Source organism: Cibotium barometz, chromosome 62 (assembly GCF_041138505.1).
Source record: "Cibotium barometz isolate CiBa-2024 chromosome 62, ASM4113850v1, whole genome shotgun sequence".
NCBI lineage: Eukaryota > Viridiplantae > Streptophyta > Polypodiopsida > Cyatheales > Cibotiaceae > Cibotium > Cibotium barometz.
The window spans coordinates 15405915-15694272 of NC_141107.1; the positions used below are offsets into that span (position 1 = coordinate 15405915).

Below are 288358 nucleotides of genomic sequence, written 5' to 3' on the forward strand. Positions count from 1 at the left end.
TAGGGCAATGCCTCAATTTATAGAGTTTACATCCAAGCATCTAATCCCACTGATTTCTCCTTGATTCACTCCACCTCTTTTGCTTGATTTTCTCCACCTCTCCTAGAATATCTCCACCTCTCCACCTCTCCTAGAATATCTCCACATCTCCTAAATCTCCTCATGCTACCCTTTATTCTCTCCCAATAGATTCTTCTCACCTTTTCACAAGTTCTCTCACATTTACAGATTCTCTTTTACAGCCTCTAGCCAAGGGCTTGTTCCCGCACACACCCTATTCACTTGTATATTTCAACACCTCCCCTCAAGTGAATACTCTTAGCACACCTGGACCCTATACCAAGTTTCCCTCTTACTTGATAGTCCGCGACCAGTGCCTCAAGTCCCTAAACTCATAGTCCTTGACACACTCTCTCTCTCTCTATGTGTCCAAGGCTACTACAAGTGCCCATGACCTTGACTAAAGTGCTCACACATACATCTACCACATGGCCTACATCATCGGTGGCTCAGAGGTGGTTTTACTCTGTTGAGGCAGGTTACATTGGGTTGTGGGGTTTCTCTCTCTCTCTCTCTCTCTCTCTCTCTCTCTCTCTCTCTCTCTCTCTCTCAAAAAAAAAAAAAATATGATCCGACTCCACTTCCTTAGGAGCCTCCATGAAGTTTGCCGATGTCGTTCCTTCTCCACTGGGTTTGCTGTAGTAGCAGTCTCTTGCCATGTGTCCTGGCTTTCCACAGTTGTGGCAGGTGAAGGTCCTTCCTCCTACTCTACCTCTTCCTCGTCCTCATCCTCGAGAGAATCCTCCTCGGGTGAAGAATGCTTTTTCTTCTCCTGCTGTTGAGTCGAGCCATTTCTTCTCTTTGCCTCTGCTCTCTTGCTCTAGTAAAGCTCTTTCTATCTCGTGTAGCTTCAATTCCGATACATTCTTTAGTGTTGCTACAATGTTTTTATATTCACCTTTGTCCACACTCTTCAGAAGCACAGCTAGTGCCTCATCATCTTCTACCTTTTTGCCAATAGTAGCTGCCAGTTGTTGCTTAATGCTTTTATATTTGTTCAAGTGTGTGATTAAAGGTTCACTTTCCTTCATATTCAATTTTTAGAATTGCATTAATAGATTTATCTTTGAATTTTTAGCTTGTGTGCCAAATAATTTATTGAGTTCATCCTATGCATCTTTTGCCCATTGTATCCCTATGATGTGATGAATGATTTCATCATTTAAACTGAGTGCAATAAGTCCCAATGCTTTTTCATTCCTGCTCTTCCACTCATTTTCCCCTCTCACCTCTGGGCATTCATCTCTTCCCTCAACTAGCCCCCACAGATTTTTCCTCATCAGCAGATCCATGGTTTTTGTCTACCATGTGTAAAACTGCTCCCCATTAAATTTGGCTATCTCTTGTGCTGTACTCATGATGATGTGAAGGGGGTCTTACCTCTTGATCCAATTTCAAGATTCAAGGGCAGTGTCTACCCTTTTACAACTCAATCTGGTGTTTAAGAGATGATTACAGATTTATCAGCATAAAATCACCAAAAATTATATTAAATCAAGGGTAACCAATTTCTACGGAATGGTTGGAGTATCAAACTATCTCCGAATTGCAATCTGAAGTTATAGGGATCTGTATTAGATACCTAATGGTTAATTTGAACCCCCAATTGCACCAAAATATAGTGATTAGCACTGATTAACAAATTAATCCTATGTTTTGTGTGCAGAAAATAGAGTATGCGAGGAGCCCAGATCTGAGGCCTTAGAGTTCAAATGAGCTCAAATGCTTTCAAGGCCATCAATAGCAATTAGTCTAGTAGAGGATTAAGCCAAGAAACACAAGATTTGACCAAACATTGAATGCTTAATCTCTGTTTTACCAAAGTCACCTGCAGATTTGATGAAGAGCTTGGATCTCACTGTAGACTTGATCAAATCAAATTCTGACTTCACCAGCTTGTAGAGCATGCTTGAAAACCCCTGGGGCTAAGAGGAATTAGACCCATTGCAAACTGGAGAAGAAGAGATGTCAATTTTTCTTTTGAAAAAAAGGCACCTGCAAATCAGCGAAAAACGGCAACTATGCTTGGCGGTTTGGAGAAATTTCTTGATGAGCTGAATCATGGGGAGTATAGCTATGTTGGGCTAGAAGCATTTCCCCTAATGTTTCTCCTGGAGGGAGATCAAGCCCCTCCACTGGCTGGGGGTGCAGAGGTTAGTTGAAAAATAGGTGAAAATATTAATTTTCTACTAATCCTAATTAGCCAGGTGATTAGCAAGATAATGGGCTCACAAATTGATGGATTCTAGGCTAGGCTCACCATGTTAAAATTACAGCAATGTGATGAGCTATGGTGGATCAAATGCTAAAATCAACATCATTAACAAAGAGATTAGATGATAATTAAGATGTGATTAGTAAACAATTAACTGATAGCTTAATGTATGCATGGATAATCAGTTCTCAATAGGCCAATGCCTCAATTTATAGAGTTTACATCCAGGCATCTAATCCCACTGATTTCTCCTTGATTCACTCCACCTCTTTTACTTGATTCTCTCCACCTCTCCCAGAATATCTCCACACCTCCTAAATCTCCTTATGCTACCCTTTATTCTCTTCCATTAGATTCTTCTCACCTTTTCACAGGTTCTCTCACATTTACAGATTCTCTTTTACAGCCTCTAGCCAAGGGCTTGTTCCCGCACACACCCTATTCACTTGTATATTTCAACACTCCCTTGTGGTCAAAATTTGATTAGCTTGCCATTGCCCATTCTCCCAACCATTTATCTTCAAGCTTTGTGAGCATCCTTAGTAATCATAGGCTAATCCTTGGCTAGGAGGATTCAATGTAATTCAGTCTACGTTAAGCAAATTCAACAGTTTCTTCTCAACTAGTAAATCATGTCATTCTCCACGTCTATGTTTAATCAATCAAATCCCTCTTAGGATCTCATTAGCAATGCAACAAGGAGCCTACACTCTAAATCTCATGTCAAATGATTCACTAAGCCGGCTGCAGCAATCAATTTGCACAATCTTTCTCTAATTGGCTAATTTTTTAGTAAATTGAGCTGGAGTTTTTACTTATTATATTGATCCTCATCAAGTGCAAGGGTGTTATGTAAAAAGCCCAATCAAAATTGTTTTCCTCTTGCTCAATTGAATTCTCCAAGGATTAGGCTTGATAAGCACTATAATTAAGGCCTAATTAGTACAACTAGCAGTCAATTAACCATTCAGAGTAAAAATTGATACTGTAACTCATAAGTGGGATTGATATATGACACTTGTAAACACTTACATGAATTCAAATCACATCATCACATGTGTTTGCACTTAGAAAGTTCACTGCACCGCCAAATTCTATGCAATTAGACATTGTCAAACTGAAGCATAGTGAGCTCAGTTAGTAAGACCTTTGAAAAAATGGCAACAAACATCACAAATGTTGAGAAGTTCTCTGGGGAAGAATTTCATCAACTAGGCCACACAAATGAAGTATCTTCTCATGTACAAGAAGGTATGGAAATTAGTTAAGGAAAATATCCAACTGAGGATTGGACTAAAAAAGATAAATAGGCAGTGTCATTAATTTGATTGCACTGTCATTAATTTGATTGCACTGTCAGTAATTGGATTGAACTTGGGCACCAACCTTATTCATCACATTGATTTCGAAACCATGACAAAACAAGCATTGGATGAGTTAAATTTAATATTTGGTTCCAAGGTTAAAAATCAGGAAATTCATTTGAAAATATAATTTTATGGCTAAAAGCTAGAATTTCATGAGTCACTAGCGTAATTTATAAGCAAAATGAAAAGTATCATGACCCAATTGGATGGCATTGATGCAAAGATATGTGAAAAGGATGCACTTGTCATACTTATAAAAAGCATGCTAGAAGAATATGGTGCACTAGTGACCACTCTAAAGAATTTACTTAAACCAACATTTGAGGGTTGTATTTCATCACTAGTTGAAGAAGAGAAATGGCTAAAGAATGGAATACAAAGTACAATAAGGGAACAAGCATTCTACACCAACAAGGACATAAAGGAATACTACCACTACAAAAGGAAAGGGCACTTTAAAAGCGAATGTAGGCTTAAACACAAGCCCAAATGTGGACATTGCAACAAGCTCGGGCACAAGCAAGAATAATCTAGACTCAAGAACCAAGAGGCTAACTACGTGGAGGCTTCATCAAGCAAAGAAAAGATCTCTGACAAGCATCTTTTCTAAACCAAAGCTACATTGACAAGTTTTACCACCTTATCCCATGATTGTAAAAGGTCACTGATAAGTAGACCTAGTCCTTTGTATGTGTTTTCTTATCACACCTGACCACCCAAGAGCAGCAATTTATGCACCCAGGGGAGGTGATGACATCTTGTAATACCACACATGACCACCTTGAGTAGCATGTTGCATTAAGGGAAAGTGATGTATCTTTTGTAATTGACATCTAACCACCTTGTAATAGCCTATACATCATGGCACCAAGGGGGGGTGTTGAAATTTGTGGCACCATTGAGGGCAAGGTATGAGTAGAGGACCAGGATTGGGAGAATGAAACCACATTACACTCGGACATTATCCCACATGAGTACATTTGTAAGAGGTGTACCCTCTCCATATAAAAAGGGGCATTTTCAAGAAACGAAAACAAGCGGCTCTCAAGCCTCTCTATGTGTACAAGTTTCCATTTTGTAACCTAATTGTGCTTGAGTCAAGCTTGCTTAAGTCATTAGGATTATTATTATGTTGTTAATTAGGCTACACCCACCATAGGATTAGTGTTCTTTAATCATAATAATTAGGATTAAGCATACCATAGGCATGCATGCTTGAGGGTCCATTTTCAATCTTTTGACATTGAATGCTTGAGCTCATTCTTTATCCCTGCACTTGGGCTCATTCATCTCTGCACTATTGAATGCTCTGGCCTTTGCTAGCTAGCCCCCAATCTCTTTGATCGGCATGTTTTATAGCCACCACCACTGCTTGAAAAGGATACTTGAGGTAAAGATACATGAGAAATACCGTAAGCATGTTTCAATAGTTGGCCCAAGAGTGGCTCCTTGTCACCTTCTTCAAGACCCTTGCCAAGTATCCTCGGCCTCCTTGGTTGGCTTCTTCACTTGGTCCTCCACGGCTTGAGCTACCTGACTTTCCATGCTTATCAAGCTAATTCCACTAAGCTTATAAGTAAAGTCCATCTTGTCGAATGTGGGGTATGCCACTTGTAATGCAGTGAAAAACAACACATTAGCTGCCTTTTGTTCTTGTACTTGTGCCACAATGCAAATATAGAGGATTATCATGCTAATTGGGTCATATGTGATGGCTAATGGGCTAGCACACAAAGCCTTGTACATGGCCCTCATGTTGGCTAGGCCCTCCTCAAGGATCCTAGTCTATGCATGTTCCATTATGGCATCGACCAGAATTGCACACCACATGCATGATAGTTGGAGACGATTGGGCGAATTCTCTGATTGTATATACGTACAGGTTTTTCTCCAGACATTTGTGCCCTTTAAATATCATTATATTGACTAGATGCATATAATTAGCTAGCACCTTTTTGTAAAGCTCTGTGAACATAAGTAAATTCAATGGCTGATCCAAGGCATACCCTTGATATATAAACATAAGTGAGACTACCTGGAGAGCCAGGTGGAGGTACTAGATTACGCAAATGTACAGCCACATCCAGGATCAACTGATCCTTCTTTACATCTGTCCCTGCCAACTCTACAGAGTTTGGGCTTGCAAGCACTTGGGCACTTTCCTTTGCCAATTCTTGCAACAATTTTCTTATGATAGCTTCTTTTTTGTTCATCTCAGTTGGTTAACTCTGATGTAGACTTTAACTGTGCCTCTGAATGCATCCTCTCCATCTCCTTGATGGTGGGACATCAATGCACTACTGTAGACTTTAACTGTGCCTCTGAATGCTGCATCTTTGGACTTTAGGGTTTCTTGAATTTGAGCTTCTCATAGTCTTATTATTCTTACAAAATTGGGATTTTTTGGTCCATATCTGAAACCCAAAGAATATTTGAAAGACTTTTTATGCAACCTTCTTTAGACATAAGTGAAATAGTACTTGAATATTTTATTGGACACTTTTCATTGTTACCTACTGCCACCATGATGTTGTCTCCCACCACAGGCTTTAGGGATGAATACCAATCCTTACAAATAGTCACATGCCTAAAAGACCCACTATCGAGATGATCCAAGAATCACTATCATGTGTTGCAACATATAACCTTTTTAGACATAAGTGAAATAGTAATTGAATCTTTTATTGGACACTTTTCATCGTTGCCCCCACTGCCACCATGATGTTATCTCCCATGGCTTTACGGATGAATACCAATCCTTACGACGACTGGTCATATGCCTAAAAGCCCCAATATTGATGATCCAAAGATTATTATCATGTGCTGTAAAACTCCCACTATTGATGATCCCAGTTGACCTTGCCCGCAGTACCTCCAAAGAGCTTCAATACATGTAACCTCTACTTTGACTCCACCATAACCTCGCCTCGAAGAAGCCCAATCTCTAGGAAACATGCTATGAGCTCAAGGTAAAATATCGTGTTGCGCTAAGAAGATTCGGATCGACATTTTAACGCATGAAAATGATTCCATGGTAGTCCTAGCCAATCCCATGGTGTAGACTTTTACCAAAACAACTACCTAAATTTGAAGGGTCCGAGCCATTTCCAGAATATAGAAGAAGTCCTAGCATGAAGAAACTCTACATCGCCTATCACTTTCCATGCTGCCTCAACTCGATACCTACCACTAGGGCTACCCAAAGCTTTTCACCAATATGTCATTCTACTCCATCTAGGTGAAGAGAGATCACCCCATAAGCAAGGAGAATTCTAGTGTGTTGACGGAGTGAGGATACGACGAACGAGCTAGTGCGCCATGTTAACAACTCTGTTTGTTAACATGATTTCAATAGCCCAACCTACTGTAAGGTGCTTTGCCATCTTACCCATGCGAATGAGCACTTTACTTTTGTAAGACTACATGTTAGAACATATAAAGCGCCCTTACCATGCACTTAATGTGAAATAGGGAAATTCTATGGGCTTACATAGTTGCTTAAGACTAGTAATAGAGACCAGACCATTTTTAAGTTTGGTCGGCCCAATATAAAAACTAATCACTTGTATATAAGTCATTTTTGACAAATACAGTAGCCTTACCATATGCTTAATATAAAATAGAGAAAGTCTATGGACTTAGTGTATATAGTTGTTTAAGACTAGTAATAGAGGCTGGACCATTTTTAAAGTTGGTCGGCTTAGTGTAAAAACTAGTGAGTTGTATAAAAGTCATTTTTGATAATAATCAAGACATAATTATTCCCTTGCAATAGTCTTCTTCTGGTGAGCTCTCCTTCTTCCCTCTTCTTGCTTGCTTTCACGCTATCAACAAAGTGAAGATGCGATGGACGAGCTAGTGCACTCACAATGGAAAGTTGCATTTATGGCTCAAAGGTAAGACCTAATGACACTTGTTTCAGCAAGGCTAAGGTAAGCTCTTGACTTGAACATATTTGGCATGGCTAACCTAGGGTTGCGGCTCTGTTTTTTCATCCACTATTGTCCCGTATTTATTAGGATATCACAATTTGAAAAACATACGATTTCGGAGTCATTGGATGCGTTTGTTTGTGTGTTTGATTTTGATTTGAAGTTTATTTTGCATTAGGATGTTCTATTTTCATTTAATGGTATGATAATTTATTACACAAAATTTGAGCCTTAAAGGCTTAGATTTCACTACTTTGATCCAAGGATTAGCTTAGCAATTGTGATTAGTATGATTGGAATACACTTTGAAACATGAGCATTGAGCTCGATTAGGAATAATTATAATGGGATAGTCAATTTTTGTTCATGTATTTTCTAATTTGTTCATGTATTGCTGAATTGGTAGATTGGAAGCAAACTAAACTATCAAAAAACACTTACTTATTAGTTGCATCACAACCATTAATTAGGATTAGATTATTACTCATATCCCATCAATTCTAAAAAAATCTCAAAAACCATGCCAAACCAACTCTCAACGATGGGATGTAAGCATGAAGTCTCGCACAAAAAGACGTATCTAGCCTACATTAGCTTAAACATGTAAGCCTGGACACATGATCCGTATATCTGGACACATGAGCTTGCATACATTAGCCAACAACGCCTTAAGATTTATAAAGAAGACATTCAAGCGCCCATTCTTTGGGTGTGGATCTAGTGGAGGAGTAGGAGCGGAATCGAGACTAGGAACCTCAAGATTCACTCCCACAAGAAGCGATCAAACCATGTCCACCGTGCAAGTAGGAGTCCTAGGGTGGATCATAATAAGAGATACAAACCATGATTAAGAAGCTAAACTAATTAAGCAAGGATTAACAAAATGCCTAAGCAATGTCACATTTAATCAAGACATAATCTCATTAATCAAGCTCTACAATGTCACATTTAATCAAGACATAATCTCATTAATCAAGCTCTACAATGAGCCAAGGATTACATAATTTCATAGGTCAAGGAGCCCTCATCCATATCATACATGCATCCTTATGCCATCCATGGGTCAATAAATGCTCACACTCCATGTGCCACCTTGTGCTTTCCATGTGCTACCTTTTTGACCATTGTCTTTAGATTTTTATGTAACCATACAATTCAACCTTTGAGCTAGGGCCCCTAGTCTTTCTTCTTTCTATTTAATAAGCATGCTCTCTCCCTTGCTCTACTCGTGTTGTGTACCCTCACACATTGCTATTTCAACACTCCCTCTCAATGTGATGAGGATCTATCATTTAACATGCTATCAATGTGATGAGGTTCTATCACCTAACATGCTATACTGGACCTACACTCCTCAACTTGCCTTATGGGCTATAATGTTGGCTTTGACTTGATACTTTACACAAGGGAGGATAGGGTTAGACCAAGGATCAGAAGCCATGCTTCTCATGCTCTTTATTGCCTTAAGAGGCCTTTGATTTACAGAATTATTAGCTGAATCTTCTTTGCTTCTTCAGACTCGAGAGACCTTGAGCTTGGTCTTCTTGGGCTATGTTTTCAGATTTTCCTGAGAGCTCTTGCATACACACACTCATTCCATGCATGCTCATTTGGCTGTGAAATTTTAACAATTTTGACTTATGGTTGGTCAATTCTTTGCTTGCTTATATTGATGACATTTGCTTATGGTTGCTTATGGTCAATTCTTTGCTTGCTTATATTGACAACATTTGCAAAGGTTACAAAATTTTGGTAAATTTTTTTTATGATGCCATTGTTGATGTAGATTCTTTGGATGAAGTGCATGTCAATGTTGCCTGTGCTAAAAAAGTCCATGAAAGTTTGTACATTAAACTTATACACACCAAAATGTTCAGAACGAGACAGACAGAGAGAGATAGCATATTCAAAACGTTTTGTGTAGCATATTTATTAATGCCACTCACGTGGCATTAATAATTATATGCTAATACTAAGGCTATACTGTCTCCCCCTCGCTTTTAGTGCTCGTTGCCATGACCTCTGCGTCGTCTTCGTCTCGCGAGCCCTCTATCCGTCTTGCCTTTTGCCATTGCAACCCTCAAGCCCTCTTCCTCCTTTCGCTACTACTGCACCCCTCTAGCACTTCTTCTCCTGCTCGAACCCCTTCCTACGCGATTGCTATAGGAGAACGAGACAGACAGAGAGAGCATCTTTTGCCATGCAGCCCTCAAGCCTTCCTCCTCCTTCCGCTACTGCACCCCTCTAGCACTTCTTCTCTTGGGCGACACTCCTTCCATGGCTGTAGCTTCTTCCTTCTTCTGTTGAATGCCTCTATTGTAGGGCTGCTTGTTTGTTGATAGCTCTCTACACTTCTTGATGTTGATAATATTTTTCATGAGATTTATCATGGTTTATTAAGTTGTGATTCCAAGAAGGCTTATTTATGACATAGATAGCGATTGATTTACAAGATCAAGTTACTTTGCATAGTGGCCTACTAAACTCTAGCGTATAAATGACTAGATTAACACATAAAATCGTTTATCCAAGATAAGATCTATCGGAGATATGAATGAAAGAGAGTGCAATACTGAGAGAAATAGCATGTGGTCAATTTGCAAGAGAGAAGCACACACACCTCCTCCACTCTCGGCTTATAAATCCTTAGGGTTTAAACGCTCTAAAAGCCCTAAAATAAGGGTGTATTCACTTGAGTTTGATTATGGGCCTTCACACACTAACTGTGTCACACACACTAAAGAAATTGTTCTTATGAGGGAAAACATTTTGGTGTGTATAAGCTTAATGTGCAAACTTTCATGGACTTCTTTAGCACAGGCAATATTGACATGCACTTCATCAAAAGGATCTACATCAACAATGGCATCATCGATAAATAAAATTTACCAAAAATTTGTAACCTTTGCAAATGTCGCCAATATAAGCAAGCAAAGAATTGACCATGAGTCAAAAACTATTAAAATTTTGTGGCCAAATGAGCGTGCATGGAATGAGTGTGTGTATGCAAGAGCTCTCGGGAAAATATGAAAACATAGCCCAACTCAATCGTTCATAAACAAGACAACTCAATCGTTCAATCGTTCATAAACAAGACAACCAAGCTCAAGGTCTCTGAGTCTAAAGCAAAGAAGAAGCCAATAATTTTGCAAACCAATGGCCTCTTAAGGCAATAAAGAGCATGAGAAGCCATGCTTCTCATCCTTGGTTGTAACTCCATCTTCCCATGTGTAAAGTATCAAGTCAAAGCTAACATTATAGCCCACAAGGCAAGTTGAACCACTCTAGCATATGACTAGGAGTGTAGGTGATAGATCCTCATCACATTGAGAGGGAGTGTTAAAATAGCAACTTGTAAGGGTACACAACACGAGTATAGCAAGGGGGAGAGCATGCACATTAAATAGGAAGAAGAAAGACTAGGTGCCCTAGCTCAAAGGTTGAATTGTATGGTTACATGTAAAAGATGAAGACAATGGTCAAAAAGGTAGCACATGGAAAGCACAAGGTGGCACATGGAGTGTGAGCATTTATTGACCCATGGACGGCATAAGGGTGCATGTATCCTATGGATGAGGCCTCCTTGAGACCTATAAGATCATGTAATCCTTGGCTCATTATAGAGCTTGATTAATGAGATTGTGTCTTGACCAAGTGTGACATTGCTTAGGTATTTGCTTAATTAGTTAATCATTATTTTTATCTCTTATTATGATCCACCCTAGGTAGCACATATTTCAACTCTTACAAGCTCTTGGGCTTGTTTCATTCTCTCTTTCTCCAACACGGGATTAGGGTACTCCTTGGAAGGTTTACATAGTCAATGGGTTTCTTCTCTTTGGGAAGAGCTGGTTTGAATAGGAGATCAATCATTGTCATCATGAAGGAGGCAGCTTCAAAGCTATCATCCAAACCACTTTCAATGATCACAATGCCCTTGATCATGCCTGATCGTGCGTTGCATTTCCACGTGCTCTTCGAGGTTTTCTTCTTTTGGATCTCTAGTTCTAGTCCTTTAGCCTTTTCAAGGACTACTATAGCCTTTGGGCCTTATGCCTATGGCTCTTTGGCTGGTGGATTCGAGGTAGAAACTTGAGCTTTCTCTTCTTTGTTGCCTTGGATGTTTCCTTGGCAAAACAACTACCCTCAACTTGGCTTGGAGCCTTGTGATGGCATTAAGGGGGATTGCGTGAATAAGTCCGTGTATGCTTAACAAGTTAAGGCTCTCCAAAATGGTTGATGCTCATGTCACTAGGGTGATTATCACTCTGTTAGAATAATCCTTGAAGGCATTTTTGAACAGACAACTTGACGACTTGCTTATCTATTAGAATAATCCTTGAAGGCATTTTTGAACAGACAACTTGACGACTTGCTTATCTCTTGGATAAAATCAACATACTTGGTATTCACTGCATCTATTACAATCTCAATATGCTGCTCATTGTCTGTGGTTGTTTTCTGGTTGTTGCACAGTGGGTAGAGCTACTGACCACGACGATGACTGGCTTGCCTTTTGGTGTGGCTGCGCCCTCCACGAGACAAGTGTGCCTGCACTTATGCTTTCCTACTTCTTTAGAGGAGATCTCAAACCCTAAGGCTACTGCCTTCCATGGGCGGCTCCTTCCATGGCTGTAGCTTCTTCCTTCTTCTGTTGAATGCCTCTACTATAGGGCTGCTTGTTTGTTGATAGCTCTCTACACTTCTTGATGTTTATATGGAATTGTCTGTGTACAGAGATATACGAGCTCAGAAACACTGTTTGAATATGCTAATGGATACACCCAAGCTATTGCTCAGCTCAACAACTGCTCGATGAGTCTCTCTCTTTAACCTCAAGAATGCTCTAATGAGAAAGGAAAAGTATCACTAAACTAATCACACCTTAATGCCATAATCACAAATCGAAAACCACAAACCCTAATCTCAATCTCTTACTAAGAACCACCTGATACCAAGTTGAAATATGTGCTACTTAGGGTGGATCATAATACAAGGCAAAAGCCATGATTATGAAGCTAAGCTTATTAACACTAGTTTGGTAGCTCAGCACAAGACATAAATATGTCTTTTTAGAAGTTTGATTAAAAATTCGTATCTTGTGAATGGGAGTGGTATTTTAGTATAGCTCTTCTAAAAGGAATGTCTTTATGAATGTAGCAACCTTAGAAAATTATTAAAATAATAAAAGTAACTTAAAATATAATTGATAAATCATTGTAAGTAGAGGTATATCTAGCATTATAATCCAAAAAGGTTATGTATTTATAAAGTAGATTCTTACATGCAAGAAAAAAATCATGTGGACTCATTATAAATTTCTCCTAAACTTTACATAGTATTTAAGAGATGAGAGATAGATTTTTCATGATGAAAAAATTATTGCATTAATACTTAATTCAATTAAATTTCTTTCTTAAAATCTCTTTTTAGTTGTTGAGTCTTTGCCACCCAAAATATGCAATGGTGTGAGCTTATGTGTTGATTTATTTTAGTTATACTAATAAATATGCAATGGTGTGAGCTTATGTGTTGATTTATTTTAGCTATACTAATAAATCGATGTCTTCACTAAAGTAATCAGTCAAGAGTTTATATCTAAATATTTTAATTTAGTTAGAAAGTAAGGTGATGTCTCAACTTTCAAAACTGCATTGATAACAAAACAGTGTATATGAATTCTTGCTTATATTTGGATCATTTGGTACGAAACTTATGAAAATAGCATTTATTATTATATGAAAAGACTAGATACAATTTGCACCTTGCATAGATGTGTCCCATTTGCACCTTGCATAGATGTGTCCCATTTGCATGATCATTCACACGCATGCATCGGGACGCGTGTACATTCATGCTATCCCTTGGCACCTTGTGCACCACCAACACCTTTGCTCATCACACCCACACTGTGCACTCTTTCACTCATTCGCACATGTGTGTAACTTTTGCATGTACCCCCAGTGTAGGCACAAAGCCCCATCCCCCTCTTTTAATCCCCCCTCCCCCTCCCTCTGCTTTCTAATTTTTTTCCTTTTTAAAAAACCCTATTTGCTTTATATTTCAAAAAATTTACTTTTATTTATATATCAAAAAATATAATTAATTAATTAATTATTTTATTTGCTTTATATTTCAAAAAAATAATTAAAAAAAACTTCCCATGCACCTTTGCACACCCCCTTTTTCCCAAAAAAAATTTTATCGAGTTGTGCTAGAAAAACATATTTTTTAACCAATCAAAATAAGGACAAATCTTAAATCTATCCCTTTTTTTTCAAATTTCTCTACAATATGTTGGTTTTATAGCTAAAATATATGAAAATAATTAAGGGCCGGCGCTGCGACCCCCCACCACAAGCGCACCTGCATCGTCATCCTGCAGCTCCAAGAGCTCTCCACCACACTGGCCTGCGCCAGAGTCTCACAGCCGCTGCCGCCTTCTGGAAAGCTCTGGCTGTAGGCTAGGGTTCTCAAGTGTTTGACACGCAACCCCGCCAATGCTGCCTCCGCCATGGCTCTGTTCCAGCCGTGTTTCAGCCAATCGCCCCTTTGCGGCTCTCTGAACCATTGCTGGAGCTCGTTTGCTCTGCTGCCGGCGATCATAGCAGAACTAGTGGGTTCTCCTGTGGCTCCTTAATCATCATGGTTCTCTTAAATGACATTGATATATGGCACCCCCAACATTGATATATGGCACCCGGCAATGTGACAAGCCTCCTAGTAAGTAGAATGAGTTGTTGCCACACCAACACCACCGTCGGCAAACAAGAAGCCACTGTTGCTGCAGAGAAGACCGCAACCATATGTAGCCATATGGTTGCTTGTGCCGATCATACTAGGTGTCCTAAATTCCTCCATTCTCATGGACAACCTAACCTCATTCACACATGCCTTATCAACCATCCTTGTTATACAGATCAACACTCAATTCCCTATCTCTAAACCATGTGTAAGAGTTGAAGAATGTAGACAAATAAGTGTTAAAGAAAGCAGAGTGTTGGGAGTTTTCATCGGAAGAAGCTTCTATATGGGTCTGCCTTTTCCCAAGGGCATGCACGTCACCTGCAATATATACGTGGGCTCTACATATGTAATAGACACATAAGCACTATTCTTTTGCGAGCATAGGTACTATTCTTTTACGAACATGAATTAAGCCTCATCACCGACAGTCGTCCAGGTACATCTTTGGATGGGGAAACCATGGCAGGTGTAAGCCTGGTCCATGGTATGATCCATCACTTGAATCTTCCTCCAATTAGCAAGAATCTTTCGTGGCCTTGTCTTCAACCACACACCACCTAGTGATCCCCCTAGACTCTATCCCAAGTGCTCGATAACGCCAAACCCCTCAAACCACAGGTCGCCTAGTTCCATCACAATTGTGGGCACACAAAGTCCACTACCATGCCTCAAATAATGTAAAAGTCTTAACTCTTTTATCAAAGGGATGTCTTGTAAATGTCAAAGAAAGCAACAAAGAGAGTCAAAGAAAGCAATTAGAGAAATCTTTGAGTTGTGAAGAAGTGCATACACATGGGCACATCTTCTGCCCATTGCCCATGCATGTCACTTGCATATTTCACCCATGAAGATCACTTTTGTTTATAAATCTCTCGCATCTCACGACACGCATAAACACGTGCACCTGTAAGTAACCTTCTCAATGCCAACCCCCCAAGTACATCTCGGAATGGTATGACCTCGGTATGACTCATTGCCTGAAAAAACCCTCAACCTTACCTTTAACAAACTCCAATGCATGCAACCTCCTATGCTTCAACTCCAATTCAACACCAACAAAACCTTGCCCTGGCCCAACATCTCTGCCATACAAAGAAGCCCAATCTCTTTGTGAGATCCAAGCATAATACCTTGTTGTGCCAAGACGTCTTGGATTGCCATCTACCCATGCTAATCATTCCATGGGGCCGTAGCGCTTATTATTCTTTCAATCACAGGGTGTAGACTGCTTCTACCAACTACCTCATGATGAAGGGTGGCACTTCCACAACCACTAGAGGCCGGGCATGAAAAAACTCAACTTCACCTATCACTTTCCATACCGCCTCGATAAGCTACTTTCTATCAGGGTTACCCGAGCCGCTGTTGCGCCGAACCTTCCCATCACAATGCCTTACATCTGGTTATGGATCAGTCCCAAACTATACCACTTAGCCTCAACTACTACAAACTTTATGGCATATCTTGTATGATCCACCCCTTTTCACCTTGATAGCAACTCCACTGACTTAGGTAAGGTGACGATGAGGTCACCATTAGAAAGGGGGTAAGTTCCACTTCGTTGGATGGTTTTGATCGTGCAACTTGGCGCTTTGCCATCTTACGCGCACGAACGGACACCTAAATTTTGTAAGATAGTACTGGAATATATTTAAAGCAGCCTTACCATCATGTGCTGAATATCAAATAGGAAAAGTCTATGGACTTAGTATACATAGTTGCTTAAAACTAATAAAAGAGATCGGACCTTTTTTATATTTGGCCAACCTAGTGTGAAAACACTTGTATATAAGTCATTTGTATACTAGTAATAGAGACCAAACCTTTTCTAAGTTTGGCCAGCCTAATTAGTAAGACATAATTATCATTCCCTTGTAATAGTTTTCTTGTGAGCTCTCCTTCTTCCCTCTCCTTGCTTGCTTGCATGCTATTGGATTCTTACATGCTTGGTGGATGCTTATTTGCATAGGTGTGATTGTAGCTTTGCCTCTTCCATTAGCTTCTTCTTTTCCCACCTTTTGTGAGAGAAAGCCATCATGAAGTATCGTCTCTTCTTGCCTCCATCTCATTGAGATCTTTCCCTTCACCCCTTTGCTAACCAAGGAGCATTTTAGAGTGAAAATAGAGTGAGGATGCAATGGATAAGCTACTGTACTCATAATGGAAAGTTGCATTTATAGCTTGAAGGAGCATTTTAGTGTGACACCAGAGTGAGGATGCGAGATGGATGAGCTAGCGCACCCACAATGGGAAGTTGCATTTATGGCTCGAAGGCAAGACCCAACAACATATGCATTGGCAAGGCTAAAGTAATCTCTTGACTTGAACATATGCCCTCACCATATTTTCCATAGTCTAGTGGGACCTCTACGTCTGACCATTCGCATGATGATCCAAAGATGATGACATACTCAAGCATGTTTTGAACTTAGAAAACACCATGATTGCTAGAATTATGCAGTGGCTTTGGGATACTAGTTATTGACCACTCCGTTGGTTAGCATGGTTCCACTCACTTGACCTATCGTCACATAAGGTGCTTTGCCTTCTTACCTACACAAATAGACACTTATCCTTTATAAGATGATTCTAGAATATATAAAGCAACTAAGTCTATAGACTCCATGTACATAGTTGCTTAATATTAGTAATAGAGGCCATACCATTTTTGAGTTTGGCTAATCTTGTGTAAAAACTAGTCACTTATATATGAGACATTTTTGGGAACCAGCAATGGACAATCATTTCCTTGAAATAGTTTGTAGTTTACTAGCCCCCTTTTTTCCTCTTCTTGCTTGCTCTTCTGGTATTGGATTTTGCATGTTATATGGATGCTTGCTTGAATAGGTTTGCTTATAAGATTCTCTCTTCTTACCCCACCTTTTGTGAGAGAGGAACCATCGTGAAGGACCATCTCCTCTCGTCTCCATTTACACATGGAGAGCTCTACCTTCATTCCATTAACAAAGGAACATTCCGGTGTGACAAGGAAGTAAGGACGTGATGGGGAATAAGCTAGTGCACCTAGGACGTGATGGGGAATAAGCTAATGCACCTATATAAGGGAGTTGTAGTTTTACAGCTCTCAGGTAATACCTAACGACATATGCTTCAGCAACGCTAAGGTAAGCTCTTGACTTGAACATATTTGGCATCGTTGTGTTGGGGATAAATCTCTATTTATCTATTGTCCATTCCAAGATATTGGGTTACCCAATACTTCCCTGTGTTTATTAGGAGGTCACACTCTAAAAAACATACGGTTTTGGAGCCTTGGATATGTTAATTTTATTGCTTTTGATTCTTCTTTGAAGTATACTTACAGTAGAGCATTCTACTTTCATCTATTGATAAGATACACCTACTCATATCCTTGGAATATTTTCTTGCTATATAATATGTACCAACTACAGATTTCAAGAAAATTATTATCCTTTAAAACTAGGAAATTAAAGTAAAATTGTTACTACCCAATAATAATTGCACACCAACCATGTCATAGCCTAGTTTTTAGATTTTCGTACCCCAGTTAGGCTTATTTAATACAAGGGAAATATGTGAGCCAAGGTCATTTCAAAAAAAACGTATAAAAAAAACTTGAGCCTGGAGATATGAACTAGAGACGTGAATTTGCATATGTGACCTAGAGACGTGAACATGGAAACATAAAGCCATAGACATGAACCTATATATGTAAGTCTGCATACATGAGCCTGTAGATGTGAACCTCTACATGTGATCATATAGATGTGAACCTACATATGTGAGTTTACATGTGTGAGTATGCAAACATAGACCTAAATATGTGAGCCTTCAGACGTGAACCCATAGACCTGAGCCTATAGACATGAGCCTTGACATGTGGAGCCTACAAACGTGAACTTGCAAATGTGAGCAAAAATAAAAATAATAAAAAATAAAAAATAAAATAAATTTTAGACTTGCACTAGTGTTGTAAGAGGATGATGATTCTCTTACATAAAAATAATTAAAATAATCTCCATGTCTCTCTCTCTTTCTAATTGCTTGTTTAAAACCATAGCATAAAAATATATCCAACTTTTTAAGAATACATAAAGAAGAAGAAGAACATGCATAACACCAAAATGGGTTAAATCTCCCCCACTTGCTTGATATTCACACTTTCAAGCAAGTGTATTTAGATATCTTTTTGCATTACTTATGAGTCAAAAATAGTTTTTACATTCTACTTTGGGCCTTGGTCTTAAAAATAGAAAAGTCTAAGCTTTTATACATGAACCTTGCTATAACTTTAAATAAATTGGTCCATGAACCTACTAAGGGTAAATAAACCATATGAACAAATATTCTTGGCTGCCATTTGGCTACAAAATAATGACAATCGTAAATCCAAAATAATAATGGCCATAAATTTGCTACAAAAATATAATGTCACATAAATATAATATTGCCAAAAAATGTGCACACATGTGCAACTCTCATCATCGAGTTGCGCGCACTAGCCTTGCTACTACTAATCTGCTATCAAAAACATATGCCAGATATTATATCCAGTGACTATCTACCCAACACCATGCAACCAGTACCTTGTAAATATGTCACTAACCATGTAGAAAAAAATAATTAAAAAATGCATGATAAATGAAACACTTTGATGGGTTTTTTCATGTCCAATATATGTGCCCAATTGATGTGTCCCCGCCCAAACCACCCAGGAATAAGAATAAGCGTCGAGTAGGTATAGAACTGGGAGAATAAGGGTTGTTGCATGACCCCTACCAGAGAACTAGTTGTTATCAACTACTGCATGTATAGGGTGGGAAGAGAGTCAAGATTTTGCATGGTTGAAGAGAACCGAGTTTGGTGTGTGTTGCAGAGAGGAGAGTGTGTGTGAGAGAGAATCGTGGAGAGAGACGCGCTTATGTGGTGAAGCAGCTTTGGAGATAGCTTGCTATTTTGGAATATGTTTTGTCTATGTGAAGGAGGTGATGCAAGTTTTATTTTTTAGGAGATTAGGTTTACCTAGAGCAGGGGTTGCACTATTGGTAAAGGGTCTTGTAGGAAGTGGGTTCCCTAAGACCTCTAAATAGCACCACTATTGGAACTTGGACTAGCTCAAGCTTTTCTCAACAATCCTTTGCAATCTCTATTGATGGTAGTCTACAAAGTATAGCTGCAATTTTTGTTGTTGTTGTTGTTGATCTTTGTGAAGTTGAGAATACAAGATCCTTCTCAGCAGGTTCTTATAGGGGTAGTTGGGGACATCTATAAGTCAAAATAGCTTTTTATTAGTTAAATCCTTATGAAGGCAAGGCTGACAATTGGGGGTCAGTCAGAAGTGAGTTTGATAGGTTGGGTACTGTTAATGGTCTAGGTGTCAGATAAGGACTCTGTCACGTCAGAAGGGTGTCAGCCTGTTAATTGTTTTGATTGTGCTTATCAACATAAATTTACATAGATTGTTAAGTTATCCAATTCTCTTGTAGATTCAAGAGGATGGTATGTGGTTCTAGAATCAACAATACAGTACAACGTGTAGAGTCCAGTATCATAAATTTAAAGAGACAATATGCTTTTGAGTTCTTCCATGGTAGTATTTTCTTGGACAAGCTTTGGACAAGTCGGAGTGGTGTTATGTGTTTAAAATGTCAACCACCACAGGGCCCGTATGGGTTTAGACCTAGTGAACCGTGTTGAAATTACAGCAATGTGATGAGCTATGGTGGATCAAATACTAGAATCAACATCATTAACAAAGTGATTAGTAAATAATTAAGACGTGATTAGTGAGTAATTAACAAATAGCTTAATGTAGGCATGGATAAACAAAAACCAGCAAATTCTCATTAGGCCAATGCCTCAATTTATAGTGTTTACATCCAAGCATCTAATCCCACTGATTTCTCCTTGATTCACTCCACCTCTTTTGCTTGATTCTCTCCACCTCTCCCAGAATATCTCCACACCTCCTAAATCTTCTCATGCTACCCTTTATTCTCTCCCAGTAGATTCTTCTCACCTTTTCACAAGTTCTCTCACATTTACAGATTCTCTTTTACAGCCTCTTGCTAACGGCTTGTTCTCGCACACATCCTATTCACTTGTATATTTCAACACCTCCCCTCAAGTGAATACTCCTAGCACACCTGAACCCTATACCAAGTTTCTCTCTTACTTGATAGTCCATGACCAGTGCCTAGCACACCTCCCCTCAAGTGAACTTAGCACACCTGGACCCTGTACCAAGTTTCTCTCTTACTTGATAGTCCGTGCCTCAAGTAGTAGATTCTTCTCGCCTTTTCATAGGTTCTCTCACATTTACAGATTCTCTTTTATAGCCTCTTGCCAAGGGCTTATTCCCGCACACACCCTATTCACTTGTATATTTCAACAAACCGTATGCGTCAAGAGATAGTGATTTGAGAAGGGTTTAAGTTTTTTAAATCATGTAAGGCATATACATGGATGGACAACAATAGTTACACATGTATATGATCTAAGGTATAGTTTGGTCTTGTAAAATTCCTAAAAATTTTGACCTTCTTTACAGCTATTTTACAACTATTATATGATGGCATGTAGCTTGCAAGAGCTTATGACAATTGCTTCTGGGAAATGAAAGAATAAGACACAGTGGCACAAGTTCTATTCTGGGAGATGATTAACAATGTTGTGCACAAAGGCTTTCCCAAACCAAATTTTTTTGGTTTCATGGTCGATGAGGCTAGAGCTAGTTAAAGTGCAGTAAGGGCAGTCTATAACAATGGACCAGAGAATATATTGGAAGGTTGTGTGAGCAATCGTGTATTTTTCATTGGGAACAAAGCTTAAGCATCCATACAGTTCAATATGTAGTCAGGAATTTTCAAGACAAGCATAAGCGACTATGCCATCAGTGGCATTGTGCATTGAGTGAAGAAGAGGCACTTTTGAAATACAAACACATAAGCTCATGGTGGATGAATGGTAAAGTCACTCATGCAAACTCACTAGCCATGGATTGCTGGCTTAGTTGGTGGCATACTAGATATCCCCATTGGAGGGAAGCACCTTGCAGGGGTAAGTATTACATAGCTTGCACTTCGGATTCTCAATTGTTAAGTTAATCTTTTGTTATGGGTTATGGTTGGAGCTTACAACTTGGATTCTCATGAGTTAACTTAATCTCTTGTTATAGAATGTGGACTGCGCCACTTTGTCACACATGTCAACCACCAATCTAGCAAAAACTAAACATGCAAGTTGGTTAGCAAGAGAGGGTTTCAAGGGAGCCATTAGTTTATATGATGTTATTGTTTATATGAGGCATCATTTCATATGATGTTGCTGTTAGATTGTTAGCTCCAAGCCCATCAACTCTACTAGCAGATTGGTGGGGGAAGCAGTGAGCGGCACACCAATACATGTGCAAGCAAACTATAATGGTGATAACATTATAGTTAACCGACATAAAAAACCCACAATTATAAACCTTGAGGATGACAACTCATCACATCATCCAGAGTATGTCACAGAAAACCAGTCATGTAAGAAACATGGTAGGAGATTAAAATTTCCACCCACAATTCCTACAGCTACGCAAATTGGTCATCGGCACAATGTAGATGGATTTGCAAAACTGAAGATAAGGTGCAGAAAATCGTGGAGAATGACATACATAACTCAATGTGGGCTATACGTCGAACACCTCTACACAGCAAGGTCACTTGTGCCAAGGATGGTTAGGTGGCCAAGATGGCAAGTGTAAGAAGAGCATCAAGAATTGCGAGCAAGGTGTTCCAACTCTATCTTTCTATGGTATGAGAGAGTGTTTAGGGGGCCAGAGGTGTCAATTCATGTGGTTTTATAATAATAGTGTGGATCATACATGGAGGGTATGTAATATTATCTGTCAATCACCTGCTAAACCCCCAGTTGTATGGCCAATTGGATGAGGTACAAATATTACTATGGAAGAGATCCTAGCATTTGAGGCGGCTAGTGGATTTGTGTTGCAAAAGGGACTACACCAACAAGCAAATGATGCAGCCCATCGGTCTCAACAAAGTATAGAAGTGGCATATCGAATATGGCGGCCAAGAGAATAGATTCAGTAATTTCAAACATAGCTATGGTCTTCGAGCATTTGGTCATTAAGGCTAGGCAAATGAAAATGTTTATAATTGAGACCGAGGAATAAGTAGTACATAGTGAAAAATATAGAGTGACTATGGGAAAGAATCCATCATGCACATGTCCCAATTTTCAAATCAAGGTAGGGGATGGTAGACTATATTGTGCATGCAAGCACCTGTATTTTGTTTATTTAAGTATTTTTGGGTTAGATGTGAACCATAATATGTTTATACATCAACCCACTCTAAAAAAGGAGGACTTAATAAGAATGTTCAACAACAATAGGAGAATGATTCTTCTTCCACCATAGTCTCCCACTCTTGGAGATGAGTTAGACATTCTCTCCATGGATGAGTTTTTAAACTACACCTTACATTTCTTACACATTTCTCTCTCATCAAATTTTTTTAACATTCTTTTTCCCTTGGATTTTACCATCAACAGTAGACATATATCCTCCTTGCTACTTGGAGATCTTACTTTTCTCAAAATTGCCAAATTATAATTTCAAATCCCATGCATAAGCCCACATATTTGGCATTTGTCCATTAGTCCATGATGGGAATTTTTCTTACCTTCATACCACTTGATGGTCTTGTTGTTGATGTAATTCATTAAACTAATGTGTTAGTTCATTCATCTTCTCATCTTCCCATACAAAATCATGAGTAATGCACACTTGCTTAGTGTATGTATTCCCATCCTCCACAAAAGCTACAATTATGACTTTTCCCATACCACATCATTGGCTACAACATGGGAGAGGGCTTATCAAGCCTAGAAATAGTGTGTAGTGTGAACATGGGCTAGGGAAAGAAAGAAAATAAAAGAGCTCATGTGAATGGAACCAATTAAAAGTACTAGTGTAAAAGCACCCTCCTAAAACCTAAAGCTTCGGACTGCTATGCCCTAGATAAAATTATTAGGTTGAGGTTGCCTTTGACTAGAGCTAACGTTTCCTTTGAGTGAGATGCTTTCTTGCTTGACCTTCAACACCTTTTTAACCCAAGGTTTTAATGCCCAAGTTACCCAAAACTGTGCTAATTGATCGTCGACAACTAAGCTTTCTTAGTCACATTGCTTAAGTCGCATGAGTGCCAAATTCTTGTGTCACTTAAGTGATATCCTCTTGAGCACCGAGAATTTTGACCTTTTAAATGCATGACCCTCCAAGACTAAGAATTAATTATGACCATCGTTTCTGTCTTTTTGAGTTTTTCTTGCTAAGTTACCCTAAAGCCAAGATTCCAAAATTGAGCTCTCTTTTGGTTAAGTTGTTAAGTACTTTTGAGGAATTCCTTACTTATATGTAAAATTTTGTGTCAATTCATTCTCATTTTACCTCTTGTTGCTTATCTAACTATGTTTCTCAACATAATAGCATCACCACAAACTGTGTTTTTTTTCAACATATTTGAACAATAAAATTGATTCCACAGATGATTTCTAGCATGCTGATTTCAATCGCATTTAGCATACCAATAGATTTGACAATCATTTTTACAAGGCCTTGTAATTTGAAGATCATTCTGCATCAAATAGCTCGTTTCTTGATTCTTGACTTCTTGAATAGCTTGCTTGATTTTCTTGAACTTTTTCTTGCTTTAAAAAATATATATACCTTGAAATTCAAAACCTACAATCTAAACTGTGCAATTTCTTATTTGATGTAACAACCACCAAATTTATAGCTCCATAACAACACCTCTAAAATTTGTTAAACAAATCTACAACCTCCCAATTAGAATTTTAAAACTATATTGTGAACTTTGAAAACTCTACAAGTTGTAATATATGCACATCTAAACTCTAGAACCTTCACCACATCTAAAACTATATTGTGAACTCTGAAAACTATATTGTGAACTTTGAAAACTCTACAAGTTGTAATATTGCACATCTAAACTCTAGAACCTTCACCACATCAAATAACTCTGCTAATTTATGCACTCCAAACATCAACCATTTAGAAATGTTACCAATATCATAAAGATATGCTCATGATTACCAAAATCAATTGTAAAATGCTACAAGTTGCACATTGTTGTGATTCTAATTTGTAATTATTGCAAAACTTGTACCATAGCTCCATTCATCAAAATATCTTCAATAAAACCTAAAATAGGGCATGGATAGAGCAAAATCTATCTATTTTTCCTACCAGTAAGATTGCCAAATATCAATGTTAGTTTTTACACCTCCAAGGATATTATTACAGTTAGAGAATAAGAGAGGCTAGAAAGTGTAATCAAGGTTTACAAATTAGGGCTTATAGAGTGACAACATTAGGGTTGTATGCAAATATTAGGGTTAGTAGAGAATGAGAGAGGCTAGAAAGTGACTAGGGTTTATAAATTAGGGCTTACAGAATGATGACCTTAGGGTTCTATGCAAATATGAGAATAAGAGAGGCTAGGAAGTGCAGCTAGGGTTTATAAATTAGGGCCTATAGAGTGACAACATCAGAGTTCCAGAGTGGCGACATTAGGGTTCTATGCAAATATTATGGTTAGTCGAGTTCAGACTTTACATTATTAGAACACTAGAAATGAGAGATTTAACAAGATTATAACATGGATTAATGCCAAAACATAATGTAACCTTTCATTACGTGTTGATTTATACATTGATAAAGCCAAGAAGTAGTGAGAGAATGTATTCCAAGAAGTAGAGAGAGAAATGCTAATGCTACTATAAAGTGACTCAACCTACCAAAAGGAGTGAAGAGGTATAATGGTGACTAAGGTACAAATGAGGTATGCACAAAGGGGTATTTATAGACCTTGAGGTAGCTTAAGTCTCAAGCTAGCTTCTAGGTCCTTCCCTTTTACACTTGTCCCCCAAATGCCCAAGGCTCAAAATGTCCATGATCCCCCTTTTCCTCTTCCCAATAAGTGAGCCTTTTAAATGTTCCAAGGCCTCACTTTTACAACCAAAGGCCATGTAGACACTAAAAAATCCTAGGAACTATAAATATACTTATATTATTTTAAGGCACAAAAAGTTTTAGACTAAAGAAAAAGTGTAAGCAAAAACCATCCTATAGTGTATTTTTCATAGTTCAATCTGAAAAAAACCAGTTGAGATTTTTTATAGTGGCTTTGAAACTAATGGTGGATATTTTTAGAATTTTAGTTTAAAAAATCAATTCATGTATGGATCTTTAAAGGAATGTTTATCTAAGGTAAAAACATATCCTTGTTTTGATTGGTTAAGATTATTATTTTTTGCTACTATGCTAGTGAAAGACACCATTATAGAAGGCAACTCACCTCTAGTGGAGGACGTTAGGCCTTGGAAGCAAGGAGGGGTCAAAATCAAGAAGGTGAATTTTTTGAAACTGATAGGCATAGAGAGAGGGATTTTCAAATTTGATAGGCATAAACAGAGGGATTTTTCTAAGTAATAAGCATACAAAAAGGGATTTTTAAAAGTATGGGAATACTTAGAGATGAAAATATGTCGAGATTTCCCAAGGTGGGAGGGACTTGTGAGGTGTGTAATTTTCAAAAACATTACGAGAGATGTGAATATTAAAAAAAACACAATTATGGGTTTTCTCCCTCTAGGATGCCACATCACTAATTCTAAATTCACAGTGGGCTTCACATACACAAAAAGGATAGAAAATATTGAAAGAGACCTATAAGCAATATGCTATTTGATGTACTGGGTTGATAAATTTATCAAGACCTCACACATTTTTTGGGGCCTTATTTTGAAGAAGAACATGGAAAAAGAAGCAATGCAATATGATAAATTATGTTAGAGTTATTAAGCATGCATCAATTGAATGTTTTCGTCAATCTTACTGTGAAGAAGAGCATGGAAAAATAAGCATGTATCAATTGAATGTTTTAGCTCGTCTTATTTTGAAGAAGAGCATGGAAAAATAATATAATTCAATATGTATCAATTGAATGTTCTAGTCGGTATTATTTTGAAGAAGAGATTGAAAAAATAAGCAATATAATATGATAAATAATGTTAAGTATATTAATTAAATATATCGACTTGATGATAAATCAAGCTAAACATCATCCAAGATCAATGTTCAATACCACCATGCAATAACTCTATGAGTCTAGAGCAATGTTGACCAATTAGTTTTAATTTTTAACAAAACTAAAGAAAGTTATGGAGCATCCCCCTAAATGTGTCATAGCAAATTTTAATCAATTGGTTCTAATTTTTAACAAAACTACGGAAAGTTATGAAGCATGCCCCCAAACGTGTTCAAGCAAATGGGGGACAACATCACATCCCCTAGATTAGAGAAAATTTTGTTAATTGCTTCTCTCCTTTGCTTTATGATAATCTCATTAAGCACACTCACTAGTGTTTTTGAATAAATTGTAATATGTTGCTCAATTTAAGGTACATGTTTCATTATAATTTTTTCATCATTGATCCTACACATGCTTGGCTCTAAGGTTGTGAGCCTACTGAGGATGACCCATTAGGTGATTAGCCTTGTGAAACACGTGGGTTGGAAGTGGTGGTACTTGGGATGGGCCCTTTAACTTTCCCTACATTCCCTATTCCTCATTTGGACAAAGAGAAACTCAAATTAAGTTCCCAAAGTGGGTTCCCTTCAGAGGTGGCACTCCTTAACTTGCACTTTGTGTGTGCTTGTGAACCATTTTGGGGATTTCCATGTGGGTTGCTTGCCCCTAATGGTGTTGCAAAAAGAGATGTGTCGTCTCATGAGTGACTAATAGAGGTAATGGGGCTACGTAGTTGAAGGGGCAAAGCAATTGGAGGCATTTCCAACTTGGGGTCGGTGCCAAGGGTTTGAAAAAGTGTTGCATGTATAAGTATTTTGGTTGGGGTGAACCTTGATTGTATTAGATCTTTACCTAAAGATAAGACAATCAAACTCCCTTTTCTTGGTCCTATTCATCACTGAGCCTAAAGATAAGACAATCAAAGTCCCTTTTGATGGTGCAATTCACACTTATTCAACTCATTTCTTCCTAAGAATCCTTGCTCCTTGCTTGGTAGAATTGTTAGAAGCTTGCCTTTATTCAAGGAAGCGCAGGTTATTCGATGGAATTGAAGGCTGGGTGGGTTTGAAGAAGTATGGTTTAATGCTTGGATTTTCACTCTGTGGTGGTAAGATTCTTGTTATGATGGTGAAGGTAGTTGAATAAGAGGTAAATGGTCCAATGAAGACCACAACAAGGAGCTATTTTGGTTAAGGCTCTTTGGAGGTTCTTACATAGATGGATGGTTGTGATAAGGCTTGGTGTAGGTGGTAGCTATTGTAAGTGCCTATGTATACAAGATATTCTTGTAAAGTGCAAAGACCTTGTGAATAATTAGGTGTTGTGGATGATGGTGGGCTAAAGGTGTGCCTGTGTGTCCTCCTCCAAATGATTCCACTTCCCAATAGTTAGCCCAATTAACTCAAACTGAGTTAACATTTTCTCTCAATGAATCAGTCTCTCTAGTTCTCATTAAGTGATTGGCAGAGCTAGCAAGATTAGTCTCTCTAGTGCTCATTGAGTATTGTTGGTGTAGAGCTAGCAAGATCAATATCTCTAGTACTCATTGAGTGGTTGATAGAGCTAACAAGATTAGTATCTCTATTGCTCACTGAAGTGGTTGGTAGAGTTGGCTAGATCAACAACTTCAGGCACATCTATAATGATGTTATTAAGAAATAATACATTAAGGAAATGTTATAGTTTTTCCAGTCAAGTAGGTTTGAATTCGGCATTAACACCTGCACAAGTTATAAATTTCTTTTTTTAAAGAGTCACACGGATTTGGATAAACTTGGCTCGTGATATGCAGGTTTGGTGAGCTCATCTCATGTCTCGATAGGCTCACGTTATGTATAGTTATGGGTGCACATTACATCTAGTTAGGCTAACGTCACGTCTAGTTATGGGTGCACATCACATCTAGTTAGGCTAACCTCACATCTAGTTAGGCTCACATCTAGTTAGGCTAACGTCACATCTAGTTAGGCTCACATCACATCTAGTTAGGCTCACATCACGTCAACTCAAATTATGGTTCATGCACATCTAGTGAGCTAGGCTCGTGCAATTTTAACTTGTGGGGTTTACACAAATTTGGTGGTGTAGGCTCACATGACTTTGGTAAGCTTGGCTCTCACACCATGTCAAATTGTAACTTACTTGGCTCACATCACATGACATACTTAGCGCATGTGAAACTTGCCAGGTTTATGAAAATCTAGTAGTGTAGGCTCACACGGTTTTGGTAAGTTTGGCTCACAACACATCAAATTGTAATTTACTTGGCTCACATCACGTGAATTACTTGGATCATGTGATTTGGATGAAATAAGGTTTGTTGTGATTTTGGATTAAATAGGATTATGTGACTTTGGATGAAATAAGCTTGTTGGGTTTATGCAAGTTTGGTGCTATAGGCTCACATGGACTTGGCTCACACCACGTTAAATTGTAACTTACTTGGCTCACATCAAGTGACTTACTTGGATCATGTGATTTGGATGAAATAAGCTTTATAATTTTGGATGACATAGGCTTATGTGACTTTGGAGGAAATAGACTTAGTGGAGATTTGGTGAGCTAGGCTCATGCGAATTTGGTGAGCTCGCATCCTGTCTATGATCCCACTTCAGCTCTGATAGGCATAGGATCCCACTTCTGTTGATAGGCATCTGATTGGCTCATGTGGGCTTTGAGGTGGCAAGTGGGATCCTATGCCTATAACAAGGTTGATGTGTAATTATTGAGAAATAATTGGGAAGGATAATAATTTTCCTTGGGAATTAGTGTTGATACATATTTTCTTATAGAAAAATCTTTCCAAGAAATGGGTAGGTGAGTCTTACAAGTTTTCAAGGCTATGTGAGCAATCTGATATAATATTAGGTACATCTACAATTAGGCTCACATCACATTTAAGACAAGCTCATTTCACATCCATCCAAGCTCACATCATATCCCTCTGTATGCTCATGTCACATCCCTACGGGCTCATGTCACATCCTTGTAGGCTATATAGACTCACATCATGTTTGTAGGACTGTAGGCTCCATGGCCAGAGAATTATTTGCACACTTTTTGGCTTGGTTTTTCTTGGCCTCTTATTTTGGGGGCATTTATTGTTCCTAATCCTAATGAATAGGTTCATGCAAGTAATGGATTATTTTATGAGTGTTTTTATGTGCTCGCTCACTTGCATGCAATGCATGAACAAGAAAGCACTACTTCCCACACCGTAAAATCCACAAGGTTGGAGCTTTTTCTATTGGTTTTATGTGCTTTCTCGCTTGCATACAATGTATGAACAAGAAAACACAACTTTCCACACCTTAATCCACAAGGTTAGAGCTTTTAGCTAATGATTTTCATAGAGCAATCCCTTGTCTCAACATAATGAAATCCAAGCCTTTTGGGCCTATAAATTATGCAAATAGCCACACCCGCATATGGTGGATCCTCACTCCGTTGTCACATCAGAGAGATCCATAGACATGGGTGTGGAGGAAGAGCTTTACCCACCTAGATGGAGGCAAGAAGAAGGTTCCTACATTATGGATCAATCTTATAGCTTTACCCACCTAGATGGAGGCAAGAAGAAGGTTCCTACATTATGGATCAATCTTATAAGGGGGTGAATGAAAGGGGGAGCTCATAAGAGGGAGATTCTACAGCCATTCCTATCCAAGCATGCATCCATCTAGCTATGAAAGGATTTAAAAACACAAGCAAAAAAGTAGGGAGAAGAGGGAAGAGAGCTCACAAGTATTTTGCTAGGGGAATGATTGTGTATTTCTTAATGTCAAAATTACCTATATACAAGTGGCTAATATTCACGCCTAGATGGCCTTGCCTTAAAAATAGTCCATGGCCACTATGCTAGCCTTAAGTAGTAAGTATATACACCAATGGCTAATGTTCACACTTGGCCGACCATGTCTTAAAAATAGTCCATGGCCACTATGTCTAGCCTTAAGTATATATACCAATGGCTAATGTTCACACTTAGCTAACCATGCCTTAAAAATAGTCCATGGCCAATTTAAGTAAAGCATATTCACTAGAAAATAAACTTGATACCTAAGAGGTTATGTATATACTTCTTTACCAAATATACCACGGCTAACCCCTCTCTCAGTGGTTGTGTAATTGTGTTTATATCGTCATTGAGTTGACGACTAGCAAAGGTCAAATGGAAGTCCATGTTGTGCTCCCTTTGCTCGAGCCTTTACTATGTGCTAACACACATCCAACAGCAAATGATGAAGCATAATGCACATGGAAAATAAGGTCGTAATTGGGGCATCTTAAGATGGTTATGCTTACTAATGCCTTCTTTGCCCATTGACATTTGTCTGTTATGCTCCCCCGACTGTGTGCTAACATGCATCCAATAGCAATTGAGGAAGCATCGATATATACATGCATCCATGTGGCTAGACGGATTCTCAAGTACATAAAGTCCACAATTGATTATGGACTTTTCTATGAGGCTAGCATAGGGGTAGATAGATGCTGATTGGACTACTAGCATTTGTCTGTTATGCTCCCCCAACTGTGTGCTAACATGCATCCAATCGCAACTGAGGAAACGCCAATATATACATGCATCCATGTGGCTAGACGGATTCTTGAGTACATAAAGTCCACAGTTGATTATGGACTTTTCTATGAGGCTGGCACAGGGGTAGATAGATGCTGATTGGACTACTAGTAGTGTCGCAGATACAAGATCTACCAATTACTTTATGTTTTCTTTTGGGAGTGCTGTTGTGCGAGTTTCATGGCAAGAGGAGGAGTACATGGGTGCTGATGGTAGCTTGTGAGGTAGCTTAGCTTTAGAAGCTACTTGATGATATGGGTGAGCTCGTGGATAGGGCCGTTGTCATTTATTGTGACAACATGAGTAGCATATAACTAGTAACCTAGTATACCATGCTAGGAAGTAGCTCATGATTGAGTAGCATACAGATGGCCCCAGTACACCAGCTAGGACAAAGCACATTGAGGTGCATTATCGCTTTGTGAGAGAGAAGGTTCTAGTACATGATGTAGATCTGGTACATGTCAGCACAAAGGATTAGCAGGTTGACATCTTCATGAATGCATTTAAGTGGCCTTGCCTACTCCTTTACCGGCGGTCTGGCTAGACGAGATCCTACTACCTTTGTAGTCGTCCGAGATGAAGTAGCACAAGATGACTGTTAAGCTAGTAAGGCCTGAGTAGTACAAGTACGAAAATGGGTATGGGAACAGAGAAGCTCCAAAGTTTAGGAGCTTACTTGGAGTATAGTGTGTGTGGAGTTGAGCTCAAGGGGGAGTGTTGGGATATCAAACTCAGCCAGTAGCTTCCACACTTATGCCATTGGCACGGTTGATATGCCACTAGTAGACGATAGGTTGTGTGACAACCATGTTTGTATTACTAGAGTATGGCATAGTTATAGTGCCAGCTCATATAGTATGGTTCACACTATGGAGGACCAAACATTGTATGTTATAGTAGGAGAGTACTTTCCCTTATAGTATATAGTCTAATCTCTTTATTTTATGGTTGTAAAGAAGAGAAGAAGATAGAAGAAAATTAAGCCGTCCATCTCACTTTTGTGTCTTGCTCTCGCTTGTGTGTGTATGTTTACTTTTGTAAGGAACTTAAGCTCTTCATCTCCCCCGCATTCTCATTAATGGCTCCATTTCCCATGTTTACTGAGTTATTTATTTTTATCAAATGAATCGATGAGTAGGGGGTTCACTATGGTTGTATAAGCACTTTACCAACAAGTGATGTAAACAATAGTCCATAACCTTTGCTATCATGAAATGTGCACTAGGACTCGATAAGTTTACTCTAAATCTATTTAAAGGTCATCTTTTTTGAGAGTTTTAACTACATATTTAGATGTAAGGATCACCTTACTAGGCCAAGGTGTTATAGCTTGAGCTAGAGATCACCCCAATAGTTAAAAATAATCTTTTGTTCTGGTACACCATATGAACTAGTATACTAGAATCACCTTTATTTTTTCACTTCTCAATGTCTTCCTCCCATCTTTCTTTCTCTTCCCCCTCCCCCCCCCGGTCCCTCCCCCCAAGTGTACCTTTCCAAATTATTGTACACTTACATTTGTGTGGACTTTTTTGTATAGCGGTTATTGTCCAAATAATGTCCTTCTACATTAAGGCTACAAATAAGAAGAAAGAAACACCACACATTTTATGACATGTAAAAGTTTTCAAGTTTCCAAAATGATTAAACTCCAAAGAGCACCTTGATAAAAATATAATCTATACATAATCATACCATTACCTATTGAGTTTATATTGAGTCATAATAAGCACTTTACTTTTGTGGCTAAAACGTTTTCTTTATTGCTATGAAAGCTTTATTGCTATGTGTGTGGCTTGAATGCTTTGTGTAAAAGTCAAGAATGCTTTTTGTAAAAGTCAAGAACAGATTTATGCTCTTATGTGAACTATCTTTTATAATGTAGACCATTCTCCATTGCATGTGACGGGGTAAAAAACAATAAAACCTTGGTACCACATAAGACATTTTCATTTTTTATTTGATCAACTAAAAAAATCAAGGGTAACAAGCTACTTTGATTGTGATTCTTATTTTAATAATTGTCTTTTTCTTCAAAAATACTAATATGGCCATACTTTGATCATCACTTGGAGCACTTCGATGTAAAGGAACCATGCTTTATTGACAAAGACAAGTGTCTTCTCTTACATTATTATTTTGAGCATAGATAGAAACAAATTAATGATAGTGTCAACAACTTCTACCATAAACCACATAAATGATTGTGCGTGCACACACACACACACATTTTTTTTGTGAACACACACACACACACACGTGCGCATGCACGCACACATGCACGCGTGCACACACACATGCACAGAAATTTGAATGGATGCATGCACACACACATGCACATGCACACACACACACTCTCTCTCTCTCATTTGGAATTGAACCATCGATATTATTCTCTTTTAATTGGTCATGTATGCATGCTCACAATTGATATAGTTGCTTGTAGGTGTCAGACTTGTGATTGGCATTTAGAAGGAAAAGGGATGTGATTTGCATATTATAAATAATATTATGAAAATGTATATTATAATTAACATTATGACTAGAAAATCTAATACTTGTTCATTAAAGGATGGTTGAAATGCCTAATACTAGGTGTTGAGAGTGCTTGAAAAAAAACGATATAAAATATAGACAATGCTCAAAGGTTGCTGATCTTTACTATTGCGAGGGTTTCTCAATTCAAATGGGAAAATACACACTAAGTGTCAGGTTGTGCTAGTAGTGGTTTTTTAAAATTGTGCAGATTAGGTGACGAAATTAGATGTGTCACATCGGGAGTGGGCAGATTCGAACCCAATGCCTCCTCTTTAGGAGTTATGGGCGCTACCAGTGGGCTATAGCCAATGTTAAGGCCATTTGAATCTAACACCTTGATACTATCATACAGATTTTCATGGTATTATGCAATTGTAGAAACCATATGCTTACATTATTTATCATCAATAAACTAATGGGAAATGCAAGGAGCATATATATAAAACTATACTATCTTTCAAATGCTCATCATTACAACGTGAGCCTTGAGGTCACATCTCAACGAACCCCTTCAATGGAAGGGGCAAGATGGGACCCATGAACCAAAGGCTTAAATTAGAAGGCCTACCCTCAGGCTTCAATTTGAAGGCCATAAACTAGTTTGACCATAAAAAAATTAACTAAATATGTATATTTAAGTTTAAAATTATTTAAAAATAGTGACCTTCTTTTGCAACCCTATTTCTAGAAAAATTATTTTTAAAATAGTGATTTTCTTTTGCAACCCTATTTTTCTAAGAGTTACGATGAACTAAAAAAAATAAAAACAAAATATGTTGGCGGATCACGAGAAACCCCAAGTCGCACGTGCCAATGCTCTCTGGTTTTTGTTGTTTGACTGCGCAGACACCTCATACGTGTAGGTCGCCCCCCCTTCTCTCTCTCTCTCTCTCTCTGCGCCCGCGCGCGCTCGCATTTTCATATCTACACTGCTGAGAAAGCTTCTGTTTAACCCTAAAGAGCATAGAAAAAAGCTTCTGTTTAACCCTAAAGAGCATAGAAAAATTCTATACCATTGTGGAGCTATGGCGGGCTTGACAAACAGTGGGGACCAGCGCTTGACTTCACCTCAACAAGGTAACCTCCCCCTACCCCTGTTCCTACATGATTTTGCATCAGAGATTAATGGCTTCTCAGAACTGTAATCTGGTAGATTATTAGTGTTAATCTTCTGAAATCCAAAACCTTCCGTGTCAGTTTGCTCAGAAATCAATTGGTAAACTAGTAGATTGGTTGCGTGAATTATTTAAAACCTGAAACCTTCTGTATCATTTTGCACCAAAAATTTATGGCTTCTCAAAACAGTAATCTAATCTTCTACTTCTAAAGGTTTGTTGCATAAAAAATTCAACAGTTCACTTGGTCAATTTGTCTAGGTAGATTGTCTGCTGCAACATAACTTGATGACAATTTGATCACAATACACTATGTGAGGTCCAAACAAGATTATGCACACACATATCCACGGAATTCCTAGGCATCCCTGACCCCATGGACATTGTCAGGCATTAAATCCAAGCAATATCCACGCTGGAAAACAGTTTCATGCGTTCAAAGCTTATGGCAAGCAACATGCTAATGCATAATGCAATTGTAGCTTGGATAATTTCCAGCCTTTCAAGCATTGTACACATGTTATCCAGCTCCTTGGGTGTGAAAGCCCTCCTTGAGTCTGACCAAATGAGTATCAGTCATAAATCATGCATAATCAACTAGCTTGATGAATACTCGCACGAATAGTTAGCAATTTGCTGACACCCCCTCTGGCTTTTCAACAATTGATCTTACGTGAAAAGCCTTCAACTATGCTTCAAGAAGTGCTATTACTCCTTGAAATATTCCTCATCCAACCATTTTGCATTAATGGTCTGATAACTTTGTAAAAATAAGAAGGGAGCGCCTCTAGGCTTTGCCATGAACAAGTCTCCGCTCTCTATGAAATACAATGTGCTTAGGTTGTAGTACTTCCTCAATCGGATCTGCTTTTGGTGGATCTTCAAAAACAGGTTCAATTCCCACATACCTTTTCTAGAGGCTAACATGAAAAGCATTATAAATTTTCTAGTGAATCAACAATGCAAGCATGAAATTGACTTCATTGATCTTCTTTAAGATCCCAAGGGCCCATAATACTGATTGGAAAGCTTTAAATACATTCCTTCCTTTTTTGACCGCTTGCAAAGCGTAGCTTTCACAAATTTCAGCAATACGTGATATTCATATGTCTAGTATCTACGATGCTTATTTGCAGCTTTCTTGTGCTTTCTTGAGACCTCTTTACGGGTGTCCACACTTGTGGAAATTCAGTATCAAGATCCCTTATGTATTCATATGCTGCAAAAATCTCATCCTTAGTCCAAAGGATGGGTGGTAATACCACACAACCATAGATAATCTCAAAAGATGCCTTGACCCTTGCTATTGTAAACAAACTCCACAACCAGCAAGTACTTCTTCCAAGCTGATTTTTGCTCAACCACATAAAAGTTCAGCATATCAAGTATGGCAGAATTTTCTATTTTATAGACTATATTATCAAACAAAGCTCTCTAAAAGAGACTCATTGTCCTCTCTCCAAGGCAGGTAGATGACCCAAAAGTAAAAAATCCTAGCGAGCTAGCGCTCCCCTCATGTGCCCACTTGCCCTCCCTCACCATCGCCCTCCTTCCCTTTGCTTCCATCCTCTCTCGCGCTACTCTACGCCTCCCTCTTCTTGCGTGCACCCACTGTCCCTTGCCATTGTCAACCTCCCCGTTGTCTCCTTCCTCCTACATGCTACTCTCCGCCTCCCTTACTGCACCCCCCTCTCCCCCTACGGCCTTAATACTCCCGCTCCTCCTTCATCCTCCTTCACGCGCCCCTCCTCATTGGTACCTCGCTGTCGCTCCTTCACGCACCTCTCTGCCTCCCTCCTCGCGCACCCTTCCGCCTCTTCCATCTCTTGGTTGTGAGCCCATCCTTGCCCCTTGCCACATGCAGACTCTTTCGAGGCCATGCTTCTACCCATTGGCTAGCTTAGAGGTCGAGTGCATGGCCGGATTCATGTGTTTGTAAGGGCTGTTGTACGAAATCATTGTAATATTATCGAGGCGTCCCCAATGAGCAGGCAAGTGTGGACAAAGTTAGTGTGAACAGACTTAGTTGCTTCCCCATGTGGAGCCAAGTTTGTACTTAGCCATTATGGTTGTTTTGCTTGGTAACTAATAGAAGGATCTCTTTCTCGGGTTAAAAAAAAAAGAATGAATGAAACCTTCGCCAAGTCCTTGACCAAAAAGGGTGTGTTTGTTTTTCATTCTCGCAACTACATGTGCTTGTCTAGATCTATCTGTACGTATAGGTGTTTTTCTAGCCTAGGGCAAGTTTAGGTATTGCCAAGAAGGTCAAGATCAATTCATGGAGTCTTATTGGGCCAAGGTCCCAATGGGAAGTTGAGGAGTGCAAAGAGTTTCATATAAAAGCAATTGAAGACATAGATAGATGAATGAAATACTCCGAGAAGGACACCGAGTCATATGTTTGAAAGCGATAGAGGAATTACTAGCCATGATGGCTGCATTCATGACATCAACTACAAAAGTAGAAGTAGCTATGGTGAAGTCAAAGCCTCAAAGGAATTGGACAAGAGTGCCGCAATTGAAGACCAAGGGCAGCTTTTCAAGGTTGAACAAGGAGCATACAAGTCCAGTTGTGCAGAGCCACCGTTAGTTCCGGAATTGGTCTCCGCGGTATCATCTGTGAGGTCATCACATTCATCATCGAGGTGGCAACACTTGAGGTTCAAGCACTTCTCTTTGAATCCATGGAGGAGGAGGTTGCGATGAGTATTTCAGTAGTTCCCAAGGTTTCCGTGGAGCTACCATGCCAATAAAGCATCCAAAGGCAAAGGGACCAGTTTCAGTGCTCCTAGTGATCGAGGAGGTAGTGGCGGAGACATCATTTGGAGGTTGAGCCCATAGTCAGGTCGGTAGCGTAGAGCAAAGGTGCATCATGTGCACTCGTGCTCCAAGTTAAGTAGGAGGGATTCCACATGCACTCTTCCGAGGTGTGACGTGGACATGCTTCTACCCATTGGCTAGCTTAGAGGTCAAGGGAGGATTCGTGTATTTGTAAGGGCTATTATGTTAGTTCATTGTAATATCGTCCAGGTGCCCAATGAGCAGCCAAGTGAACACACTTAGTTGGACATTATTATCAGGGTTGGTGGCCAACTTACCAATATTAGATACTATAAATAGGAGTCTAGGCCCTTAGTCATATTCATTCATTGATCAATAATTAAAAGCCCAAGACTTGTGCTACCATTGAGTATCTCTAGTTCATCATTGTACATGCTTCATGATAATGTAGGATTATACATATATGGTAGTGACCATGTGAACGGGGGCTTCCTTTTTCCCTTGGACATTTGGTGTGTCCAGACACCTATAATTTTACATTTGGGGTTTGTATTTAGGGTACTTATGGTTGTACACATCTTATCGCTTCATTCTAGTATATCCACACTTCCAAGCTCTCTATTGCTCCCTACTCTATGTTCTTGCTGTTTTTTTGTGTCTTTCTGTTGAACATTAGGTTTGTTATAACCCCACAGTGGTATCAGAGCCTCAGGTTGATTCTGCCTCGAGTGTTATCCTTTTTTTTTTGGGGGGCTGTCCATACAGTTGCACCACCTCGTATGCAACCATACATCCTCACGCTACCTCGCACCTATCCTTACGCGTGTACTCGATTGTACATCCTTGCATAACCTATTCATATATCCTCGCACAATGCTTGTATAGTCGTCGTACTTGCAGTCCGTAATGTTCGTACCGTCAGTACCTACTTGCATTTGTACCTGCAACACCTGCAAATCTCGAAATTTGGGCCTTTTTGCAATTACAGCACAAATTGGGCATTCAACCTTCAAGGTAACAAAATTTCTCGTCAATTTTGCTTTTAGTTGTAAATTTTTGTCCCTGCACGACATTTCTACGGGTGATTGTTACAAGGTAGTTTGTAGTGTGTTGCATTTCCCAAGGGAAAGTTGACAAAAAGCATTTGAAAAATTCTATGCTTTGTTGCCCGCGCATTTGTAGTTAGAAATGGCATAAAATGCTGGAGATGTATTTGGTCTATTGGCATAGGAAGACAAGGTTGATGGGAGTAATTACTCTTTGTGGGGCTTTATGGAAGAGGCGGAGTTGTGGCATGCCATGTTTGGGCATGTGAATTATGGCAGTCTGATGCTCTTGCAAAAGCAACAAATGGTTCATGACATGCTACATGTTGAACTATCTCCCAGACATGTATGTGAGGGATGCATTTTTGGCAAAATGCATTGTATTGCTCTCCCAAAGGATGGTTCGGTGAGAGCCGATCGGAAATTACAGTTCATACATAGTGATGTATGTGGTCCTATGAGGACACTGTCACTTGGGAAGCATATGTATTTTGTAATATTTATAGATGATTACTCTAGATTTGCTTGGGTATACCCTTTGAAAGAAAAATCGGAGGTTTTTATATGCTTTTAGCATTATGTTGCAAGGGTTGAAAATGAAATAGGTTGCAAAGTGCAAACCCTTGTACAGCTCGAGTGGGGAGTATATGTCTAATGCTTTCAAAGCATACTTGGCTGAAAAAGGCATTAAGCACTCGTGTACCATGCCACACATCACAACTTAATGGTGTTGCAGAAAGGAGGAATAGGTCCTTGATGAAGATGGCTAGATGTATGGTCAAGGGCAAGGGTTTGCCTCTTAAATTTTGGATGGAGGCAATCATGTGTGCTACATATGTTTTGAACAGATTGAAAGAGTGCACAAAGCGGAAGCAAGATGAGCACTAGAGTGTGCTGATCTGAGATGTGCAAGAGAGAGAGAGAGATATGAAGCTAATAAGTTGAATATAATGCAATGAAAGCAATCCCGAGCAAGAGACATAAAAGGTCTCATAAGTGAGGGATACAAAAGATGACCAAACTACTGAAAAGTGAACAGGCTAGCCCACCTATATATAGGTTATGAAGGCTAGCCGACTGGAACAAAAGAATTGGCCGACTGGACAAATAGGAGCTGGCCAACTGAAGAAACATCACCGACCTGGGAAAAATACCAAGAAAATAGGGTGAAAATAGGGGTGGCCAGCCCACAACCAAGGGCCATAAAAGGGATCAAATGTGGACACAATACATGGGCAGAATATGGGATGAATATGCTAACATCCCCTCTCAGCACCAGATGCTGAACAAACCCGAGAAGTCGAAGATGGGGAGCCAAGGAAGCCTGAGAAACCGACGTGGTGAACAAATCTGCTACATTCTCTGCTGAAGGACAATACTCCAAACACAAATCTCCAGCAAGAACCCGTTCACGAACATAGTGATACTAAATCTCAATGTGTTTCGTAAGAGCATGAAACACAGGGTTCTTGGTGATGGCGATGCAACTCTGATTGTCACACCAAAGAGGAGTAGATCTGGTAGGAGGAAAGCCAAGTTCTCCCAATAATCTCTGCAACCAAATCGCCTCACATGCAGCATGCTGCATAACAAACTGCTTGATACTCTGCCTCTGTAGAGGAAAGTGCCACAGTGGGCTGCTTTTTACTACTCCATGAAATGGCTCCTGACCCAAGTGAAAAAACACAACCAGTGGTCGAATGCTGAGGATCTGGATCTCCAGCCCAATCTGAATGAGACCATCCAAGAAGAGTGCACCCTTGGCCATAGAAGATGCCAAAGTCCAAAGCACCACGCAAGTACCGAAGAACCTTGAGAGCACACTGCCAATGTTGCTGATGGGGTTTGGATGTGAAAGAACTCAATAAGCTGACTGCAAAACAAATGTCCAATCGGGAGTAGGTTAACCATACCAAACAACCGACGAGAACCCGATACTGTCCCTGATCAATCCCTGGAGAAGCATCAAGATAGGAGAAGATACTGGTCTACATCCAGTCATCTGAAACTTGTCAAGAATCTCCCGTGTGTATTTCTGTTGAGAGAAGAAATTACCTTGAGGGGTCTGCCAAATCTCAAAGCCAAGAAAATAATGCAGAAGACCAAGATATGTCATCTCAAAATGCAGAAGACCAAGATATGTCATCTCAAACTCTGTCTCCAAAGCAACCATGACTGAACAGATCCTCACAGAATAAGAACCTGTAAAGATGAGATCATCAACATAGAACACAATGATAACAACTAACTCCCTCTCGAGGAGGATATAAAGGTTCGAATCTGCATGAGAACGGTGCAGGCGAAGCTTCTGAAAGTACTCATCAATCTGCTGGTACCAAGCTCGCGGAGCCTGCTTCAGACCATACAAAGCTTTCTTCAGCCGGTACACCTGGTCCTGTTTGCCTTGAACCTCAAATCCCGAGGGCTGATCAACATACACTTCCTGTGTAAGCTCTCCATTCAGGAAAGCCGACTTGACGTCCATCTAGAATACAGGCCATCTATGATGTTCTGCAAGAGCAAGAATGGTTCGAATGGTAGTCATCCGGGCTGTCGGAGCGAAGGTCTCATCGAAGTTGACTCTAGGGCACTGAGCATAGCCCTTGGCAACCAACCTCGTCTTGTGCTTGTCCAAGCTACCATCAACTTGGTACTTCGTTTTGAAGATCCACCACACACCAAGCACCTTACGCTGCTGTGGCCTAGGCACCAAAATCCAAGTGCCATACCGTTCAATAGCATCCAGCTTTGCCTGCATAGCACGACGCCGAGGCTCATGTGTAAGAGCCTCGTCCATAGAAGTGGGATCAGAAAGACCGTGAATAATAGAGGAATTTGTTTCCTTGAAACTTTGGAAGATCGCCTGAGAGAACCAGGCGGAGGTGCAGAAGGAAGCTCTTTAACCTTGAATCATGAACTGGCTGAAAATACCATCCAGGCACCGATCTACTCGAACTTGCTAGAGGAGGAGCAGAGTCATCATCATCATCTGAGATGAGAATCAGTCGGAGGTGGAACAGAAGCAGGGGGAGGAGAAGGAGGAGGCGGAGGAAGAAGAAGCTCACCACCCCCCTCAGAAGATGCAAGAGTCTCGTCGAACACCACATCACGGCTCACAACTTCTTTGTCGGCCTGTTGATCATACAAATGATATGCCTTGGACACAGAATTGTATGTGAGAAAAGTCATGCGCCGAGACTTCGAGTCCAACTTGGAGTGATGCTTCTTAGGCACATGTACATACGTCGAACAACCAAATACCCGCAAATGAGCAACAGAGGGCTTCTCACCATGGAAAGCCTCATATGGAGTTTTATCTGGAAGAGCAGTAGTAGGAGACTTGTTTTGAATATAGACAGCACCAGAAGCCGCCTCAGCCTAGAAACGTTGAGGTAAAGAAGAATGCTCAAGCATAGCACGGGCCATCTCCATGATAGTTCTATTCTTCTTCTCTGCAACTCCATTCTGTGATGGAGTATATAATGTAGTAAGCTGTCTCCGAATGCCATGATCCTTGCAATATTGCTGAAACTCCTGGGATGTAAACTCACCCCCTCTGTCAGTCCTGAGAACCTTGACCGAAGAACCGGTCTGTTTTTCCATCTCAACTCTCCAATCACAAAAGTGCTGAAAAGCCTCATCCTTGGACTTCTAAAAGAAAACCCAAGTAAATTTGGAGAAGTCATCCACCATCACGAGCATGTACAACGCCTCACTCAAAGACGCAGTACTCATAGGACCACATAAGTCTGCATGAACAAGAGCAAGTGATGTCGAAGATCTGTGTCGCCTCCTTCGGAAAGGCAGCTCGGTGTCGCTTCCTGTAACTCGCGGCGGGTGCTGTGATATGCAGCGGAAGTCTTTGTATTGGAAGATCCTGTCACACAAATGCTCACACCGTCTTCTGTATCCTGAGTTTCGTGAGTTTAGCAATCCACTTTAATACTTCAAACTCTAAAGAGATGAGAGAGAGATATATGAGAACTGTACACCAGATTGGGTCCCGAATTACCCACTGAAGGGCCCCCTATCCCGATAACGAGATAGTATTTGCTTTATTTCTTTAGAGAGAATGACTGTGGATTGTAGATAAGCCAAACACAAGATCTCGGAGGATCGGAAGCCTGGCTGAACTTTACATGGCTGTAGAAACACCTCGATGAACTAATCTCGAGCCTATGCACTCTTCCCAAGGGCATGAGGAAGGGCTGCACACCTGAGGCTGAGAAAAGAAGGCGGCGGATTGTTCTAAACTATGTGAGAATGCTGTAAATGCTTATGAATGATTGAATACCTTTACCAGATGACTGGTGTATGCCTGGATGATGCACTGAATGCTGGATACTGATGTATACTGATGAATCTAGGCTGAAACTGTTGGAAAATTGCAAACGCAGGGCTGTAGACCTGATTACTGGTGTAGGACTGATGCTGGACTGAAACGCAGACTGTAGGGGCTGCTGCTGGACAGAAACGCAGACTGTAGGGGCTGTAGATCTGTAATCCTCATTGGTGAAGAGCCTTGATACTTCCTAGGCGGGATGCAACAAGGCCACAAGACCATGGATAGGTCTATGCATCCACCACCACCTCCTCTTTACATGCGCCACAACCGAATCAAGTCGTGGAGCGGTGGGATCCCTAGAATGCAAAAAGGCCACTTTAAGGTTAATAAGTATTAAGTATTAAGTAAAAAGAAAGAGATTTGAAAACGGGAAAAAAGAAAGAGCAAGAAGGAGAATCGAGATGGCCCATGGGACCTAGGTTTACCTAATCCTCTCCATAGGAATGTCAGGGTCCTCCTCATCAAGCACGGTGGTTGCACGAATCTTGGCTAGGGCCTTTCGCATGAAGTGGGTGAGAAGCCCCAATGTGGAGCCCTCCATGTCAGTCATGCGCAAAACCCTATACAATGGAGTCACCGCAATGATAAAACTCTAGCTTTCCCACATCCTCCATGAGTAGGTCTAGACAATGGGAGGCACAAGGAGTCCGTACAATGGATGGGAACTCTGCCTCTACCAAGCGTCCCATTTTGCGGCAATTGGATGCATTATCCGTGATGACTTGAATGATGTTTTCGTGCCCGACCTACATATAACACAATGACAAATGGAATGAGTCATGGCATTCTTTAGAAGCTTGAACATAGATACTAGAGACTCAAGAGTTAATACTTAAATCACAATGCACATAGACTCGTCATTCAAATTTCACCTCTATGATGGCTTGCCGGATATGACGATAGATAAAGTCGCTTAATGTTCTTTCCGGTATCCACGGCGCATAAGAAGTACGTGCCGAGAGCGCGTGAAACAAGGATATTTATGATACTCCTCTTCTTTCGATCACTCCATCCATCGGAGAGAATAGAGCAACCATACTTTTCCCATTGTTCACGTACGAGTGTGAGTTCGTTGTTGATCCTTTGCATCTCGTCATCAAGTGCAGTGGTGCGCATCTCATGGTAGGTGATACCATGCCAATCGCCATGAGATGGCCCCACCTCCGCAATGGCCTTCACCATCTTGTGCCATTGTGGGACCTTGAGCACATGTGTGCACAATCTCGTCATTCGCGGCTTTCATCTTCGCCTTCACATATGTGAGGTTGTTTATGTTTGCACCGATGGCGGTTTGCCTTGTTGCCAGAGAGCTCTCCCCCCTTGGCCTTTTTGATTGGAAGTTGGAACCTGCCGAGGTGGAGCCGGAGCTGGATGGGGCGGGGGAAGGACTCATGGACGTGGACTATGGAGGTACTGGACATGGAAGCTTCTGTCAGAATGCGCAGCGGAGATGATGACTAGATCTGGGAACACGAGCAAAACGCAATGCAGAAAATAACAGCACAAGAGAGAGAGAGAGAGATAGAGGCATGTAACTTTGCTCTATATACACAAGGAAGATCCCGGAATGATACAATATGTGGCAATGGACTGGGGGCCATTTTATATGGCCCCCCTGTAGGGCAGCCGATAGAGCCTGAACCTCCACGACCAGCCATGAGGACCAGTCGGCCAGCTCATCTGGGGGGTCGTGGACCTGAAGCAACACAAACAGCCAGCAACAGCATGTACAGATGCAGTCGGCCAGTTTCAGAGGTCCTCCTTCCACCAAGGGGTTGCCACCCAAGCCACAGAAAAAATAGGGAAAAATGGGAAAAAAATACGGGGAGTGAGGGAAAATGAGAAAACACCTACAAGGGCGGGCACACCCACAACAAAGGCCCTGGTGTCTACAGAAAGACAGGAGATGACTTCTAACACCCCCTCTCAGCTCTGGCTGTGAAACCAACCACAGGGAGCTGGGGTGCCGCGTGAGCAAATCCTGAGATAGCGACTTCGTGAAGAGGTCCACCGTACTGTCCTCCGTCGGAACAGAACTCTAGCAAGATGTCATCAGCAACGATCTGTGTACGAACAAAGTGCCTCTGGATGACCATGAGTTCCTCCAGTGGAAGCCCAATCCTGCAATGCAACCTCTGCAACCTCACCACCTCACAAGCAGTATCACAAGCAGCCCGGTACTCTGCCTCTGTCGCCAACAAGGCAAAAGATGACTGCCTCTTACTACTCCGTAAAACTGCTCCTGGGCCTGAAGTAGATGTCCTCGTGTCCGGATCTCCTCCCCAAACTGAGTCACTCCAACCGTGGAGTCGGACTCCATCAATCAATCCCCCTCCTGTGTAAAAGAGTCCATGATCCTTCACATGCTGCAGAAACCACAAGATACGCAATCCTGCCTGTCACCATTGAGCTATCTAATGGTCCTCTTATCTTCTTGTGTGAGCTTTGGGCTCTGGATGAGCATACTCCGTAGTGGTGCTCCATCGCTAGGACTGGCACGGCGTGATTCGTAGTGCCAGGGATGGGTGGATTGCACACGGTGTATGTTTCTGGATTACCACCGCTAGGACTGGCACGGCGTGATTTGTAGTGCCAGGGACGGGTGGATTGTACACTGTGTGTGTACCTGGAATTGACTTTCCGGTGGGCCTATTTGTGCCCGGAAATGTCAAGTATTGTGCAAGTACATGAACGGAGATTATCCTTTAACAATGTTGCATTGTGCACTCATGTTTGCCTGCCTTTGAAATGTTTTTCGCGTGAACTGGTTTCGTTTGCATGCTTGACATGCGTGTCTAGCTCAGGGGTCGGGGACGCCCTCCCGTGAGCCGTGGAATGCCTTGTCTTCTGACAGGTTTTGTGGCGTGTGAACAGGTGGGAAATCCTTATTTTAATAAGAGTTTTAAGTTATAAGTCTTATAACTTACAGGTTTCATACTTCATTAAAAGTAGGTGGACACTTTATAAGTGTGGGCACCTTCTTTTGGCCTGGGCACCCTTTTATAGCATGTGGGGTGGGGGTTGGCCACCTACCCCACCTACCACACCCAATCCTTTGCATGGGAGGAAGGCGCCTCACTTCCAGCCCTCTCCCTTGCATTTTGGAGAAAGAAAACACAACTGCTTGCTGGGATTTAGAGAAAACAGGCTGGAGCACTCATTATTTGCTGATTCTGGTCGTATAGCAGGTACAACAGGTACAGTACCATCATTATTTGCTGATTCTGGTCGTACAGCAGGTACAGCAGGTACAGTACCATCATTATTTGCTGATTCTGGTCGTACAGCAGGTACAGCAGGTACAGTACCATCATTATTTGCTGATTCTGGTTGTACAGCAGGTACAGTACCATCATTATTTGCTGATTCTGGTCGTACAGCAGGTACAGCAGGTACAGCACCATCATTATTTGCTGATTCTGGTCGTACAGCAGGTACAGCAGGTCAAACCAGTGGGGTTATCCGCGTGGATTTAGGACATACGCATTTCCTACAAGTGGCCCAGGTTGTTTCACTCTTCCTACTGGCTGTACGGTGGCTCCAGAAGATTTTCATCGCGAAGAATGAGGAATTCTCCTGCTCTCCTATGTCTGGACTCCTCTTCCATTCACCGAGTCAACTCCGTGAGGGTGCCCCATCGCTGGGACTGGCACGGCGTGATCCGTAGTGCCAGGGACGGGTGGATTGCACGCAGAGTGTGACTCTGGAAGGTGCTATGGACGGGGCAGCCCTTGGTGACTGCAGACTCGGCATCAACAAACATGTTTGGGTTTGATACTTTGTTTTTTTTCATCGTGCATTGCTTATTGGAAATCTGGCCTTGGGCCCGTGTACTTGTAACAAATTCTCCCAAGTAATAATATCAATCCTTGGGGGGGGGCCGGCCGTTCCGGCCTCAGTGTGGTGTCATCTATCTATGCTCAGAGTTGTTAATTACTTTTTATTGCTACTTTGTCTTGTGCTATTGTCTTTTAAGAGTGTATATTAAAGTGCTAATTGGAGAAGTGAGTCCAGGAAGGGGTGACCCCTGCTTGGGTCTCGTTTCAGTGGTATCAGAGCACGGATCTTCCTTTTTCTACATTGGGAGACGATCCAAAGGCTTCCTGACCACTCTCCATTAGTGACTTTACTCTTATTATGGCTAGCCAAGCAAGTAGCAAGGAAGTGCCAATTTCAAAGGGGCACTCCAGTGGAACTCAAGCAAGTGGACGGATGCCTTATGCCCGTGATCATGTATGGTTGGGACAGCCGTCCCGTGGCAAGGAGAAAATGCAGGAGCAAGAGCAAGAGCCAAGTGCCATCAATGCTGAAATTCAGCGTATGCGAGAACTTCTCCATGCCAGGGAGATGGAATTGGCCAGCCTACGTGAGGACCCACACATTCAACAAGTGCTAGATGCAAAGAAAAAGGAGGCAACCGTCTTTCAAGACTTAGAAGCTTTGGCTCGTGGATCAGGGCTGAAACCTCGTGAGCTAGCTCTTTCATTCTTAGTGGAAAAGGGTGATGTATTGCAGGGCCAGGATGGGGAGCTTGTTATAAAGAGATCTCCATTGGTGGACATGCCTGGGATAGCCTCTCCAAAGCTGAAATCTGCTGTCCACAAAGAGGAGCCTTCCATTACATCCCGACGTGATTCTACCTTATATGGGAGGCATAGCCATGCCTATGAAGGTAACATTACTTCTAGAGATGATCGTTACAAGCCTCATTCTTCATCATTGCAGGTTTCTCATGGGCTTAGAGAGCACCGACATCCCCGTACTACTACTTTACCTGTTGAACTCTCCCATGAAGAGCCATTTCTTCATGCTCCCATCTCCACATCCTCTCCGGATCATGCTTATGCTGCAAGAGAAAGTGGTGGGGCTACACACATGCATGCAGGTACAGCACATGGTTCACGTCCACGTATGCCACCTAAGTATGCAGGAGCATCTATGGATGCCAGGGCTGATCCACATGAACGTGGAATCAAGAGGACGCATGGGGATTATGAGCATCATGTTCATAAGCAAAAGGAATTCAAAGCCGGGGACAAATCCGTCAAGTTCGAGACATATCATGGTGAGTTTGATGCTTCCAAGGTTATGTCATTTGTTTCCCAATTTGACATTGCTTTTAGTGATGAGGATTTTTCAGAAAAGTCCAAGGTGAGGCATGCCAGCATGTTCTTGAAGGGCACGGCCGCTCATTGGTGGCTTGCCGAAAAGCTCTCAGGCACTCCCGTGGACACTTGGGCTGAATTCAAAACTAGATTTTATGTCCAATTCTTACCCCCTAATGCCAAGAAGAACATCCGCAAGAAGTGGGATTGGGTTAAGCAGAATGAAGGTGAGTCAGTTCATGCTTATGTATCCAAGTTTTGGAAAACACTCTTGGAAGTTTCCCCTATTATGCAGGTAAATGATGAGGAACGCAAGAGAAAGTTTGAATCGGGACTCCAACCGGTTTATCAATCGGGCTTGGAGTTGTACCCAAACCACACTCTACAACAGCTCATTTCAGCTGCTTTGGCCACCGAACAATTGGAGCAAAAGCTGAAGCAAAATTATAGAGATGGACATGCTCAAAAGGGGAAGGACAAGGCTGTCCCAAATCTGCATAAGGGTGGACAGCCACCTAAAAGGGACTCCAATGAAGTTAAGGGAGCTCCAAAAGCTGAAAGTACCTCAGAGAAGAAGCGTCCCAACAAAAGGCCTAACTATGGACTTACTCCGGAACAAAGGGTGCAATATATACGTGACGGTAAGTGCTTTTCTTGTGGCAGTAAAGATCACATGGTCCGGCAATGCCCAAAGAAAGCAGGCAAAGAGGATGCAAAGGAAACCAAGGTTAATGTGCATATGGTGCCCGATGTACAAGGGGGGACAGCCCATGATGCTTTGGATAGGATGGTATGCAAGGCATGGGGACAGCTCAAAGATCAACCCGCATTATTTATGTTTGATGATTGTGCCACGGACAACTTCATATCATTGGAAATGGCTACAGCATTGGGCATTAGTGTGGATGACATGGGACCGGAGATTGAGGCCGGAAGTGCATTTGTTGGCAAGAAAGTCAAGGTCACACCCCTTATTGGCAAGCTTCGCATGCATATTCAGGGATATTTGGACCATGAGAACTTCCTCATTGCACCATTAAATGGGTGTGATGTATTGCTTGGAAAGCCTTGGCACTCCCGTCTTGATCCTCGCAAGGCTTACAAGACCAACCGGATCACATTTATGCATAGGGGCAAAGAGCATGTTATTGATGCCAGTGTGGAAGGGAATTCTATCCCTATTGTATCCCACATTCAAATAAATAAAGCCATGAGAAAGGGTCTTTGCTCGTACATGATTTTTGTTCGTGATAGAGTAGACCATGTTGATCATTCTCTTGATTCTCTCACATGTGATAGGCTGGAATTTTTGAAACAATATGCAGATTGCTTTACAGATTCACTTCCAGGGGAGCTACCACCACCACGGCCGGAGGATCATCGTATAGACCTTGTGCCTGGCAGTTCTCCACCAAATAGGCCGGCATACCGTGTGAGTGCATCACAGCAGGAGGAGATCATGAAGCAAGTCAATGAGCTCATGCAAAAAGGTTTGATCCGCCCTAGCTCTTCACCGTATTGCTCTCCCGTACTTCTAGTGCAGAAGAAGGATCTCTCTTATCGTATGTGTGTGGATTATCGGGCTCTAAATAAGCTAACCATCAAGAATAGGTTTCCTATTCCTCTCATTGATGATATTTTGGATAGATTGGATGGCTCGGCATATTTCAGCCGAATTGATTTGAAGAGTGGATATCATCAAGTACGGGTAGTACCAGAGGATGTGCATAAGACCGCTTTCAGGACAGCATTTGGTTTGTACGAGTATCTTGTTATGCCTTTCGGTCTTACAAATGCTCCTGCCACTTTTAACCGTATGATAGACAGGATTTTTAGAGATCATCGATCGTTCACTGGAGTTTTCTTCGATGACATCTTGGTTTATTCCAAGAGTGAAGAAGAGCACAGAAAGCATTTGGCCATAGTCTTTGAAGAACTCCGAAAGCATAGACTTCACATCAATGCTAAGAAGAGTGAGTTCTTCCTCTCCGAAATTCATTATCTTGGGCATATTGTTTCTCAAGATGGCATACGAATGGATCCCGCCAAGATTGAGGCTATCAAGAATTGGCCTGAACTCAAGTCAGTGCATGAGGTTCGTAGTTTTCTTGGGTTATGCTCATACTATAGACGGTTCATATGGCATTTTGCTTTGATTGCTGCCCCTCTTCATCAGTTGACAAAGAAGAAAGTCCCCTTTCAGTGGACTTCATTGGAAAGCAAAGCTTTCTATTCACTAAAGGATGCAATCATATCTGGGCCCGTGTTGATCATTCCTGACTTGCACAAGCCATTCTTTGTGGAATGTGATGCATGTGGAGATTGTTTAGGTGCTGTCCTAAACCAGGAAGGACACCCCGTGGCATTTGAGAGCCGCTGTTTGCGTGATACGGAGCTTTCTTTGGGGATCTATGAGAAGGAGCTATTGGCAGTGATTCATGCATTGACCATTTGGAAGCACTATCTTCTGGGTGCAGAGTTTATGGTGAAGACCGACAACCAAAGCTTACGGTATTTTCTCACACAAACTAAGCTCTCAGAGAAGCATATGCGGATGGCAAATTTCCTCTCTATGTTTCATTTTCAGATTGTGCATACACCGGGAAAGAAGAATGTGGTGGCCGATGCATTGTCTCGAAGGCCGTATGTAGCTTCTATCTCAATTGCCTCTCATGGAGACTTGTCGTCTATGCAAAATAAGTACCATATAGATGCTGATTTTTCAGATTTATGGGCTGATTTGGTGGCTGGTCATACTCATGCATCATATGTGATCAAAGATGGGTATCTCCTTAAAGATAATTGCCTTTGTGTGCTCACAGATTTGAGGCAAAAAGTGTTGGAAGAATGCCATGCTCCACTGTATGCAGGACATAGAGGTATTCTACCTACTACTCATATGGAAGAACGCTACTTCTTTTGGCCAGGGATGAGGAAGGACATTGAGGCTTATGTACGTGCTTGCCTCATTTGCCAAAAGGTCAAGTTTGATCGTCAGAAGTCTCCTGGATTGCTTCTACCATTGCCTATTCCCTTGCAGCCATGGGAGAGTATAGCTATGGATTTCATCATGGATTTGCCTCGCACTCAGCAAGGTAATGATGCTATATGGACTATCGTTGACCGGTTTAGCAAGCAAGCTCATTTCTTGCCGGTCAAGAAAACGATCAAGGCAGATCATATGGCAAAAGTTTTCTTATCACAGGTATTCAAGCATCATGGTATGCCTAAATCTATTGTGGGTGACCGTGATCCTCGAACTACCAGTCTCTTCTGGAGAGCACTTTTTGACAATATGGGCACAAAGCTGAATTTTTCATCCGCTTTTCATCCTCAAACCGATGGTCAAAGTGAAGCAGCAAATTCAGCCGTATTGGACCTTCTCAAATGCTATGTGGCTGATCAAAAGACTTTGTGGGAAAAGTATTTGCCACTTGTGGAGTTTGCATACAATAACACGTTGCATGCTTCTACTGGGAAGGCTCCCTTTGAGATAGTTTATGGCAAAGTGGTATTGCCTCCCATCCTACGTACTAAGGATGAGATTTTTGCTGCTGATGACTTTGTCAGGGACTTGGATGTTGCCTTTGCACAGGTACGGACAGCCATAGCCCGTTCTCAAGAGAAGCATAAGAAGGCTGCAGACAAGCATAGAAAGCATTTGGATGTCAAGGTAAATGATTGGGTATTGCTGAAATTCGAAAAAGCTAGACTCCGTAAGAGATCTGGTAAGGAGGGGATGTTTCCCAAGCTCTCATCCAGGTATTATGGGCCTTTCAAGGTCATTGAGCAGATCAATGAAGTTGCTTTTCGTTTAGCATTGCCATCCCATTGGAAGATACATAATGCTTTCCATGTTAGCCTCTTACGAAAGTATGTGGGTCCAAAACCAAGTCTTCCTATCATTGAGGATCCACCAGAAGTGGATGAGTTGGAAGAGATTTTGCAACCAGAGCAGATTGTGTTTCATAAAGAGCGTAAGCTATCTGCAGGCAAGCTTGTAAGACGCTATTTGGTGAAGTTCAAGAACTATCTCCCCATTGATGCTAAGTGGGTTGATGAGGACTACTTCAAAGATTATCCGCAGCTTCTCCATGACTATTTGGAAGCTTTTCAGTTGCGGACAACTGTTTAGAAGACGGGGAGATGTCACCATTGAGCTATCTAATGGTCCTCTTATCTTCTTGTGTGAGCTTTGGGCTCTGGATGAGCATACTCCGTAGTGGTGCTCCATCGCTAGGACTGGCACGGCGTGATTCGTAGTGCCAGGGACGGGTGGATTGCACACGGTATATGTTTCTGGATTACCACCGCTAGGACTGGCACGGCGTGATTCGTAGTGCCAGGGACGGGTGGATTGTACACTGTGTGTGTACCTGGAATTGACTTTCCGGTGGGCCTGTTTGTGCCCGGAAATGTCAAGTATTGTGCAAGTACATGAACGGAGATTATCCTTTAACAATGTTGCATTGTGCACTCATGTTTGCCTGCCTTTGAAATGTTTTTCGCGTGAACTGGTTTCGTTTGCATGCTTGACATGTGTGTCTAGCTCAGGGGTCGGGGACGCCCTCCCGTGAGCCGTGGAATGCCTTGTCTTCTGACAGGTTTTGTGGCGTGTGAACAGGTGGGAAATCCTTATTTTAATAAGAGTTTTAAGTTATAAGTCTTATAACTTACAGGTTTCATACTTCATTAAAAGTAGGTGGACACTTTATAAGTGTGGGCACCTTCTTTTGGCCTGGGCACCCTTTTATAGCATGTGGGGTGGGGGTTGGCCACCTACCCCACCTACCACACCCAATCCTTTGCATGGGAGGAAGGCGCCTCACTTCCAGCCCTCTCCCTTGCATTTTGGAGAAAGAAAACACAACTGCTTGCTGGGATTTAGAGAAAACAGGCTGGAGCACTCATTATTTGCTGATTCTGGTCGTATAGCAGGTACAACAGGTACAGTACCATCATTATTTGCTGATTCTGGTCGTACAGCAGGTACAGCAGGTACAGTACCATCATTATTTGCTGATTCTGGTCGTACAGCAGGTACAGCAGGTACAGTACCATCATTATTTGCTGATTCTGGTCGTGCAGCAGGTACAGCAGGTACAACAGGTACAGTACCATCATTATTTGCTGATTCTGGTCGTACAGCAGGTACAGCAGGTACAGTACCATCATTATTTGCTGATTCTGGTCGTACAGCAGGTACAGCAGGTACAGTACCATCATTATTTGCTGATTCTGGTCGTACAGCAGGTACAGCAGGTCAAACCAGTGGGGTTATCCGCGTGGATTTAGGACATACGCATTTCCTACAAGTGGCCCAGGTTGTTTCACTCTTCCTACTGGCTGTACGGTGGCTCCAGAAGATTTTCATCGCGAAGAATGAGGAATTCTCCTGCTCTCCTATGTCTGGACTCCTCTTCCATTCACCGAGTCAACTCCGTGAGGGTGCCCCATCGCTGGGACTGGCACGGCGTGATCCGTAGTGCCAGGGACGGGTGGATTGCACGCAGAGTGTGACTCTGGAAGGTGCTATGGACGGGGCAGCCCTTGGTGACTGCAGACTCGGCATCAACAAACATGTTTGGGTTTGATACTTTGTTTTTTTTCATCGTGCATTGCTTATTGGAAATCTGGCCTTGGGCCCGTGTACTTGTAACAAATTCTCCCAAGTAATAATATCAATCCTTGGGGGGGGGGGCCGGCCGTTCCGGCCTAAGTGTGGTGTCATCTATCTATGCTCAGAGTTGTTAATTACTTTTTATTGCTACTTTGTCTTGTGCTATTGTCTTTTAAGAGTGTATATTAAAGTGCTAATTGGAGAAGTGAGTCCAGGAAGGGGTGACCCCTGCTTGGGTCTCGTTTCACTGCCTCCCAAAGAGTCATCTGCAACCATGAGCTCAACTGCCTGGATGTGTATGTGGAAGAATGGATGTGGATGTGTATGTGGAAGAATGGATGTGGATGTGTATGTGAAGAATGGATGTGAATGTATGGATGTGGATGTGTATGTGAAAGAATGGATGTGGATGTGCATGTGCATGTGAGAGGATGTGATGTCGATATGAATAAATGGATGAGATGTAATGTGATGTGAATCGGGATGTAAATGGATGAGATGTGATGTCATGTGAATTGGAATGTGAATGAATGATATGTGATGTGAATGAATGTGATGTAAATCGGGATAGATGTGTATGAATGGATAAGATGTGAATGAATGTGATGTGATGAGATGTGAATATGGGTAGTTGCGAGTGGATGAGATCTGATGAGGATAAATGAGGAAAGATGCGAAGAGATGGAAAATGATGTGATTGTATCACTCCTTCAGCATATAGAGATGCATTAGTAGCTCTAGTACTCCATCCACACCCTCTCGTTTGTACACCACCATTGAGTCCCCTATGGTCGTGTTGTCATACTTGTACATTTTATTCTCACTCCACATTTTCCTCTTGATGACTGGAGGAACATCATTGTACTACTTGTTTGTCTCATAGGCCAATTTTGGCCTTTTGCAGACGTTAATATATCTTTCTTTCTTTCTTTCTTTCTCTCTCCATTGTTGTATTTTTTCTGCACTTGCTCGTGTTCTCAGATTTTGTCTTCATCTCCGTTGCATATTCTGACAGTCACTGGCCTAACAAGGCAGTCAGAGAAGCTTGAAGACATTTATTGGCAGTTTGACAATTTTTTGTCTATTTTTGCATTTTATGTATCCAAGGACCTGGCCCTTAACTGTTGCAATAGGAGCCTGTGAATAGGCAAGATCACTTCCTTTTGTAATCATCTGATCCCAGGTTTGTGGGACAAGTCATAGAATTAAGTGTTTCCTTTTGGAGGCCATGTTGGTGGCTAGAATCTATGTACATACATATATACGGAAGACACTGTTACAACAACATCTCTCTCTCTTCTCTATGTTCATCTTTGTGTTTTTGCATAGTTCTTTGACAAGAAAACGCAGCCAAGTGATTCTTCAACATGATGTATTCTGGTGGTGCCAGAATGAGGAGAACCATGGGGTTAGAGCCCCTAGGTGGGTATCGTGGGTTCTCCCAGATGCTGAGCTTGGGAGCTAGGGTACAAGGGTGAGGGGAGGAACAAGGGGCTGCAAGTTTCCAAGAAGGGATCTAATTCTCAGCCCAAGAAAGATACAAGGATTTAGCCCAAGGAGGGGACAAGAAGAACATGTGCACATTTCTCAATGCAGAACAAGGCATTAGAGATTGGAGCAATCCAAGGTTGCAATAGAAGGTTTTCAAGACAAGATCGAGGTGGTCAAGAATGCCTCAAGTTTTGGAAGCAGGATGCCAAGGATGGAATCCACTTGCAGTAAAGGGATGATGTTAGTCATCCAACATGAGCTGGATTCCTGTCATTAAGCTTAGCAGGAGGGGATGCCACATGTAGAACATGTGGACATGCTAATCCCTAGTTTTAGGTGGTAAATAGCCAGGGTGAATGTTAGGGATTTACCCAAGGCAGTCGGAAGAAGCTTGAGGACATTTATTGGGAGTTTGGCATGTTTTTTTTTTTCCAGAAAAGATCCTTTCATTAGTTATATAAAAAAAAACCGCCCGTAGGGCTACAAAAGACCCTCTCCTGCTCATAAGAAAACAGAGCAGAGATCCAAGCAAGGCAGCTAGGGAGACTCTCCCTAGGTGCAGAAAAATACAAATATCAGTACAAAAAACTGAGGGGCTATATCATACAATAGGAGGGGGGAAAAGCCAAACAGGTGGCCTGTAGTGCCAGCGGGGGGAACCCGCGTGTAGGGTATAGAAGGGGCCGCTGCGCCAAGTGGTGTGGAATATAGAGCCGCCACTCCTCGAATCCAAACTGGCTCAAAGCCCAGGCGAAGCATAGTGCCCTCTAAGAAACCCCAATCGACTCTATCGTATGCCTTCTCAAAATCGACTCTATCGTATGCCTTCTCAAATTCGAGAAGCATCACGACCAGGTCCTCACCGAGAAATCTAGCTCGGGCCGTCGCCTCCCAGAAGGTGAAAATGTTGTCAAGGATACTGCGCTCCTTGACGAATCCTGTCTTGGTAGCATGAATCAACTCCCTCAGGAAGGGCTAGATCCTCAAACTCAAGGCCTTTGCTAAGACCTTGTAGACAGTATTGAGGATCGTAATAGGTCTCCAATGCCGAATATCATCTGATACTCCCTCCCCCTTGGGGATAAGAAAGATCAAGCCCTCTGAAAAGCTCTGTGGCATCACCCCAGTGTCCAAAACATACTATAAGCCCCTGCGGAGTTCTGGCCCCAAAAGGTCCCAATAGCGCATAAAAAAGGCAGGCGTCAATCCGTCCTCCCCAGGGCAACTATGGCGCGGAAGGACCCTCAAGGCCTCAGCAAGCTCAACCTCTGAAAGAGGCTCACCCAGAATTGTGCGCATACGATCTGTGACCCTTCTCTGCACATGGGCCCACACAGTTTGTCTGCAAGCATCCCGAGCCTCAATGGCTGGCATGGTTGTCACGGTACGAAAATACGATACCGTACGGGAATTTTTGGTACGATATGAAATTTTCGGATACCGTACGATAAAATACGGTTTTTATTTTTTACACTTACAACCTATGGAGCTTCAAGCTTGAATGTGAGGGAAGGTTGGGAGGGGAGGAGTCTACAGTGCTTGAGGAACCAGAACATGGATATGTGTCTCTCCCGGTTGGATCTCCCGATTGTCTCCAAAAAAGAACCTGGATGGGTAATGCAATACCAAAGGTCTCCCAGTGTAGCGTTTATGACTAAGGGACCGTCCTTGCACAAATACGAGGAGTGCATCTAGGGTGATAAGTTTAGGGACTCCTCTCTAGATCAAAATGGCCATGTCCAAATCTTCTCCCTCGTGCATAACTTGAGAATCTAATTGTCTAGCCTACCTATACCAGGGATCCCCAAGTGATGTAGCAAGATTCTCTCATCCTATCAATCAAGTGTACACTACCAGTCTACCTCGCCAAATTTTTTAGGTCTCTCAACAACCCCATATGGAATACTGAGTGGACACGAAAGTTGCGAAGTATTGCGAGCATTTGGGATCTTCGTAAAGCAGGGTTTCTATATTTTTTTTAGCATTTGGATTTTTTTTTCCAAGGAAAAATTTTTTTTGGGAAAAAAAAACCTCACACCGTACGATATCGTACGAATTCGTACAGTATCGTACCGTACGAACCGTACCGTACGAACCTGTTCGTACGCGTACGAGAAACAACTATGGTGGCTGGCTCCGCTGAAAGCAGGTCTCTATAGAACTCAGTGGCAATGGCTCTGATCTCCCCGGGCTCAGTGGCTACCGATCCGTCCTGCCTCCTGAGCTGGCGGACTCCTGCCGAGCATGGCGGGGTCCAGTAATCTCAAAAAACTCCCCAGTCACTCTATCACCCAGATGCGTCCACTGGGAGGCCTGGCGACGATAGTAGAACTCATGTCTCTGCTCCTCTGCCTCTCTAACCTCCTGGCGTGCCTGGCTCAGTTGGGACGCCACCCACTCACATGTAGGCTGTTGCTCCTGAAGGCGCTGAAGCGAAGCAAGGCTACGTCTCAACCGATGCTCCCGCTCGCGAGTCTCTCCCAGCCATGTCAAGGCTGCAGCGTGCAAAAAAGAGCTGAGCTCGATGAGTCCCTGGGCACACTGGCCTGCTGCATCCTGGTCTGAGCTCTGGCTGTCATGCCAAATCCTCTCAATGTCCTCAGTGAGACTAGGATCTATAAGTACCCTCTCTGGGATCCTCAACTGCAAGCTGGTCTCCCGTGTTCTCTCCTCAAGTGTCAAAATAATTGGCGCATGGTCTGAAAAAGAGGTGCCAGCGAGAATGCCGACGGAGCCCCCTCGCTCCCCTAACTTGTCGCCCACATAGAAGCGGTCAGTCCGTGATAGATTAGTCCCTCCCTGCCGGCGATCCGACCGAGAGAAACTAAGACTGTCCTGAGAGCGGGAGAAAGCCTCATGCTGCCATGCATCAGTGACCCTCAGTGTCATGCAAAATCGCTCCCACGCTGCAAGCTCCGTGCCGTGCACTGTAACATGACTACCTCCCACCCTATCGGCCGGGTCCTCAAGCATGTTGAAGTCTCCCCTGACACACCAATGTGCGGCCTCTGGCAATGCATCCGTAACTGGGTCCAGAACTCTGCTCTGGCACTAGCATGGTTGGGCGCATAGACATTGAGCACGCCAAAGAGCTCATCATGCATCCTCAGAATGACATACTGTGCTCTACCAGGCACAATGATCCCACGATCCACAATGGCCTGCCGCCATACATCCGCAATGACCATACATACTCCTCCTTGCCCACCCAAGGGGCCAAAACCTGCAGACCAAAAGGTGTCCCATCTGCCAGGCATCACGGAACCGTATCTCCGGATCCTGCTCTCACCCAAATGGTGCTTCTGCATCATCAGAATATCAATACTGCCCCCAACCAGGCATCTCTGAAGCTCCTGCCTCAAGCAACCACGATAACGTATATAGTGTGCGTCGCCAAGGCCCTGTACATTCCATGAGATGATCCTCATGGATGACATGTTGAGGTGGAGGCTGTCTCAGCCATACGGTGGGGCTTCGCAAGCGGCTTGGATGGAGAATAGTCCCCATCCGAGCGGCTACGAATCTGCCCACCCGGTGTGCTGCAAGAATCTCGGATCAGGCGCCAGTGGGCTGTGTCCCATGGCGACTGCCTCCCGCTCAGACAGAGCAACCTCGTGTATGCATACATATCCAGGGTCGCGTGCTAAGTCTGCCACTATGCGAACCACCAAATGTCGAATCCCGGAGGCATCCACACTCCCGGTATCGAAGAAAAAATGAGCCAACTCTCATAGTCGGCCTATCACGTCTGTCACCTCCAGATCGCTCACATGATGAGAAAACTCAACAGCCTGAGTCTTCAAAATGCTAAGAGCGAGATCCAGAGTCCACTCCCGGTCGCTAGGGCCACAGAGAGGGAATGAGAAGGCCACCGCTGAATCAAGTGCCTCCTCCCCTCGGGCCGGAGGTATCACTACATGAACTCTGATGGGTGCTGGCTCATGGGGGCCCTCCGCTCCAAAAAGCCGCGTGAAGGAGTAATCAAAAGCCTCCGAGCGCTGTCGAGTGTCGAGACGACTCAGCCGACTGCGGATAGAGGATATCCGTGAAGCCCGAATCGGCATGGTAGGTCTCCTCTGCGGTGCTCGAGCAAGGTCGGTGCTCACTGTCCGCCGGACTGCAGGTGAGCGCCAGGGAACTCCCGGGGAGATGAGGCGAGCGGGGGGGGGGGAGGAGGGGGGGGAGAAGGGGGTGAAGAAGGAGCCGCTGCCAAAACCGGAGCGGGAACGGGAGGAGGCGAAGGTGGAAGCGAGGCGGGAGGGGGGGACGGGGGGGAAGGAGGGGGTGCTGGCATCTCCTGGTCCTCAGTCGCGGCGCTAGGGTCTCCTCCTGGAGGGGAGCAAAGTTGTTCCTCACGGGAACCTAGTGGTGCTGAGACTGTGGCTGCTGCTGCATCGGTCTCTGGGCGTGCTGCTGTGGCTGTCTCCCTCGACGGCGCCCCTATCCAGGCTGCCATTCCGAGGTCTCTGTGGGCTGAGCAAGTGTCTCGGAGGCTGCCTGCCGAGCCGCATCTGTGGGCGGGCCATCGGGGGCCTGCTACTGCGGTGAAGGTCGGGGTCTCCTGCGAGGGCAGGCCTGTGGCCGACCTGCTTGCAGATAAAGCACTGGTTCGGGAGCCCCGAAAACTCCACTCTCTGATCAATCCATCCCCCCCTATCCTAGGTAGCTGAATGACCTTCGGAAGGGAGGAGATGTCAGGAACCAAAACTCTGACCGAAGGTAGCCCAGCTGCTCTAGCCACCACTAAAGCTGCTGTGGGGACAGTCTCAAGCACCGAGCCCACCAATGCTCTTAGCCTAGAAAGGAGCGGAAGGTACTCACGGCGGAGTCCAGGGAAGCAAATTGTAACATGGAAAAGGCGCTCTCCCTGCTCGGCCGCTGCTGGGTCAAAGCCATGCTGCCAAGGTCTGAAGAACGCCCGAGCGCCCCTGATGTCAAGGGGACTCATGGCTAGGACCTGGGCCACACTCTGGGCTGTCTTGAACTCAATTTGGTAGTGTCCACGGCCCAATAGCTGAACGTCCAAGATCTTGCCCACATTTGCAAGAAGGCGGGCCTGGAGAAGATCTCGGATCTCCCCTCTGCTGGGGCTGAGATGAGATTGCCATCATCATCATACTTGGGGCTCCGAGCATCTACATCCTCAAGAGCTCCATCCTGACCAAGTGATGCATCCTCATCTGCAGCATAAGTAGAAGAGCTAGTAGAGCCCCGTCGCCGATATGTTTGGATGGGTGGTTGAGCTCCTCCCTGTATAATCTGGTAGCCTCGACTCGCTACACTAATGCCTCCTCTGCTCGTGGTGGTGAAATGAGAACCACTAGCAGCAAGGCGCTCACGACCTCGAGTACGGGTGACGCGCATATCTATCTCCTGTAGCTCTTTATGGAGCTTAGCATAGATGGCATCTTCCGGTGTCTCTTGCCTTGGTCGAATGCTCCTAAGGTTCTCTGCAGTGAGTTGGATGTCATCGGGATTTACCTACATTCAAGTTGATAGAATAATAACATGTAAGTTGTAACTTCTAGGTTACAAGATAGTCGAGACTAAATAGAAAGCATTAAAATTATAAATTTTGATTATTAGAGAATCGAGATGCCTACTTGCTTTGGGATGTGAAGCTCTTGAAGATTTTGCACCATCCGCAAGTTAGCGCGGCAATATACGAGGCACTCTAACTGGGATGTGCTAAGCTTGTTCCTAATCTTCGTGTGCACGAGGGAGTATGCACTCCAATTCCTCTTGCATGCACCCACAGAGCAATCCTAAGAGCAAAAAACAAAAAAATTAAATTTTAATAATATGAGTAAATAGAATTAGAAGAGGCAATGGCAAATGACCGTCACCTGGGTAAGGATCCTCATGGCAAAAGCTTGTAGAGATGGGGTGGAATAGCCATACGTCTCCCACCATGAGAGTGGCTTCACCATCACCTCTCTTCTTCTAGAAGTAGGACGAGTGTACGATTGCCCGGTCAAGTTGTTGTAGGCAATGAGCTCCTCGTCCATCTTGATTTGTGCTTCATCATCAAGCACACTACGCATATAGACGTCTGCATTAGACCAGATCTCTTGATCCGAGAAGAGTTCCCTTGTTTTGTAGAGAGGATGGAGGAATGCGGCCATACCATGAATAGGCCTACACATCCATTGCCACCTCCTCTCCACAATGGTCTTGATCTCATTAAGCCTATTAAAGCATATGCCACATTATACATAGAAAAATTTAAAATCAAACTTACAAGTACTATGTACACAAGAGTACATGAGGGAGGAATAACTTACTAACCTTCTTGCATCAAGTATCGTGCAAGCTTGAAGCTCCTCAATTGCATTTCTCATGAAATGTGTGAGAAGGCCCAAAGTGGATCCCTCCATGTCCGACATGCGAGGTACTCAGTACAATGGAGTCATCGCAACTACGACGGCCCGTGCATCATCCCAAAAAGAAGGATCCAAGCACTTGCGTTGCATCGCATAAGCCTCGGGGCTTAGATGATCATTCCATTCTTCCCACTCTTGGGACACCACCGTGCGTTGAAGCTCACTACGAACGGCATGTAGTCTCTCCAAAACAATCCACATGTAGGCAAACCTTGTTTTGGAGGGCTTCATGAGCTCCAATCACGAATGAACACGGAAGATGGCCAAGGGTTTCACCTTCTTAGTGAAGAAGGTCACAATGGTGGTTGCTTGGGCCAAAATGTCGACCCAAGCCAACTTGCCAATATCTTCCATGAGCAAGTCAATGCAATGGGATGCGCATGGAGTCCAAACAATTGTTGGGAACTCCTCCTCCACCATGCGACCCATTGCACGGCAATTGGATGCATTGTCGGTGATGACTTGCACCACATTTGCATGGCCAACTTACAACCCAAAGTGCTCATGTAATTAGTACTATCATCTATGTGACATGTACTATGTTACATAAACATGTAGACTTATAGTATGTACAATGAATAATTTACCTCGATGATTGCTTGGCGGATGTGTTGGAACATGAAACTCCCACTTGTCTTTCTACCGGCTTTCTCGGCATCCACCGCTCGTAGGAAATACGTGCCAAGAGGGCAAGACACGAGGATGTTGATGATGCTTCTCCTCTTCCGATCACTCCATCCATCGGAGAGGATGCTACATCCATACTTGGCCCATCCCAAACGAATAGGCTCAAGTGATCTACCAATCCTGTCCTTCTCCTGGGTGAGCTTCTTCGTCCTCATGTCGGTGTAGCTCACTCCCGTCCATCCATCGCATGGACCGACGGCAGCAATGGCCTTGACCATCCTCTTCCATTGCGGGGTTTGAAGGACATGAAAAGAGAGATTGCACTCAATGATGGTGCGTGCAATCTCTGTTAGAAGTCATCTCCTGTCTATTTGTATACACCAGGGCCTCTGTTGTGGGTGTGCCCGCCCGTATATCATTTTTCCACACTCCCGGTATTTTTTCCCTATTTTTTCCCATTTTTCCTAGTGGTGGGAGGGCTGCCAGATGATGCCAGGAGCACCCCATTGCTGGCCGACTAGATCTACATCAGTCGTGGGCTTCAGGGGTGCTGGCCGACTTGTTTTGATCAGTCGTGTGGGCATCAGAATGCTGGCCGACTGCATTTATTCAGTCGTGGGATTTTTCTCCAGTCGTGGGCACTCTCTGCTGCTGGCCGACTGCCCTCTAGGAGATGTATATATAGCCCCTCAGCCCCCACCACTTTCTCATTCAGTTTTTCCGGGATCTTGTGTATAGAGAAGAGTTTACACACCTATCTCTCTGTGTTTCTTGTGCTGATTATTTTCTGCAGTCTACTTGCTCTTGTCTACCCAAGTTTGGTTATTATTTCCGCTGCATATTCTGACATGGTATCAGAGCCCTAGGCTCTAGGAGATCTTGGGCGTTTTTTCTGAGCAAGAGGGGGAGCAACAGGTTGCTGATTGGTGGACTGTTTCGGGCTGATCGGGAAGAGAAGGTGCAAGAGGAAGGCGAGCAAAGGTGCTGGACAGCCACTTGCAGATTTTCAGATTTTTTCCCACCCACCCACCCACTCTTTCAGGTTACTCTCCGCGATGGCAGATTTACTAGAGATGGCTGAGAAGCACGTGAAGATTCCGACTCTCCCCACGTTCCCAGTGGATCGTCAGTTGGACGGTCCAATTACGGCATCTGGAAGGTCATGATGGAGTCAGTTTTGGAGTCATATGACCTTGCTGATTTTATTATCATCGGGGTGCCACGGCCGGAAGCTGAGGAAGGGGAGTTATTATCGACGAGGAAGGACCGCGAGGTACAGGCACACATGTGGGATCGTGTCAACGCCAGGGTCCGGTCATTTATTTTCCTCAATTGCACACCACAGGTGATCAACCATGTGAAGCACATGACGCTGGCGAGAGGCATATGGGAGCACTTGGCTTCTTTGTATAACAGGGTGTCACCCATGAAGCGGATATCCTTGGAAGTGCAGATGCGGGTTATGAACCCTGCAAAGTCCTCGACGATGCGGGAACACATTAACAAGCTGCAGACCCTTCAGCAGGAAGTCCTTCAAGCTGGGAAAGAGATATCATCCGAAGATATGGCCATCACGTTACTTTCCCACTTGCCTGGTCAGTATTCTGCTTTCTATTCCTCGTTGATCACGAGTGGCAGGCTCAGCACCATTACTTGGGATGAGCTTGTGCCAATGGTCTTGGACCAGGAGGAACGTTTCACGAACCCTCCTCACGGCGGAGGTTCGGAGGCCTTAACTGGCCAACGGTCGAAAGGCCGTAATACCAACAAGGGCAAAGGGAAGGCTTCACCGGAGAAGTCTTCTGAGAAGAAGCCTGATCCAGAACGAGAGAAGCTGAAGGCCGAAAGATCGTGTAATGATTGTGGCGAGAAAGGCCACTACTGGAGGAAGTGCCCTAAGCGGACAAGGAAGAGTGCTGATTCCTCAGCCTCAGCTGCGAAGACTCCGGCATTTGTGCACTTAGAGATGGTGGACTCCGATGCTTCATCATCTTCGAGCGAGGAGGCAGTTGGCTTCACCGGGAAGGATACCCGGGAATGGATTCTCGACAGTGGTGCTTCCTGGCACATGACTCCATCCCGTGACTTCTTTCTGGATCTAAAACGGCAGTCAGGTCGTATCTTTATTGGCGATAATTCCACTATTCCGATACATAGTGAGGGCCGGATGGAGATTATTCCCGACGGCAAGGGGTCAAGCATGCTTCCCGTGTTCTTTATGTCCCTGCTCTGGGTTTTCATCTTCTGTCAGTGCATGAGGTATGCAAGACTGGCTTTCGGGTGGAATTTGAGGAGCATTCAGTTGCTCTAAGGGACCGTGAGACAGGCAAAGTTGTTTGGGAAGGCGGTGTGGAGAATGGCATCTACAAGCTCTCTGCACTCTCCTCATTGACAGGCTCTCAGGTCGGAGATTTGTGGCACTTTCGTTTTGGCCACTTAAATGTGGATGCTTTGCGGCGCGCCTTCCGGGACCAGATGGTGGTTGGCTTGCCAGATGTTGGTAGTAGGCAAGGACGCTGCAGTTCTTGCATACGTGGTAAGCAGCACAGGGAATCCTTTCCGAAGCAGGCTTCCAGGCGAGCTTCGAAACCTTTGGAGTTGATTCACACTGACTTGTGTGGACCACAGCAGATACCATCCTTGGGAGGATCTCTCTACTTCATGCTGCTTGTTGATGATTGTACCAGATTCACGTGGGTCTACTTTCTTTCCCAGAAGGACCAGGCTTTTGCTCGGTTCAAGGATTGGCACGTGATGGTGGAGAAAGAGTCTGGATTTCAGGTCAAGACTCTCAGGGCTGACAAAGGAGGTGAATTCTCCTCGACTGTATTTTTCCGGTTTTGTGCAGATCATGGCATCAAGAGGGAATTGGCCAATACCGGATCGCCTTCGGAGAATGGAGTTGTTGAACGTAAGAACAGGATTGTGGTGGAGATGGCGAGGACCATGCTGGAGCATCGTGATCTTCCTCGTCCACTTTGGGGTGAGGCTGTGGCAACGGCTGTCCATACCAGTAACCGCTCTCCGACGACTTCTGTACCCCATATGACTCCATTTGAGGCATATTTTGGCAGGAAACCCGATGTCTCGCACTTCCGTGTCTTTGGGAGTGACGCGTATGTACATATTCCGAAGAAGCAGAGGGGGAAGCTTGACTCCAAGTCCCGCAAGCTGGTATTTGTGGGGTATAAATCTCTTTCCAAGGGATACAGGTTGTATGATCCAGAGAGGAACGAGATTGTTGTCAGCCGGGATGTGGTCTTTGACGAGCATGTTCCAGCATCCACTGTCGAGGAGCCGCCACTTCTTGGAGATCCAGAGGAGTCTGATGATGATTCCCAGTCTACTACTCCAGTTGATCCACCTCAGTCATCACAGGAGGTTGAGCCCGCAGCTGGAGTTGAGCCCCCGCGATCACAGGAGGCTCCACGATCTGTTCGAGTACCTAGGTGGTTGTTAGACACCCTTCGGGAGTCAGGTGTCACGGAGCTACCCTCCGAGTGGACCACAGAGGACGGCCCTCGAAGATCACATCGAGTCCGAGATAAAAGCAACACGGCGGAGCTTCTACAGGTGAACTATGCTTTGATGTCTCGTATCATGCGGGACAAAGAGCCCACTTCCGTAAAGGAAGCCCTTTCACAGGATACTTGGAGGAAAGCCATGCAGGTGGAACTTGATGCCATCGAGACGAACAACACTTGGGAGTTGGTACCGAGGCCGTCGAAGCGGTCAGTCAAATGGGTCTTTAAGACCAAGTACGCGTCTGATGGGTCGGTGGACAAACACAAAGCCAGGCTTGTGGCTAAAGGTTATGCTCAGCGGCCAGGCATCGACTACGAGGATACCTTTGCACCGACAGCGCGGATGACCACGATTCGGACCGTTCTTGCCCCTGCTTCTTCTTAGAGGTGGCCCGTGTACCAGATGGATGTAAAATCTGCGTTCCTTAATGGTGACCTGCAGGAGGAGGTGTACGTTGAGCAGCCTCCAGGCTTTATTGTTCCAGGATCGGAAGGGATGGTTTACAGGTTACGTAAGGCCTTGTATGGTCTTAAGCAAGCTCCCAGGGCTTGGAATCAGAAGATTGATTCCTTCTTTATTCGGACTGGATTTCAGAGATCGGTTGCAGATCCGAACCTGTATCTCTTTCGGGAACGCGGCATGGTCACACTTATCATCCTTTATGTGGATAATCTCATTCTCACCGGCGGTCATGTGGAGCACATTGGAGTGACGAAGGCTGCCTTGTCAAAGGAGTTTGAGATGACCGACTTAGGCTTACTCCACTTCTTCTTGGGATTGGAAATCAAGCAGACCCAGAGGGGGTTTTTCGTCTCTCAGCAGCGGTATGTTCATGAGTTGCTTGAGGCCTTTGGGATGGAGAACTGCAAGCCTATTACTTCGCCGATGGACCCGAACACAAAGTTAACCGTTACAGATCCTTGTGAGCCAGTTGATGCCTCGCAGTACCGAAAGTTGGTTGGTTCATTGATCTGGTTGCTAAACACCAGATTGGACTTGAGCTTCTCCGTGGGGCTGTTGAGCTCTTTTATGCAGACGCCATTGAAGACTCATTGGGACGCAGGATTGCGGATCTTGCGGTATCTGCAGAGTACGAAGGATCTGGGACTCTTTTACACAGGAGGGAATGGAGTCAAGCTCCAAGGTTGGAGTGACTCAGATTGGGGAGGAGATCCAGACACGCGGAGATCTACTTCAGGATACACTTTTACCCTCGGCTCAGGAGCAGTTTGTTGGAGCAGCAAGAAGCAGCCAACTATTGCCCTTTCTTCGACAGAGGCAGAGTATCGGGCTGCTTGTGGTGCTGCTTGTGAGGTTGTATGGCTGCGGAGGCTGCTAGGCGAGATTGGGTTTCCACAGAGGGAGCCCACAGTCATCCAGTGCGATAACCAGAGTTGTATAGCTATTGCTCGGAACCCGGTTTTCCATGCCCAGACCAAGCATATAGAGATACAGTATCACTTTGTACGATGGCGAGGCAAAAATACCTCGGAGCATGATCTTTGGGTGTGAGTGTAAGTGAGCTAGCCGCTCCTGGATATGGTGCTGATGTCGAGCCCGTATCTCTGTGATCTCCCTCTGATGTAGTTTGCGAGTCTGGTAGCCTGGTGCTCTTGGTCTCCGTCTGGCTTGGAGGTCCGCAGCCTGCTGAAGTGTAACCCCCTCCTGTGTCAGGATAGGCACTGGGATAGATCTCTGGAAGAAATCAGTGAGCTGGAGCTGTCACCCACCTCTCCCTGTGGTATGAGTCTGTAGCACTGTCTCTCTGTGGCGCTGTGTCTCTAGCAAGAACTGGCCAAATCTGCGCTGGTCTGCGGACTCCATGATCTGGCGGAGTGAGGGATGTCCACTGAAGATGGTGGTGTATCTCTCTGTAATGACACTATATGCTCTGCATCTGCAGACATAATGTTCCTCACTCTCAACCTCCTCCTAGCATAGTCTGCATATCCTCTCTGCTCTGGGGATCCGTGCTGCCCTACCTGCCTCAATCTCAAGCTGGTGTGATGACATTTTGAGCTGGGCAATCACCACTCGGGCACTGTGAGGCATGTACACATCCATGTATCCAGGTCTCTGTATGAATCCATCCGTTGAGATACACATAAACTGATCTCTGTAGTATAGCATCTTCGGCGGTAGAGGCTGACTGGGTGTAATCCAAGTCTCTTGAGTGTATCACTACCATAAATCCTGCCGAAGGACTCTGTTCCTCTCACTGTGAGAGAGCTGGATGTGTGGTGCATGTATATCATATTGGAAAGGTGGCAGGTGATCTATGCCAAGACCATGCTGATTGAGCCACTGTATCATCTGTGAATACCATGATCTCCTATCTGCACTCTCTGCGAGCTGCCTGGACGCCTCAAAAGCTGTATGTGAGAGTCGATCCGATGGCATATCTTTGAAGTTACTAAACTTTATGTTATAAAAATGGCATTAAATGCTAATAAAATATTGGAAAAATACCAGATAAATCCTAGTTAATTTCCTAAGGCTTCTGTGATGTTCCAAGCGATGCACAGGCATATGAATGCATGTTATGCAAAATGCAGAGTGCTTTCTGATGCAAACACTAAGGCTTCTATTGACTCTACATGCATGAATGATTCTCTCCAAGTGGGTTAAGGGACTTGATTGACTGACCGACCCGCTAAGGCTGAGGAATGACCTACGTAGCTTGTGCCTGATTTATCCTGCACTGAGGATATACAATGGGGTCATGACATACGACAAATATCATCCTACTGGGTTCTAATAATGTACAGATGTTGCACTGCTAACGATGAGCCATCTTGTCACCATGCACTGAGTGCAGAGTGCATGTGAGAGTGGGCAGGTTGGGAAGGCGCAACGGGAGGGAAGCGGAGGACTAGTAGGTGGGGGGTTAGTGGGCAGGAGGGAGGATGATGAACGCGCAAACAGAGGGTGGCGAGGAGAAAAGAGGCGGGTGAAGGGCACATAGCTCAGCAGTACGGGGAGCATGACAAATAGGATTGATGTGTGGAAAGGTTTCTATGCCCTATTTTTGGCTCTTTTTAGAGCACTTATATACTATACTGAATTTACCATTATTGTTACTTGTCACTTGGCTCTTCACTTGGTTTATGAAGTTTGAAGTTTGAACCATAGGCGAATCATGATCTGGAACCTAAGTCTTGCACCTTTTTAAACTTGGGTGTTCTTTATTGATGTTTGAGGTTGTAACATGTTCTAGAGTACATGCTACAAAATGATGCATTTTTTGTATGTTCTATATTTCAACATGGCTTGCTAATTGTATTAGGGCCAAAATTTTTGGGTTTTTTGGGACCTGTACTCCCCCTTGCATAAAATGGCTATGTAAAGGTATGAATGTTTTTGAAACGCGTTTCATGAAATGCCTGGTAACTATGCTGTGATCATCAAGATTCAGGTGTTGGCTATTTTAGTCTACTTGTACATGAGTTAAAGCATGCTTTGACTCAAGTTCAGACCTCCAGACCTCCATGTTTCTTAGTTTGGAAAGTAATTTTTGTGGCTTTTTCTATGCTTCATTTATCTCATTCTATGTTTTTTAGCATACGCATGAATGCAAAGTATGTTACTTAGTGTTGCATATTGCAGACAACGAGGCTGTGGTAGTAAGAGAATCAGTGCAAAAACTTACCGACTTTGATTGCTCAGAATCCAAGCTTAAGCAACTACTTCATGATGCGCAAATGAGATGGTTCAAGCCTGCTGAAGTATGTGAAATTTTGAACAGTCACCAGAAGCTTAAACTCTCCGAAGCTTCACCAATCAAACCTACAAGTAAGTGTGGCCTTGTTTCTTAACAGAGTTAAAGATCAAGTAAAATCCAGGTTGCTGCAAAGCACATATTGTGTTTTATGTTAGGTCTTAGAAATAGAGGTTCAAAAAATTGGCCCCAAGCTTAGTTAGCTTCCTACTTGCATTAAGGGAGTGGTTGTAAAAAAAGGAGGATTCAAAAACTGTAATGCAGTTTCATCTTTATGAGATTCAATGTTATCAACTGTAATTTGCAAGGCGGTTCGCTGTTTCTGTTCGATCGCAACAAGCTTCGCTACTTCCGAAAAGATGGCCATAATTGGAGAAAGAAGAAGGATGGAAAAACCGTTCGAGAAGCTCATGAGAAATTGAAAGTAAGTTATATGTATTCATTGCTTGAGATTTTTGGTAGTTTCAATATTTCACCAAAGAAAAAGAGGCAGTCGAGTCCAGTATTCAAATATCAAGTTCTTTCTAGTGTATATGAGGAGGCTGTTATGTCCTTTGGTTCACCTTTTCAGTTATTCCCTCAGCCTGAGTCCATACTGTCGTGGTTTTTTGTACTTTCAATATTTCACCAAAGAAAAAGAGGTGGTTGGTTCAGTATTCAAATATCAAGTTCTTTCTAGTGTATATCAAGAGGCTGTTATGTCCTTTGTTTCACCTTTTCAGTTATTTCCTCAGCCTGAGTATAGTAGTTTGCCCATCGTTACATTTGGACTGTTGATTGGTAATTGTGTTAGGCTGTATGTTTAAGTGTGAACTAGTTTCCCACTAGAGGAACTGGGCTGCCCTTTATATGCAAACCTTGACCTGCTATGATGTACTTTCATGAAGTTCCATCATGGCTATGTTCTGTGGATGTTAAAGGCATATACACATCCTTTCTTATTTTAGACAGTGAGCTAGGAATTGTTCTCGCTTTTGCAAGCTTGTGACATTGGTCTTCCATGGATGGTTAGGTGTACAACTTCATCACGAAAACCTGTTCACAATTGCCACTTGTGTCACGAGCACAAGTGGAGTTTTTGAGGATGTTAAATGCATGTATGGTCAACAATGACTATCCTTTTCCATAAGACCTGCTCATCTTGAGTTACATGCACGTGGCTGCAGGTAGACTTTAACACATATTTAACAGCATGTTCCAACCTTCCTTGCCGTAGTGCTAAATCCTTCCATCACATGAATCTTTCCTTGATGTGTGCTAGGAATCATTGTGCTTCATTTTGGATATTCAGAGTTGTGTGTGTGTGAACACTCACTTATCAAGCACGCTACTGTGACCATCCTGGTAAAGGCAAGACACCCCTTTGATCCAATCCTGCGAGAATCCCATGCGTGCAAGTATACATTCAAGGAAGTCCCCATCCACTCTGTCATAAGCCTTCTCAAAATCTAAAGCAATACGGCTAGGGGCTGATTGCTTGTTGCCTTAGCCCATTCAACCGCCTTTTAGGAAGAGAAGATGTCATAAAAAATACTTCTTTTTTGAAGGAAACCATTCTGTGTATCATGAGTCACAATCAGCAAAACAAAATCTCTGACTCCCCCAAATTTTACATTTCAAACTTTCCCATCAATTGTTGCTTTACATGTGCAACCTCATCACCATCGTCTCTGGTCACAATCAAGTTATCCACATTGATCACAATGACTGAGTCCAAAATCTGTCTTTCTCACATATAAAGAATGGTCCACACTAACAATGCAAAACCCAATATAGACAAGATACTTGTCTGTCCATGCACGTGGTGCTTGCTTTACATGTGCAACCTCATCACCATTGTCTCCGGTCGCAATCAAGTCATCCACATAAATCAGGATGACTATGAGTCCAAAACCTGTCTTTCTCACATATAAAGAATTATCTGCATTGGTAATGCTAAACCCAATAGAGACAAGATACTGACTAATCTTGTTTGTCCATGCACGTGGTGCGTGCTTTAACCCATATAAAGCCTTTTTCATCCTATTTCGGATGATCATAACCTAGTGGCTACACCATATACACATCTTCTTGCAATCCACCATTCAAGAACACATTCTTGACATCCATTTGGGTGTAATGTCCATCCTCTAGAAAACCGCGAAAACAATCAAACATCTCACTTTTGCTATCTTTGCCATAGGACTAAATGTTTCCTCATAGTCAATCCCATAAGTTTATGCAAGTCAGCTAGACTTTCTTTGGCTGGTAGGGCCTAGGTAGCTAATCAAGCTCTGGCCACGGCTTGGTATGTTGTTTCTTGTTGGTGCCTTTCACACTCCCCCATCTCTTAGCTCCAACGGTTGAACCAGAATTATTTGTGGGCTGGCTTAGATGGCACTTTGGATACAAGAGCTAGAGTGGCTTGGGATACAGTTATTCTACCGACACATGATGGGGGTTTGGGCATCATAGACCCTGAGACACAGAGCAAAGCTTTATTGGTGAAATTCATGGTTCCAGGGCTCACTCCAGGAGATCACACCTGGAAGATCTTACTTCGCGATGGTGTGTGTCATTGTCACCCTCGCCTTGGTGGAGATTAGAGGCCTGATATCAGATGGATTTTCACTACTGTCAGCTATCAGCCGCCTTGTTCGGCCTTTCTTTGTAGTTTACTGCGTGTTTGGCACTCTCAGATGATGCCTCATTCACCCAGACCCCACTCTTACAGAGGAGATTGAGCAACAGCCTATCCTACGGAGTCCCCACATGAGAGATGCTTCTAGGCACATGATTGGTGAGCGATCTTACATCTCTTGGGCTCACTGGGATGTAGATCGTGCTCACTCTGTGCGGACTTGGAGGTATGCACTCAGTGACATATCTGACCCTGATCTTGCCCAGCGCGTTGGAGAAGGTCTCACTTCCGTGCATGCTCGACGGACCGAGATTGATGAATCTATTCGTTTACAGTGGCTGTTCAGATTGGATCATCACTTTGAGGGGGGTTCCGAGCCCTTTTGGCAGGCCCAGTTCTCACCAACAGGAGCTCCTCTCATGGTTACCAGAGGAGTTGCTGGTTATGGAACATCTTCCTTCCGGGTGGGTGACAAAGGATTGATCCTCCTTCAGTCCCAAAGATTGATACTCTTAGATGGTAGTGGATTAGGGTGGTGGTGTCTCGCGGCAAGGGGAGGTTTATTGACCTTGTGTTGATTGAGTCCAGTTTATGTGAGTACAGACTGTGGTTGTGGGAGAAACAACCTTTGGCAGACTTAGATTGGGATCCAGGTGAGTAATTTTGGCCTCCATTACGACAAGGTCAAGAGCTGGTTCCCTTCTTTCAATACACTACCAAGATTGGGCGTTGTGCATTGCTCAAACAATCCACACCCCCCCCTTCTAGAGCCCCTCAGAGGGGATTTCTCCGGCTTTCTTAGAGAGACTTTGGAGGCAACTTGGGGATTCGTGGAGACCACACAGGACGACTTACTTTATATGGATACTGGCACATGTTGGTCTACCGGTGGGCAATTGGCTAGTGCAGATGGGATCTTGGAACTCCTCATCATTGTCTTTGGTCCTTCAAGTCCTCTCAGATGGTGTGGACAAGTGTTTCTCGGCTTCTTAAGATGGATTTCTCCAAACCTCGATTACATTACTTGCGGTGCATTTTGCTGGTTGTAGCCAAATTTGGTAGGCCGGCATGTTAAAACCCTAAAGATCTCTCTAGCTAATAACCATGCATAAACATGCATGAACGAGGCATATACTCATCCACCCAACCACCCCCGAGCCCAAGGGTGCACACATAAATACAATGAAGTATCACATATCTTACCTTAGTGTCCCATACCACTAAAAGATATGACTTCACTCCAACAGCACTTAGCTCTAGCTTCAAATGGCAAGAGAGTAGACACAATTCTCTACACAAGAGAACATCCCTTGAGTGTGCCCCATGCCCCTATTATATAGGAGGGCCCTCAAGTGACTCTTGACTCTCCATTTCCATGTGTGACCCTTGGTTACCTGACCCTAACCTTAATCCAAGGTTAGACCTAACCCTTGCCCCACTAGAGCATGTTCCCATGCTCCCATGTTCACATGCCTAGGGTGGGTTAGCCTCCTAGTATATGCACATAACATGACATTTTGGATACGGGACTGCTCCAGATGATTTAGTTTTCCACATCAAGCATGGGATCCCTGTTCGCATGCATTTTTTAGATATCCCTTGTCATGTTCTACATTCTCAGGAATCATCGAATAGCTCAGAGACTTTTAGTATCATAGGCGCTATTATTGGCTAGTGCATTTGGAGGGCCAGATGTCGCTACACTCTTGGAGGAGAATCTTCTTCCACTCATTAGTTTTTGGCAGATATTTGGTCCGACACCATTCACACGCTTTCGTAGTGAATGGGACTATTTGATGACTCTCTCCTCTCGGTCTAGTGAGTTGCACAAAGAACATTTCTTGGGGACTTGGAGTCATCACCAGATTTTCTTCCTCTTGCAGGGTGGTACCCCACGGTGGAAGTATATCCCTCCACAGTGGTTTATGTCCCGCATCTCTTATCTCCCTTCCTAATATTTTGTATACGTTTTGTTTTTTGGCATAAATTTTGCCTTTGAGTGCGATTGGTCGCACTTGTATCTTTTGGTGCTTTAGCGCGTGTTTGTATGAGATTTTATGGTGATATAATTAGCCCTGTTTTGTAAGCCGAGCGGGGCGTGCCATGATAGATTCAATCGCGTGTCCAAGAGTTAAAGATAGAGAGAGAGAGAGAGTGGAGAGAAAGAAGGGTATATGGATCTTGCACAGTACACCACACTGAGCGGGGAACATGCCCGGCCCCTTTTCAGGAATTTATTCAGGAACAAATTACAATCCATGGGCACGCTGGCAAGGATCAATACAATCAATGAATACAAAACAAAAAGATATGCCGATGTAGGATATCCAAGTTGATATCGATGTCAAGGCACAAGATCTCTAATCCTGAGCACACCACGGGGATGACCCACAAGTATCTCTCACCGGGCTAGTGCCATCGGGCTAGTACCATATCCAAAATCCAAATCCAAGTCCAAATCCCAAGTCCAAATCCTAAGTTCCAAGTCTAGGTTCCAAGTCCAAATCCCAAGTCCAAGCTCCAAGTCCAATTTCCAAGTCCAAACTCCAAGTCCAAATCCCAAGTCCAAACTCCAAGTCCAAATCCAAATCTCGAGTCTCAAGATGGGCGGCGGTGGGCTGAGCTGGGCGAAGGCGGAGCTGGGCGGTGGTCGCTCTGGGGCGGTTGAGCTGGGCAGCGGCCGGACGCAAGGAGGTGTAGCCGGAGGTAAGGTAGATGATGACGATGATCTCCACAAATTTATGCACTTAATCCAAGAGAGACTCAAATTGTCTTTTTATACTTGGGGAGGCCCGCTTTTTGCCAAAAAGCTCTAACCAAGCTTTGCTTTTGTCTTTTTGTTTTTTTATTTTAATAATAATAAAATATTACTCATCTTTTGCCAAAGTTCTTGATTTATATGCTTTTCTATCTTCAAGGCCTTGCTGGAAAAGCGGCCTTTAGCTTTTTGGTTTGGCTCAGTCTCCTCTTTCCAATGGAGCCCTTGGCTTGTGGTCAACTCAGTTTGACTTTTTTGCTCTCCCTGCTTTTGACCAAAACTGGTGCTTTTTCCTATGCCAACTTCATGAACCCTTTTTCCATGCTTTCATCAATTTGTCCATGTGTCCGGACATAAGTTTCATTATGTGAAAAAGAGCTAGGAGAGCCAAATAGTTACAAGTGTTTGCTAAACTCTACAAGTGGCTGTGCTGAATTTTCAGCAAATACAACATCTCTACTTTCAAAAATCCTTTGGTTGCATGGATTGTAGAGACGGTAACCCTTGCTACCACTGATGTAGCCCACAAATATGCATTTGACTGCCTTGTCAGCTAACTTGCCTCTAATCTGTGAAGGCACATGAGCATATGCAAGGCAACCATTCGGAATTTGTGAGGCAGATTCTTGCCCTTAACCATACATCTTGCCATCTCCATCAATGACTTGTTCTTCCTTTTTGCTACACCATTTTGCTATGGTGTGCAAGGCAAAGTACATTGATGATTTATGCCTCTTTCTGTCACGTGCATCCCGCACTTGGATGCCACGTAGACATTTCTGTACAGTAGGTGCAGGACCTGGGATGGTGAACTGGTCCCATGTGAGCCCAGTCCGGGACGAGTCAGCCAGGGATCCATCTCAGTCGTCCGAGGTCAGGTGTGCATTGTCCTGCACATGAGTCCAAGGTCAGGTGTGCAATGTCCTGCACAAGAAGCAGTGCCAGTCCGCGCTGTGAGTCTCCCTCTGGAATGATGTCAGATGTGCTGAGTATCTGGTTTGCAACTGGATGCCAGGCATCTGTAGGCATGTAGTTTGCATGTAGAGATGGGGCCAGCCCATAGGGCTACCCCAGTGTAGGTGTTTGCATTGGCATAATTAGCATGGGCATGGGGGAGGTATAGAACCACCCCCAAGGGGCCAGGAGGGCCCAAGACTTTGCCCACCAGCCAAGGCAAGGGCTGGAGGGGCAGTCGGCCAGCTCCAGAGCCTCTGGACAGGCAGCCGACAGAGGGTAAAAGCCCTAGACAGTAGGCAGCCAGGTGTAGGGGCAGTCCCCACACCTATGCGCAGCCTGCCCAGCAGCCAGGAGGCTGTCCCAGAGTCATGCGCAGGCTGGACAGGCTCTAAACAGGTGTGAAAACACTTTATTAAAGTGTGAACACATTTAATTACAAGACTCAGTCGTGGGACTTCATAAAGACAGCCGACTGCATGATATGAGGGGTATAAAAGCCCAAGTCATAATTCATTTCATCCATCTCACAATTCACCAAGAGCCTCAAGCATTCAAGGGCCAGGACAGCCAAGGGTTTGCTAAAGCTAAGGGGTGAAGGACTGAAGGTCAAGGGCAGGTTTTCCAGCAAGAAAAGGTCAAGTACTTTGTATTTGTTTCCAGATTTACATCATTCTAATAAAGCAAATACACCATCCGTGGTGGGGGCCCTACAGAGGGTAATTGGGACCCAATACTGTGTCCTCTCCATCTCCCCCTTCTCTCTCTATTTTCTGCACATCGTCTTCCAGTTTGTGCGTTAATTCCGTCGCGAAAAGAGTGCTGTTTTCTGAGTTTTGAAGTACCGATCCTTCTCCGAAGCTTCCGCATATTACAGTGGTATCAGAGCCTACTTCAAGGACGAAGTTTCAGCAAAGAAAACCAGAAAATTTTTTCGCTCGTGTGGTTGGTTTTTAGACGCCGGTGGACTACCCCTTTCGGAGTGACTCCTGTCCCTCGAAGGACGGTTGGTTTTTAGCCTCCGGAAGCCTCCGGAAGTCTCCCACACAGATAGTGGATGGTCAGATTGCGTTCCGGAAAGGAACTGCATTTTCTCGCTATGGCGAACTTCGGCGACGAGAGGGAACCAGAACCATGGGACCAGAGTGCACCAGGCAGCCCAGCTAGGGCACCCGGCTTGAGTGTACAAGACATGTTCCAGCAGATGATGCGAGCAATCGCAGACCAGACAACCAAGTTGGACGAGCAGAAGGCGCGGATTTTGGCTCTGGAGGAGCGTTCTCGCTCTCCAGCGTCGCGTTTTCCATCTCCTCCTCCCTCTCCTTCCGTACCCCAGATACCAGATCCTCGTCACAGGGACCCTCTCGAGGGGTCACAGCCGCAGTCAAGCTCCTTGCTTGAGTTGCAGATACGGGCATTGGAGATTCGACAACGAGAAGACGAAGCCATGCGACGAGTGGAACACGAGCGTTACCTCCGAGCTTTGGACGCCAGATTGACACCGGCGGCGCCCTCGAATCATTTTCCCGAGAAAATGAACTTCAGTAAGTATAATGGTAAACTCGATCCCACTACTCTGTATTCATGGTTACATCAATTTGAAGCTTACTTTGCCGCAGTTAGGAAATCAGATATTGACAAAGTGATCTTAGCCAGTTGGTATTTGGAAGGTGAGGCCATTCCTTGGTGGACTCAGTGGGCTCATGCCCACACCAGATCAGGTATGGCAGCTTATGGGTGGGACGAGTTCGTCCGTGACCTTAAGCAGCGGTTTTTACCGCCCCACTACCTTGAGCGACTCGAAGACGAGTTCAGGGGAGCGCGTCAGAACGCGCAACCAGTCCTTCAGTTTGCCAATAGAATTTCGACCTTGTGTCTACAATTAGGCTTATCTGATGCGGACAAGAAAGGGCAGTTTATGTATGGCCTGGACACGCACATCCAATGGGAGGTGCGTATGTTTAGACCAGCCACCTTTGAGGACGCACTCTCGCTTGCGCAGAGTGCAGAAATGAAACACAATGGTGGCAAGCCCAAGACTTCCCAGCCGGCTTCTCCCAAGGCTAACACCTCGGGGGGCAAAAGCCAGAACCAGACGGGGTCTTCCCCAGGACAGAGCCCGGGAGCCTCTGGCTCCAAGAACTCGAACAATGCGTCTAAGCTTACTCCAGACCAGAAAGCGGAGGCAGGCAAGACAGGTGGCAAGTTGAGTGCTGAGGAGCTTGCTCAGTACAGGAAGGAGGGTAGATGTTACTTTTGTCACACAAAAGGACATACTTCTCGGGATTGTCCGAAGAAGCCTCCAAAGCCCGCCGCCGCCTCCACAGCTTCCGTGGTGAGCACAGCTCCCACACAGACCCCAGTGGCTACCCCTAGTTCTTCAACCCCCGGTGCTTCAGTTGGAGCAATTATTAGCCGGGAGCTCGAAGATAAGTAGAAGGGCGCCCATGACCAGGAGTATGAGCGCAACGAATTGCTCAAGTCCTTTGGCTACATAGGTGGCCAGAGAGTCGTTGTCTTGTTTGACAGCGGCAGCACGGAGGATGTGATCACGGAAGAGGCCGCTAGGCGTGCCCGTTTCGAGCTCACTCCGGTGGACAAACAAGTTGAGGGTTTTAGCACAGGTATGACTACGAGCGTCAAGTATGAAGCTCTAGGTGCTAAATTAGTCATTTAGGGCATAGAGTTTGTGCGTGATTTTATGGTTGCCCCTCTTGTAGGAGCAGACATAATTTTGGGTATCCAGTGGTTTCACAAGTTTCTTCCTGATGTCAAGTGGGACAAGCATACGTTCTAGATCGATCGGAATGTGTCAAACACCCCTGTGACCATTAAGTGTGAGCCAGGTATTCCAAACTTTCCGCTCATAAGCCACTTGCAGGCTAAGCGAGCAGTCAGGAAAGGCGCACAGTGTGCGATGATTTACATCCAGACAGCCCGGACGGTGGCCAGTGCTTCCGAGAAGTACTCGGTTCTCCATGAAAAGTTCCAGAAGATTTTTCTTCGGGACAGTCTCCCTCCCCAGCTTCCCCCGTCCAGACCGGAGGATCACAAGATTGACCTCCTCCCAGGCTCGGAACCCCCGAGCAAGTTTCCGTATCGCCTTTCTAAGGCAATGGAATCGGAGTTGGACCGCCAACTCCAAGAATTGTTGCAAGCTGGCTTCATCCGCCCCAGCGTGTCGCCGTTTGCAGCACCGATCTTATTTGTCAAGAAGAAAGATGGGTCTTCTCGGTTGTGTGTCGATTATCGTGCACTCAACAAGCTGACTATCAAGAGCCGATTCCCGATGCCTCGAATTGACTACATTCTCGAGAGGCTGAATGGAGCTAAGGTGTTCTCTAAATTGGATTTAAAGAGTGGGTACCACCAGGTTCGGATTGTTGAGGGGGACATCCCCAAGACAGCTTTCCGTACAGAACGGGCCCACTATGAATTTGTGGTCATGCCATTTGGTTTGACGAACGCCCCAGCTACATTTAACCGCATGATGATGCGTATTTTCCGGGAGTTGATTGGAGTGTGTGTGTTCATATTTCTGGACGACATACTCATCTTTTCAGCTACAGTTGAGCAGCATGACATTGATGTGGAGAAAGTCCTTAAGTTGCTGGAAAGCAACGAGCTCTATATCAGTGAAAAGAAGTCAGAATTTTATCTGTTCCAGGTACATTACTTGGGATATATAATCAGTGCCGAAGGCATTCGACTTGATCCGGCTAAAGTGGCCGAGATTGTTAACTGGGAAGTACCTCAGACTGCTTATGACATTAGATCATCTGTGGGTATATGCCAGGCATATTCCACCCACATTGACAAGTTTTCTGATCTCTCGGCAGACCTCACCGATCTGCTAAAGGGAGTGAAAACAAGGAGGCAAAAGATTCGAATGACTCCACGAGCGTTGGAGGCATTCCAGAACCTCAAGGTGGCTTTGTCAGAAGCGCCTTGTCTAGCCCTTGCCTCGTGGGACGAACCATTTCAGGTGATCACCGATGCGAGTAACATCGCAATTGGAGGTGTGTTGCAACAGAATGGTCATCCAGTAGCTTACATGTCTCGTAAGTTACTGCCCGCCGAAAAGAATTACTCAGTCTACGATCGTGAACTCCTAGCAGTCATTCAGGCCTTGAAACATTGGAAACATTTCCTGTATGGCCGTGACTTCGAGGTCCGCACTGACCATCAGGCATTGCGCTGGATTCAGACAATGCCAAGTGCACAGTGGAGTGATCGACAGCACCGCTGGAGTCAGATATTCCAGCAGTTTGGTGGCATGATTGAGTACCTTCCAGGAAAGGCCAATCCAGTGGCCGATGCTTTGAGCAGGAAGGGACAAGTAGCTGCGATTCAGACCACTAGACTGGACCTCGTTGGTACTGGACTAGAAAACATGAAGCACACGTACGCGGATTCCGAGGAATTCGGTACGCAGTGGGAACAGGCATTGGATGCCACAGGACCATGCCATTTTTTGATACGCGATGGTTGGCTTTACTACAAAGGCCGACTGTGTGTCATGAAATCATTCCGGGCAGCTCTTCTCCATGATGCCCATGACGCCATTACAGGTGGTCATAGGGGCATGAATTCGACTCTGGAGAAGTTAGAACGGCAATACTATTGGCCAAAGATGAGGCGTGATGTGTTTACTTATGTACAACGCTGTGACATTTGTCAAAAGGTGAAAGCTCCTCGTGGAAAGAAGATAGGGTTGTTACAGCCTTTGCCAATTCCTGAGGGTCCTTTCCAAGACATTTCAATGGACTTTGTCACAAATCTGCCTCCCAGTCCGAGTAAGCGTAATACACAGTGTTTGACTATTGTTGACAGGTTCAGCAAATTTGTGATGCTTATTCCTTGCAGGGCCAATGTGACCGCCGAGGATGTTGCCCAGCTATTCATTCGGCATTGGTACCCGATTGGTGGGATTCCTAGGACCATAGTGTCAGACCGAGATGCCAAGTTTACCAGTCATTTTTGGAGGGCATTGTTTGATAATTTTGGTACTAAGTTGAATTTTTCCAGTGCATTCCACCCACAGACAGATGGCCAGACAGAGATATACAACCAGTTGGCCTTTGATGTGCTGAAGTGTTATGTCCACGATCAGCAAGGTAAGTGGGAATCGTTTTTGCCTTTAGTTCAAGCTGTTCTGAATGACTCTTTTTCTTCAGCTATTGGCAGGACTCCATATGAGGCAGCGTTTGGAAGGCCTTTCCAGTCGTTGTTAACCAGGACTTCGTCTTCAGTACCGGAGGCGAACAGAGTGACGGAGTCTTACCAGGAGATCCTAGAGTCCGTTAAAGACAGGTTGGCTAAGGCGCAAGAGGCCTACACTCGACAGGCCAATAAAGACCGAAGGGACATGAAGTTTTCGGAAGGAGATTGGGTATATCTTCGGATTATGAAGCAAAGATTAAAGCAGGTGGGCAAGCGATGCCCAAAGTTGTCTTTCAGGAGCTTCGGACCATTCCCCATCCGGAAAAAGACTAATGAGGTGTCTATGCAATTAAAGTTACCTCCGAGTTGGACTATGCACGATGTATTTCATGTCAGTTGGTTAAAGCCATATGCAGGTCCACCCCCTTCAGAGGTCAAAGACGAAGCGGAACCAGACATCATTGATGAAGCAGAAGTTATGGTTCCAGAACAGATCCTTCTGCACCGTTTCAAGCATGGCTCAAGCCGAAGACTACGACAGTTCCTCACGAAGTTTCAGGACCGAGGAACTCATGAAGCGGTATGGCTCGACAAGGAATTTTTCGAAGACTATCCGGCATTATTGACGGATTATTTGGAGGCTATGCAGCTTCCGTCAAGTTAAGCAGAAGGGGATGTCACGTGCATCCCGCACTTGGATGCCACGTAGACATTTCTGTACAGTAGGTGCAGGACCTGGGATGGTGAACTGGTCCCATGTGAGCCCAGTCCGGGACGAGTCAGCCAGGGATCCATCTCAGTCGTCCGAGGTCAGGTGTGCATTGTCCTGCACATGAGTCCAAGGTCAGGTGTGCAATGTCCTGCACAAGAAGCAGTGCCAGTCCGCGCTGTGAGTCTCCCTCTGGAATGATGTCAGATGTGCTGAGTATCTGGTTTGCAACTGGATGCCAGGCATCTGTAGGCATGTAGTTTGCATGTAGAGATGGGGCCAGCCCATAGGGCTACCCCAGTGTAGGTGTTTGCATTGGCATAATTAGCATGGGCATGGGGGAGGTATAGAACCACCCCCAAGGGGCCAGGAGGGCCCAAGACTTTGCCCACCAGCCAAGGCAAGGGCTGGAGGGGCAGTCGGCCAGCTCCAGAGCCTCTGGACAGGCAGCCGACAGAGGGTAAAAGCCCTAGACAGTAGGCAGCCAGGTGTAGGGGCAGTCCCCACACCTATGCGCAGCCTGCCCAGCAGCCAGGAGGCTGTCCCAGAGTCATGCGCAGGCTGAACAGGCTCTAAACAGGTGTGAAAACACTTTATTAAAGTGTGAACACATTTAATTACAAGACTCAGTCGTGGGACTTCATAAAGACAGCCGACTGCATGATATGAGGGGTATAAAAGCCCAAGTCATAATTCATTTCATCCATCTCACAATTCACCAAGAGCCTCAAGCATTCAAGGGCCAGGACAGCCAAGGGTTTGCTAAAGCTAAGGGGTGAAGGACTGAAGGTCAAGGGCAGGTTTTCCAGCCAAGAAAAGGTCAAGTACTTTGTATTAGTTTCCAGATTTACATCATTCTAATAAAGCAAATACACCATCCGTGGTGGGGGCCCTACAGAGGGTAATTGGGACCCAATACTGTGTCCTCTCCATCTCCCCCTTCTCTCTCTATTTTCTGCACATCGTCTTCCAGTTTGTGCGTTAATTCCGTCGCGAAAAGAGTGCTGTTTTCTGAGTTTTGAAGTACCGATCCTTCTCCGAAGCTTCCGCATATTACACTTTCTACTAAATATGCCTTACATGCATTTGACATGTATTCCCCCCCCCCCCCCCCCACCCCCCCCCCCCCCCCCCCCCCCCCCCGATCTGATTTGAGTGGAGGGTTTGTACTTTGCAACCTATCTCATTTTCAGCTTTAGCAACAAAATGCTGAAAACACATGAAGACTTCAGACTTTCCCCTCCAAAGGGTAAACCCAAGCAAATCTGGAATAGTCATCAATGAATGTTACAAAGTGTAGATGCTTCCCAAATGGTAGTGTCCCCATGGGACCACACACATCACTGTGTATGAGCTATAATTTTTGGACAACCATTACAGATCCATCCTAGGGGAAGGCATTTTTGTGCATTTTGCCCAAAATGCACCCTTCACAAACATGTTTAGGTGGCAGCTCAACATGTGGCATACTTTGCACCATTTTATGCCTCTGGAGCAACATCAAACTCCCAAAATTTACATGCCCAAACCTGGCATGTCATAACTTTGCCTCTTGCATGGCAGAAGTATAAGTGGTGGCCAAGCATGCATCCTGTCCATTCTTCTCATATGTGTCCAAATGATACAAGCCTTGGTACAATGTGCCCGAAGTGACTATAGCATAGTCTTCCTCTCTATTCCTCATTGTGCATTTGTCATCGCCAAAGTTCATAGCATAGCCTCTTTGAGCAAAAGAGGAGATTGATAGCAAATTCTTCTTGATTCCAGGCACATACAACACATGTGAAATGCATAGTTCTGAACCATCTGCAACTTTGAGCATAATCTCACCAATGCTTTGTACTGGATATGAAGAATTGTTTGCACATGTGACCTTCTTCCCTTCTAGGGAAGCCCTCAATGACATGAACAAATCCTTCTTTGATGTAATGTGTCTAGAAGCTCCACTGTCAAAGTACCAAATGACTTGTTTCTCATTCACATTGAGAGGCAAGTGCTCCTGTGATGCATCATAACTACATACCAAGAATGCCCAATCATCTTGCACAAAGTGAGCTGAATCCTCAGCCTTTGTTGCAGGCATACTGGAAGAGTCCACTAATAAATCTGATTCCTTTTTCTTCTCTTTAGCCTCTCGCTTACTGCACTCACTAATGTAGTACCTTGGTTTCTTGTAGTAGTGACACTTTCCCTTCTTCTTGGGCTGATTTGCATCGCTTTTGCCTTTGTTTGATGGTTGTCCAGAATCAGCCTTGGGCTGATAGCCACGCTTTGCTTTTCCTTTGTCCTGACTCCTTATCACGGGCAACTAAAGCTTGATCACCGGCGTCAAACCGAGTCATGCAGCTGAGTCCCCTTGCACTGCATATGGCGCAAGTCTTTTTTGCTCGGTGGTAGCACGGCTTCAATCTTGCGTTTGGCCCATTAGCTAGCGTTTAGGCTTCCCAATGACAGTTTGCTTCCCAGGCCTTAGGAAAGAGTACCTTCCTCTTCTCCCAGTGATTGGTGGTGTCATCGGGAGAGTGATAGAGTCCTCCCCCCACTGCCATGTGCCATGGAAGACTTATTCTTCCGCGTTTGTTCCTCCTGTAATAGCAAACCAACCAACTCTTCAAACAATAGGGGTTGAGGGTTGCCCCTCAATGACAAGGTGAGAGAAGTGTGGAAGTTGAGGTACGACTCTGGCAATGAATTCAATGTCCATGATACAAGTTCTTTTTCCGGTACGACTTCATCTATATTGAGCAATTGCTCTCTAAGATCCTAGATCTTAGTTACATGATCAACCATACTATGATGTTTTTGCATGTCCAAGTTTTCAAGCTCTTTCTTAAAAAAGGCAACTTTGGCCTCATTCTTGGCTTGATACGTGGTCTCCAAGACTTCCCATGCACACTGTGATGTTTTACATGACCGAATGTGTGGGTAATTGATCTCTTCATTGATAAAGAGATCACTACCATGGCATGGGCATCACGTGCATCCCACCTTTTTCTGCTCTGGAGTGGCAACTACAAATGAATTGAGCTCTGCCTCCAGCACTGATCCATAGAGTTTGGCCACGGTGTGCCAGCCATGATTGTCCTGTATTTAGTAGGATGAAGTGTATCTCAACTTTGACGATGGGGGTGATGGTGTTAAAGGACCAAGAGGGTGGAAATCCTTTACAAAGGGCTCTATTGAACATGTAGGTGCTTGGCGCTTCATGATTTGCCCAATCCGTACCTCATGCTTAAGACGGGAGCATGTGGCTGGGTTTTATCATCATACCAACACCTCCATCATACCTCTGGAGGGCTGTAGTAATATCTCTCGTTTGAGATGGAAGCTCTCCATGCTGTCGAAGAATGTTTCAGATTTGCAGCTGACAGGTAGAAATGAGGATGGTCCTTAGATTCCAACAGCCCTCTAGGTGGTATCATCTAGAAGAAGCTCGTGATGGATGGCTGTAAGGTGTCTCGGACCAGACTCACCTCAGGTCTCTATGTTGTTCAATCTAACCAAGTATAGCACTAGGCAATGCTGATCTTGGAAATTGATAATCTTGTACACTCGGCCAAATTCCTATCTGAAGAGGCGATGAAATCTCCCTTGGATCTCATAGTGCACTGGACATCTGCAATTAAAATGTTATAATTCGTCCTCCATGGCAGACTCCGTTCTCCCTGGCAATGCCCTCTGCTCTGCTTATTTCCACTTTGAGGTGGTGAGACTCGACTCAAATACAATCATAATCTACATGGTGTATGCTTATTTCCACTTTGAGGTTGTAAGACTCGACTCAAATACAATCATAATCTGCATGGCGTATGACACGTGTCTATGCAGGAATCTAGTATTATGGATAAATCCATCGGCTAGGATATGCAGGAATTGATCTTGGTAAAACAGCATCTTCAGGAGTAGAGTTAGTATGAGTATGCAGGCCAAGGAGATGAAAATGAATAATCTGGTTAACATTCTGATCAGTGAGAAGGGAGGGTTCATCTATGCTCTACTAGAAGGGTGGCAAATGGTCCATGTGAAGCCCCTCACGAGTTTACGTCTATCCAGGGTGCAGGGGCAGTATAGGTATGTCACCGTCCGGAAAAGTACATCCACTATCAATGTGCTGCTCATAACTATGCAACGAACGATGGAACGAGGCACTGTTGGTTTGCTCCAAATCATGTGGGAAAACATCATAACCTGGAGCTTCTGAATCCTCCTTCCCAGAATCTGGTTGCTAAAAGAAGGCCCCATACATCATTGCCGGAGTCTCTAAATGTCAAATAGCCATCCCGGGTTTCTGAAAGCGTGTTTGGAAGCAGTGTCTCTCAAGAAGGGCCTAGGTTGCATTTCCACTCACCTCGCCAGGGCTGCTGATGGGCTGGTGAAGGTAACCCCCAGATAAACATAAGGTTGCATTTCCACTGCATGTGAGGTATTGAAATTCATCACCTTAATCTTTTGCCAAAGTTAACTGTAAGGTGTAAGGTCTTGCTGCTCACAAAACACATGAAGTGCATTGAAATGTCTCTGTAGCCCCTTTGCTCAATCTGAGATGAGCACTATGTCATGGGCATATAGTAGGATCAGGACTGGGGTGTGTGCCCGAGGAGAACCTGCCCCTCTATATTCCTTCCATGGTGATCTAGCTCCCTAATCTCGAAGTCTCTAGCCCAGCTGATGTGATACATGTCAAAGTTATGCTGCCATATTATATTAGTGGAAATATTTGTTATATAGAAATTGTCAAAGGACGCATTTATTTGCTCTTAGACGACGATGCCATCCTCATATTTGAGCTTAAAAATATCATGCTCTAGATTACCAAAAGGGTTATACCTACCTAGCCTATCTGTTGCCTATCCTAAAAGGTGGAGTTTTCTGCAGGATATAGCATCCTGCTATAAGAAGATGCAGTCCATCTTAAATGTCATTACGGATCCACACGTATGCTTATGTATGTCTTATTCAAAAATCATGATCCACTCTCTTAGTGTCTTTGAATTCATTAATGCAATCCTATCAATTTCTCTATGTTGGTCATCTATCTATTTATATGAAAGGGTTCATATAAATTTTTTTGCATGAGCTTGAGTACATTTTTTGAATTTTACTGATTTTGAGTGGACTTGTACTGGCTCGCAAACTCATCTTGGCTTACCCTACCTGTGTTTTTCAGGCTGGAAACAAGGATGTTATACATTGTTATTATGCACATGGTGAGGATAACCCGAAATTTCAACGTCGAAGCTATTGGCTACTTGAAGGGTATATTTCAGCTTTTTCAGTTGCTGTTGAAACTGTGCTACTTATTTCTCCATGTTGTTTGTATATATCTTTAACAGAAACATCCATATCAAAGTCACTCTCCCTACCATCCTCTCGAAACTATACTCTTAGATGTTCATCAGTTCACCACAATTCCACCTGTAACATAATTTGCCCTCAAGATCTTAATAATTCACTTAATCAATGACAAGAGTATTCGGTGTGTGTGCATGCATGCTTCGTGTGCAAATGTTGCAATGTATACTGAAGTATGGGCCAGTTGATGGTGAGTGGGATCACCTCAGTAGAGATTGGGGTCAGTCAGAGATAATACTTTGTACCGGATGTTTAGGTTGAGATGGAACTGCACTCCGAATAAAAGGAGCATGACGTGAAAGCGGTTTAGCAGAAACTTGTGGTATAGGTTGTCCTTTACGCAAATAGATGGGTGCCATGTTGATTGGTCCAATGCCCATGGCCTTTGGAAAAGCTCCACAAACAGTGCACTGTACCATACAATGCTATCATTAATTTCAATCAATCAACCACCAAGATCTAGTTTCAGGATTCCTTCCTCTTAACGAATGGAGAAATGCCATGATAACGGTGTACATAGGGTGTTCTGGTATGATCTTGATAATCCACTTAATCGACAACAAGACCATGCAAATATGATATGCAATAGAGTACTTTTTGCATGCTTAGCGTAGACATTGTAATGGGGACCCAAGTATGGGTTAGTCTTCCCTTGCAAGTATTCTTCTCTTCCAGAATTTCAGTGTTAAGTTTGGTGTCTTACCTTGCGTGATTCAATGTCGTGGGGACTTCGCTGAAGAGCCACAAATGCAATTTCCCATTGTGGGTGCGCTAGCCTCTCTCCCCGGATCGCCTCTCCGTTGTAACACCAACAAGCTCCACCACTATTGGGGTGTGGAGGAGCTAATGTCGCCTGGATGGAAGGAAGAAGAGATCCCTATACTAGCTCACTCCAGGCAAGCAGTGGGAGAAGAAATCTCATGCAAGTAGGAAGCCCAAATCATACGCAATCACGTAAGCATCTGGAACTTGGTTGAACACAATGCTAATCAATACACTTAAATACACTAAGATTTGATGGACACTTGCTCAAATACAAGAAGTAATTTGCTGAATTGACAAGAGACACACAATGAGCCAGAATGGCCGACCCTTCTCTCAAATAAAGTATATTGATATTGGGAGGATCCAGTATATAGTGTCATGGGCATTTCTGACTAGATTTCCATACCAATGCATATGAATACAGTATTGTAAACAAGTGGTTGTCGATGTAGACTTGCAATCCACACTACCCTCTCAAGTGCCCATGCTCCCTACCATTTGCTCTCTATTGCTCCACCAACACATGGTAGCAACAATCTGCAAGAGAGCACGTAGGACAGGAGAACACTACACAGGGTATGCGATCTTGTAATCCGGTTTCTCCCTCCTGCTACTTGCTTCCATATTTAAGCATAAAAGCTTACCAATTGCAAGTAGAGTCGATGACAACGGAAGTCTTCGCGATGGAAGTCCTTGGAATGATGAGATCTTCAATTTGTCGCATTTCTTTGCGACAAAATTCTTCAAGAGGATGAAGATAACCTTGGGAAAGCTTCCCCTATGGTTCAACTTGAGAAAGGAGGGCTGAAATTAGGGTTTTCAGCAAAAAGACTAGAAATTACAGCAATAAAGAGAGCTGTTTTGCTGAATTTTAGTCATTGGGAGTGTGTAGGAGAGTTATTAGTATCCGGAAACACTCTTGGAAGCTTGAGAAACACCTTAGCAAGCTTGGAAATGGAGTTGGGAAGGAGAAAGTGCAGAAAATGCAGCCCAACAGCCCTCATGAAGGAGACGCCAATCTCTAGAGAGAGGAGTGAGGTGGTGAGTTGTCCAGTGTAGGTGGCAGGCAGCTGCTTTGTGGAGCAAGCTAGAGTGGACACATGGCTGGTTACTCCCTTTGTACAAAGGGGATAAGGTCTGGGCGGTGGACATTAGGTTGTCCACCTCGGGACATCAGTGTATGTGAACATTGGACTGGTCATAATTTATAAGTGAGTTTTGGTCGTCCAAAACTTAATGAGGTGTGTACACACTCACTTATAAATTAGTGCTAACTCCTAAGGCTAGGTTTATGACCAATACTTACCACCTATCACATGCCACATAACCATGTCAGTAGACAGTTTCACACACACGGTTCGCGGGCGAGCGTCCCCTTATCCGGAACTACACATTGGTCAAGCAAGCATGAAAACAACATGCAATTTCAATTGCAAGCAAGCACATAAAGATGCTATGCAATGCAGCATTGGTATGGACCATCCCCGTTCATGGGACTATACCAAAATAGACGTGCTCTAGGCAAGTACACGAGGTACCAGACCCAATGGAACACCAATCCACCAAGCATTTCCGGGCATGTACACAGAAGGCACAAGTCCCAACGGAAAGCCAAGTCCACAGTATCACATGAGTGGCATCAATCCCCGGCATAAACAATTGCCATGGACACCAGTCGAATGTACATACATGATAAGAAAGCACGGGTGGACCAATTGGGTGGCCAAATGGTGACAACATCTATTAGGCTATGCAAGATTCAAAACACAAAGCATGCAAGAGTGTCAGAGAGGAGGAGGAGAGCTCACACACCATGTATTGTCAAGGGGAATGACTACTTGTGTTGCTCAATGTCAAAATTGGTTATATACATGAAGCTAGTTTTCACACTTGAACGGTCAAGACTTACTAGTCTACCTTTCAACAAGTATATACATGAAGGCTTTGGACTTCTCCAATCTATCCATTAAGCTCACCTAAGGTTGCTTTATATATTCTGGGCTCATATACAGGGACCTTTCAGATTTGCACATGCAAAGCGCACTGTTTTCATGAGGGAGTGGGATCAAGGGATCTTTTTCTCAATGACCCCCAAGGACTCTCTTGGCACCTTTGTGCCCGATATTGGCTGAGATCACCCTACATTTTGGGATGAGGTTTTGTTTTGTTCCGGCTTCCAGCTGCGATTTTGTAAGGTTTATTCATACTTAATAGAAGTCTCCTTTTTGCAAAAGAAAAAAAGAAAAAGGAGCAGCTTCTACACTTGCTTGGGACGTTTACGTGCAGCCTGATCTGTTGCTCCTCCTGTACAACCAACAACCAATAATTGGTTTGGACAGCTGTCCTCAATCGTGTTTATTTTGGTCCCATTGCTTAATAGTTAAGTGCTCTGAGATCCATGCTCCTGGTTATAAAGTAAGCTCTACACTCCTACTGCACATGAATCTTTTTGAATAATAATGGCTATGTCAATTTGAGAGATCTTGCAAGTTGCTACTCTTAAGTTTAGAGATTAGAGCAAGTTGTTCAGCGGTTAAAAAGCATAATGTGCGCAAAACCTTGTCGCTTGACTTTAAACTTGACATGACATGTTATCATTGGTGTTTGGTTTAGGGTTAGATTTAGATTTAGCAATGAAGCATAATGAGATAAGGTACAAAGTACAATATGTGACCTTTAAAGGTCACTTACACACCGTAAGGGTGTGTTCACACTCCAGGGAAAAAACCCTTCAATATACAAAGGTAAAAAGTGGCCCGTGTGGAGAATTATTACTCAGTTCACACGTCACTACTATAAACTTACAAATGCCCCATGTAGTGATGATGTGAACATGTACAGAGTGAGTAACTGCAGATCAATCTACTGTTCGACATCCGTCCGTCATTGCTCGTCCTAAATCTTGGGACTCGGCACTCTTCTGGCTGAGGGCTTGGCACTGTTCAGACTCGGCGCCTTCATGCTCCCTGCTGCTAGCAGTTGCTCGTCACGTCACAATGCGCATCGTTGCACATGTGCTGTCCTTATTTGGCCAGACACCCATCAAACCCAACACTGCCTCATTGGCTGCCACCTTGGCACATCCAGCGCACCCCTTGTGCACAGCCAGGCTCTTCATCACCCTACATTTTTTTGGTGCCCATCACATCACCTACGTTTTTTGCGCCCCTCACTTAACTGAATTTTGGCGCACCGTCACACCCTACTCCACCTTTATTATGGCTCACCATCACATCCTCACACACCTATGCTTTTTTGGCGCCTTTCACCTTACTAAAATTTGGCGCACCGTCTTACCCGCTTCAACCGGCGGCGAATTCTTTTGCGCCCCCTTGCTGCTTTTTGCACACCTGCCTCAACTAGTGTTTTTTTTGCGCTCCTTGCTGCTTTTTGGTGCACTGTGACACCCCGGCTTCCTTTAGGCGCCTCACTCATCTCCACCTTGCTTTTTTAGCGCACACCAACTCTCAACATCCTCCTCAGCTCACCCTCCTTGTTCTCTTTGCGACTTCAACCATCACCCCTTCACTCCTTTCGGCCCGCCATCTCCCAACAAATATCTTTCCCCTAGAACCTTTTGGCTCACCATCTCACCATCCCTTTCCTTCACTTTTCAGCCATCCCACTACTTCCAATAGTTGGCGCCATGCTTCCCAGCACCTTCTTCCTCTTGTGGCACACCATCTTCAAACCATCTCACCCACACCATCTCCATGGCCTCCCCTCCAACAACCTCCACATCAGCCACCACTACCCCACACACCTCCGCCACTCTCCCACGGTCCACCCTTGCCACTCTCCCAGGGCCTCCCCGTCTCCATCCTCACCGCCACTCCTCCACTGGTGTCCATTTCCCCTAAGTCCAACCCAACAGCTTCTCATGCCTGAGTGCGTGCGCCTAACCCAGGCTTTGGCCCACCTTCTCTTGCATGCCACTTTGGTTCGCCTCCTCCCGCCGGTCCACAGTTTGGCGCACCTCCATTTGCGGGCCCGAGCTTCAATCCACATACAGGATTTTTTGCAAGCCCGAGCTACATCTTCGGTACCCCTACCGGTCCGTGATTGTTTGCTGGCCTAACCTCTTTCTATCGGGCACCTGCAGGTCCAAGTTTCTCTTCGAACCAAAGCTTCATATTTGGGGGACCAAGCCCATTTCCTGCTAGTGCAGAACAGCAATTGTCATTCTTCGGAACTACCCCTCCAGGTACAAGCTCACACTTTGGAACACCTCTTGCCGGCGCGGGCTCACCTGCCGGTCCAACTTTTGCCACTACCACACAACCTCTTCGTTTGCCCTCTACACCAGTTTCTAATGTAGACACCTTGCAGCTCCAGCCCAAAATCTGCACTTCAGTTTCCTCACCACCCTCGTCTCCACTTCATACCAGGCCAACCTAGGGCCGTCCCACTGCAGCCTCACCCAGAGCTGGAACATGTCTACCTCTGCTGCTCCACGCGGCTGCCAACACAGAACTTCCTTGCCATTGCCACAGATGATGACGTTCCGATGGATAACATTGATTTATCCTCTGCTTCCACCACCACCCCTGAAGGCTCTCCCTACTCCACCCCGTCACCTGGGTTTGACACCAACGACCCAACCTACATGCCATCTGATGAGCAATCTGAACCACCAACCCAGTTGCCACAGGCTGCCCCAACTCCTTCAAATCTTCTTATCACTCCTTTCCAAATCGCCCCATACCGCAACTCTCACCAGCACACTTTTATGAGTCTAACCCATTCCGAAGCCCCCATTCCCTCTTCACTCCTTCTGAGCTCACCACACTCGACCTGACAGGTTTGGCTACCATTCCAACTTCCTCCTGCAGATCCCACATTGTGTGCCTCCCTCATCCGCAACTTCCCTCACTTTGGTCTTGCCAATAACCTCACCTTTCGTCTCTCTGCCATAGCTCTTTCAGATATGGTTGGCCCCCCTAACCCTTTCATTCATAGGCGCTGGTCCAACATCCTTATCACCAGCATCCCCACCACTGAAATGAGCACCTCTACTCTTTCTCTTATTACAGGAGATAGAGCTTCTCCTCGCCACTTACCTCTCTTCACCCTTTTTCATTACTTCTTTCTATTCCGTGACTTACCCACCAACCCCCGCCCACTTACTTCTTCTTTTGCCACATGGGCCTTCTATTGCTTATACACGGGCATACAATTCGCAATAAATGCCATAGATTCCGTGCCCAGCACCAGCTCCCATCCATCTCCAACTTTGCTTGGCCCAGTGTTCAGTTCCTTACTTACATTCTGCACTGGGTATTGAGCAGTCATCCTGTGCCACTTTTTTCCCCACTTGCTCGGCTACAGCAAGTACGTGTATGTGTCCGCACCGACCCGCCCGAGCGTCCTCGACAATGTCACCAATATGCACCTTCATCCACAGTTATCCCTTTAACCTTTGCCCCCTTCACTTCATCCACAATCTATGCTTCTTGGGTGACCAAACCGATGGTTTCCCTCACTTAGGAGAGGAATGTGGCCCCTCAAATTGCCAATCTCACTACACTGCTTTCTGCCAGTCTCACTACCTCACCACTCTCCCTACCTGCTAGTCCTGCACCCATAACTTCATCACATGATTCTCTTCCTCTTCTATTCCCTCTGGACTTGTAGCACACCCCGCCGTTGAGCCCACAGGTCACTGATGCTTCCCCTGCGCCCATCGGGGTGAATACCTCTCTCAGCCTTACTGCATACCAACCTTTTTCATCTCCATCCTCGCCATCTGCATCTTCTTCCGATTCTGGAGCCTCGTCCTCCACATCTTGGGATCTCTGAGAATCTCCTTTCACAGATGCCACTCTTGATCCGTTATGGGATGCGCTTCCCTTCACCAAGCTTCTGCACATCTTGGATCTTCCGCGTGCTGCCTGTGCCCAACGTCTTGTGCGCAACTTTGACAGTGTGTCCCTCGAGGCACACATCTACTCTGAGTACCTAACAGATTATTTCATCGTACTATCAGAGGAATGGTCTAGGTTACATGGAGAGCTATGCCGAGCCAACAACATCCAGAAACTATGCTCTCAGGAAGTAACCCGTCTTCAGGAAGAGTTGACACAAGCTACTACTGCTATTACGTAACTTTGTACGGAAGTTACTACTCTCAGATCTTTTCTTACAGCATCCGAGCATCATGCCACCACGCTGGAGGTGGAGCTTTAAGCTAGGTCACACCTTGCTACGGTTGATATGGATCTTGCACAACTTCCCTCTGAGGGAGTAGCTTCAGGCTGTGCGGTAGACTCTGCAGTTTCCTTTTGGAGGCCTCATGGCCACACCTGTTTCCGGTCCGATCTAGAGTTAGAGTGCAGCTACTGGCCACACCTGTTGTCGGTTCGACCCAGAGTCGGAGTGCAGCTACTAGTGGATCCCCATCTACAGGGCAGAATGGCTCTACTGATCCTCCTCACACTGAAAGCCTCTAGTTCAGTTTTGGTTGCTGTTACATTAGAAGTTTAGTATGCAGGCTTTTATTTCACTTCATTGTATGTATAATTGAACATGTTGATCACATTAAGGTCTTGGCAGCCTCTCCATCCTCTACATTGGCTTTTCTCTGCCATTCACCGAGAACGGTGAATCAATTAGTGGTGGACGATCTGTAGCCACCCTAGCTGCCCACTCCTGTCGCCACCTTGGTCCTTCACTTTTGGACTGGACAAAAGTGCCAGCTACCTTGAACGGGTCCAGCCCATTGCATTGACACCTGGGCAAGGCGCACCAGTTGCACTAACACTACAAGGATGCACCACTTGTCTCTTGTGCTCACTTAATGAACACCACGCTCGGCAGTGACGGCAAGGCCAATTGATGGTCACCCTTGGACCAATCCAAAGGCCAAGCGGCATTGTACAAAGGGATATGGGATTGTGTGATGGGGATCATTCTGGCAATACTAGTCTCTCATCTATTTCGTGTTCCCATGTTCTCGCCATTCTTACTGTTCTTGCTCATCTGCGTGCCCTTGCTCATCTCTGTTCTTGCTCATTTGTGTGTGTTCTATGTGCTAGTGAGCTATGCGTGCGCCCCTTAGCTCACGTTCCTCCTAGCTTGTTACAACTCCTGAGGGCATACTTCCCTAGAGGGGACCTTGTGTTCACTGTGGTGTACACTGCCCTAGTCCAGTGCCGGGCAAAGAGGTGTGCTATAGCAACAAAACAGTGTCATCATCACGCTGAAATAATGCAACAGACCCAGACCTATCATCTCAAATGATGCACGTAATTCAGCTTTGAAAGCTGAAATCTGATCATCATTAGGGCGTGTGAGCTGCATGTCATCCACATATAGGATGAGGATCATTAAATCCTCTCCAATCATGAGCATAGTCTTATTTCTTTCTAGAGATCTGGAGCATCCCCCGTCTGCACACCTGCTCCCCCCCGCCATCACTCCTCTCCCCTCTTCCGCATTCTCCTTCGTGCAGCCCCGGCCTCCCTCCTGAGCGCACTTGCCGGCCATCGCCTTCACCCACCTTTCCCCTCCTCCTGCGCACTGCTCCTCCTGGAGCTGCCTTCTGCCATTCTGACCACGTGTGCCCTGGCCCTCTGCCCTTCTACCCGCCTCCTATGTGATGTCTGCCCATCTACCCCCCATCTGCCTCCTGTGCGCCCTCACCTCCAACGCGCCCCCTGCCTCCTTTGCTTCCCTCCTGCTGCCCTTCCTCTCCACCCCTCCTTTCCTCTAGTGTGCACCCCTCCTTCGCCTTTCTTTCCTCCTTGTGCCCCCACCTCGTTGTTCTACTTTCGTGCTTCCATCCACTGCCTCCTCTCCGGTTGGGAGTCCTTCCCCCTTTATTGCTCTCCACCTCCCTTCTTCCTTCTCTTGTTGCACTCCATTCTTGCCATCTTCTCATTGACTTCCCTCTCGTCAAGTTTTTTGCACTCAGGCTGTTTTTCTTTTGGATCGGCTTCCTTTGTTCTTCACCCCTTCAGGAGGACTCCATGGCAGCCACTCCGTCAACCCCGACCGAGGCCGCCATCACCCCCTGCCTTTTCATTGAAGCTCTTATCTTAGCATCAACAATAGCCTCTCTCAAAGCCTCAACTTTTGTATGCAAGATTGTGGGTAGCCATCTAGCATGTAACCTGCCTCGTGACTTACTCCAGGCCATACCCTTGGGCGCCACTACTACCAAGTGGAGTTCGACACCCCATTAGCTTCGGGCGGCATGCTGCTGAGCCCCGTTGCGTTGTGCACGACCCATGCGTCTTTCGCACGTTGGCATCACGGTTTTGATATGCCTCGACCCTCTTGCTGGACTATTTGGATTCCCGATCACATTCTGCTTTCTAGGACTCATGGAGTACTCTCCGCTTCTCCCTATCATCGGGAGAACGATAGGGCAAATGCCGGGATCCCGGCGACAACCGCCTCGATGTTGACACGTGTGGCTGGGATCCCTTTCACTTCGCATTAGTATTTCCTCAATGGAGAGAGTAGCGCACATCAATCGATGCCTCCCTTGGGACCCCATCCTTCAGCGGTTGGAGTACTCGGGCCTTCCTCGTCGGTGTTTCATTTGTCGTCAGATGGGTCACCTTGCCAAAGCTTGCCCTCATCACCAATCTAGGCAAGCTCTGCACATGGCAAATCTGGAGGGCTAGATGCACGGAAGCTATTGAGGGTGTCCAGATTTTTGGGTCTCAGTGCATTAGTACTATATGGGGTGACATCATCCATACTCTCATGGCTACTTGGGCTCGTATTCAGGGGTCCTCTCCTTCTATGCAGGCATATTTATGAGGGAGTGGGACCATGGCATTTTCTTTTCCTCTAGTCCCATAGGTCTCTCATGGCATCATGATGCTCCTCAGTGGTTGAAATCACCTTACATATTGGGGTGATTTTATTCCTTTCCACCTTACAGCTGTGATTTTTGTATGTCTTTTTTCATACTTAACAGAAGTCTCTTTCTTGAAAAATAAATTAAAAAATCGGTCTGTTAGCTCCCTAATAGAAGTCTCTTTCTTGAAAAATAAATTAAAAAATCAGTCTATCAAGGGAACTGATAGACCGTACTCTAAAAAGTTGCTCTGCCAACCGTGGTGTTTAGTGCATAGAGGTTTAGGGAGCCCATTCTATCCTCTCCAATCCTAATGATCACCCACTGAGCTCTCCTAGTGACAATGGTGCCTGAATCGATCACTACGCGGTAAGGACTACTTGCTGATGGAAATGCATGCCCCGCCCTAGATCCCAAAGGAGCCAAAAGCATGGGACCAAAAAGTGTGACTCTTAGTCCAGTCCCTTCCCAATGCCACCTCTCCCTCCGGCGAGACAAGCCCTAGCACCCTACCCCCGAGAACAAGGATGGGGGTAGGTGGTAGAGACTGGGTGGAGGCAGCACCGAGCCAGAGCAACACGCCGCCACCAGGCGAGTCAAGCATATCGGACCAAGGCGGAAACGATAATGTCAAAGAACCGTTTTGAGCATTTATCTTAGAATCACCCGTTTTGAGCATTTATCTTAGAATCACCCGCCTATAGTACAGGTCCCACATCCCCCCTAGAGGGTCCCAGCATTAGGCCCAACATGGAGACCAATCCCACGGAGTGGTTCGGTATTAGTCATCTCAAATGGAACATAACCCCCCCTCCCGGCGGCATACTGCCGCGGGGCTTTTCTAAAGCACTCCTACCGGCGGCCAATAGCCCTTGACCCTGGGAGGAGCTGCCAGTCGGGTTCCGTCCGCAAAATGATACATCACTTCTCGGAGCCTATAGCGATGACTGTTGTTGCTTCTCCTCTGAGAGCCTTGCCCCTAGAGTCTCCAAGTGATCCCCCCCGAGTCATGGGTCAACTTATGGACTATAGCTTCTTCAGATGCCTACCAATGGATGCGGGTGCCTTTGCAAAGACTTCGGCCCCTCTCCAAGTTTGTGTCATATTTCATCGATCAAAACTTGCCACTCCTAAGAGTGGTGCAGTGATCTTCTTCTTCCCCTTGAATGTAGTAGCAAAGCGAGAGTGGAGTCTAGAGTCTGTCTCCTCCACTAGTCATGGATTGGTGATAGAGCTCTCTCATCAGTTGGGGGACTTGCGCCTCACCGACATTGTCACTCACTTTTGGGGGATGGCGACCTCAAGAGCTCTAGTTTGGAGGTGATCATTTACGTCTACCTTCATGTATCGTTGGAGGTCCCACTGCCCCCTCCTACAGATACCTCTACTGTGATAGTTGGAGCCCAATTTATGCATATAGCCGGGTGAGAGTGGAGTGGGCCCACATGGAGCACAAGATCAGGCAACACCCTAGACATTTGAGCACTAGGACAGATTGTGACTACTGGCCATCCAAACCCTCACCCAACTCTCACAAGGTGGAGGGCAACTCAGAAGCCTCTCAACCCACTAGACCCCTTAGTTGCGAATGGTCTCTTGGAACATTCAAGGATTGGGTGGCCCAGAGTGCCGCTCTATGTGGGGAGTCATTCGCGAGGAGCTATAGAGAGCCTGAGTGGGAGGCTCTATTAACATTTTATTTCTTTGAGGAGCATCACTTGTCAGTTGGTTGTACCCACAAATGTGAGAAGATTTTGCAAGTCAAGAGCCACACCTTTTGGTCACCTGTCACTTGTCAGTTGGTCGTACCCGCAAATGTGGGAAGATTTTGCAAGGCAAGAGCCATACCTTTTGGTCACCTATCTTCAACCCATCTTGGATCCAAGGAGCATGTAACTAGTAGCTTCTTCCAATGGCAGTGGAGGACTCCGGCACCATAGTCCCCGGGAGGGCATAGAGGGTGATTCTCAGGCTTGGGAGGGACCAGGTGGTCCTCAACATTTACACCCCTAACTCCATGGCAGGTCGAGTGGACTTCTAGAGCATGATTCGGCAGAGCCTCCCCTTAACTAATTTTTCGTGTATTGGGGGCGACTTTAATGTGTTAGTGACCATGGAGGATAGACTAGGTGGTAGCCAGGATACCATTTCAGGTGCAAAGCTTACAGCATGGGACGAGCTTGTCTTCACCACCAAGGGACAGGACTCCTAGCATCTCTTGGAGTTTAAGCATAACCTAAGGAGTTTGAGATTCTTCAAATTTGACGAGAGGAGCGCATGCCTGAACCTCTTTCGTTTGGATCATTTCTATGTTGATGAGTCGGCCTATGGACAAATTGATTTGGTGGGTATTTTAACTGGCATTACCTTTTTAGATCATTCACACGTTATCCTCTCTCTATAGGACCCCTGGTGACATGATAGTCAACAGAGCCTCCACATATGCGAGAGCTTGATCTAGGACCTGGAGATCTGCATGAGGATTGAGGAGTTATGGGAGAGCTTGTATTTTAGCAAGGCACAATTATTGGCATATATATGCTAATAAACCATGCCACATATGCTATGAGTAGTGCCACATGTAAACATGGACTAACCTAGGGCACTTTTCTCCCTTTGGGTTTTTCCCCTTGGATATTAGGTGTGAAAGGACACCACACTTATTGTATTATGATATTGTGGAGTCAACTCCCTTGCTCCACACATCTTTGTATTCTGTCTACTTTGAGTAGCAATCACTATCTCTCTCACTCTCTTGAGAGCTTGCAGCTGTGTACCATGTGTGTGTGTGTGTGTGTGTGTGTGTGTGTGTGTGTGTGTTCTTTGTTTCTCTGAAACCCTAACTCCCAACAGCGGTATCCTGCAGATCCCTCTGGCAGTGCTCTGTATGTCGAGTCCGGCGCTGCTCCGTCTGGCATTAGCCAGTTTTCTTTGATGCCGTTCGCAGTCCGTCCGGAAGTCGCCAGTTATTACTGTCGACGTTCGTCCAAGCTCCCGCCGCCTGTCTTGCACCTGGACGGGCACTCCTTCTTCCGGCCCTTTTAGCCTCCAAAAGGGGCGGAGCTAGTGGGGAGGGCTCCACGACCGCCCCGCCCGTCGTCGGCGGAGCTCGCAGCTTGAGAGGCGGCTGAGGGCACAGCTCAGCCTCATTTTGGGCTTACGTGGCACATGCCAAAAATTGGCAAAATTTGGGTCCTAGGCCCTGTCTCGCTGCCGGAGCTTTGACCGCCTTTACACGCGTCCTCGTCGTCCAAAAGTCTTCGCACCCGCGCTGGCCTGCCCCGTCGCCGTGATAGGACCATCAATCGGCCACCGCCTTTGGTGGCCCCGTCGCCAGCACCTGCGCCTGTACCTTCACTGTCTCCAGCAACAGCAAGCTTGTAAGGAGACTCCTAGAAGCACCTGGTCGCCTTCAACTTGAGCAGCCCGTCATTGTTACAGCACCCGGTTGTGACTGTCGCTCCGTGCACAGCAAGGAAGTGCCCTACGACACTCTTGGTTGCTCCCGCCATCATTGTCATCTTCAGCAACATCACGACAGTGCCTACCCAACTCATCATAGCAACCTTTCAAAATCAGGTAACTGATTTTTGGTTCAAATCAAGGGGCTTTTGTGAATTCACTGCTTCGTTGCAAGATTCAAGTGCGGGCACCAATGCAGGGCAACATTTGGCTGCAAAATTCAGGGAATTTTCAGAATTTGGGGTTTTTTCAAAATTTGCACTATTGCATTTGTAGGACAAAGAATTTTGGGGCTTTTCTAAAATTTGTGCTTAATCGCACAATTAAAGCTCATTGGTATGTTGGGTGGAGTGGACAACGGAAGCAATGGAGGCAGAAGCCAGGGAGGAAGCGAGCTGCTGTAGATGTATTGCTAAAATTATAAAAAGTACAAAAGATACACCTAATATGATGAACCCCTAACTGGGTGTCATACATGTACTAGGTGTCCCAATTGGAACTAGTACTAACTGTACCATAGGTCCTAACTGATAATATCTAGGCCTACAAGGCACATACCAAGGAATGAGTGACACCTATGGATAGCCCATAGAGTGGCCTACAAACCCCCCTCGACGGTATGGGCTGAAGTATCCTGGAAACGTCTCAAGATACCTGAAGACTAAAGGTTATGGTTGCACAAATTTGTCCAATATGGATATAGCAACCTATGACTGTACAGAGTAGCAGATCACGTAACAAATGGTACCAAGTGTAAAGCTTGTCGAAAAGCCTCAAACTTTGGTTGCGGGAGAGCCTTCGTGAAGAGATCTGCCAAGTTGTCTTCAGTGGGAATGTAAGACAACTGAATGTCACCATCTGACCATCGTTCTCTGACATAGTGGTAATGAACCTCAATGTGTTTCGTGCGAGCACGAAACACAGGATTTCGTGCAATAGCCAAAGCACTCTGACTGTCAGTATGAATGACTGTAGGAGTAGTCTGACCAACTAGAAGATCTGCAAGTAGTTTCCGTAGCCAAACACACTCTACTGTAGCTGTGAAAGCTGCCCTGTACTCAGCCTCACAACTAGATGTGGCAACTGTCGCTTGCTTCTTGCTGAACCAAGAGATGCATGAAGAGCCAAGCATGAAACAATTGCCACTATGGGATCGGCGTGTATCATAGCAGCCAGCCCAATCACTATCAGTGAACCCATGCATGATAAGTGAAGAATCAACCTTGTAAAAAAGGCCCAAGTGTTGTGTGCCTTTGATATATCTGAAGACACGTTTCACTGCATGCCAATGGTGATGAGTGGGACTGTGCATAAACCTGCTCAACTGGGAGACCACGTACTGCAAGTCTGGCCGAGTATGACACAAGTAAAGTAAACAACCAACTGCCTGCTGATAAGAGGTAGCATCACAAGGTCCAGTGGTATCTTCAGCAGAGAAACAAAAACCAGTCTCTAATGGGGTGGAGACGGGTTTGCAGTCCTCAAACTGAAATCTCTGTAAGAGCTGCCCAATGTACTTGGATTGTGACATAATAATCCCCCCCAGTCCGAGCAAATTGTATGCCCAAATAATACTGCAACTGGCCAAGATCAGTAAGAGCAAATGATTGCTGTAATTCCCGTTTAAAATCTGCAATTTTCTTGGGATGTGGCCCAGTGAGAATCATGTCATCCACATAGATGAAGGTGACAAAGTAGTAGAAGCCACCAATAGATGCGGTCTTCATGGGACCACACACACATCACTGTGAACAAGAAATAACTTGCGAGATGCCCCGACTCTGCCATCTTTGGGGAGAGCAAAGCGGTGCATCTTGCCAAGTAGGCAAGCTTCACAGATATGTTTCTTAGTAGGCATGCGCATCTGTGGCATATCTTCAACCATTTGTGGCAACCGTACCAAGGCATTAAGATTGAGGTGACCAAACCTCTCATGCCATAAATATGTGTCAGGGAGTACATCTGCATGCACAGCATGGGCATCATGGGCTGAACTGTCACTGCATCTATCATATGCATCCAGGCTATACAAGACCCCCTGAAGAGTACCAGTCAAAACAATAGCATCGGCATGACTCAAGTCATAGACTGCACACCTATGCCCATCAAAAACAATCTTATGTCCACAAGTAGCAAAAGCTGAAATGGAAATAAGATTTTTGCGTATGCCTGGCACATACAAAACATCCTCCAGAGTGACAACATTGCCTGCAACTGAAGTGATTGCAACCTGCCCAACACCCTTAACCATATAGGATGCATTGTTGGCACACGTCATAGAACCCCCCTTTGGGGCATCAGCAAGGGAAGTGAACAATGTCCTGCAGGAAGTGATGTGCTTAGAAGCACCACTATCAAAGAACCACATGGAAGCTGAAATTGACATGCAAGCATCACCTGCATCATGTACAGAAGGATCATAATGGCATTGGACTATGAAACTCCAAGACTGTTCCGTGGCAAAATGGGCATGCTCATTAGGAGTGGCATCATTGCCAGAGGCAGTGGAAACCGCAAGTCCCTTTTCTTTCTTCTTCTTCTTAGAAGCAATCCTTTTCCTGCATTCAGCTATATCATGGCCTGCAACCCTGCAGTAATTACACCTCTTCTTCTTCTTCTGATCACCATGGGATGATGAAGAAGAAGACTGATTTGTTGTATTTTTAGGGGCAGATTTCTGAAATTTTCCCTTATTCCTATCATTGGCTGCAAATGCTTGATCAGAATGCATATTGGCATTTCTGTTAGAGCGACTCTGCTCCTCCTGCAATAAAAGTGCAACCAACTGAGCAAAGGAATAGTAGTTGGCATTGCCCATGGCAACCAACCTCAAGGTAGTAGCAAAACCTTGGTAAGAGTCAGGCAATCCATCCAATGTGCCGGATACAAGCTGAGAATCAGGAATATCCTCATCAATGTTGGCCAATTGCTCTTTCAAATCTTTGATAGCTGTCAAATAGGCATCCATGCTATCACCCTCATTCATATGTTGATCCTTTAACTGCTTGCGGAGATAGGCAACACGGGCCTCGTTGCGTACCTGATACAAAGAGGCAAGCTTATCCCAAGACTCCCTAGCAGTAACGCACGATCTGATATGAGGTACAATACTCTTCTTAACAGAAAGAGCAATCAATGCCTGTGCCTTAGCATCATGGCCATCCCACTGAATCATCTCCTGAGTAGGAGGTACAAAGGCAGCACGGGAAGAACCACTGGATGTGACATCACTAGTGGAAGATGTAGCTTGCTTGACAGGCCTAGGCTCATTGCCATTCACAATATTCCACAAATTCTTGGCCACCAAGACATGCTTCATCATAAATGACCACATAGGATAATTCACCCCATCAAGCTTGTCGTCAGCACCGAAAGCCCCAAAAAGATCATCCTTGCCATTGGCCATTATGCATACAAATGCACAAATCCAAATGTGACAAAGGCAAGATTAGGAGCCTCAAGCTCTCAACTGCAAATAAAGTGACCAAATGAGCCTCAAGGCTTTCAACTGCAAATATGATGCTTGTTGTCCACAAAATGACTGCAAATATGCAACTGTCACAAAGTATAGACTTGCAATAAAAAATCCCAACGCAGCACGGGACCTTCCCAAGGCAGCACGGGGCCTTATCCAATGCCAAAGAATCTGCAAATGAAAGGAAAAAAATTGCAGAAATGAAATACCTTAAAAAAAGAGCTTCCCGAACTGTTGAAAATGCTCGAGGGAGCTTCTAACAGCTAGAGGAAGTGAAGGACAGCAAATGCCCTCAAAAGCCCTTTGATTTGCCAACTTCCAAATGCTCCAAAGCAGCAGTACAACTGTAAATTCAGCAAAACCCCAAATTTCTAGGGTTGGACAGTCAAAAAACTGTCAAAAATGCTTTTAGATGCTTCGAAATAGGGATTTGAGCTATTCCTTTCCGGAAATGTGTCCTCAAACTGGTCGCCTAGCTAAGAAATCAAGAAGCGACTGATTTTGAGGTATCCTTGCAGCCGTTTGAGGTGCCACGTGGCTGGATCTGACTGGAGGCTAGCTGAAAATGCCACAAAATGACACAAATCTGCTTCGAAATGGCTGGAAACGGTCGTCTAGTGAGTCGCCCAGCTGGAAACAGCAAGAAGATGGAGTTCCCCGCGATGGAATGCCTCTGAACAGCTGTAGGAGCTCACACGTGTGGATTCGAGCAGTAGAAACCAGTGGACCAGCAAGAAATCAGCTCCAATGAGCAAGGGGGAGGCTCGGGAAGGCTGAAACTCGCGAGAACTGAAGGGCAAAGCCTGTTCTGATACCATTGTTGGGTGGAGTGGACAACGGAAGCAATGGACGCAGAAGCCAGGGAGGAAGCGAGCTGCTATTGCTAAAATTATAAAAAGTACAAAAGATACACCTAATATGATGAACCCCTAACTGGGTGTCATACATGTACTAGGTGTCCCAATTGGAACTAGTACTAATTGTACCATAGGTCCTAACTGATAATATCTAGGCCTACAAGGCACATACCAAGGAATGAGTGACACCTATGGATAGCCCATAGAGTGGCCTACATGGTACACATATTTTTGGGGCTTTTGTTAATTATGTGCAATTGACACATAAATTAGCCCATTGGTGCTTAGAAATTTGGGGATTTTCAACATTGCTTAACTGCAGCCTGAAATTTGGGGCAAAACACTTGCACAGTACATTGTGGTTGCTTGGCATTGCACTTTGGTGCATTTTGGACGTGCTTGCACGTGTTTGCATATCTCTTGGTGAAGAGATTTGAGCAAATGGCTGGAAATATGATCGATATATTCAGGGTTTTGTCCCAAGAGGACAACTTGGATGGCAGTAAATACTCCCTATGGAGCTTCATGGTCCGAACTCGACTTGTGGCCAAAGGATTATGGGGTTATGTGTCAGGTGAAGATGTACGCCTTGTTGACATAGCACCTAATACGCCTTGCTGTGGTACTCAACAAGCACCAGTACCCACTCCTCCCTCACAGGAGCAGAAAAGATGGGGTACTTGAGATGCCCAAGTGATGGCTTTGATTGCTTTATCAGTAAAATGATCAATCATACCGCATGTTTGTTGGTACAGGAGGAGCAGAATCGGAAGAACAAATCTTCCAGCATGCGTGGTGATGGGGCTTTTGCTACTCAAGACAAGGGCAAGGGAAAAGCCAAACACAATTTTCAGCCAAAGGCTGATTCGGGACAGCCTTCACAAAAGGCTAAAAATGATGCAGGTGCCAAGCAAGTCCAAAAAGAAGGACAAATGTCACTACTGCAAGAAGCTAGGTCATTACTTGAAAGAGTGTAGAAAGAGCCTTGCAAAGGAGAAGAAAAAGGAAAGCGGCATGGTTGTAGATTCCTCTTCATCACCTGCAGGGAAAGATGATGCATTAGTAAATCTTGTGCAGGATGAGTGGACTTTCATCACTTGTAGTTATGATGCATCTTTGGAGCATATGTCTCTCAGTGTCAATGAAACACATGACACACGGTATTTTGACAGTGGTGCTTCGAAACACATCACCTCACGGAGGGATTTGTTTAAGTAGCTTATGTCTGCCCCAGAAGGCAAGTGGGTAACATGTGCAAACAATTCTTCTAATCCAGTTCAGGGTGTTGGTGAGGTGATCCTCACAACAGCAGTTAGAGCTGCCACCAAAACATATATGTGAAGGGTGCATATTGGGTAAGATGCACAGAAATGCATTCCCAAAAGATGGAACAACAAGGGCTGTCCGGAAATTCCAGCTTGTGCACAATGATGTGTGTGGTCCTATGCAAACACCATCTTTTGGACTCTACCCCCCAAAGACACACGCTCGCTGAAGCTCTCCCCCCCCCCCCCCCCCCGCTCTAGCCTGCTGCCCACCCTCGCCATCGCCATCGCCATCGCCATCGCCTTCGCCTTCGCCTTCGCCTTCGCCTTCGCCTTCGCCTTCGCCTTCGCCATCGCCATCGCCATCGCCATCGCCATCGCCATCGCCATCGCCTTCGTCCCTCGCCTTCGCCCCCCGCCGCCCTCGCCCTCGCCCTCGCCCTCGCCTTCGTCCCCGCCTGCTCGCGCCCTCCGCGTCCCGCCCTTGCCCGCCTGCCCCCTCTTCCTTTCACGCTCCCGCCCCCTATCGCGCCCTTCCCGCTGCCTGCTCCCGCTCCCTCCCCGCTTCCCCTCGCCTTCCCCCCCCCTTTTTCTCTCCTCTTTCTCTCCTCTGTCATCCGCCCCTCCCCCCCTCGCTTTCGGTCTTTCCCTCCCCGCTCCGCGCTTCCCCCCGTTTTCGTGTAGCTTGGTTCTTGCAGGACCCTCCGTCTCCGCTTCGCCCTCAAATCAGCTTCAGACTCTGATGGAGGCCCCTCGCCTCCCCTCAGAGGGACTCTTCCGCAGCCCCCTCGCCCGCCCCTGAGGATACCCCCATCAGGCTTTCTCTTTCGCCAGAAGAGGAAGCGAGCCTCACCGCAGAGGTGGAACGCCTCCAGGTACATTCCACCATATGCCGTATAGTTGGCACCCGCCCCAGCAGAGGGGAGATCCGGGATCTTCTCCAGGCCCGCCTTCTTGCAGATGTGGGCAAGATCTTGGACGTTCAGTTACTGGGCCGCGGACACTACCAAATTGAGTCCGAGACAGTCCAGAGCGTGGCCCAGGTCATAGCCATGAGTCCCCTTGACATCAGGGGCGCTCGGGCCTTCTTCAGACATTGGCAGCATGGTTTCGACCCAGCAGCGGCCGAGCAGGGAGAGCACCTATTCCATGTCACAGTTTGCTTTCCTGGACTTGGCCGCCGCGAGTACCTTCCGCTCCTTTCCAGGATAGGATCATTGGTGGGCTCGGTGCTTGAGACTGGCCCCACAGCAGCTTCAGTGGTGGCTAGAGCAGCTGGCCTTCCTTCGGTCAGAGTTTTGGTTCGTGACATCTCCTCCCTTCCGAAGGTCATTCAGTTACCTAGGATAGGGGGGGGATGAATCGATCAGAGAGTGGAGTTTTTGGGGCTCCCGAACCAGTGTTTTATATGCAGGTAGGTCGGCCATCTGGCCAAGGCCTGCCCTCGCAGGAGACACCGACCTTCACCGCAGCAGCAGACCTCCGATGGCCCGTCCACAAATGCGGCTCGGTAGGCAGCCTCCGGGACACCTGCTCAGCCCACAGAGACCTCTGATTGGCAGCCTGGACAGGGGCGCCGTAGAGGGAGACAGCCACAACAGCATGCCCAAAGACCGACGCAGCAGCAGACAGCCTCAGCATCATTGGGTTCCAGTGAGGAACAGCTTTGCTCCCCTCCAGGAGGAGACCCCAGCGCAGACTGAGGATCAAGAGATGCCAGCGCCCCCCCCTCCACCTCCACCTCCACCTCCACCTCCACCTCCACCTCCACCTCCACTCCCCCCTCCCCCGTCCCCCCCCTCCCGCCTCGCTTCCACCCTCGCCTCCTCCCGTTCCCGCTCTCGCATTTTCAGCGTCTCCTTCCCCACCCCCTTCTCCCTCCCCTCCTCCCCCTCCGCTCGTCTCAGCTCCCTGGGAGGCACTGGCAGTGCCCTGGCACTCACTTGCAGTCCGGCGGGCACTGAGCACCGACCTTGCTCGTGTACCGCAGAGGAGACCTACCATGCCGATTCGTGCTTCACAGATATCCTCTATCCGCAGTCGGCTGAGTAGTCTCGACACTAGACAGCGCTCGGAGGCTTTCGACTACTCCTTTACACACCTATTTGGAGCGGAGGGCCCCCATGAGCCAGCACCTATCAGAGTTCATGTGGTGATACTTCCGGCCCGAGGGGAGGAGGCACTTGATTCAGTGGTGGCCTTCTCCTTCCCTCTTTGCGGCACTCGCGACCGGGAGTAGACTTTGGATCTTGCTCTTAGTATTTTGCAGACACAGGCAGTTGAGTTTTCTCACCATGTGAGCGACTTGGAGATTACAGACATGGTAGGCCGACTCTGGGAGTTGGCACATTTCTTTGATACCGAGAGTGCGGATGCCTCCGGGAATCGACACTTGGTGGTTCGCATAGTGGCAGACCTAGCGCGAGACCCTGGCTATGTATGCATACATGAGGATTCTTTCTCTGAGCGGGAGGCAGTCGCTATGGGACACAGCCACTGGCGCCTGGTCCAAGACTCTTGTAGCACACCGGGTGGGCAGATTCGTAGTCTCTTGGATGGGGATTACTCTCCATCCAAGCCGCTTGCGAAGGCCCGCCGTATGGCTGAGACAACCTCCACCTGAGCAGGTCATCCATGAGGATCATCTCATGGAATGTACAAGGCCTTGGCGGTGCACACTATGTACGGCAGGAGCTTCAGAGATGCTTGGTTGGGAGCACTATTGATATTCTGATGATACAGGAGCACCATTTGAGTGAGAGCAGGATTCGGAGATATGGTTCGGTGATGCCTGGTAGATGGGACACTTTTTGGTCTGCAGGTTTTGGCCCCTTGGGTGGGCAGGGAGGAGTATGTATGGTCATTGCGGATGCATGGTGGCAGGCCATTGTGGATCGCGGGGTCACTGTGCATGGTAGAGCACAGTATGTTATTCTAAGGATGCACGATGAGCACATTGGTGTGCTCAATGTCTATGCGCCCAATCATGCTAGTGCCAGAGCAGAGTTTTGGACCCTTGTTACAGATGCATTGCCTGAGGCCGCACATTGGTGTGTTGGGGGGGACTTCAACATGCTTGAGGACCTGGTCGATAGGGTGGGAGGCAATCATGTTACAGTGCACGGCACGGAGCTTGCAGCTTGGGAGCGATTTTGTACGACACTGCGGATCACTGATGCATGGCAGCATGAGGCTTTCTCCCGTTCTCAGGGCAGTCTTAGTTTTTCTCGTTCGGATCGCCGGCAGGGAGGGACTAATCTATCACGGATTGATCGCTTCTATGTGGACGAGAGGTTCGGCGAGCGTGGTGGCTCCGTTGGCATTCTCGCTGGTACCTCTTTCTCAGACCATGTGCTAGTTATTTTGACTCTTAAGGAGAGGACACGGGAGACCAGCTTGCAGTTGAGGATCCGAGAGAGGATACCTACAGACCCCAGTCTTTTTGAGGACATTGAGTGGATATGGTAGGATAGCCAGAGCTTTGACCTGGATGCAGCAGGCCAGTGTGCCTAGGGGCTCATCGAGCTCAGCTCTTTTTTGCACGCTACAGCCTTGACACAGCTGGGAGAGACACGAGAGCGGGAGCGTCGCTTGAGACGTAGCCTTGCTTCACTCCAGTGCCTTCAGGAGCAGCAGCCTATATGTGAGTGGGTGGCGTCCCAGCTGAGCCAGGCACACCAGGAGGTTAGAGAGGCAGAGGACAGAGAAACGAGTTTTACTATCATCGCCAGGCTTCTCAGTGGACTCCACATGGTGATAGAGTGACTGGGGGGTTTTTTGAGATCACCGGACCCCACCATGCTCGAGCAGGAGTACGCCAGCTCAGGAGGCAGGACGGATCGTTAGCCACTGAGCTCGAGGAGATTAGAGCTATTGCCACTGAGTTCTACAGAGACCTGCTTTCAACGGAGCCAGCCACGGAGGCACGTGATGCTTGCAGACAGACTGTGTGGGCCCATGTGCAGAGGAGGGTCACAGATCGTATGCGCACAGCTTTGGGTGAGCCCCTTTCAGAGGATGAGCTTGGTGAGGCTTTGAGGGCCCTCCCGCGTCATAGTTGCCCTAGGGAGGATGGATTGACGCCTGCCTTTTTTATGCGCTATTGGGACCTTTTGGGGCTAGGCCTCCGCAAGGGTTTTCAGCATGTTTTAAACACTGGGGTGATGTCACATAGTTTTTCAGAGGGCTTGATCTTTCTTATCCCCAAGGGGGAGGGAGTGTCAGATGATATTCGGCAGTGGAGGCCTATTACGATCCTCAATACTGTCTACAAGGTCCTAGCCAAGGCCTTGAGTTTGAGGATCCAGCCCTTCCTTGGGGATTTGATTCATGCTACCCAGACAGGATTTGTTAAGGAGCGCAGTATCCTTGACAACATTTTCACCTTCTGGGAGGCGACGGCCCGAGCTAGATTTCTCGGCGAGGACTTGGTCGTTATGCTTCTCGATTTTGAGAAGGCATACGATAGAGTTGGCTGGGTTTTTTGGAGGGCACTATGCTTCACCTGGGTTTTGAGCTAGACTGGATTCGAGGGGTGGCAGCTCTATATTCCACAGCTCGTAGCCAGGTGTTGATGGCAAGAGGACGGGGGCCGAGTTTTGAGCTGACCAGATCAGTCCGTCAGGGATGCCCTCTCACTCCGTTCCTTTTTCTTTTCTTTGCAGAGGCTATGAGCATGTATCTGACAGCAGAGGAGATTGGTTTGAGAGGACTCCAGCTTCCAGTTCGGGGTGAGGACTTGCTGGATTCTGAGTTTGCTGATGACACGGGATTGTTTTTGCATGGCCAGGAGGCCAATCTACAGAGGGCAGAGCAATCTCTACGGTTTTTGGTATGGCTTCGGGAGCATTGATCAATTGACGCAAGACAGTGGCTTTTTGGATCAGTAGCGCCCCCGCTCCGGCATGGACCCCAGACCCGGGTTTTAGATGGATTCCTCCTGGCACAGCAGTGCGGTATCTGGGATGCCAGATTGGACTTGATTTGTCACCTGAGCAGCAGATCGCCCCGCTTCTTCTGAGCATTCGGAAGAAGCTTTTATATTGGAGTACAGCTCGGCTTTCCTTGGCTGGGAGGGTGGTGGTGACAAATCAGGTGCTTTTAGCGACTATGTGGTATATCACGTCTTGTTGGATTTTCTCGAGCTCTTGCATGAGCCAGGTACAGAGGCTGATCAAGAACTTTCTTTGGTCCGGGCGGGATGGTCAGCCGGCCCGGGCTAAGGTTGCTTGGGCTGTTATTACTCTTCCGCTGGCCCAGGGGGGCTTGGGCATTATAGATCCAGTTGATCAGAGTAGAGCCTTGTTGGGGAAGCTTATTGTTCGGGGACTGCTTCCAGGTGTTGAGCCTTGGAAGGAGCTTCTTTTTCAGCGGCTGTAGGCTAGAGCTCCCCCAGCACGGGGCACTTGGGCACCAGAGATACGGTGGATCTTCACAGAGATGAGGAGGACAGGCCTCAGTAGAGGATGGGAGGACAGATTTGCCTTGAGTACCCTGCGAGCTTGGGAGTTGCTGAGACCGGGGCTTTCTCAGAGACCTCCCACTTGTGAGGAGGAGCGGGCCAGACAGCCGCTCATCTGGAGCCCCGCGGTACGCACAGAGGAGGGTCATATGCTAGGTTCTCGGCCTCGTCTAGCCTGGGGACCATTGGCGGCAGGCCCAGCACGTAGTTTTGGAGATTGGCAGGCCTTTTGCAGTCTCCCGGAGGAGATCCAGGCGGAGAGGCTGAGTCACTTCAGAGGGGGGCTGATTATGAGGGATGACATTCAGGAGGCTCTCACTGGGGAGTGGTTCACGCCTTTTGAGCCAGCGGCCCCACGGTGGATGGGAGCCTTTACACAGTTGGAGATCCTATTGTCAGAGCTTGCACTGAGGATGGTAGATGCCTCTACTATGAGATACAGGATGAGGGCAGACTTCAGAGAGTGGAGGCGGAGTCGCCTTTGGTTGCAGAGTGCATCTTTCAGAGGATACGGGTAGTGGCCGCCGCTTCTCAGAAGTGGCATATTGATCCAGACCCTGCAGATGTGGACTCTGATTGGTGCATATGGGCATATGCCGCGCGTCCCTTGGCCCGGCTCCAATGGGACCCTGGCGAGTACAAGTGGCATGATCCTTATGCGTCCCCCGAGGCCACAGAGATCACCTTTTTCCAGTACACTGTTCGGTTGGGGAGGCATATTTTGACTGCGAGGAGGACGGTCTCTCCAGCTGCATCGGAGCATTGGTGGCTACAGGGACTCTCACAGGAGTCCTGGAGGACTTTTGGACCACGCTCTGGGCTAGCAGACAGGCACGCAGGATCTCGGCTTTCCAGTGGCTGGTTGCCCACAGGGGCTCTGCAGTTGGCACCTGGCTTGTCTATAGTGGCCTTCCATCGGCCTGCGTCCGATGCGGCCACCCATTGGAGACACAGCGACATTGCCTATGGGACTGTCCACACAGGCGCAACAGATTTGGCTGAGGGTTCTGCGCATTTTGGCTCCCCTCTCTCCAGAGGGAATGTATACGTGGGGAGCCGCTGCTTGGTCGACTTCGTCAGGGCTAGCTCTGGGATACAAGACGGAGCAGGCCAGCCAGGCCATCAGATTGATTGGGGGCCAGCCTCGCCTTGTTCCTTCACCGGATTTCTCAACAGCCGGCTGGACACAGGAGAGGGATTTACGATGGGAGCTCCTCAGCAGCCTCACCATATGGTTCACCTGGAGAGCCCGTTGTTTCAGGGCCTTTGAGGGGAGACTGGAGCCACCAGCAGAGACTGTTCGGGCTATCTGGCAGGAGTTGATTCACACCTTGCGAGGCCAGTATGACCGCATCCGGGGCGACTCGGATCGAGTGATCTTGCGACGCCAGGCCTTCCACACCACTTGGCGCAGCGGCCCTTTCTATACTCTACACGCGGGTACTCCCCGCTGGCACTACAGGCCACCTGTTTGGATTTTCCCCCCTCCTATTGTATGATATAGCCTCTCAATTATTTGTACTTTTCTGCACCTAGGGAGAGTCTCCCTAGCTGCCTTGATTGGATCTCTGCTCTGCCTTCTTATGAGCAGGAGAGGGTTTGTAGCCCATTGGGCTTTTTTCTTTTTATAACTAATGAAAGGATCTTTTCATGGAAAAAAAAAACACCATCTTTTGGAAAGCATCTATACTTTGTAACCTTTATCAATGACTACTCTAGATTTACTTGGGTGTATCCTTTGAAGGCCAAATCTGATGTATTTGCATGTTTTTAGCATTTCGTGGCACAAGCTGAAAAGCAAACAGGTTGCAAAGTGCAGACCCTCCGTACAGATAGGGGGGGGATACATGTCCATTGCTTTCAAAGCTTTTATGGCAGAAAAAGGCATAAAGCATCAATGCACGATGCCATATTCTCCTCAGAAAAATGGTGCTGCTGAGAGAAAGAACGGGTCTTTGATAGAAATGGCTAGATGCATGGCTAAAGGCAAAGGATTGCCTCACAAATTTTGGATGGAGGCAATAATGTGTGCTACACGTGTTGAACAGATGCCCTACCAAAGCATTGAAAACCATAACGCCATATGAGGCATGGCACGAAAGGAAACCTAAAGTTGATCACTTTAGAGTTTTTGGATGTATAGAATATGCACATGTATCTCAGCAATTGAGAGGTAAGCTTGATGACAAAGTAGCTAAGTGCATATTTGTGGGTTATAGCAGTGGCAGTTAAGGCTACCGTCTCTTCAATCCTTCCACACAAAGGATTTTGGACAGCAGAGATGTTGTGTTTGCTGAAAATTCAGACCAACCATTGGCTTATTTTTTTTGGACAGCCACCTTCGGGCCCACATAACATGTTTGAAGGACTTCTTCCGTTGGGAATTGATGGCTCAACAGATCAGCCATCAACTTTGCCCAATGGACAGCATTTGGGCGCTCAAAATCAGCCCATGAATGAGCTCATTACACCTCAAAATGTGGAGGAAGCAGTGGAGCAAGAGCGGACAGCAATGGAGGCGGCTAGAGTTGTGTCTCGTTGGCTGCTCCGTACTTTACAGGAGAGCAAACTTTCAGCTCCACTTGATAGCAAGACACGGGTTGGTTCATGTAATGCAAGAGAACACACAGATGTTACTTTCATGAGTACACTTTGTGATGCACATGAGTCAGATTCATTTGAAGAGGCTCATGAGAATGAGCATTGGATGCAAGCCATGCAAAATGAGAAGGATTCTATCCATAAAAACAGCACTTGGGATTTGGTAGACTTGCCTGCTGGCAAGAAGCCCATTGGCACAAAGTGGGTTTACAAGTTAAAAAGAAAGTTTGATGGTACCATTGACAGGTACAAGGCCAGGCTAGTGGCCAAAGGATATGCCAAGCAAAAAGGCATTGATTATGATGAGACTTTCGCACCCACTTCTCGTATGGCCATAGTTAGATGCGTTGTTGCATTGGCTGCCCATCATGGATAGAAAGTGCATCAATTGGACATAAAATCAGCTTTTTTCAATGGGGATTTGCAAGAAGAAGTGTATGTAAATCAGCCCATTGGTTTTGTGATGTATGGTCAGGAAAACAAAGTATGCAAGCTTCGAAAAGCAATTTATGGTCTCAAACAAGCTCCTCGAGCTTGGTATGAGAAGATACATACTTGATTTGGGATTGTTGCATTATTATTTGGGCATACAATTTGTGCAGATAGATGTTGGGATTTATGTACACTAATCGAAGTACATTCAAAAGCTGTTGCAGAAATTCGGGTTTCAAGATTGTAAGCCCATCTCTACTTCGATGGAGCCAGGGCTGAAATTGAGCATGTATGATGTTGGAGAACCTTTTGATATGAGTGTTTACAGCTAAGCAGTGGGCTGTCTCATATATTTATGCAACACACACCCAGATATTCAGTTTGAGGTTTCTCAGTGTAGTAAATTTATGCACAGCACAGGTACAAAGCATTGGCAAGCAATGAAGCGGATATTCCGCTATCTTAAGGGCTTCCTGGATCTTGCATTGATATATCCCAGGGGGGGCAGCTTGCAGTTACATGCTTACAGTGATTCAGACTGGGCTAGTGACTATGATACATGACAGTCCACCAGTGGAAATTGTTTCTTTTTTGGGCATTCATGCATATCATGGCTGAGCAAAAAGCAGCCCACTGTTGCCATATCTACTTGTGAGGCTGAGTACAGGGTAGCCTTTACAGCCATAGTAGATTGTGTATGGCTGAGGAGATTGATGTCCGATCTTCGTGAGTGTCAGCAGACACCCACCACCATACTCCCTGACAGTTAGCGGATGTGGGACAGCTTTCGGCCACAGAAGATTACTCTTTTCCTCTAGCAAATAGCACACATGAGCTTGGTAGTGGGCACCTGGCTAGCAATTGGAGGTCGGATGGCTTTCTATTCTAGATGGACATGTGGAGTCACAATGGCGTTGCTTTTGGGGTTGTCCCAAGGCGCAACATGTTTGGTGCGGATACAGAAGATTACTCTTGTCCTCAAGCAGATCTCACACATGAACTTGGCAGTGGGCACTTGGCTGGCAGTTGGAAGTCGGTCGGCTCTCTATTCTAGATGTGGACATGTAAAATCACAATGGCATTGATTTTGGGATTGTCCCAAGGCGCAATAAGTTTGGTTGTTGATCCTCTGCATTTTCACTAAGACTAGGCACCAACCCACACCAGCACTTGGGGGGCAGTAGTTTGGGCTTCTAAGACAGCACCAGCCTTAGCATATGAGGAGACGGGATTGGACCTCACCCTTCTCCTCTCTCATCACCATATCGTGACAGCACCAGCCTTAGCATATGAGGAGACGGGATTGGACCTCACCCTTCTCCTCTCTCATCACCATATCGTGACAGCCCCGTTATCAGCAGCCGCAGTTGGGAAGAGGCCCATAGGCCCTTGTCAGGGGTGGGAGATCATTAGCAGTATAGCAGCATGGCACATCTAGCGTGCTCGGTGTGGGAGATTATCAACAATATAGCATCATGGCACATCTACTGTCGAGACAGCACCGACCTTAGCATATGAGGAGACGAGACTAGAACTCGCCCTTCTCCTCTCTCATCACCATATCATGACAGCCCCGTTATTAGCAGCCCCAGTTTTTGGGAGGAGCTCTATAGGCCCTTGTCAAAGGTGGGAGATCATCAGCAGTATAGCAGCATGGCACATCTTGCGTGCTTGTTGTGGGAGATCATCAGTAGTATAGCACCATGGCACATCTAGCGTGTTCACTGTGCAGCGAGGCCATAGAGAGCACTACCACGCCACCCACTCAATCCACGAGGATCATATGGACGGACAGCAAGGAAGAGCCCCTCTCTATCCCCTATTGTTTTCTTGTCTCCCATGATTGGGACTGGGCATATACTTAGCTGTTTTGGGACTGGGCATATACTTAGCTGTTTTGGCTGTAATTTTGTAACTAATGGAAGGATCTTTTATTAGAAAAAAAATCCTCTCCATCCTTCCGAACATAGAGGGTACCCTCAATTGGACTATTTTGAAACCTGTGAGCAATCAAGTATGCATGTATCTTCTCGTAGCAAGCTCTAGGAGCTTGCTTGAGGCCATAGAGTGCCTTTCTCAACTTACATACCTTGTGTTCATGATGAGGCATCACAAAACCAATGGGCTACGAGACTTATAGTTCCTCATGCAAATCACAATAAAGAAAAGCGGTTTTGATGTCCAATTGACGCACTTTCCATCACAAATGAGGTGCCAATGCAGTAACACATCTGATGGTAGTCATGCGTGAGTGGGAGCAAAGGTCTCGTCATAATCAATGCCCTTCTGCTAGCAGAGCCCTTTGCCACAAGTCTTGCTTTGTACCTATCAATGGTACCATCAGACTTTCTCCCACTTTGTGCTGATAGCCTTCTTGCCATACGGTAGGTCAACTAAATCCCAAGTGTCATTACACTATATGGAGGGCGTGGAGGGATCTGCAAGTTGCTCAAGTGGCTTCCGGCCACGTTCTCCTCTTGCAAGAGTTTTCGGTGCAACTACATTTGCTGGGCGAACTTCGTCCCCTGCGATGATTCCCCTAAACCCTTTGGCTACAAGCATATGCTGCATCATGTATGTCCATTATGCATAGTGGGACCCATCGAACCAACGTAGGCCCACGTGCCTTTACCTCTTACGAAAGCAAGCAACGGAGCAAATCATGAAGAACAAAGCGCAACTGATTACTCACCGTAAGTAAAGGGCATTCTTAGCCCAGCATGAGGATAAATTCTACTGGATGCTTTTGAGTGCAAATAGTGGAGAAGCATAGTGCAAATAGAGTGCAAATAGTGGAGAGCATAGTGCAAATTCTGTGAACACAGGTCATTTACACCCGTTGTGGATCCTTCCACCTACTACTCTTGTGCAGAAAATATTTGCCATGTTCCCAACTTGCCTCCTCCCAACCCTCCACACTCCCCCTGCCCCATCTCGCACCCTTTTCACTGTTTCAAATGTCAGTAAGGCTGTACACAAACTGCAGACTGGTAGGGCTATGGACTGTGAGGGATCACTTATTGAGCACATTGCTCATGCTTGTGATATTCTGGCCCCTTTGCTCATGAAGGGAAGATGCTGCTGGGCTGGTAAAGATTCCCCATCTTGTTCGCTACTATCCAAACCTCTAGCATGGTCTTTATTGTGCGTCTTTGGCAAGGACCATAAAACATAGTTCACAAAAACCACTTCTTGAGCAAGGCAGATGCAAGAAACGTGTGTATGTAGGTTTGTGTACAATATGCTAGATGACCTCTTTAGATGGAGCCAACCTGCTTGAGGACATTTATTTTGAAAAGTTGTTTATCGTCTCCCTTAGAAGAGAGTTTGGTACTGTTTCTTGATTTCTATTGATCAATTGAGATGATAGTGACCAATGAATGCAGACTTCAAGAGTAAATGAAGAAGTTATTATATTTAGAGTTTTGTTAGCCACAAGGCAATGAGAGGGAATTATAGAGATAAAAGGTAATTTCTGTGTGCAACATATTGTGCTGAACCAAGGTCCAAAACACTCCTGCATGAAGATGAGTCTAATGTCCCATTGAAGCTTTTTTCTGTTACATGCACAATTGAATTATATCATTAAACCATTGCATGCATTCTGATCCTACATGAGCAGAGGAGAAAGTTCTGCGCTTGGTACGAGCAATTTATTTTCATACAGTACTCTGCATAGTCCAAATCTAGGAAGCTATCTAGGGCATAACAAAAAAAATTGTTTTAGGATCTTGAAATAAGGAGCTATTGGTGTCTTTCATGACAATTGTTGTAGTATATATCATGCTGGTCAGTGTGATCCCCTTTTTCAAGGGAAATTGTGCTGCTTGCATGTTTCTAACTGGATAATCACTGTCATTAAAATGATCTTTTATCACAGAAGTTCATGGAAGAATCATGACATCACTCATGCTGGTTTGAAAATTGATGCATTCAACTTTTGACTCTTTGGTATACTGATTGTGCACTAAATGATTTTAAATAAGTGGCAAAAGGTTTATTTAGGTTGCCTTTGCTTAGTTCATGTAGCATCTACATTGGTCCTGATAGCTTATCTATGGAGTTGACGAAATGTAAACACTTATTTTGATTCTACTTTTTCATGGGTGGATTTTGTCTAGTTCTAGGTTTTGTTTGGTTTTTTAAGATGTTGAGCAGGTAACTTTTTTTCCTATTCTGATTCAGTTTTAAAATTCTCTATAGGGGCTATGAGCACATAGTGCTGGTGCATTATCTTGAAGTAACTGAGGTCTATCCCTCTCTCATTTTGTTTTATCTTTGTCGTTAGGACTTTCTGTTTGCAGTTTAATCAAATACGTTTAGATTCTAGTCAGATATGGTTGCTACTGAAGAATCTTTTTTTTTTGGGTGCACCCAGAGTAATAGGCTGGAGTCATTTCAGCCAACATTTGAAGAAAGTCCAGCTCAATATCTCTCACAGATGCAGCCCGAGAGCATCATATATGGGAACACACCTGATTATTTGCCACCAAGTCTTATATCAAGCCCATCTGAGATGGTCAGCCCAAGTTCTTATTCACATGAAAATGCTCATGGAGTAGATTCTGAAGATGAGTTTGGGGATATTCAGATCACAAGATTGGGACAGGCTGAGGCATATCAAGCATCAATGCTTGAAAATTTAAGCTCCGAACCTGGTCTAAATTCAACAGCTAGCCCTAAATATGCCGCACTTTCACTAGCTCCGAGCGTTGATGACATGGCACCTGCTAGGAAGACATTGCCTCACTTTGGTTCCACTTCATCAAATATAGCAATGCATGGTGTGTCACAGCTTCAGCATGGAGTCCAAATTCAAACAGCGGCCAGCCAGGACCCACCTGGACAACAGGCTTACAAAAATGATTTCGAAGGTCTGGATATGAGTAAGTGTTTGCAGGTCACAGGCGTTCTTAAATGATCTAGTACATCTTTCTTTTCCCCTTTTGTACCGATGATGCATCTGTGGTCTCCTGTGCCGATACCTTGTCTTGTAGTACATCTTTCTTTTTCCCCTTTTGTATCAATGATGCATTTGTGGTTTTCAGAGCCAATACCTTGTCTTTTTGTTGAAGTAAAGCAGCCTGATTATTTTTTAAAGACCTGACAAAACATATCCAGATGTTTACAAGAGAAGAAAAGGAATGGATGAGATGATCCATTCTGCATTTTACTTGCTTGTCATGTATGCTGGTTAGTGTGTGACGACAAAGCTTTTGTCTTTGGAATCTTTGGCATTGATTCTGAGTAAACTATTGCAGAAGGTTTTGAGGCATCAACCTGGTCAACCCTTTCGGAAAACCCGCTTCAAAAAGGAGACGATCCCTTGAACTGGACTGGACTTCCCAACTCAATGCCTAGAGAAGCAGGAAAACCTATGGGACAAAGTTCTAGCTTGGTGGAAGCCTGGCCTTTCAGTGGCATTGAGAGGCAGCCCGAAACTGCTTATGAAGCAAATCAAAAGGTTGTGAGAGAACAGAATTTCTGGACAAAAGCTGTATTGAAGGTCTGAATTGCACCAGTATTGTTGATTTATTACCTCTTATTTGTATATAGATGTGCATTAATAAGGCATCATACGAGAGAGAGTTAATTGCTATGGAATCCAACTGCTGCTTTTTTTTTTGTGCAAAAAAGAGAGTTCTATTAAGAAAGAACAAATACAAAATCATGGCTGAAAGCTGGAGATCCTCAGCATAGAGTGTCAGATAGCCACAGCCAATAATCAGGGGCACGGTGATGCCTAGAAATTGCAGTGGGAGTCGATGAGAAGAAGATCCCATGATCCCCCTCCTCTCTCATGAAGATAGTGCGCTTTGCTTGTTTGGATATGGACTGTCCCTGTAGCCCAAGTGGCCATAAGAGTATGGGTGATATCTCCCCAAATATTACAGAGGCACTGAGTGTCATAAATCTGAATGCCCTCAATGACCTCAGTGCATTTCGCTTCCCAGATCTGCCAGGCTGTGATGCTGGTGATAATCTCCAAGTGGTGTCAAGCCTCCCCAAGGGTGGTGTGTAGTGAGTCAGGAATATCCTGTAGTGTACACTTTTGGGCCATTCCTCTGTCAATCAGAATGCCAGTGTCATGGTCCTTGCCCTCAAAGAAAATCTATAGTCGAGACTGAGCAAGCCAGGCAATAGAGCCCCAAGTAATGTAGATAGTGCATCTCCTCAATCTGCCTATAAGCTGAGCTATAGAGCTCCAGATCCTCTGAGCAGCTTTGCAGCCCCAAACATAATGATGTACAGTCTCAGAGGCTATTGAACATCTAGGGCAAGATGTGTCCACACCAAAGATAGCTCTCCACTGATTAATAGGAAGTCCGCCATGTAAAAAATGGGATACCTGATTCCTCCTATAAGAGTACCAAAGTCGGTACCAAAATCTCTTCTGAATCACCTCCTGCCCCTGGTCCCTCATACCTGCAACGGTACACGTGTCCTCAAGAAAGCACCCAGCCATTTGGGGTGATACTCATCATGGAATGTGCCAATGTACCACTCATGAGGGATAGCTGCGTCAATCTTCTCAATCCTCCTGTGACTCCCTCTGAGATGCCGAATGGAGGCTGCTCTTTGATCCATAGGAGGCTCGACTGTCGATGCACATCTCTTCCAACCTGGCCACTGCATGTAACCAGAAGCACCTAGGGTACAACCAAGGTCATCTCTATTAAGATCATTCCACATGATGGGCTGTCTGTGTGCCTCTTCCTCTGATCTCGGAAGCCTTTGCCTCAAGAAAGGTCCTATCCTGCTCTAAGCTCTGGTAACAGCTGAAAAAACTGAACTCTTGTTTATTGTAAGGTTTTATGACTTTATGGGTCCAGATTTCATCAAATTTATGTGCGCAGGGCCCAACCTGTAAAGGGTGCCCCTTTCATGTGTGCAAAGAATGATGTGGGCACCCATCCTGGGCACTTTGGGTAGAAGTGTGTGGGTTGCATGTCAAGTGGCCACCCACCTCACGCTTCTCTCTCCCTCACCCTGTGGAACAAGTCGGCGACCATCTGCAAGCAAAAGAAGTGTGAAGCTGCTCGATCTACTGCAGAGCGAATTCCATGTGGCCATACACTGCCATCTAGCCCTGCTATCCTCTTTGCGATCTTCATTGCCCCCTACTGCTGCTGGTCACCATCCCTCAGGTGCTGTTGGCGGGTTTTTGGCTGTTGGCCATATACAACACAGTTCCCGTTGTACAGCTAAACTGAGCCTGCCGGGGTGATGCGCCTAGGTGGCGTGTACCTCCAGCCCTTTGGTACTGCACACTGGTTTGGTGCCTGCTTGGTATCCATGGGCAAAGCCCGTTGGAGAGTAGCTACTGCCGGCGCTTCTCAAATTTGACACTACAGCCTTACTCATGCCTGGGAGTGATATCCGTTTCCAGTTCTTCGGAGAACCAACTTTCCCGTCGCCATTGGGAGAGAAGAGACAGGCGCTAGTAGAGAAGCGCGTGACACACGTGGCCTTACACCAATGACGTGCTCTCATCGTCTTCTTCAACGGACATGTAATTACATTGGTATCAAAGCATTGTTGTTTTCTTCGAAACGATCTTGTGGGCTTGGACATTCCGTAAATAGTGCACCTTCCATTATGAACAGCCAAGCAAGGGATGAGGAAATACCCAATTCCAAAGAGTATTCCAGTGACACATGCTTTGGATGCATTGCCAGATAGGTATGTTCATGTTGCACATGACCCCAACTTGGTATTGGTAGGACAGCGGTTCTGTGGCAAGGAAAGTGCAAGATGTGGAGTTGAGCATATGAAAAAGCTTCTCCAAGACAAGGAAGATGAGCTGAAATTTTGCATGAAAGTTTGGTAAATCAAGAAGTATGTGGATGCCAAGAAGGCCAAATTTATGGTTGACACTACTTTTGTATCTATGGCGAGGGAGATATGGTATCGAGCCAAGAGAATCGGATCTTTCTTACATCATCTGCAAAGGTGATGTCAAGGAAGGTGATGCAGGTGGGTTATGTTTCAAGAACTCTCCAGGTCTGAATGCATGGGTTCCAGCCTCTCAAAAACTCAAGTCACATGTGCATAAGAAAGAGGTTACGGTGACTTCTCTAAAAAGATTTTAACTCATAGAGCTTTTGTCAAAGGTGCTTTGGCAAGTCCCCCCATTTGCTTAGCTTACAGACATAATGACGTGAACAGAATCTCCATCGGCGGTTGTCCAAAAATAGTAACCCTCCTAGATTTTGGGAGTGTGATCCTTTATATTCCACCTTACTAGAAATGTATGTGAGCACCATCATGTAGAACCGTGTTTCAATAGTAGATCTCTCCCAAATCCACGGGAGCTCGCCATACATGCTTTCCGATTGACATTTTAGCTCCGCCCATTTCGGTGTCCAAGAAACCATCTCGAGTGCCTAGATGAAGCTTCAAGCACTAGATATTTTGTATTGGATAATCGCCCATTCCCAAATCTGATACTTTCCAAATATTTAAATGTCCTAGAGTCCACTAGATCCCTTTCATACTTGGAAATGTTTAAACATCTTGGAGTCCACTAGATCCCTTTCATACTGCGAAATATCCAAGCCGGTGACAAGGGCTATCCCAAACCTGCGAAAACGTGGACGGCCACCTAAACGCGACTCAAAAGAAGCCAGGAGTGGAGGTAAAGCTGAAAATACCTCTACTAAAGACAACCCCAATAAGAGGCATAGGTTTGGGGTAACTTTAGAGCAAAGAGAGCAATATGGAAAACAGGGGAAGTGCTTCTCATTTAGGAGCAAATACCACATGTTTAGTGAGTGCCCGCCACGCAAGAAGAAGGATGAAGAGAAGGAACCAAAGGTAAATGTACATGGGGTTTTTGATGTGCATGGAAATGCAGAGCATGAGGGGGTAAAAAGAGGGTTGTATGCAAAGCTTGGGGGGAAATCAATGACCAACATGCTGTCTTCATGTTTGATGATCATGCTTCATGTCCATGCAAATGGCAACCACCTTGGACATTGAGGAAGAGGACATGGGACCCCAAATTGAAGGAGAGGCTACCTTTTTGGGCAGGGAAGTGTAGATGGCTGCTTCGTTGGAAAGTTGCATGTGCATCTACAAGAGTATTTGGTTCGTGAGGAGCACCTCTCAATGTATGTGATGTATTGCTTGGAAAGCCGTGGCATCGTCGAATTGAGCCCCTAAAGGAAATACAAGACAAACATGATCACTTTTATGCACAAGGGCCATATGCATGTTATTGATACCGGTGAAGAGGGGGATTCTATCGCAATTGTATCACACATCCGAACTAATAAAGAAATCAAAAAGGATGTTTCCGCGTACTTGGTTTTGTTCGTAACAATAGTATGGCAAGCATGAGTTCAGCGAGGTCCTGGAGCTGCTGAAGAGCTAGAGCATGGGTAGTGGTAGTGGGCAGATACAGGTGTCCTAGTAGATTAGAATATGGAGAATAGCGGCTTCATGAAGCAGGTAATCAAGGTGCAGTTGATGATGAAGGTGATAATAGCTCGGTGGACAGTGCGCACAGTATGGTGGTGAAGAAGATGGAGAGAATGATGGCCTGTGGTATGGAGAGCACGAGCTGAGGTGGCCATAATTAGTTTTTTTTTTACCTGGTCGCCTTCAATGGAAAGAAGAAGAGCATTGCTCCCACATCCACAGGTGTTGGGGGGAGTGCTGAAGGATCACAGATGTTAAGAGGGATGACCATCTCGACTCCACTGGTAAACACCGAAAGAAAGAATATTCCACCTGGTGTCCCATGATCCAAGGGGGCCCTCCAACAAACGTTGTTGGAGGGCTGTATTCCATGAAGGAGCAATGGTTATGTTCAACGTGTCAAAGTAGTGTTGAATTAGTCACGAACCCGACTTGAGCACTATGATCTGGCATTGTGAGAGGCAGCAGGAATGAAGACGTGAGGCGGGAAGGGTGCAAGCAGTGGGCGTCGGAGAGGATGGGAGGGTGAGGAAGGAGGGAGGCAGGGGAGGAGGAGGGGGTGAAGGGGGTGAAGGGGGAGGGGGAGGACATTGTGAGCTGGGAGCCGATGTCGAGGAAAAGCCATGAGTGGCTGGGACCGAACCCCTCTGAAGAAGCAATGCTGGGGCTATTTCTATGGAGATGGTCATCCCCTATGTCTACGGAGCTCAAGCAGGAAGAGCCCTAGGCAATGCCGGTCCGGGAAGTTAATGTTGCCAGAGAGTGGATCAAATCCCTCACGAAACAGACAGTGAAACCTCCCACGGATCTCATAGTATACTAGGCAGCGGCATATGTAATGTTCCTTTGTTTCAACCTCTGTGTTGCATAATCGGCAGACCCTCTCCTCTCTGGGTCTCCATATGAGCTCCCCGGCTATGAAAACACACTCAGCTCTACCTGTCTCCACTCTAAGGCAGTGAGATGAAACCTGTATCTGGCCAATCACAATCCGCATGGCATGGGACATGTGAACTCTCAGCTAGCACAGTTGCTGGATGAAGCCATCCTCAGTGAGCATGAGGAAGTGATCTATGTAGAAGTGCATCTTCGTTGGGAGCTCCGAAGGTGTGATCCATATGCAATGGGTGTAGAGGTTGAGAAGATCTAATCGGATAACCCGGTTGGTGTCTTCATGAGATGGCTGGAGAAAAGGGGAGTCCAAATTGTACTGAAGGGGTGGTATGCGGTCCATGCAAAGCCAATATACTGAGAACCAAGTGGAAACTAAGGCATACCATAGTCCAAAGTGGCCCTCGAGTGCTAGCAGTCTCGAGGACTCTACTAGGGCAAGCCTCGGGTACTTGTGGGGATCCATGTGACTGATCTGGAAGAGTGCATCCACTACCATCCAGGCTGCAGCAAACTCTACCTGGATAATTTGGTGTGGGACTGATGGTTTGTTGCGGATGATACAGGAGAACATCATGACATGGGGCCTCTCAACTTGCCGCCATGGGGCCTCGCAACTCGCTGCCAATCCTCATCGGATAAATTTGGCCCCCAAAAGGCTGCTCCATACATCAAGGTTGGTGTGACAAGGGTGTCGAAAAGCCAACCCTTCGTCCTGGGCTTTTGGAAATGTGCTTGGAAGCACTACCGCTCGAGTAAGCTCAAGGGTGCATATCCCCGTGTCACTCTGGCATGTGCTGTGGGAAGCATGGTGAAGGGTGGGCCATTGAAAGTGACACCAAGGTAGACATAGGATGAGACAATCTCCACAGGATCCCCTCTGTATGTGAAGCTCAATCTGGATATGAATGGGCGGGAAGTGTTGAAGACCATTCTCTTGATTTTACCAAGGTTAATAGACAGGTCCCACTGAGTGCAGAAGTCATATAAGGCATCCAACTGTCTCTAAAGCCCCTCGGCTGAATCTAAGGGGAGGACGATGTCATCTGCATAAAGTAGTATGGGGATCAATATGCCTACCAATGCTCCGCCTATTCCGTCAATGAAGCTCGAGATCTCATCAATGTAGAGGCCAAAAAGAGTGGGTGATAGAGGACAGCCTTGTTTCACCCCAATAGTGCTAGAAATCTCTGCGATGTACCTCCTGGGGCTCTCGGACTCATAGAGGGCGATGATGATCCAAACAATGTCAGATGGGACTTCTATGGTGTAGGAGGCGGGCGCGGGGTATAGTATCAAAAGAGTTGGGGAAATCCACAAAGCAATAGTAAATCCTCTGATGGCGTGCTCTACCCTCCTCGATGATGGCACGGAGGGTGAAGATGTGGTCAAGGGTAGAGTAGCTCCTCCGTAAGCCAGCCTGTCGTGAGGCTCTGCATCCCTAGCTCTCTGCAAATGAACTGAGCTCTACCTCTAGCAGTGATCCATAGAGTTTGGCCAATGTGTGGCCAATCATGATCGTCCTGTAATTATTAGGATCAAGTGGATCTCCGGCTTTGAGGGTGGGGGTGATGGTGTTGGTGGACCAAGAGGGTGGAAATCTTTCACAAAGGACTCTACCAGGGTATCATCGGCATGCGAGATGTACTCGGGAGTGAGTCCCTCATGATCATGGGCTCGCCCATTGTGTAGTCTACGAATGGCCTTGAGGACCATGCCCTTTGTGAAGAAGGTGGAGGTGGTGGGATGGAGATCTAGTGGTGGGGATAGGGGTGGCTGATGGGGGATATGATAGAGGGGGCGTGTATAGGAGTGCCATGTGTCCGGGCAGGTGATAGGTGTGGGAGGGCAATTTTCTCGAAGTTTCTTCCAGGCCTCTTTGCAGTTTGGCCCTCAGAAAAGTCAATATAACTCATCCTCTTTCCAAGCGTAGAACTCCTATTCCTTGCGTTGGGTGAGCCGTTGAGAAATCCGTTGCGCTTGGCGCTTCGTGATTTGCCCAATCCGTACCTCATGCTTAGAACTCTTCATCTTTATACATAAGGTCTTCAATGTGTCCATTCCAACTAATTATGAATATAATCATGGAAGTTCATGCATGCTTGAGAAATGGCAATGCCAACATGAGAGATTTTTTTTAAAATTGTTGGCACAATACCATTCTTGAGCATAATCAAGGCGAGGTGAATCATGTGACACCCTCTTTTCACGGTCTACTTAACATTAGAGTCACATTGGTTCCATGAATCATACTCCAACACCACAAATTTTACCAAGATAGAATACATTCGAGCAGCTGCTTTTGCAACTTCAAAAAGAGATCCCGTTTTTATCATAAGGATTAAATTGTGGGATTATATATTTGATACTTTCTCTCTCTTTTAGAATTGTATCTAAACATCTCCTGCGCATTACATCCCCGCAAAGCTTGCATATGACACACCTAGAACCCGACGATGTGCCATACTTCAAGATGTGGATGGTGTCCTCCCACACATCCCACGTGCGATCCTTCTTGATTTTCGGAGGCATGATGGAATGGAGAAAAAATTGGGGAATTGAGGAATTTTAGGCACAATTGTGAGAAATTAGGAAATTTGAAGATTGGGGAATTGAGGAAATTGGGGGAAATTGCGCAATTTTTGAGAAATTAGGGGAATTGGGCAATTTGTGAGATATTGGGAATGAATTGAGAGAATTGGGCAATTTGATAGAAATTAGGAGAAACAGTGAGAAATTGGGGGAAATTAGGTAATTGGGGGAGAGAAGAGGAAGGAGAAGCAAGAAAAGGGAGAGAAGGAGAAGAAAGAGAAGGGGAGGAAGAAGAAGAAGAAGAAAGAAAAGAGAGAGAAGGAGAAGAAAGAGAAGGGGAAGAAGAAGAAGAGGGAGAGAAAAGAAAAACAGCTCGACGGCTCTGCGTGAGCAAGCGAGAGAGAGAAAGAAAGAAAGAAAGAAAGAAAGATTTTATTAACGTCTTCCAAAAGACCGAACTCGGCCTATGAGACAAATCGGAGGACCTGTATGGGGTATCCTCTGTCATCCCAACAAAATGAAAAAGTACTGAATAAAAAAGCTGAATCTGGGTGTGCAGGGGATGGAGCTCTATTACTAGGAGAATGCAAAGCTATATGCATGGAGTATACAATCATGATATGCAACCTAGCTAGCTCCATCCTGTACCATACTGGGGGTATAAAATGGTATACATCAGTGAAGGGGGTGTCCACAGCTCCCTGAAGAACATGCCTGGGTGTGCTCTGAAGCGAGCCAGTCGCTCCGCACCCTCTCTGTGAAACTGAGCTCTGATCTCTGTCATCTCTCTCTGGTATAGGCGTGGTGTCCGAAAGCCAGGTGTCCTCTGTCTCCTGCGGGCTCTAAGTGTCTCTGCTCTCTGGAGAGTAATTCCCTGCCGTGTAGGGGCTGGGAGGGGTATGGATCTCTGAAAAAATGTAGTAATCTGTGTCTGTCGCCCCCCCTCTGGAGCTGTCTGAGCCTGTAATAATGTCTCTCTGTGGCGCTGTATGTCTAGAATGTATCTCCCCAGTATGCGCTGGTCTGCTGTCTCAAAGATCTGGCGTAGGGAATGTGGCTCTCTGAATAAAATGGGATATCTCTCTCTGATGGCTGTATATGCTCTGCATTTGCATACATAATGCTCCTCACTCTCCACCTCTTCTCTGCACAATCTGCATACCCTCTCCTCTCGGGGGATCCGTGCTGCTCTGCCAGTCTCAATCTCCAATCGGTGTGATGAAACTCTGAGCTGACCAATAGCCACTCGGGAGCCGTGTGGTAAAAAGCCCTCCATGTATCTAGGCCTCTCTATAAATCCATCATCAGTGATACTCATGAAGTGATCTCTGTAGTATAGCATCTTCGGTGGAAGAGGCTGTGTAGGCGATATCCATGTCTCTCGTGTATAGAGCTGCCATAGATCCTGTCTCAATACTCTGTTCCTCTCACTATGAGAGAGACGGATATGTGGTGCATCCCTGTCATACTGGAATGGTGGTAGATGATCCATGTCTAGGCCATGCTGTGAGAACCAATGTGTGACCGGTGCATACCATGATCCTCTGTCTCCTGCCTCAGCCAACTGTCTAGATGCCTGAAAAGCTCTGTATGATAATCTGTCCTGTGGCATCTCTCTGAATCTGTCTAGCAAGCATATAGTCTGAAATATGGCCTCTACCATCATAGGAGGCGCAGCAAACTCTGCTCGGATAATGTCATGAGGTACTGACGGTTTGCTGCGTATCATGCGTGCCATCATGAGGGCCTGTGGTCTCTCTATCTGTGTCCACCAATGAGTAGCAAGGCCTGGCGCCCATACTGCTGCTCCATACATCAATGCCGGTGTGACTAATGTGTCAAATAGCCACCCCTTCGTCCGGGGCTCCTGAAAATGCGCCTGGTGGCACTGTCTCTCTAGCATAGCCAATGCTGCATATCCCCGTGTCAATCTAGCTCTGGCTGCTGAACCCATGGTAAAGCGTGTGGCTGCTGCAGAGAAGGTAACCCCTAGGTACACGTATGATGTCACCACCTCCACCTGGCATCCTGCGAGAGTGAATGTCAGCTGACTCCTGCCCTGTCTCGATGTATGAAAGACCATAACCTTAGTTTTCCCAAGGTTCACAGTAAGACCCCTCTGTGTGCAGAAATCATGGAGTGCATGTAGATGCTGCTGGAGACCACCTGGGGACTCAGACACCAATACAATATCATCAGCATAGAGCATAATATGTACTGAGGTACCTGCTAAATCAACTCCATCTCCGCCTCCCCGTGTAATGAAGTCAGCCACCTCATCAATGTATAACCCAAATAGCGTGGGGGAAAGTGGGCATCCTTGCTTCACACCAATGGTGCTAGCAATAGTCTCGGACATACCTCCTGGACATCTGACTCGCCCAAAAACCTGCTCATATAATGCATAGATGCCCCATGTCATATCTGCTGGTATGCCAAGAGACTGTAGGCGCTGAAAGAGCCTCTCTCGTGGTACTGTCTCAAATGTCTTGCGGAAATCCACAAAGCAGCAATAGAGCTTTCTCTTCCTCACTCTGGCCTGATCAATCATACATCTCAAAGTGAATACATGGTCAGTGGTAGAGAAAGCTCTCCTGAAGCCTGCCTGCCCTGATGAGCGTAAACCTGCTCGCTCAGCATATAAGCTAAGCTCCTGCTCCAGCACTGCACGATAGAGTTTGGCTAGCACGTGGCCAACCATAACCGTCCTGTAGTTGCTCGGATCGAGCATATCCCCTGTTTTGCGAATCGGCACAATGGTGTGCATCGTCCACTCCGCAGGCAAACCCTCTGCTAGTGCCCTGTTAAACAGGTGTGCAAGAAAAGGAGCTAAAGAATCTACTGCATATATGAGATGCTCACCCTGCAGGCCCATATGGTCGGCGGCCCGTCCATGCTGTAGGCGGCGGATAGCTTCCTGTACCATCGAGTGGGTAAAGAAGCTAGCTGTGGTAGGTCGAGGCTCCTGTGGCTGAGGTATAGGTGGCTGCTGTGGGACATGGTATAGACCCTCTGCATATGTGTGCCATGTCTGTGGGTCTGCAATAGGTGTCGGGGTCCGGGGCTCTCTGAAGTGCCGCCATGAGACAGGGCTATCTCTACTCATGAAGAAATGAAAGATCTCTAGCTCCTGTATCTCTGCAAAGGCCCGCCTTTTGCGGCGAGTAAGTCTCCTCATCTCTCTCCTCGACTCCTGCTCTGTGATGGCTCCCAAGGCTCTCTGTATGCGGAGTCGTGAGTATAGGGCTCTGCACTCGTCATCATACCATCTGTTCTGGGGCATAGTCCCAGGTCTCGCAGGCTCTCCTGAGTGTACACGATGTGGGAAGCTTTGTAATGCAGCCGTGTGTAGGAGTGATGCGAGCTGGGCTGTAATGGTATCCATAGATGCCAGGGGATCCATGAGTAGGAGCCCATCCTCTACTCTGCCAGTGTATATGTCTGCCATGTCATGTGTGAAGTAGATGGTAGTGTGTGGCGTCGGTATATGGGGGGCTGGTGATACTGGTGATCCGGCTAGTGAAAATGCCAAGTATGTATGATCTGCCCCAATAGGACGAGGTGGAATGGAGAATGATGTGACAAGCTGTGATGCCTCCAAAGACCCCATAATGTAGTCTACCACCGTGCCTCCGGTCCGTGTATGACCCCCATGTGGGAAGCATGTCAGCCCTCCTGATCCCGGCCACTGTAGCATCCCGTTATAAATAACGAGACGATGCCTGGCTCCCAACTCTAGTAAGTGGTCCCCATAATGCCCTCTGTCTGGTCCAGTGTCCTCTGATGCCCGACTAGCCCCTATCTCCTCTGGATCCACAGGGTGGAGGATCTCCATGTCATCATAGTCATACACCTCACACTGTCTGCTCTGTGTGTGGGCATTGAAGTCGCCCGTAAGAAATACTTCCCCTAGTGTAGAATAATGCATAATCTCCTCTGACAGACAAGTGTATGGCGAGGCTCCTATCTCCTCCTCCTGTGGCATGTCCTCTGTAATGACGTAGGAGGATCCTGATGGAGAAAAGTAACATAGAGCTATGTATATAACCCTGTCCTGTGAGAGCTGTAAGCTGATCCACATGTATCTGGCCTCTGGATCCTGTGCTACCACTCTCAGTCTCCCCTGTAGCTCCCGTCTGAATAGGACTGCTACTCCCCCCGACCCTCTCGAGGTACCCTGGCGTGTGGTCCTCCTGTATGCTGACTCCCACTGGAATCCCTCTACTCGAGGTAGCCCTCTCTCTGGGCTCTGATGTGTCTCTGTCATAAGTATGATGTCTCTCCCCACCATAACATGCTCCAGTCGTCCAGGCTGCACCCATAGTGAACCATTACAGTTCCATACTGCTATGTGTATCTCTGTCAGTGGCCTGGTCTGTGTCTCATAGGCCCCAAACCGCTAATCCATGGGCCGGCCATCAATGATGACCCGACCATCTCGATAGAAGGCCTTCTTGCCTTCTCTCCTCGCGTGTAAGACTCGTGGCATGCAAGTTCTCCTATGCTCAAGTTGCATCCTCGTGAGATCATCATCCAAGAAAATAGGAGCTCCCTCTAAACCCCGTAGTATGACCCTCTTCCTCATGAAGGTGACCCTCTCCGTCTCTCCTGCAAACTGTAGGATGAGGGCTCGCTTGCGTGTTGAGTCTTTCCCGGCTCTCCATGCTTTGGTGAAGGGGAGAGGGTGCTCTTCCTTGTAGCCGAGCTTCATGCATAGAAGCTGTCCATCTTTCTCGGGAGTGGAGTCGGGTGTCTCGGCTATACCTGTGACTCGAATGTTGAGGCGGCGGGCATGCCTCATCTTCTCCTCCTCAATGGTGGTGTGGATGATTTGGTTTTCTTCCCTTTGAGTCTCCTCCCTCACTTCTTTACGAATGTTCTTCTTCACCACCTCGACCCATCCTGACTGCTTGGCTTCGAGCTTTCCCTCCATGTCCTTTGTGATCTCCTTGGAGATCTCTTCTTTGATGGCCGTGAGAGTGTTGTCATTGATCTCCCCTTCTTCCTTCTCAGCATTCTTGATGGCTACCATTTCCACTTTCAATGCACTCACCTCCTCCTTGAGTGCCGTGTTCTCTTGTTCGAGGTTCGTGACCCGTGCTTCGAGAGCTATGATGTGCTTGTGTAGTTTGTTTTCCACCTCATTGAGGTTGGAATCGGATGTCTTCTTGTTCTCCTTGATTAATGCCTTCATTGCCATCTCTAGGGCCTCGAGTTTCTCTTGGAGACTCGGGGCCATTCCTCCAAATCACTCTGCAGTCCTTCCCACAGGCAGGGAGGAGAGAGAGAGAGAGAGAGAGAGAGAGAGTTATGTTGCTGCCTTGGGGGCCTGAGCAAGGGAGGGTGGGCAGCGAACTGGGGGGAAAAGTGGCGAACTGGAGGGGGCTGCGAACTGGCGAACTGGGGAAGGGGGCAGCGAGCAGCGAACTGCAAAAGGGGACCAGCGAACTGGGGGGAAAAGTGGCGAACTGGAGGGGGCTGCGAACTGGCGAACTGGGGAAGGGGGCAGCGAGCAGCGAACTGCAAAAGGGGACCAGCGAACTGGGGGGAAAAGTGGCGAACTGGAGGGGGCTGCGAACTGGCGAACTGGGGAAGGGGGCAGCGAGCAGCGAACTGCAAAAGGGGACCAGCGAACTGGGGGGAAAAGAGAGAGAGAGAGAGAGAGAGAGAGGACTGAATTTGGCAGCGTCGGGCGAGCTGTGCTGTGTGCGTGAGCAAGAGAGAGGACTGAAATCGGCCGTCGCCGGCAGAGAGCCGTTGCTTTTTTTTTTCCCTAACATTGGCAAGCTTTTTTTTTTCCTAACGTTGACAACGTTCTAAAATAAATTTACATTGCTAAAGTTTCAAAATATAGGAACTTTTAATTTTGAGAAAAAAAAAATAGAAACAAAAAAAAAACTGAGGTTTCTGAAACGTTTCGGGGTTTCTCACTCCAGAAACGCGTTTTCATGTGACTATGCACTCTTGGAAGCTTGGATATGGAGTTGGGAAGGAGAGTGGAGAAAATACAGCCAAAGAGGCCTCATGAAGGAGGCTCCTACTTCACAATCCTCGGCATATACAACTGCCATGGACACCAGTCCAATGTACATACATGATGAGAAAGCACGGGTGGACTAATTGGGTGGCCAAATGGTGACATCCCCCTGCGTCTTCTAAATAGTTGTCCATAACTGAAAAGCATCCAAATATGTCTGAAGCACATGCGGGCAATCTCTAAAGAACTTTTCATCTACCCATTTAGCATCAATGGGAAGATGGTTCTTAAACTTCGCAAGGTAACTCCTGACAACTTTTGCCTGCACAGCAGCAGCAAGCTTGCGTTTCTTGTGATGCACAATCTACTCTCGCTACAGGATCTCCTCAAGCTCATCCACTTGTAGTGGATCCTCAATGACCGTTTCACTGGACTCTGGCTCTACATACTTGCAAAGGAGACTCACATGAAAAGCGTTGTATATGTGCCAATGACTAGGCAATGCCAATCTGAAAGCCACTTCATTGATCTTCTCGATCACTCGAAAAGGCCCATAGTACCTAGTTGCAAGCTTAGGATATGCACCCTCTTTGCAAGTCTTGCTTTCTCAAATTTCACCAATACCCAATCATTCTCTTTAATATCCAATTGCCTTCTATGCTTGTCGGCAGCCTTTTTATGCTTGTCTTGTGACCTTGCAATGGCTGTCCACACCTAAGCAAAAGCAATATCTAAGTCTCTTACATACTCATCAGTTGCAAATATCTCATCCTTTGTGCGAAGGATGGGTGGGAAAACCACCTTACCATAAACAATCTCAAACGGGGCCTTTCGGTAGATGCATGCACGGTGTTGTTGTATGCAAATTCCACAAGCAGTAATAAATACTTCTCCCAAGAAGACTTCTGATCCGCCACATAACATTTCAAGAGATCCAACACAGCTGAATTTGTAGCCTCATTTTGCCCATCTGTTTGAGGGTGATAAGCTGATGAGAAGTCCAATTTGGTGCCCATGTTATCAAATAAGGCGTGCTAAAAGAGACTTGTAGTCCTATGATCTCTATCCCCCACAATGGACTGCGGCATTCCATGATGCTTGAACACTTGTGCAAGATATATTTTAACCATATGCTCAGCTTTGATAGTCTTTTTGACCAGTAAGAAGTGAGTTTGCTTACTAAACCTATCCACAATTGTCCAAATTGCATCATTACCCTGTTGGGTCCGTGGCAAGTCCATAATGAAATCCATTGTAATACTTTCGCATGGTTGTGTGGGAATAAGCAATGGCTGAAGCAAACCTGGTGCCTTTTGCCTATCGAATTTCACCTTTTGACAGGTGATACATGCACGTATATGTACCTCTATGTCCTTCGGCATGGCTGGCCAAAAGAAATACCACTCAATCATGTGCGTAGTAGGCATTATGCCTCTATGATCAGCATATGGAGGAGGATGTCAGACACTACACATATGCAATTATATTTCATGAGATAACCCTCTTTGATCACATAAGAGGCATGTGCATGACCAGCCATCAAATCAACCCAAATAGTGGCAAAATCAGCATCCGTATGATACAAATCACGCATGGCAGACAAGTCTCCATGAGAGGTAACCGAAATAGCTGCTTCATACAGCTTTCGTGACAATGCATCTGCTACTACATTCTTCTTTCCTTGGGTGTGTAAGATCTGAAAATGAAACATAGAGAGGAAATTGGCCATCCTCATATGCTTCTCCGATAATTTAGTTTGGGTAAGAAAATACCTCAAACTCTGGTGATCTGTCTTCACAATGAAATCAGCTGCAAGAGCTCTTTCTCATAAATGTCAAGAGAGAGCTTTGCATCATGCAATCTACGGCTCTCATAAGCCACGGCATGTCTCTCTTGATTTAGGACAGCTCCTATGCAATTTTTAGATGCATCACATTCCACACTAAAAGGCTTCTGCAAATCCGGAATGATCAACATTGCACCATGAGTAGTTGCATCTTTCAATTTGAGGAATGCATCCCTCTCTACATTAGTCTATTTAAATGTAGCCTTCTTCTTTGTCAAATCATGCAAGGGAGAAGCAATCTATGCAAAGTGCCGAATGAACCTGCAGTAATAAGAGCATAATCCAAGAAAACTACGGATCTCATGCACCGAACTCAATTCGGGCTTCCAAATTACATCAATCTTAGCAGGATCCATCCGTACTCCATCTTTGGACACAATATGCTCAAGATAATGTATCTCTGATAAGAAGATCTCACTCTTCTTTGCATTTATGAAGAATTTATGCTTGTCCATCATTCTATTAATGTAGCCGGGCATTCGTAAGACTGAAAGGCATAACAAGATACTCATAAAGCCCAAATATTATCCTGAAAGCAGTTTATGTACATCCTCAGGCACTACACGCACTTGATGATACCCACTCTTGAGATCAATTCGGCTAAAGCATACCGATCCATCTAACTTGTGAAGGATGTCATCTATGCATGGAATCAGAAACCGATTCTTGATGGTTAGCTTATTCAAAGCTCTATAATCCACACACATACGAAAGGATCTATCCTTCTTTGAACCAAGAGGACGGGTGAACAATATGGAGAAGAGCTTGGCTGAACCAAACCCTTCTCAAGAAGCTTGTTTACTTGCTTCATGATCTCCTCTTTTTGGGATGCACTTACACGATAGGTTGGCCTATTAGGTGGTGAGCTACCCGGCACAAGATCAATGCGATGATCTTCCGGTTGTATGGATGGCAACTCATTTGGTAACTCATCAGTTAATTAATCATTGTACTCTTGCAAGAATTTCAACCTATCATTACTAAGAGTGTTTACATGCACATTATTTTCCTCGACATGATCCCATACAAAAATCAAGTACGCAAAAACACTCTTTTTCATTACTTTCTTAATTTGTACATAAGATACAAGGGGAATGGTATCACCCTCTTGACCAGCATCAATTATATGCTCTCGGCCTTTATGTGTAACTCGCGGCGGCAGGTGCCCGGGGGACTAGGGCCTTTGACACACTTGTTGATACCATCAATGCATATTAAAACATTTAAACATGGCCACAGCCTTAACACATATCCATCATCACTTTGCATAAAACATAAAGCTGAACAAAACATCCACAAATGCTGAAAATGGAGCTTGCACATGTGACACCGCATAGAGGCCGGAATGGGCCGACCCCCCCCCCTTGGAGTATTTTATTACCCAAGGAGAATAATATCATGTACAAGCTTTGAGGGCCTTACTCTCCCCACGGGAGATGCCGGATTATCCATATACAAATGCCATAACACAGCCCAACACAAGGCAACCAAGCGGGAACATAGGCTGTAGAAATGCCGAGCCAACAATATAATCCATATACCTCCGTGTGGGTACTGATTCTTCCCCAAAAACCACGGGTCTTCATGCAATAGAAAGGGTACAGCAAGTACAACTCTCCATTCAGCCGGTACAGTAGGTACAATGGCTGGTATAGTCGGTACAGTGGCTGGTATAGCAGGTATAGTGGCTGGTACGGTCGGTACGGTAGCAAGTACAAAAGCTGGTACAGCCAGTACAATGGGTGGTACAGCAAGTACAGAAGCTGGTACAGCCAGTACACGGGCTGGTACAGCAAGTACAAATGCTGGTACAACAAGTACAATGGCTAGAAATCATAATAAATGATTAAATACCCTTGCCTTCAGTATTTGTTCGCGATGGAAGCCTTCAAAACAGTCCCCAACAGTCGGTATTCTTCATGGGCAGCCTTCAAGTGCGAGAGAAAAAGAGTAGCCATCATTAGGGCCTCTGTAACGGTGGTAGAGGCTAGTGTGCAGCAAGAGAGCCTCTATTAATGAAGAGAGAGGGCTCCAATTTATAGATTTGGGCCTCCCATGAGCTAAAATGGCAAGAGAAGGTTACGATGACAAGTGGAGAGCCACACAATAGCTGAAGTGACAAGTGTCTCACTTTGATCCCTTTTTCTAACAAGTGTCAGGCCACTTGTCTCACTTTGGTCCACATGTCCCAATCTAAGAGATGGGTCCTTCCATAATCTTTACCTCTAAAAATATCCCAACTGGTAGACATTCTGTCATAGGCACTTTGCCAACTCTTGGTATCTGCTCAATTCCAGATGTAATGACGCGAACAGAATTTCCATCAGAGTCGGGCCAAAAATAGCAACTCTCCTAAATTTTAGGAGTGTGGTCCTTTGTATTCTAGGATAATCCCCCATTCCCAAAGTACTTTCCAAATATTTAGACATCCTGAAGTCCACCAGACTCCTTTCTTTCATACTGGGAAATGTCCAGGCTGGTGACATTATGTATGAAGGTGATCATGTTGGTCTTGTAAGCCTTGCAGGGATCAATGCGTGTGTGCCAAGGCTTTCCAAGCAATACATCACAGCCATTCAAAGGCGCCACAAGAAAATCCTCATGATCCACATAGCCTTGAATGTGTATGTGTAACTTGCCAATAATAGACATAACCTGCACTTCTCTACCAACAAAGGCGGCCCTGCTTCAATTTGAGGACCCATGTCCCTCACTTCAATATCCAAAGCAGTTGCCATCTATGTAGATATGAAGTTCTCAGTTACACAATCATCAAACATGAACAAAGCAGGCTGATCCTTAAGCTGTCCCCAAGCTTTACATACAACCCTATCTTTGTTATCATGTGAAGTGTTGCCCTGCACATCTGGAACCATATGCACATTGGGCTTTGATGCATTTGCATTATTACACTTCTTCTTGTTTGGGCATGCATTTGCAATATGCTCGGTGCTACCACGCATTTCCCCTCGCTCATATATTGCTTTTTCTGCTCTGGAGTGAGACCGTAGTCTCTAATTTTGAAGGGACGCTTCTTGGTAGAGTTATTTTCAGTCTTAGGACCATTTTTATCTTGATTTTGGTCCCTTTTAGGTGGCTGTCCATTATTTGGACAGCCCTCTCTTTGCCTTGAAATGAGGGTTTAGCCTTATTGGATCGACTCAGTGTGAGTTCCAATTGCTCGGTGGCAGTGGCGGCTGTGATTAGTTGGTGTAAGGTGTGACCAGGATACATTTGTAGTCCTGCTTTGTACACGGGTTGCAATCCCGATTGAAACCTTCTCTTCCTTTCCACCTCGGTGACATGCATGAATGGAGACACCTCCAAAAGCACTCTCAAAAACTTTTGTACATATGCATTCACTGTTTCCCCCTCATTTTGCTTCACCCAATCCCACTTCATTGTTATCTCATTCGGGAGGCAAGAATTGGGCCTAGAACCTCTCCTTGAACTCTTCCCATGATCTAACAGGATTCGGTGAGAGCTTCTCCGTGAGCCACCAATGAGCAGCAATGCCTTTCATTGTCCCCGCCTCTTGTGTTAGCATCTCCAACAATCACTGTATGGCTGTCCATAGTGTTCTAAGTGTTGAGATAACTAGTGTTCCGGTGATCGTCTTTCACAATAGAAGTGAAAGAGAACCGTATGCTCTGATACAATGTAACTTGGTTGAACACAATGCTAATCAATACACTTAAATACACCAAGATTTAATGGACAACATGCTCAATACAAGAAGTAATTTGCTGAATTGACAAGAGATGCACAATGAGCTAGAACAGCTGGCCTCTCCCTCAAATAAAGTATATTGATCTTGGGAGAATCAAGTACATAGCACCACCGGCATTTCTGACCAGATTTCCATACCAATGCATATGAATACACAGCATTGCAAATAATGTGGTTGTCGGTGTAGACTTGCAACTCACACTACCCTCTCAAGTGCCCATGTTTCCTACCATCTGCTCTCTATTGTTCCACCAACACATGGTAGGAACAATCTGCAAGAGAGCACGTAGGACAAGAGAACACTACACAAGGTATGTGATCTTGTAATCCGGTTCCTCCCTCCTGCTACTTGCTTCCATATTTAAGCATAAAAGCTTACCAATTGCAAGTAGAGTCGATGACAGCAAAAGTCTTCGCGATGGAAGTACTTGGAGTGTTGAAATCTTCGTTTTGTCGCAATCCTTCGCGACAAAAGTCTTCAAGAGGATGAAAGGAACCCTGGGAAAGCTTCCCCTATGGTTCAACTTGAGAAAGGAAGGCTGAAATTAGGGTTTTCAGTAAAAGGACCAGAAATTACAGCAAAAATGAGAGCTGTTTTGCTAAATTTCAGTCATTGGGAGTGTGTAGGAGAGTGAATAGCACCTGGAAACACTCTTGGAAGCTTGGAAAACACCCTAGCAAGCTTGGATATGGAGTTGGGAAGGAGAAAGTGCAAAAAATACAGCCAAAGAGGCCTTATGAAGGAGGCGCCTACCTCTAGAGAGAGAGGGAAGAGTGAGGTGGTGAGTTGTTCACTTTAGGTGGCAGCAGGTAGGTGCTTTGTGGAGCAAGCTAGAACGGACACATGGCTAGTTACTCCCTTTGTACAAAGGGGATAAGGTCTTGGCAGTGGACATTGGGTTTTGTCCACCTCGGGACATCAATGTGTGTGAACACTGGGCTGGTCATAATTTATAAGTGAGTTTTGGTCACCAAAACTTAATGAAGTGTGTACACACTCGCTTATAAATTAGTGCTAATTCCTAAGGCTAGGTTTATAACCAATACTTACCACCTGTCACATGCCACATAACCATGTCAATAGACATTTTCACACGTACGGTTCACAGGCGGGTGTCCCCTTACCTGGAACTACACATTGGTCAAGCAAGCATGAAAACAACATTCAATTTTTTTTATTTTATTTTTTCCAGAAAGGAGACTTCTATTAAGTATGAAAAAATTTTACAAAATGGAGATTTCACACCAAGTAAGGTGGAGATCTCAACCAATGAGGAGCCCTATGCTGCCAGTAGGGTCCCGAATGAGAGGACGTGAAAAAGATACCAATGTCCCACTCCCATAAACTGGCCGGGCTTCCTCTCCGCAGCCCTCGAAGATCCCTGGATTCTGGCCCAGGTAGCCATGATGGTGTGAATAATATCACTCCAAATCTTGCAAAGACACTGAGAAACAAGAACGGGAGTACCCTCAAAGGTCTCGGTGCATCTAGCCTTCCAGATATTCCAGGCTGAGATGGTAGCAATAATCTCCCAAGAGCTGTCTAACCTCTGTGCCGGAGGGACGAAGTGTGAAAGTGGCAAATCCTGAAGACAACACTGCCGAGCAACTCCTTGCCTAACCATAATGGCCAAGCTCCTGTCAGTCCCCTCGAATCTCAGCTGAGGCCCAGACTGTGTCAACCAAATGATAGAACCAAAAGAAATAATAGCATCACTCTTAATCCTACCAAAGAGGTGTGCAATCGCAGACCAAACCCTCTGTGCTTCCCTGCATTCCCATAAACAATGGTAAACTGACTCCGAAACTCCTGCACATCTAGGGCATGCTGGGCAAGCACCAGTAACAGACCTCCACTGATTGGTGGCCAGACCACCATGAAGAGAAACCCAGATAAAGGAGGAAATGTGTGGCTTCCTATAAGAATGCCACAATCTCCGCCAAAAAACCCTCTGAATGTCAGTCGAAATGCCGTAAGATTCCCAATGGGGTCTAAGAGTAGGGACACTCTGAATGTGTCCCAAGATAAGATGTCTGGCATTCCGCACCGTATAACTGAAAAAAGGCATGCTTTTCAAAGGGTTACAAGCATCCTTCCACTCCCACTCACCGGGGTCCCAATGCAAATGTCTAATAGGGCAGCCACCATACAACCAAAGGCTAACACTCTCTATGATCATCCCTGGGTGGGTGGGGGGGAGTGTCAACAAAGACGTGCTTCCCTAACCTGCTAACAACTCTGACTGGACGAATCTGGGGTCCCTCAATAAGGTCCTGCACATCACATCTCTCCAGCTGCCATCCATCCTGTACAGAAAAAAGGACCGGTACATCATTCTCCCTAGGCAAGGGGAGACCCATAACCTGAAGAGGAACACCTGTCCCAGAAAAAACCCCAAACCAAGAATGATGACGGCCTTCCAAGAAAGATCCTGTAATCCAGTGGTTGGGAATGGCTGCATCAATCTATGCAATCCTCCGGCTAGAGCCTCTCAAATGCTGCGTGAAATCCAATCTCTGTACCTCAGTGAGGCTCTGAAACCTCTTCCAAGCCAGCACTGTGGGGCATAGGGTCTCCCAGCCAGCCCAAAGAATATGCATAGCTGTCCCAAGAGGCCTACCATGCACATCTAAGATCAAATCATTCCACAGAATGGGCTGCCGGTTAACTTCCTCCGCTGAAGGCGGGGGGATGTGTACCAAAAAACTCCTCAGGCAGTCCCAGGCCCGTAGGAGGGACCTAACCAGGGGGGATGAAGGGGAGCAGTGAACTGCATCCGAAAAAATAAAGCGTGAGCTGAGAGTCCAGTCACCTCCGCGAACAGGGACACACTTCGTGATCTGTTGCATGAGAAAGTCCTTCCACAGCTCAGTGCCTGGAAGAAAGCCCCTAACAACCAGCTTACAAAGCAAAGCCTTACATTGCACCTCAGGGTCAATGATATTCAATCCCCCCTTCCTGCTTAGGCGTGATAATGGTTTCCCAAGCAACTCTAGCCCTGGTGTGTGCATTTCCATCAAGCCCTGACCAAAGAAAGTTCCGAATAAGGCGACGAGCTGGCCAATGCAGCCCTTATGAAAAATCCAGCATGAAGCGATAAACCAAGTCGTGGCTAGCAAAACTTGGTTAACCACCAAAGCTCTAGAGGCCAAGTCGAGCTTCCTCCTACTCCAGTGATGAAGTTTGCTTTTAATGCTTAAGAGCACTGGAGCAAATTGTTGTGCAGGGGAGATGTCAACGCCCACCTGACAACCAAGGTATCTGGCAGAGCATCCTCTCTCAATCCAAGTAAAACCAACATCTGTACCCCAATCTGCAAGAGGAGAATCACTGATCCAAAAACCAACTGACTTATGCCAATTGATAGTGCTGCCAAACAAAAGGCCTCCAAGGCAGTCCGGAAAGAACATAAACAAGCATGTGAAGCCTCAAGGAACAATGCCGTATCATCTACTAACTCAGAGTCCAAAAACTCTTCCTCCGTGCATAAAGGCAGCCTGAGATCCACAACACCAGGGGCAGTCCGAAGAAACCTGCTCATAGTCTCAGCTACAATGAGGTACAGTAAAGGGGCGAGGGGACAGCCCTGCCTCACTGAACGGGAAATCTGAAAACGCTCACCGCGCCCCCCACCACAGGCTAAAACAGTGCTATGAGCCTCCCTGTATAGGCAAGACACCCCTCTGATCCAGTTTTGGGAAAACCCCATGTGTGCCACAGTGCCCTCCAAAAAATCCCAATCCACTCTGTCATAAGCTTTTTCAAAATCAAGCAATAGAATGGCAAGAGGCTGCTGACTAGACTTGGCCCACTCGACAGCTTCCCAGAAAGAAAAAATGTTATCAAATATACTCCTTCCTTGGAGGAAACCATTCTGGGTATCATGGATAGTCCTTTGGAGAATCGGCTGCAACCTTATACTCAAGGCTTTAGCTAAGATTTTATAAGCAGATCCAAGGAGGGTGATGGGCCTCCATTGCTTGATGTCAGTCTTGTCCCCACTCTTAGGGATAAGGTGAATCAGCCCCTCCGTGAGGTATGGAGGCATCATACCCGACAACCACATTTCCTGAAGGGCAACAGTGATAGCATCTCCAATATGATCCCAAAAAAGAATAAAGAAGGCGGGAGAAAGACCATCATCCCCTGGGCATGAACCACTGGAAACAGCATGAAGGGCGTGAAGGAATTCATCCTTCGAGAAAGGGGCATCCAGGGAAGAACACATAGCATCTGTAATGAGCCTGGGCATGCACTCCCAAACTTTCTGCCGTGCCACATCACTCTGAGGAGAGGGCACCTCTGCAGTCAACAAAGACCGATAAAATTCTGAAGCAATACCCCTCACCTTATCAGGCTCAATCTGAACCTCACCTTGTGAGTCTTGCAAGTACCTCACAGAATCCCTGCTATGGGAAGGCATGTGTGCTGAAAAAAACTCTTTGGTGCATCTGCCACCCATCTGAGTCCAAAAGGCCTCGTTCGCATGAAAGGCGAACTCAGCCCTCGTGTCCATGGCTAACTGCAGCTCTGCTCTAACTGTGGTCAAGAGGTCTGTAATCCAAGTTGCATGTGGATGCTTTTCATGTTCCCTCTGAAGAGCAGCAATCCTACGCCTAATAGCTCTCTCCTTGTCCAGAGCCTCCTTCTTCTTAGACAAGGCAGTGCTATGATAATGATGGCTGGTCCTCTCAAGAGCTAGCGCAATATTATGACGAGGATCAGGACCGTCACAAGATCTCCATATCTCTCTGATCTCAAGGGAAATGTCAGCATCAAGATAAAGAGAGTCAGGAATACGGACACGGGGAGAGGCCGAGCGAGCCCCAGGCTCCCTGAGACACAAAACGACGGGGCAATGATCGGATTTGGTGGTGCCAGGCATAATAGCAATGGTGCCTCCTCTATCCAAGGACCAATCATCCACATAAAACCTATCCAGACGTGCAAAGATGCTCTCATCCCCGCTCCTGCGGTTATGCCAAGAGAAAGATAAGGAATTTGGCGATAAGGAATTTGGCCTTCTCTGGAAATCATCCTCAGTCCAGCAGTCCTTGCCAAAAAAGGAAAGCGTGAACCTCTCCCATGAGGTTCGCTCCAAAGGGTGTAAACCCCCTTCGCATCCACCCTTCTTGTCAGAAGGTTGCTCAACCATATTAAAATCTCCTCCCACTATCCAATGATCAACCTGGGGAATGACATTTGTAATGGTGTCCCAAAAGGCCACCCTTTCACCTCTCACGTTAGGTGCATAGATATTCAAGATTCCCAATTTCTGACCCTCATGCATGATCAAGATCCACTGCGCTCTAGCAGGGATGATAACACCGTGCCCAATAACATGAGGTATGCCACTGAAATACAAACACCCCCTCTAGTCCCAACTGCCGAGGACCAGAAGGTGTGGCCAGAAAGCATCTTACCAGTTTTGCCACACTGAGATCTATCCAATTTGTGTTCCTGCAACAAAAGCACATCCATAGACCCTCCTGTAAACAGCAGGGTGAAGCTGGTCCTTCAAAAGGCGCTTCCTACCACGGGTGGGAAGCCCTCCAAGGCCCTGAACATTCCATGAGACGATTCTCATGGAAGAGAAGAGGGTTTGACCCCCGATCTAAGAAAACGATGGGCAGCCTGAGGACGCCTCTCATAATGCTGGAGGACGGGAAAATCCACGGGGCAAAGTCCACTGACATGCCCTTGTCCGAGGCCCTGCACAGTACCTGCATATGTACGAGAAACCTGTTCGCCCTGCGGGGCATCAAGGGCAATGGCATCATGCTGAAAATCCTACAATACATGATCCCCACTATGTTGAACATCCTGGATATCGCCCCCTCCAAGTAGAGAGGACTCAACAAAATCATCCTGATCTGAGATATCATCTCTGTGCGAAGATGCATCAGTTGACACATCCCTTTGACCAGAAACATCATCTATATGTACATGATCCAAGGAGGCCTTCCCATCAATCGCACCAGGGGGGGTGGGCGTGAGAGACAGCTCGCCACACTTGGCGGACTGAAGGACGGGAAGGAACCAAGAGAGGTGGCGCCTGAGAAGCACGCTTACGAGGCCTCCTACGACCTCGAGCCCCGAGGACAATCCAAGCAAAGTGACCCTGTTGATGACAAACCCAGCACTGATCGGGTTTACCTGCAATCTCCATACGTTGCTTCAAAGGGCCACAAGGGCCCGAAAGCAAAACATAGTCCTCAAAGAGCTCAATGTCACGGGCAAGAACCATGACCCTGGGGACAGCATCCGCCGAGGCAGTGACCACCTGGGCAGAAGATGTCGGCAAGGCGTGAAGTGGGGGCACTTGAAGAACCAGCCGAAAGGCAGACCCGATGGCCTGTAACATAGGCCAATATGCTCTATTTCGGAAAAAACAATGGTTCGCCCGGCCGAGGGAGAATGATTAGCCATGATGCTAATCGAAGAAAAAGGCCGACTTGAACCCGGATGAGGAGCAATCCGACCCAAGGGGAAGAGGTAGGCAAGGAGGCGGAGGAAAGGAAGGGAGGGTGGAAAAGGGAAAAGCAAAAAAGAAAAGGGAAGCAAGGGGGAGATGGCTGGACGCAAAGGCAAAGAAGGGCGGGGGAAGGGCAGCACAACAGGGCTGCGCAGAGGGAAGAGGCGGAGGAAGGAGGGGAGGCGAAACAGCGCAAACTGGAGGGCGAAGAAGGGCAAGCAAAAGCAGGGGCGAACAGTGGGGAAGGATGAGGCGAAGAAGGGCAGGCAGAGGCAAGGGCGAAAGGCGATGGAGGAAGGATGGGAGGCGGAGTGTGGATGGGGGGCAAAGCAGGCACAGAGGTGGAGGGGCGCAGCGATGGAGGAAGGAAGGAGGGGGCGAAGCAGCCACAGAGGCGGAGGGGCGCAGGTCAGGGTTCGGGGAGCTAGGCGGTCCTCAACCAACAACATTCAATTTCAATTGCAAGCAAGCAAGCACATAAAGATGCTATGCAGTAGCTAGGCGGTCCTCAACCAACAACATTCAATTTCAATTTCAATTGCAAGCAAGCACATAAAGATGCTATGCAGTAGCATTAGTATGGACAATCCCCGTTCATGAGACTATACCAAAATAGACGTGCTCTAGGCAAGTACACAAGGTACCAGATCCAATGGAACACCAATCCACCAAGCATTTCCGGGCATGTACACAGAGGCACAAATCCCAACGGAAAGCCAATTCCACAATATCACATGAGTGGCATCAATCCCCGGCATATACAACTTCCATGGACACCAGTCCAATGTACATACATGACGAGAAAGCACGGGTGGACCAATTGGGTGGCCAAATGGTGACAAAGGGATGGGTGGTGTGCAGGTAAGAGTGAAAGAGAGGTAGGCATGGTCAACTTCAAAGGGGGGTGGTGGGATGGAGAAGTTGGGAAAAAGGAAAGCCGGAGACCCCATAAGGTAGTCTACGGTGCTAGTATCTCCTGAGTGGGGAGGAGGTGAGGACATCAGATGAGGACCATCGGGACATCCCATTATAGATAAAGAGAGCATGTGCAGCTTCAAGCTCAAAGAAATATCTCCCATACACCGTGACCTCCTCACGGTCCTGTGATGATCTTTGCAGTCCCGTGCCAGTGATGTCCAGCTCCTACAGTCTGATAGGGTCGTCCAAATCGAGTAGTGGGAAGTACATGTACCTTTTATAAGTGCAAACGTTCTGCTCCTGACATCACTGCTTTTGTCACATCACACATAAATATCTAGATATTATTTTTACCCCTCTAAGAGGTGGTTCACACACACAAACACATAAGTGGGTGTTTACTCCTTTGCTAGAGGATGTTCACGCATATTCAGTCTCTACACACGCACACACATATTCAGTCTTAATAGCCTTTGACACATAAACATATTACCACGCTTATATGAGTGGGTTCACACACAGGTAAGACCTTGATTCCCAACAAAAACCAAGTTTTGTCATCATTGCAGCTGTGAAATCCTAGTGAACTGTATCAAAAGCCTTTGCTACATTTATGTGAATAGTACATCCTGTTGTGAGTATTTGCCATTTGGCATCGTCAATGCCATAGTGGTTGAGTACTTTAGGTACGGTGCAGTATGGTATGTGTACGGTACGAGTACGTAAAGTACGCATCAAGACAAGTACTTTAAGTACGTTCACGTTTATACACACACACACACACATATATATACATATGTGTGTGTGTGTGTGTGTGTGTGAGATATATATATATATGTGTGTGTAGTGAATGCGAAGCTTGCGACTCTGCTCGCCTGTGAGCCTGCGACTCTGCTAGCCTGCGAGCCTGCGAGTTACTTGTCTGTGAGCCTGCAATTTCGTCGCTCCCTCCTCCTACTGTGTGTGTGTCGCCGAGACTGTCTTGCCTCATGCCCCCTGTTGCGCTATTCAGCCTTTCTCTGCCCCCTGATTTTTCCTCAACTCTGTAGTGACCTTTCGCAGTCTTTTCTGCCGCCTTCCTACACCTTTTCAGCCGTACTGTTCTATTCCACTTTCCTTCTTGCCTTCGTAACCTCACAGCCTCCTTCTGTCAATATCGGCCTTTTCCTTTTTACAGCCCTTCTGACCTTTCCCTTTCCGTGGTTCCATCAATGGCTTCAGCTTTAGATGTTTGTACATATGCCCGAAAAGAAAGATCTGCAGATGCTAAGCGCCGCCTATCAGAGCCGGCTTTACAAGATGATGCATTTACGTTGGAAGCTCAGTATGTGTTTGATACCCTTAAGGATGACTTTCAGCAGTCACGACAGGAATGGGGCAAACCGATTCCAGAGGTCACCTACAAATTGAAGTTGCCGTCCTTGGTGAACCCCCTCAGAAAGTTGTCTCAAACTGCGGTAATAATATTCTTTCCAGGAAGAATCCCCGCGGCCAGCGATGTCATGCAGTGGATTAAGTCCATCCTTGGAGGATGCTTTGTAGAGGGAGTGTATTTTGCTTCCAGAGGCTTTTATGAGGTGCATTTATCAGATGCTTCATGCAAGCAGAGGCTTCTTGAGTTCTCTCCCCTGTTTTATGGGAGGCAAATGGTACATGCTATGCCTTGGTCCCCAAACAAGGACTATCAAAGTCTTATACGGCATCACTGCCCTGTATGGGTTGAGGTTGCTAACTTCCTGGACTATATGCGTGAAGAGTTGCCTGGCTTGGCTGCTTCCTTGGGACAGGTCATTTGTCCTCCACGCCCCATGGGAAACCGTAACAGATTCTGCATTCTCTGGGACACTGACATACCTACCCCTCCTTCTATTGCAGTGGAAGTTGAGGGAGTGCAATTGGGCAAAAAGTATTTTGAATTGAAGTGGGGTGTTTTTGCAGGTGCTTGTTTTGCCTGTCACACAAGTTTGGGCATCTAGCCTCTGAATGCCCAATGGTTCTGCATCAGCCCCTCCCAAATGCCTTGCCACCCCAAACACAGGAAAAGAATGAGAATTTGCAAGTCAAGACAGCAAATTTAAATGGAGCAAAGAATGCAAAATCAGTCAATCTGGTGCACGCACTTGCAGGAAAAGGAAAAGATAAAGGGAAAGAGAAGATGAAGGAAACTGTGGGGATTGATCAGGACGGTTTTAAACAACCCAAGAAGGTGGTTGTATTGAAGCAACGCCCCCTTCAATCTCGTCAATGGGATGCTTCTTCTCCCTCACCAGGACAAACTTCTACTTCAGCCTCTGCTCCTGTCCTTCAAAATTGGGTGGGCGTACTGAAGAAGGGCATCCCCATATGTGATTCAGAAGAAGGGGAAAATGCTATGTCTTTCATGGGTAATGAAGGCATGCAGCCTATGCAGGCAGAGGCCTAGCCTCTCTGATGTCTGGTTCTTATCCTCAAACTCTACTGTACATACCTTTTCATGCTTCAAACACTTAAGTGCTTTACATACAATGTACAGAGCCTCTGCAATGTCTCAAAGTGGAGGCTTTTATGGATTTATGTACATAAAATGCAGCCAGATATTGTTTGTTTGCAAGAGCATAATCAACACTCCATGGCCGGACATCATGGTTTTTTTCGCGGCTATGATATATATTATGCTGGTACTGCTACCTATTCAGGTGTATGCATACTGGTTAGACATGAGTTGGAGCCTCAGTTGGCCTTCAATGACAGTAGTGGCAGATGGATAGTCAGACAATGCAATGTCAATGGTGATATTTTTGAGTTTGCATCAGTCTATGCCTCCCAGACCTCTGCCATGAGGGCTTCTTTGTGGGATTCTTTATGCAGATATCCATGGAGATCCAATGCATTCATCTGTGGGGATTTTAATAATTCCCCTCTGCCTAGAGATAATACCACTTCACGATCTCATATGCTATCATTGGAAAGGCAGAAATGGGATCACATGCTTCTTTCTGTGCAGGCTGAAGATTTATGGGTACTTCTCCAAGGGTCAGTCCCTGGATATACTTTTCATCATAATGCACTTACTACGTATTGGGCAAGACTTGACAAATGGTATTTGTTTTATCCACAACAATTTGCATATTTTAGCCCTCATCTCCTTATAGATTTCTCATTGGGCTTGTCAGATCATGCTCCATTGTGGATGAATTTGCAGCTTGGCATGCCTCTGGATGATTTCCATTTCTCTCCAGTGGATTATTGCATGTTAATCGGGCTTATTTCCAACATCACAACTTTCAGCAAATGATCAGATTTGCTATTCATCCTTTGCCATTTCATGCCCAGGAGGACATGAATTATGCTTGGGACAGCTTCGTCTCTCGTATGCAGAATGTCATTAGGGAGTATGGCAAATGGTATATGACAAAATGGAGGAATGAGGCTAAATGGGCAAAAAGGACAGCACAACAGTTGACTGAATTTTCTCAGTCCAGGCCACTCTCTGATTCAGAAAAGGATTCCCTTTCACATGCACAGTTTAAACTTACTGTTAATGATCAGAGGAAATTGCAGAAATGGCAGATTAGGGCAAGAATGAAGCCCCTCATGGATAAGGGCTGCTCTTCAAAATCCTTTTTCCAGGGCTTGCATGCTACTCGAAATAAAAATTCATGTCTAAGGGTTAGGAAAATGGATGGCTCTTGGACTCACTCTTTCTCTGATCTCCAAGACGAATGCCACAATTATTTCCAGAAATTGTTTTCTGCTCCTGATTCCCCATCAAATCAAGTGACTGATGCCAGGACTGAATTTCTTCAATATGTTTCTGGAATAGTTGAAATGGATGATGCTCTTACCTTGGAGAGGCCTTTTACTGACACGGAACTTGATAATGCATTGTTCCACCTCAGCAAATACAAGTCCCCTGGCTGGGATGGCCTTACGATGGAATTTTATATTTCTTTTTGGGATGATTTGAAAGAGGTCCTTTTGCGAATGATCAATGTGGCCTTGGCAAGAAAATCAGTTGCCGCACTCTCATAGTCAAGCTTGTCCCCAAAAAACATCTGTGTGATCATATATCAGATTGGAGGCCTATTACTTTGATGCCTGTACTTTACAAACTTATTGCCAAAATGATTGTACATAGGCTTCACAGGATTTTGCATGCAGGACTTCATCCTCATCAGTATGGGTTTGTGCCGCGAAGACAAATCCATGACAATATATCCAATGCCTTGACTGCAATTGAATATGCTAAGTATTCGCATCAAGATGTGCTTATATTGCAGGTGGATATTGCTAAGGCATTTGACAATGTTCAATGGGATTTCATCTCTCAGATCATGACAAAGTTGGGCTTTGGTCCCAAGATGGCAAATGCTGTTTACTGGCTTTATTCTGGCTCTACTGCTCAGTGCATTCTTGGGGGCCATCTGTCTCGGTCATGGATATTGGGTCGATCAGTTAGACAGGGCTGCCCTCTTAGTGCTCTCTTCTATGCCATTGCGACCCATCCTCTTTTGATGTATCTTGATCATCTTACAAACACAGGACACATGACTGGTCTTAAAATCCCAGGGGCTACATCTTTTTTGGCACAAGCATATGCTGATGATTCCTTCTTCATGCCACAGAATTCTCCTCAGGAACTTCGCATGCTTATGGCCACTCTTTCTTTATATGGGTTGGCAGCGGGATTGCATGTCAATTTTGACAAATCTAAATTACTCCCCCTGAAACAATGTGACTGGCATTCTATTCTTTGGCCGGGTCAGGTGGTGCATTCCAGAGATATGGTCAGGCATTTGGGATATCCCATAGGATGGCATATCACCAGAAAGCAGCAGCAGTTAAAATGGATTTTCCAAAGACTTCAACATAAACTGGAATACTGGAAGATTTCTACTTGGCCTCTTCATGTCAGGCTCAGAATAGTACAATCCATTGTGATGTCCTATGTCCAGTTCTATTTGCCCTTGCTGCATTGGTCCTCCAGGGATATTTCAGCTTTTATGTCTCAAGCTATGGAGATATTATGGAAGACAAAAACTGCTGTGAAAGCATTGAGACTGATGAAGATGGAAATGGTGTGCTCCCCAAGGAGGCATGGTGGACTTAATGTCCTCAATATAAGATATCATGTACTTGCAAGGAAGGCTACAATGTTGCATACTTTCTTCCGTCAACAGCAGCCATGGACTTGTATGTTAGCATCCATGTGTGTCAACATGAGGACTTATGCTTATGGTCATTGGATTATGGATCATTGGGAGGTTGTTATTGGGAGATTTGTAGGGAGGATACCTGGTTGTCCTTTCTCTACTGCCCTCATACTTGACTGGAAACAAGTTCTCTCTAAGATCAAATGGGCTCCTGATAATTGCTTGGGGACAAACTCGATGAGGAAAGAAAGTATTCATTGGAGTGCCATCTTTGACACTCCACTTGCTTTACAGGAACCCGTTCGGGCATACAATCTTATGAAATTGGGAATTAGGTACATACATGATGTGGTAGATGATTGGGGATATGTCTTATCCTTTCCTCAGGCCACTGCTTCCTATGCATTGGGAATGCATCATAGGTCGATATGGAAGAAAATTGCTGATTTATTGCGTCCCTTTTTACCTATTCCACCTGTGGCTGACACAGACAGGCTTATGGATTGGCAACTGCAGCCATCTACTACATGCATTCATCCTATTCCCCTTCCTGCCCTAACCTCCATCAAAGCCTACAGGCTTCTTCAACCTCCCCCATGGATTCACCAACATGCTAATTCTCTATGGCATATAAGGAAGCCCCTCTCATGGTGGCGGAAGAATCTCCGGATGTTGTGGAAGTGTAAAATGCCATTGAAACAAAGACTTTTTCTTTGGAGATGTTTGACAGGCACATTGTCAGTGGGGGCCACACTTGCTAAACGTCACATTGCACCTTCCACATGTCTAAGATGTCAGGCTCCCTCAGAGACTGTTCTTCATCTGCTTTGGCACTGCCCTTGTTCCAGTATCCTCCTCTCAGGAGAATTTCAGATTTTCTTCGGCTCCGTTTCCCGAGTCACAAATTTGGGAAACATTTCTGGCTTTTTGGCAGATTTATGCGGTCCTTGTCCCAATACTCACTATTTCTCTCTTGGGTGAGATATTGGGCTCTTTGGACAATTTGGAATGAGCATAATTTGGCATACTTGGATCGGCAAAATCACCAGTCATATGAATCCTTCCGAGCCTCATTACGGCAATCCTTATATGATGCCCGCCATGAGGATGATATGGATGCTTCTTGCTTAGAGCTTTTCTCTTTATGTTTCTGACATTTGGGATACTCTCCATTTCGGAGACTTCCCATCTTGTAAATTTATGAGCATATAAATATACTGCACTGGATATTACAAAAAAAAAAAGTGTGTGTGTGTGTGTGTGTAAAATAAGAAACATCTAGCCTCCATGCTGAGCAATGACCACTAACTAAAATAATTAAAAAATGGGCCAAATAAGTGTTGTACATTGAACCTCATATTTGGTACGAAGATCTTATCCGTACGAGGTACAATACGTATGAAGTGGTACGGAAAGTATTGAAGGTACTCATCGGATGAGTATGGGTATGGAATGCAACTATGGTCAATCCCCACATAAGCATTACAGATGTTATCTGTCTAGTACAGAACCATATTGGGCTTGATTTAATCCTCTGTGCAATATCTTTTCTACTCTCGAAGTGATCATCTTATAAATAACAGGCATAAGAGTAATGCCAATCAGAGAGATTCTGACAAAGCTACTGCTTCAGTAATAATTTGATTAGTCCTTCTTTCCAGGATTTTGGCATAACACCTTGTTGCCACATTATATGACATGCATTTAAGAGGTGCCTTCATGATCATTTTATTGAGAGGTGCAAGCCATATCAACATCTGCTTGCATATTTTGTTGCATATTTTGTACAGTTTGCATTCCACGTTGAACTACTGCAACCCAAAGCTATCCTGTAGGGATAAAAGATAACAAAAAACCTTCTATAAGTGAAGGCACACACACACTTGATAGAAATCTTTTTTGGGGGACAACCCTGGCAGAGAACTCTTATTGACTCTCACACATAAAAACATAAATATTAATGGGAGATTAGATCACCCCTCGAACAGATGCCATTTGTGGTGCCAGCGCCAAGCTATTGATGCTTGGCCAGTCATTTTAGGCCCGAAGGCAGTCAAGGTAGCGAAGCCGGAAGACTCTCAATGTGTCATATGACGCTTTAATTGTTAATTTTGTCCAAAAAATGAGAAAAGCCCCAATTTTTAGTGTTTGTACAGGCTTCAATTTGATGTTAAGCAAGAAAGACAAGGTAAGTCCTCCTGTGGTTTGGAATGAGGAACTAGATCGGTGTCTAAGGAGCTAGTCACATCCGCACCTATGATGCTTATTGTGGATCCAGATAAACCATTCTGTACAGTTTGCACTCCACCTTGAACTACTGCAACCCAAATCTTTCGTGCAAGGATAAAAGATAACACGAAGCCTTCTATAAGGCACACAAAATGCACAAACACTTGATAGAAATCTTTTTCCGGGGCAACCCTGGCAGAGAACTCTTATTGACTCTCACACATAAAAACATAAATATTACTGGGAGATTAGATCACCCCTCGAACAGATGCCATTTGTGGTGCCAGCACCAAGCTATTGATGCTTGGCCAGTAATTTTAGGCCCGAAGGCGGTCAAGGTAGAGAAGCCGGAAGACTCTCAATGTGTCATATGAGGCTTTAATTTGTTAATTTTGTCCAAAAAATGAGAAAAGCCCCAATTTTTAGTGTTTGTACAGGCTTCAATTTGATGTTAAGCAAGAAAGACAAGGTAAGTCCTTGGGTAGTTTGGAATGAGGAACTAGATCGGTGTCTGAGGAGCTAGTCACATCGGCACCTATGATGCTTATTGTGGATCCAGATAAACCATTCTGTACAGTTTGCACTCCACCTTGAACTACTGCAACCCAAAGCTTTCCTGCAAGGATAAAAGATAACACGAAGCCTTCTATAAGTGAAGGCACACAAAACGCACAAACACTTGATAGAAATCTTTTTCCGGGGACAACCCTAGCAGCGAACTCTTATTGACTCTCACACATTAAAACATAAATATTAATGGGAGATTAGATCACCCCTCAAACAGATGCCATTTGCGGCTCAATGGTGAGCCAGAATGGCTCTATGGCTGGACAGTGAGCTAGATGCGAGCTGCTTTATGTTTCTTGGATTTGCTAACCACAAGTGGCGTGTATGAGGATGTGGTCCAAACAACATTGGTGATCAGAAGGCTGCCCAAGAGGTAAGAGAAGGCAGTGGCCTAGTTCCGGAGGGTGCTTCCCATGGAGAAGCTATCCACTCCCGCTCACGGACAAGGCTCAACTGGAAAGAGAACACCGCTGCTCCTACATCAATAAGGGTAGGACGGGAGTGATGCAAGATGATACAAACTTTGAGGGGTGCCACCACCTCCAAGAACATGCTAGCATCGGGAGGGAGACACCTGGAGAAGGCATAATCCACCTGGAACCCCATGAGTCAAGGAGGGGTGCCAAGAGACTTAGGTGTGAGTGTCGAAATTAAAGACATTGCAATGACCATTTTTACTGGATCTGAGAAACTCTAGAAGGAGCGACACAAAATGAGCTGGGTGGTTTCCAGTGTAGCAAGAGGGTAGTGGCAATTGCGAGCACTAGAGACTCAACCGATGGGAAGAGTGGGATGGGGAGCAGGTAGTGGAGGCAGAAAGAAAGAAAGAAAGAGAGATTTTTTTAACGTCTTCCAAAAGACCGAACTCGGCCTATGAGACAAATCAATGTACCTGTGTGGGGTATCCTCTGTCATCCCAACAAAATGAAAAAGTACTGAACTAAAAAGCTGAATCTGGGTGTGCAATAAGTACAATGAGTGGGGGAGGGGATGGAGCTCTACTACTAGGAGAATGCAAAGCTATATGCATGGAGTATACAATCATGATATGCAACCTAGCTAGCTCCATCCTGTACCATACTGGGGGTATAAAATGGTATACATCAATGAAGGGGGTGTCCACAGCTCCCTGAAGAACATGCCTGGGTCTGCTCTGAAGCGAGCCAGTCACTCCGCACCCTCTCTGTGAAACTGAGCTCTGATCTCTGTCATCTCTCTCTGGTATAAGCGTGGTGTCCGAAAGCCAGGTGTCCTCTGTCTCCTGCGGGCTCCGAGTGTCTCTGCTCTCTAGAGAGTAATTCCCTGCTGTGTAGGGGCTGGGAGTGGGATGGATCTCTGAAAAAATGTAGTGATCTGTGTTTGTCGTCCCCTCTCTGGAGCTGTCTTAGCCTGTAACGATGTCTCTCTGTGACGCTGTATGTCTAGAATGAATCTCCCCAGTATGCGCTGGTCTGCTGCCTCAAAGATTTGGCGTAGGGAATGTGGCTCTCTGAATAAAATGGGATCTCTCTCTCTCTCATGGTTGTATATGCTCTGCATCTGCATACATAATGCTCCTCACTCTCCACCTACTCTCTGCACAATCTGCATACCCTCTCCTCTCGGGGGATCCGTGCTGCTCTGCCAGTCTCGATCTCCAATCGATGTGATGAGACTCTGAGCTGACCAATAGCTACTCGGGAGCCGTGTGGTAAAAAGCCCTCCATGTATCTAGGCCTCTCTATAAATCCATCATCAGTGATACTCATGAAGTGATCTCTGTAGTATAGCATCTTCAATGGAAGAGGCTGTGTAGGCGATATCCATGTCTCTCGTGTATAGAGCTGCCATAGGTCCTGTCTCAATACTCTGTTCCTCTCACTATGAGAGAGACAGATATGTGGTGCATCCCTGTCATACTAGAATGGTGGTAGATGATCCATGTCTAGGCCATGCTATGAGAACCAATGTGTGACCTGTGCATACCATGATCCTCTGTCTCGTGCCTCAGCCAGCTGTCCAGATGCCTCAAAAGCTCTGTATGACAATCTGTCCTGTGGCATCTCTCTGAATCTGTCTAGCAAGCATATAGTCTGGAATATGGCCTCTACCATCATAGGAGGCGCAGCAAACTCTGCTCGGATAATGTCATGAGGTACTGACGGTTTGCTGTGTATCATGCCACCCTTTCGTCCGGGGCTCCTGAAAATGCGCATGGTGGCACTGTCTCTCGCGCATAGCCAATGCTACATATCCCTGTGTCAAGCTAGCTCTGGCTGCTGAACCCATGGTGAAGCGCGTGGCTCTGCTGCGGAGAAGGTAACCCCTAGGTACACGTATGATGTCACCACCTCCACCTGGCGTCTTGCGAGAGTGAATGTCAGCTGACTCTTGCCCTGTCTCGATGTATGAAAGACCATAACCTTGGTTTTCCCAAGGTTCACAGTAAGACCCCTCTGTGTGCAGAAATCATAGAGTACATGTAGATGCTGTTGTAGACCTCCTGGAGACTCAGACACTAATACAATATCATCAGCATAAAGCAGAATATGTACTGAGGTACCTGCTAGATCAACTCCATCTCCGCCTCCCCGTGTAATGAAGTCAGCCACCTCATCAATGTATAACCCAAATAGCGTGGGGGAAAGTGGGCATCCTTGCTTCACACCAATGGTGCTAGCAATAGTCTCGAACATACCTCGTGGGTATCTGACTCGCCCAAAAACCTGCTCATATAATGCATAGATGCCCCATGTCATATCTGCTGGTATGCCAAGAGACTGCAGGCGCTGAAAGAGCCTCTCTCGTGGTACTGTGTCAAATGCCTTGCGGAAATCCACAAAGCAGCAATAGAGCTTTCTCTTTCCCACTCAATCATACATCGACCCCATAATGTAGTCTACCACCGTGCCTCCGGTCCGTGTATGACCCCCATGTGGGAAGCATGCTAGCCCTCCTGATCCCGGCCACTGTAGCATCCCGTTATAAATAACGAGACGATGCCTGGCTCCCAACTCTAGTAAGTGGCCCCCATAATGTCCTCTGTCTGGTCCAGTGTCCTCTGATGCCCGACTAGCCCCTATCTCCTCTGGATCCATAGGGTGGAGGATCTCCATGTCATCATAGTCATACACCTCACACTGTCTGCTCTGTGTGTGGGCAGTCACCCGTAAGAAATACTTCCCCTAGTGTAGAATAATGCATAATCTCCTCTGACAGACAAGTGTATGGCGAGGCTCCTGTCTCCTCCTCCTGTGGCATGTCCTCTGTAATGACATAGGAGGATCCTGATGGAGGAAAGTAACATAAGGCTATGTATATAACCCTGTCCTGTGAGAGCTGTAAGCTGATCCACATGTATGTGGCCTCTGGATCCTAAGCTACCACTCTCAGTCTCCCCTGTAGCTCCCGTCTGAATAGAACTGCTACCCCCCCCGACCCTCTCGAGGTACCCTGGCGTGTGGTCTTCCTGTATGCTGACTCCCACTGGAATCCCTCTACTCGAGGTAGCCCTCTCTCTGGGCTCTGATGTGTGTCTGTCAGAAGTATGATGTCTCTCCCCACCATAACATGCTCCAGTCGTCCAGGCTGCACCCATAGTGAACCATTACAGTTCCATACTGCCATGTGTATCTCTGTCAGTGGCCTGGTCTGTGTCCCATAGGCCCCAAACCGCTAATCCATGGACCGGCCATCAATGATGACCCGACCATCTCGACAGAGGGGGAAGGTCGAGGATGAGGTTGGATCAGTAGGGGACTGGGCAAGTTGCAACTGTAGAAGACAATCCCTTAATCCAAGCATATGAAAATCCAAAACATCATTCGTAGGGTGCCTTCAACAAAGTATCAACTTTACTCCATCTTTCTCAAAAGCAAGTAGTAAAATGGACAGGGGTTCCCTACTGTCCTTAAAACATTCCACTACTCCAAAAGGGAAAAAATGGGAGCTACTCTTTTCTCAGTTGTCTTTTAGAAAAATCAAATTTGTTTTATTGGTTTATCTGTTGCATTTTTAGCATGGAGAGAGAGGTAATGGCTTTTCTCAGCAAACTGGAAGAGCTGTCTATCTGATTGTAGAGTCATGGCTTTGGTGGCGGTGTCTCAGGTGGAATATCACCCGGAATCCAATGCTTTGCTGACCAAAAATTCTTACCTGCTAGAAGAAAAACAGGTATATCATTCATGAAACAGGCCAGGAGTTTTCTATGTTTTTTTGACACAAACTCTTTCTAGTGTCTATCCTAATAAAATGTGAGGGCAATCTGCTGAGATTGTGTAACTGATGCTGATGTTTTATCAACTGTTTGCATTGTGTAAAACAGGACTTTCAGAGTTCTCAGCATAACAAGACTGAGTATTTGTCAATGAATCACAATCCCTACAATAATGACCAGGAAGTACATAACAGAAATGATGGGCTGATGTCACCAAATATGTCTTATTTGATGCAATTTATCCAGTCTGAACCAGCAATTTTAAAAGAGAGTTTACCTGATGATTTCACCTGGATAGATGGGAGTCCAGTTCCTTTAATTGGCGTCTCAACGCGACCAGAGACAGGTTGGGGAGCTGTTATTAAAGACCAGTCTTTGCCAAGGTCAATCCATTTCAGTGCGGGTCCAGACCCATTATTATTGCAAAAGCAGTGGTTTAATATTGTGGATTTTGCACCAGAGTGGTCATACGCTTTTGAAGAGACAAAGGTATTATTTCTACTTCTATTTTTTTTAAATCTTTTGCTAACTCTTTTTGGAAGTTAAAAAAGGCTCATATCAAGTTCTTATTATCTTAAGCTTAGGTATTTGTTAACCTTTTTAGGTTATTGTAACTGGTGTTTTTCTGGATCCTACGAGGAGCTCTTCAACTACAAGATGGTTGTGCATGTTTGGAGAAATTGAAGTTCCAGCAGAAGTTTTACAATCTGGTGCCTTGCGTTGCACAGCTCCCGCCCATGAACCAGGGAGAGTCTCATTTTATGTTGCATGTAGTGATAGAGTTACTTGTAGTGACATTCGGGAGTTTGAATATCGAAGCAAATCCTCTGATGAATCAAAAACAGACAAACAAGTTAAACATCAAGAACAAGATATGCTCCATCAGATTAGACTTGCTGAGCTACTTATCACAAGAGAAGATGAAGCTTGTGCTCAGGAAGTGTTTCGTGATCCAGAAACTACTCAAACGCAAAGTGACAAATCCAACTCTTTGCTGGTAGATCAAAACACTTGGAGCCAGATAGAGGGTCTTGTTAAGGGTAACAGACATCCTTTTGAGGATGCAAAAGCAATGCTGGTACAAACACTTTTGAAATCTTTACTTCAGCAATGGCTTCAGAGAAAACATCTGAAAGGGATCTCTTTTCTTGATAAATACGGTCTTGGAGTTTTACATATGGCAGCTGCACTTGGATACGAATGGGCCATAGCCCCTATCTTAGCAGCTGGTGTTGGAGTCAATTTTCGTGATGCACATGGATGGACAGCTCTTCACTGGGCTGCTTTGTGTGGCAGGTAAGCTTAGTTGACGTCTGGCTGGATTTAGTTGCTGATTTAGGCACATCATGGTGCCACTAAATACTTTCTCAACTTCAGTATAGTGTTAGGTCTAAGTACTTAGTGGCACATCAAGGTGCCACTAAGTACTTGCTGAACTTCAGTATAGTGTTAGGTCTAAGGTTTTTGGTTTCTATCTTTCTAGAGGTTTCAACATGCTTTACTTTTCCAGGGAAAAGGTCATTGCGCTACTCCTTGCTGCAGATTCTGCTCCTGGTGCCCTCACAGATCCTACTCCCACTGATCCAACTGGACGCACTGCAGCTGATTTGGCTGCAAGTAGTGGGTACGGTGGAATTGCTGGTTACCTTGCAGAGGCATCCTTAACTAGCCACCTTTCTTCTCTGAATCTACATGAGAGCGAATTGAATGAGGTGTCTGCAGTAGTGACTGGAGATAAGGCTGTGGAAGTTGTGTCAGAAAAGAGCAGTGTGAATGCAAGTTTAGGCTTGACAGAGTATGACCTGTCCTTAATGGATAGCCTTGCTGCTGTTCGAAATGCAGCTCAGGCAGCAGCACGCATACAGGCAGCTTTTCGTACATACTCATTCCGGAAGAGGAGAGACATGAAAGAATCTATTGTCAATGAGTTTGGCATTCTAGAGGAGGAGGCTAGAGCTTTTGCTGCTGCACAAACAATTCAAAAAACTACTTGGGGGCATCATGAGAAGCTCAACCTGGCAGCTACACAGATACAATGCAAGTACCGAGGCTGGAAAGGTCGAAAAGATTTCCTTTCCTTGAGAAAACAAGTGGTGAAAATTCAGGTGAATCTCTTTTGCCTCCATATTCCAGTGGTGATTTTGCTATGCTACCCCGTACAATTTCTAGTCACGTTCATAACTAGATTTGAAATCATGGTGATGAATTTTCTTATTACACGGCACTGGTATGATGCATGGTATGTTTTTCACCTTGAATGAATGTATCAACATAGTCATCTTTAAATTCCTAAAGTGGTGAGAAGGTAGATTTGGCTCAAGGAAAGGGTCACAGCTTGTGCGTTTGTATGTGATATTTTTGTGTATATAATTTACTATGATGCAGTGTGAGAAGTATATCTGCGCTTAATCACCCATGTATATGAGCCTCCCACTATCACTCCCCATACCAGCGTTTCTCAATATGAAGTTGACTTCTAAATCAATAGAGCCTGATAGTTGATGAGAGAATATTGCATAGGAGCTATCCTAAATCAAGACGGACATACCGTTACATACGAGAGCAGAAAGTTACATGATGCCAAGCTCTCTTTTGGCATCTATGAGGAGGTATTGGCTGTAATTCATGCTCTTACAGAATGGAAACATTACTTATTGGGAGCTGAATCTACAATCAAGACCGTCATCAAAGCTTGTGGTACTTTCTAACGCAAACCAAGCTCTCAGAGAAACATATGAGGATGGCTAATTTCCTCTCCATGTTTCATTTTCAGATGTTGCATACCTCTAGCAAGAAGAATATGTTTGTAGATACTTTATCAAGAAATCCATATGTGGCTGCAATTTCAGTTGCCGACTTGTCTGGGATGCAAGAAATGTACCATTTGGATGCTAAATTTGTAGATATATGGGCTGACTTGATGGGTGGTTGTGCACATGCCTCTTATGTAATAAAAGATGGCTATCTTATGAAAGACAATTGCCTTTGTGTATTATTAAACATGAGACAAAAGATTTTGGATGAATGCCATGCTCCACCCAGAGAAATATTGCCTACCACTCAAGTAATTGAGAGGTATTTTCTTTGGCGAGGTATGAGAAAGGACATAAGAGGCTTATGTACATGCATGTATCACCTGTCAAAAGGTGAAATTTGATACAAGCTCTCCATCATTCTTGTTCCTAGAGGAGGCTACACTCAACCTTTTGCAAAACCAAGCACAGAGCTGTGATCCTCATCCGAAGGGCGCTCTGCTACACCTCTCCACATCAGTTTTCCGGCTACTTCACATGGGCGGCCTCTACGGGCACCACGTCATCAATAGGCAGCTGGATTTGTTGTTGTTTGGCCTCCGTGTGCTGCCCCTGGACAGCCTGTTTTGAGCTGGTCAAACCTTTCCAAGGGCTGGTCGTGCTGATTTAGGAGTGTTGCGGACACCCATAGTGTTTGTGCCTATGGGCAGCGCCCGTGACCAATCCTTTGATGTTTACGCAACAAAAATTCATCTACGATTCCGCTGCTTCTTGTTTTTGTGCCCAGGAGTGACCACCGATATGCCAGATCTTCGTTTTCAGCATTCTCATCAGCATGAGGACACAATCCAACCGCTAGTACGGGCGCACCAACAATGACGGAATCGTCACCGACAGCACTATTTGGTATTTGTATTCATCTTTTTTTATGGAAAATCTGGCAATCATAGCCCGTGGAACATTGTGCAAATAAAATACTCCAATAATATACTTGGTATTCCTGTGAACCACAACCTTGGGGTTAGCATTCACAATGGAAGGGCTAAGGGCTATCATCTATGGAGGGTCTAACACAGTCAAGCTTGCAAATGGAGCTTAACCACACATAAGATTCTTCAGCTTCCAGAACTATCCCCCCCGCGACTCAAAACAAGGATAAAATAGGAATGTAAGAGAGAAAACACACATAGGGATTATTTAATTCAGATTTCGGGGGACATCCCAAGGAGAGAACCCTTGACTCAAACATAAAGATTCTTCAAAAAGCCCATCCATCATCCACCTCAAAGAGAGGTAGATCAAAGAATGTGGCAGTGTGAGCTTTTTCAAATACTAAAGTAGAGGTTTCCGGCTTCTCTAGAGCATCTTCAAAGTTCAAACTCTTCATCTTCCTCTTCTGCCACTTGGTTGGATTCTGCTCCTGCTCTTTTGCCATCCGCTTGTACCATCTCTCTCTTTGGTGTGTCCTAGCTTCTTGCAGAATTGCACTTGATTGCTTTTCCCTTAGGTTTACCCTGACAGAAGCTTGCTCTCGAAGTCAATGATCCACATCAATGAGGATAGCCACCATGTCTTCATATGGCATCTCTGAGAACACCCGCAGTGAAGATAGCACCACCTTGTACTTTTCCATCTCTTCCGAGCTAGCGAAGAGTAGTGCTTTCTTGGCATCTTCATCAATGTTGGCCTTTAAAGCAGCTAGTTGTTGGAGGAGGGAACCTATATTGAGGTGCTCTTGCAATGTGTGATGTTCTTTCATTTTTAAACCACAATACTTTTGCTTGAGAAACTTTTGAATTGTTAATCTTGTTCCTCAACAAATTTTCGAGACTGTACCATACTTGATTAGCGGTTTTGTCAAAGTCGACGTGATGAATGAGATTGTCGGCAAGTCCTAGACCGATGTGAGCCAATGCTCGTCGATCATTCTTCGCTATCCAGGCTCTCACTGTAGGTGTTGCAGCTGCACCTTCAAGCTTCTCTTCTATGCTATTGACAACACTCCAACCTCTGTCTCGCATGAGCAAGAGCTTGACTTTTGTCTGCCATGCAGGGAAATTTGTGCCAAAGAACCTTTCGAAAGAGATATTGCTTCTGTTGAGGTCCATGGTGGTTGGAAACCAATGGCACGTAGAAGATGGCTTTTAGTAAGCACAAAGTTGTATGTTGTATGTAGAAAGACTATTGTACCATAGTGTATGTAAGGTATTGTGTGCGCACGCATGTGTATGTGTGTGTGAACACCTGGAGTGCCACCCTTCCTCCTGCTTGTTGCTTTGCCTAGGTGAGCAAATCTTGTTCGTTGCCTCTGCTTCTACCTAGCCTCAAGGCTTGTGTGTATGTGTGCATGTGTGCTACCGTGTGTGTGTGTGTGTGTGTGTGTGTGTGTGTGTGTGTGTGTGTGTGTGGGTGAGAGAGGTGTGTGGATTTGTGAGGCCGATGACCTGCTCGCCTGCTCCCTCGACGATCCGCTCGCCCCTTGTGGGTGAGCACGTGTGGTGAGGCGCGTGTTCCTGGACTGTGTCGGGCCTCCTTCCTGGACTGTGTCGGCCCTACAGCTCTCTTCGCTCCCTTCTCTTGTTCCCAGATGCACTGTTTTCTCATCGTCAATCTGCTTTTCTTCCTCTCTTCTGCGACCTGTGTGCGTGTATAGGAGTGTGTGTGTGTGTGCGCGCGCCTCGCTACAGGTCACTGTTTTCCCTTCTGTGTAAGATAGTATTCCAATAGAGCTGTCCCCTTTTTTCTGATCTGTGTCTTTCTGCTGAATCGAATAGTCTCGATGGCAGAAACAAGCAAGTATTATGTCAAGAGAGCACTTTCTCCTGAACCTAAAAGACAATCAAGGGAAACTCTGCCCCCTATAGCTCCTTCATCTGAAGATGCTTCCTATGTGTTTGATATGTTGAATGAGGATTTTCAACAAAGTAGAAGAGAATGGATACTACCTGCTCCGGAACTCACCTACAAGATGAAGTTGCCTTCTCTTGTGCATCCTCTGAAGAAGCTCTCTCAAACTGCAGTCATCATCTTTTTTCCAGGTAAAATACCCTTGGCTAATGATGTGGGACAATGGGTGAATTCTCTCCTAGGTGGATGCTATGTAGAAGGAGTCTATTTTGCCTCCAGAGGATTTTATGAAGTTCATCTCTTGGATGCATTGACAAAACAAAAGATGCTGGAAATGTCCCCTTTATTTTTTGGTCGTCAAATGGTGCACATCATGCCTTGGTCTCCTAATAAGGATTATCAGAATCTCATCAAACATCACTGCCCTGTATGGGTTGAAGTCGTTGATTTCCCAGATTACATGAGAACAGAGCTTCCAGGCTTAGCGATGACATTGGGACAAGTGATCTGTCCCCCTCGTCCCACAAGTAACAAAAATCGTTTTTGCATCTTATGGGATACTGATAGACCAACCCTCTCTTCTATTGCAGTTGAGATTGAGGGTGTTAATTTGGGAAAGAAATATTTCACTTTGAAATGGGGCATTTTTGCTGGAGCTTGTTTCTCTTGTCACAAGTTTGGGCATCTAGCTTCTGAGTGTCCCTCAATCCTTCATCCGCCTCCTCCAGCTGCCATTCCTCCGCCATCTAATAAAGGAGGTCAAAAGACTTATGTGGAAAAGACTGAAGCTAAAGGAGCAAAGCCTTCAGTTCATACAGGGAACCAAGCCAGTTCAGCTCAAAACAAGGATAAAGGAAAAAGCAAGCTAGTGGAAAATAATTCATCTTCTCACGAGGGTTGGCAGAATGCAAAGAAGACGGTGCCTCTCAAACAAAGACCTCTCCAATCTCGTAATTGGGATGCTTCTGCTCCATCTCCTGGTCAACCTTCTACCTCTTCGGACAGCCCCATCTCAAAGGCATGGGTCAATGCAGTTAAGAAGGGTATTCCACTTTGTGAAGAAGATGATTTAGTCAGGGAATTGGATTCTGAGGGTCAGCAAGACCCTGTGGCAATGGCAGAGGCCTGATGCCTCCCTTTCTCTTTGAGGACTGCTCATCTCTTGTACATATTTTCATGCGTACTTCTCTTAAATGTTTTTCTTATAATATACAGGGCCTCTGCAATCAGCATAAATGGAGGCTCCTATGGCATTATATAAATAATACTCATCCAGATGTTGTGTGTCTGCAAGAGCATAATCAGCATTCTTTTGCTGGCCAGCATGGGTTCTTTTCAGGATATGATATATTTTATGCAGGATCTGGACAATTCTCTGGGCTGTGCATTTTAGCCAGACATGATCTGCAGCCCTGTGTAGCATATAATGATCTTTGTGGCCGATGGATGATTATCCAATGCATGATCAATGGAGAGATTTTTGAAATAGGCTCATTGTATGCCTCTCAAATTTCAGCTTCCAGAGCTCAAATGTGGGACTCCATAAACCAATATCCTTGGTCTTCAAATGCTCTACTTTGTGGTGATTTTAATAATTCTCCTCACTGGAAGGACAATACCACACATAAATCCCATATGCTTCCCTCTGAAATCCAGCAATGGGAACATATGACTTCATCACTTCATACTGCAGATTTATGGACAGCAACTCACCCTTCGGTTTTGGGATTCACATATCATCATAATGCTTTTACAGAATATTGGGCCAGGCTTGATAGATGGTATCTTATTCATGCTCAGCAATATGATGATTATACATGTCAAATGTGGACTGATTATTCTCAACAACTATCTGATCACACTCCACTTTGGCTCAACCTTTCTTTTGGTATGCCTCTGGATGATATTCAGCTCTCTTTAGTCAGACATTTGCAGGTTAATCAATTATATCTTTCTCATGAAAAATTCCAGCAAATGATCAGATTGGCTTGTAAGCCATTGTTATCCCATGCTCAGGAGGATCTGGATTTTGCTTGGAACTCTTTTGTACATCGTATTCAAAATGTCATTAAGGAATATGGAAGATGGTACATGGCAGAAACCAGACAGCATATCCAGTGGGCAAAATCATACAAGCAGTCCTTGGTACAGATTAGCCATCAAAGGTCTCTTTCTGCTTCTGAACAGAATTCATTGTCTTGTGCTTCTTCCATAATTGATGCTAATGATAAACGCAAGCTTTCCAAATGGCAAACAAGGGCTAGAGTTAAACCTATGCTAGATAAGGGTTGCTCCTCGAAATCTTTCTTTCGAAACTTACACACGTACAAACAAAGTCAATCTATCATGAGAGTCAGGAAACCTGATGGTCTTTGGACCCAGACTTTATCGCAGCTAGAAAAACAATGTCAGGATCATTTTCAGCTTCTTTTTTCTCTACCATCTTCTTCTACACCTCAGGCTGCATTGGCTCGGAGCAGATTTATTGAGCTTGTTTCTCCTATTGTTTCTTTGCAAGAAGCTTCAATGCTGGAAATGTCCTTTTCAGATACTGAATTGGATGAAGCCCTCAAGCATTTGGGTAAACATAAATCCCCAGGCTGGGATGGTTTGACGGTTGAATTTTTTGTAGCCTTCTGGGCTGAATTGAACGGTCCAATCTTGAAGCTCATTAATGTAGCCTGGCAGCATCAACATCTTCCCTCAGCTTGGAAGCATGGTCTGGTTAAGCTTCTGTCCAAAAAACCTCTGTGTGAGACAATGGATGACTGGAGGCCTATCACTTTGATGCCTGTTATATATAAACTTATTGCTTAAATGTTGGTACATCGGATAAAGGATATCCTTCATGATGGACTTCATCCCAGGCAATATGGTTTTGTTCCAAGAAGGCATATACATGATAATATCTCCAATACTCTCATTGCAATGGAATATGCAAAATACTCTGCTCAAGATGTCTTGGTCATGCAGGTGGATGTGGCAAAGGCATTTGATACGGTACAGTGGGATTATGTTTCTCAAATCATGTCTTGGTTTTGGGCCAAAGCTAGTTAATGTCATATATTGGCTTTACTCAGATTCCACTGCTCAATGCTTTATAGGGAAACATTTGTCTGAGTCTTGGACTCTAGAACGATCAGTTCGACAGGGATGCCCTCTCAGTGCTTTGTTCTATGCTATTGCTTCACATCCTTTGCTTCTTTATATGGATCATCTGGTTGATACTAGACAGTTAGAGGGGCTTCAGATTTCTGGTTCACGGCCTTTCATTGCACAGGCTTATGCAGATGATTCATTCTTCATGCCAAAGAACAGTCCTTTGGAGCTTCGTCTATTGATGGATACTCTTTCAGATTTTGGGTTGGCAGCTGGTCTAAAAATTAATTTTCAGAAATCAAAACTCTTACCTCTCAAGCATTGTGACTGGCATGCTATCCTGTGGCCCGGCCAGATTATTTATCCGGAAAGCATAGTAAGACATTTGGGCTATCCCATTGGCTGGAAAATCAGAAATAAGCAACAAATATCTTGGGTGCTAAACAAAATTCAGGACAAATTAGAATATTGGAAGATCTCCACTTGGCCATTGCACGTACGGCTTCGAATTGTTCAGTCCATTGTTCTGGCTTATGTCCAGTTCTACCTTCCTCTCTTACATTGGTCATCTCGAGATCTTTCTTCTTTTATGTCTCAAGCCATGGAGATTTTTTGGAAAACTAAGCTTCATAAAAAAGCTTTAAGGTTGCTCAAAATGGACCTGCTTTGCTCGCCAAGAATGCATGGTGGTTTGAATATTATAAACATCAAATTTCATGTGCTGGCAAGAAAGATCACTATGCTCAAAACCTTTTTTCAACAAGAGCAGCCTTGGTCTATCATGTTGGCAATTTTGTGTGGTCAGATGCGCACAAATGCTTATGGTCGTTGGTTAGTTGATCCATCGGAAGTAGTACTTGGCAAATTTCAAGGTAAAATCCCTGGTTGTCCATTTTCTACTTCCTTGATTCAGGATTGGAAGAAAGTGCTCTCTCGCATCAAATGGTCTCCCCATCCTGCTTCTATAGCTTCCTCGCTTCGAATGGAAAGCATACATTGGAGTGCTGTTTTTTACTCTCCCCTTGCTGTACAACAACCAATCAAAGCTTACAATCTTATGAAGTTGGGCATCCGGTTCATTGACGACGTGGTAGATACTCGAGGGCAAATTCTTTCTTTTCCGGCAGCATGCCAACAATACAATCTTGGGATGCATCATAGATCTATATGGAAAGCTATTGCAAATCTCTTACACCTTTTCATTCCGATTCCAACATTGGATGTAAGAGACAGGCTTCAAGATTGGCATCTTCAGTCTTCAAGTTCAAGATTATCCTCTCAACCTTTGCATCTATTGACTTCTATACAAGCTTATCGATTGATATTACCTCCTCCATGGATTGCTCAGCATGCTAATTCTCTTTGGCATCCGGATAAGTCTTTAGCTTGGTGGAAAGGAAAACTGACATTGATATGGAAGTTGAAAATGCCATTGAAGCAGAGACTCTTTCTCTGGAGATGCATTGTCGGTATTTTTCCAGTGGGAGTGAAATTAGCTCAAAGAAGGATTGCCTCTCCTCTTTGTCCAAGATGTCATCATACTACTGAGAGTATTCCGCATTTATTGTGGTCTTGTTCATATTCCAGAGACCTTCTGGACAAGATCTCCTATTTTTTATCTCTCAGATTTCCTGCACACAGATTCTACACGTTTTTCTGGATGTTTGGCACGTTATCAGCTTCTTTGTCACAGTATTCTCTTTTCTTCCATTGGATCAGATACTGGGCCTTATGGACCCTCTGGCTACAGCAAAATCGTGCATATCTGAATTCACCCCTTCAGCACCCTTATGAGTTCTTCCGAGCCTCGTTGCGGCAGTCCTTATATGATGCCGTACATGAGGAAGATTTGGATGTTTCTTGTGTTCAGCTTTTCTTTTACTGTTTCTGATGGATAGGGCATAGGCTCTTTTCTTGAGCACTGCCCTGATCTTGCGTAGAACTTTTTTACTGCTGTTTTTAAGTTCTAGGGTTCAAACATCCTCTTGATGTCAAACCCTTTTGTACATTTATGATATAATGCAATTTCAACTGGTTTTACAAAAAAAAAAGTGTGTGTGTGTGATACAAAGACATGAAGATCACCCTGTCACGAGGGTGATCTTCATTGCATAGAACTTTTTTACTACTATTTTTAAGTTCTAGGGTTTAGACATCCTTTTTATGTCAAACCCCTTTGTACATTTATGATATAATGCAATTTCAACTGGTTTTACCACAAAAAAAAAGTGTGTGTGTGTGTGTGTGTGTGTGTGTGTGTGTGTGTGTGTGTGTGTGTGTGTGAGAGAGAGAGAGAGAGAGAGAGAGAGAGAGAGAGAGAAAGAAAGAAAGAAAGTTGTATTAACGTCTACTAGAGGCCGAACTCGACCTATGAGACAAATCAATGTACAACTGTCAATGTCTTCTGGATGTCCAGAAAAAAAAGGACAAAATGAACATGAAATAAACTATGAAAGTACTGAGCTAGTGGGGGGGTGTGATGGATGGAGCACTACCACTATTCAGCCTTTCTCTGCCCCCTGATTTTTCCTCAACTTTGTAGTGACCTTTCGCAGTCTTTTTTGCCGCCTTCCTACACCTTTTCTGCCGTACTGTTCTATTCCACTTTCCTTCTTGCCTTCGTAACCTCACAGCCTCCTTCTGTCAATATCGGCCTTTTCCTTTTTACAGCCCTTCTGACCTTTCCCTTTCCGTGGTTCCATCAATGGCTTCAGCTTTAGATGTTTGTACATATGCCCGAAAAGAAAGATCTGCAGATGCTAAGCGCCGCCTATCAGAGCCGGCTTTACAAGATGATGCATTTACGTTGGAAGCTCAGTATGTGTTTGATACCCTTAAGGATGACTTTCAGCAGTCACGACAGGAATGGGGCAAACCGATTCCAGAGGTCACCTACAAATTGAAGTTGCCGCCTCTTTACCTCTAGGCTCTTTGCTACTCCTCTCTGCTGAGCTTTCATTGTTGGAGCTTCATGCTGCGTTGTTTCTGTGTTGACTCTTGAGGATATGGGCTACTATCTATGTAGCAGCTCCTCTCCTATATGCTACGATGAGGTTGTTGTGCTGCCATTTTTCTCATCACACGTCTTGCTTCATGAATTTTCCTTGAGATTCTCTGCTGTAAATAAACTTCTGTAGCTGTTGTTTGTCGCTGCTTGTTGCTATAGTCCTTTCTTGCTGATGCTACTTCTTACTATTTGTTGGCTTCTACTTCCTCTTTGTTTTACTGTAGATGTCATGGAACCCTTCAATTTGGATGTCTCTCCTTTACCTTCCCCTTCTTGGATGTGCTTAATGGTTATAACAACATAAGTGTTGGCAGTTGCCGCCTCTCCTTGTGTTGTTGACTAGTATGAGAATTGGCTATGCTGGGACCCTATCTCCGAACCCCCTCAAAAAGTTGTCTCAAACTGCGGTAATAATATTCTTTCCAGGAAGAATCCCCGCGGCCAGCGATGTCACGCAGTGGATTAAGTCCATCCTTGGAGGATGCTTTGTAGAGGGAGTGTATTTTGCTTCCAGAGGCTTTTATGAGGTGCATTTATCAGATGCTTCATGCAAGCAGAGGCTTCTTGAGTTCTCTCCCCTGTTTTATGGGAGGCAAATGGTACATGCTATGCCTTGGTCCCCAAACAAGGACTATCAAAGTCTTATACGGCATCACTGCCCTGTATAGGTTGAGGTTGCTAACTTCCCGAACTATATGCGTGAAGAGTTGCCTGGCTTGGCTGCTTCCTTGGGTCAAGTCATTTGTCCTCCACGCCCCATGGGAAACCGTAACAGATTCTGCATTCTCTGGGACACTGACATACCTACCCCTCCTTCTATTGCAGTGGAAGTTGAGGGAGTGCAATTGGGCAAAAAGTATTTTGAATTGAAGTGGGGTGTTTTTGTAGGTGCTTGTTTTGCCTGTCACAAGTTTGGGCATCTAGCCTCTGAATGCCCAATGGTTCTGCATCAGCCCCCCCCAAATGCCTTGCCACCCCAAACACAGGAAAAGAATGAGAATTTGCAAGTCAAGACAGCAAATTTAAATGGAGCAAAGAATGCAAAATGAGTCAATCAGGTGCACGCACTTGCAGGAAAAGGAAAAGATAAAGGGATAGAGAAGATGAAGGAAACTGTGGGGATTGATCAGGACGGTTTTAAACAACCCAAGAAGGTGGTTGTATTGAAGCAACGCCCCCTTCAATCTCGTCAATGGGATGCTTCTTCTCCCTCACCAAGACAAACTTCTACTTCAGCCTCTGCTCCTGTCCTTCAAAATTGGGTGGGCGTACTGAAGAAGGGCATCCCCATATGTGATTCAGAAGAAGGGGAAAATGCTATGTCTTTCATGGGTAATGAAGGCATGCAACCTATGCAGGCAGAGGCCTAGCCTCTCTGATGTCTGGTTCTTATCCTCAAACTCTACTGTACATACCTTTTCATGCTTCAAACACTTAAGTGCTTTACATACAATGTACAGAGCCTCTGCAATGTCTCAAAGTGGAGGCTTTTATGGATTTACGTACATAAAATGCAGCCAGATATTGTTTGTTTGCAAGAGCATAATCAACACTCCATGGCCGGACATCATGGTTTTTTTCGCGGCTATGATATATATTATGCTGGTACTGCTACCTATTCAGGTGTATGCATACTGGTTAGACATGAGTTGGAGCCTCAGTTGGCCTTCAATGACAGTAGTGGCAGATGGATAGTCATACAATGAAATGTCAATGGTGATATTTTTGAGTTTGCATCAGTCTATGCCTCCCAGACCTCTGCCATTCTTTGTGGGATTCTTTATGCAGATATCCATGGAGATCCAATGCATTCATCTGTGGGGATTTTAATAATTCCCCTCTGCCTAGAGATAATACCACTTCACGATCTCATATGCTATCATTGGAAAGGCAGAAATGGGATCACATGCTTCTTTCTGTGCAGGCTAAAGATTTATGGGTACTTCTCCAAGTGTCAGTCCCCGGATATACTTTTCATCATAATGCACTTACTACGTATTGGGCAAGACTTGACAGATGGTATTTGTTTTATCCACAACAATTTGCATATTTTAGCCCTCATCTCCTTATAGATTTCTCATTGGGCTTGTCAGATCATGCTCCATTGTGGATGAATTTGCAGCTTGGCATGCCTCTGGATGATTTGCCATTTCTCTCCAGTAGATTATTGCATGTTAATCGGGCTTATTTCCAACATCACAACTTTCAGCAAATGATCAGATTTGCTATTCATCCTTTGCCAGTTCATGCCCAGGAGGACATGAATTATGCTTGGGACAGCTTCGTCTCTCGTATGCAGAATGTCATTAGGGAGTATGGCAAATGGTATATGACAGAATGGAGGAATGAGGTTAAATGGGCAAAAAGGACAGCACAACAGTTGACTGAATTTTCTCAGTCAAGGCCACTCTCTGATTCAGAAAAGGATTCCCTTTCACATGCACAATTTAAACTTACTGTTAATGATCAGAGGAAATTGCACAAATGGCAGATTAGGGCAAGAATGAAGCCCCTCATGGATAAGGGCTGCTCTTCAAAATCCTTTTTCCAGGGCTTGCATGCTACTCGAAATAAAAATTCATGTCTAAGGGTTAGGAAAATGGATGGCTCTTGGACTCACTCTTTCTCTGATCTCCAAGACGAATGCCACAATTATTTCCAGAAATTGTTTTCTGCTCCTGATTCCCCATCAAATCAAGTGACTGATGCCAGGACTGAATTTCTTCAATATGTTTCTGGAATAGTTGAAATGGATGATGCTCTTACCTTGGAGAGGCCTTTTACTGACACGGAACTTGATAATGCATTGTTCCACCTCAGCAAATACAAGTCCCCTGGCTGGGATGGCCTTACGGTGGAATTTTATATTTCTTTTTGGGATGATTTGAAAGAGGTCCTTTTGCGAATGATCAATGTGGCCTGGAGGCCTATTACTTTGATGCCTGTACTTTACAAACTTATTGCCAAAATGATTGTACATAGGCTTCACAGGATTTTGCATGCAGGACTTCATCCTCATCAGTATGGGTTTGTGCCGCGAAGACAAATCCATGACAATATATCCAATGCCTTGACTGCAATTGAATATGCTAAGTATTCGCATCAAGATGTGCTTATATTGCAGGTGGATATTGCTAAGGCATTTGACAATGTTCAATGGGATTTCATCTCTCAGATCATGACAAAGTTGGGCTTTGGTCCCAAGATGGCAAATGCTGTTTACTGGCTTTATTCTGGCTCTACTGCTCAGTGCATTCTTGGGGGCCATCTGTCTCGGTCATGGATATTGGGTCGATCAGTTAGACAGGGCTGCCCTCTTAGTGCTCTCTTCTATGCCATTGCGACCCATCCTCTTTTGATGTATCTTGATCATCTTACAAACACAGGACACATGACTGGTCTTAAAATCCCAGGGGCTACATCTTTTTTGGCACAAGCATATGCTGATGATTCCTTCTTCATGCCACAGAATTCTCCTCAGGAACTTCGCATGCTTATGGCCACTCTTTCTTTATATGGGTTGGCAGCGGGATTGCATGTCAATTTTGACAAATCTAAATTACTCCCCCTGAAACAATGTGACTGGCATTCTATTCTTTGGCCGGGTCAGGTGGTGCATTCCAGAGATATGGTCAGGCATTTGGGATATCCCATAGGATGGCATATCACCAGAAAGCAGCAGCAGTTAAAATGGATTTTCCAAAGACTTCAACATAAACTGGAATACTGGAAGATTTCTACTTTGCCTCTTCATGTCAGGCTCAGAATAGTACAATCCATTGTGATGTCCTATGTCCAGTTCTATTTGCCCTTGCTGCATTGGTCCTCCAGGGATATTTCAGCTTTTATGTCTCAAGCTATGGAGATATTATGGAAGACAAAAACTGCTGTGAAAGCATTGAGACTGATGAAGATGGAAATGGTGTGCTCCCCAAGGAGGCATGGTGGACTTAATGTCCTCAATATAAGATATCATGTACTTGCAAGGAAGGCTACAATGTTGCATACTTTCTTCCGTCAACAGCAGCCATGGACTTGTATGTTAGCATCCATGTGTGTCAACATGAGGACTTATGCTTATGGTCATTGGATTATGGATCATTGGGAGGTTGTTATTGGGAGATTTGTAGGGAGGATACCTGGTTGTCCTTTCTCTACTGCCCTCATACTTGACTGGAAACAAGTTCTCTCTAAGATCAAATGGGCTCCTGATAATTGCTTGGGGACAAACTCGATGAGGAAAGAAAGTATTCATTGGAGTGCCATCTTTGACACTCCACTTGCTTTACAGGAACCCGTTCGGGCATACAATCTTATGAAATTGGGAATTAGGTACATACATGATGTGGTAGATGATTGGGGATATGTCTTATCCTTTCCTCAGGCCACTGCTTCCTATGCATTGGGAATGCATCATAGGTCGATATGGAAGAAAATTGCTGATTTATTGCGTCCCTTTTTACCTATTCCACCTGTGGCTGACACAGACAGGCTTATGGATTGGCAATTGCAGCCATCTACTACATGCATTCATCCTATTCCCCTTCCTGCCCTAACCTCCATCAAAGCCTACAGGCTTCTTCAACCTCCCCCATGGATTCACCAACATGCTAATTCTCTGTGGCATATAAGGAAGCCCCTCTCATGGTGGCGGAAGAATCTCCGGATGTTGTGGAAGTGTAAAATGCCATTGAAACAAAGACTTTTTCTTTGGAGATGTTTGACAGGCACATTGTCAGTGGGGGTCACACTTGCTAAACGTCACATTGCACCTTCGACATGTCTAAGATGTCAGGCTCCCTCAGAGACTGTTCTTCATCTGCTTTGGCACTGCCCTTGTTCCAGTATCCTCCTCAGGAGAATTTCAGATTTTCTTCGGCTCCGTTTCCCGAGTCACAGATTTGTGAAACATTTCTGGCTTTTTGGCAGATTTATGCGGTCCTTGTCCCAATACTCACTATTTCTCTCTTGGGTGAGATATTGGGCTCTTTGGACAATTTGGAATGAGCATAATTTGGCATACTTGGATCGGCAGGATCACCAGTCATATGAATCCTTCCGAGCCTTATTACGGCAATCCTTATATGATGCCTGCCATGAGGATGATATGGATGCTTCTTGCTTAGAGCTTTTCTCTTTATGTTTCTGACATTTGGGATACTCTCCATTTCGGAGACTTCCCATCTTGTAAATTTATGAGCATATAAATATACTGCACTGGATATTACAAAAAAAAAGTGTGTGTGTGTGTGTGTGTGTGTGTGCGCGCGCGCGTGTGTGTGTGTGTGTGTTTCGTCTTCGATCAACCGTCTTGTGTTCTCGTCCCAATATCATTAGCAACCCAGTCAACGTCCGCTTCAGGCAACAATCATAAGTTTCCCTTTTATGTCTACTTCTTCTTCGGAGCGGATTTTCTCCTACAAATGCAAGCAAGACATGGGGAATCGGGTAGATGAAGATGGCCAATGTTTGCATGAGAGTTGGTCAGAAGAATTTGCTCAAGCAAGGAAGACATGGGAGGGTCCCTTGCCAAACCTAAAATTTCAAATTCGAGCGCAGGATTTCATGGACCCAATGAAGCAGTATATGCAAAATGCAGTCATTTTGTTTTTCCCTGGCAAGATGCCTTCAGCCCAAGATGTGGCTCAGTGGATAATCTCCATCCTGAAAAAGCATGCTGTGCAAGGAGTTTTCTTTGGTGCTCGCGGATTTTATGAGGTCTTGCTTTCGGACAATGATACAAAAAATCAGCTGTTGGAAATGTCTTCTCTTATGTTCAACACACAGATGGTGCATGTGTTTATGGTGCATGTGTTGCCTTGGTCACTCACGAGGGATTTTCAAAGTTTGATAAGACAAATTCCCGGTATGGGTCGAGGTTGTCGTCTTTCCCCACACATGGAGACACTTGCTTCCTAGAATTGGAGTAGGATTGGGGAAAGTAGTTTGCCCCCCCCAATTTTGCATCTTGTGGGATACTGACAAACCCACCCTTCCAAGTACTGTCATTGACTCGGGGAACCCTGTGATAGGAGAAAGGCCTTTCAAATTAAAATGGGGAAAATTTGCATGCGCATGTTTCTAAAGTGGGAAATTTGGACAAATGCAGTCAGAATGTCCCGAACTGCAATTGCAGCCGCCTCCTTTGGTTATCCCTAAAGAGCCAGATCTTGTTACAACAAGGCACAATATCCACTAGAAGGCTAAATCGCCAGATGTTACACAAACTCAAAACAATGTAAATGAAAAAGGCAAAGGAAAGCAAGTCTCAATTTCTTAGCCAGTAACTCTGGCATCTACCTCGAAAAAACAAAAGGGCAAAATGTAGGTTTCAGAGGCTTTGGAGGGTTGGACCTTGCCAAAAAAGCCTCTTAAAGCAAAGCGACCAATAATTGAAAGAAACTATATGGTTCCAATGTCTGATGGCAAGCAACCAAATGTCTATGTGAATAAGGGAGATGATGGTAAAACCATTGCTGATGTTTGGGCAAAATTTGCAAAAGGCACAGATAAGGATGTCCTCACACTTTCAGGACAGCAGTCCTATCTTGGGGAGCATTCTGATGCTTACTTTCAAGATGATCTTGGTAATGATGTTTTGGATCTGGGTGATGTTCCCATGAACACTGCCTGATGTCCGGTAATTATAGTTTCATCACCTTGTACATACACCGCACAATCAAATGCATGACATATAATGTCCGTGGGTTGTGCAAACCTGAAAAATGGCAACTTTTATGGTCTTATATTGCTAGCATGATGCCAGATGTGATATCTTTGCAAGAGCACAATCAACATGAATTTATTGGTCAATTGGGTTGCTTTGCCGGATATAGTATATTTTATGCAAGCACAGGGGATTACTCCAGTGTGCTTATCATGGTCCGAAATGAATTACACCCAACTCTTGCATTCAATGATCCAGCTAGACACTGGTTGGTTGTACAATGTTTGTTACACGGGGAAATTTTTGAGTTTGCTACAGTCTATGCACACACAGCGTTAGCCAAGCAGGCTACCTTATGGGCTGAAATTAGAACTTATCCATGGTTGCACAATGCCTTATCTGTGGTGATTTCAATAATGCACCCTCGTTGGGAGATAAATTCCTCGGGGCACTCACATATGCTGGCTTTGGAAAAGGTTGCTTGGGCAAACATGGTTGGTGAAATACATGCACTAGATTTATGGCCACATGTCAGACAAAGGATGCTTGTTACACTTTCTTGCATTCGGCCATATTCTCTTACCGTGCTAGGTTGGATAGATGGTACTTGTTAAATGCAAATCAGTATGATGATTTTGTTTGCAAAATGTGGATTGACCATGCATCGCAACTATCAGATCATGCTCCACTATGGATGGGTCTCTATTTTGGACTGCCAATAGATGATATGCCCTTGTATAACAAACGCCTGTTGCAAATAAACAATAGCTATCTGATGAAGGATATCATACCTCCGCTAGCCGCTCAGATGTTTCAAAATCCAGATGTTGCATAGTATAGATTTGTGATCCGTGTGCAAGCTGTTATTCAAGATTATGCCAAAAGCTTCTTGTATGAACAAAGGCAAATGGTAACAGTAGCCAAAGTCAAATGTCAAGTCTTGCAAGAATTGGCCGATGCATGCCCATTACAACCCGCTGAGGAAGAAGCTCTTTGTATTGCTAAAGAACAATTGGCTACAAATGACAAGAGAAAACTAGAAACATGGAAAGTGAGAGCCAAGGAGAAATGCTTGCGGGATAAGGGCTGCTCCTCTAAACAATTCTTCCGACAGCTTCATCATGCCCGACAAAAAGATAACATTAAGAGGGTTAAAACACAGGAAGATGGACATCCACAAAACAAGAACTTGCATATGCATATGCAACTCACTTTGTAGCATTCTTTGCTGCCCCGCAACCCCCTTCGCTGCAAATGCAGGTAGCTAGGAAAGCCTTATTGGTTCATGTACATCCAACGCTGTCCAAAATTACAGCAGGCTTTGCATGACATGGGGAGATGGAAAGTCCCCCAGTTGGGATGGACTAACGGTGGAATTCTTTGTGACCAATTGAAAGTGCCGTTGCTATATATGATAAATTTTGCATGGGAAAATTGGGAATTGCTGTCTTCCTAGAAAGACGGAATGTTAAAACTCTTTCCTAAAAAGAGCTTGTGTGAGTCTTTTGCATATTGGAGACCCATCACACTCATGCCAGTGGTATACAAATTGGTTGCAAAAATGATGGTTAATCGCCTCAAGGACTCTCTCTTTATTGGTTTGCGTCCGGCCCAATATGGGTTTGTGCCTCGCAGACACATTACGGACAACATTGCAAATGCGTATATTGGCATTGAGTATACTAAATACACAGAACAAGATGTGCTTTTGATGCAAATAGATATTGAAAAGGCTTTTGACACAATCCAATGGGACTTTGTGGAAGAAACCATGTGCCATATGGGCTTCAGTCTCAAAATGAGAAATATTGTTTACTGGCTTTATCAAGATAGCCGGGCATCGAGCATTGTGGACGGAGAACTCACAGAGGCATGGAGCTTAGGCAAATCGGTACACCAAGGCTGCCCCTTGAGTGCGTTACTATATGCCATTGCCATGCATCCACTGCTTTTACATATGGATCACCTTCTCGAGGTCGCAAAATGAGAAATATTGTTTACTGGCTTTATCAAGATAGCCGGGCATCGAGCATTGTGGATGGAGAACTCACAGAGGCATGGAGCTTAGGCAAATCGGTATGCCAAGGCTGCCCCTTGAGTACGTTACTATATGCCATTGCCACGCATACAGTGCTTTTACATATGGATCACCTTCTCGTGGTCGCAAAATGAGAAATATTGTTTATTGGCTTTATCAAGATAGTCGGGCATCGAGCATTGTGGATAGAGAACTCACAAAGGCATGGAGCTTAGGCAAATCGGTACGCCAAGGCTGCCCTTGAGCATAGTTGTTTCTCGTACCGGTACAAACAGGTTCGTACGGTACGATACCGTACGATATCATACGGTACGAAATGGCCGTTTCTATCCGTTGTAGCTAGCCATTTGCGACCGTTTCCTACGCCGTTTTATGGGCCGTTTTCGGCTTGCCTTGTGGCCCTTACGGCATGTGTTTTGGCATTTGCTATGCCCATTGCCATGGGCCATGGGCCATGGCCCATTCCTATAAAATGCCCACCCCCTAAGCTTCCCTCAAGGCTCTCATTGCTCAAGTGACTATCAAGCCCCCTCTCTCTCTCTCTCTCTCTCTCTCTCTCTCTCTCAACTCTCAACTTTCAAGCCACTCTCTCCCGCGTGGGCCGTCTCTCAAGAACAGCTGGTATGATGAGGAGTGCAGAGAGACAAGAGCCCAATTGCAGCGGGAGGTTGCTTTGGGAGTCACTACTCACCGACAGTCACGTATTGCCTTCCGGCGCCTTGTGCGAAGGAAGAAGCGGGCCTTCCTTGCTGAGCTAGAGCAGGAATTATACCAGCTGTTCTTGAGCCAGGATTCGAGGGAGGCTTGGCGTTTGTTTCATGAGTCCTCCCCTGCTTTGGCCATCACTTCTACAGAGGTCTGGGGTAGTTATGCAGCATCTCTATATACAGTTCCTGGACAGACACCTTTTCCTGACCCGCCAGCACCATGCCCACAGACATGTACTTTCTTTACCGCAGAGATGGTAAGGAAGGCCATTGATAGGATGAAGACTGGGAGAGCATATGATCATGATGGATTGGTCGCTGAGCACTTTATTCATGCGAGAGACATGCTGGCAGAGCTTGTAGCAGTGATGTTCAATCGTGCTGTGTGAAGGCTTACCCGAGACTTGGAGTATGTCCACCATCATGCCTATCTTCAAGTCAGGGGACCCTATGGAGCCAGGGAATTATCGCACTATTATGATTGGTCACACACTAGCACGATTGTATGCATCCATTCTTGAGCAGCAGTTGAGTAGATGGGCAGAGAGAGAGGGCATTCGAGCAGAGGGACAGACAGGGTTCAGGAGAGGTTTCTCTACTCTTGACCACATCTTGACTCTACGGGCCATTATTGAGGAGGGCAGGTCGCATGGGCGACGGATTTATTGTAGCTTTGTGGACTTCCGCAAAGCATTTGATACAGTGTCGAGAGCCAGATTGATGAGGCGATTACAGGAGATGGGGGTACCCACAGAGCTCATATGGGGGATTATGGCTTTATATAGATCAGTTGGTTGCAGGACAGGTACGCACCCCAGAGGGGGTCTCTACTTTGGTTCACTCCACTATAGGAGTGAAGCAAGGTTGCCCGTTATCTCCTTCATTGTTTGGTATGTATGTGGATGAGGCTTCTGACTACATTGAGATATCCATGTAGAGAAAGCCAATGGAAAGTCCAAGTCATATAGGTGGACTTGTAAGTATTGTGGCAAACAATACACAAGTGAAGTTACTAGGCTTCTCCAACATCTCGGACAGGTGGGGGGGCAAGTTGCGCCATGCAAGGAAGTCCCCCTTGCTATATCCGATGAGATCTTCAACAAGATCAAGGGTGGATTGAGTGCTCACCGTGATAGTGGTAGAAGCTCAAGGGCGGATGATGAGGTCATTTCCCTGCCCTGTGATACATCCTCCCCCGCCGCCTCCATCGGTGTCGCCTCCGCCTCCTCAAAGAGACAAAGGCTTGAGTCTCCCATGAGGCAAGCCACCAGGGGGTTCTCTTCTTCTCTATCACATCTCCGAGAACGGCAACGGTTAGCGGGATATAGAGATTGCAGGCACCATTATTGAGTGCAATCTCTCATTCCATGTGCTATCATGACATGCGCACGAAGAGGCTTGTGGATGAGAGGGAGAGAATCGATAGATCTCTCAATCCAGTGCGGGCGGCATGGTCCAAGTATGGGTGTAGCATCCTCTCCGACAGATGGAGTGACCGGAAGAAGAGAGGCATCATCAACATACTTGTCTCTTGCCCTCTTGGCACATACTTTGTACGGGGCGTGGATTTTGGAAAGGCGGGGAGGAAAACATCGGGTGCATTCATATATCGCCATATTAAGCAAGCCATCATGGAGGTAAGTTTCAAATTGCACTCAAGTCTTTAAGTTTAAAGTTTAGGCTTTAGTATATGTGATATGTGGCTATGTCATGACTCAAGTCTCATACCGCATACGCTCATTGCATCCATTCATGTGCATTGTGACATGTAGGTCAGATCGGAGAACGTGGTGCAAGTCATCACTGACAACGCTTCAAATTGCCGTCGGATGGGGAAATTGCTCGAGGAAGACTATCCCTCCATAGTATGGACACCTTGTGCCTCCCATTGCATTGACTTGCTCATGGAGGATATGGGCAAGTTAGTGTGGATGAAGGAAGTAATGACCGAAGCTATCTCTATTGTCACCTTCTTCACCACAAAGGTGAAGGTGCTTGCCATGTTCCGCGAACATAGCAAGTTGGAATTGAAGAAGCCTTCTTCGCCTACATGTGGCTCCTCTTGGAGTGCCTCCACGATGTGAAATCCTCCCTTCGCCAAACAGTGGTCTCCACAATGTGGAATGAGTGGGATGAGCGAGAATCGGCAGAGGCCAAAGCCATGCAACGGCTTTGCCTAAAGGAGGAGTTTTGGCAGTCGGTCCGCACTATTGTCATTGCGGTCACACCCTTCTATAGGGTATTGCGGATGACCGACATGGAGGGAGCCATCATGGGCCTTCTCGTTCACTTCATGAGAGAGGCCATAGCAGAGTTGAACGCTTCTCCTTCCATCGACGAGGAGAAGCGCAATGGTATGTTTGCCATTGTGGAGAAGAGATGGAAGTGGATGCGAAGACCTATCCATGGTCTTGCCGCATTATTGCATCCGGTTTACAAATCACCCGCCCTCTTCACCAACGTGGAGCTACTTGAAGCCCGAGATGCTTACTTGCCCAAAGCATTACCGGAGGATCGCTATGGGAAGTTCCTTGAGGAGCTCATAAGCTACAATGACCAAAGGGGAGGAGCCGCGTTTGCATCTACTACGTGTTGGAAGAGGGAATCGCTTGTGAAGCCCCTCTTTTGGTGGGAGACATTTGGGTATGCGCTCTCAGGCCTACAAAAGGTGGCTTTGAGAATCCTAGCTCAGGATTACTCTTCGGGTGCATGTGAGAGGAACTGGAGTTCCTACTCACTTGTACACACGAAGTTATGCAATCGCTTGAGCACGCAACGGTTAGAGCGACTAGTGTATTGCCATGCTAACTTGCACATTGTGCGCGCAATGCAAAAGATGGAATCGGCGAGACAAGTAAAGTTATAAGCATTCAAATTTCAAACTTCAATGTTTATTGAAATTTGAAACTAAATTCTAATACATTGCTTGTCACTTGATCATTGTACAATGTAGGTGAATGTGGATGCATTCAAGCTCACAGGGAGCACTCTTGAGAGTGTTAACAAAGTGCAAGATGAGGAGGAGAGGATCTATGCAGAGATCTATCGAGAGCTTGAGTCGTTTGATCGACGACCTACTTGCACTCGTCGTGGGCGTGGAGGTAGTGGTAGAGGAGTGTAAGTAGGAAGCCGTGGATGCACGATTCGTGGTGCTTCCAGGGACATAGTGCATACCTATGTGCGGCGTGGTTCGGGTAGCTCCACACTGGCTCTTGCAGATGAGGATGCTCCCTTTGGCTTCTCACATGAGCTTAGAGAGCCCGAGTTCGATGATGAGGGCAACCTTCTTAGCGATGGCGACTTCGGCGAGGCCACTGATGTGTCCTCTTCTCATGAGGATGATTTCAGCGAGAGCTCTGATAGTGATGCCTTTGTCTAGTCTCTCCTTGGACCTTGGCTCTCTTTTTGTACTCACTTTTTTGTACTCGCGCCTAGCGCGCATGATCGCATCGCACCTCTATGCTTTATGTACTTTTGTTTGTCACTTCAAACTTGTTTTTAATGAAATTTTGGTTTGAAACAACTTCTCTAGACTCTACCCTTCCAAATTGAAAATGTCTATGTTTGTAGGTGTTCTTCAATTTAAAAAATTTGTATTTTATCGTACGGTATCCCAAATTTTCATATCGTACCGAAAATTCAGGTACGGTATCGTATTTTCGTACCGTGACAACTATGCCCTTGAGTGCGTTACTATATGCCATTGCCACGCATCCACTGCTTTTACATATGGATCACCTTCTCGCCACACATACTTTGCATGGGCTGGTTTTGCCATTAGGTGATCAACTTGTGGGACACGCATATGTAGATGATTCTTTCTTTCTGCCTAGAAATCATCCAGATGATCTCAAGTCCGTAATGGAAGCACTTGACCTCTTCGCATGTGCAGCAGGCCTCAAAGTCAATTTTAGGAAATCCAAACTCTTGCCACTAAAAATTGAAGCTTGGCATGCTCATATATGGCCAGGGCAAATAATTGAGCCTTCACAGATTGTGCATCATTTGGGATATACGCTGGCATGGAACACTACTACTAATGCACAAGCAAACTGGATATTACAGCGCATAAAAAGGAAATTGTACTACTAGAAGCTTTCCACTTGGCCTCTGCATGTGCGCCTGAGAATAGTGCAATCCATACTCATTGCATATATTGAGTTCTTTTTACCTCTTCTGTTTTGGCCAAGGGATCGGATTGATGCCTTTATGTCGGAAATATTAGAGTTCTTTTGGAAATCAAAACACCATAAGAAAGCACTCAAACTATTGTCAATGGCAAAGCTATGTACTCCCCGTATGCATGGTGGATTGAACATCCTCAACATACATATACATGTCCTTGCACAGAAAGCTACTTTGTTGTCAGATTTTGCAGCACAACGGCACCCTTGGTCACAGATGCTAGCGGCCATGTGTGTTAGAATGCGATCCTCAGGCTTTGGTGACTGGACTACTACACACTGGGAGGTTGTGTTTGGTCGTTTTGTTGGAAAGATACGTGGCTGCCCATACAGCACGTACCTATTCAAAGCTGGAAGAAAGTTTTACAGCATGTAACATGGAATGGCCATGACATGGTGCAAAGGAATTCGCTGAGGGTTGAAAGCATATATTGGGCTACGGCTCTTGCTTGCCCATTGGCTTTCACACAACCAAGGACAGCTTTCTTCTTGGCAAAAAAGGGCATAATTGAGATCCTTGATGTGATGGACCAGGTTGGAAATAATAAGTCCTTCCCTATGGCTCGACATAGTTTTGGATTAGGTATGCATTATAGACCTTTGTGGCATGAGATATATGAGTTGTTGTTGTTGTTAGCAGTCATCTCTTGTCTGTACGGTATACACCAGGGCCTCTGTTGTGGGTGTGTCCACCCATTTTAGGTGTCCCCCCATTTTTCCTCATTTTTCCATTTTTTGTTGCTGGCTGTGGGAGGGCTATCGACTGTGTCTACTACTGGCCGACTGGACTGGTGCTACCCAACTTCTTCCTCGGTACTAGCGGACTACCTTTCTTCTGGCCAACTGATTTGTTTGATCGTGAGCATCTCTGGCTATTGTCGGCTGTTTTTGGGTTGGTCAACAAGCAGCCTGGGGCCATATATATTGGCCCTGCCCCCCATACCTTTTTGTACATTGTCTATCAAATCTTGTGTATAGAGCAGAGTTTATACAGCTTGTCTCTCCTCTCTCTTTTGCGTTTTGCTCTCTACAACGACCCAGCTCTCCCATCTGTGTGAGGCCTTGATGAAGCAGGTCGATGGCCACACCATCCACAGCCTGATGAAGAACACACACAAAGTAGAGCACAAGTTGCTCTACTACACCGAGCCTTGCTACCGCTCCATCGTTGTCGTCACCCACCTAGAGCAGATTGAGCTCGGTGGTTTGCCAACCATGCAGCCCAAGGGACCTAACCTACTCAATTGTCTCTACTTCATCAAGACATACAACGCCAGCCAGCAGGCTACAAGGTAGGTGCTCCCCTTATAGTACAACTCAGCCTCGACCTGGTTTGGGACGCACTCCAACTCCCCCAACTCGAGTAGCCTTAAATATTGTCTATATTGGCTCTATGAAGGAGGAACTGCTCGATGTATATTACACAAGGATCTTTCAAAATTCAGGTCTCTGGGCAAATCAATGCGACAAGGCTGCCCTCTCAGTGCATTGCTCTATGCAATAGCTACTCATCCTATGCTCTGATTATTGGACAAACTGCTTGCACAGAACAAGCTACATGGCATACAGATTTTGGATGTGAGTCACTTTGTTAGTCAAGCTTAGCGGATGACTTATTTTTCTTTCCAAGGAATACTCAAGATGATGTTAAAATAATTATGGATGCTCTGGACTTGTTTAGTCTTGCGGCAAGCTTGAAAATCAATTTTGCTAAGTCCAAGCTTCTTCCGCTTAAGAAATGTGATTGGCACTCTATTCTTTTGTCAGGCCAGATAATTCTCCCAAGATCAAATAGTCAGACATCTTGGGTATCCTCTGGGCTAGAATATCTCTGAAGAGAGAATGACACTGGGTGTTGGATAAGCTCAATTTCAAACTTCAATATTGGAAATTATTTATCTGGCCATTGCACATTCGATTGAGAATTGTACAATCCATTATAATGGCTTACATTCAATTTCACTTGCCTCTTGTTCCCTAGTCTTCAACCGATTTGGATAGTTTCATGTCTGCAGCCTTAGCATGTTTATGGCGTACTAAGGTGGATAGAAAACCCATTAGGCTACTTAAAAAGCATTTGGTCAGTACTCCAAAAATGCATGGTGGCCTCAATATACTCGATTTACACTTTCATGCTATTGCAAGGAAAGCTTCTCTTCTTCTAAGTTTCTTGGAGCAAAAACAGCCCTGGACTTTAATGTTATTGAGACTTGTTGCAACAATGAAAACTAAAACTTTTGTGCATTGGATGATCGCTCATGTGAGGTTATATTTGGATGCTTACAGGGGTACATTTTTGGATGCCCGTTCTCCACAAACTAATTCAGGACTGGCAGACTCTCATGGCTCGAATAAAATGGTCTGGTAGATCGCCTGATCAAGGCAATTCTCTTCGTAGAGAGAGCATTCATTGGAATCATGCATTTCAACAGCCCCTTGCTCTATTGCAGCCAAGGAAGGCTTATTACCTTTCTACCAAAGCAGTCAGATATATTGAGGATGTACTGAATGATGACGGTTATGTTCTTTCTTTTCTACAAGCTATGGCCCTTTACAAGCTAGGTTTATATCATAGACCAATATGGCAAATCATAGCTTCTTTATTGCATGATTTTCAGCCTATACCTCCTCTACAATTGAGTCATACCCTGGATGATTGGATTTTGGTGAGTCAAAATGCAGGTTGTCGTGCGGTGCCCCTTTGCAATCTAACTGCAGCCAATGCATAAAAATTGTTTCTTCCTCCTCCTTGGATACAGGCTCACGGAAACTCATTATGGCACATTGACAAGTCTTCTAGGTGGTGGAGGGTGGCTCTCTTGAACAACTAGAAGTGTAGATTAACCCTCAAACTAAAAGTCTTCTTTTGGAGATGCCTCATTGGTGCCTTACCGGTTGGCAATTTTTGGCTCAAAGATGTATTGCTTCAGCGTCTTGTAGAAGGTGTTCACATCCACATGAGACACTCTATCATCTTCTATGGTCTTGCCCCCATTCTCGTGCACTTCTGGATAGATTGACAGTACACCTCCGTGTTGGATTTGTGGGCAAAACTTTTGGTAAATTCTTTTGGCTATTTGGCACCATTTCCCCTAGTCTACCAGAATTTGATGCTTTCATTGCATGAACCAGATTTTGGCCCCTCTGGTCCATCTGTCATGCAAGAAATCAACAGATCTTTGCTACACAAGATACTCCTTGTTTTGTTTTCTTCAAGAGATCTCTTCTTTTGTCTCTCAGGGATTCTTTTGACCTTGGAGATCTTCCTTTGCATCAGCTACAAGTGTTCTTTGACTGCTTTTGAACTTTAGCTGTCCTGCTTTTGGATAGCTAGGTTTGTAACTTCCCTTGTGTTTCTTGTATTGTGATTGTGGGTTTTCCCCTCATCTTGGAGGTTTCCCAATTGTAATATATTGTGTTACAAAAAAAAAAAAGGGTGTGTGTGCTACCAAACTAAAGAGACTTCCTTGATTGGACCAAATTCTGGGCTTTGTGGACTATCTATCATGCTCGGAATCAGTTGCTCTTCTGTGGAGATTCTATCCAGTTGTTTGTTTATTTTCGGAGAGCCTTTTTCCAGTCCCTCCGAGATTCTCATCAAATCGGGGGACTAACTTTCTAGCAATTAGAAGTGTTTTCCCATTGTTTCTAATCTGAGTAGTAGCTATCCTCATCTAGGACAGCTGTGAATGTTTATTCTCTTCTTTCTTAATGAGACAATGTTTCATAAAATTTAAAAAAAGCGTGTGTGTGGATGTGGGTGTCAGTGCCTTATCCCCGACACACACGTGCGCGCGCGCGCGCTTTTTTTAATTTTATGAAACATTGTCTCATTTAGAAAGAAGAGAATATACATTCATAGCTGTCCCAAATGAGGACAGCTACTACTTTATAGGCATACTTTCTAGCCTGTAATGGAGTCGAACATGTGCAGGATGTTATACAACCTGATGGTTCTTTTATGTCTTTTCCGTTAGCAAATAGGCACTATGGTTTGGGTATGCACTCCCGACCACTTTGGCATAGACTGCGAGAGTTGCTTCAACCCTTCCTGCTTGCCCCCATGCTAGAGATGCAAATCAGCAAGAGCTTGGTGACACTACCATTCCTATGAAGGAAATAACAGCAGCAAAGGCATGTAGAATATTGATTCCCCCACCGTGGATAAAGCAACATGCCCATCAGGCTTCAGCTTTGGAGACTTGATAAACCTCTCAGATGGTGGACTCGGTGTCTACGCTGTATATGGAAGAATGGTCTTCCTCCTTTGAAGCAAAAAGTTTTCATGTGGAGATGTCTGCTCGGGTTGTTACCGATGGGGATGACATTGGCAAAACGACGTATTGAATCGTCGCGCTATGTGCGCTGCTCACTGCTACAGTGAGACCGTTTCACACCTATTATGGCAATGTTTGGTTACCAGGCAGCTCATTGCGGCATTGTCGGCACGCTTGAAGATTCGTTTCCTGTCGAAACGTTTCTTGAAGCAATTTTGGCTCTTTGGGAAGTTCCCCTCATCGTTGGACGCATATGCCCCTTTCTTTGCTTGGGTCAGATTTACTGCCTTCTGGACTATCTGGCATGATAGGAATCATCAGACCTTCATGCATGCCCCCTTAGATACGTATGCATTTTTCAGGCATTCTTTGCATACCTCTCTGAATGATGCCTATCATATAAGAGACATTTCTTTGCATATCTTAGAAGTGTTTTCCCACTGTTTTTAGCTTCCATCCACTCTGGGTGGTAACGGTTCTACATTAAGTTAATTAAAATCAGTGGTTTCACCATGTATTAAAAAAAGTGTGTGGGTGGCGGTGCGCTCGCAAACGCCTCTGTAGAACTGCCTTCTGCTTGCTACCGCTTTTGCAGTGCCCATCTTCGCCACTATCTCATCTCCTATGGGCCTAATGTACGTGCCTTTGCGCACGCATATGTGCGTGCGCGCGCGCGTGTGTGTGTACACGCGTACTCAATGGTGTTGGTGCTTGACGTGACTTGCAACCCCTTTGACACAACCTCACGCATATTTGTGTTCTGAAGCACCCTTGCTTGTCATCTACTCTCTCCTTTTGCTCTGTTTTTTCTTTGTTTAGTGCTTTCTCCTCGCTTTTTCTTCTCTATACAACCTTGTGTGTGTGTGTGTGAGGAGTTAAAAAGCCCTAAAACACTACCCTAACCAGAGTCCATAATGAATCAAAAGGTCTCATAAATTTAAATGCAAGATTATAAAAAATGATAAGAAAGACCAATGGTACAATTGGAATAATGAACAACCAAAGTTTACAACTTAGGCAAGTAGATCACTGGGCCACAGTACAAATCTTGAAAGAAGAGTCAGAACTGGAGCCAGCACGAATGGAAAGGAGGAGTCTGTTACCTACCACCATCAACAAAAAGCCAATTGTTAGTACAATTCGCCTTATCATTGGAAGACAAGTGTCGGGAACACCCCCCACTTGTTATCGAGGTCACTACCTATTTGGTCCTATTCTGAGTTATAAAACACATAAGAAAATATGTGGGAATGTGGTAGATCACTTTATATTCTCATTAAGGTAGGTTTCATGTGAAGGTAGTTTTATTAATTACTAGGCATGGGTTCCAAGGTGTGAAATCATCATTTAAATATTGTATTATTTTTTATCTGATTTGGATCACTTTCCACACATTATACTCAATTGTTTAAAGAACCAATAATTTTAGTATTTACACCACCTTATGCATTTCCAAGGTCCACTACGAAAGACTACCAGGGTCTTATTCGTCATAGCTATCCAGTGTGGGTGGAGGTGGTTAACCTCCCTGAATATATGCGGAAAGATCTCCCTTTCATTGTTGCCTCTCTTGGCAAGGTAGTTTGCCCTCCTCGTCCACCACAGGGAGTCGCAACAGATTTTGTATCTTGTGGGACACGGATAAGCCTATTATCCCTTCTATTGCTATAGAGGTTGAGAATGTGAACATGGGTGCTAAGTATTTTGAACTCAAATGGGTGTATTTGCGGGTGCCTGCTACAGATGTCACAAGTTTGGTCATGTGTTTGCGAAATGCCCACTGTTGTTGCATCAGCCTCCCCCATCTATCATACAAGAGATCAGCTGATCTTTGCCGCACAAGATATTTCCTGTTTTGCTTTCCTCAGGAGATCTCTTCTTTTATCTCTTCGGGATTCTTTTGACCTTGGAGATCTTCCCTTGCATACAAGTATTCTTTGACTGCTTTTGAGCTTTAGTTGTCTTGTACTTGGACAGCTGAGTTTGTAACTTCCCTTATGTTTTCTGTATTTTGATTGTGGGTTTTCCCCTCCACTTGGAGGTTTCCCACTTGTAATATATTGTGTTACACCAAAAAAAAAAAGATTGTGTTCACGTGTGCACTGACCTCATAGGCAGGATCCTACCTGTTCGTGGTGTGTTTTTTGTGGACAGTTTCGGCCTGGCCTATTTCTACTGTACCTTCAATCGTCTCCTGCTTTTTCCTCTTTTGTGGCTGTTCTTTTGGTGTCTGCTGCTTGTGATCATCCTCTTGCCTTGTCTTCATCTGTGTTTGTGTAAGAGTGTCTGTGTGTTCGTGTTTCTTCATGGGTGACTCTAGCAGTCAAGTTTACTCTCGTCGTGAAGTAGAACACAGAAATAAGCAGCTATGTACAAATAAATTGGTCAATTCAGATATGGCTCTTTCTCCTGAAGAGCAGTTTGTTTATGACATGCTTGCTGAAGATTTTGTGGATAATAGAAAACAGTGGAAACATCCAGCTCCCGAGCATCACTGAGACATTCCGGTGCCTTCAATTGTCACCCCTCTCAAGCGTTTTTCTGAAAATGCAGTGGTGATTTTCTTTCTTGGGAAAATGCCTCAAGCTCAAGAAGTGGCACAATCGTTGAAATCGGTCTTGCAAGGTGGTTTTGTTGATGGGGTGTATTGGGCCTCTCGTGGTTTTTTTGAAATGCTTCTCTCAGATAGCGTACATGGTACTATGCTTCTAGATATGTCGTTCGTTGATGTATGGCACACAGATGGTGCATGTATTACCCTGGTCACCTAATAAGGACTATCCCAATGTGATTAAGCATAAATGCCCAGTGTGGGTAGAAGTGACGCACTTCCCACAGGAATTCGAGGCTCATTTCCCAGGCATAGCAGCATCGCTCTCGGTAAGGTTATATGCCCTCCTCGATCCACAAGAACTGGAAATCGTTTTTGTATTCTGTGGGATACTGATAAGCCCACTATCCCTCACATTTCTATTGAGGTGAGCAGACCTGGAATTGGGCCTTTAGCCATTGGCAGAAAATATTTCAAACTTAATTGGGGTGTGTTTTCTGGTGCTTGTTTTCAATGTCACAAATTTGGGCACATGGCTTCACAATGTCTATCTGTAATACATCAACCCCCTCCAGAAGTTGTATCTCCACCCCAGAAATAGGAAGTTGTGCAACCTGTCAACAAGGTAGTTATCTCAGGAGTTGGGGATTAAGATGCAGGAAAAGTTAAAGGGTAAGCCCCCCATGCATAATGGAACTCAGGCAAATAATAAAACAACAATTTCCACAAAGGAAAATGTCAAAGGGAAGGCTAATAAAGATGGATTTGTGACTCCAAAGAAAAGAGCTGAGGAGTCGCCCCAGTCTACGTATCATATCCAAAATTGGAATGAGCCACAAACTGTACAAGGCTAGAATCAGAATCCTTTTACAGATGTGGTGTCGAGAAACTGAGTGGAGGTTTGTAAAGGAGAGAGAAATTGTGGATAAGAATGATGTTATATGGCATGTATTGCAGGATGTTGGTGGTGACTACAGCATGGATGTGAATTAGCTTTCTTTTATTTTCTCTGATAGAGATGTCAATGATTCCAATAATGTGTGTCACTTACAATGTTCAAGGCCTTTGTGATCCTAATAAATGTTTGGCACTATGTAAATAGAATGAGGCCTGATGTGTTGTGTATCCGAGAACATAATCAGCATGAGTATGGTGACCAGTCTGGGCACTTCGCTGGTAATGATATATTTTATGTAGGACCTTGTACATATTCAGGGGTTGCTAAGAAACGGTGGTGCCGCTCTGCCTAGCAGTATCTCCGCACTAACTCTGCTCGAGTCCGACAGCAGTGGTGGCAGCACATGGCAACAAAGCTGAGGTAGTAGAGAGTAGGCTAGCTCTGGTGTACTCAAAGCCGATAGATTGGCTATGGGTGGTAATGGCGGGCTGATGTGTAGAGGCTTTGATACCAATTGTGAGCCATAGCCGTGGGGTTAGCATTGACTATGGAGGGTGGAAGTGTTACATGGTGTGAGTAGGAGAGAGATGAAAGAGAGAGAAATAAACTCAATAGACTGTAGAGCAAATGATTGCACATACAAATGAAAACTTATGATTGATATGTTAACCTTCAAAGTACAATGCCTTTTTATAGACTGAATGCCTTATCTTTGTCAACACTCTACTCATGGGGCAACGACACTTGGCTAAACCAATGACATCAGTGCTTACACACACACAAACACACTAGTGGGCTATGTTAACCTTCAAAGTACAATGCCTTTTTATAGACTGAATGCCTTATCTTTGTCAACACTCTACTCATGGGGCAATGACACTTGGCTAAACCAATGACATCAGTGCTTTCACACACACTTTCACACTTTCACCTCTAAGAGGTGTTCACACACATGAACTCCGATTTTCCCAACATTTCCCCCTTCTTAGTGGGGAAACGATCTTGTGGGCTTAGACACCGTGTAAATAGCACACTTGACATTATGGACAGCCAAACAAGGGGTGAAGAAGCACCCCTCCCCACCCATTTGCAAAGCTCTTTTGTGATGACAACAAAGAAGGCAAGGTTGAGGAACCTAGCTCTCCACAAGAGAGAGTTACTCTACCAAGAGTGGCTTGAGGAGCAGACCCTTGCATTCTCCTCTCCTTATCTCTATCTTGCAAGGCTCAAGTGTTCTCAACGGTGAACATGCACCATGATCGTGATCCTAAGACAAGACAACATGCACCATTGAGCCCAATCACTCCTGGATCTCCATGCAGACCAGTGCATAGAGGAGCTCACATGACAATCTGAAATCCCACTATCCTAGGAGCCACTTCTACAAGTCATCACCTATCCGAGAAGCTAGCACACTTAAGTGCCGGCACATGTATGTCTAGTTCCATATCTAGCCACCAAGCACCACCTTGCCTGAATATACCGAAGTCACTTCCTTGTCCATTGCACCAGTTGTGCCAGGGGCACACCCATGTTCAATGGAGTGGGTCAAGGTCTTGGACGACCGCCAAGATGACATCCACTTGGCAATCCATGTACCTGTGGTACCTTTGCATGCTTTTACAAACAAATAATACATATATATCACATGAATAGTGTCTAAATAGTTGTTTTAAGACATGATTTCAAGTAGCATGCATCTTACTCATAACTGATGAGGTAGTATAAACCATCGCAAGTTTGAGCACTCACTACCTTAATCTAATTTAATTAAAATTAACCCTAGTCATCTATCTTATTTTATTTTCTCAAGGTCTTGAGTTTTCCTTCATCCCATATGTGGTTGCCTATGCTACTGTACTTGCCTACTGTTTGTTAATACTCATACTTTTCCATGTTACGAGTTGTTTAATGCTCATACTTTTCCATGTTTTTTGTATTTTTGACAATAATCAGTCAGAGCGAAATGCTAGAATTATTTGCTTGATAATCCTACTTGGGTTTTCAATGTGAGCATGTGGTTGTTGTGTCCAATTATTTCCGACAATAGTCAGTGAGCAAAATGCTAGCATTCTTTGCTTGATAATCCTACTTGGGTTTTCAGTGTGAGCATGTGGTGGTTGTCTTTTGTGATTCTTACACACTCTAGGGTCACACATGCGTACATCGCTTCCCTTGAAAAATCTCTAATAGACCCATGTCTAACTTTGGCATCCTATACCACCCGAGCCTGCCCGAAGGCCTTCGACATGCCAACCAATGTACTCACCATGTGCACGGCATTAGCATGTTTGCTGTCTTGTTCCAAGCCAGACCTTCAATGGTGCATCCCCACAATTGTCTCATACTAACACTTATATAGTGATAACTACACCACAAATAGCTACTAACACTATAAACAGCCATTAAGCCTAATTTATTAATCCACGAGTCCTAGCCAAGTATCTGCCAACTAATCCCTAATCCAACGTGGTTAGGGATTAGTGTTCAAGTACATAACAAAGGGCATGTCAAGTCGTCAATCTCATGGATCTGTGTGTGTGTGTGTGGAGATCCTCGGTGCACTAGGTTGGAAGCGCCTACCACGCAGGATGGAGTAGGCCCACCCACTTAGGACTCCTCTGGGACGTGAATATGGCCCATGTGTATGGCTAGTATGAGCTGATGTTAATGCGGCAATGTCAGTGCAGGTGGCTGATGTGGATGTTCATGCCATGAAGAAATCAGTGATGGATCTCTGGGCAATGTCTTGTATGGGGCTGGCATTGTCTCTCAGCTTGTCCTCTCAATACTCCATCCGTGTGTCGTCTGAGCTCTATCAGGTACATCCCGCGACATCGATGGTGCTCATACTACACCCGTGCGAGTGGTCCGAAACCCTCCCGGAAGAGGTAGTGAAATCTCCCCCATATCTCACAAAACATTGGGCATCTAAACATATAGTGAGTGTGGTCCTCTACCTCCTCTATGCTGCAAACTCTGCATATCTGCTCCTCTCGTGGGGATGTTCTCAGCTCTCCCAATCTCTTCTTGGAGGCGGTGGGAGGATACTCTAGGCTGTCGTGAGAGAGAGAAAGAAAGAAAGTTATATTAAGGTCTTCAAAAGACCCAAAGGGTCTATGAGACCAAAATGATGTGTACATAGTATAGTGTCCATGAAATCTCATCATGGATGAAATAAGAAAAAGCAACAGTAAATTAAAACTGAAAACTGAAAGTTCAGATCTCAGAGTCTGAGATTATACAAGGTGACAAATCCAGACCCTACTATGCCAGGTATAGGGTGCAATAAGTGATGGGATATAGAAGAGTTGAATAAAAACAGTCAATCAACCTTGTATGTTAGGCAAGGGCCCATCCAGGATGTCCATCAACCCTAAATGTTAGGCAAGGGCCCATCCAGGATGTCCATCATGGGTGATACAAGTAGGCTAGAGATGTCAATAGTCTGCTGTGAGGATAAGGCTGCTCAATGGCGGGCGGATCTCTTGAATCCGGAGCTGATGAGCTTTCGACGGAATGAGGGCGTCTAGCGCTCTAGGGTGTGCGTGCCCGATCTGATGTGACTCCCATGGGCCTGCTGCAAGGGGGGCACTGTGGTACAGGCTCCCATATCCACTGTGATGGGCTCTAGTGCCTCCCTATCCATCCCTCCAGGCTGGAACAGACTGGTGATGGTAGGCTAAGAGGAGGGCTATTGGGGACAAGAATCTCTCAGTAGTGACTCTCTATGTCAGCTGAGCTCCAGCAGGAAGAGTCCAAGGCACCTCTGATCTGGGTACTCCATGATTTGAGATAAGGGTCCAAAGCCCTCTCTGAATAAAGAGTGAAATCTCCCTCTGATCTCATTGTAGACTAGGCACTGGCAAACATAGTGCTCCTCTTACTCAACCCCCGTCTGATAGAGTCTACATGTCCTATCCTCTCTGGGTATCCACTCGGAAAGAAAGATATATTAACATCTACAAAAGACCGCAATGGTCTATCGGGCCAAAAGTTAGAATAACTCCATGAGTAACTACTAAAAATGAAACAAGAACTAAACTAAAACTAAGCTATCACTGTCAAAATTGTCAAAGAAAGCCCTATGTGCTACACCTAGGCTCGATTGTCCACAGGTGCAATAAGTGTGGCAGGGTCAAGCGTCGGGGGTGGTCGTTGATGGGGCAATGGGCTCCATATCCGTAATTGTGTAGTGGCTGTCAATGTCCACAGTTCGGGCTGGTGCACTCCAATGTCACTGAAGGATCTCCCGAAGCTCGAGCTAGCAAGGCAATGGTACTCTCGGTCCTCTCCGTCACAGCCATTTGGATTTCTGGATCTGAGTTGCTCTTTCCAAGGAAACACCAGGGAATCTCAGGGCCTGTATACATTGCCTGGTCTGTCTCATAGGCTGGTCATCCTCAGATGGCTCTCTTTGGCGCCTGTGGAGGTGGGTGCAAAGAAGCTCGTGATGGGTAACTGGGATGTGTACATGGGCTGCCTCTGTCTCATGTGGAGTAACACCTGATCTCTAGTAGGTAAAGCCCCAAGGATCTCTAATCTGGATAGTCTGGAATTCTCATGAGAGGTCCAAACCCCTCCTGGAAAGACAGTGGAATCTCCCTCTGATCTCATAATACACTGGGGGGAAAGAGAGTGAGTTATATTACCATCTTCAAAAAACCCAATGGGTCTATGAGGCCAAAAGTAGTACAATGAATCCATGAGAATACTGAGTGGTGTTTTGTGTGTGTGTGTGTGTTGGGGGGGTGAGGGAGAGGGGAGAATTTGTGAAGGAAAAGACTACTACCTACACGATGGTAATCATGTGAGTACAAAATGAGCTCATGAAGGTACGCGCGCGCGCGAGAGAGAGAAATGAAATGAAATGAAATGTTATATTAACGTCTTCAAAAGGCCATAATGACCTATGAGACCAAAAGTTACGTCTTCAAGAGAGAGAGAGAAAGAGAGAGAGAGAAAGAGAGAGAGAGAGCTGAGTTTTTTTTTCAGGCTCATGTACGAGGACATCAAGTTCGCAAGACATACAAGAAACTTTTGTGGACAGTGGGTGTGTTGGATAAAGCAATTTTAAGATGGCGACGTAAAGGATCAGGGTTACGAGGATTTAAGGCTGAAGATGTTGAAAATGAGGACAGCGATGACGATTCCTTTCTAAAGAACTTCAGGAGGCAAAAGGAGGAGGCCTTTGAGGAGGCACTTAGTAGAGTGAAACAGATGCTACAAAATCCGGAGGCATGCAATCAATATCGAAGAATGCTGGAGATTTACCAGAAAGAAAAGGTCAGGCTGCTTAGTGTCCATTTTTTTTATTTTTTTTTTTCAACTGGCCTTTGGCCCAAGATCCTCCCATAGTTACCAATTTTTCACTGCCCGTAGGCGCTTATTTATCCACCCGTAGGCAGTGCCATCGAGGAAGCACCAAGGGGAGTTTTGAACCCAGGACCTCTTGGTCCTAGGCAAACACCACCACCACTTGAGCTATCACCTCATTGGCCTCAGCATCCATTTTTTATGAGGATGTTAGTTGTTTTTTCCTGTATAATTTTAAAGTATGCAAGGGTAGGGATCATCCCAACTTAAATTATATGCAGGGAGCTCCATCCACTCGAGACATGGTTATTCTTGATGATGATGAACTGATGGGACTATCGGGGTAAAATGCCAAGCAGACGACTCTTGAACGGAACATTTACAAAGCTTGGGACTTTGAAGCTATCTCTACCCATCTACATTGTGCAAAAAAAGCAGTCAAACTATGTGTTTGTTCAAGCAGCGATGATGAGAGGATGCTCACCTTTTGAACAGTTGAGCAAGCTGTGTATGGTGGTGGTGTATAAAACACGATGCATATAATGGTGATGTAACATACTATTCTTACAACTCCAGCCTTGCGAGGCTTGGTAAACCTTTTGAGAATCGGTTCTTGCAATCTTGCAGAATGTAATCAATGTACTCTTTACAACAGCTAAGATGCTGTGGACAAATAACATGAATTGGGATGCTGACCTAAAAAAGCCTTTTTATAGGTTTGGATGCTGACCTAAGAAGCCTATTTAAAGACATTACCAATAATTGTGAAATTATAGAAATTGTGGTGCATGGGAAGGAAAAAATGGTCGAGCTCCATGGATTTGAGATGACACGTGTGTTTACTACATTGGCGCAGTAATGATGGTGATTGAATGGTGATCCGGAGTCTTTTGGGTCATTCTGGTTTAGTCAAAGAGATGTGGTCAACTTGTTTCACCCAGCTGTTCTTTTTTTTTTTAATCCGAGGGTTCAAAACTCTAATATTTACGCGTGTTGTGCATTAAAGTCATGTTGAATTGTTTTTCAAAATGGCAGTTTTTGTTAGTCACAGAGTAACAGGTTCTCTTTTTTGGTTATATACAAATATATCTCAGCCTCTGAATTTTTATTATTTTTAAATAGATCAAAGGGCTCACTTTTTTGTATTTATGCTTCTGTTGTTTTATAAAATTGAGTTATTTTGTATTTATAGAATCTTTAGGGACTGCATGTTTTAAATTACACACTTTTTTCCCATATGTGCCGTTAGGGCTTCGATGTATGCTCGAGATTGAGATGAGCTTAATTCGTGTGAATTATCAATCTTCAAGGGGATTTACTTTACTCCATAAACTGAAATTCACTAGTTCATTTTGATAAGCTTATTTCTAATCAGTCAATGTGATTTATCAATGACGTAGCCAAAGAAAATGCGTTTCTTTGCTTTGGCACTTACATGTGCCATAAAAGTTATCTTGAACGCTTCACCACCACCTGGTTAGTGTCTTTGGGATGAATCTTAACTCCCTTGTCTTCAAAAAAATGACCACCATATTTTTCTTCAACATGCTAAGAAACAGACAAGTTGTTCCTTGACAAAAAAGGCACATAAAGAACATCTAACAGAGTTTTGCCTCCTCCTTGAGTAGATAAAGGAATCTTGCCGCATCCATTAGTAGGACATTTGTTGTTCACTGTGAGATGATCACCGCTTAATTTGAGGTGAGTGGTTCCATGACATCAAACCAGTCAACATGGGGTGTCGTGTGCCTTGGTCCACTATCCACAATTGAAGGATTCTCGCCAATCCCTACCTATTCTTGGTGTTCTTCAATAGATAACAAGAAGACGCCTTGTTCTTCTTTCTTCTTACACTTCTTGTTATCTTGCTTCTTTTGACAATCACAAGCATAGTGACCCTTCTTTAGACAATAGAAGCAAGTCGGTTCTTTCTTCTCCTTCTTTTGGCCTTTTTTTTGGTTAGTAGCTCCTTTGGCTTTGCTCTTCTTGAGCATAATGAACCTTCTTCCAACAATAGAAGCAAGTCACTTCTCTTTCTTCTCCTCCTTTTGTCCATTGCTTTTGGCTAGTAACTCCTTTATCTTTGCTTTTCTTACTATTCTTGCCTTAGGAGACACTACATGCTTGCATGGTTACAACGACAAATTGCATACCAAACCATATTTGGCCTAATCAATTAGGCAAATTTTTTGTCCGTCCACCATCCACAATCGCCAATCCCTACCTGTTCTTGGTGTTCTTCAATAGACAGCAACAAGAAGCCTTGGTTCTTCTTTCTTCTTACACATCTTATTGTCTTGCTTCTTTTGACAATCACAGGCATAGTGACCCTTCTTTAGACAATAGAGGCAAGTCACTTCTTTCTTCTCCTTTTTGCCATTGCTTTGGCTAATAATAGCTCCTTTGGCTTTGCTCTTCTTACTATTCTTGTTTTGGGAGACGAGAGCTTTCTTAGCTCCTATCAAATTGCTCTTCTTTTTTCTTGCTCTTCTTGTTGGCTTGCTTCTTATGGCAATCACAAGCATAATAACCTTCTTCTAACAATAAAAGCAAGTCACTTATTTCTTCTCCTCCTTTTGTCCAATGCTTTGGCTAGTAACTCCTTTAGCTTTGCTATGTTTACTACTCTTCTTGCCTTGGGAACACTTCATGCTTGTATGGTTACGACAAATTTTACACCAAACCATATCTAGCATGATCAATTGAGCAAGTTTTTTTGTCAACTCATCTACATTCAAGTCCTTGATTAGAACCCGCATCCCCTCTCTCTTAATTTGGGTGGTTACGCTTCTATATACTTCTAATATGAAGGCTTTGAATAATGCATCCTACACACTTGTGATCTTGGAGTGTAATCTAGGGGTAGATCCGACGGTGTCTTAAAGATTGACTATTATGTCAACTACCTTGTGAAAACACTAAAGATGTAGTAACTAGACTTATAGAGATGGTCATGAAGCCTATTAGTCTTGAGATTAAATAGTGAATCAATCAAAACTATGTGCTTTTTTTGGAGGACGATCAGAGCTCATGTAGTCAATGGTCAATTAATCCAACAATATAAGGATTTTTTCCATTTAGCAATATTTAACAATTCAAAGATTTGGTTTATCATTTATTAGTTCAAATTTAACATAAGATGCATTTTGATTAGTATTTATTGTTTACGTAAGTTCACATGACAAGTCAAATCATCAAGTGTAGAGGTTTAGTCTACAAATTTTATATATATATATATATATATATAGATTTTGTGTAGATATTTTCTTGTTAGCATTTAATGTTTGTATAAGTTCAAAATAAAACCACTACGTAGTGAAAGGACACCTTTTTGCATATGGTTATTTGCAACTTGTGTTAGTTTTGTTGTGGCATTAAGGTTACAAGAGAAAAGTCCTTTTATTAAGATTAAAATTAGAAATAATAGATAGATTAGAAGAAACAAAGGATGTTTTGCACCAAGTGCCAAAAAGGCTAATGCATGTAACAATACAATCTTTTAACTTTGGCAAAGTCATATTATATGATAGTCTTGTTGCTAATTTGAGAACTTGTCATCTTCTACTACAATTTTGGTTTGCTCTCTTTCTACTAACATCCACAAACTCTTTGATCTTGCAATATTATTTGAAGCACCCACTAACGTAAGCTATTCTTCAAAAGTAAGTGTGTTCATGTATTTAAAGCTAGTATGTTTGACATCCAAAGAAAATACGAATCTTTCCTTATGCCAAGTGAGACAACATGCAACATGGCACAAAGATTCGTCTAGTGGTTGCAACACCTTCGTTGAACAAAAGCTAGTGTGCAAATTTGAGAAGTGTTCTATTTGTTGGTTGCAACCCTCATCCAACAAATGCTTGTTAGATAAACTCATAAAAGGCAAATCTATGTTTTAGCCAAACATGAAACTAATAGTAAGGACATAAAGGAGGATTGCACACATGTTTGCTTTCTCAACTCTTCACTATTTTTTCTTCAACAAAAAAAAGAACTTTTGCCAAGGGTTGTTATGAAGGTATTCGCACTTTTAAGGATGAAATGGCTTGTTTGTGCATCCATTTGAATGAGGGTTGAATTGCCATAAAACAATTTAGTGCATCCATTTGAATGAGGGTTGAATTGCCATAAAACAATTTACTTTAAGCATCCAAAGCTGAAAGCATCATGCAATTACCTAAACAAGTGGCAACTTCCAAGCTTCAAACAAGCTTAAAGAGCTCAAAAATGTGTTTCTATAAAGAGAAAGGCATGCTTAGTGAAATCAAACATGTTTTACAATAACACAATGTGGCACGATAATTTGTTAAGAGTTGATAAATTTGTTATGTTAAAAGAGCCAATAATCAATCTTTGTGCTTGTCATGCAACTAACAATGTGGTCACAGATTTTAGTTACATAGGAATATTCTCCATGGCTTGATTTATGCATTCACATCGCGGGGGCTTTTCTTTACTCACTCCCTCCTAGGGGTGATTATTTTGATTTCCTATGACCTTGCAATGTAAACTGAATAGGTCCTTAGCTCGTACCAAACCTGCCCCCCCAACCTTAACCTTTGTGTGCCCACTCCCCCTGTCTAGATACTACCACCCAGCCATGCCACCAACTATGACTACTTGAACTTTGACCACGCATATCTTTTCTCCAAGCCTCGCTTTCTCTCCTTTTCCAATGACAATCATTACTAGGATTTCCTCCTAAACCTCGGCCCCACCTCTGACAAAACTCACACCCATCATTCAAGCCAAATTGAACATCAGAGGTCACTAGTATTTTTCAACCTCGCAATAAATCAACCTAGGACAAAAGCCTACTAGACAATTCTAGCCAAGTGAGTGAATGCCATTCTTTGATCCCTCAAAATTCAAAGATACATATATTATAGTGTAAAAAGTAGACTCAAGTGATCATTTTCTTTTCGCAAACAGATGCCTGCATAAACATCAATCATTTGAAGAAACAAAAAAATAATCAAATCAAGAAATCAGCACCCTAGTTTTCTTTCACCCTGTAATTTGCTCAACTACCTTACTATACATAATGAATTGGAAAGTGTGAAAAAATTGCTAATGCTTTAGAAAGTATATATAAGAATGTTTGGTTTGAGCTACATTTACAAAGTACCGTCTTACTAGTGCAGGCAAGCATGTGAGAAGCTCTTTGCCTGGAATGTGATAAGCTCTTTCACTTGTTTTTGCATGACGTGTGACCACCTTATATTGCATTTTGCCATTAGTGCTTATAATAGACAATAGGACAAGCTTAGAAATCACTTAAAGGGATTTTGGGTCCTGTTGATGACAACAAGAGACTTTTGAGAAGAGGGCAGAGCCTCTGCCCTCTGCAACACTCAATTTTTAGTCTCGTGTGCCTACAAACCCCTCCACACGCCCCTGCACCTAGAGGTGGCCCACCAGCTTCACCTAGAGGTGGCCCACCAGCTTCCACAACAACCATTGTGAAGCACGTCTTAGTGCAATACATCTTCAGAATGATAATCAAAGTATCAATAATAGTAGGTATTAAAAATCCTGTATAAGAGAACTTGCAATGATTTTCTTCCGAGCCTTGCTCAAATCACAAGAATTGAATGCACTTCAAATGAATCCCATTTAATGGAGCATTGAGTGAATATATAATATTCCATCTTGTGTTAACGCAAGCACTCACCCTACTTTTCAGGAGACATTAATTTGTGGCTGCCTAAGTGACCACACGGGGGCCTACATGGTTAGATTATGAGGCACGACAAGTTGAGTGCAGACTTCGAGATCACTCTAAAAGAAAAGCAGCCAAGTATGGAAGACTTGTAAGAATAAGGGACAGTTCTACAAATTAAAAAACCACAAATTGGTACATCAAGGAAGAAGTCCAAGACTGAAATCTTGTGTACTTCACAAGCATGGTGAATGAACAGCACCTGTCAGCAATGCTGCCAAACTAGTGTGGCCGCCTCCTTTCCAAGGTCACACAGCAAGTGAAAGTTGAGGGTTATGTAAAACATAAGGAATAAAATGACCAACGTGGTATGCCAACTTTGTGTTGTGAAATGGAATGTCAAGTACCAATTGCACTTAGTGGTAAGAAATGGTCATCTTATGCTCTTCAGGAGCTGGGCTATAATTATAGCATTAAACCCATGAGCTTGCCTCTACAGGACAACTGCAGATTTTGCATCAATCATCAAAAAAAAAAACTGCAGCTCAATCAAGAAACACTGAAGATAACAGACTTTGAGGTTTTCTCACACAAGGGAGCCTAGGGTCAGCTAGTGCATGTTGAAGAACAAAGCAAAGACCCGCAGGAAACAGTAGCCTGAACTTTTGGGAAAAGTTCAGCTACATCATCCCACAGCTTCTTCCTTACATTTGATCGTTCTTCCATTATAAGGTCTTGAATCAACCTTGAGTCAACATGAGGTCCACTTGAAGCTGCCACCACGCTCTCAAGGTGTAGCTGTAAGGCTTAGTAGAATTGAGAGTTTACACGTACCATATTTGGTTTTATAAATTAAAATAGGCAACCTTCCCTCTCAAGTCCTCCGAAGGCAACGACCACATATAAGCATGAAATGAGAGACAACCTTCCCTCTCAAGTTGTCGGAAGGCAACCACCACGTATGAGCATGGAATGAGACAGCATGACTGCAACCCCAATAAAGTAACACCACGTTCAAACTAGAGCAAAACACAGACACCTACTACATATGCCATGTTGAAAATGCAGCCTTACTTTTGTAATGAGTTATTTTCATACCAACGTCAATGACTAATGACTAGCACGGCTGTGATTTAGCCTCCCAGCACTTGAAGGACACAAAGCTCAAAACCACATTGATTAACTGCTCCAAGTATCACACACTACCATCATCAGCAGGTAAAAACAGGGCCCCTGCCCACCATCATCATCATCATCATCATCATCAATTGGCCACCACAGCTACCAGCACGGCCCCACAACACTACCACAGCCCAGTGCATGATGCAATAAGTTAGGGAAAAACATAGTAATTTGAGGTTCCTCTACAACAACACTTATAAAACAGCTTATAAGAAAACCTAAACGCGAATCCAGTTGCTTGATGATGGGAGCGGTTTTTTGCTGGTGAAATCTAAACCTCCATACAATTGCTAGAAAATGCAAAGCTAAAGTTTGGGTGATAAAACTAACCAAGTAAAGAACATTCAGCATTTTGCTTGGCACTGTGCATATGTTTGCTGCCAGCCAGCTGCCAGCTGCTAACAGGAGCAACACTACTATAGCATATAAGACGAAGTACCACTTGTCTGACAGAAGGGCAGTGAGGAAGCACTCCATTCCTGGATAAAAGGCCAACGATCTTGAAGAAAATGTCCAATGCCATTAAAAAAAATGCAAAAAAAAAAAATCACAAAATCCATGTATTGCAATGGCATGGTAGTACTAGAATTAAATTGCCTACGTTAAATGAGCAATCTGCAAAAAAAACACGCACCTAATCATCAGAATTGTGTGAGGGACTCCGGGAGCGTGAATGGGGAGATCGGCTCCTGCTAAGACTCCTACTCAGGCCACGGTCAAGGGATGGGCTTCTCCCAGTGGTCCGTGGAGCCAGGGAGAGGTTGCGAGCCCTATCTGGGGAAGGACTACGAACAGGAGACAGACTCCTTTCCCTAGATGAGCCACCACCTCTGCACGTTTGACAATGAAGTAGATCAGTGGTCCATGACGGAAACTCTGTTGAGCTATGAAACGTGATGATAAAACTTTTTAAAATGCCAACTTCTGAAGGTACCTTTTGTCATATGGAGACTCCTCTCGACTGTAGGATTTGCGTCTTGGACGGTCTTCAACGTCTCTGCGGCTTCGAACTGGGCTGCGGCTCCTGGTGGGGCTGCGGTTAAAACTTCGACTGCGGATCCGAACTGGGCTGCGGCTCCTGGTGGGGCTGCGGCTAAAACTCCGACTGCGACTCCGCCTACGCCTTCGAGACGAGTATCTGTCATCCTCACGGTACCGATCTCTGCTATATCGATCCCGACTACGGCTGCGGCTGCGGTGCCGATAGTCTCGGTAATATTCATCTCGGGGCCTGCAATATAACGTATTAAAATATTGTAAACACAATGGCAAATATTCTAATTGATAACTGTAGTGAGTCAAGAATATTGAGAAAATCTACAGTCGATTATCTTTACCTGGATTTTCTTGGGCTCTTATATGCTGAGTCAGAAATCCGGCCTTGTTGACTTCACCACAAACAAGAAAATGGAGCACATGTTATTATATGATTATAACATGACTCTAAACATGAAAAAACAATATAGTAAGGCATTATCCTCATTTGAGAAGAAAGATGCTCACATTGATTCGGCATTTGGACCATACTTGGCAAATTGCACCATAATTTCTCTCCCATCAACAGTCTTGCCTACATCAGACAAGCGGCACATTGAACTACATATGCCTTGATTACCGGCATAAAATTCAAAACACGGCCGATTAAACTAACTTACCATCTAGGCGATCAACTGCCTTTCGAGCTTCATCCACATGTTTGTAACGGACAAATGCGAAACCTCGAGAGTCACCAGTCCTGAGAGTATTTGAAGTAACAAGTTTTAGTCGTCAAAGGCCAAAAATAAGACTTGTACTGCAAGGACAATATTTTCAATAAATTATAGCTGAAAAGCTGAAAAAGTTGCAAAGAGACAAACCTCCTATCCCGAGGTATAAAGATATCAACAACCTTGCCGTATCGGTCAAACAGGGGGAAAAGGTCATCCGCACTGGTTCCTAAAAAAACAGCAGTCCCAATATCAAGAGACTCTCGAAGGCAACAATTTCAAACAATTCTATGATGCAATATAACAACAAATGGGTCAACATCAAATGCAAGAGAAACTACAAGTGCATGAGAAGGTAGGGCAGCTTAGTAGCGACATCTTCCCTGTTGTTGTTTATGGTGGATGCATCGAGAAATACCATACATTTTCAAAGGAGAAACTGGCTTGATCTCTTTGAAAATCTTTGCACACCTATAATCAATAAGGTATGCTTTCGACTTTGTATTCAAGATGCTTCTGCTTCTACTGCCACCATTAAAAACCCTAGCACAGCCATCTGCTTTTTTCCTTTCTTCGTAGGTCGTGATAGCCAGATGTGTGTATGGGCATATATGTATGTAAACATGTATGCGTAAGAACATGTAATTTTTATTATGTGTATGCATACGTAATTAAAATTTAAAATTTGTATGTCTCGCATGTAACGTTGATGTGTATGTTACTTAATGTAACATACACAGGCACACACATTGCTCGATTTTTGAAAAGATGGTATACATGGTGATAGATTCTAATATTCAAGGCATCAAACCTAAACTAAGAGATACTGCAAAAGGGAAACCCTTAACTGGTTGCTGGACGTAAACATCCAAAGATAAAGCAGATATCTGATCTATGGCAGAGAAATCATAGGAGACAAACCATAGAAATGAAATCGAAGAGAAGATGATGAACCCTAGAAATCATATCCACGCTTACATGATCTATGGAAGAGAAAATCGAAGCGCAGGTTATGCAGAAAATAAGCCCTAAGTGCTGTTTCACCAACACTTTGTTAGATAGAGTGCAACATAGGGCATGGATATGTGATATGTAACTTTCACGAATACTAGAGCACAAGAAAAGCTAAAAAACAAAGCCAAAATTGACATGAATTTTTGCAGACAATACCCAATCGATAGACGAAGACACATTCTAACCTACCATACGATCGAAACCCTACTATAGATAAAAGGCATCTCCACATGAACCCAAACCTAACATGAAGAAAAGCCTGTTCCACATGAGAAAAACCCTAAAAATTTCTGAAGCAAACTCTCAGCCTACATCTAAACAGAAATCCGCACAAAACAAAACCCTGATCAACAGAAATCGACATGATAAAAGCACCCGACATAAAGGAAAAGCCTTAATCTGCAAACATAAACCCTAATCGGCAACATAAATCTGTATAGGAATAAATATCCACAGAGCGAAAGCGAACCCTAATTCAACATGGATTTCCACAAAGGGAAACCCTAACTGATAGGAGCAAACCCTAATCAACCGGGGGGCGGGAGCGAGTAAAAAACTTACGGAAGGTGATGTTGAGGACGAGGAGGGAGTACGTGTCACTGATGTCCGGGGGTCCAGAGCGCCCGAAGTGCGACATGATTTCTGATCTCTCTGTTTGTGTTCTTACAACAAGAATGATCATGACGATGCCCTTTTGTTGGCTATACTTGGAGGTTTCACACGCATCCGCGGACAGAATCCCACACCCGGTCTCTCTAAGAGGCTGTTCTCACGACGTGGTTCCACAGACACACGTCACATGCCACAATAGGGCAGATACGGGTTTCATCTCATCAGAGAAGCATAATGCATTGGTTGAGATAGAGGAGCATTATCTTTCCAGGTGTCCCGTATACTATGACAGAGGGAGTTATTCTTCCGGGTGGGCATGGACGAGAGGAGACTCCCCGCCCATGAGGATGGGGGCGGTGGAGATCTTCCCCTTTTGTTGGGATTCTCATTGTTTTGCAGGATCAACACAATACAAAGCACTGAATTGTATAAAGAAGGATCAACACTATTGCTTGTTGCAAACTTGATTATAAACTGATGGCGGTCCGCCACATGCACTCCACTTAAGGAGTTTTGATGGGGATCTAGACCAACTCTGGACGGTGGAGATGTCTTGTTTATAAGAGTGCTTGAATATAATGAACTTGATGGTGAACTAAGGGTGCCAAACTAGTCTATATATAGTACCCAAGGCCAGCATAAACATAGATCATCCACGTTGGCCAACCCACAATTTGTCCAATATGACCAACCAACCATATCATCTGACTGAGGCCATCTGCACCCGTCTAGACCCTCAAATGGGCCCCATAACTCGAGAATAGTGTGTCCTCGGTTTGATATCCAACCCTCACTAATGCAATCCCATAGCCCGCACAAGCATACACCCTACTTGGTAGAGTGCCTAGTCTAAATTGGGACCTTCAAGTGCTCGGGTGCTCGGGTGCTCACCACAACAGCTACTTGTTGGCAAGTGCTCGGGGCTCACCACAATAGATACTTCTCATAAAGGAGGCCTTGCAAGATAGAGCACATTTGTCACCCACACAGTAATAACACAAGGGTGGAGCATTGAGTGCACAAAACAATCACATCCAAATGTCCTAAAATATACAACTGAGGGTTACTCACTTAAATAAGCTTCTTGAGGTGTTATGCTCTCAGCTGTCTTTGTGCAAGAGGCAAGGAGGGAGAATAGATGTGTGCTTGTTTTCTTGAAGCACGGCAAGGGTGGATTGCACCAAGAAAAGCTACGGAAGCTTGTAATTGTATTAGTGAAAAAGTATCATGATTATGGAATGATTAGTGAATGGCCAATATTGGCTTTTATAGTAGACATTGGGTTCACGCTACATTAATATGTGCCCATGCCAAAGTCACATTCACTTTTACATCTTATTGTCCTTAGCTCATGGCCCATTAACAATATACAAACAATATTTGGCCCATGGCCATTAACCCATAAGGCCATGGCCCCCATATTTCATTACAAACCATCCCCACCCAAGTATGTTTCGTCCGCATCATGTCGAAGAACCAAAATGTCTCTACATGAGTGAGGCATCAATGAAGGCCATCAATCAACATTTGATGTAAAATTTGTCCAAGAGAGCTTGCATGAGCAATAAGATCATCCCACATCCAACAAATGCTCTCCTGAACCTTATCCAAGTATGCCCATAGGGATCACATGCTCCCCATGTGTTACTTGCATGATATCCACATCTCTTGAGCATCAAATAGGCCACATAATAGTAAATTATAGAAAATTTCAGCAATCCAATTCATTGTTGTTGTTGTAAGCCTCAATGTACTCCTTTAGATGCTTCCAATAAATGCTCAAACCCTTGTAGTATAGTTGCGGGCTGCCAAGTAGCTTCATCTTGGGGTAATTAGTTGTTGCGAAGTACCCTTTCTCTCATGCCCAACACCTTCTCGAGAATGTACTCCACCAATCCATCTTCACTCATGGGAGGGAGTTCATCCAACACTTGCACTTCCGAACCAACATATGCCTTCAAATGTGACACATGGAAGACATCATGAATCTTTGTTGTGGTTGGAAGTAACAATTGATAGGCCACTTCTCCAACTCTCCTTATCACCTTGTTGTAAGGCCCATAAAAGCGATGTGCAAGCTTCGTGTTTGTGTTGCCCTTGAGAGAACCATACCGAGTCTTGGGAATCCTCAAGAAGACATAATCCCCTTCTTTGAACTCTAATGGTCTCCGATGTGCATCTTCAAAGTGCTTCATCTTCTCTTGAGACTTCTTGATGTTCTCCTTGCATGTTTGCAAAAGAACTTGCATTCTTTCCACCTCATCCTTTGCATTGGGATTCACATCATCATTCTTGAATGTTATAGTTGGCACATGCACCTTGTAACCATACATAGCCTCAAAAGGTGACATTCCAATACTCACATGGTATGTACTATTGTAAGCAAACTCCGCCAAATGCAACCATTCATCCCATGCATGTTGTGTCTCATAGCAATAATGCCTCAAGTAAGTCTCAAGCCACTTGTTCACCCTTTCGGTTTGACCATTGGTTTCCCGGTGATAGGCCGTACTTGGAGTCAATTGGGTGCTCGTTCTCTCAAACAATGTACGCCAAAATGTGTCCATGAACTTGACATCTCAGTTACTCACAATTTGTTGTGGCATACCATGTATGCGAAACACACTCTCCATGAATTGATGTGCAACCATAGATGCCGAAAACTTCACTTTTGTTGGCACAAAATGGGCAACTTTTGTCAACCGGTCAACCGGTCAACCACTACATAAATGTTGTCCCACCCCTTCTTAGTGATAGGAAGGTCGGTGATAAAATTCATAGCAATGTGTGTCCATTTGCCTTCCAAAATAGGTAAGGGTTGAAGCAAACCACCGGGCTTTTGTGTGGGATCTTTGTTGAGTTGACATGGCATACATTTGGAGACAAACTCCTTCACATCCCTCCAAAGGCCTTTCCAATGAAAGCTCTTTCTAATGGCATCATAGGTTTTAAACAAACCCAAATGTCCTGCCAATAGGAGAAGAATGCATCTCAATCATCACTTTTTGCTTAAAAGCCGAATGTGGCACAAGATACACCTTCTCCTTGTAGTAAAGGAGTCCATTTTACAATCGAAAATGAGGCAAATCATCACATGTACCATGCTGTAATTTCTGCATCATATATGCGGCCTCTTCTTCTAACATGTACTCCTCTTGGATATCATCAATCCAATCCTTGTGAACCTCCGTGATGGCAAATAATGTGCATGCCCACATTCCAGAGAGTGAATCCGCCACCACATTAACAAAGCTTGTCATTGCTATTACCATTGCAAGAAACAAGGGTTGGCCACTCAAAGCATGGAGTGACAACATGGGTATGGGTCACCATCCTAGCCACTCAAAGCATGGAGTGACAACATGGGTATAGGTCACCATCCTAGGGAAATAGCCAAGAAGGCCATGGAAGCTTGGTTATGAGCACCAAGAAGACATATAAAGTGAATATGATAAAATAGAGTACAATGTCCATGAGCCCTATGTCTCATATAGGACCCCCTAAAAGTACACATGTAAATGTCCCTAAGCCCAAGTGCCTAGGCCCCATTCCCCATGTGCAAACCTACTTCATTACATCTCCACAATTGTGCGCAATTCTTATATTCTACAGCACCATTTTATTGTGGACTTTGAGCAAATGTCAAATTCCTCTTGATTCTATATTCCACAATTGTGCGCGATTCTTACGTTCTACAACAACATTTTATTGTGGACTATGAGCAAATGTCAAATCCCTCTTGATCCCGTACTCCTTGCAATAGTATTAAACTCACTTGATGTGACTTCTCCTCCTTGATCCATTCAAAACTTCTTCAGCCTCTTCCTGTTTCATTCTCTACCAAGCTATGCTATATTTTGAGCTTTTCAAAAGCTTCAGCCTTATCCCAAAGAAAATAAACAAGTCATGATCAACTATGGCTACAAATAGACATTAGATTCCTCTTTATGTATGGCACATAAAGGACATTGGACAACTTCTTAGTATCACCATTACTAGAAACAAAAGAAATGGTACCTAAACCCATTGGATGGGCAGTTGGCATTATTTTCGACCACTACAAGAATGGACTCCCCCATGCTCGAGGGAGAATATTAACCCTTTTTTAACTGGTCATATGTCAAGATGCTCCATTTATGAACCATTGCATAATGATGATGAATTGTTAACCATGTTGGCTAATATTACTCCACACGTGGCAGCTTCTTCAAGCCATATTTTTGTACCATGTAATGCACTTCATGTAAAATGATTATGAGAAATCTCCGAGCTTACAACTTGTGTAATGCCTTGTAATGCGCTTCATGTAAATGATTACGAGAAATCTCCAAGCTTACGACTTGTGTAATGCTAGAAGATAGTAAAAAATACCGAGTTTACAACTCATGTAATGTGGGTGATGTACATTTAGGCTAGGAAATTAGCCTAGACTAGCTTATTGGGCCCTTGGACATTAGTTGGGCAGTTGGCATTGTACAAATGAGTATTATATATAAGACGTTAGTTGTGTAGTCGGGCATTATACAAATGAGTATTATATATAAGACATTTTAACTGATGAGAAAACACATAATCCAATTCCCACAATTGAGTTTGAGGCTTCTTGCTCTTTTGATTGAGTTGCTTGTCTACTCTTCTTTTCTTCCACCGGTTTTAACCTTTGTTTGTTGATATTTTATGGTTTATTCTGTTTACCTTGATGCAATGGAGCATGGAGCAACCCTTCGGGCTCGAGTTGCAAGGCTACAAGTAAGTTTCCAATTCAATTTCAATTTTGGTTTATGCCTTCTTGCATTTGTAATTTTCTAAGTTTTGTTCATTTGAGGATTTAATTAGGATATATTTTGCACATCATTAGATAGATTAGGAAAAGCTAAAGCATGTTATCAAATTAAAAATCCAAAATATGTACCATTTAGGACGACAAAATCTAGATTTTTAAGACCAAAACTCAAAAAACTACTCTCTGGTTTGCCTGCGTACATGCTCAACTCGACATAAGTACACACATTCGCAAGTCTAAACACACGTTCACAAGTCTGATAGGGGAAATCTGCACAATATTCTCATAAAGGAAAGGTTAAAAAATATTCTTTACATAAATGCTCATGATAATAAAAACGATTGAAAACTAACCTCGCTTACGTACATGCTCGACTCGGCCTAGGTATACACGTTCGTAAGTAAGAAAACACGTTCACAAGTCTGATAAACAAATCTGCACAATATTGTCATAAAGGAAGGGTCAAAAAATATTCTTTACATAAATGCTCATAATGATAAAACGGTTAACTGACCATCGCGTGGCCCTTATTTCCATCATTGCAAGTGGCGCAGTCTGTTAGAATTTTGTATGTATGTGCCAAAGTGTGGGTGCGCGTTCTCAGGGAACGAATGTACGTTCACAGTCTTGGCCATGCACGTTATTAACTTTCATGGCCACACACATTCCTCACTCGAAACACACGTTCACAACATCACATATCTTACTTGGTCATGAATGCTCACACGCATTCCAAACATTGTGAATATACGTTCACAAGTCTAGCCACGTGCATTCCCAACTCACTTACCCACACACATGCCTACTCAAAACACACATACTCAACTTGTGAATGCACGTTCATAAGTCTAACAGAGACAAAAACTTAAAAAATTCAGAATCCAAAATATCTAGGACCAATGTTGGACTAGTGTCAATAGGAGGAGTTGTAATTATAAGCTTGAGAACTTGTACCAGTACTTTGATTCTCCACCCAATCATATCCAAAATTCATTTGAATCCAAAATTTACTTGAACTATTGGACTAGTGTCAATAGGAGGAGTTGTAATGCTCCTTGCATTATAAGCTTGAGGATTTGTAAGACTAGTACTTTGATTCTCCACCCAACCATATCCCAAATAGACCATGTTGCTTCATTTTGAGGTAATCCCCTCCACTTGACAAGGTGTTTGCACAAAGAATGGTTGTGAAGTACCTTCTCTCTCTCTCCCAACACAAACTCATGGTTATATAGGCCTAAGTGGTGCATGACCTTCCAACTTTAGCCCCTTGACCTTTCATTGGCTAAACATTGCCTTTTCAATCACCAATGCCTCTTCAACTACCCCTAGAAGGGGGCACCCTTCCTGTGTCCCTTGGGCTTCCATTGTGCACCATTTACTTTCCTTTTTACTTTAACTTTAATGTCTATTAACCATTTCTTAGGTATTTCCATTGTGCACCATTTACTTTCCTTTTTACTTTAACTTTAATGTCTATTAACCATTTCTTAGGTATTTCCTATTTAAAATCCCATGAACCTTATTTATATGCAAACCTTTTACATATAAATAATCTTTCCTAGTCTTACCTTTCAGTGTTTCCTATTAGTCTCATAACATTTTCTCCCCCTTGAAAGAAAAATTTTCATCCTCGAAAACAAACTCATGAAACCTTTTCTTTAGTGTAGCCACTCTTTCCTAAGTTGATTCTTCTTCTGGTCTATCTCTCCACTTTACTAAACATTCTTTAAACATAGAATGTTTAATTTTCTTTTCTCGATATTCGAGAATCTTTCCAAGCTCATGTGGAAGAATAGGTAGTTTTATAAAATCAACTATTGCTTCTTTTCTAATGATGTTGTCATTGTTTCCCATCTTGCGTTTCAGTCTACTAACATGAAACATAGGATGTACTCTGGGTTCTTTTAGTAAAGCTACCTTGTAAAGCTACACTTCCAAAAATTTTAAGTTTTGTATAAGGACCACAATACCTTGGACTTAAGTTTGAAACTTTTCCACTTTTTAAAGTTTCTGACTTTTTACCTTTCTCATAACTTAGAACGATCATGTACTCTTTTAACATTGCTTCTTACAATGTTTAGCATGTCTTTAAGAAAGTCTTTTACACTCTGTAATTCTTCTTTTTGTAACCTAAATGCTATGGGTGCTTTAGGTTGAAATCCATACATTAGTATGAATGGACTAAAACCGGTAGTAGAATGTTTAGCACTATTATAAGCAAATTCTAATAATGGAAGATACTCATTCCAATTGTTTTGCTTATGATTAAAATATGCTTGAAGCATATATTCTAGGACTTGATAACGCTTTCTGTCTGTCCGTCGCTTTGTGGATGTTTAAACGTACTCATACTAAGTTTGGTGTCCAGCTTTTTGAACACTTCTTTCAAAAAATGGCTTGTAAACTTTGTATCTCGGTTGCTTACTATATCTATTGGCAATCCATACAATCTAAATAGATGATTGATAAACATTCTAGCTAGTTCTAATATTTCTTCTTCTTTAGTTGGTATAAATTTTACCAACTTGGTTAACCTATCCACTACTACCAACACTGAATCATGTCCTCTACTTGTTTGGGGTAGTCTTACTATGAAATCCATAAAAATACTTTCCCACTTACCCTCAGGTATTTGTAGTGGTTGTAATATTCCACCTACTTTTAGGTGCTTAGCTTTATTGACTTGGCACTTAGGGCATTTTATAACATAATTTTGGATGTCCTTCTTTAAACTTGCCCAATAAAATTGTCTTTTAACAAGTGCATAGGTCTTAGAAATTCTTGGGTGCCCCATACTTGAATTGTCATGACATTCTGTAAAATATTCTCACAAATATTTTCTTATTTAAGTACACAAATGCAACCTTTATATAACAAGTACCCATTATTGATGGGAAAATTTTTCCAACAATCTTTTTCACTTTATTGACCCTTCTTTCAGTGATTTCTTTGAACCACTATCTTTTTTAAGTGACACCCTTTTATCACTTGTTGTAGCTGTATTTTCTTTACTCTCTATTTAAGAGTTATCTTTTTTAATCAAGTAATTCCAAACTACTTGATAGCTAGGGTCACTAGCACATTTTCCTTTTAAGTGAGCCAACAACTCACTTTCTAGTTGAGTAAAACTCAACTCATTTATCATGGGTGCTCGACTTAGAGCATCTACAATGACATTAAATTTTTCTTTTCTATATTTAATTTGAAAATCAAACTCTTGTAGGATTTCAGTCCATCTAGCCTTCCTACCTTTTAACTCCTTTATAGTATTTAACCATTAAAGACTTTCATGGTCAAGCAATACTTCAAAATTGGCACCATACAAATAATGGCGCCATTTTTAAAGAGCATGCACAATTGCAAATAGTTCTTTTTCATAAGTTGAATAGTTACTTTGGGCTTTGTCCAAATTTTTACTTTAAAATGCAACTGGACTTCCCTTCTGCAATAATATTGTTCATACAGCAAAATTATTAGCATCCATTTCCAATATAAATGGTTCATTTGGATTCACTATTTGTAAACTTTCAAAATTTTAAAACTAGTTTGTTGATCATGAGTCCAACTAAATTGTTTTCCTTTTCCTTTAAGCTAGTTTGTCATTGTTGGAACAGCTATCTTAGCATAATTCCTTATAAACTTTCGATAGAACCTAGCATGTCCTAAAAAAGTTTATAATTCATCTACATTGGATGGAGCCTTCCATCTCAATATTAGCTTCAACTTTATCAAGATCCATACAAATCCCTTCCTCGAACACTATGTGTCCAAGATATTGCACTTCTTTTTTGAAGAAGTCACATTCAGATTCTCAATAATTAAAATACTTTTCTAAGGTGCTCAATATGTTCTTGTTTATTTTGACTAAAGATTAGTATATCATCAATAAAAAACACCACAAATTTCCCTAAATAAGGATGAAGTATAATAGTGTTCATTATGGCCACCATAGATTTTCTTAAATATGGATGAAGTATAGTGTTCATCATGATCATAAAAGTAGTGGGAGCATTAGTTAAACCAAAAGGCATAACTAAAAACACATAGTGCCCAAAAGATGTCCTAAATGTTGTTTTTGGCACATCATCAATTTTAATTCTTACTTGATGATATCCAGACTTTAAATCTATCTTACTAAAATATTTAGCACCTTTGAGTTTATCAAACAACTCATTTATCCTGGGAATAGGAATTTTTATATATATTGTGATTGCATTCAATCTACGATAATCTATGCACAAGCACATAGATCCATATTTTTTCTTCCACCAATAATATTGGTGAAGCCCAAGGAGACTTACTTTGCCTAATAAAGCCTTGTTCTAAATATTCAGCCAAATGTTTTTCAACTTCTTGTCTTTCATTTAAACTACTCTATAAGGTGGCTTACTAATTGACTTTGAATCCTTTAATATTTCTATGGGATGATTTATCTCTCTATTCGAAGGTAAACCTCTTGGCAATGTTTCCGAAAAAACATCTTTAAATTCTTCTAATAGATTGTTCAAAGAAGAATTAACTACTTTACAAATACTTGAATCAAGCTTTTTACAATGGTTTTTAAATTGAGGCATCGCATAATAAAAAAATATTTCTTAATGAAGCTTTTGGAGCTCAATATTACATATCAAAGGAGAAGACTTAGGACAATGCTTTTTATCATGTCCCAGCTCAAGACAAGAGAAAAAAAGTTTTTCTTTAACTACTCTCTCAAAATCTTACTTTTTTAAAAACTTACTACGATTGGATTTTTGCTTTTTTGAAGGTTCTTCCTTTTTAAAGAAAAAACCCTTAGTTTTTTTGGCTCTTTGGAGTGAACTTCCTTCTTATACTCCCTTTTCAGGCCTTTAATGAAGCCTCTTACTTTTTGAAAATTGTCTATGCCCTTAAGTTTTAAGAAAATTTATCTATAGCAAGCTATATATTGAGTGAGATTTAAATTCTTTTGTTTCATAGAACAATTATCCCACTCCTCCCAATTTTGTTCTTCTTCATTTTCAAGAAGATATTCCTTGAATGAATCCCAAGAATCGGGTACTTTCCTAGCTTCCACTAAACTCATCCACCACTTATTATAAGCTTTGCCTTGTAATAAGGATAGGCTAGCTTCAATGGGATAGTCATTCATCATAAAAGGAAGATAAATAAAATAAGATGTACTAAAACGAGAGGCCTAGCGAGAAGCTAAGGCTCGACAAGAAAAGTTACGCAACTACCACATTTTAATAAACTTAGATGCTATTATGGCCACTTGGCTTAGAATGCCTTGAAGACCATTCATTAGAAAAAGAAGAGAAAATAAAATAAGTTGCACTAAAATGAGAGTCATAGTGAGAAGCTAAGGCTCACCAAGAAAAGTTATGCAACCACCACATTTCAAATAAACATGGCCCAAGTTGGTTACCTAGAAGAGAGGGACTCAGAGGTAAAGTCTGCCACATTCTGGTTGGGTATGACCCATTGAGATTAGCTTAGAACATAAGCTTGCACTTGACACAAGTGCCAGCCATAACCTAATATCCCATGTAACTTGGTGAGCACTGCAACAACCATTGTTGACACCCACAAATGCACGCATTGAAGGAGTAGACAGATTCGAAGCCTTATGCATAGGATTGTTCACTACTATGTTTTACATTGGGAATAACCTCTTGGAAGGAAAGTTTTATATTACACCTACACACCGTATGTGAAGGAGTACTCCTCTGATAAGGATGGAAGTGGCATAATCACTACCAAATAAACTGGGACCCGCGAACTGCTACCTTACAACAAACCGCCGAACACATAACTATCCTACTGACACATGAAGAGCCCATTACTTTTCAAACTTCGATACTAGAGAACCATTCTTCCTTTAATAATATCCTTCTAAATCAAACATGCAAATGGTACCGCACATCCCAATCGCTTAACTGTAGGGGTGAATGACCACGCCGCTTAAAAAGAGGCCTATCCTATACTTAACTACTGCAAGGGTTAATGACAAAGCTTTAATGGCACCCCAGACCCTAGTCAAATCCACTTAAAAAGAGGCATATCCTAAGGGTGATGAATGACTAAGCTCCATTAAAAACCTCACGTAAGCAAGATAAACCTTCGCCGTCAATTTCCTTGCCATTTGCTGTGGCATATCTTGTGCATGTTCTTGTTGGGAGGTTGTCTATAGTTACAATGATGTGCATCCAAATTTCTGAGTCTTCTGGCTCTGGAAGCGAGGAAACTTTGAACTTTCACTTTCCTCATCTCATGTTTTGTGACAAGTTTGGCACATGTTTAGCTTAGTTGTGTTATTGGTAGTTATGGAGCCAACAAAAGTTCCACCACTCATTGGATGATTTTTACATGTTCTTAGGTTCACTTTGAGGGTTTCATTCCTCCTCTAAACATAGATATGGTCGGTGTCCCAATTATGGACCATTCAGGTCCCTCTCATGAAGGGTCGGTCTAGGATGCAGGTCTAGGATGCAATCATAGGAATTAGGCTACTAAATAAGAAAAGTTCATATCACAAAAGAGTGGTGGGAAACTTATGCCAAAAGTTTAATTCTTAGATTTCACCCCATGGGTTTTATTGTGGCTCTTTCAGCACAAGCTTGACTATTAGGTTGGTAGTATCAAGTGATGGTTTCCCCCACTTCTCCTAGCACTACTTGGAAATGATGTTGACCCCAACCCCTCTATTTAAGATGGCAGCGATGACTTGGATATCCTTGTATTTTACAAGAAGGATGACATTCATGTCTTGCTTTATGAGCACGGTTCTCCTTCTATTCTGCATTCTAGTTATAACATTGAGAGGAACCGTTTGTAATAATATCCCATCCCTGATGCTTAGAAAATTCAAGCTCGTACTTGGTTTATGCTCATGGGTTAAACCTGGATTGAATGCCCTTAATGGATAATCATTATACATATGATCAATGCCACATCTTGTGTAGAGTGGTAATAGCCATCTTTGATGAAGGTCAATAGGGCATGGCTTTTGACATCAACAAGGGTCCCACATTTCTCTAAGCACGTGTAGTGGATGCAAGGTTGGCACATGCTCACTTTTGATTAAGACCGCCTTCTAGACTTGCGAGGACAAATCCTTCCATAAACCACCTAGTACACTTTTGATTAAGACCGCCTTCTAGACTTGCGAGGACAAATCCTTCCATAAACCACCTAGTACACTAAGTCTCACTTTGAATTCTACTAGATCTTCAATGGCTTCTACCACATGGAGCTTCACTGCCAATTCTTAGGACAGAACCGTGATTAGGGAGGGGGGTATGTTAACCACATTGGCTAACATTACTCCACGTGCGGCAACTTCTTCAAGCTATATTTTTGTACAGTGTAATGTGCTTCATGTAAAATGATTATAGGAAATCTCTGAGCTTACTACTTATGTAATGCCATAAACGCCGAGCTTACAACTTGTGTAATGCTAGTGATGTACATTTAAGCTAGGAAATTAGCCTAAACTAGCTTATTGGGCCCCTGGACATTAGTTGGATAGCCGAGCATTATACAAATGAGTATTGTATATAAGACACTTTGACTAATCAAAAAACACATAATCCCATTCTCGCATTCTCACGATTGAGTTTGAGTCTTCTTGCTCTTGTGATTGAGTTGCTTGTATGCTCTTCTCTTCTTCTTGACTAATGAGAAAACACATAATCCCATTCTTATAATTCAGTTTGAGTCTTCTTGCTCTTGTGATTGAGCTACTTGTATGCTCTTCTCTTCTTCTTTGTTACATGCATGCTTAGGGATTGTGTGGGTGAGTGTGATGGTGTTGATGTATGTTCTCCTCTTCTTCTTTGTTGCATGTATGCTTAGGGATTGTGTGGGTGAGTGATGGTGTTGATATATGCTCTCATTCTCTTGTCTACTCTCTCATGATTTCACTCCCCATGGTATAGAAGTAGAGGTTGAGCTTTCCATAGCTCTGTCTCTCTCTTTGTTTCCCACCCATTTGTAAAGCTCCTTTATAGTGACAACAAAGGAGGCAAGGTTGAGGACCCTAGCTCTCTATTAGAGAGAGTTCCTCTACCAAGAGTGGCTTGAGTGCTACCGGTACAACCCTTGCATTTTCATGTCTTTCTCTCTATCTTACAAGGCTTGAGTGTTCTCTCCCATGAACATGAATGTTCTTCCTTTACACATATTTATTCTATTGCCACCACAAAACAACTCCAATTTTGCTTTAGCACTTTCCCGGGCTGGTTTAAAGTGCCATTATTCTCATCTACTTCCTTCAATCTACATGATTTGACCATATGACCAAGCTTGTCATGCATAGTAGAAATAATTTGCCTTAGATTTCTTCTTCTTTTTAGAAGCATTGGGGTTGCTCAAACCCTTTCCCTTGCCTTTCTTTGTATTTGCAACAAAAAATGCAACATGACTACCATCTGTGCCTTTAAAACGCATCTCCTTCTTCACACTAACATTACATCGAACTCCTAAAAAATAAGAGGCGGGCTATGTACTTGCGTGTTTAGTGAGGTCACCAAACTGTCATACTTCGAAGGTAAAACTCGGATGCACCTTCATGTCTATTCCTTACATGCATCTTAATGATCCCCACTGCCACCATCTAATCTTGTAGATTCTTTATCCGTGATATGAACTACTCTACTTCTTCTCCTTAAGAATGCCTTTCCATTGCAAGATGTTTCTCAAGGATTTTAAATTCTTGTCTCATACTTGTCATTTAGAACTTGCCATGCTTCAAAAGCTGTGGTAGTATGCAGGGATGATAAAAAACACAAAAACCCAAGAACATAACTAGAAATGCAAAAATAAAAACAACTAAAAACACGCATGTGCACACACATTTGCACCTATACATGCACACTCATTTGCATCACGTGCACACACATTTGCACCTGTACATGCACACTGATTTGCATCATGTGCACACATGCACCTTCCACACACATTTGCACCTCATACACACATGCATGTGCACACACTCTTGCACGCACACATTGTGCACATGCACGTGCACACACCCATATGTGTCCACACACTTGTACACCTTTTGCACATCGCACATACACATTGAGCACATATACTTGCACACGCATGCACCACATGCACATGCATGTGTACACACCCACACACACATTTTGTAGTATGTGCACAAATCTGCACATACACATACACATTTGCATATGCACAAAGCCCCTTTCTCTAAAAAAGCCCCCTTGTCTTCAAAGAATATATTACATACATACATACATACATACATACATATATATATATATATATATTACATACATACATACATACATACATACATATATATATATATATATATATCATACATATATACATACATACATACATACATACATACATATATATATATGTATGTATGTATGTATGTATGTATGATATATATATATGTATGTATGTATGTATGTATGTATGTATGTATGATATATATATATATCATACATACATACATACATACATACATATATATGTATGTATGTATGTATGTATGTATGTATGTATATTTGGAGAGAGAGAGAGAGAGAGAGAGAGAGAGAGAGAGGGCCTCCTTTTCACGTTGTGGTTGAGATTCTGCCATGCATAGGAGACCCTCCATATATAGAGAGGGCCTCCACTTCACGTGGTGGTCGGGATTCTCCTTAGCCATGCATAGGAGACTCTTCATATATAGAGAGGGCCTCCTCTATGCCCCTCTTCAGGTGGTGGCCGAGATTATTCTTAGCCATGCATAAGAGACCCTCCATATATAGAGAGGGCCCCCTCTTCAAGTGGTGGTCAGAATTCTCCTGAGCCATACATAGGAGACACTCCATATATCGAGATGGCCTTTTCCCCTTGTAGGGATGCACCCCCCTAACACCCCACCATGTGCTCTGATGCTCAACCCCATTGCACAACCACAACCTTGCTAAAAGCATGCACTATCCCATCTACTTGCCCATGCATCAGCCCTCCCAGCAGTGCTGCCCTGCTTGCTTTGCCACCACAACCACGCTTAATTCACATGCTTCCCCCACCTTGGTCACCCATAGTGCACAACCCCAATGCCAAGATCCACGAAGGGAGAGAAGGGGATGCTTTTTTCGTTTTGTAAAGAAAGAGGAGAGCAGCGTTCATGGTGCTTCTGCCATGTCCTACAAGGGGGGGGGGGGGGGGAGAGAGAGAGAGAGAGAGAGAGAGAGAGAGAGAGAGAGAGAGAGAGAGAGAGAGAGAGAGAGAGAGAGAGAGAGAGAGAGAGAGAGAGAGAGAGAGAGAGAATCTTCCCACATTGCCATCGACCAAAAGGGCCGCCCCACTACTGTGCTGGTGCTCTATGCAAAGTAAGAGAGAACATAGCCCGCCAAAATGCCAGCTAGGTGTGTGTGTATGTGTGTGTGTGTGTGTGTGAGAGAGAGAGAGAGAGAGAGAGAGAGAGAGAGAGAGAGAGAGAGAGAGAGAGAGAGAGAGAGCAAACACCCCAAAATCAACCTCATCATCTGCATAGCCCTCGACAACCCCTCGGGCAACACCCCTCACAAACAAGCCAGACAAAGAAACCAAACTGTCAAAAAACTGTATAATATGGTGGTTTAATGTATGATGTAATCGTAACCCCCTATGATGCATGATGTAACCGCAACCCCTAGGAGGTGTCCCCAACCCTATATCCATCATCACTAGGTAAACAAGCCCTCGTACAAAAGGAACAAGGCAAAACCCCTAAAGCTAGGAACCACACCAACACTTGGCAAGAGGCAACCACCACTAGCAAAACCAAACCTCACTCATCATTGACAAGCCCCTCCCATGAGCTTCCACACCCGCGCTGCCAAAGGCCACCCAAGGAAGCTGGCAAGAGTGCAGGGTAACTATGGAAGTTGGGCTAAGGTGGGATCATAAGGTGCTCTCCTTAGGAATTTGAATACGTTAGCATCCTTAAGCAAGCCCACTTTGGGGTAGCTAGAGGACATTTCTCAGCAACACCACCACCAAAAAAGTTTTACTAATAATAGGTTTTTGATGGCTCACTTCGTTTAGAGATGTAGTCAAATTTGTAAAAGGATGCAATGAATGTTAGCGATTCATTGGTGTGTTCACAACTGCGATAAAATACCCTTGCACCATGTAGTGTCTCTTTAACCATTCAACAAGTGGGGCATTAACTTTGTTGGACCAATTAGTCTAGTGGCTCGAGGAACTCAAGCGTAATTTATCATCGTTGTTGCCACTGATTATTATACCACAAGTGGGTAGAGGCCCGTGCAACCCGAGTAAGGCTAATGCATGGGTAATAGCTAAGTTCCTTTATGAAAACATAATTACTAGATTTAGGTGTCTTCTCGAACTAGTAAGTGATAAGGGAGCCCACTTCAATGATGTAGTCAAGTTTTGCTAAGTGAATTCATGATCGTACATTACAAATCCTCACCCTACTATCCCTAAGCCAATGATCAGGTGAAAAGTACCAATAAGATTATCTATGTTATCCTGACCACCAAGACTATGAAAGCCTCATGCAATGACTAGGAATAGAAGTTACTAGGTGCTCTTTGGGCTTACAGAAGGGCTTACAAAGTTGCCATCCACACGATGCCTTTTAACTTAACATATGGAGCACATGTTATCATTCCCATGGAATTCTTGGTACTAAGCTTATTAAGAACTGCCATATAAGCTACTCATTATCTTTGAATGGATTTAAGAATGCCAGGAAGTATATGATAGATTGAAACAAGCACTGGCTAATGCGCTAATTCTGAGACCACCTAACTGGGACCTTATATTTCATGTGCACATCGATGCATCGAACTTTGCTATTGGATACGTATTGGCACAACCTGGTGAGTTTAAATTGGACTACCTAGTCTGCTTCGCTAGTGCCAATTGAATGATGTAGAGGTGAATTATACCACCACAGAACGAGAAGGATTGGCCATGGTTTATGCTATCAAGAAGTATCGACATTACCTATAGGCCAACAAATTTGTATTCTTAGTAGACCATCATGCTTTATTATACTTGGTGAACAAGCCTTGCACCACGGGAAGAATCACACACTAGTATTACTATTGGAATTTGACTTCACGGTTACGGTGAGAAAGGGAACACGGTTATGGTGAGAAAGGGAACACGACATGTGTTGGCCGATCATATGTCAAGAATTCCAAATGGGGAACCAAAAACTCATGTTGATGATGACCTCCTTGATGCTTGTTTGTTCAACTGGACATGGTGCCCGAATGGAGCGAAGAAATATGAGATTATCTAGCTTATAGCTTATGGTTTTCCACAAGAACAACCCTTGAACAAAGATAAAATGCGTCGGCTTGTTAAGCTGGCTGAAACTTATCAATTAATTGTTGAAGAACTATACAAGCTAGGTAAGGACAATGTCTTAAGGAGATGCGTGCGAGAAGATGAATTTATCACAATATTGGATGAAGCACACTCAGGGATAGCTGGGAGGACATTTTGCTGGAGAGATTACAGCTCGCAAGGTGCTTCAAGCAGGACTATGATGGCCTACATTGTTCGGGGACACCATAGAGTTTGTTAAAAGATGCGAAGAGTGTCAACAAAGGGACAAGATGCCACTTACCCCGCCAACAAAGGGACAGGATGCCACTTACCCCTGTTATTGTAAGATAAACTTCTGAGAAATGGGGAATTGATTTTGTTGGACCTATTAGTCCAGCTGCGCATCCATCACAAGCCCGATATGTGATCGTGTGGCCACATATTATTTCACGAAATGGGTAGAGGCCAGAGCCTCTAAAGTGAGCTGATGCACGAACGCTAAGTTCTTATATGAACAAATCATTTCACGAAATGGGTAGAGGCTAGAGCCTCTAAAGCGAGCTGATGCACGAACAACAGCTAAGTTCTTATATGAACAAATCATTTCGAGATTTGGCTACCCATTAGAGTTAGTCAGTGATCACGGTTCACACTTCATTAATGAAGTGATTGATCACTTACTTGCTGGATTCCTTGTAGTCCACCGGAAGTCATCCCCTTATTATCCACAGGCTAATGGTTAAGCGGAGAGTACAAACAAGATTTTGTGTACTATCTTGACAAAAACATTAGAAGTAAGTGAACATAAGCTAACAGCAACTTTATGGGCATATTAAATATCGTATAAGGTAGTGAACGGATATACTCCCTTTCGTCTAGCTTATGGTGTTGAAGCGGTAATGCCTATGGAGTACCTAGTTCCAAGCCTGAGAATTGCAGTGCAAGAACGATTGACTGAGAATGCATTAGCTGAAAGGCTGATAGACTTAGAGAAACTTGATGAAACCAGACTAATTACATCACATGGTCTTATGGTCAAAAAATTACTAAGAAAACATTGGTTTGACAATAACTTGAAACAAAAGGAACTAGAAACGGGGGACCTTGTCCTCATGTATGGTGTAGGAAGCATAAGAAAAAAGAAACTCAAGTACAGAGGATTAGGACCTTTTTGAGTGTCCGAAATCACACCTTAAGGGTCGGTTAGAATTGAAACAATTGAGGGCATACAAATGGAGGGTTACATCAATGGAAGCACTGACCCAAGAGATGCTCACGCAAGAACATCTTTTAAAACAATGGAAGGATCTCGTAAAAGAAAAAATCAAGCAAGCTCAAGAAGAAGCTAAGGCAAGAGAGGCCAAGGCCAAACAGTTACCCTAGAAGAGGATATTGCATGTGAACATGGCTTCACTAACCTTCCTTGATGAGGATGAACTGGACATTGAGCCAGCACGGCTCAGGGTGGAAGTCTCTACGACTACTAAAAGTCATACAACGAGCATTGCATTGATAGATATGAGATCAAGTCATAATCTAATCTCATATGAGACATGGGTAGCTCAAACCACACCTTGAGGCCACTAATGCACAAGTACGAAGTGTGCACTTAACAACCACGAAAGCTGAGGGATTTCTAAGTGTTAATGTTTCCATCAGAAATAATCCCTTGGTTGGGAAGGTGTTTGTTATGTCTGCAAGCTCTATGGAGGAGGAAATGATCCTCGGACGATCTTGGATTTGCACCAGTAACTGTAATATCCAACGGGAAAAGAGAACGACACAACTGAACGAGGACAACAATGTCATTTCGGTGCCCTTATGGAGCCCAATAAACAAAGGGAAGCAAGCCATGATTGAGGATATACAAACACCAAGCACGGTAATAGCAACTCACATACCAGAAAAGGCATCAACCCCACAATCCATATGTAAAAAATAGCTCAAGTCATTAGGTACTCAGCAGTGGGTGCCTAAGGGTCAACTTGGAAACCAGCTATACAATGATGAGAAGGGAGTAAATAAGGAATCAAGGAAAAAAGTTCAAAAATCAGACAAGGGACAGAAATGGCCTTTAAACGTAAGTTGGCAGTATTCCAAACAAAACAACACTCCATAAGGTTCTTGTAAAGCGATGGGTTCGAAAGGAATTGCTAGTGGCACAAGGCTATTACCAGGGCAATACAACAATATGGGTGCCCAAATCTCACCCATTGTGCAAATACCTTTAGAAATAAAGAAAAGGACAGTAAGAGCAACCAAAGCCAAATCCCGGCTAAAACAAATGCTAGAAATGCACAAACATTGGTGTGGAGAAAGAAGCCAATTCAATAGGATGAACTAAAGATAACAAACCCGCTACTTGTACCCACCATAATAGAGGAGCTGGGTAATGTTATTGAGAAGAAGAAGGAAAAGGAAAACAAATGGACACAGATACAAATCCTAGTCTTCAGTAGAAGCACTCTTCAGCTGGATGGAGGGAAAGATCAAGCACTCTCACATGGAGTTAAAATGATTGCAACAACAACAAATGCCTAGAAGTGCCAAATTACCACCTTGGTTTCCATGGCAATAAACAAATGGAAGTACAAAGGTATCCATTACTCAAAAATGGATACAAGGTAAAAACGGGGATCATTCACTTTATCTAACCTTTGAATGCATGATTGAGTGTTTGAACATGAAAGGAATGTAGGGTATCAGCCTTGCACACACTCGGCACAAAATGGTTCATGCTGTGAACTGGTTCTCAAAGTTTTATGCCGTGAAATAGTCTAAACAGTTCACGCTGTGAACAGGTTCTCAAAGGTTCATGCCGTGAAACAATCACATTTTCTTCCACCAATCATGGGAAGCCACGTGGCATTCTTCAGTAAGGAAGGTGCCCAGTCTGACGGCCGTGCCATAAAATCAAATTTCTTTCCCTTTTACGTTCATTGTCTCCATTGTGTGTTTGATCCTCGAGCTTGCATCTCCACGCTTTCGATTCCCGTCTAAACATCTGTCTATGAAATCGACATATCCGAGTTGAGGTGGGAGCTTGTACCTTGCCTTTGCGTTTTCTTTTCATTTTTTTAGTTATTTCCTTCTTGAGCATAAATTGCATGATCGGAAGTTCACACAAATACAAGGTTTATTTAATTGCATAGGCGTGGTTAATTGCTCCCCGTATCTTCAAAAACATACATTCTCATCGTCTCACAAACCCTGCAACAATCGCGTTGGTAAATCACGCCTTGCACTTTCACAGTAATTTATTTTTGCAAAAACTGATTGCTGCATACGAATCTTTTGTTTCAGTGACCTACCACTTCATAAACTACACTCACCAATTTACTCTTAAACAGGGTATAAGCAAAAAATGTTTCACGGGATAAAACAATGTTTCATGGGATAGAACCCTGCACTTTCATGAAATAATGTTTCACAGGACTTAACCCTGTACTTTCATGGAAAAATGTTTCACGGGATAGAACCCTGCACTTTCACGAAACAATGTTTCATGGGACTTAACCTTGCACTTTCACGAAAAAAATGTTTCACAGGATAGAACCCTGCACTTTCACGGTTTTAGACTAACTCACGGAAATACCATTTCATGGTTTTAGGTTGTTTCATGGTTTTAGACTAACTCATGGAAAGCTTGCACTTTCACGGTTTTAGACTAACTCATGAAATACCATTTCACGGTTTTAGTCCGTCTCATGGAAAGCCTGTACTTTCACGATTTTAGACTAACTCACGAAAATACCATTTCACAATTTTAGGCAGTTTCACGGTTTTAGACTAACTCACAGAAAAACATCTCATGGCTGTACACCCTACACTTTCACGGTGTTTACCCACCTCATGGGTTTTCTACCCCTGTCATCTCACGGTACATTCATACCTCCTTATTTGCTAACACCACTAACATACTTCTCATCAAATATAACCGTGCAGACACTTCAAAAGAAGAAGAAGAAGAAGAAGAAGAAGAGAAAACAACAAGGCATGTCACATGCCCTCACCAGTCATTAGATTGACCTTCTTCTCATTCTTATAGATGTCGACGTCAGCTACCTCTGACCGAGAAGCTGAAGAGACTCTAGTAGTAACACAAGCCAATGCAACTGGATCACTTGTTAGCAGAAGGAAAAGACTCAAAATTGAGCTATTTGGGTCAGTATGCACATGCATTCCATGGCTCCATCATAAGCAAGGAAGTCCACACTACGTATGGAAAGATAGCTCTACAATACCACAGCCCTGAGTGCTTGCATATTTTGGAGGATGTAGAAGTTAAGGAAAAACTAGAGAAAGTTGGCCTAGGGCGGATGGCAGAATGTCTTCCCCGAACCATTGATACAGAGTTGTGTGCAGAGAGTACCTCAAGACAAATGAGAAGGCCACTAAGAGGGGAAAGGTAATTAAAGCAGATGGAACCACAGAACAGGTTTTAATCACAGAAGATTTGATACGAGAGGCCCTACAGTTACCACCACCACTTAAGATACACTCTCGCCATGCTGAAGAAAAGTTCTTACAACTCCAACAGGGTTGAGTATGACAACATCATGGATGAGGTGACAGAAAAGGCCTACAGAGCAATGTCACTCATAATGCAAGTAAAGCCAGTAGACAGGTACAACAGGGTTCCCCTTAACAGGATAGTCAAAGTACATGAAGAAAGAGAAGATGATTGCATATTACATCCATAGAGAAATGGAGAATTATCTAAAGGCACACCAGTCAAAGGTATGCAACCCATACTTGATGACAAAGGTGCTCTGGAACTGAAAGAACAAATGTAACTGGCAATACAAATAGCACCACCACCACTTACCTCTGAAGAAATGCAGGAAGGACAAGTCATATTAATGGACACAAAGAAAATCATGAAGGAGCTCAAGAAAGGGAGAAAGAAGAAAATTTAAAGGAAGATGAGAGGAATTATGCCTGATGGTTGTAGAGGAAACAAAAAGAATAGAGGCCAAGCTAGCCTAGGAAATAACATCTTACCAGGAAATACTGGGGCAGCAGGAAGTAGCAAGTCTTAGCTTATCAACACCTCTAGAGGGGACGACAACACAGACACATCATCAAACCCCCCCTCTCCAAGTCCGGCACAATTGATTTTCAAAAACCTTTCCCCTCTTAGAAATTCAACAATGTCAGATACACGTGCTTCTACTGAGCTACATTAAGAGACTCAACAGGAAAAGTTTCCAGAAGCAGAGCACCAAGGCCACGAAGAAGCCATATCACTCCAAGAAGGACTCCTTGAAGAGAAACTGGATACAGGGAAATGACAAAGAACTGAGAAGAGACATCGAGCCCCAACAAGAGGTAATGCCTCGATAATGTAGAGGGGATTCCAGAGACATCCTTCCTCCATAACATGGATTATGAAAATTCTTTCATGAGATTGTGGAAGACCCAGAATGTCTCTTACAATTGCCACACTTTGGACTGGAAGGAGTAGCGAAAACAAGTGCTTCTCTATGGGAACAAGAGCAGAGAGTGGGGTGATGCCATCTTCTGACAACTCATATGCTTCATGACAAAAATGTAATGCTGTGGAAGCAGGTCCAGGATGCAACCAATCAAGTTCAAACACTTCAAGAGCATCTAATAGCAGTAGAAGCAACACACAAAGATGTAATCCTAAAAAAGCTTAAAGGCTGTCGAGAGGAGTAGGAAGTGAGATACCAAACACTTGAAAACAATAATCTTGTTCTTAGTCAAACCTTAGTATAAAGAATCAAGGAAAATACAAACTTTAAAGCGCAGCCGGAACATGCAAAGTAGCAGATTCAAAGAGAAGTGGCACATAACAAACAAGGAACAAGCAACCATCTAGGCTAAACAGCTAGAGGAGCTCCAGCATACCTCCTAGGCTAAGGAAAAAGAACTACAAAGCAACCTAAATTCACTATCCACAACCCTTAAGGATGATGAACAAAGAGTGCTCCAACTCTAACAAGAAAGAGAATAAAGCAATAAAGCAAATGCAAAAAAAGTACAAGTACTCAATGAGATCATCAGCACCAAAAACTTGGAAATGTAGAAGATAATGGATACACACAAAGAGGCAATGTTGCAGATTACACAACATCTCCAAGCTAGTCAAGCCTTAGCCACGGAAAGACTTTGTAGAGGCTCAAGGAATGTAAGCTGCGGAGACGAGTACAGGAGGCAGCAACAAAACGATTTGAAGAATTGGATGCTGCAAGAATGGTGCGATAAATGAGTATATTAGATCTTCTCATCACTAAGGATTCTCACATACAAGAATTGGAGTGCTAGCTGGCAATCCAAGAACGCAACCAAGGACAAGAGCCAACCGACGAGTTGCGACTACTCCTTGGTTCGTTGCCAGTAACTCCTCGAGCCCCTCCTCAAACTTTGACTCTCTTTTTGTCTACACTAACACTCTCTTTACTACAATATGATATCAATCTGTTTGATGATCTGAGCCTAGGACAATTAACACTTATTAAACAAAATACAGAACATGATGCTGACCCTACTGTAATCATAGGGATTTTTTGGGGGGACCTAGTACTGATTGATCCTAAGGACATTTTCTTCTATCCATTGCACCCCATTGTGCTCAAACTTCGTAGTTGGTGTCAGGTGCTACAAAACTTAGACATCCTTTACAACAGTGTTGACAAATTAGACCTGCTTGTTCCAGATGATATTCTTGAAACATCGACCAATTACGAGGTTGTAGCTCGCAGCTCTACCAATGGATCATAAGCAATGGGTGGTTAGAAGTATATAATACTCACCAACATTTAAATCTTTGTGAGTCTACACTATATCATCCTTTTGGCATTCTTAAACTATATCATAATATCCACAAACATCTAGAAGCCATGTTGACCACCATACTTTACAATTTTGATAAAATACATATTGAGTATCCTAACATGTCTCTGAAGGATATCACTGAGCTACAAGAATTTATGAAGCTCCACAAACCTAGCCATCCACCCCCTAGTTCCAGAGAGAGTCAAGAAGAAGCATCAAGTTCATCACCTAATCCAACTTACCCTGTATATTCAACTGTTGCAAGTAAATTAATTAATCCATACCCAAGTGCTCCACCTACTAACAAATCTCAGGCCGACTGTATATTTTCTAGACTTCTTGCTCAACCTTTAGATTTTCCCACTAACACTCTCGTCCCCGAGGAGTTGCCAGCAGCACCTGACCCGTCTCCACCATGCCAACTCAAGAGGTTAGTCACACTTTACTCCAAGATACTCTTGATGAGCCATTTACTGATAATTCTATTCTTGAGTCTTTGTCTGCTGAGTACGAGGGTTTAATTAGAGCAGGGAAGCCTCTACTCAAGCCAAAGTTAATGTTCAAAGTGTTAATGCAAATAACACCTTTTGAACCTACTCGGCGGATCCTGCCAGAAGCCTATTTGAATGTTACTCCAACAACAAAGTAGCCATATGTACCATACATACCCTCTCCGAGCACCAAAGGCAGAATTAGAAGACGTATTGTCCTTGGCTGGAGAGGGCATGTTATGGTCAAATGTGGCACGGCATACAAAGCTGGTAAACCCACACTTGGCAGATCTACTTGAAATAAGAATTGTTACATTCATGTGATCAGTTACCGCTTCCACAGGTGGAGAAAGGCTAATCCAGTCCATAAATGAGGGGATATATAGCCATTGTCACAGATGATGCCAACCCCAAACTGGAAGTTTTTGGTATACAGTCAGCATGGAGGAAAGAGTACCTTACCATTCTAGAATATAGTCACACCAACACAGAGAGTGGACCCTTTGTATATGCCACTAAAAAGAAGGTGGACACCATTGGAGTTCCAAGAGGCAGAGCAAAGAGATTCACATGTCTTCTACAACTTTCCTGTATTCTTGCCAGCAACATTTACAGATATAGGAGAGTAAAGGAAGCAACTGTTGACTTGTTGGATACATGCATGGCACTGCATTCTAGACCTGTCAATTGTCACTAGTGTCCAATTCCTGAAATTGATCATGGTCCTCATAGATCAACCTAAAGAAAGATATGATGGATATGATGCTGATTAGCTACAATGCAACATGAATCAAGGACATAGTGATAGAGGCATGATGTTATATTATCATCGCCTAAGGTGTCTACCCGCATACATGCATGTCACATTCAAAGATATGGTTGACACTGGGTTTTGGAGATCACACGCTCCATTCAGAAGAACCCTCAAAAAGCTTTAATCACGCCAAAATTTGTATCGTCATGAGTTTGGCGGCCAGGTCTTTAGACCTCGGTGTGACAGGTTCTGAGGACAAAACCTACATCAGGTAGGGGGGATGTTAATCCCATTTTGGATTAACAAATATGCTCCTCCATTTGAGGACATTAATAAGTGTCATGTAAAGGCACTATAAAAGTTGTACATTATGAGATATCGACCAACCAAGGTCTTAGTTTAGTAAGTTTTGGGCGCCCAAGTGTGAATAAGGGCCAATTGTATATAAGGCATTTTCTCATAATGAATGGACACAATCCCCCTTTGTGCTATGAGAGTTATTGCTTTTGTCTTGAGAGAGAGATTGAGAGAGAGAACTCTAGCACATGTGCCTTCTCTATACTTGTATGCTTGTGTCTTGTGGGAGGAGTGAGAGAGAGTGATTGCCTTGTGTGGTGTTGTGAGCGACTCTACGGTGAGAGTGTGGAGGTGGAGCTTCTCAAGTGAGCTTGGAGACCTCAAGGGACACGAGTTCAAAGCATTGATAAGTGTCCTATGACAGTTGTGTTCTATTGCTCTTTCCAAAGGTGAATGCATTGAGTTCCTTCTTGGAGGTGTGGTAGCCCATAACAGTGGGATGGTATCACCTAAGTGGGAAGATATCACCCACTATCAAGACCTACACACCCCTACCCGTGCCCTTACCATGCTAATAAACCTCTACTGGATGGACAGGTACAACCATTGTAGCCTCTCCTCTCTTTCTTGCCTTCAAGCCATCAACTGGGTAGAATACTTTCACCACCACGAGCTCCATAGTATCTGCACCAACCTAGCCAGCAAGTTTTGGGGCCATAATGATTCTCGCCAAAGTCCTCTATTATTTGCATGCTAGGAAGAGCTTCCCGAACCTTACGGTTACCAAAGCATTGTCAACCTAGGCAAGCCCCCTCCACACCCCATCCAAGTCGTTCCTTCCCCAACCGACTCTCCAAACCATAAGAAGTAGAAGCTGAACCAGGAGGCTACAGTGGAACTTTTATAGATTTTTTAGAGAGGCCAACCTCATGGATACTCCCACCAAGCCGGCAGCTCACTGGCTTGCTAGCCCAAGTACCAATCATAACTATGTTGAGCTAGCCCCGTTAAGTGGCCCATCCCACATTGTCCCTAGAAGTGTCAGGAGACGAGTCCACTTCAAAAGCTAGTCCTTTTTCACATCCCATGAGAAACACAACATCACAGAGGTACATCACTGGATCGAAGAAGGCAACCTATCCTCAACCATCCCTTTTCCACTCCCATGGCCACTTGCCATATTTCCCTACTACATTCTCCTCACTTCTCCAGAACCTTGGAGGAAACATGATAGCCTATATGGCTTGGTAGAAAGATCAAATGGATGCAGCACATCAATCCCTTCTCCTGGCACATGCCAACCTTGCCCATAGCTGGAGACGAATGTGTCTATTGCCCTCAATGAGAGATTATAGGTCCAAGAACTAGAGGTTGACTCTAGGATTTCCCACTTGTAGAAAACTGGAAGTCCTTCACATGGAGGTCGAAGGGGCCCGAGCTACCAGAGCCCAAACTGAAGAGCTGACTCACACCACCACACTTTAGAGAGATAAAACCATGGCCAATTGCCAATAGGTCATGGACAAAGTCCATAATTAGATGTTTGAGCATGATAAGGACTTCTAGAGGACACTAAATGCCAAGGATGCCACCATTGTTTAGCTTGAGCAACTTTTATTAGAGCTCAAGGCTGGACCCCCCAACCCAAGTGGATCATGGCAGCCACCATTGAGAAGAAGGTGAACTGCTTGATGGATGTGGCCTTGTGACTTCTCGAACCTCGGCCTCCTTAAGCTAAAACATCATCACACGCTCCAACTTAACCCCCTCCAACACAACATTTTCCTCGACGAGCTTATCCCCACCATAACTTTCTCCACCATCCTCTCCAAGGTCAAAGGGGCCTGAGTTTCCAGAGCCCAAACTAAAGAAAAGCTAACTCACATCACCACCACACTTTAGAGAGATAAAACCATGGCCAATTTCCAATAGCTCATGGAAAAATTCAACAATTAGATGTTTAAGCACCACAAGGACTTCCAGAGGACACTAGATGCCAAGGACGCCACCATTGTTCAGCTCAAGCAACTTTTAGTTGGACCCCAACCCAAGCGGATCATGGTAGTAGCCACCATTGAGAAGAAGGTAAACAGCTTGATGGATGTGGCCCACTAACCTCCCGAACCTTGCCATCCCTCCCTAACCACCCTTAGGCCTCCTCGAGCTACAACATCATCACACACTCCAACTCAACCCCCTCCAACACAGCATTTTCCTTGCGAACGAGGATATCCCTGCCAAAACTTTCTCCACCATCCTCTCCAAGGTCCCTTGCACCTACCACACCATCCTTGCCCTACTATTCTTCCAAAACTCTATCTCCCTCAATGAGCCCTCCACCATCTTCTACCTTGTTCTTTGCCTAAACCTCCAATCTTGTGGTGCCGTGTCCTCAACTTCTCTCACTACCTAGATGAGGGGGATTTCATCAAACTCTTTGTCCCACAAGAGTTATGCCCATACTCTATCTCCACTAACATCACTAGAGTAGGGCAATCCAATGGATGCACACATAGGGATGGCATGCTGTTGATGAAGCCTATCATCATCTCACGATAGAGGGAAGCACTGCTTATACCCCCATTAGAATCCTTATACTATACCATCACATCTGGAAGTAATTGATACACACGTGACACCACTAAATGCCACCTAGTCCATGTGCCTTACCCCTAAAACATCTCTAATGAGGGATCCTGAGAGGCCTTGGAATTTTATCAATCCATGAAGCTTGCACTTGAAGTAAAAGAAAAGGAAGAGGACACCGCAAACACTACTTGGGACAATGACGATGATGATGCATTTGTGACAACAAAAGACCTGTTTGAAGAAGTAGGTCCCCCAATAAGAGAAAAAGGTCCCCCAATAAGAGAAAAAGGTGGTCCGAGTGTACCTTCCCATGGCCCTTTGTTAAATTTGCAGCAATGTGATGAGCTATGGTGGATCAAATGCTAGAATCAACATCGTTAACAAAGAGATTAGATGATAATTAAGACATGATTAGTGAGCAATTAACTGATAGCTTAATGTAGGCATGGGTAATCAAAAACCAGCAAATTCTCATTAGACAATGCCTCAATTTATAGAGTTTACATCCAAGTATCTAATCCCACTGATTTCTCCTTGATTCACTCCACCTCTTTTGCTTGATTCTCTCCACCTCTTCCCAGAATATCTCCACACCTCCTAAATCTCCTCATGCTACCCTTTATTCTCTCCTAGTAGATACTTCTCACCTTTTCACAGGTTCTCTCACATTTACAGATTCTCTTTTACAGCCTCTTGCTAAGGGCTTGTTCCTACACACACCCTATTCACTTGTATATTTCAACACCCTTCACCATCGGGTGCCTCCTCTTCAGCTACACCTATTTCAGGGACTTTTTCCACCAAAGGCAAAGAGAAGGAACATGCCTCGGTACCTTTCTCCCTTGACCAACTCTCTGCCTTAGCTACACCTCTCCTCGCCTTTCCTTCACCACCGGCCACTCCACCCCACCTGCCTCTCTAATTCTGCTATCAACCTCCTTATTTACAAACCAAGCCAACCACTAACCTCTCTCAAGGGACGTCTTAAATGGACTCACCAAGGCCTCAACCTTACAAGCTGACCACCCCTTTCTCCTACCATCGATCTTGGAAGAAGGCGAGATCCCCAACCACAGTCCCATCAAAGAATAGTAGTAGATGCACCCCCTTGACCGCCCATTCAACTAGGGTGATCCTCTTGATGGGATAGATATTGACCAAGCACTCAGAATATTGGACCAAAGGCAATGTTTGGACCCTACCCCAACACTAATAGGATCACTGAGCCTCATCAACCACCCAGTACATGAAGTCCCTCTTTGACTTCTAATGGAACTTTAATAGCAACACGGCAAAAGCACCCCCCCCCCCCCCCCCCGAGCGGCACCTCCATTCCCATAATCCAGTAAACCCAAAAACGGTATTAGAGGGATAGGGGAGGCCTTAGTGCGCATGCGTGCACACACACACACACATATATATACATTTTCATCATAGGGCTACTTTGCACACATGGGATAGTGCAACCTTACACGAGGGGTAACCCATCCCCGTAATCTACTCACCTAGAAAGGGTGATGGAGGTGGTATAGGGGAGGCCTTATCACACACACACACATATACATTTTCATCATAGGGCTAGTTTGCACATATGGGATAATGCAACCTTACACGAGGGGTAACCCAATTCCATATGGTAGCCAAGGGTGACGACACTGCCAACAGCCCCCTGAAGTTAAACGCGACTTCATGCCAATCTCAACAAGAGAGGCTGAAATTCCATGACTTGGCTTTGCTTTGATAGCTTGGGCTCAAAGGCTCTCTCAAGTGCATGGCTTGGCTTAAACGATAGTTGGGCTCAAAGGTCACATGTAGGCTTAGGCTCAGAGGCTCAATGGCTTGGCCATGGCCTTTGGCCATGGCCTTGCCATATAGCTTGTACACAATGGAAGCAACTAGTGATGATGGTGGTAGTAGTAGGGGGAGATGACAACAAGGCTCTGATACCATGTCAGAAACCCTGACAGCTTAGGCAATGCAAACCCACTAGCAACACGATAGAAGCCCCCCTTGTAACTCCATCCCCGTAATCCACTCACCTAGAAAGGGTGTTGTGGAGGGATAGGGGAGGCCTTAGCGCACGCACGCACACACACACACACACACACACACACACACACACATACATTTTCATCACACAAGGCTAGTTTGCGCATATGGGATGATGCAAACTTACACGAGGGGTAACCCAATTCCACATGGCAGAAGCTACGGGTGATGACACTACCAACACACACCTGCACACACATTTGTAACACATACACACACACCCACACACACATTTGCAGCATGTGTACACACTTGCATGCACACATGCATTTGCTCGACGCACAATGCTCCCTCTCTAAAAAATATCCACTCCCTCTTTTCAAAAACTTTAAACCCCCTTATATATACATATATATATGTATATGTACACACACACACACACACACACACACATGTATATGTGTGTGTGTGTGTGTTGTGTGTGTGCGTGTATACATATGTATGTATATATACATACATACATACACACACACACACATATACATGTATATATATATATATATATATACATATGTGTGTGTGTGTATATACATACATACATACATACATACATATGTATACACACACACACACACACAATGTATGTGTGTGTATATATATATATATATACATACATACATATATACATACATACACACACACACACACACACACACATGTGTATATATATATATATATATGTGTGTGTGTGTGTGTGTGTATGTGTGTGCATACATATATACATATGTATATATATACATATGTATGTATATATATATATATATACATATATATATACATACATATATATATATATATATATACATACATATATATACATATATATATATATATATATATATATATATATATATATATACATATGTATGTATATATATATATATATACATATATATATACATACATATATATATATATATATATACATACATATATATACATATATATATATATATATATATATATATATATATATATATACACACACACACATATACATATACATATGTATACATATACATATGTATATATATACATATATATATATACATATGTATATATATACACACACACACACACACACACACACACACACACATATATATATATACACATATATGTGTGTGTGTGTGTGTACATATATGCATATGTATGTGTGTGTGTGTGTGTACACACACACAAACACACACACACATATAGAGCAAAAGAGCCACCCATTGTGTTGTTGCATATGCAAAGACAATGTAGTTGCCTATGCTAGCTAGGTGAGGAGAGAGAGAGAGAGAGAGAGAGAGAGAGAGAGAGAGAGAGAGAGAGAGAGAGAGAGAGAGAGTAGCCCCCCCCAAATCCAACCTCTTCATCTGCATATGCAAAGACAATGTAGTTGCCTATGCTAGCTAGGTGAGGAGAGAGAGAGAGAGAGAGAGAGAGAGAGAGAGAGAGAGAGAGTAGCCCCCCCCAAATCCAACCTCTTCATCTGCTTCATCTGCATAGCCCTCAACAATCCCCCACAAAACCAACCTTGTTATATGCATAGCCCTCGACAACCCCTCGGCAATACCCCTCACAAACAAGTTGGACAAAGAAATCAAACCCTTAAAAAACCCACAAACAAGGTGGTTGATGTATGATGTAATTGTAACCCCCCATGATGCTGCATGACATAATCCCGCAACCCCTAGGAGATCCACAACCCTACATCCATATGCACGTAGACAAGCCCTCATATAAAAGGAACAAGGCAAAACCCCTAGAAGCAAGAAAGCACACCAACACTCGCCAAGAGGCAACCAACACTCACCAAGAGGCAACCACCATTGGCAACCAAACCTCAATTGACAAGCCTCTCCCATGAACTTCAACCAAGTGAGTCTTCTACAACAAACAAGACTAGTGTAAGGTCTAAACTACAACTAGTAAGAAATTCCAAACAAGAGGAGAAGCATCTGGGAGAAGCACCATCATTTTGACAAGAGCCACTCGATGCAACACCAACATCTAGGAGAAGTACCATCATTTTGACAAGAGACACTCAACACAATGCCAATGTCTGACTCTCTTTGTGTAGTTTGATAAGTAAGGTAAAAAGTTTCTCAATCCATATTGGCTCCCCATTAAGTGGGTAGACCACTTATAGCTACATTTTTTGTAGGTACCTACCTAAATAGTGCAATAGTGCACCCGAAATGTCCAAGAGCTTCCACTCCCAATGCCCCATTCCAATCTTAACCAACCCATAGAAGGTACCTACCTAAATAGTTCAATAGTGCACCTGAAATGTCTAAGAGCTTCCACTCAATAGTCTAATGCCCCATTCTAATCCTAACCAACCCATAGAAGCCATTTCACAAATGACCCATAATTACCCCAACACAACCCACACACAACACCGTGCACATAATCAAACTAAGGATTTAATCCCTAGTACAAGGAACATCCCACACAAACAAACGTGCACATACTCAAACTAAGGGTTTAATCCCTGGCATAAGGAACATCGCACACAATGATCGTGCACATACTCAAACTAAGGATTTAATCCCTGGCACAAGGAACATTCACCCATCACTACCCCAATACATCCCACACAACGTGACTGTGCACATACTTAAACTAAGGATTCAATCCTTGGCATAAGGAACATTCACCCAGAAACCACGGTTGAGAGCCATGTCCATCATCACCACTACATAGGGATCCTAGAAAGTGGCCTCTAGATATTCCTGATCCATTCACGGAATAAACACTCACCATTAGAGAGACGTTTCATGCTCCCTAGACCCTGACATGCTCTATAAAGTATGTGAAACCCTCATTCATGCCAAGTCAAAACCCTCCCTCCGTAACCTCTTTAGGGTCACGTATCCATTGGTAGAGTTTAGCCCCTTACCTTGACAAGGTTGGCCTTACGCCCTTTTAAAACCAATCACCATGGGGCCCATATCTCCCTCTCACACCATGCACTACATTGACCCTTACTACAATATATATAATTTCAACATCAATTAGTGCTAATCCATAGTGCTAATCCAATACATTAGTTCTCAGCATTGAGGGTTTAATTCTAACATTAGGGACTTTCTATTATATATCTTTTTTTTATTTCTCAAACCCCCTTGATTTAGTGCTTCAATTACATCCTCTAATAGTTTTTTGCATATCTTGCATGGGGGAGTTTTACACTAATCTTGTTTAATGGTATCATTTACTTAATCTTTGTTGTGAAGGATTAGACACTGCCCTACTGAGTATAACAAGAGGGTAAGACCTTCCTTCATCATTATAATGGCATCCCACTCCATGAGTTTAGATAGTTTTGATGGTAATGTTCTCTACACTTGCCAAGTGAAGATCAAGTCTTCTACTCCAACAAAAGAATCAACAAAGGGTTTTCCACAAGAGTAGAGCCTAACCATGAAGAAAAGGATTGATCCATTAAAAGGAGATCATCATAAGCAAGCAATGAAGAAGAACCAACCTTCAAGAAGAGGTCAACTTTATCAAACAATATGCATATGCCTTCTAAAAGGCTTCCATGAACCAAATCCACTCACTCTTTTTGTAAGTCTTTCCTAGACCAAGTTGATGAAACTAAAGCCCAAAAAAGGATCTTTGTAAACCCAAACATGTCTGTGGTGAAACTAGAGCCAAATAGGAGCTTTGTAAATCCACACGTCTTAAGTGATTTGAGAGGGAGTGTTAGAAATAACAATGGAGTAAGCTAGGGCTCACAGGTCTTAAGTGATTTGAGAGAGGGAGTGTTAGAAATAAAAAAAGAGTAAGCTAGGGCTCATAGGTTTTAAGACTATCTAATATCCCACATAGAGAGTTTATTTTGATGTTTTTTGGTGCCCGTAAAAGCCTTCATTAATTAATGGAGAGTATAACTCTTTTGGCTATTGTGCTAATTTGTTGTGTGCATGTCAAGATCTACTCATTTGTGTTAATCATCATTAGATTAAACTCATACTAAATCACCATCCTTAATCCACACTTCTTTCTACCGTAATCTATACCAAACCCTATTTGTGAGACCCTCGCCCCCTCCGCGCAGACTCCTCTTGGGGCGCTGGCAGCGGAAGCAGTAGCCTCTCACACAGGGTAGGGATTCCCACTCGAGGCCTCGCCCACGAATGTCCGGATAAGAGACTAGCCGAACGGTTCCTCAGAAATCGAAACCAGACAAGAGACTAGCCCGACGGTTCCTCGGAAACCGAAACCGGAAAAACTTCCCTCGCCCGGAAGGCACGGGCGATTCCACCAGGAAAATCATCTAACAGGAGATTTATCCAACGGGTCAAGGCCATAACTATCCAATCTGATCCGACCGAACCTGTAGGTCACATGGCTAGATCAAGGAAGAGACTTGCACTTGGTTCATAGAAATCACCACTTCCCCCCCCCTTAAGCGAGGCACAGCCGCGCTGATTCTTTTCCACAAAATAAGAATTTCTAGGGACTTATTCTAACTAGCGTAACTTGACGTATCTGACTGTATCGTAGGAATCCAGTGATCCAGCCTAACCCCAACCGGCCCCATGGGTTAGCTAACCGCCCAACCACTGTATTGGTGGGATCCCTTTATATAAAAATTTGGTTATGTTTTATCTCGGGTACCAAGGAAAAGAGTTTCCAGGCCCCCTAGCCGATGCTTTAAGCAAAATTCAAGGTAGTCACACCACTTACACCCAATATGAAATTGCCTTTTTCAAAGATTCGGCTGTCTTTAAAGTAATCTTTTAATGAAACCATAGTATTACTGATCATAATCCTCCCAAAATATCCAGTCCATTGTTTTACAAAAATATCATCCGGACTCTCCGTTGTTGAATACCAGCTAGTCAACCAACGAGATCCAATCTTAAATTCCAGTTCACATAGATAATTCCTTTCCAGTCCATCCATATCTTTCTCGACATACGCATGGGTGTCCTAGCAACTGCGAGCCCATGCATCACCTGGTCAGTACCCTCTAGGATCCTACTTAGGTGTCCTAGCACTTCACTCATGGACCGCTTTGTCGGCCCTCACCCATCTTATCGGAAGTGCACCATTTTAACCATACCGAATCTGGTCAAGACCTCGGTAGTCTTTGCCGCGAGCGATGTCCTTTGACGACTCTCTGCTAGCTATTTGCAAATGAATCTCTCCTTAGTTAAATCATAAGCCAAATGCTTCCTGCATTCTGGGGTAAAATAGTCCTTTGCAAAAAAACAGAGTTTCTATGCAAGTAAGAATTTCCCATTGAGTTTGATTCCTCAAAACCCTTTTTCTCACAATCCAGATTTTCTTAATAAAAATCTCGAATCTAAAGAAAACTTCTCTAATTCAGCCGAGTAGTCTATTCTTTGTATATCGAAGATTTGGAATTGGTCATGAGGTTTTGCTTGATTCAGATTCGAGAGATGGGCAAGTATCTTACTGGCCCACCATAGGCTCATGGTCGTGGTAACCAGAAATTACTCAGTTTAATCCTAACTTTGATTCCTAAGGATTTTTCTTCTAATTAACTGAAAAATTAACGGTGACTTCCAACCATAAGGGAAAATTCCAACTTTATGAAAATTCATTCCTTCCTGGCTACAATAGAATTATAAATAACTCTATTTGAGAATAATAGGATTTTATAAAAATAACTCTTTTCCCAATAATCCAATTGTGAGTACACATCATTTTATTGATTTATCTGCATAGAAATATCTTAAAATATTCTTTTTATCAATTTGATCCTCAACATTAATATACCATAATTTCCTACGTGAAATTATGGTGAGAACTTCTCTTTTAACATCAAAATTAATTTAGGCATTTTTTAACTTAAAATACAATGAAAATTTCTCTTTTAAATAATAAAAATACCCATACTTTGGAATATGCCAAAAATTCCTCTTTTAGCATTTAAATGTTTGTATCTAGAATACTATGGGAATTCCTCTTTTTGCATCTAAATTTTTATGCATGGAAATAAATATATAAAAAATTCTTCTTTTCTCTAATAAATAAATATGCATAATTACTATAAAAGTATTTTCCATAAATATGATAAAAATCATTCTTTTAGCATAAAATATCTATACCTAGAATATGATAGGAATTCCTCTTTTTGCTTTATTAAAATTATGCATAAAAATAAGATTTATCTTTTTTCTGAAAAATTTTACCATAGCTTCACTGCAATTACTGAGAATGTCCAATTTTCTATTTTAAAATGAATACTTGTAATGGAAATATGATAGGAACTCTTCTTTTAGACTAAAATTAAATTAGGCATACATAACACAATTCTAATCATAATTATAAATATCTTGATTATTCTAAAATAACCATTCCTCATTTCTAAAAATGTTAGCATAACCCTCTTTCAATTTAGAATGAGTTGATATGATTTTTCTTACTCATAATCAAGCTAAAAAGAATTAACCATCATTTTTACTAGATTGAAAATCATGAAAATATCCTATCTCTTTCTCTAGCTTATCAAGCCTAGAGTGCATGATTTTCTCTCTTGCTTCACTGATCAATGGATTTGACACCAATTTAATTGTAAGCAAGGAGGCTTTTCTACTGAGTGCATAGGCTACCACATTTTCTTTCCCTGGCCGGTACTTTATCTCAAAGTCAAATTCCTGCAGGGTTTGCATCCACCTTCTTTAACGCATGTTGAGATCCCTTTGGGTGAAGATCCACTTCAGACTTTGATGATCTGTCATCAAGGTGAATCTCTGTCCCAGGAGATAATGTCCACAACTTCAGATCATAAACTACTCAGAGTAACTCCAAGTCATGGACATCATAATTTCTCTCATGCGTTCTGAGCTTTCTGGATTCATAGGCTACTGCATGACCTTCCTGCATAAGAGCACCTCCTAGGGCAAAACCACTGGCATCTATCACTACCTCAAAGGGTAAGGAAAAATCTAGAAATTTTAGGACAGGGTTGGTTACTAAGGCTGTCTTCAGCTTGTCAAAAGCACTTTGACACATAGCAGTCCATTGAAATAGGGTGCTCTTCTTGAGAAGGTTAGTCAAAGGAGATGCTATCTCTGAGCATATCTGGGTATAAAGATTCTATACCATCCGGTTAGTCCCAAGAATCCTCTAACTTCTTTCATTGTTTTGGGCTCTGACCACTCCACAACTGCTTGGATTTTAGTGGGGTCAAGAGAAATCTCGTCTTTAGATACTATGAATCCCAAGTATTCTACATGGTCAGCAGAGAAAGTGCACTTGCTCTTCTTTGCAAAGAGTTGGTGCTTCCTTAAGATCTCCAGGACCTTACGCACATGATCTTCATGATCTGCTACATTCTTAGAGTATACCAGGATGTCATCAAAGAAGACAAGAACAAACTCATCCAAGTATTCTCTGAGAATGTCTTACATGAGGCGATTAAACGTCGCTAGGACATTATTAGTTAATTCGAATGGCATGACTGTGAATTCATAATTCCCATACCGAGTATTGAAAGCTGTCTTTGGGATATCTTGTTCCTTGATTCTGAACTGGTAATACTTGGATTTGAGATCTATCTTTGTGAACATTTGGGTTCCACTTAACCGATCCAGAAGTTCATTGATCCTAGGGATAGGATACTTATTTTTAATTGTTAACTGATTTAATCCTCTGTAATCAATACACAGAGTCTTAACGTTCCATCTTTCTTTTTTTGAAAGAGAGCGGGTGCACCCCAAGGTGAAACACTGGGTCTTTTTGCTCTAGCAGTTGCCTTAACTGCTCCTTAAGTTCTATGGCTTCTGGAACTGGCATTTTGTATGCACGCTGCGCTATCTCATGATCTACTTCACAAGTCAGAGACATCTCAGTCAGCTCTTCTGAGAATACATCAACGTACTCACTTAGCCATTTTGATTCCGTAGCCTTGCATTTTCTGTCTACTAGATTCATTTTAATGACATAGACAGCTTGTCTCTTTCTGAGTTCCTTTAACAATTTAGAAGCTTTGACTAATTGCAGCACTGGGGATCTGAAAATTCCAGTTCCTTGGACTCGATTCCCATGAAGGTCGAGGAAAGAAATGGTTCTATTGTGATAGTGAATGTCAGCCTGATTCTTATGGAGCCAATCCATTCCAAGGATTCCATTATAGATTCCCAAGGGTAGGACTCTGAACTGGCAATCTGTTACGTTCCCATCTAGATTAAACTGAATATGGTCTGTCTGAAGGTGTGTGAAAAGAATCTTTCCAACTGGCCAATTCCACTTGCATAGGTGTCCCTGATTTTTAATTTAGGACTAACTTACGTAAACATCCTGGGGAAATAAAAGAATGTGTACTGCCTGAATCAATCAAAAGCTTGAATTGCTTACCCTTGTACTTTGTTGGAGTCTAGAGGATTGAGAATTGATGATTCGGCCCCTGATGCTCAATGGCGGCATAGATCTGTCCTTTTTCTTCCTCCACACTTCCTCAGCTATTATGACGTCTCTAGCTGTAGTCTGAGGTGGAACTCTCTCTCTTTGGTTTCCTAGTGTGGTCATCAATGAATGTTGCAGTCATGGGACAGTCCTAATGTATAACATCTAATGGCCTTTCACTAACATGCTTTTCATGTGGGATAACGTATTTGGCCTACTTACCAAGCTGGCATGCTTCACAATCTTTATGTGTACCATCAACCTTAAACTTTGGCAAACCTACAATAATATTTTGTGCCTGCATAGACTTCAGCCATTGTATATTCACATGACCAATGTGCTTATGCCATATATCAATATCTGCAATGTGCTTATGCCATATATCAATATCTTCTGTCATGTACAACATTGGCTGCCTTTACCTCAGGCATGTTCATGTCTAAAGTAAACATCCTGCCATTTTTGTTACCCTTTGTAACCAAGCAACACTGATTTTTGAACTCTTCCACAAAATATCCTTGAAGATTAAACCTCACTTGTAGACATTTCTCAACCATCTGTCTATGTTTTTTGTAATATTTGAAATTGTATGAAGTATATGTGCCAAGTACTTCATTTTTCCATCCTACATAAACAATGGCACTTACACAATGGGATGTGTAGTATTATCACTTGTGTCTACATAACCTAGTTTTTCCATTTTTTGCATGTCTCTAAACCACTCACCATGATTGGTCTTGTGGTTAGAGGTGCCATAATCCGCATACCATATATCTTGAGATCATGACACATCTCCTATTATGGAACTGACCATGTGTTGCATCACAAACAACTTCAGTTCTATTCATCACCACCTTGTTTACATGATATTTGCACTTTGACACAGTGTGTGGACACAACACAAGTAGTGTGTTGTATCACAAACAACTTCAGTTCTATTCATCACCACCTTTTTTACATGATATTTGCACTTTGACACAGTGTGCGACACAACACAAGTAGTGTGTTGTAGCTTTTCTATTATGGCATTATGCATTGTGTGAGATGGGACATGGCTTCCCTCTATGGTTAGGGTTTTAGTAATACATTAGGGTTTTCTCCTGTGTGTATGTTCCCTCTTCCTCTACTTATTTTTCATCATGGTATCAGAGCAAGGTGCTCTCTATTAGGGTTTATGAGTGAGTGAGAGAAGAGGGAGAAGAAGCTGTGAAGAAAAGATGTGGAGCTTTGCCATTGGAGCTGTGAAGTTTGGAGCACACCAATTTTCACCAGATCTGAGAGCTTGGCCTACACTGGGTAAGGAAAACTAAACACCCTTGAGCGGATTGTAGGTGAAAAATCACAAATAGTATCAGATTTGAGTTGCCCAAAGTAAAGAAATTTTTTGTTTTGCAAGCTTCCATTGAAGCTTGATAGCAGTGAATGTATGTTGCAAATGGTTGAAAATTTGGCAAAGGTTCATGTATCTGGAAATGGGAATGTGTTGGAAACTCATGCGCAAACCCTAGAGTGATTCTGGAGCAAGTGTGATGCATGGAATGTGTTGGAAAAATTCTGCTGTGAAGCCCTCACAAAAACAGTGAATAGATGCTCATTTTTGATGTAATTGGAGCCGTTTTTTACAAAAATAACAAGGTTGATGGCTTGGGTGCATGCCTAGGGGTGTTGGCAACTCATATATACCATCATTAGCCACACCTAACTCTTTAATTCCCCCTAATTACAGGCCGCGCAACCTGAAAGGCTAAAACAGAGCAGTTTTTTACTTTTTTGCTTGGTTGAGTTGATTGATTCTTTGCACAATTTTCTTGGAAATATTATGGTACACATAGAGGAGAAGGATGCTATGTGTTTTGTTGGAGAAATTATGCATTTGGGAGCCAATTATGACTTGATTATTTAAGAGTGCTGTCAACTGTGATTATTGAAACAGAGGGTCGTTAATCGACTAATATACTCACTCAATTTTGACAATTGGTCTGATTCTTTTTACACAAAGTTAGTAGACATCATTGCTAAGCTAATGAATGCATGGCCCCTCAATTTGGACAAGATTCGAAGAAATTAGAGCACTTTTGCTACTGATTTTTCTCAAAACAGAGAAGGGGATTTGATATTTCTGGTATGTATGCACCTTGGTTGGTGTTAATATGCAACATTGAGCTTGTTCAGGTGTAAATGCAAGTTATCCACACTTGATTGAACCACTATATTACAATTTGAAGCATTTGGAAGCCTCGAAAAGTGCGCCAAAACATGGTATTTTGGACTGCATATGCTAGTTCAATTTGAATGCACTCAGCGCGATTTTCTTGAAGTTGGTTGAGTACTTTGGAGTATTTGGGACACTTATTAGAGTGTGGTTGAGCTAAGGAAGGCTCATTTACAGGATTGGACGTATGCAGAAGGTGCATTTGCATTGAGCAAATATGTCAGACAACCCAGTACACAGATTATGGGTGAGAAGTTGGATAGAAAGAACTTCCAGGCATGGAAGTACAGGATCAAAAACTTTCAAAGGAAAAGGATTTTGGAACCTTGTTACAGGTGTGGAGCTAGAGAGACGAATCTACCCCGACAACCTACACAACAACAAGTTGCAGCTCATAAATAATGGACAGAGAGAGCATACAAAGTTTTGCATTACTTGTCTATATGTATCTCGGATGCTATACTCATACATATACATGATGCTGAGAATCCCAAGGATGCATGGGATACTTTGGTAAAGCTGTTTGATATACAGATACTTTGGTAAAGCTGTTTGATATACTTTGGTAAAGCTGTTTGATATACAGATACTAGTACTCGTAAGTCTCAGTTGAGACAACATATTCATAATGTGAAGGAGAAAGGAAGGAGTATTCATGATTATGTACAAGAGATTAAGAAGTATGCAGATGCATTGGCAACTATCAATGCCCCCATGCTTGATGATGATTTGGTAGACATTGCCTTGCATGCTCTTGGGCAAGGAGTACAATCTTGATATATCTATCTCTGTTCAGAGTTCAGGTTTACCAGATTTTGATGAGTTGGTTTCACTCTTGCTTGTTGAGGAAATCAAACTCAGTGACCTTTTTCATGATGCATCTACTAGCCATGATGATCATGGCAGGAATCAAGCTTTCTATTCACAAAGGGGATTTACAGACAGGGGGAGATCTGCATCACGAGGTCGTGGATGGCAGGATAGGCCACCACAATAGAATTTTCAGCCTTCATATGGTGCTAGAGGTGGTCGTGGATATTCACCTCAAAGAGGTAGAGGTAATTCTTGTGGAGAAGGACGTTGGCAAGGTCAACAATCTGCAAAATGTGGAATGCCATTACTGTGGAAAGTTTGGTCATATGGCTCATGATGACTGTTACCGCAAACAGAATGATTTGAGAGGGGGTAGAGCACAACATGGTGAAAATTATGCAAATAGTGAAAATTTTGCATCCAGCAGTCATGATGGTAGTGCAAATCACTTGTTTGCCATGAAACATGTCGTGTGGGGTCTATGATGACAGTGATGACACTTGGTATATGGACTCTGAAGCATCAAACCATATGACTTGTCATGGTGAATGGTTTGAACATATGAAGCTAATGGATGTGAAAGGCTATGTGGAGACAGGTGATGATTCTCAGCATGCTATCACTCATGTTGGGAGTGTGCCATTGGTGAAATGAAGTCTATGTCAGATGTCTTATATGTGCCTTCTATTACAAAGAGTTCGGCCTTGGTCAAATGGTTGAGCAAGGTTTACAGGTTTGTTTCAAAAACGAACATGGTTGCTTCGTTGAGGATTTCAAAAATGGATGTAGAGTCATTGCCAAAGGCAAGAAAGAAGGCAGGTTATTCAAATTGGATGTTGGGATTCCTGAGTTGAAATCGGCTATGTTCTCTAAAAGCCAAAATGTGGTACAAGACATTGAAATGTGGCATAAAAGGATTGGACATGTGAACATACAAAAGTTAAATAACATGCAGGCAAGAGGCATTGTTGGTGGGCTACCTAGATTCAAGTATGATGGGAGTATGCATGTATGTGATGCTTGCTAGTTTGGAAAGCAAGCAAGGTTGCCATTTCCTAAAGAAGACAACATGAGTAGTAGGCCACTTGAGATTGTTCATAGTGATGTATGGGGTCATGCACAAAGCCCATCCATTAAGGCAGCATGTATTATGTGACATTCATTGATGATTTCAGTAGAATGACTTGGATTTACTTTCTCAAAGAGAAGAGTGAAGTGTTGGGAAAGTTTATGGACTTCAACGCTTTTGCAGAGAAGCAGTATGGCTATTGGATAAAATGTTTGAGGACAGATGGAGGTGGTGAATACACCTCACATGCTTTTGAGGACTTCTTGAGAAAGAATGGCATAAGAAGGCAGCTAACTTGTAGGTACACACCTCAGCAAAATGGTGTTGCTGAGAGGAAAAATAGTTATTGGTGATGTGGCTAGGGCAATGCTCAATGAAAAGACCATGCCAAACTTTTATTGGTTGGACAGAAGCGTGTGCCACAGCGGCTTATGTACTTAATAAGACACCCACAGCTCTGCCATACATGAAAGTACGCCAGATATGCATTTTACGGGTTTTAGGCCAGACATTGGACACCTCAAAGTGTTTGGTAGCATAGCTTATGTGCATGTGCCAAATGAGAGAAGGAAGAAGCTAGATCCTAAGGCAAAAAAGTGCATTTTTGTTGGGTATGCATAGGATCGCAAGGCATATAAATGTTACAATCCACATACTAGGCAAGCGCTTATTTCACGTGATGTGGTGTTTGATGAACTTGCTAGTTGGTACAAGGCAAAGGATGAGGGTGTCATTGATTCCATTGATGCTGATGTGCACGTGAACTTTGCCACAAACAAGTTCTACTTCTATGTTTGGGCTAGCAGAGTCTGAAAGTAGCACTATATGTCCATGGTCAGGATGTTTGAGACATGATAGTGCGAGCATTGGGAGTAGTGCTTTGGATAAAGGGAAAAAGAAGGTTGAAGGAATTGGCATTACAGGTTATGAGTCGTTAAGTTCAGAAAGTTTGGATGAGGAACTTGGCATACTAGTTTTACGCACACCAGGTGCAAGGCAGGATAGATATGTGCCTCCACATGCTAGAGTGACATGTGTTCAAAGTGATCCGCATGCATTGCGGAGATCACAAAGGGTCAGGTATCCAGTTAATAGGTTGACATATCATGACTTTGCTATGCATTACGCATATATGACCTCTTTGATGAAGCATGTGGAACCTACATGCTATGCAGAAGCTATTGGGAAGCATGTATGGGAGAAGGCAATGGATGTTGAGATGGATGCATTGGTCCAAAATGAAACTTGGGATTTGGTTGCCTTACCACAAGGCAAGAATGTCATTGGTTGCAAATGGGTTTATAAGGTAAAATGCAAATCAGATGGTTCCATTGAGCACCATAAAGCGCAGCTGGTAGCTAAGGGTTATGTACAAACCCAAGGCTTGGACTATGATGAAACATTTAGTCCACTTGCAAAGATAGGAACAGTGAGAGCAGTCATTGCTATGGCTGCAGCAAATGGTTGGGAAATGCATTAAATGGATGTGAAAAATGCATTTATAAATGGTGATTCATAAGAGGAAGTTTATATGGCATAGGCATAAAGATATGTACACCCGAGGTACCCCACTCATGTATGTAGGTTAAAGAAAGCATTACATGGTTTGAAGCAAGCACCTCGTGCTTGGAGTGATAAGATAAGTTGATATCTTATCTCCATTGGATTTCAAGTTTCTTCAGCAGATTCTTCACTCTATGTGAAGAAAACTGATCATGGGATTGTCTTGCTTGTCATCTATGTGGATGACTTGATTGTCACAAGAGATCATGCTACAGATGTTATGCATGTCAAACAAGAAGGCATTGAGTGGGCATTTTGATATGAAAGACCTGGGTGAATTGAGATATTTTCTTGGGATTGAAGTGATCAAAGACCATGCAGAAACATGGTTAGTGCAACGCCAATATGCATTGGATATGTTGGCAAGATATGGGATGACAGGGTGTAAGCCAATGAGTACACCTTTGGAGTAGAATGTGAAGCTGCGGGCTGATTTTGGTGAAGAGTTGGATGATCCATCTATGTATAGAAAGATGGTTGGCAATCTTATTTACATGACTATCACACAACCAATATGCATTGGATATGTTGGCAAGATATGGGATGACAGGGTGTAAGCCAATGAGTACACCTTTGGAGTAGAATGTGAAGCTGCGGGCTGATTTTGGTGAAGAGTTGGATGATCCATCTATGTATAGAAAGATGGTTGGCAATCTTATTTACATGACTATCACACAACCGGATCTAAGTTATGATGTGGGGCTAGTAAGCCAATTTATGCAAAGCCCCAGAAAACCTCATTTGGATGTAGTGAGGCGCATTATGCGCTATGTAAAGACCATTACACATTATGGTCTTCTTTATGAGCATGGTAAAGGCTTGGATGTACACGGCTACACAGACGCAGATTGGGCAGGTAGCTCATATATGATAGGAGGTCCACTAGTGGTTATGCCTTTACATTTGGAAGTGCAGTGGTGAGTTGGAGCAGTAAGAAGCAACCTATTGTTGCTTTATCCAGTACAGAGGCTGAATACAGGGGTGCAGTCATAGCTGTATGTGAAGGAGTATGGTTAAAGAGTCTCTTGGTTGATTTGGGTGAGCCTAGGTTGTCATTCATTGTGACAACATGAGCAGCATACAGTTGACCAAGAATCCAGTCTTTCATGCGCGGACTAAACATATAGAGGTCCACTATCATTTTGTCAGAGAGAAAGTGTTGGATGGTACAGTGGATTTGTACTATGTGAAGACTGAAGAGCAGGTGGCCGACATCTTTACAAAGCCACTTAGCAGGGAGAAGTTTGAGTACTTCTGTACTATGTTGGGAGTACATGGGATGAGCTTGAGGGGGAGTGTTGAGAGCTTTGATAGCCCAAGCTCATTTACATCTTTATTTATGGCAGTACATCATGAGCTTGAGAGGGGCTATTGAGATTCAAGCTCGATGACAACTTGTGCCAGTTGCATTATGTGCTGGCGTGTTAGGTAGTAGCATGTGTGAGACATAAATGACCGCATCCAATTGGTCATAGTTGTGTGGACAGTAGCTAGGGAGCAGTGTGTGGACACAACACAAGTAGTGTGTTGTTGTAGCTTTTCTATTATGGCTTTATGCATTGTGTGAGATGGGACATGGCTTCCCTCTATGGTTAGGGTTTTAGTAATACATTAGGGTTTTCTCCTCTGTGTGTGTTCCCTCTTCCTCTACCTGTTTTTCATCAGTACTCTTTTGCAAAGCCCATTCAGAAAAACGCTCACTAAATCATCATCTTCTACTAATACATTGATAGAACCAAGGGATTCAACAATTTCCTTGATCTTTAAAGCATATTCATTGATAGACCTTATTTTCTTTTCCATAGTATGCAGCTCTTGTTTTAGATGCAATTTCCTTGCCTTTGTGTTGGTCTACAACATTGCACCAAATTCTGCCACGTAACTACTGGAGTGTTGGCATCCTATATGTGTCCTATCACATCGTGTTTGTGACACTGATTGAAATCCAATACATGACTTTCCTTGCACCGTGATTCTAGTCCTTGAATGCCTTTATATCTGCTCGAGTGGCATTCTCTTCAGACAAGTCTGGAGGCTCCTCATTGTCTCCTTTGACATTGTCCCAAAATCCTTTACCTAAATTAGGAAATTCGTCATTCTAAACTTCCAGGCATAGAAGTTGTTCTTGTCTAGCTTCTCACTGACAATCTGATTGAGTTCGTTAGACATGTTTGCTTGAAATTCGAAACATGTAAACAAATAATTTTTGTATGCAACCTATAACACAGCAGTATCCTTTGTGATTGTTGTAGAGTGGTACTTCAGCATAACTTGTATGTCACTAGATCTGACCAATTTACATGTACATACACGCAATATCAACAATACATGTGCAAACATTGTTTGCACTTCCAAAATGCACTGCTGCACTACAATAGCTAGATTTTGACTAGAGATAATTCTCTACCAGAACTTTCCAAAATTATCAAAAATACCTTGCAGTGACCGAACGAAGACCGAAACATGCTCGAAACGTGAATCTAGCCACAGAACAGTAGTAGTAGAAACTACTACGTACCCTCTAATTCTATGAAGACATCTCCTCAATCAAAGATGTGTAGCTCCCAGAGCTACCGAGGGGGTCTTGTACCTAAACAAGAAGGGGAAGAGATGATGATGCTCCTACCCATGTATTGCTTTCTTGCTTGCTTTTTCTTGCCTCTTGCTTGCCTCCTTAGCTTCCACACAAACTAGAGCCCTGATACCATAAAGAGAATGTGGGGGAGAGAAAATGTGGGGGAGAGGGAGAGCTTGAGGTCTTTGCAAGCAAACACACACACACACACAAGAGTGTGCAAGACACAAGAGAGAGATGGATGGCTGAATTTTCTTCTATCTTCTTCTCTTCTCTACAACCATATAACTAAAAGATGAGAGTACATGTCCTATAATAACATACAATGGTCGATCCATAAGTATGAATCTGACTATATGAGCTGGCACTAGAGCATTTATGAACATGGGTTAACCAAATGGTTTAGAACTCTTGAGCCTAAGAATAAGGCCAGTTATGAGGGTCTTAAGCAATCCTTCCTAATCGTGTATACCAAGATTGGAGCCAAGTGGAGTTTAGTAAATCAATTGAGCACAATAAAGCATACAAAAGGGGAGTCTATGAGGGAGTTCATCAATTGGACAAAGTAATCATATAGTAGATGCGAGCCTGAGGAAAGGCCAAGCCAAACCCGGTTAATTTCCCTATTCCTAGAGGGGCTACATAGTGATAAGCTTCATGACGCTCTCTATGCCCATAGGCATAGAACATTTAATGAATGTGCTCTAGATGCCATTAATTATAAAAATAATCTAATGGAACCTCCCAAGGAGATCCATGGCTCTGATGCATCATTCAAAATAGGCTCAAAGAGTAGTAGCTTTAAAGGACATAAAGCATATGAGAGAAAAGAAGATGCGGAATTTTTTGGGAGAGTGTTGAAACAACTTAAAGAAAAGTTTAAGATCACTCAAAAAGAGACAGGTAATCCCCATCTCTATCCACGATGAGATATGGTTTGGTATGCTACTGTAAATCCATTCATATGACTACTGAGCATCCGCACCTCAAACTAAGACCGAATATGTAGTGTGGGTATTGTAGTCATATGGGCAACCACGACACCTATTGATACTATAGATTTAATATGTCCCAAGAAGCAGTGGGAACTCCATCTTTTCTGGATCCTCAAAGGCAATTAACCTTGCATGTGCCTCGTTCCCAAAGGACATAGCCTAGTGCAAGCAAGGGGAGGGACAATTCCTTCGTCGCCTCTAATCTTACCACACCGAGAGAGTAACTCCGATGCACCAAGTGGTAATCAAACTTGAGAATGATGTTGATAACCTAGTCAAGGAACCCAATTATGATTCCCCTATTGAGATATCGAAAAACAAAGAATACTTGGTCACTCCTCCAAGGTAATTCCGGACACATGGCAACTCTGTATGATTTTTTGGATATTAGAGAAATGCAAAAAATGGCTTAATGGCATTAGTTTTAGGTAATGCTTGGTACAAGGGTAGAAAAGCATCCAACTATGCACCTACAAACAAGTAGGAGGCCTATCCTACCAATGTACCCATGTTTATCATGCTATCCGAAGTGCTGCATGACTACTTTTTGCAAAAATTGACTCCATAGGTGATTTCAAAAAAATGCGTGATGAAAAAGGGGCCTTATGGGTGCTAATTTGTGGCATGGTCTAGCATGTGTGCAAATCACAACTAGGAGCTTGTGCATACCAAAAGTGGACTCCATCTGACATTCCAAGATAGGTGCTCTCCTTGGTGGCCTGATGTGGCACACCAAAGTTTTTGCATGGATGGAATTTCAAAAACATGCCTAAGGAAAACATGCCCTCTGATCATCTGTTTGGGCACATGCTAATGTATATATATTCATCTATACGAGGCCTACATGCATACCAAATTTGGTCCACTTCTGACTTGAGAATGTATGTTAAAATTCTTGTCACAACACTTGGTGTGATGTAGAGGATAGTCATAACAATTTTCTGATTTAGTAGGCTTGTAAGATGGCCCAAATAAAGTCCAAAGATAAAACCCTTATATACGTGGGTAGAATGTACATAGAATGGTGCACATACCATATGTCTTACATCCATCTAGAAATGGTAGCCATGTTAACATGCCATTCCAAGGTGCTGTCAAACGTTTTCACATACTCCTCCTCACTACTAAATTCAAAAGCATGGCTAATGAAAAGTGGCCTTCCGAGTGTTGCTCATGATGGCTCGTAGTATGTGTGCTATTTTCCCATAGGTCCGCATTCCTATCAAGTTTCATCTCCAACACACAATCTAGTATATGTGCTCCCCTTGGTAGCCTGGGAGGATGGATGGTTCAAATTTTGGTCTATTTGGTCTGAAAACCAGGATTCAGTGATATCTATGCCTTGCAGTTGTCCATTTCACATGTGCTTTTATAGTAATGTTATGTACAACATATCAATGAGGGTCCCAAACAGCTGCCATTATGTCAATTTTTAGCTACTTCCCGGTTAGTCAAGATCAGAAATCCACCCAGTCCAAAAGTCTAGGTCAAATTTGTCTAAATCAAGCCAAACTTGATATAGGAAGGTTCTATCCAACATGCACTTGATGATACAAGGCCAAATGTCAATTGGGTATCAGTAAGTGGTTCAAACTGCCTAAACTCTACTTTTCTCTTGTTTTGGCGGGGACCATTGTCTCAAAATAGTTATAAATCTGCATATTTGGGGTCAAGCCAAGCAAGAGTGTGCATTTTTTTGGACAAGTTGGCACCAAGGGGGGTTGTTGAGAAAAGTGGTGCTAAGCAAAGCACTAGGAGATTTCCACAAAATGGATGGACCAGAGGTCCTCCATCATGTTAACGGTTTTGGGGTCTGGATGGCTAGATCAATTTGTGGAAACCTCTAGTTAAGCATGGATATTTGTATTTAAAAGGAAGAATTTTTATGGTATTTTAAGTAGAGAAAGGTTTAAATTAAATTTTGGTGACAAAAGAGGAATTTTCACCATAATTCAACCTAGAAAATTAGGGTTGATAATTAAATTGGTAGAAAGAATATTCTTAGATATTTTATGAGGATGAATCACCAAATTGATATTTAGCCAAAATTAGATTAATGGAAGAAGAATATTTTTATAAAAATCCAATATTCTCATATAGAACCATTTCTTAATCTATTATGGTTAGGAAGGAATGAAATTCATAAAGTTGGAATTTTCCTTACGGTTAGAAGTTCAGTAGATTTTTATTTGAAGAAAATCCTTAGGAATCAAAGTTAGAAGTAAACCGAATAATTTTGATTAGACCACGATTGTGAGAGGGGCGGCGAGTAAACTACTTGCCCATCTCTCGAATCTGCATCAAGCGAAAACCTCGTGACCAATTCCAATTCTTGACACAAAAAATAGACTACTGTTGAATTAGCATAGTTTTCCCTTAACCAAAATTACCAAGAATCTAGTTGGAAATTCAGTCAAATGATGGGTAGATTACCTTGATGAGAGATCAATGATTCTCATTAAAAAAAATTGGATTAAGGAAAAAGGGTTTTGTGGGACCAACCTCGAACCGGGAATTCTACTTGCATAGAACCTCTGTTTTCTTTTAAAAGGACTGTTTTACACCAGAATGCTGGAGGAAGCAATTGGTATGTGATTAACCAAGGAGAGACTCGTTTGCAAACAGCTGGCGGGGAGTCACCGAGGGACATCGCTCGTCGTCGCAGAGGAAAAGCCTACCGAGTTCTTGACCAGCCTTGGTATGGTTAAAATGGTGCGCTTCTGGTACGATGGGCAAGGACCGACGAAGCGGTCCCTGTGAGTGAGTGAAGTGCTAGGACACCTAAGTAGGATCCTAGAGGGTTCTGACCAGGTGATGCACGGGCTCGCAGTTGCTAGGATACCTATGCATACGTCGAGGAAGATACGAATGAATCGAAAGAATGACTTTTGTGAATGGATTTTTATCCACATCCACATCCATACATCCACATCCACATCTACATTCACACATCCACATCCATACATCCATATCCACATTCCACATTCATACATCCACATCCACATTCCACATCCATACATCCATATCCACATTCCACATTCATACATCCACATCCACATTCCACATCCATACATCCACATTCACATCCATACATCCATTTACATCTATCTGATTCCTATCACATCTCATCACATCTATTTTTTCATCTCATCACATCAAATTCATTCACATCACATATCATTTATTCACATCCCAATTCATATGTCATCACATCTCATCCATTCACTCATATGTCATCACATCTCATCCATTCACTCATATCGACGTCTCATCATTTCACATGCACATCACATATCATTTATTCACATCCCAAACATCTCATCCATTCACTCATATCGACGTCTCATCATTTCTCACATGCACTTTTGCATTCATTATTTCACATACACATTCACATTCATACATCCCATTCCATACATCCAATTCTATATCCGCATTCATACATACACATCCATATCCACATCCATACATCCACATCCACATTCATACATCCATATCCACATCCACATCCATACATCCATTTCCACATCCATATCCACATCCATACATCAATTTCCACATCCACATTCATACATCCATATCCACATCCACATTCATACATCCACATCCACATTCCATATCTACATCCATACATCCACATCCATACATCCATTTCCACATCCACATCCACACCCACATCTACATTCATACATCCACATCCACATCCACATCCATACATCCATATCCACATTCCACATTCATACATCCATTTTCACATCCACATCCACATCCACATCTACATTCATACATCCACATCCACATCCACATCCATACTTCCATATCCACATTCCACATTCATACATCCATTTCCACATCCACATCCATACATCCACATCCACATCCACATCCACATCCATACATCCATATCCACATTCCACATTCATACATCCAGATCCACAGTCCACATTCATACATCCACATCCACATTCCACATCCATACATCCATATCCACATTCCACATTCATACATCCACATCCACATTCACATCCATACATCCATTTACATCTATCTGATTCCTATCACATGTCATCACATCTATTTATAGAATGTAAGAGAATTCTAATTTTTTGATATAAAGATTCTTTACGCATCTAATTAGGCATAAAGACGACTTTAGTAGGAATAACACTTTTATAAAAATCCTTTTATGCATCTATTTATGCATAATTTCAATTTTAAGGAAAATAACACTTTCGAATTAAAAAAAACTTTTATGCATTTTATTATGCATAAATTCCATTTTAATGAGAATAACACTTTCAAAATAAAAATAAATCTTTTATGCATCTATCTATGCATAAATTTAATTTCAATGAAAATAATACTTTTGAAATAAAAATAAATCTTTTATGCATCTTTCTATGCCTAAAATCAAAATTGATAAGAATAACTCTTTTGGAATAAAAATAAAATTCTTTATGCTTCTATTTATGCATAAAATCAAAATTGATGAAAACAACTCTTTTGAATTAAAAATAAAATTCTTTATGCATCTATTTATGCATAAAATCAAAATTGATAAGAATAACTCTTTTGGAATAAAAATAAAATTTTTTATGCATCTATTTATGCATAAAATCAAAATTGATGAAAATACATCTTTTGAATTAAAAATAAAATTCTTTATGCATCTTTCTATGCATAAAATCAAAATTGATGAAAATAACTCTTTTGAATTAAAAATAAAATTCTTTATGCATCTATTTATGCATAATATCAAAATTGATAAGAATAACTCTTTTGGAATAAAAATAAAATTCTTTATGCATCTATTTATGCATAAAATCAAAATTGATGAAAATAACTCTTTTGAATTTAAAATAAAATTCTTTATGCATCTTTCTATGCATAAAATCAAAATTGATAAGAATAACTCTTTTGGAATAAAAATAAAATTCTTTATGCATCTATTTATGCATAAAATCAAAATTGATGAAAATAACTTTTTTGAAATAAAAATAGATTTCTTTATGCATCATTCTATGCATAAAATCAAAATTGATGAAATTAACTCTTTTAAAATAAAAATAGATTTCTTTATGCATCTTTCTATGCATGAATCCAATTTAGTAGGAATTACACTTTTAGAATAAAAGAATTTCTCTTATACATCTTCCCATACATAAAAACTAAATCCAATGAAAAATAACTCTTTTAAAATAAAAACTTTCTTTTATACATCTATTTATGCATAAATTCAATTCTGATGAAAGTCACACTTTTATAATAAAACAATTTCTTTTATGCATCTAATTTATGCAAAAATCCATTTATGATGAAAATCACACTTTTAATATAAAAAAATCTTTTATGTATACAAATCATTTATGATAAAAATCACTCTTTTAATATAAAATAATTTCTTTTATGCATCCATTTATGCATAAAAATCATTTATGATGAAAATAACACTTTTATATAATCAAAATAACAATTTCAATATGCTTCCTTCTATGCATAGAATTTAATTCTAAAGAAAGTAACACTTTTTTAATAAAATATTTTAAGTATGCATTTTTCTATACCTAGGATGAAAAATAACACTTTAAGAATACATATACGATGGGAATTACTCTTTTTGTGAATAATAAAAGGTAAAACTTATTTTATACAATTTTTAGAAAATTTCACCATAACCTCCTTTATATGGCTGACCATTTTTCAATTTTTAACTCTCTAAAATCAACTAGAATTTCACCAAGAGTATTTAAATCATTCTAATGTAAACATTTTCTATTTTATTAAGAAAAACATTATGAAAAACTTGATTTTATCCAATAATCATTCATCTAGGATAAAGAATGGTTGGATTTACTAAAGAAGAGAGGGGAATGCCTTTTTTCAATGAGGCATAACATCATAATCATTTTAGAGAAGACAAAAATCATTAAAAACCATAAAATGAATTAGAAAAGAGAAGAATCTCCAACTTACAAGGAAAATTTGAGAGCTTTCCTTTGGCTTGATGATTTGAGGGATCTACTCTTGTTTGAAACAAGAGTGGCTACCAATCTTTAGAAGAGGGAAGGTCAAAACTAATGAATTATGAGTAAATTCACAGTTTTTGTCTCTTGGGAGAAGCAGGGTAATAGTGCAAAAAACACTATTAAGCCTCAACAAAGGGGAAGGCTTCTATTTATAGGAAAAATTGAGCCTCTAACCAAGCAAACTAATTCTAGAATTTTCCAGATCAGTTTGGTCAATTTTTGACCAATTTTAGGTCAGTTTAGCTCACTTTTTGGATCTAGTTGAAACAGGAGAGAGAAGAGATAAAAATATCTCATTATTTGAGAGTTTAAAACTCTCTCCCACATGTGAAATAGGAGCCTCCTTCATGAGGGGAATTCCCCCATACTGAGGTGTCAAAAATGCATCATTTCTTCTAAATATCTCTCTTTTTTAACTATTAACCTTGTCCTTAGTCAACTCTTCATCTTATGTGAGTATTTACTCATTTTTGGGAGGATTTTCTTTATTTCTTCCATTTATCTCCTCCACACATTTGGATGAATCTGATTGGCCCCTCAAAACCTTAATTTAAAATTTTCAGAAAATCTGGACCCCCGGGATAAGGCCTTTTGAACAGATTATGATTTATTTCGAATGCACCTTCTGAAAATCTTCTTGAACTTCTGTTTCGAGGGAACTTATTTAAATATGAAGAGATATTTTTCCATCCAAAAATATCCAAAATCTGAATAACCTCTCTCTAGAACATTTTCTCTCTCTAGACCAAAACAGGTAAAAACAAGATCTTTTATATTTCTGAAGAGGGATTTGACTACAGGGGAAGATACTGGACATCCTGAGAGGTTGGGGAGGAATCTTACACAACTGTTGCATCTGGTTGTTAACGGATTCGTCAGGGTTAAGTTTTTCTACCAGGGCAATTCTTAGGCTAGGCACCACAAACTTCATAGGGACCACAGCTTCTAGTCCATACACTAGTGAGAAAGGTGTGAATCGAGTACTTAACTTGAAGGCTGTCTGGAATTCCCATAATGCTAAATGAAGTTTCTGATCCTAGTCTGTTCTATTTTGGTTTACAATATTTATTAGTATCCGATGGAGCACCTGATTGGTTGATTCTGCCTGACCATTTGCTTGATGGTAATACATAGTGGACTTCTTGTGCATGATCATGTGGTGCTGAGTCAGCTGTCGTATCACATCATTGATGAAATGGCAACCCTGATCACACTGACTAGCTCCACTAGGCATCCAAACCTCGTCATGATGTTTTCATACAAGAATTTGGCTGCTGATTGTGTTGAATTATCCTTGAGATTGTTCATGATCAGGCAAACATTTTCTAATTACCTAATCTATCCCATCTTTGTATAGGGCTCCTGCTATTTCCAAGAAGCTCTTGCTTCGGAGGGCAATCCGCTTTCGCTGATCTCTGGTCATGCCAGTTGGGAAGGTACATTCTGAAACAAATTGCAGCATGTCATAGTACCAGTTCCTCTCGGTGTCTATGATCTGTACTCCAAACAGGTATGCATCCGGGAACTGGTCGGGTACTCCTGTTGCCTCTTCTTCTGTATCTATGCAGCTGAGAAAGTCAGCGGTTGCATTCTGATTGGTGTGTGCATGATTGTGAAATCAAACTCTCGCAGCAGTAGCATCCACCAGGACAGCTTTTCCTCGTGAGGTCTGGCTTCTTAACCAGGTATAGTAGGGCCTAATGATCAACGTGAAATGCAAACTGGTTGCCCAACAAGTAGTGTTTGAACTTGCTGACATAGTAAATTAGTCATAGGGCTTCTCTTTCTGTTGTGCTGTAATTTTTTTTGCTCGAGATAGCCTCTTGCTAGCATAGTAGATGGGTCTATACCATCCTTCCTTCATCTGCTGCATCAACACACTTCCTATTGCAGTGTTGGATGCATCCACAAACACGTGGAAGGCCTTATCCCACTCCGGTGGCTGGATCGCCGGAGCACTTGCAAGCATTCTTCTTAGGTCTTAGAATGCCTTTTGGTTTCCTTCAGTCCATATGTATTCTGCCCCCTTTTTGGTGAGACCATAGAGTGGGTGTGGAATGTCTGCCACATAGCGGGGAGGAATCTGTTGTGCCATTTGATCATCTGACCCAAGAATCTACTAAGCTCTTTCAGATTCTGAGGTGGCTACTTCTAGATCATGCTGACCTTGGAGGGATCTATGACAATGCCATCTTTGGACACAACGTGTCCTAGGAGGACTCCACTTGTAACTACAAAGGCACACTTCGCGGGATTCAGTTTTCAGTTGTATCTGCCGCCGCTGGCACCTTTCTAAGCATAACACCAAGTGATGCAAGTGTTCCATCCTTTTGCCAAAAACACTGAAGTCATCCACAAACACTTGCATCATGAAGTCAGTGAGGTAAACATAAAAGATTTCTTGGACCATGCGCTAAAAGGTTTGCGAGTGCATTGCGGGGTCTGAATGTCATTACATTTGAAGCGAAGGCTCCCCATTATGTGATGAATGCTGGTTTTTCCTTGTCCTCTGGTGCCATTCTGACTTGGTTACACCCACGGCCACTGCATCTAACATTGAGTCTATGAAGGGTAGCAAAAAAGGATCCAATATAGTTGCAGCGTTCAATTTCTTGTAATCTACACAGACTCTCAGTTTCCCATTTTGCTTGGGCACAATTACAATCGGACTCAGTCAGTGAGCCTTCTCAATTGGGTATATTCAAATCCCACTACCAATAGCTTATCTATTTCTTCCTTTACTTGTTTGGCATAATTGGGGTTCATTCTGTATCTCTGTTGTCTAATTGGAACGGCATCCTCCCTTAGGTTTATCTTATGCTGATAGAAGCTTGGGTCTATGCGTGGCATGTCTGTGTAGCTCCATGCAAAGACATCCTTGTATCTCCATAAAAACTCATGGAGCTCAGTCTTCATTTGTCCCTCCAGCTTAGCAATGACCTTGACAATTTTGGGTTGCTCTGCATTAACCAAGTTGAGCTCTGTCAATTCATCCTCTTGTACTCTGATGCATTTTTGTTGTTCCCTGTCCTTGCATCTTAAGGCTTCCATCCATTCCTTAATCCCTTGTTCTAACTGTTCATCCCCCTCACGTGTTTTCTCACTAGCTCTGTGTTGTGTTTGGGCTATTTCCTCCTTGGTATCCACCACCTCATTGTTATCTGCACATTAAACGTGTCTACTGCATATTTTTCCATTATTCCCTCCACATCCAATTGCAATAATGAAATTATCTCTGGATTTTCTCTGATAATTCTTTCCCCCTCATCCTCTTCTATTCCATCCAATAGGTTCAATCCTTCTGCATGCAATGGTCTGACTGCTAGATCTATGTCCACCTTAGCTAGTGTGCTGACTCTGACTGCTGCTAGATCTATGTCCACCTTAGCTAGGCATTCATGGCTTCCATAGCCTTCTTTACACCAGGTGTTCTCATAGCTCATATCCCAAGATCCTCATCAAGGCTCATCTCTGAGCCACTAGACTCTCCATCAACATGAGAATGCCCTGCAGAAATGTCAGGCATACTAAGGGGCTCAACCACTTTCTCTTTGCCTTTATGTGATGTACTAATCACATTTACAGGACTAGTATTATGACGCAGCCTACTGCCACTCCATGGTCTATTAACTGAACCACTAGATGAGGACTCTCCTGGTCCACTCAAAGACTGTGATTGCTGACTTGTATTCTGTGCAACCACATTTCCACTCACATCAGTCCCAACAGCTTCTTTTTCAGCAGCATACTAGCTGATCATCTCATCAAAAACAACATCCCTGCTTACCCTCAACTCACGTGTAGCAGGGTTATAACACCTGTATCCCTTTTGCTCAAGGGAATACCCAATAAACACACATTTTTTAGCTTTTGGATCCAGCTTAGTTCTCACCTCATCTGGCACATGCACATATGCAATGCATCTAAAGACTTTCAGATGAGACAAATCAGGTTTTCTGCCAGTAAACCTCCCCTCTGGAGTTACATCATGTATGGTTGCAGAGTTGGAGTCCTGTTCATGATGTAAACTGTTGTAGAAACAGCCTCAGCCTAATAGCTATATGCGGCATATTCTTTTCTCCCATCAATGCTCGTGCAATCTCAGCAATGTGCCTGTTTTTTCGCTCAGCAACTCCATTTTGCTACGGAGTGTATCTGCATGTAAACTATCTCTGAATACCATTCTTCTATAAAAATTTAGAGAACTCATTGGAGAAGTACTCTCCCCCTCCATCTGACCTTAGGCACTTTACATGTTTCCCTGTTTGCTTTTCAACCATAACTCTGAAATTCTGAAAATGAGTGAACACCTCACTCTTCTCCTTCATGAAGTATACCCACACTTTCCTTGTGTGGTCATCAATAAATGTCACATAATACCTGCAGCCTCCCATAGACATGGTCTTCGTAGTAGGACCCCATACATCTGAATGCACAACATCTAGTGCATTTTTGCTCACATTTCTGTCATGTGAAAATACATGCTTTGTTTGCTTTCCAAATTGGCATGCTTCACATATTTTCTGCATACCTTCAACTTTAAACTTTGGCAGCCCTGTCACACAATTCCTTTAGTCTGCATCTTTATTCTCTGCACATTCACATGTCCAATTCTTTTATGCCAAATGTCTGTGTCTGCAACAATTCCTGAACCATTTGCAAACATCACAACACTCACTTCAGGCATGTTTACATTCAATGTAAACATTCTGCCCACTCTATTGCCTTTTGCAACCAACCTGCACTTGTCTTTAAAGTCTTCAACATAACAACCATTAGGGTTAAACCAAACCTGCAAACCCTGCTCAATCATCTGGCCAACTGAAACTAGATTCTTTGTTATGTTCGGAACATGAAGTACATCTGCAAGGTACTTCACTTTACCATCCTGCATAGACAATGGCACATCTCCAACATGGGCAATTTGATGAGCAGTGTCATCCCCTGTTTCCACAAAAACTGCTCTTTCAAGGTTTTTCACTTTACCATCTGCAAGGTACTTCACTTTACCATCCTGCATAGATAATGGCACATCTCCAACATGGGCAATTTGATGAGCAGTGTCAGGGGGAGTCAAAGTGGTTGTGGAAATTGGCAAAGGCAGCATAATGATACACGTGGATGCTTTTATTGTGGCAGTAAGCCTGGACATGTGCAGGCAGATTGTTATAAGAAGCAGGCTGACATGCAAAATGGGAAATTGCAGCAAAACAACTATGCATCCTCGAGCAGAAACAATGAGGATAATGAAAGGTTGTTTGTTATGCAGCATGTCATTAATGCCATGTCTGAAAATGTTGAAGCAGCACATAAAGATGATGTATGGTATGTTGATTCAGGTACTTCGAACCACATGACAAGTCATGGGGAGTGGTTCAAGGAGATGAAAAACCTTGAAAGACCAGGTTTTTTGGAAACAGGGAATGACACTGCTCATCTAATTGCCCATGCTGGAGATGTGCCATTGTCTATGCAGGATGGAAAAGTGAAGTACCTTGCAGATGTACTTCATGTTTCGAACATAACAAAGAATCTGGTTTCAGTTGGCTGCCAGATGATTGAGCAGGGTTTGCAGGTTCGGTTTAATCTTGATGGTTATTATGTTGAAGACTTTAAAGACAAGTGCAAGTTGGTTGCGAGAAAGGCAAAACAGAGTGGGCAGAATGTTTACATTGAATGTAAACATGCCTGAAGTGAGGTCACAGCACTTTGGTTTGTCCTACACAAACTGCTATATTTTTTGCAGCGGTACTGTACTACAGTTGCCATTGGGTGTATGTATGCACGTTGAGGTCACTGGTTGTGACATTTGTGTGTCTGGCAAGATGTCAAATGACGGCATAAACCAAATTGTTATTGAGAAGCTTGATAAAAACAATTTCCATGCTTGGAGGTTCAGGTTAACAAATTTCTTGATGGGAAAGGGTTACTGGGACTATATAGAAGGTGAGCATGAAGAGGCACCGGAGATACCGGCGGAGATCAATCCGACTGCTGCAGATGTGAAAGAGTTCAAGGATTAGAACCAAGGAGCCAGAAAAGTTATGTATTGGCTCTCTATCAGTATACAGGACACTATGATTGGGCACATACAGGATGCCAAGTCCCCCAAGGAGGCATGGGACACCTTGGTAAAACTCTATGAAACAAATACCAAGGCACGAAAGATACAGTTGAAGAATGAACTTCATACTGTGGAGAAAAAGAGTATGTCTGTGAATGACTATGCATTGAAGATCAAGGGTATTGTGGAATCCCTTGCATCTATTGGCATCTTAGTAGATGATGATGATAAGGTGGAAGTCTGTCTATGTGGTCTCGGGCCACAATACAAGACGTTTAAGACGTCTATTCAGACTCAGAAAAACATTTCCAATTTCAGAGATTTGGTGTCTATGTTGATTATAGAAGAGAAGAGCTTGGGTGAAGACCAACAGCCTTCATCACAAAACAAAAATAGTTCAGAGCAACATGCCTTCTACACAAGTTCAGGAAGAGGACGAGGTAGAGGAGGCTGTGGACGTGGCCAAGGAGGTGGTTGAACAGGTAATCAGAAGTATGGCCAGCAGTAGCAACAACAACAGTCCTAGAATTCACAACAACAACACACAAGAGGAAGAGGCCAATTTAGAGGCAGGGGGAGTCAAAGAGGTCGTGGAAATTGGCAAAGGCAGCATAATGATACACATGGATGCTTTTATTACGGTAAGCCTAGACATGTGCAGGCAGATTGTTTATAAGAAGCAGGCTGACATGCAAAATAGAAAATTGCAGCAAAACAATTATGCATCCTCGAGCGCAGAAACAATGAGGATAATGAAAGGTTGTTTGTTATGCAGCATGTCGTTAATGCCATGTCTGAAAATGTTGAAGCAGCACATAAAGATGATGTATGGTACGTTGATTCAGGTGCTTCGAACCACATGACAAGTCATGGGGGAAGTGGTTCAAGGAGATGAAAAACCTTGAAAGACCAGGTTTTTTGTGGAAACAGGGGATGACACTGCTCATCCAATTGCCCATGTTGGAGATGTGCCATTGTCTATGTAGGATGGCAAAGTGAAGTACCTTGCAGATGTACTTCATATTCCGAACATAACAAAGAATCTAGTTTCAGTTGGCCAGATGATTGAGCAGCAGGGTTTGCAGGTTCGGTTTAATCCTGATGGTTGTTATGTTGAAGACTTTAAAGACAAGTGCAGGTTGGTTGTAAAAGGTAACAGAGTGGGCAGAATGTTTACATTGAATGTAAACATGCATGAAGTGAGTGCTGCGATGTTTGCAAATGGTTCAAGAATTGTTGCAGACACAGACATTTGGCATAAAAGAATTGGACATGTGAATGTGCATAGAATGAAGTCTATGCAGGCTAAAGGAATTGTGACAGGGCTGCGAAAGTTTAAAGTTGAAGGTATGCAGAAAATATGTGAAGCATGCCAATTTGGAAAGCAAACAAAGCATGTATTTCCACGTAATAGAAATGTGAGCAGAAATGCACTAGATGTTGTGCATTCAGATGTATGGGGTCCTACGAAGACCATGTCTATGGGAGGCTGCAGGTATTATGTGACATTTATTGATGACCACACAAGGAAAGTGTGGGTATACTTCATGAAGGAGAAGAGTGAGGTGTTCACTCATTTTCAGAATTTCAGAGTTATGGTTGAAAAGCAAACAGGGAAACATGTAAGGTGTAGGAATATCAATCTGAGCATTGCAGTATGGACAAGGCCATCTTGATGTCGCGCCTCTTTAGCACACTTTACTCTCACGAAGAAAGCTCCTCAATCAGAGATCGTTTGCCGGTGCCTCCCGTAGAGCTCCTGACAAGGGTGTAGTCGCCAACACAAATAGGGGAAGAGTACATGAAGCTCTTACCCTCATACGATTGCTGCTTCATTATACGATTCATTGTGCACATGTAGATAATAGTAACCATGATGCACAAGCAGTTCCTTATGATTTTTTTAAGACTATTTTATTTTTCTAAGTGAAAAGGAAAACCCAAACATATGTTATGGTTAAGATGAGTGTCAGATCTTTATTGAAAAAGTAATTTGAAATAGTGATGCTACACAAAATAAATTTTAAAGAAACAAGACATGTTATATGTTTTCTAATGCACAGAAATTTATTGAGCTATGTAAGCTTTCAAAGAATTTATCCTTATGAGATATGAGGCTATAGGTGGTTGTATGCCAGTTTCTTCCATGGCATTGACACAACTTACAAGGGTTGGGCTAACGACTTGACATTGGTGCTTTTGTTGGCCTAGAAGATCCCACTTACACACACATACCCCATAGACATTGCACATGCATGCATATATACACTCGTGTAAACATGCACAAATGCACATGAGAGCACATGCACACACACAATGCTGCACACATGCACACGTGCATTAAGAGCTACATCCCAAGCATACTAGAGGGGTTTGAGGAATATTAATATTGGTTAGTGAAGTTGTTAGTCATCCATATGTTCAACCACTCGTTAGTCATCCAAGTCGTTAGTCATCCATATATTCAACCCTGTTTGGTTAGTCCTGCTATAGTGAACTCGTTAGTGATCCAAGTCGTTAGTCATCCATATGTTCAACCACTTGTTAGTCATCCAAGTCGTTAGTCATCCATATGTTCAACCACTTGTTAGTCATCCATATGTTCAATCCTGTTTGGTTAGTCCTGCTATAGTGAACTCGTTAGTCATCCATATGTTCAACCACTTGTTAGTCATCCATATGTTCAATCCTGTTTGGTTAGTCCTGCTATAGTGAACTCGTTAGTGATCCATATGTTCAAACCTCCCTAGCATGACTAACCAGTGAGAGGTATTTAATGAGAAGGGCATTAAATGCAAAAAGTGTGGGTCTCAAGTATGCACGGGAAGGAACTCTAACGAATTACAAGATATGTAAGGGCAACGAGGGCTAGAGATAGTAAAGTCACGAGGGGGGGTGAAGTAAAGGGAGGCACATGAATGTAGGTAAGGTGGGTCACAAGCCTTGCATGGACATCTCAACAAACTCGTCCACCACCACCACCCCACACGTCACCACCCCACACGTCAAAGCGAGGCCGTAAACCAAAATGCAGGCCCGCGGCGCCTTGATCATGCTATAATTCTGTGTAGCGATGGCGTTTGGCTCTCTGCGGGAGCTTCCGCTCCCCCCATTAGACCTGGTACTGATCACTCGATCACAGATTCGAGCTCTGAGTGGGCCGTGGAGGGTGGCCGTTTGATTTATGAATGATCCTGAAGATTTTTTTTTTTTTTGCCTGCGTGTGTGTCTGCGCAGGGAGATGAAGATGCTAGTTATGGCACTTTTGGCCCGCGGAGTCGCTACGAGTCCAGGCCCGATCTCAGCTCCTCTTACGTGCAGTGGGACCTCGCCACCAGCCGGATTGCAGAGGCTGCCACCATTCCCTTCCTTCTTATGCAGGTGCCCCAGATCATCCTCAACACTCACAATCTTCTCCAAGGCAACTACACCGCCGTTGCGGCAGTCGAATGGAGGGTAAACACCCCCCCCCCCCCCCCCCCCCCCCCAAAAAAAAAAAAAACACCCCCATGATTGCAAAGTTTGTCTACTTACAAAATTAATAATATTATTTTATTCCTTTTGAGACAACTTGAATTGAACACACACACACACACAACCTACAACTAGATTCCTCACGGTTTCGTGGTTTCGTCCGAGGAGATTCGATCCCACGACCTCACACAGGCACTCAAAATACTTCCACCATCTGGACTACCGTTTTTTGGCAATAATACTATTATTATTGCCTTTGGGTTTCTAAACCCCACACCTTATGTTCTAGGTACGAGGGAAGAAGGAAGGGAGGGAGTTCTAAGGGATAATGAAATTGCCAAGAGGTTTTTAAACCCCACACCAGGCCTCTGAAATTTGCAACCCTTCCCTAGACTTCAAAATTGAAGGCCTAGGTGCTATCTTGGCCCTCATTTGAAGCCCAATATGAAGGAAAATTTGCTTTTATGGCCTTTATTTGCAAGCTGCTTTTTAGTGGTAGCCTTCACCTTAAAGCTAAAATGGCTTTGATGCCCATTGCAACCTTCAAGTTTCAGGCCTACCCCACACCTTATGTCGTAGGTAGGAGGGAGGGAGGGAGGGATAATAAGATGAGGAGGTTTTCAAACCCCACGCCTTATGTTGTAGGTAGGAGGGAGGGAGTGAGTGAGTGAGGGAAGGAAGGAGGGGGCTGTTGTTTAGTATTGAACCTTCATGCCTAGCTTTCAAAGTCTAACTGTCAATTCACCCCTTAGTTTGTCTACTTTAGATACATATTTCAAGTGTGTGAAACAAAGCTTCTACCCTTCAAAGATCTAGTTAAACATCTCCACATGAGATATGGGATCCCTTGACCCATCAAACTTAGTGATAAGTTTGGATAGTTTTCTTTTTGTTTTGCACAATATTTTATATGTATTTATGACTTCTTGACCCATTTTACCTTTTAGACTAGATTTTACTTCTCAAATGGAAAGTTAAAATATGAAACTCCCTTATATAACTATGAAAGACAAGGTAGGCTTTCATATTGTTCCTTCATGGGCATGTATCCTTAAAATATAACTCCCTTATATACTATGAAAGACAAGGTAGGCTTTAATATTGTTCCTTCATGGGCATGTATCCTAATGGTGACATCTAAGGGTGTTTAAGGCATGATGGGCACTAGTTAGAATAAAAAAACACTATGAGTGAAATTACCATGGGAAACAAATTTTCCATCTAGTTAGTGGTGGATGGGTTGTAGTTCGCAAACCTCACGCAACAACTTTAATTTCTACTATCTGTGGTAATGTGCTTTGAGATATTTATTAGCTATCCATATGCTAGAAAGTTACTAGTTACAATGCATCTTTGTAACTCCTCATCTATGCTTATGTAGGACAAAAAATCCACATGCACCTATTTTACTAGATGACGATTTATGGTCTTTAAATCTTATGTCTGATCTTGTTATTCCTCCTTTGAAGGCTTCTCAGCATCAACAACTAAGATAAAAAGGCTTATGCTATGATGAATGATTTGTCTTAGTCTTTATTGAGTCTCTCTTTCTTATCCATGTTCAATGAAAATTCACCCCCAAATATAGCTCCATACTTTTCTTCAAAAATAAAAAACCCATTTTTTTCCTATTTTAATGGATATAACTTCAAGGGATCTAGGATGGGAATATGATTTTTGTGTTGAGTGTATTAATGATATCTATCTAGAACTTTTACTAGTTAAATCAAACATAAGGACACCTAGTTAGAGTATGCCTTATAAAGACATCATGGCCTTAAGATACTCATTGTATACTTGATTGAGATGTGAAATGAGATGAGTCTTTTAAAGTATGCCTTATAAAGACATCATGGCCTTAAGATACTCATTGTATACTTGATTGAGATGTGAAATGAGATGAGTCTTTTAAGAATCTTAACAGCATAGCTAGTGGACCATATGCGATCCATGATGGAACCTAGGTGGCAAGAATGGGACTTGAACAAATAATCTTTTGATTATGAGTTTGAAGTATAAATCATTATACCTACCCTTTAGAGGAGCATATCAAGATATATAATTCACTATACGTGCATTTTATGAGTTTGTTGTATAGATCACTATGCTAGATTTTTGAGGAACATATCGAAATGTTGGGATAACAGCATCATCCTATCATGACTAATATGTAAACCATAGAGAGTGGAGAGGGGAATTCTAGACAATTTTTGTGATCGCATAGACCACTCACTCTTTCATCCCTCAAAAATTGAAGTTCTTAATCACTATTGTAACCTTGTTATCTTCATAGGGATTGGTGTGATTCAAGTTATAAGCATGAAATGCGCAATGCAACACCAACTTGTCAGCACATTTTTGTAGCTTTCAAGTGAAGAAAATTGTGTCGCACAAAACAATGGTAGATTTTGCACCTAAAGTTTGATTTGAAAACTTTTTATATGAAAACTCCCTACAAACATATTATGATAGTTACTTTGAGTAGGATTTCGACTCAAGAATTGGCCCAAACACTTGGTACCACATTGGTATGATGTCAACTAAAGAATCGGCCCCCCATAACACTTGGTTCCACACATATTATAATAGTAAGGTGTAAATTCTCTCTACTTTGGGTAGGATGTCGACTCAAGAATCAGCCCATAACACTTGGTACCAAACTAGCTCTCCTTCTAAGATATTGCAAATAGGGATGTATAGAGGAATGATATGAGAGAAAGAAAAAATGTCAATTTTAGTTGGTGAATTATGTTGTTTGAAGGGATACATTTGTAGAGATTATAGATGGCGAAGATGAATTTCCTTGCCCGATGGTGGGTTAATCAAGCCTTGGGGTAGTCACTTTATGTAAATATATGATATTACGTGAGTTAGCCAATAGCAGATTATAAAAAGATATAGTATATAGTGTATATAAGGGTATATATTTTTAGGCCTCCTTTAGAGAATGTTTACAAGAGGGATGCCTTAAATGTAGAAGGATGAAAGTATATATATATAAGGAATCTTTAATTAGAAGTAGGTTTTGTACATTAAGAGATCCTTTAGAGTATGTTTACAAGCGGGATGCCTTAAATGTAGAAGGATGAAAGTATATATATAAGGAATTTTTAATTAGAAGTAGGTTTTGTACATTAAGAGATCCTAAAATATCTTTAAAAAGTATAAAAGGGGGTATTTATATGGGGGCTTTAATGTAGGTGATAAGAGCATTTCTTAAAGAGTAATCACCTTAGGAATCAAGCTTAATGTTGCTTTTGGTCTCCCACATAACTTGTGAGACATCTTCTTGGAATCCTTGTCAAGCTTTACCATCTTCGTATAGTTAAAGCACTTGATGGTGGAGAATAAGGTGTTCGCAATGGGGTTCATCACAATTTGTTGCTTGATGATTTGTGGTACCAACTTTTTGTCATTCTTGGTGCCTGCCACCAAATTAGTCATAATGGCTTGTTTGGCCCCCTTTCATGGCCACCATGACAATCGTGAGGCACAACTATTCCTTATGGAAAGCTTACATATATTCTTGGTGATTTATCTTACCAACTTCTTGCCATTTTTTGTGCTTACCACCATATCAAAGTTCTCTCTATGTTGGTCATAATGGTCCGTTTACCCCCTTCCATAGCCACCATGATAATCTTGAGGCACAAGTTGTTACAACTATCCCTTATGGAAAGCTTACATATATTTTTCCGTTAAAGTCTCTCATTTTTTCTATAATTCATGAAAGTCTAAATCCATTTTTCTAAACTCGCATTCTATCTTACATATATTCCTAGGTGTACTTCCCCCTTCCCCTTCAGCCTCCCTTTCTCCCTCCCCCACCCCTTCCCAAGACCACAATCAAGTTCATGGCTCCAAATTTGATGCTCACCATTTTCTCACTCATCATGCACACAAGTTCATGGCTAGAAATGATCACGATTGTAGGGTTTTCTTTGTTATAACAAAGGTATAATAGAAACCTCCACTTGCCACCATTATTATTGTAGATGAGGAACTAGCACAAGGAACAACTCATGAAATCCATTATGGTACATACATCCCTCCTTAGATGGACCTAATCAACACCAAAGCAATTAGAAACGCATGCCATAAGAAGGACCAAACAACATCCAAACCCAAGATCCTTGAATCTTAAAGTGTTAATTTTGATTAGAAGCCCTTGCTTGTAACCTCACAATTGCATGCATGTAAAATACTACCATAAGAAGCCTAGTAGTTTTTAATGAATTCCTAAGCTACAACCCTACCCTATCTATCCAAAGTGAAGTGCCAAAAAGAAAATTCAAAACATGTAACTCTTGTACAACTAAGAATATTGAGTCACTTAAGCCTACATACTCTACATAGTTCTAAAAGAGCATCAATCTAAATTTCAATCACATGTTGAATAGAGTAATACAAATGAAAAAAGAGAAGGCAAAACAAAAATACAACATGGACATCTAAACTCCTTGATATTTTAAGATATTTGATGGTTTGTAGTGATTTTGTGGTTGCTTATCATTGTGTGTGTGTGTGTGTGTGTGTGTGTGCACGCGTGCACGCACGTGCTTGTGTTGGGGGGGTGTGTGTGTGAGGGAAGGGGGGAGGGTTTTGGTGTTCTTTGGTAATGATTGGGGGGAGGGTTTTGGTGTTCTTTGGTAATGATTGAGAGCTGTAGCACTTGATCCAAACAATTTGAACATCCTTATGGTCATCTTATGGAGTAAGGGTTAGGTTTATTCCAAGGTTATGATACATTGAAAAGTTATATGATAGTTTTCTTGAGGTCTGCATAGCTCGAAAATTCAGATTTTTCCTTTGGGTGGTACAGGCACAATTGACTTCACTAGCAGGGAACTTGTCTCTCATGTCATATTTTGTGCACAAAAGAGAGAGAGGAGCTACAGTAGTGCAAGGAGTGGGGGTGCTCACCACTCTTGTGGTGCTTTTACAACTCACTATTGCAGATGCTATGCCGCTGGTTGTCTTCATCAGCACCGCCATAGCCTGCCTAATAGGCTTTACAGTTAGCATTCTACACTATGGTGATTATCTCAATGAGGAAATTTGGAGGTTTTGGCAGGAGATTATTGGAATTGTGGGTCTTTTTGTCTTGTGCCAGGTATGTCCTAATCTATGGCAATAATCAACAACTAATCACGGATTAATACCAAGACCTTATAATAAACCCATGGCAATAATCCCTGATGTTCTTAATGTGTGCAATACCTTGAGTGCAGATAGTTTGGTCCACATTTGAGGATTTTCTCCCTAGCAGTATTTTGCCAGGGATCATTGCTGCTTCGATTGATGTGGTGTTGATTTTACTGGTCAGATATCAAACATAAATTTTATCTTATGTTTTAAACCTTTATAGAACATGCTTAGCTATTAAGCATGCAAATTAAGCATAGAATATGCTTAGCTATTAAGCATGCAAATTTTATCTTATGTTTTAAACCTTTATAGAATATGCTTAGCTATTAAGCCAGCAAATTAAGCATAGGCTAAGCGTTGGCTTATATTTGACCTTAATTGAGCTTCTAGGCCTTGTTTAATGTAAAGTACGTGTCTTCTTCCTACAGGCAAGGCTCAACAAGCTTTCCGACCGAGTTCACATTATGATGGGCGGTGTTCCTGGGTGGACAGCAACTTTACTTTTCATGTGGTCATCAATAGCACAATTGGTGAGAGTGTGAAATGAAATGAAATGGGTTAGCTAGGAGAGCTTCTTAATCTTTCAATTAACAATATTGATGCACTATAACCTCATTTTCAAATTTTAATTAGTGTTTACTTAACCTCAGTACACCAATTTTGATGCTAGGAGAGCTTCTTAATCTTTCAATTAACAATTATATTGATGCACTATAACCTCATTTTCAAAATTTAATTAGTGTTTACTTAACCTCAGTACACCAATTTTCAAAATCCATCCAACATCAAGGGCCTCTCCGTCTTTACTATCTTGCTTGCCTTCATAGGCAATGGGCTCCTCATGGCAAGGGCATTGTTTATAAGGGATGTGATGTGGTAAGTGTAATATAACCTTCATTTGATATGCTAATTTTTTAATCATAAGTTTCACTTGATGTGCTAATTTTGCTTGATTTTTGTTCCTGTCATGGTAGGCTTACAGGGGCATCTTTTGGTTGTATGGTGCAAGGTTGGACCATTCTTCTAAGCATGTATATGTAAGATATCAATTCTTTGATTTTCAATCATCAAGGTGTCTTCACATGCACAGCACATTTACTTGTGATACAGCGAATAAAAAATGTATAGAAAGAATGTCTTCACATGCACGACACATTTATTTTCAATACAAGAACGACCAAATAAAAAATTATAGATGAAAGTATTTGGGGAGCACCTAGATAATGTTTTTGAAAGAGACTAATAGCCTTATTCTCTTTCTTATAGATATCAAGCTACAAGTTGGTGGATATTTTTGCTCACGACATGTGTCCTGATAACCTGGCTATGTAGTACTATTTGAACTACATTTTGTTCTTTTTTCCTATATAGTGTTTGTCACCAAATTTCATCCAGCTTCAAAAAGATTTAAACCTTATTTGTTGTTGTTTATTGTGGCAGGTTTCATTTCAATCAAAGACCAAAAAGCATACTCTCTAAGGTGGCCTTTCTCAGGCTTAGTAGAAACGCTTCTTGAGAGTAGGTTATATCCTGTTAGTGTGTGACCATATTGTTAAAAAAAAAAACATAAACGTTGGCCTTCACCAAGGTGTTGTCAAGAATGATAATGATTTGACTAACATGAGAAGGGTGATATAAGTAATTAGATGAGCTAAATACATTCTACAAATGAAATATATAAAAGTGGTTTTTCTAGCTAAGCCCTAAGATAATCTTCTCTTGTACATAGTTCAATGGCTCAGAATATAATAATACCACTCAAGATAAGTTCATTTATCAAAGTGGAGTAAAGCCCAAGTTATTTGAATATGTGATTGCATCACTTAGTAAGTTTGCTATTTTTATAAGAGAAATTTACAAGATGACAAATCGAAGAGATTAGGTGATTGCACAATCAATTTTTTGCTAGAAAAGAAAATTGTCTTGAAACTTGCATAGTTGGAAAGTTACTAATGTTTGTTATTTACTTACATTATATTTTTACAAATCATAGGTCATTAGGTGTTTTAATTCTTGGTTATTTTCTTACATTATATTTTTACAAATCATAGGTCATTAGGTGTTTTAATTCTTGGTTCCCTAGACAGTTTTTGGCATGCCTTTGGAAAGCAAAGGCATTAATTGCATTTAAGTTTTTCCTTAATGAAAATTGAAGAAACTATATACGTATTGAAATATCTTTTTGGTATAATTATAAAATAAGGAGTTTTGTATTCATGAGGTTTCTATAATAATCTAATATTGTAATGTTATAATGACATTTCTTAAGGAACCCTAGATAGTCTAGATGTAGCCCTATCTATGACTTTTCTACTTTGTGTGTGTGTGTGTGTGTGTGTGTGTGTGTTCCCTCTCTCTCTCTCTCTACAAGATTTGTTCTTGTAGGGGAGAGAGAGATTCTCTTAGATATGTTCTTGAAGGGAGAGAGATATGTTCTTTGAAGGGAGAGAGTCTCTCTCATTGGAAGTTGTCGACTTGGCCGTGTTACGTGGATTACCATAATCCCATATGCAATGTGTGTGTCTAGGCATCATGGGTATATATGTAAAAAGAGACATAGACTTGGTTGTTGTTGAGAATCATGGATCAAGCTCTCCTAATTACAAGACATCTACCTAATCATTAACTAATCTTACACTAATGACAACACTAATCTAAGGTGGATAGAAATGAAGAAAACTGATAATGAGTGTATGCTAATTAAGATGCACTCAAGTACAAATAGACACCAATAGTTAAAGAAGACCTCTCTCTCTCTCTCTCTCTCTCTCTCTCTCTCTCTCTCTCAGGAGAGAGACCTATACACTCCTTCAATTCTTGAATAGGTCTCTCTCCAGAGAGAGAGACCTATACACTCCTTCAATTCTTGAATAGGTCTCTCTCTCTGGAGAGAGACCTATACACTCCTTCAATTCTTGAATAGGTCTCTCTCTCTGGAGAGAGACCTATACACTCCTTCAATTCTTGAATATGGTATTTGAAGGAGATGGGGGGAGGTGTGGGGAGAGAGAGAGAGAGAGAGAGAGAGAGAGAGAGAGAGAGAGAGAGAGAGAGAGAGAGAGAGAGACCCACACTCTCCTTCAATTCTTGAATATGGTATTTGAAGGAGAGGGGGGAAGAGAGAGAGAGAGAGAGAGAGAGAGAGAGAGAGAGAGAGAGAGAGAGTCCATCTCCTTCAATTCTTTGAATAAATAAATACTTTGATATAGATTTGTAATTCTTCTTCATTTTGCAATATATTTCTAGGAATATGATTCCCCAAGAATTTATTATTTTATCCTGATATGAAAATTGCATAAACCATTAATTATTATACCTTCCTTTTATTAAAAAAATACTTATTTTTGTAGCTCAAGTAGAATGGACGTGTCTAAAACTAATTTCAGACATGTTTCAAGAAGCACAAGAGAGATCGTTTCACTAGAGTGAAACCTTTGATGCAAATCTAATCTAGACTAATTATTAGAAACGATAATACAACCCGATTGTAGTGCATCAAGCCATACTTCCTCAAACCCACCCAACCTTTGATCCCAACAAATGACAAACACTTAATTGGGTGCTCCTCTCTCTTAAGAAGGCTAAACTCCTTTAGATCCATCTCAACGAGGAGCTTTGAGAAGAATCTTGATACAAATGTGAGCGGAGGAAAACTAAAAGATATTAAAGGAGAAGATGCTAAGGTCCTGCAAGTACCAGATTCACCAAATGGCTCTCTAAACAGTGCCATAAACTTCATAAAAAGGAAATTAAATTTTTTTATTTTTGGGCGAGGCTCTAGTGAAGGAGTGGAAACATGACCAAGAACCTTAAGGTTTGCTCCCAAGAAGCAGTCAACCTTAAGGTTTTCTCCCTTAGGAAGCAATCACCTTAAGGTTTGCTCCCTCACAAGAAGCAGTCAACCTCAAGCTTTTCTCCCTCATGAGGTGATCAACCTTAAGGTTTTCTCTCTCATGAGCTAGTCAATAAACCACATCAAATGCCATAATGTTTCAAACATTTGCTATTGATCCTAAGCTAGGTTTGTCCCAAGTTGACCACAACTAAGTAGCTCAACAATCGTTAGCTACTATGGTAATCAAAACATCTCTCTTGTTATACCATTAGGGATAAGTGTTCCTCAAAACAAACAACATTAAGCACACACAATGTAAGCAAGAGTCCCACCTTCTCAATAAGGAGCTCATTATGGAAGCTTCTTCACATGAAACCAAGTGGGTCCTCTCCATTGGGACGAGGAACATGGAACACATGGAAGGGTAAAGAGCCAGTGTCTGGGACTACCTCAAACCAGAGGGATTCATAAGGACATTCACATAATGTGTCCTGAGTTGTAGTAAGCCTCAAAGACATATTAATGTAGGACAAGTGCCATTGGAAATTGCACAACCCACCCCATGGGGTAAGGAATCCCAAACCCTGCAACAACTAAGGGTTTCATGCAACCATCCCCTTACATTCCACCGCCTTGTAAATATATAGAAGACATGATTAGGATGACATCTGAAATGGGAAGGGGGGTTTCCACAAACATAACCCCTAGAGGCTTGGAATTGAGCAAAACCAAGCCAATCCACATCTCAAGGATGATGACCAAATTTGCTAGAATTGGAGATCCCATTCACAGTACCTAGAGAAGTTTGATCAAATATATGAGGCCATGGGAAGAATTGATGATCCCATCAAGATGTGTTCATTTGGACTTCACCTTGAAAGAAAAGTAGGCCAATGGTTTAGGTCTCTAAAACCACTTTAAAAGGCCAACCATAAGGTCTTAAGACACACATTCATTGTGGGATTGCGGAGCTAGATGAAGCCCCATCACACAAATTTATAACCTTAAGCAAGAGAAGGGGATAAAACTATGCGAGATTACATTGTTAGAACCAAGTATCTCCACATGATATGCAATCCCCACAAGATACTAGATGATTTATCGCTTAATCAATCGATATATGATTGGTCTCAAGCGAGCAAGAGGCTTCAAGGCATGTTTAGACACTACATCCTTGGTGAGTTTTTCCTATGAGCTAATCGACCTAGTAGTAGACAATCTTTAAAATAAGTATGATTGGTCTCAAGCGAGCAAGAGGCTTCAAGGCATGTTTAGACACTACATCCTTGGTGAGTTTTTCCTATGAGCCAATCAACCTAGTAGTAGACAATCTTTAAAATAAGTATGTAGAAGTCATCAATAGGGCAAGAGGCTTCAAGGCATATCTAGATATACTACATCTTTTGTGAGTTTTTCCCACGAGGAAATTGACCTAGTAGTAGGATAATTTTTAAGATAAGGATGTAAAAGCCATCTACACAAACCAGAAGATAGGGGATGCATCATCAAAGTACTTGAGCTACAAGAAATAAAGTTTTTAGCACTTTGTAATAATGTCTGGCTAAGACACTAGCCACTTAATGATGGTGGTTAATATGGCAGATGGCTTTGACAAGTTCCAATGACACATTTTTTGCAAAGTCAAAGCTATTACAAGCGATTTCATATCAACAAATCTATTCGTTTTGGTCACTTTGTAATTTTGTCCCACCACCAAGTGCGTTTTTTAGCACTTCACTTATTATTGTATAAAGTTTTCCAGCTTAATTGTGCTCAGCATGATGTAAAAAAGGGATGACCAAGCTAAGTGCAATGTTGACATCAAAGGAATGTACATTAGCTATCCTAGACACACAAATGCATGGTTTAGACCAAGGTCAACCAGCCCAAGTCTAGGTGCCCGGGCATTTAGTAAGATGTATATATGTCAACTCAACTAATGGAAAAGGACACTTCCCTTGTCTAGATTTCAAAGTTCTTACATTCTCTTTAAATCCTCTTGCTCTTGAGAGTGTGTGAGTGAGTGCGAGTGTGCTTTGGTTACCATGATGAGAGACAACATTTGGTCCTCTATCTCTACACCATGGCAACTATGCTGTGAGGGGATATGTCCAATGCAATCTAACTCTAAAATACTAGAGTGATGATTGTGGAGAAGTCTACATTAGCTATCTACAACAAGTGATTATTGGGCCTCCCTTGGGAAGCTCTAAACGAGCATCCTCCGCGGTCGAAACGCTTCAGTCGGATCTCAATTCTGAGATCATTTGCTCACCGTATGAGCAAAAGACTATAGCGTACGAACCCTTTCTTAAGGCAAAAACCTCTTATTAAAGTCCACGCAAATGGGAGGGGGGAAATTGTGAGATGTCCTTAAGACAAAAACGTTTTGCTAAAGGGGAGAAGGGCTGAGGGCTGCTGTAAGTCTCTTCACATGGGGGGGGGGTGGGGGGAGGGAGAAGAGTTCAGGACACTGCCTCCTAGTAGCAAGAGGGGGTAGAGGAAAATTGCCTTATCTGAAAAGAGGCAAATGAGGGGGTGTGAGAGAGGGGTGGCTGTGCAAGGAGCGGCTGTACTACAGCAAGTACACTGCACAGGGAGACAGGGGGCGGTACGGACGACGGTACAACAAGGCATACGCTGCGCAGAAATGCGTGTAGCTTGTGGAGCACCCCGGGGATTTATATAGCTCTTGGGTAGGGGTACGGGCACTGCGCAAAGCAAGGACGAAAGGACGGTATTCCAGCAAAGGCTATGGATCAGTGGCCTGCATGGGTCTAGGGGAAAGGTACGGTGTCGGTTATCAGGGAAAGGAGTGGTACGCATGTACCTTATCTCGTCTGGGGGGCAGCATGGGTATCCACGTACGTGTGGACCGCACAGTGGACGGCCGTCCTTTGGTTCTTGTGCGGCCATCGTACGGGCACCCTGGTAAGTGTGTATGGTCCAAATTTTGGGACGGGGTCTCCAAATTTGGGACGCGCGCCTCGATTTGTGTGCTGGACCGCCCCGGGGGGCGATTTTTTTTTTGTCCGAGAGGTTCTCCTGGTCGTTGGGGTTCTGACCGTTCGTCAATCGGACGCCCGGTCGTGCATTTATTAAGGTTTAAAGGTTGTCGCTTTTTAACTAAAATGACTGAAATTTACGTATAAGCTTGATCCGGTGTCTGTTTTGGATGCTGTAAAATCCTATATTGGGGTAAAATCACGCGCAGATTCCAAATTTGGGCTCAAAATTTGAAGATTCTAAGTAGAAATGACTCAAATAATAAAATCATTGATTTTTATACCATAAAAACTCATAAATTTATCTATTACATGAACATTTCTTTATTAGTGAAGATGGGTATGTTACAATCACATCTTATCACATCCACTTTTTGTACTTTTTTCTACTTTCGATACGGATGGGACTTTTCTAAGTTTCTGCCAATTGCTTGGCCTAGTTAAAGGTACTTTTTCTCGACGGATATTTTCATATTCTTTCTCAAATTTCTCAAGTGAAATATATTCAATATTCTTCTTTTGAGAGTAAAAGATTCATGGGATTTACAAAAATCAATTCTACCCATATTTCCCAATAAAATTAATAATGCTCAAAATTCCACTTTTGATAAATACTCATAATTTGAACTATGCCAAAAATTACTCTCTTACCATTTAACTACTTGGATATCAAATATCATGGGAGTTCCTCTTTTTGCATAAAAATAAATTTACCAAAAATTCATCTTTTTCCATTTAATTACTTGGATATCAAATATCATGGGAATTCCTCTTTTTGCATAAAAATAAATTTACCAAAAATTCCTCTTTTACCGTTTAATTACTTGGATATCAAATGTCATGGGAATTCCTCTTTTTGCATAAAAATAAATTTACCAAAAATTCCTCTTTTACCATTTAATTACTTGGATCTCGAATATCATGAGAATTCCTCTTTTTGTATAAAAATAAATTTACCAAAATTTACTCTTTTAACATTTAATTACTTGGATCTCAATTATCATGGAAATTCCTCTTTTTGCATAAAAATAAATTTACCAAAAATTTCTCTTTTACCATTTAATTACTTAGATCTCAATTATCATGGAAATTTCTCTTTTTGTATAAAAATAAATTCACCAAAATTTACTCTTTTACCATTTAAATACTTGATTCTCAAATATTATAGAAATTCCTCTTTTTGCATAAAAATAAATTTACCAAAAAATTACTCTTTTCTCTTAATCAATGAATTAAGCATAATTATAATAAAAATTATTTCTCATGAATATGATGAAAATCATTCTTTTTGCATAGGATGTCCAATCTTAGAATATGGTAGGAAGTCCTCTTTTAGCATTATGCATAAAAATAAGATATGTATTATTTTCTAAAAGTTTTACCATAGCTTCGCTGCTATTACTGATAATTCTCACATTTTTCTTAAAAGAATAAAACATTGTAATGCAAATATGATAGAAGATCTATTCTTAAGCGTAAATCTAAACTATGAATTTAAATCATTATTTTAACCATAATCGTAAACTTAATTATGATTATTCTACTAGAATTAAGCTATTTTTGATAGGATTATCTCTTTTCCATTTAGAATCAATTAAAGTAGTTTTTAACTACTTATAAAAAAATTTAAAAGAATTAACCATTATTTTGTTAACATAAAACCATAAAAATACCATTTTCTTATTCTCTAGCTTAACAAGCTTAGAGTTTGATTTTGAATTAAGAATTTATCAATGAGAAGCATTCTTTTGCTAAAGAATTAGCCATACGAATGACTATTCTTTTTGAGAGAGAGATATACATAAGAAAGCATTCTAAATAAGCATAAAGATTAACTTTTTCTTGATTACACATTAAAATTCTTAGGATCAGCTTGATTTGAATTTAAAACAACCAATTAGAAACTTCTCAAGCTTGAGAGGGGTTGAGAAGAGAAGTCATTTGAGAATATTAACAAAAAACCATAAATTCATTCTTACCTCAAGGATTAGCTTGCTTCTTTTTCTAGAAGTGAAGCCCCCAACCAATCAATTGGTTTAGCAAGTGGAGAAGAGAGCTCCAAGAGTTGTTGAAGAGAGAGAGAAGCTCCAAGCTCCCCAAAAGTAGAGGATTTTTAAGGGATAATAGAAAATATGATTATTTTAATGTAATACTGGCATGGTATAGCTCACAGATTTTTTTACAACAGACTAAGGGTCTATTTATAGGTGAGGGAGGACACTAACCAAGTCCAACTAGGTTCTATAATTTTCTAGGTTCAGTTTGACTCAATTTGGACCAGTTTGGCTCCCTTTTTTATTTGGTTTGATCCAGGAGAGAGGAGAGATAAAAATATCATAATTTTTTTGAATTAAAAACCCTTCCACACATGTGAAAAAGGCACCTACCTCAAGATTCCCCTCTCCTTACCAAGGTGTAAAAAATGCATCATTATTCTAAAATATCTCATTTTTTTAGTAATATCTCATAATTTGTAACTAATAAACCTTGTACTCAGTCAACTCTTCATCTCATGTGAGCATTTACTCATTTTTGGGTATTTTCTTTTATTCTTTGGATTTATCTCATCCCAACACTTGGATTAATCCAATTGGCCCATTGGAATCTTAATTGGACCATAATCCAAAAATTTCTGAAAATGTAGACCCTTAGGCTAAGGTCCCTTATACCCTTTTCAATTAATTCCTAATGTACATTGGAAAGTTCATTTTGAACTTCTGTTTCAGGGGAATCCATTTTAGACACTAGGAGGATTTTTATATCCAAAGATTTTTAAATTTTAGATTATCTCTCTCTAGATATTTTCTCTCTCTAGGCCAAAACAGGGTAAAACAAGATCTTTCTTCTATTTTAGAGAGGGGAATAATTTCAAGAATAGAAGGGATGGTTCTTACACCTTTTCACCTCAAAAGCTGGAGGGAGGAATCTTACATGTTCTCTCCATTTGTTTTGTGCTTCTATGACATCTAAGTTTTTAAATGCTTCGGAACGCTTCAATCTCTTCCTTTCCATATGTCTGAGTGTCTGCATCAGTTTGGATGACCTCAAGGTTTCTTTTTTATGTAGTTGTTGTAGTATCATTCTATAGAACCATTGGAATACTTCTTGTAGGCTATTTGCCTTACTTTTTCCACCACTATGTTGAGTGTGCTTGAAATATGCATTTCGAGCCATATAGTGTGATTTCTCGAGTCCTTGTGTGTTCCAAATGCTACGATCTCCGTACTTGTTGATAAAGTAAGGCATGTGGTTGTAGAGAATATGCTGCATAAGAAAACATACAATGTAAGCTAGTATCGAGGAGGGCTAGGAAACAACAGTAAGCTAGAAACATACCATGTAGTGTGTAATGTTGGTGTCAGTCCAAGCAGCCGTGATTTGCTTTTTGAACGCTTGTAAGTTGTCTTAAAAGCTCTTTTTATCTTGCTGGGATTAGTTGACTTTCTCACACATTTGGAATAGAGTATCAATTGAATGCCAAACATTTGCTTTAACATTCCTTGAAGCACCTTCATGGTCTTTCACTGCATTATGAAGCTTTTTCCACTGTTGGTATTCGATTCGACTTGTGTAGGTTGTTGTATATTGCTTTCCTAACTTTGTAGGTTTGTGTTGCTGATTATTCATTGGCTTGGAAATAAATCTTATTGCCTTAACACCTCCAATGGAGGGCTTCATTGGAACTTCCTTTTTATTTGATGACTTTTTAGTGTCCTTCAGAATCTAGATATTACCTCCATGTAGTCCAATTTTTGATAGCACCTTCTCCAATGCACGGATGGCTTCTTTCCTCTCTGCTACATTCTTGATCTTCCAAGCAAAGCCAATGTGGAGATATGCTAGTTTTCTATGATACGACATAAAGCATGAAGCGTGCATATATGCACATTGGAAAGAGGAATCTCAAACACTGCTTTGAAGTTCTCATCCAAAATTTGTCTATTCGGTGGTTGTCTTCACCACTTAGAGTCCATCACCCTTGCGGAGTCCATGCAGTAAAGTCATGGAGAATTTTCATTGGCCCCTTTGGTGCAATTAAATAAGCACTTGAGAGTCTTCAAGATGCCATTGGACTTAAAATTTCCCCCTTTTCTCTACATGGAGCATCCTGGTTGCATTCATCTGTTCTCTTTGATGAGATTGGGGATATGTGTCTGATGAAATACCCAAAACAAGGATTCATGGTCCTCTTTCTTGACCTCAAATGAACCTAGCCACCAGATGTTCTCGGACTGCACACTAAAATACTATGGATCATCCCTAGTGCAATTACAAAGAGCCCTATTCTCATAAGTGTTATTGTGACCCTTTCCATCTTTTTCTCCTTGATAATCTTGCACTCATCAAGCTTGATGACAAACTGAAGTACACCTCCTATCTCCTCAAATGTAATATCATAGAACTCCACCATTCTCTTTTGCAAGAGCTCCAAGTCCATGAATATATTATTGTGTTCATTGTAGAATATGTTGCCACCTTCTCTCCCTTAAACTCTCCTACAATGTGGTATGAGTGACCAACATAGTGAAGTTGTTCTGTGTTTAATTCCTCCCTATGTCTCCAAACTTTTATAGGTGTTGGAAGTAGCTTTGATTTAACTCCTTTGGCCTCAAGGAGGATGACACTAACTTTTGGATGGCACTATAACCCTTATGACTGACTCCACTTGAATCCATGGCAGATTGAATATCCGCCGCAGCTGAAACTGTATTGTTGGTTACAAATTTATCCACTATATCTCATTGAACCACCTTGAACTTCTTCTCTTTTATCATTTCTCTTGCCATTCTTGATGTCATGAATGGTTTTAGTTGCTTTGTTGGATTAAGATTGGGATTGATATTCTCTTTGTCAAGATGTATGACAACCCTACAAATATAACACTACTCATTACTAACGTAGAGAACATGTAAATCCTAAAGAAGCCCAGCAAATAAAATAATATTAACTGCTAACACAAAAGACATGTGAATGGGAATGCATTCAGTGCAATCTTACCTGATGGCTTGGATTCTCTTCTTCAGGCCTCCAAAATTGAGCCTCAAGTTCTTGACGTTTTTGATGCAACATCCAATGATTGTGTCTTTTTCTCTATATTTGCGGAGGTCACTTCTTAGTTCATTGATTTGACATTCTTGTTCTTCCAATCTAACTTTTTGTATCTTGCATTCATGAGACAAGCCAAGAAGCTCATTTGCTAAGTGTTGTGATTAATGCCTTTCTCTTTCTTTCATGTAAGAAATTGACTTGCAATATCCTAGTAAGCTTTTGGCGCCATCACCTGCAAAACGTAAGAGAGTTGTGGGATTTGAAAAGGGAGGATGTTAAGCAGTACGGGGGTCAATATTATAGATGGAGCCATTACACCAAAGGTCTATGTGTTGCTTCCCCGACAACCTCATATGATCTTTAACATCTGATGAGAGTAATAGTTGTCTACTTCTGCATTTTTGAATGGGCACATACACACTATCTAGATCAATGTGTAGATGGTACTTTCTCTTAATGCTTTCATGATTAGACTCTTCATCAATAGAATGAGTGTGTACATGGTTGTTCTCTATTGGAGTGTTCTAGGAATCAATAAGTATACTATATGATGCAGAGTGAAAGAATATGACTGGCTATGGTGAGAGAAGGCTTGTATTTGTCTTTTGAGATTGGAGATGAAGGCTCTAATTCCCCCCAAACTGTCTTCCCTGCAATAATATCCTCTTAAACTAACTTTATTCTTGCAATTTCGAATGTATCATTGCAAAGAAGGTTCCAACGAACTTTAAGACGGCTGCCTGGGATAAAATTTACCTCTCTGACTCAGAGACTACACTTTTATGACTTTTACATTCTCTTTATTTTAATATTTCAAGATTTTTTCTAGAGAGAGAAAATAAGAATTGACCATTTTCTTACAAGGCCCTATGAATGACCTCCAAAATGTCCTAATGGCCCTATACTTATGTATAAGCCTTATGCTTATGGTTATTCTTAAGGATTTAGGGTTTAGGGCTTATGGTTATGCATAAGCTTATGCATAAGCTTATGGATTTAGGGTTTAGGGCTTATGGTTATGCATAAGCTTTTGCATAAGCCTTATGCACAAGCTTATGGTTATGCATAAGCCTTATACATAGGATTATGGTTATGCTTATGGCTTATGCAATAAGCTTATACATAAGCCTTATGCATAGGCTTATACATAAGCCCTTGTGCATAGGCCTTATGCCTAGGCTTTATGCATAAGCCCTTATGCATAGGCCTTATGCATAAGCCCTTATGCAATAGACTTATTCCTTAAGCCCTTATGCAATAGGCTTATTCCTTAAGCCCTTATGCATAGGCCTTATGCATAAGCCCTTATGCAATAGGCTTATTCCTTAAGCCCTTATGCAATAGGCTTATTCCTTAAGCCCTTATGCATAGGCCTTATGCATAAGCCCTTATGCAATAGGCTTATTCCTTAAGCCCTTATACATAAGCCTAATGTGTAGTGATATGCATGTATGAAGTTTAAATGTGTAACTAATCACTTTTTCTCATGTTATGTTTTATAGGTCTTGCATTGTTGTCCCCTCCTTTGGGTGATATTATCGAGGTAAGCTCTCTTATTCATGTAACCTCATGTTTATTACACCCTTGGGTGCTGGGTTTAGGGTTTAGGCTTATGCATAGAGATATGGGACATTATTGTAGGCCATCTAGAATGCTAGTTAAGTCAAGTTA

The 288358-nt window shown here is 43.2% G+C and overlaps 3 protein-coding genes across 10 annotated transcripts; 2 read left to right on the plus strand and 1 right to left on the minus strand.

Annotated features, from left to right (window-relative positions):
* The first annotated feature begins 34319 nt into the window (after positions 1-34319).
* LOC147604177 (calmodulin-binding transcription activator 3-like) lies at positions 34320-197255 on the plus strand. 6 transcript variants are annotated; one of them, XM_086795557.1, is made up of 13 exons: positions 34320-34625; positions 69253-69378; positions 69613-69728; positions 86676-86764; positions 118191-118236; positions 118366-118873; positions 119249-119493; positions 157794-157859; positions 158011-158391; positions 158507-159198; positions 159413-160007; positions 195926-196216; positions 196528-197255. In XM_086795557.1, exons 1-13 carry the CDS (start codon positions 34574-34576, stop codon positions 196591-196593), a joined length of 3273 nt encoding a protein of 1090 aa, XP_086651683.1. In that variant the 5' UTR covers positions 34320-34573; the 3' UTR covers positions 196594-197255. The 6 variants fall into 6 exon arrangements, with proteins under 6 accessions (XP_086651683.1, XP_086651685.1, XP_086651684.1 ...); XM_086795559.1 differs by having other exon boundaries at positions 34326-34625; positions 119249-119451; XM_086795558.1 differs by having other exon boundaries at positions 34326-34625; positions 118366-118861.
* A 5807-nt stretch (positions 197256-203062) lies between these two features.
* LOC147604178 (uncharacterized) lies at positions 203063-206529 on the minus strand. Of its 2 annotated transcripts, XR_015265405.1 has the most exons (9): positions 206372-206529; positions 204947-205025; positions 204746-204825; positions 204594-204660; positions 204428-204478; positions 204025-204321; positions 203725-203920; positions 203421-203569; positions 203063-203211 (listed from the first exon to the last, which is right to left on the minus strand). XR_015265405.1 is itself a non-coding variant. In XM_086795233.1 (8 exons), the coding sequence occupies exons 1-7, from the start codon at positions 206490-206492 to the stop codon at positions 203725-203727; spliced, it is 891 nt and encodes a 296-aa protein (XP_086651359.1). In that variant the 5' UTR covers positions 206493-206529; the 3' UTR covers positions 203063-203569. The 2 variants fall into 2 exon arrangements, 1 of the variants encoding a protein (XP_086651359.1); XM_086795233.1 differs by having other exon boundaries at positions 203063-203569.
* Positions 206530-269158: 62629 nt separating this feature from the next.
* LOC147604179 (maltose excess protein 1-like, chloroplastic) lies at positions 269159-276491 on the plus strand. Of its 2 annotated transcripts, none has more exons than XM_086795122.1 (9): positions 269159-269297; positions 269414-269632; positions 274473-274763; positions 274882-274971; positions 275227-275328; positions 275556-275674; positions 275773-275835; positions 276065-276129; positions 276239-276491. In XM_086795122.1, exons 1-9 carry the CDS (start codon positions 269250-269252, stop codon positions 276340-276342), a joined length of 1101 nt encoding a protein of 366 aa, XP_086651248.1. In that variant the 5' UTR covers positions 269159-269249; the 3' UTR covers positions 276343-276491. The 2 variants fall into 2 exon arrangements, with proteins under 2 accessions (XP_086651248.1, XP_086651249.1); XM_086795123.1 differs by having other exon boundaries at positions 276065-276126.
* Positions 276492-288358: the final 11867 nt, after the last annotated feature.

Excerpts from the sequence above, each read along its gene's own strand:
- LOC147604177 (XM_086795554.1), top strand. The coding sequence starts at position 34,574 with ATGGCGGGCTTGACAAACAGTGGGGACCAGCGCTTGACTTCACCTCAA. Across the intron at positions 118,237-118,365 it reads ATTATCTTGAAGTAACTGAG|AGTAATAGGCTGGAGTCATT; the intron begins GTCTATCCCTCT and ends GGGTGCACCCAG. Across the intron at positions 158,392-158,506 it reads ACGCTTTTGAAGAGACAAAG|GTTATTGTAACTGGTGTTTT; the intron begins GTATTATTTCTA and ends TAACCTTTTTAG.
- LOC147604178 (XM_086795233.1), bottom strand. The coding sequence starts at position 206,492 with ATGATCATTCTTGTTGTAAGAACACAAACAGAGAGATCAGAAATCATG. Across the intron at positions 205,026-206,371 it reads CGTCCTCAACATCACCTTCC|GAACCAGTGCGGATGACCTT; the intron begins GTAAGTTTTTTA and ends CTGTTTTTTTAG. Across the intron at positions 204,661-204,745 it reads GGCAGTTGATCGCCTAGATG|GCAAGACTGTTGATGGGAGA; the intron begins GTAAGTTAGTTT and ends TGTCTGATGTAG.
- LOC147604179 (XM_086795122.1), top strand. The coding sequence starts at position 269,250 with ATGGCGTTTGGCTCTCTGCGGGAGCTTCCGCTCCCCCCATTAGACCTG. Across the intron at positions 269,633-274,472 it reads TTGCGGCAGTCGAATGGAGG|GCACAATTGACTTCACTAGC; the intron begins GTAAACACCCCC and ends TGGGTGGTACAG. Across the intron at positions 275,329-275,555 it reads GGTCATCAATAGCACAATTG|TACACCAATTTTCAAAATCC; the intron begins GTGAGAGTGTGA and ends ACTTAACCTCAG.